The following is a 288358-nucleotide window of genomic DNA, read 5'->3' on the forward strand; positions in this document are numbered from 1 at the left end:
CTGTTGTAACGGTGCTTGTTGGTTAGCTTGCGCCATTCTAGAAATTCAAGCAAATAAAAAATCTAACTTACGCGAAGATGGTCCGCAATTAGTCCAATATTCCTCCCGAATCACTGACACTAATGAAACTGTTTGTTAATTACGTAATTTTGTGTCCATCACAGTTCTTGTAATGATTACGTAATCGTGGTCACGGCCACCAAAACGAGTCTTGTTACCCTACGGCTGGTGTTACGTGATCGTATAGAATATTGTTCCTTCGCGTTGTGTCTTTGGTGGGTAATCAAGAGCTCATATGTATGTGAAACGAGAAGAGATGGAAAATAAACAAACACACTGTCGGTTTTATATAATGTATTAATTGTTAACTAGAATATGCAGAAATAATCACACGCGAGCCTCTCTCTGTATCAACGTATATACAAGTCAAACTAGATGAAACAGTTAATAGTAATATAATCCCAAAATGTCTTTCAATACAGCACACCCTGACGCAGAATTGGTGGCTGGAAAATAATGTGTGTACTCTACAGGTATCTATCTAACAGTGCGCGCCACAGTACCGTGGTCTATGGGTTTTATAACAATTATGTGACCTTTGACTGTCTAGACATGAGGACATAGTTATTATTAACTTCTTTCTAAATATATGTTTGACCAATGCCCATTTGATCGGGTCAACTACATGTCACGCGTATACCTGTGTGACCGGTTAAGGTATTTCATGTATAAACTGAAATATACGAATATACATGAAAGATGGAATGCTAGATATCATAATGACCTGGGTAAACGTTAAAGTATAACAAGTTTACAAAATCTTACCCTTATTAAGGGGAAGATCGTTGAAGGCATAATTTACGTACAAAACCTATCGTTAAAGATGAAAAGAAAAACAGGCAAAAGGAAACAGTTTTTCTTCAACTTCTCATTAATAAATATCTGTCATTGTGTGAAGCTGTATAATATTCCCTTCCATGGAGATAAAGGTCTTGTCTTAAATGTTAAAACCCATGATATAAGTTACAGAAAAAAATATCACTTCTGAAATAATTTAGTAATTATTCGATCCTGTATTCTTAACATCTATAATAAATTGTTTTAATTCCCTTTCGGGACCTCCGTGGCATTGTAGTTCAGGCCGCTAGTCCTTCAAAACTCATCAACTGTAATAACTGATTGAAATATTGCAAGATACATTTCTTAATATACGATCATTGCAACTATAGGAATGAAAATGGGTTTGACTTTGGAAAAAACAAACTAATTTATTAAAGGTATACAAGTCCTGAATTTCATATTTGTAAATAATTACAATGTCTATATATGGTTTATGTAAACATAAAATTAACGTGTTTAATATGTGTTATTACGAGTACTATACATTCGGTTTAAAGAAACACTCTTAAAGGCTCATAATGCCTTGGCTTAAAATGTGGCTGCAACATTTTCTGTTATGAAAATAGAATATATTATTTTTTGTTAATTCTTATTGCTGATAATTGTTATCTCTAATATCTGTAAAAGGTTTGAATACTGATGAATATTGTAGAAAGTTATATTGGATATATTGTTTTTGATTACCTCCCTTTTTAGCTCAAACTTTTAAAGATCATGTGCAGTATTAAAATTAACACTTTATTATGCATAACATCTATTTGGACATCTGCTTTATCTCGTTTTAACATAGAATTTAAAGCAGTATGGACCTTTAATACATGTAAAGCGAAACGTTAATGTATGTCTCAAGAGTTCGAACAAAGAAATAACTGTTTAAAATATTATCTAGTCTAAGCCGTGAGAAGTGAAATTCTGATTTATATGGTAAAGTTACTCTGGTTTATACATGTAACCGTCCCACATTTTGAATATAGAGCTTATATCTCGGGAACAATTACAGCTAAACTATTTATGTGTCAAAGTAAAATGAATTGTGCAATTTGTCCAATTAACACACCTCTTAGCTAATATGCTTTGCAAATAAAACCAAGGGTGATGTTATTTTAAAGGCACGGCTGAAATGTACTTTTGTAATGAGTTATTTCGATATTAAAAATACCTTGTGCGTCTTATAATTATCATGAATCTTAATTAACGAAGACCATTCCTGTGGGACATTTCTACAATTGTGTATTTCCGTTCAAAGTTCTTGCGTCCTTTATTTTCTACATTAAGTTACATATTGACACTTTACATACTTAAAACAAATACTTCTAACTGACAGTCTGCATTTGCATGTTATGTTTCGTTTCGAGGTTTTAAATGGTGAAATCTGCAGTTTGTAATATGATTGAGACCATGTGCCCTAATTAGAATTTATTAAGAAAATCATGTACGTTGGCGTATCCCGTACAGGTATAAAATCTCCTACAATTTTCTTTATGGAAATTTATTATTTTATCATTAAATAAGTTTTATTCGCCTCCTTTTGGTGTAGATGTTGAACTACTCGTGTTCTTTTTATTACATTGAATTCAAGTATTTAAAGCTATTGATTTTACGGTAAAGATATAAAATATTGAATGCAAACGGGCGATTATTCTAACAAAATTAAAGTCATGCTTTGCGTTCTATTTTCCCCCTCATTGCCATTTGTCGCTCTATCAAGTAACATTATATTCTCTTCAACAAAATGGTTGTCTTAACAAATTAGCAACATTTAATCGCATTTTGTAGATTTCATACATTCTGTGCTAGATATATTTAACCACACTTAATATTTCGTCATTTCTTTTTTAAACTTTTCCTGTCAGAAAAAAATGTAATGCAAGTTACAATTCTCTAAACGATAAGAGTTTATTATTTCTTTCCTACATTTAGATATCCTGGTTCGAATATCCAAATTCTGTACGCTTCCAATGGTGCATTGCTCATATGCTCGAGAAGTTCGAACAAGTGTGCCTGTAACTTTAGACATTCTCAAAATGTATACGAGGCATGTCCGAAATTAGGTTTAAATGTCCAAAATTTGAATAAAAAATACAGGAAAAGGGAAAAAATCAAAATCATTTCAGACTGGAGTATGGTTCGTTCGTCTCCTTGTGGTGAACTGTCTTTGTGTCAAGTAAAATTATCTGAGTGTATTGGGACTCATTGACTGACAGCAGCAGAGACAGACCTGACAACATGTTGTTTATTCAGATCCAAAACTTATTTTGTGGAGGTTTATTATTATACATTTAACACTTATTTGATATTGTTTTGTTTTGTTGCGTTCATGATTGTACTATAGGCACTTTCAATGTCTTTTATGTTAAAACATTTTGACAACAATGAACGTTTATCAATGCGTTTGATAACATGGCGCTTTCTTAATTAAAATTTCAGTCGTGATTTTCAACAGGAAGTCATCATTGAAAACGAACCCTTTCACGTATTTTTTACTTCCTTGATAATACTAAATAGGGAAATTTTAATTCAACAAAACACTTGATTATCGATTATACATGCAAGGTGTTATCAATTTAAAGGTAGCTTTCTACTCTCTGTATGACAAACTTGTTGGTCAATCAGGTATTTCTGCACCTTTGATTAACTTTATTCAATATCCGGATAACATAGAATAAAGACTGAACTTGGTACACGGATACACATATCATTTTATGAATTAACCACAGCCTGTAAATAAAGATATAAAACGACAACGTTACTGTCTTTCTAAAGATTAAATATAATATTACAAATGTTGACTCGTTAAATTCTAAGTAATGTCTTAGAATCGACTCTTTAACCGTGGCAAATATTCCAAAAACAAGCACACGAACCTTACATTTTACTTCACCATATTATATCCCATAATTATGTTTCAGTAAAATTTAGATTGCAGAAAAAATCATATTTGCTGAAAGGCCTTTAAAATTGTGACTTTCCCATAGATTTCCATTATGAAAACTTGCTTGAGGTCAACTCTTTTTAAATCAGTCTAGCAAAACATCAAGCCCACGACTCTTAGGTTTTATTTGGAATATTTTCTAAGTATATTATGAAATTTTGAAAATTCAGAGTTAAGTCAAATTCTATATTGTAGAAAAACATTATTCAAACGTGCAGACTTGCCTGAAATGTTGAAAAGAAAACAAAATCACAGAGACATTGAATATATACTTAACAAGAGTTGAAACTAGACTTTATACTTTGCAATAACAGTTTATTTCGACACATGCAATATGTACCTTTCATTTTGTAATTATTGGAAACAAGTGTCTCATTACTGCCATGAGTTAAATGTGCTTTTTATAAATAATCAGCGTGCACGCTTTTTGCTGAATTAAATTTAAATTTTGAAATCGAAATTGTGTGGACAGTCGATATGGCTAATAGAAGAACACAATTAACTAAATATGGCAAGATCATATTGCGCCAGGCGCATGTCCAAAGTAGACAACCCTTGTAGCCTTCTCGGAAGTCCGATTAATTTACATAAATAAATCCAGAAAGTGATAAACGCAGGACACCAATGCTCTGTGTTGATACTAAACTTTGTTTTACTTTTATGTTTGTAAAGCAAATTTCTATACTGACCGTTTCCTCCATGAAGCAGTAATTTTATACTTTTGAAAATATTCTTAATTAATTATCTTCCATCTTCCTAGGGGATGGTCCAGGGTCTATTAAAGGCTTTATTCAGAATGATAACTTTCTGAAATCACTCACTGATAAAACGAATAGTTTAGAGAAATTAGTTGAGGGAAACGTACACAATAACACATTTTCAGAAGTCGCATTAGGTCTAAAATAAAAAAGAAACTATAATCAACTTTAATGTCAAAGTGTGTTTATGCTAGTTACATCGACCAATGTGGTAATTATGATATTACAAAATAAATGAACCAATAAAAGGAAAGTAAAAATAATGTTATCTTCAAGCTGTAAGGAAATTGGTACATCAGGCCAGTGCTATTTCAGTCTTCTAGGGAGTATCAAATGAGGATCTAACTATATGTTTTAAACGTTGCTTTATGGCTAATTTTACTTCTATAGCATAACTAAAAAAGTAATTAAAAGGTGGCACTTAGATTTTTTATCTTTTTTTAACATAATTCTTTTGTATTTGTAAAACGATTATAGAAAACATTGCAACTGTATCTCTAGTATGCGTTTTGATACCTAAATGGCTGAAATCAAGCTCATTGCTAAAACCTTTTTACCCATTGTTTAATCGGATGAAAATATTTGAATCAATTTCCTTTGATACCATTAATATTAGGGGTCGATATTTTACAGTGTTTATTTTTTCTGTGTTGTTTATATACAGATTTTTTTAAGACGGCGGACATCCCTTTCAGGTCATTAGATTTTTTATGCATATAATCATCATAAACAAAACGTAATATTATTATGACAGAAGCAATACATTATTTAATGTATCAAGTATTGTATGTAATATATGTATATGGGATTTCGTTCGGAAGTATACTGTATATTTATTTTTAGTAGTGAGAGTAACACTAAATCAGTTCCTTAGCTTAACAAAAGGCGAGAGTCGCGTTTAGTTTGACACACAAAGGCATATCCCGCAAATCCTGAATTATGAGACACTGTCTAAATTATAATATTTATCATTGTACTATATTGAACAGATACAGAACGTCAAACATATTTATCAAAACTATGCGAGAACATGTCAAACAAATATTTTTTTAATATCGGTACCATGCAGTTCAATATGCAGTTCAATATTGACCATACCACCAAAATATGTCACAAGTACTGTGTACACTAAATCACATGTATCATTTATCTATTCTAAGATAAATTTACCTTCCGGAATTCAAAACAAATCTTTAATCCTCCGCCATAGTCAAGAGATAAGAATCAAGAAATCACAAGAGAAATGCCACAAATACGCTACATTTTGTACAAGAAACTGAACAGTTGACTGAAGCCCTATTTAAAGTAACAGCATCCTACCCTGAGCTTCGCTCAAGTATAGATAGTTTGCATGCATTATAAACATCAAATGTATGCAAAAAGTTTAGATGACTGTTGCAATATTCAGAACGTTGCATCTTTATCATTTGATCATTTGAAAATGTTTACATTATCCGTAGTTTCTGTTTCGCGCAGTAATATGATTGTCAATCTCTAATTTATGTATCTGCTATCTATATTAGTCTGCAACATTCTTGAAAATGATTGTTAATACATGTATTTTACAAATATTAGGAACAAAAATCTGTTTACATCTTTTCATTGTATCTTTAAAATCCTTTGCTTTTAACATTCTTATGGGAATAAAGAAAGTAAATGGACGTTTCACAGTGTCTTTCAATAGAAGAAATCTCAGGATTCTTCCTCCTCGATGTGGTTATTAACAACGTTTTCCTTCAGTGGTATGGCCGTTGTATCGTCGATGTCTACAGACATTCGCGTATGATTCGTCATGGTTTCTTTATTGTGAAATTCTGGAGAAGAGTCGCCGTTACCGAACCTCACATGAAGTGCTTCGAAGCATGCTTTTCTGATTTGGCGATCCATAACACCATAAATAACTGGGTTAAAACAGTTCGCAACTGCAAAGAATACGGTGATGGCGACGTAAAAATCAGCATCTAGAGACAATTTTTTATCGATGGTCCGTACAATCCCATATGGAATATATCCGATCATTATAAGCAGAAACACCATTCCAAACATCTTTGTGATCTGAATCTCACGCTTAAGCCATTCTTTCTGTCTATAGGCCCGAAACGCCTGAGATGATTGATGAACTTTGATAAAAATCGCAATGTAACATACAATGAGAATAATGGAGGGGATCATCATAAGGAAAACACTAACTAGTAAGGTAAATGGGCCGTAATTCTTCTTTACAATACATCTGAGCAGTTTTGGTTCATAGTACGCCATGTTGCCGAGCGATGGTTGACATAGAAACAGTAATGGTACCACGCGACAGAATACCAGCAAAAATATGGTATATCCTTTTTTTGAAATTTTCTTGTAAAAGTTATTGAAAACGACAACCACTAACCTGTGGATTGCAATAAGTCCAGTGTGCCATAAAGACGATCCCATTAAAATTACGGTAAAATGTGTTGAAAGTTCACATCCAAGCAATCCTGTTGGCCAGCTTCCGATAAAGTAAGACGATGTTACTAACGTGTTATTTAGACTAAGGTTTAATATGTCGTTTATACATAAACTAACAACAAATATATGAATAATATTTGTTATATCCTTTCTCCGAAGAATAACTACCATCACTAATATATTTCCAAATAACCCTAAAAGTAGCGCAATCAGCATTATTCCGGCTCCTGTATACATTGCTGATAACGAAGGTCCATGTTTTCCAGTTGCTGTTAAATTGGTGGAATTGGCCGTAAAATTGCCAAGCATCTGCGCCATTTTTCTTGAATGTAAAGAATGTAGAAAAACGTTTATTCTTATATGTTTGATTATATCTCCTTTTACACTATTCGCAACTTATAATTTCCTCTTTTTTATAGCGCGGAAGAATAATATAAAATATATTTTATCTAATCTAGCATTAAAATTCAATCCATTTTCCATCCTTTCAATTTAAAATAATTTCCTAGCGCTCCCAAAATATACAAAATAGCAATTTATTTTATCAAGACTTCTACCAGGAGCCTAACACGTGTGATCACTGATGTTTAACTTAAATGAATCCGAAAATGTTTCCTGTAAGAAGTCGTTTCCCGCGGATCACTTCCTGTCGAGGATTTAATACCACTTCTTTAAAGAGAGTTGCTGTATAAAGCGACGACAGTATCTAGAATGGCGCTGTAGAGCTGAGAACTGCTACTGTAATTCCCTCGATCAATGACGTGAGAACGGTCCAGCCTGAAAATATGTGATCAACATTATCAATACATAAAAGTTAATTTATTGGAAAATAAGCGCTGAAACGCCGAAGAACTGATAATGATAGTCTGAATTTAACATAATTTTGAAAATTCTGAACGAATACCCGACGGAAAAGAATGTTTACCCTGGTAATATTGCAATTAACAAGTGATTCAGAAAAAAACAACTATTTTTTAATATATACTTTTGAAATGTGTACTAACAATTACAACAAGTCTTTTGTAAATTAGATTTTGTCTAAAATGCATTTGCAGTCACTCGATAATTGAGCTTAAGTTCAGTGTTTTTCGGTGTATAATTGGTAATGCGTTTCGAAAAGACAATGATCTGAATAAATAATTGATAGAACATTTCAATTCGTAGTCCTACGCCTATAATTGCAGATAATGAGTTAAACTATCGAAGAAGCGGGCAAGAATAATTGTTAAAACAGAGCAGATTTTGATTTTGAATCTTATTTGTGAAAGTGTTGGACAAGATATTTTCAGTAGATGTTTTTATGACAATTTAGACATTTAGAGCTGTTCAACTTTCACATTTTTTTTGGCATGTTAATTCAATGAATATAAGTAGTGGGGTTTAAATGTGACTACGAATTTATATGCTTTTTTTAAAAATTTTATCTAATGGACCGATTACACATAGGTGTCATAAAATATAAAAACAGAAAACACATTTAAAATAAGATGTGTGTCCATAGGACACTGGTGCTCCCACTTCCTGTTACTGTACATCGTTTGATGATTCTGGATGAAATATTTCTGTAACATATTTTTACTCGGTCAAGGATCGTAACTCTGGTCTTGCAAAGTGAAATCCAAAACAGAACACTGGATGCACAACTTCACAACTTCAGATGCTATATAACAATCCTCTCATGTTTTATGACTCTAAGGCAAATACATTTTGAGATGTATGTGATACAACTTGTACGACTTTGACTACGTCAAGGGCCATAACTCTGATCTGACTGTATGGAATCCCAAAATACCAGTTGCACAACATCACATGCCGAATGACAATTCTGTCAGGTTTAATGACGACTTTGGGTCAAATACTCTTTGATACATGCCCAACACAAATAAGGACAGTCAAAAAAGGGAAATGGCTACTCTAAGAGTCATCCGTATCCCCACCTACTACCCCCCCCCCCCCTCCCACCCCCGCAAAAAGAAAAGAAATGGAGGGAAGGTGACACAAAAATATTATTATAAGTTCAACTTGTTTATGAAATTAAACTTTTTAAAATTAGAATTACATGTTATATAGAATATGAATTAATCTGAAAATGTCTACCAGTACTGAACTAGGTTAGAACATAAGGCAATTATCTTTAGGCAATATCTGAGGGTAATTAGCTTGATTTGGAACACTGAGTGCGACGCAATTATTGGTTAATGTAATTGAAAAGAATTCTTTATTTTGCCTGGTTTCTTACAAAAACCATGAAAACGTTATGGGGAATATTGATCGAATAATTGTAGTACTCTAAACATATTTAATACACATTTAGTATCACATATTGTACTTAAAGCTGTACTTCACAGTCTCAGATATGTCCCCGTTACCTTACACGTTTTAAATTGTTTTATTAATAGTACGCATGATGTAACATTATAAACTCTAGAATACTAGTTACGTCATTTTGTAATTTCCTCTCAATGTTTTAATGACTTTGTGAAAAAAAAAAATAACTTCATAGATAGAAATTTTCCGGAATCTGTGCATTCAATAAGGTGTCGCAGTCGTCACAAAACGAAGCCCTGGCGCCTTCTGATAAAAACAAAACAAGTGTTTTTCCATTCACAGATATGGGTGGAACAGTTCACAAATATTGAGATCTTCTGAAAATTGCAAAGAATACAAACGTACATCCCGCAGAAATGTAACAGGAAACGATGTTCTCACTGTCTATGTATCAACTCTGGATCCTCATTTAGTAGTACAGTTACAGGAGAAATATTTTCTTTACGATATGATACAAACTGTCAATCTAAAGATGTTGTATATTTAATAAAAGATGCAATATGCAATATGTTGGACAGACTATGCAGCCGGTTTCACGGCGTATGAATAGCCATAAATTTGACATATCTAACTCTCAGATCCTGCATATTCCACGTTGGTTGCTGGTTATTTTAATCAAAATGACCATAGTATTAATGATTTCACAATTATGCCAATTGATGTTGTAAATAATCAAATTTATCGATCATGCAAAGAAACATTCTGGATTCATAAGTCAAAAACACTAAATTCAGAGGGATTCTTATATCCGTATCGTACTAAACTTGTTATCTGTTATTCACATGTGACATGTTTTAAAGTATACATGTACATACAATTAATTTAGGTACACTTAAAAATACTTAAGAAATAATATATCTCATCCAGTGATTTGTCGTTGAATAAATCATTGTTTGGAGTTCAGATGCGAAGGAATTATATCACGAGGGCGTAGCCCGAGTGATATAATAATACGCATCTGAACGACAAACAATGATTTATTCAAGAGCAAATCACTAAATGAGATATATTTTTTCGATTCTAACACGTTACCAAGGATTTGTAAGTACATCCTTGACGACATTCATAAGATATTTGCCCGTTTCAGATCGGTTTCTTTTCCAGCGCGCCGCTATGCCGTTTGACGCCATGACGTAATAATTGTGACGTCAGAACAGTGATTGGTTGTATAATAATTCACTGTTTTCTGCCTTCTTTGTTTAATAGGAAGTCGGATTATGTTAGAATATACGTTTTCTCCCATTCAACGTAACGTTAACTTCATGACGTCACGTCCGTTGTTTTATTACGTATTTATCCTGATGAAGGCATAAGCGCCGAAACGTTGATAAAAAATAAAGATTCACGTGTTGTTGTTGAGTTTTACCATCGTTGATGACGTTGTAAAATAAATTACATTTATTACAAGTCTTTTAAATGTTTGAACTATTTTGTTACAGTTATAGTCGTACATTAGATATGAGTGTTTTATCTGCAGACCTATGTCTTACGTTATTTAATGTATAAATTAAGATTAACTAATCATACATGGTTTTGAAAAGTACCATGTGATTCGCCTACTGAAGCGCAATACAAAATGCCCCCTTTATGTGCCCTTCACTTACATATTGAACTGAAAAAGATACACGTTTTTTCTTGCATTATTGATAACGTAAATGTGTTTTACTTCTTCTTTCACAATATTTTATAGAATTTGTTACAGGGCTAGCAGGAAATACTCAGATGTTCGCCAGTAGTTCTAAGTCACATAACTTTGGAAGGACTATATTTTACTGTTTCCTCTAACCTACATCAATTTTCTTAGATACCAAGCTAGGAAAAACATTATTGTACATATTTCACAACAAATACACGTATTAGTAAAATCTATATGTGCAATGTGCAAATTCATTATGTCAGGGGAATACAGTGAATATAATGAATTTGCACATAAACAATACAATATCTAGCTGAGCCGTATTATTCACGATACCTTCATACCGTTGGATTTGTCTCGAAGAAAGCTACCTACTTGGCATATTATCACCCGCTACTATATATGCGCCAATCACCTTACGTTATCTTTATGCGTAACAAACAATTCTGACTATAGGGTGACGCCGCCATATCCTGCAGATAATGTAAGCCAATAGTTATGCAAAGTCATGTCAGTGTTATACGGTTTTATTGTTTAACTGTTTTATATCCATACTCTTAGAATATGCTTCTCTTCTTTTGACATATTTCAATTTTCGTAAAACAAACAAATCAGCTTTGCCGAAACAAAAAGTCCTTATTATTCAAAGAAACGTATTAAACAAATTTCTGTAAGTCGTAATGAATAGAGCATCTGTCAAGTTATTGTACGTTTTTTACAATCTATAAGCTAAGTAACAGCTTCAGAATCTTCCAAGCGAAGACAGATTGTCACAGCTGTCCTATCGTATATGTATTGACAATTAAGTTTGTTACCAGCGGTCTTACTCAGAATAATTACTGGAGGTCGTTAAACAAATGTTACATATATGTTGCTGAAGAAAACCGTTGTGGAAAAACAATGTATGCACTTATGTTAGGACCTTAAGACTTCCTAACAAATTGCCGATAAAAGGCTAATAAAGCAATAAGATCATTCATATTAAAGGTATAATAGATCCAAATTTCATAGTTAAAAATGACCAATTACTTCATATATTTTAAGTAAAAATAAAATTAACAATATCATGTGTATAAACAGTACTATGCATTAGGTTTAGAATAGTACAGATTGTATACACAGTTTAAACGTGTACTACCACTAAAAAACCGGATGTTTTTAAACAATCAACTGTTGCTGAAGAAAACCGTTGTGTAAAAACAATGTATGTATTTATTTCTGGACCTTATGACTGCATAACATTTAATCATAAATGTAGCTCTATATATGCAAACTTATTTTATGTATATTTAGTAAAGTTAAACATATTTGATGAGGAATTTATACATTTGAAGTAAATATATAACGATAAAATATTTAAGTGAAAAATGGCAATTGGATATCTTTAATCATATACTCAACAAACGATTCTTGTTTAAATTCCTATGTCAAAAAGCAGTTTTGAAATTCATTCGTAATTCATTTTTTATCTTGTTGCCTATTGTCTTGCAAGTGTGTTCACCTAAGACATTATTATTGTCCATCTCAATCAAAAATGCTATTTTCTTTAAACCGCTGACAAATATTTGCGTGGTACCTGGTTGCGACTGGTTGCGGGAACATGTACTTATAATCTATTTGTCACTTTAATGGAACAATACATTGAAATGGTATGTTTAAGTCACAATATTGACTGTCACATAAATCGCGGATAACAGAAAAAAACTGAAATATGGCCATGCACGCGTGTTTTTGTGTTTATTCAGTAAATCAAACTGTGATAATTACTAAGCCCTTTGTAGAGAACGTAAAAATGTATTTGAGCACATGTTTCACTTCAAACATAGAAAAATTAGGTAATTTTTAAACAAACAATCAATACACTTTACTTTCTCATGTATCAGTTTCAAAGAGTGAGTAAAGGAATTTGTAAAAAAGCCATAAATATTTTTCTTTCGGTGTTCATGCAAAATGAACGACAGAATAGGATCGACAAATCCAGCGATTCATGTTTAATTTGCCGATCCTATTCTGTCGTTCATTTCACATGAACACGGAAAAAAAGTTTCATTTCTTATATTTACATATATTATAAATTTCACACATTTTGTTGCATTTAACATTATAATCAGATTCCCGGCCATTCTGTTCACCAGACGGAACAACTGCGACGTCATCTAAGAAATGTCCTCCCTGACTATACGCGGACGTCGTCAAAACTTCCGCGCCTTTTCTTTTGACGTTCATACGAAATGAATGTCATAATTTTCAATGGAAAACAATAGGGCGAATGTAAATATTCACTTTACATAAGCGCTGCAGTTTACTTTACACTCATTGACAAATGTTTGTATACTTGCACTTAGACTTGCAACGCATCAGAGACATATGCCTAGCTAAATCGAATTCCCAATAGAAAAAAATACATCATTAAGAACAAGGTTTAAGGCTTGTCTCGTTTTTGCCTGATTTGTTTATTCAACACAATATGCTTGTTGCTTTCGACTTGAAATTTTGACATATGCCTAGCTAAACCGAATTTGGCTGTTGCCTGTTTCAATATGCTTCTTGATTTGGATAAGACACTTACTCTAACAGTTAGCTTTAATCAAATTACTGACTTGTTAGATGCAGAGTAAATTATGTAATCTATTCACGGTCACCGAAACTGTAATTATAGATGATTCCATGCATTCATTTTATTTGAATCTGGTTAACCCTTCAAATACAAATAGCTCTTGTCTACACTGTCTGGTAAATTTGCGAATGTAACGCAATATCAACAACAGTTTTCGAAGATATCTACCGACAGATCAGTCTCCTATTTGATCGAATGTCGGCAAGTACAACTGACAGAGCGCATTAAGTACACAAACTAAGACGATCGTCAATCTATTTTTCTTATTTTCTTATTTAAAATACGGTATAAAATGTTTTCAGGATAAGCTTTCTGTTAATTCTCAGTGCGATTTTCCGAGAAGTTAAATACCAAGGGAATAAAGTGGTACTTGATGACTAGACACAATCAGGGAAGGTTTTATTCTGTCATTGTGCGGATAGAGACCGTCATTTGTACTGCTCTAAATAAGGCAATAAATAGTAAATCTTTTATTTATAAGATGTCGTTGAAGTTACAAGCATGTTACACAGTGCTGTCTCGTTTGTCAACTCTGTTTACTTTAGATTATTTAAATGTCATACACACGTCCCTTGTAACATTCAATTGCATGGCATATTGACCCCCTAAAAGGCCATTTTCCTTAGTTGTAAACCTTCTCTTCATTGTTTCTGCACGCCATTATAAAACAGGATATTGATATATGTTATGTAGATAGCACAGGCAAAATTTACCCCTGAAGTCATGAAAGTGAGGACAGTTTACAATTTGTCATTCTCTACGAGGAATAAAAACAACAACGTGATTTATTGACTTGTTAGAGAGAAAACGTACAATTGATAAATGACGAATGCAAACAAATGACCAGTGCTCATGTTAAATTAACTGAAAAAGAAACTATTCTCTGAAACACAGAAATCATGATATAATAGATGTTGTGCAAATACCAACAGGACACACAAACACACACACACACAAACACACACACACACGCGCACGCACGCACGCACACGTACACGCACACATACACACAAAGAAAGAATTCCGGATTAAGGAAATTATTCCGAAACGATTTCTATTAAAATGGTAAAACTGACCGTTACAGAATCTGACTAGGCAAAACCAATTAGATGGTCATCTCTGTACGTGTACTTTTAATGAATGAAATAAATCTTTTCTCTGTAAGTATTATTCACGCAAGAGATATTTAGTACAATAAATGGTTGATGTATTATTTAATCTGGGCTGTACAGCTCGGTTGCGTTAATTTCTTCAATGGTCACATACTTTGTGTAGTTCTCAACGTTGATATACCGGAAGTCATGTGGTAACGCTGTTTAACAGGACAGCATGGAACAAAACCTGGTTGGCATACGTCATATTTTGATTTTTACAGCTGTAAAACGTTTCAACCATATCTATTTTATAGAAAGTTCTTTGTAACCTTTAAAAAAGTCTACAAAACAGACTACCCACTATAAAATTTTGCGTGCGGTCAAAATATTTCAAATCGGTCTAGCAAAACAAAATCAACCATATAGTCATAATATGTATTTTATTTGTTGGATTTTCTCAGTACATTAATAAAATTAGGGTCAGACATTTGGTGGCCTACTTGAAAACGTAAAAGATTACATTTATGTTTATTTTGTATTTTTCAGTAATCGATTACTTCTCAATAATACTGCAGATTTGATACGATTATTTTAAACGAAAGTAATCTTGGTTTTCTAAATGACAGGTTAAACACATATCTGTCCAATAGCGGATAGCATTACTAAACTTGAGGTCTGCATTGTGCTCATACAGTCTTAGCTAATGGCCATGGTGCATCATCACGGAATTCAAAATGACTTACAATTAAATTGTTTAGGTATTTTCATTGAAGGAATACATTTCTGTATTTAAAAACATAAAACATGTATGTTATTGGAAGTTTAACAAATATACACAAAAACAAAAGTCCAACGGGAAAACCAGCATTCACAGCCGCACATACAGTACTGCGCATGGATATAAGAGTATTTGTAAATTTATACACGTACACAACGACTGAGAAAGTAATAAACAGACACTATAACACGTGAAACAGTAACACAGCAGGGCGCTGTCTCGGGCCGGTCAGTGGCAAATACCAACACTATGGTGTTCAAACTAATTTAATAGCGCCGAACCCATGTATAATCATATTAAACTGAAAGAATTCATTAAGTATTGGAGTATGTGGATATTAATCTAAACATGCTCTTATCACATTGAAACAATTCCTTAAATATTAGAATATTTGGATATTTATACAGAAATATTATCTATATGTTTTCGATATGTTTTTCATGCGCGTGGTAGACTTGCACACAAGTAGAATCGCCCTTTACGCTATTAAACAGTTTACACACTACTTTTAAATACAAACAATGTCTATGTATGGTTGATGTAAATATAAAAAAAGTCTGCTATTCTTGCCCTGGCCTAGTTTTCGTGGACATCTAAACACTGAACATTGAGAAAGTTTTCAAGTACAATGTTTTGTATACGACAAAACTCGACATAAGCTGATATAAATTTAAGTTAAGTAGAATAAAGTTTGAAATGTAGATTTTGGCATCTGATGTTATATAATGACCGCGTTACATGTCGTTATATGATTGAAATGCACACATTGAAAGACTTACGAGTAAGGTAAACATCTTGAATTGGAATGACATTATATGCATTCTAGCATAAAACTGCTGTTCTTGTCACTTTTCGGGGTTTTTTTAACAGGAGAGAAAACGTGTGTTAACGGAGAGATTCTCGCGCTCGCGTGCTGTTATAACACCTTTTTATATATGCGCGTTCCGTGGCAAAGCGTAAACGTCATTCGGTCCCAAAACGGATAATTCAAAACGAAATGACGTCAATGTAAAAAACAACTCAGACATTCCCGCGTATTCAGTGGAAATATAATGACATTGAGTGACATTGTATTCATTTATCAGTTTTTACGCGTTTTATGCTAGAATTGTGTTAGCATACGTCGGGATACGTTGGTACCCTCGCCCTAACGGGCTCGGGCACTAACCAATCCCTCGGGATTCTGCAGATGTTATAACACGAAAAAACATGCGTTATCCCTACATTCTAAGACTTGTGAAATCGGCAAAAGTGAGCAGACTGTTGTATTGGATGACGAGTACAAATAGTTATTTTTGCTTCATGTCATCAAGGCTCAGTGGCGAGATGGCTAGTTAACCTTCCTCCGGAGCAGTAGTATTTGGTGTCAGTGCCCACTAAATACGATTTTGTGTGCTTCGTTTTATTTTTTGTATTAAGATTTTTTTATAAATGATTTTATAATCTTTTGTGCTTTGCATGAAGTAATGTCCTTTCAAATATTCGGCAATTTCTATCTTTACAATGTCCCTAAAATGTTTGTCCATTTCTTAAATTAAATGTTATACTAATACAAACAAATAAAACGCAGAATATAATAATCTGTCACTAGTTGTAGATGCAGAGAACAGTATCCGGTTCGAGGGTAAATGTTTTAACGATAACGAGGCTCTGCCGAGTTACAGCTAAAACAGTTACCAGAGAGCTGCGTCTATTATTCTTGCATACCGTATTTTAGAAATTGCAAAGTAGATAAAGCAAAGCGAAATACTTTTTTTTTAGCACTCTTTCTTACAGAAGTTTGTTTTTAAACAAAACGCGGGAACTTAGTGTGAGTAAACAGGTGACGTCAAGACGTTTCAGTGACGCACAACAACGATGTTCAGCTTTGGTTGTATCATATGTAGCGTAACGTTATGTGTTTTTCCGTAAAATAAATTATTTTGAATCGAGAAATGTACTGTTAGGAACGAAAGTTAACATCAAGGTATTTGGTTTTTATCGAAATTTACGTAAATAATGTATAATCAGTGCATGAATCGTTAGTCGTCATTAACAACACAAAAGACATGGGGGTGCAAAATGGATTTGGCCGTCATCGGTAAAATCACGGGAAACGCCAGTCTGGTGTGCAAGAATATAGAGTAAATATTTATATTTTTCAATAAATATTGTAACTTAATTGCTTTTTTTGTTTGTTTTGGGTGTTTTTCAAAGTATTTCAGTCATGTAACGGCGGGTAAGTGAATTGCAGACGCATGATAGGTTACGTTTCTTCTTTTCATAATGATGATTGTATACATTGTGTATTCTCTATACTTCTATTATCCTTAAATTAGCATATTTAAATGGTAAATACGGATTATACACAAAAAGCCCAGAAATATATGCATGTTTGTTAAGGTTATATTTAGGGATGGCAACGAATAGCATTTTTGGTATTCGAATATTCGGTCAGCTTCCGAAGGAATATTCGAATATACGGTTATCACCTAGTAACTCGCATAAATTCTACTTTCGTAGGCAATATAAAGAAATATATAGCTTACGTACACTACTTGAATGAATATAACATGCTAAATTTAAAATTTAATCATAGCAAATGCTTTTTGTTCGTTACAAGTTTTGTGCAAATTGTTTTTTTACAGTCATATCGATTGGATAATACGATTTACGTAAAGAATAATAAAATGCATTACGTTTGGCTTGTTTTTTACACTATTCTGCATTGTTCTTTACTCAAGAACATCTTTAATCGACCTCGCTTGAAAACCGTGTCTTAAGATGAAGTGCTGTCGGACGTTATTTAATTACCAGCAGTCCACACCTTTTTGAAAACACCGATTTGCATCAATTGTTTGCTAAATCAATTAGCTATATTAACTACGGGGTGCACTGTCATCACCATAGCGACGTACAATCTCGGCATACTAATATACAAAATGGCACGTTCTCTCTGTAACACATTCATCTCTTTTGACACCTGCTCTATACAGCTGAAAATGGATTCCAGATTTGTTATTACTGTACAATAACAGAAGCAAATTATTCATCAGCTTTGTGTCAATCTGCTATTATCTGTGCCTCTTTTGTAAATATTTGTAGGGAGTTAATAGCTCTCTCAATGGCGTTGGAGTCACATGCGAAATAAAGTATACCCAATGAAGGAAATAATTGATGTTTTTGTCAGGCATTATGACAAAAATTTTCATGTCTAAAAATGCTCACTGAATTTAAAAAGATAGAAAACACAAGAAATGAGGCTCTGCATATATGGAAGTTTAAAGAAATATCTTTGTGTTTTTCGGTTATATTATTCTATTCAGTCTAGTATTGTATAATACTGATATATAAGGTCTTTGATATATGCAGATTAATTATTTGTCTCAAATGTCTAGTCACCTGCCCTTGTGCGGAGTCAAAACGTTTCGTTTCGTTGTTGAAACAAAGTCAAACATATTGTTAAAGCAAACGGACTTTGATTCAGATGTAATATTCCATTGGTAGTAATAATCATAAATGTTTAGAGTGATCCTGATCATTGTTGTTTGAACGCTTTGTGCAGTTTGAAGTAAATTTGAAAACAACAGTTTGACTAAAGAGTCCAAACAACCATTTCGAAGAATCATGACAAAAGCGGATGGTATAATGATACTTGGTCCACAGTTAAATGCACATGACCTGTAGATATGGTGTAGCGGAAGGAATATAAGCTTTTCTGTTGACCTCTTGGTTATCATCCATATAGTACATACATTTGTAATGCAATTATTAGTAAGCTGGAAAACATCACTTTATTTTTTCTTCCTGTGATTAGAACAACTATTATGCATGTATATGAGATCAATGCGATAACATCTAGCATGTTTTAGCATTTGAAACATATCGTACATACTCTTGTCAAATACTTAAATACCAAATACCTTTGTCCACTTGGATCATGCCATAACCTGCAATATATCAACTGGCTTTTAACTTGTTCTTAAACTACCAAGTCATTATGTAAAAATTACCCTTAGCCTACAGTAATGATTAAAACGTCATCTTCCTGTATAATGAGGGCTGCCATACTTTCGCAATAAAATATTGAAATAATACAAACGTCGATTTTCAAATCTCTTTTACGGGACGTTTTTTTCCAGAACAATCCATTAAAACCTGATAAAATCATTAAAATACGATAACCCTATAAATAATGAGATAATACACCCTGTGGAAAATCCTTAAGTCAATATCATACCATTGTTTGAATATTGACAAAGTGATGGAACAAAAATAAGATAAAATGTGGGATACATTATCAGTATTAATTAACACTTTCGGTCAATAACAATCGCAAAACCTTATTCCCTGTAAGCAGTCTGTTCGCCGATAACATGAATTATTCTGGGATACCAAATAAAGTAAACGAATTATAGATCTTCAGCGTTGTGTCAAGCGAAACTAAACTCAGAGAACAGTTGTACTAATCCAACATTATATATGATTTTTCTTTTACCTTTGATTCTAATAGTTTTTCTTTCTTTGTTTAAGTGTTGGAAATCTCAACCAAGCTATTAACAGAAAGAAGTACCCAATTATCGTAGAATTTATTAAAAATCCTACTTGACTCATTAACGACACAGAAAATGTTCGTGGAACTTTGATGTTGATGACGCCGCTGAACACTTTTGAATTGTTTTTTTTTTTTCTATTTCAAAAAGTACTTGTTAGAGTATGAACAGTACAACTTCATATCCAGTGTTTGTTAATGCCTACACATTGTACAAATTGTAAAGTCGCAAATGTACGTACGTTGGTTCGTGCATAAGAATGGTAGATGTTACTAGTTGTTTATGATGAGAATTGGTTTGTATACGAACAAAATGATTTCCATGTTGTTCATTGTGTAATATAAATTAAAAATAATCTTGAATACTAAACAAAGGCAAATGTATAACTTGACAAAACATTTAAAGCAATTCATACAGAAATATAAATCTTTATCAATATTCACGCTACACTGACTTTGTACGCATATACATAAATAAGATACTGGAACAATAAAGATATAAAACCGGAAACACACAAGCATGAAGAAGGAAGACAACAGGGCTCTGCAGTTGCACGGTCAGTAGAAAAACAGGATACCATCTAAATACTACAGCAATGCAATGCGTTTTATAGGCAAGACGAGAGTCCTAGGGATATTCAAATGTGTCCTAATTCAATTGTTCAAGAAGTTCACAACAACAATTGAAAATATGTTTGGCCATGTTTATCATTACCGTATTTTACTGTAAACAATCTTTCCTACCTACTTGACAGCTCAAATGTGGCTGAATGGTCTAATCTACCTTTATAAAAAACTAGTTTCAAAACTCAGCGGTACCCGATGGAGATACCTCATTTATAGACTAAAGAGTGGTGACAAGTGATATAATGGCAATAAAATGTCTGTTTACTTAAATTATTGACATCCTATAGACATCTATGTTTTATGTATACATGCTAGCCTCGTTTGCATTTCTGTTCTACTAGCAATCATTATAATTTGGAAAGGTCTTCACGGAGCAAGATATTCAGAACATTTAGACTGTGCATAGTGCATAGACTAGGTGTTTCCTACATGATTTTTTATGACGAACTATGGTCCCAAACTGAATTTCACGACAAACGTGCAAAAAATCTTCAAACGATTTTTCCTTTGTGATTATGATATGTATATGTACATGACATTATGTGTAAAAGAAAAGTATACTGATTCTGAAAACATAGTAAGGAATTCGCTTAATGTCCAATCGAAATCTTTACCAAAATCTTGAATGTATTTCATTTCAGTAGAAAACAACGGGCTCAGATAAATTAAAATTCAGCTAACTGTAGAATCTTAAAGACGTTGTTATGCCTATATTGCATTTTATAAATGACCCGCAAAATTGAAACTGAAAATATCAGAAAAAAATAGAACACTCTTAGAATGTCGTTAGCGTCTTCTGGTAGTCGTCGACAACAGTTTGTGATAGTGAAGACGAATGATGTATAATACCGCTCCTCTGTCTATCTATCACTTCCCTTATCTCACACGTAATTTATCATTATGCGGAAACATGCCAGCATTGGCTGATACTCTGCAAAATGGTTTGCGTAGAGAAACTACGCTATATAAATCATAATACAAGAAACGAACTGACATTTCTTACAGTAAGGTTTAATATAAAAATGCGCACATGACGCAACTAACTAAATGTTTCTTTCTAAAAACTACGATATACAAATCATTATACATGAAACGAACTGACCTTTCTTACTGTAAGGTTTAATAAAAAAAAAAAATGCGCACATGACCCAACTGACTAAATGTTTTTTCTACATAAAACATTCTATGATTCCAAATTTAGACTTAAGTCTACAAAAAGATGTAATGGCTCAGTAAATCTATTAGAAGGTCTTTTCGAAGCACAGACCGCAAAGAAGTTAAGTATAAAAATGCTAAAATTATCAAACACGATCTTCAGCCCCGGCTTAAGGGGAATATTTAATCAACAAAATGTGTGAAGAAGACTTGTGTTGTCAAAGGATTAGAAATAATAACAACTCTGAATCCATGTGGGACGACGCAACGGCCACCACACAGATTACAAGCTTAAAGAAATACTTCTGTTTTGATAGTCAATAAAATTTAAGATCCTTTGGTAGCATAGAATGCAACCAAGCAAGGTAACAACAGACTCGGTTTGATTAAGTCTGTTCATAAGCGGTAGTGAAAATTGTGACATTGGGTGGACTTTATGCACTCAAAAGATAAAAAATAATAAAAATAAAATCTCTAAGAAGATCCTTTAGATACATAGAACGCAACCAAGCAAATCAATGGCAGACTTGATGTGATAACCTAAATCCAACCATGCAGATTTATACTGGAGTCACCTTTAGATACCTAGCACAATCGGTAAAACCGTTCAATATCCAAACTCGACATGAATTTTACGTCACGATTTTCGTAACTTACGATTGTCAACGAAAACATAAATAATATATATAGATAAAGGTATTCGTTTTCTATAAAAATGACAGTAAAGGGTAGATTTCGCGGCAACATTGAGAACAGCAAGCGCATTTGTATTATATGCAATATATAATAATAGGGATGTCGTGGAGAAAGGGAAGGGGTTGCTGTAATGGAAAAGGCATATTCAATAGGGAAAGCCGCGTGCTATAATGATAATATTTTATTTCTGTGCTACAGAATTCGTTTCACGCGGACATTTTACGGGATATGTATTACTAAAATTACATATTTCCAAGAGCGTGTGGTCATATTAAGAATTTTACTTTAAAGTGAACGCAGTTAATACACTGCAAAAATGATATTTAATGGCTTTGAAAACGCACATTGTTTAGGTTTGTTCCAATCTAATTGCGAATATTTTGAATAAAAATGTTTGGTATCAGGACAGTTTTAGACCAGTTATTTTCCATATCTTACCTTTAATTTTGAAATTATTCATGTGTGAAAATAAGCTAGATGATTTGGCAATGTGCTGTGAATTCTATGGAATATGTGACGGAGATGATGGAAATCCCTTCTCTAGAGCCTGGAGGTGTGATATTACAGAACACTTAGATATGATGAAGTTTTGCATTTAAAGGGGTAGATTGTGTAATACATCTTATGTGTTAAATGTATAATAATTCCTGTCATTCTAGCCACATTGTCCAATATGGATAAAATAAAACAGGTTTAGTGACAGAGCTTTCGTTTCAAAACGTTTTTCTTGATAGTTTCAACAATGATTGGAGAAATTCCATATCAGTGTTCAATATTTAATGTGTACAAACGATGTTTACTACCAAAGCAGATACATCCTTTTCTTCCATTGATTATTTTCGTTTTGGTAAAATCCTATTCCCTTTCATGTTACGTGAAAGATCTCTTTACATTGTCTTTTTTTTTTCTTTTTTTCCTACTCTTCTTTTTATATTATCTATTTTGTCATCTTAATCCACATGAAAGGCCTCTTCTTAATTGCAGCTGAAAATTGTTTACAATAGTGAAACCATTTCATATATACATTTAGTATAAATGCCTTTATGAAATAAATGGGCCTTAAACGTGGTTCCATTAACTCCTCAGAAAGAAAGTTGATATGTACGGATTAGAAATAGTTTTCCAGTTTCTGGCCCCTGTGACCATGACGTTTGACGGAGTGACCCCAAAATAAATAGGGGTCATCTACTCTGGTCAAGTGTTGGTCAAGTTATTGATCGGAAACAGTTCTCCATTTTCAGGCCCCTGTGTCCTTGGCTTTTGATCACTCAAAAATCTATAGAGGTCATCTGCTCTGTACAATCATCCTATAAAGTTTTAACATTCTGGATCAAGTGGTTCTCCTGTTACTGATCGGAAACGGTTGTCTGTTTTAAGGCCCCTGTGACCTTGACCTTTGATGAAATGAGGACAAAAACAATAGGGGTCATATACTCCATAAGCTTTTTCATTATTTGAAGGGTCAAATGGTTCTCTAGTTATTGATCGGAAATGAAGTGTAACGGATTTTGATCATCTATAATCAACAGGGATCATCTACATTGCATGTCCAATCATCCTATGAAGTTTCAGCATTCTGGCTCAAGTGGTTCTTCCGGGCGGACGGAAGGACAGGGCAAAAACAATATAATATTCTCAAGACATTTCTTCGCTTGGCATTAATGTGTATTCTATTTTCAAATATTAGGTTTTGAGTAATGGAAATTTCCAATTACGTTTCCTAAGATTATAAAATGCTCTTTAATGAAAAGAGGTTATTAGCAGTCTATTTTGAGACACACAACCTGTTGAGTGTTAGCATTTTAACAGCTGGGCGCTATACTTTTCTCTTTGATAATCTTAATTAGCTCCCTTAAATAAATTGTTTTGAATATCTGCAGGTATTATCTAGAATAATCTAATATACTTATCCATGTCTTGGTGCAAAATGTTTGTTTTTGTTTACGATGACCTGTCCGGTATCAAATAATGTACTTATTGAATACAGGAGGCAATTGTCAAGTGTCTAAGAAGCTTGCAGAGAAGGTTTATTTATTAATAATTGTGTCCATCTAAAGGAGACGTCAAGCTCTTTGTACAACATGAACATAATGTAAACAATTTGATTTATTCTTCCCGGATTACATCTGATTTTAATCTTTTAATCTTCCTTGCACTTCCCGAGAGTAAAATATCAGGAGAATAAGTGGTTCTTGATGACTTGACACTTATAGAGAACTTTTTATGTTACTGTCGTAAAATTACAAATACAAGTGGATCTCGTCTTTTGTACTGAAACTTAAAACTGAAACTAAATAATTTGATTAAACGCCTATTTTTATACAATGATATATTCAATGGCGTTGGACATAATAATAATAATAATAGTTATTATTAACAATATTAATAATGACAATAATAATAATAACAGTCTGTTTATAATAAACAGTCATGACCGCACCCCTCCCCTTGAGGTCATTTTACTCCCATTGCCAATACCAGTGCTTAAAGCATCTGGTACGCCCACATGAGCTGCATATAGAGGTTCAAACCCCTAGGTTAATGATGCTATCGTACACTATTTAAGAAAGAAATACTACACACTACCCTACCCATAGAGCCTTACCAACAAGTGCGTTTGTTAAACAAACCTTGGAGATATAAATGTTGAAATGTAAAACCGTTTATAAATATTTAAGAACTATCACCTGCTGTTTTCGCATGATAAACAGCTATCAAAAATTTAAAACAATGCCGCGAAATCTCTGAAATGCAGTATCTTAAGTTTGAATGTGTCAAGTGATTTACTTTTGCGTAGTTCTAACGGCAGTTCATTCCAAAGTTTTGGACCAATAGTACAGAAACTTCTATCATTGAAAGTTTTGCACTTGTATTGAACAGCATAACGACATTCAGAATTTTCAGACGATCTCAAACCTTGTCTACTATGAATATACTCTGTAAGCAATTCTGTTAAATACAGAGGTGCTCTGCAAGTGTGACAGCTATACATGAAAGAAAGTATCTTGAACTCAATTCTTGTTTTCACCAGCAACCAATGTAAGTGGTACAATGCTTGTTTAGAACTGTCAAATTTCCTCCTGTTAAGGACAAGTTTTGCGCACATGTTTTGAATACGTTGCATCTTACGCACATCACAGTTAGCTACACCACACAGTATGACATTGCAATAATCCAGATATGAAATAACTAGAGACAAAACTAAAAATTCAGTGGCTGTATTTTTGGATGTTCTTAATTCGTAGGTAATTCAACATGGCTGTACGAAATTTGCGATTTACATGATCTTTAAAGCTCAAGGTTTCGTCAAGAAATGCACTGAGATATCTAATTGTGCTTTCACGTTTGACATCATCACCATCAATGTTAATGGAATTCGTAAAACATTTGTTCAATTGAGGTCTGCTACCAAACATAATAAATTCTGTTTTTGAAGTGTTCATTTTCAGTTTGTTTCTACTCATCCAGTCATTGATTATAACTGCGCACCTTCCAAGGTACCCGATCGCTTGTGATTCTACGGAAACAGATGTAGGACGAAAGTTTATTTTTTGCTATATGATCATCAGCAAAGCCGTAGACTGATATGGATTTTGGAATGACATCAAAAAGAGTTCCGGCATTGGTGAGATACAGCCAAGGACCAAGGCAACTGTCCTGGGGCACACTGCATTCAAGATGGCGGTCTGGTGAATATGCTTTGTTGATATTAATCTTACAAGTACGAGGCCTTAAATAGGAGTCTACCCATTGAAGAGCTGTATCACAGACGCCATATTGTGCTTTTAGGACATCTAGAAGAATGTCGTGGTCGACAGTGTCAAATGCCGCACTTAAGTCAATCGCAATAAGGGCTGTGACTTCCTTTTTCTCCATACCACTTAGAAGATCATTGACTAACCGAAGTAGCGCAGATTCACAGGAATGGTATTACCTGTATGCAGACTGGTTCTTAGGCAAAAAACTGTTTTGATTTACATGTTTGTTTAATCTGTAAAGAACAGCTTTCTCAATAAGTTTTGATAGAAATGATAAATTACTCACATGACGATAATTGGAAAGTTCTAGTTCAAGACCTGCTTTTTTAGCAGAGGTCTAACAACTGTTTGTTTGTATTTCACAGGGAAAACACCTTGTTGTAATGAGAGGTTCACCAATTTAGTGATACTAGAGAGAAGTTCATCTACATGTGATTTCAGAATACGTGTTGGCAAAATAACTAACTCTGAAGACGTAGTATTCAATTCATTGATGAGATTTTTCACTTCATCTTGAGTCAATTCAGTAAATTTGTTTACATTTTGTATATCCTTTACTTGAAGTTTTGGTATTCACTTAGGGATTGACGTATTTTTGAGATTTTTTTCCTTGAAAAAGTCAGCAATTTTTTCGGCCAATGAATTATTAAACTATCCTTGAGGCAGTGGGTTTTCAGATTTGGTACCAGTTAGCTCAGATACCAATCCATACAGAGTCTTGGAATCACCTTTTAGCAATCTCTATCTTTTCACTGAGTGTGCTTCTCTTTTGACGTTTGATTTCAAAGTTGTATTTATTTCTTACTTGTTTATACGACTCAAACTGATCTGTTTTACCATAACGCCTCCATGTACGCTCGGTCTTTCTAACTTGTTGCTTTAGATGTTGCAATTTTTTACTGAACCAAGGTTTGGGTGCTCTCTGAATTATACTGTTATTTCATGCAATGTAGGCAGATACACAGTTTTATAAATGAAAAGATTTTGATAAAACTTGCTAAGGAATCCAACTGTATTGTCTGTATATACATTTTGGTTGAAAGTTTGAATATCTTACATGTACGTGATTCAGACAGCTGTTAAATAATACTGTACGCCTAATGACCATCCAATGCATAAAACATTCAACAACCGTTCCGTTCGTTCGGACAAAATACTTGTCAATGACTGTTATTTAATGTATACCCCCAAAGCAATATTGTTTTTATTTAAATGAAAACTTATCTTTTGCTGATTGGTATTGGAAGCACTCAGTCTATTATACCTGCTGTCTGAAATACACCCTTTCACACTGTCAAATATCGTTGTTGATATTAACAAATACTCGACAAAATGCCAAAATTCCAAAACTGCAATGCATAACGTAGGATAACTCAATTAATTATAAGGTTATAATTCTAGAAGAAGACCTTTAAGTCAATATTATACCTTTGTTTAAATATTGGTATAATGATTAAACAAAAAAAAACAAACATTAATATCGAATATTATCAGTATTGATTAACACATAGGATTAATGTCAATCGTGTAACCTCATGCTCTGTACACAATCTGTTCGCCAATATTATGAATTATTCCGTGACACCAGATACAAAGAAAGTATTCATCAAAATAATAAGACGATCAACAATATTTCGGATCTACAAAGATACTTTATTGATAAAAATAGTGTACTATTATTCCGCTGATTATTAACAAAAAAAAAAAAAACAACAGTTACTAGGAAATATATTCCTCAGATTCCAAATATTACTTTATTAATTTCTTAATATATTGAAATGTCAATAAAACTACTATTGGAAAACATACTTTAATATTGAAGAATATGTTTATTTATCTGAAATCCTTAAACTTTTAATCAATTTTACAATAAAGAAAATACTTTGCGGAATTTTGACCTTGGGAGCGTCAGTTATAGACTATGACTTCGTTTCCTGTTTTCCAAAGGTAAGTTAGTACAGTATACTGAGTCTAACTTCATTTTGTGTTCACACATACCAGCTTTAATGAATATCATTGAAGTGGATTGTTATACAAGCGTTTGTAAAAGGCTGTGCAGTAGTAAATAAATTTGCTATATGTTCTATATAAAATTAACATTCTTCTGAGAGCTGTAACACATAGCCAGGCCCAATTTTAAAAAGAATTACTAGCTTTATGTTCTTAACTGACCTATAAACTACAAAAAAAGAAAGAAAAGTAGGGGTCATGTATCTTCTAAGCGAGGTCTTTTGTCTGACAGGTCAACACTGGAATATCTTCCAAACTGACAGCTAAAATGTGGGTATGAACACATGAGTAATAAGATTTGTTTACAATTCTATAAATGCAAAAGATCTCCTTGAATATGCTACAAAAATGTCAAGTATAGGTTCACAATGAAATAAAAACAGGAACTGGCATACATAAAACATGAAAATGCCACTTTAACTGGAAAAAAATTGTGGAATGTTTCTTTCCCGGAAGTGCTGCTTGATTACCTATTTGACCTTTAATTTTCACCCTGATAAATTTCTACAATGGACTAGTCCATCGGTCAATTTGGATAGCACCATTTATTATCCGAAGGGGTGTTCACTGAAGATTTACTGGCTGAATAGCGAACAGTGCAGACAATGATCAGACTAACGAATGTGCAGGTTGATCTTGGTCTGCACTGGTCGCAAAGGCAAAGATACTTGCCACCAGTAGGCTAAAGGTTAAGAAGTAAGTCGACACATAAAACGAGAGTTTGTAACAAATCTGTTTCTATTTTTTTTTAAATTAACTTAAATGAAGATCTGAATTCATAGAACGATCGTTCATATTCTATTTTTCTAAAACGTTTTATGATTTATTAGGCCCAAAATAGGCTGTTAAGAAGCGTCTTAAATCAAAAAGGAATTAGCGTCTCGGGATCTTAAGACAGCCTAAATGATGCACAGTCAGTTCGGAAATTCCGCTGCTCTAGCTATAGGTAGTGTATCATAAATTCGGTATTTTTATCTCAGATATGTTAGCAACGTCTGATACACTGTAACAAGATGCCCACGGGCAACATGTCGAGCCCGCCAGCTGTCATAAGGACTATTAATTGCACTCGACACTCTAAGTCCACACAAAAATCCTTACCAGTAGAGATGGGTCAGATGTAAAAACTGATGAACATTTAAGTTACATCAAAATCCCACCATGCATTAAGAAGAAATGCTCCGGACAAAACTCAATTTGACTTTTGACCTCCAAAATTGGATGTAACATGCATTTTGTACTACAGAAAAGTGGTCTTGATTTTTCCCTACGGCCAGTAATGAAAAAAGTTACAATATAAGCTATTTAAAATAAAAACAAAGGGAAGTAATTCTAGGTTCTTGCGCATGACACTCCGTCTCATCATTGTGAACAATTGTACCAAGTTACATCAAAATCCCTTTATGCACGAAAAAGAAATGCTCCGGACAAAGTCATTCTTGTATCTGACCTTTGACCTCTAAGTGTGACCTTGACTTTACACCAAGGGACCTGGTTCTTGCGCATGACATCCGTCTTATAATGGTGAACATTCATGCCAAGGTACATCAAAATCCCACCATGCATTAAGAAGAAGTGCTTCGGACAATCTTCAATTTGACCTTTGACCTCCAACTGTGACCTTGACCTTTGAGACAGGAACATGGGGTTTGCGCATGGTGTAAAACAGATGATTCCTGTCTAAGTTTTTTTTAATCTGCTCATGCACACTGTAGACTATTTGTTTTCTTACAAACAAATTGCAAAAGTTCTAAATTTAGTATTTAGTCTCTAAATGATGAAACTGTTTCATAAATTTATTGGAAGATCCTTTCAACCAAGTAAAATAGCAATTTCGGCTTGATTGAACATGGTAATTTAAGGTAATGAAAGGCCAAAAATAATCTGAGTCTCAGAACACTTAGCGATCTATTATCAGCAACCATTGAATAGATTTGTAATCATAAAGGCAAAATAGTAGTCATTTCCCCTGAACATTTCGATTGATTACTTTTTGCACACTTTTAATAATATAAGAGTCAAATATTAGATTTTGCGTTAAATCGTTACAAAAATAAATTCAATCTTTTTTTTTCTGACAAATATATGTGTAAATGTCAAACATGATACCCCCTGCAAATTATAACTTTACTGCATATTTGGTTACTTACACACAAACCAAAATCTTTGTCTCTTTTCAAAGATAATAAACGATTTTTCGTATTAGGAAAATCTGGACGCAGCCTGTCAATTTTACTATGTAACGGTATTACTTTATAAAAGCCTAACATATTTGAAATCTGGATGAAAGAGACCTGTGGTTTTCTGACAATTTTAACATTTAATAAAATCACATGGTCGTTCTTAATGAAATATTCTACTTTTGTTTTGTTACAATGTGTTATGGAAAAGAGTTGATATTGAATTTTTCTGCAGATACACATGCTTCACTGTATTAATTCATGTAACATCCTTAATATGAATCTACCATTGTTTGAGTAGCTAATCTCCGGGAACTCCTGTTAAAATAAAGCTAACAGGTTTCATATGTGGATTTGTATCTGAGATGTTTAGAGACATAGCGCATATTTAACGTTCTGCACACTACGCTATATTCTGTACGCTATGTTTTCTTATTTGATAATCTTATTAAGCTTACAGAAACAAATTGTTTAAAGCAGCCAGCATAGTTTGTGTCAGAATTTCAGATTTTTTATTTCTATTTCATAAATTTGTCTATCCTGATTGACTGCTTATTAGTTCATCAAGTAGAGCTTCCTAAGATATACACAAGCGTCAGTGAAATTAGTAAAGTTCTGAGATTACTACTTCTATACTGTTTTGTAACAGGCTCCGTATTTTTTTATAAAACGCGTTGCGAAACATGGTGTTTTGAAGTACACACCAATTCGAAGGCATAGGCAACATTTACCTCTGAAGTAAAGAAACTGGGAAAATCTTACAATTTGTCATTCTCTCAGGAAAATAAAAATAACAGTTACTTGATTTATTGTAGTAACTAGTTAGAGAGAAACACACAATTTGTACGCGGTCAGTGATAAATGACAAATGCAAACAAATAACTTGTGCTCACATTATATTTATTGGAAAAGAAACTGTTGTAGAGCAAAGATGGCCAAGTAGACCATTTGCAATTAACCAAAGCCCAAGGAAATGAAAAGGATTCTAAATTACGACAAACGTCTAACAAACTTAACAAAACCAAAAAGAGACATCAGTTTTTATGTAATTTGTATGATTGACATTTCTTCCAGACAAAGGTAAGTCTGTTTGTTGCGTACAAATATTCAGTAAAATAAATGAGTTGTGTATTATATAAATATGATTTAACGATTATAGTTGTTCCGTTATAAAATCAATGGCACGCTTTCGCTAAGTTATTTGCCCTATGCAGAAATGGTGTATTTGCGTACATATGTTTCAATATTTTTTGTACATCTTGAACAAGTGAGCTGAACGTTTTTTTCTTATATTCAAATACATGTATTACCAAATAGTGTACAAGAAATCATATTTACGGAATCAATTCTCGGAAAGGAATTAAGGCGTTGCTCCTCAAGGGTTTTGTTTCCCTTCCTTTTTGTGATGCCGGTCTTAAGACGTATTTGTTGATTTTTCGACTTGATAGCTTGCGTGTGAATGTCGCGTTTAGAGTGTGTTGCATTTCCCTGGTATCCGGTTTGTATTTCCAATATCATCTAATGGAGACAGAGAGGAAGTGCTTACTCAAACACTAGTCTGAAATTCCTTCTTAAATAATCTCTAACGAGCGTGTTGTTTGGCAAGAGGAGCATATCAGGAGGAAATCACTTAACTTATGAGCTAGGGTGATTTTCGAAGACTATTCTAAAACTACAGGTAAGTAATATGACATTGTTTTTACAATATATTGAAATACTTTGCCGAGTACTCATTTGCAAATTATACGATAATTACTTTGTAGGAGCATGCGAAATTACCTTTTATTCAATACATATTAATTCCCTTGAAATGAATATATCTCAGTTCATTACATCAAAGTCCCTACATATAAAGGCCTTACCAAAGCTTCGTGGGCAAATAAATCGGGTCGTGTTAAAATTAAACAATATTTGTTTTTGTTTATCGGTATTTGAAATTAAAGTATTTTTAACTAAAATATAGTTGTTGATACTTACGAATACTCTTGTAAGCACAATTTGCCATACGGATATATTTGATGAGCTCTAGGGTTTTTCGTATGGCAGAAAAACGTTCTAGACAAGGAAAATGTTAAACTTTATATCGTCAAGTAAAACTAATTAAGATACAAATCAACAGCAATTAAACATATAAAAATGTAAATTAGATATCGTTAGTCCACAGTAGCACAACGCTTTGGTTTCAGTGCTTGAACTAATGTTCGATCCATCTTACCTTCAACAAGATATTTCTTTGATCTCTCTTTGAATATCAGAAACTGTCATGTATATTCTGTAACAAATCCTTTAAGATCTGCAAGAATGATTATAATCTTGACATTGAATAACGGTGGTTATACCTAAGTAATCAAATACATATATTTGAATAATACAAAAGCGTTATTACGAGTGTAACATTTACAAATCAATAAAAGAAGAGACACCATTCGTAATGAGATAATAGTCGCAACAGTGAATTTAAAGGTCAATAATATGCCTATTTTAAGAACAAAAATTTTGTCAATATCAATTACCGCGATGTAGCAATAACAATTTTGTATCCTAAAATCATGTATGCACACTGTAAGCCAAAAAAATGAATTACTCAAAGCCTCTCCGTCCCAGTGCACTTTAGCAACTGCCTAAGGCACTACATCTGCAGATAAAAATAGAATTATATCTTAAACTAAAATTGAATATATTTCTATTTTATATTGTTTTCTTTCCAGCGCTTTGATGCCGACATATAAATCAATAATAGAATGAAACTAAAATATATCTGCGACAGAAACTGAACGGCCTTAATGATGTCGTTAGCGTATGAAGGAGACAACAGACAAAATGATACATGATAATATAGCAAATTCGCTGCGAAAACGCTCTCCCATTTCCACTATCTTGCACGTAGTCTATCATCGATTCCAAACAGTTCTCTCGGAAATACAACATTCATGTCTGAAATACTGCACAACGTTTTGTTACAAAAAGGTACATAAAGTGGAATACGAGCATCACAAGATATCAGGCCCTTCCCCAGAAATTTTTTAAGGCGCTGGGGTAAAGTTTGTGTGGCGGGATAAGGGGTGGGTGCGGGAGGGGTACCCCCTGCCGTGTTCGATTTTTTTTTAAAAAATCGAACCCAAATTGTGCTTTTTTAAGTATACCATATGCAAAAAAAACACAACAACATGTATTTCATTACTTCTACATTTTCACATAATGATATAACCATCAATATATCATAATAATTATAGTGTTATTTCTAGAGCTCAAAAAGGGCAGAGTGCTGCCAAAAAGGGACAGAGTGCTGTCCGAAAGGGGCAGGGTGCTCTTTTCGACCTGAAAGTTATCATAGCAGTAGTTGCCTTTCTAGATGTCTATAGTTAATATGTATTCCATTTATCTTTATTGCACACTTAATGGAAATGTCACAGGATAAATTAAAGTGGTAAATCTTCCAAAAACCAGTAACAAAGTTTACAAAGGTTTTTTACTTACTTTATAGTTTAGGTTAAACCATTCAAGCCTTTCTCTTAAAAAATGTCACCAAGAATGTCAACTTATTCATATGAATATGAAATAGTGGAGGGTCTTAATATATTAGCTTATATAATCTTGAAACCAAGATCATGTTGTAAACAACATAGTTAAAGGCCTGTTTCAGGTCACATTGTAAACTAATAATTATCAAAAGTCATGTTGTATTGATCAGGTCTTTCATCAATATTTCATTAACAGAAAAGTGCTATTACAGTCAGGTTAAAGTTTACTAAAACGCATATCCAAAATATACTATCCGGATACTGGTACGCCTTCGGAATGTTGTCCGAAAGTAGTTTTTACTTAGTTACATGACCTACTAGGGTAAACCAGATATAGTTCCTCAAATTTTGATGTTTCTCATCGTAAAGAAATACACCGACTGTCAGCTTTTTTTGAAGGAAATACGGAAAAATTGCATACGACATCGGGAGTAATAAGACTCGTGAACGGTCATTCTAAACTTACTTTTACTTTCGATATTCCTTAAAATTTGTGCATTTTCTAGTTTAAATTACAGTAGAATCAAACTGCATTGATATATACTTGTTATTATACTAAACAACGGTCTAATTTAAATTTTGCACATATCTGATATGTAAGAAGATACACAGATATGGGAACTGAAATTTGAAGTAACTTCTATGTAAAAGCTTTAGTTTTTATTAAGATATATGTGTTGTTCTCTAAATATTAAAGTATTTGACCATACGGTTCAGTATTTGGACTAAATTACATTTGTTTGATATCGAAATATCAGACATAACGCCATATCAAATGCGACATTAAAATCTAATAAGACACATTACATAAGAAATGTATCATTTGTGGAATGTTTAGACAATAACATCAATCAATCCTTTAAGTTAAAAGGTGATCTAGAATATCAGTTCTTTTACTTAATTTGTTTGAACTGTTTTCGTTTCATGTTGCTAATCTAAAAGCAACTGCGATTTGAGGTTATTACACATAAAGCATCTGATTGTCTTTGAAATCGTTCTGTACTGACAGGAGCAGAGATCAATATCATCTTTCATTTCATTTTGAAAGAGTTAAAGAAAATGAAAATCTAACAACCTGTCACAAACAGATTCTTCAGCGCACTGAAATGGATGAGACTTAATTACATAATTTTATCATAGTATTTTCATGACTCCATTAAAGGATCATCCTTGAAACTTGGCTTTTATTTAGTTTTGATTCAAATATTTCATTTGACAGAGTTGATTTGAATTACTTAACTTGTAAAATAAAAATATATAATAAAACAATATAATAATATATTAATATTAAAATACATTTTGTAACAGTTCAATAACCTCAGATTCCCCCTCTAAATATCAGTTTGTTTAGTTCTGCTCATTGTTTTTTCGTTTAGGGCAAATTCATTACTTTAACAAGGAACCATACGCTGCTTTTCATGGAACTGAACTCTGTGAATCACTGGAAGTTCCATGTGCACCGTCGTATGAATACATCTGCCGATGTCTCTAAATAATATTCTGGTACTTATAACATTTGTAAATGTTGCCTTCTGCTCAACACGGGGCAAGAGGGCGTAGACGGTAGTTGGCATAATGAACAGGCTAAACAAAACTGAGCCTGCAACATTTTCGTTTATTTCGTGTTGGGCAACCTGTGGTTTTCCACTTTTCCTACTTCAAAAGTTTTATTCAATCTATCTTGGTTACGCATAATTGACGAAAGGGAGGTAAAATGTTACAATGTCCCTCATTTTTATTTTCAAGTTCTCCAGATTAAGAAAGTGGTTATGTGTTTAAAATGTGTTGTCAAACATTCAAATTCGACCTGTGTAATATGACAGCATTAATCTACTTAATTTGTTTTCTCTATCTCCTTATAAAAACAGAAATATTTGTTTGTTTTACAAAATGACAATCTTAAGATATCAGAAGCAAAATGGACAACTCCTGCATTAACAGTTTCCATTCATATTTTATTTCATTGTGTATTTTTTGTTCGCTTTCATCACTTAGAAATAAGCTATATCAAAATATCGTTTCTGTTTTAGTACATTCAAAATCAATGGCTAGCCAATAACCTAAAACTCATGAAAAGATACTTAAGGAAAGATAATTACAAACTTTTTTTATTATGAGGTTACCAAAACCATACAAAAATAACCTGAAAGAAGTTATTACACACACCGTAATGCATTTTACTATCAACATTTTCCATTCATGAATGCACTCAAAACTGGTGATATTTGTTATAACTGATTGTCTTGATATAATTCTAAATGCAAGGCCCCATTGAAAATCATGTTTAAAGTCATGTTATCTGTTATAAATTTTATGTACGTTGTAAAATTGCTCCCAATTTCTAAAGTTACTATTGTATATTCATTTCAACAGTAACATGATATCAAGATTTGTTTAACATTATGATGTCGGCCCTATGTGTTACCCAATTTCCATCAAAGTACTCCTGAAGAGACAAAAATGCTTCAAAATAAGTAAATCATTTTAAACACATTTAAAACAATGAAATAACATGTTGAATATAATAAAATGTAAATTTTCTTGAATGAAATAGATGTATATTTTGATTTTAATGCAATTAAACATTGTTATAGGGAACGAAATATAAAATTACCATGAGAAAAGTGTGCATGATCTATTTTGATGGCAGAGCTTTAAACAAAAGTAGGTCATATTTTGGTTGCCTGAGCAGTGGTTCGAGAAAGGTCTGTTTAATTTTCCCTTCCCTTTTAATCACTGCTTTATGCTGGCTTCAGTTTACTGATCAATTCAGAGTTATTCCCCTTTAACCTTCGGAAATAGCAAAATAAAATATAGATATCGAATTTATCCATGGTAAAAGCTAACCAGTAGCATTGTTGGAAATGCATGTTCTCTGTACCATAATCCCTGTATACCATATGTATGTTGATACAATGCTTGTGCAGAATCTACCTTCATCATGATCACATACTTTAAAGAATCTCCCTCTAGAGAAGTTTTAAGGGGAATTGAACAGATAAGGTCATTGTAATAATCCAAATGGTTGAAAAACTAGTCATTTTGGAAATATCTGAGAAGCTTTTTTGATAATTTAAAAAAAAAAACAGAAAAAAGGGATTAATGCGTAACAGGGGAAACCACGTTCAAAAACAACGCAGCCTCTCCAAACCGCAACCCAGCAAACAGACGTGCACACGACTAACACACACTTACACAAATACACGAAGACAAAACAAAAAATTAAAGGAACACAGTGGGGAACCGCATTTGGGCGGTCAGTGGCAAAACACCACTGGGGAGCTTAAACCGGTTTATATTGCATCTAACCTCACTCTTAACCTCTCCATGTTCAAAAATCATAAGACAGTGTAATTAAAATAAACCCCGCCAATCCTGTTGGTTTATATTATTTTTATAACGGGAGAGGTATCGAGAATCTTTAAAACCTTTTAACAGATAAAAATAGATAATTCAACTAACCATCCCTGTGTAGGATTGTGAATAGATATCCATTTTTCACAGTATTACTTAACTATCTGACATGTTCTATACAGATATTTCGGAAATGTTACACAGACCATTTAAACTATCAAACACGTTATTTATTACAATCTGATACAATTATCTCGAAAATGTTGAAACACTTATAAAGCTTCACTTAAAATAATACTATAAAAAGTTTTAATAAATCAATTGTTACATGGATGAAAGTTATAATAAAATATTAACATACCTTTATTTACATAATCATCAACCGACAAAAGACATTCCATTAAGAGAATTTCGCCGAAAAACACAAAACGGTTGCATGTTTTATCATGATAATACATTTGGTTTAGAAAGTTTGGCAAGAATGTATAATTATGCTGAAGTTTTAGAAAATATGAAAGCAGTTCTAATAGAGAAAAATGAGATTGTTTGCAAATGATCCATACTATTGTTTTCTTTTGCGAATAGTATTTGTTATTTTAGAAAAAAGTCTTTAGACGCCATTCTGAAAACAAATAGTGTTGTGCCCCTTTCTGACTCAATCCTTTTATAGTTATCGAATTCATTTATAGCCAGGGAGCCAAAAATGCCAAAAGTGCCCGATTTTCTAATCCGCAAGACACTGTACTTTCATAATATGTATAAAAACTGACTATAGTATGACCGGACAGGTAAACCTGTTTTTTCATGCCTTGGCTCCCCGGCTATAGTGACGCTTCTGACATTTTGCATTTTTACTACTGGCTGACACCGCATTGTTTAGGTTTAGATCTCTGTGATTTTCGTTGATGTTGGGTCAGCTTCCATACATTTTTCGGAAATATTTTGGGATTAGTCATTCATTTTGAAAAGCTATCGCTGATAACATAATAACAGGTCATTCAAGACAAATGCATTTTGTATTTATTTTCTGAGTAAAATGGATAGCAATATTTGCATTTCTTTAACATTGAGTCTCCTTGATTATACATCTTAACCAAAGTGTAACAAGTTAAATAGTGCAGCTACATGGTTTAGTTTATTAATTTCATATTTTCACGTTGTAACTGAAGGTGAATATGAGTGTAAATAAAGCCGAAGTTTTCGTTAATATGAAACGAAAGGAACAAGTACGTCTTTCTCATAAGGAATAAATAGTTCATATCGATAATTAAATGCCTTTGTTACAACACTGTTATACAGCTATCGGACATTGTTTTGCCTTTAGGCCTTCACAGTCTTTGACATGATAACAATGTCATATTTATTAACGAGATCCATGAAATTCTTGCTAATGAGTCGCCATTATTCAGTACAGACACCAATGTTAGGACCTTCTCGAGTCAAAATTGGCTGGATAATTTTACTTGTAAATGGATAGATTCCACCGATGGCGACTGATATACAAATGTTAAGTTTTGATTTTAGTGACACAACCGCCATCATTCGGATATGTCTTGAAGAGTCGGAAACGGCTAATTTGCGTGGCTATTTGTACGGTCCCGTACGAAAAGCCTCTCAGAATATTCGTACGGCTCTCTCCCGTACGGATAGTGAAATAGCCCGCAGGTGGCTCTTCGGACGACAGTTTTGTATTACATTGTACTGGTCATTCAACTGCTGTATTTTCAACCGATTTCTTGTTTACAAAAATGTGCATTCTACAAAAACAAAATAAAGAAAAAATACAAACTAGAATGTGTCTGTAGGACACAGGGTGTGCCCCCACTGGTACATTTGTCACAAATAAGGGGCAATAATTAAAATGTTTCCAGTCTTAATGGGGTATAGCCTCAACAAACATTTTATGAAAAGGATTCATTATTCTAGGCCCTATACTTTTTGAGCTTTGAACATCAAAACAAAAAATCCACTATTTTGGCTATTTCAAGGGCCATAACTCTGTAATAAGAGCTAAGATTCTCAAGAAGAATGCCAAGTGTGCAAGGTCACATGACGATAAAGACTCCAGCAAGGTTTCCTGAATTTACATCTAATACTTTTTGAGCTAGGCACATAATTAGGTGAAAAGGTGCATTTTTTTAATATTTCAGGGGTCATAACTTTAAAAATAGGGGGTGGAGCCAGCCAAAAATTTAGAGGTGTGCAAGTTTGTATCATGAGAAAGAGTTATGCAAGTTTTCAACCATTTATATTAAATACTTATGGAGCTAGGTGCGTCACAAGGTGAAAATGTGCATTTTTTACTATTTCAGGGGCCTTAACTCTAAAAATTGGGGGCGGACCCAAATAAAATATAGGAGGCGTGCAAGTTCATATCATGATTAAGACTCTTGCAAGGTTTCATGAATCGATATCAAATACTTTTTAAGCTAGGCATGTCACAAGGTGAAAATGTGCATTTTTGACTGTTTCAAAGGCCATAACTCTGAAAATAGGGGGCGAACCCAAATAAAAAATAGGAGGTGTGCAAGTTCATATCATGATTAAGACTGTTGCAAGGTTTCATGAACTTCTATCAAATACTTTTTGAGCTAGGCGTGTCACAAGGTGAAAATGTGAATTTTTGACTATTTCAAGGGCCGTAACTCTGAAAATAGGGGGCGGAACCAGATGAAAAATAGGAGATGCGCAAGTTCATATCATGATTAAGACTCATGCAAGGTTTCACGAATCTATATCAAATACTTTTTGAGCTAGGTATGTCACAAGGTGAAAATGTGCATTTTTGACTATTTCAGGGGCCATAACTCTGAAAAAAGGGGGCGGAGCCAAATGAAAAATAGGAGGTGCGCAAGTTCATATCATGATTAAGACTCTTGCAAGGTTTCATGAATCTATACGAAATACTTTTTGAGCTAGGCGTGTCACAAGTTGAAAATGTGCATTTTTGACTATTTCTGGGGCCATAACTCTGAAAATATGGGGCGGAGCAAGATGAAAAATATGAGGTGCGCAAGTCCATATCATCATAAAGACTCCTGCAAGGTTTCATCAATTTATATCAAATACTTTTCTAGCTAGGCGCGTCACGAACTTCGGACGGACGGACGCACGGACGGACGCATGGACAAGACTAAATCTATATGCCCCTCATGGGGGGGGGGGGGGGCACAAAAATACAACAGAGCACGTTTATTACATGTTTGTGTTAACGTATAGATCTATCCGCAGCTAATGCATTATCTTACTTCATTATTTACACGGGAAAGCCGTATTCATCATTGATATTTCATTACCGTATATCTTTATCTTATGTATTACCTTATTTCATATTTCATATTTATATTTTATGAGCCACGATTGAAAGTGCCTCGCCGAGGTATGGCCTGGATTTAATTGAATACAGCTATTCAGCTATAATGGAACGTTTCCTGTAACTACTATACACCATACGATGACTACAATATTGCACATAAACATAAAATTTGCCTTTTCCTATATTCGAAATCATTTCCTGTTTTTGTCTTCCCTGGATGTGCGACTGAAAATGTGAAGACAAGTAAAGAAATCGGCTGAAAACATATCAGTTGAATGACTTCAGTACAATGTAATACAAAACTGCCGTACGAAAAGCCACCTGCGGGCTATTTCACTGTTCGTACGGGAGAGAAAAATTAATCATTCCTCCTCAATTATAAAACATTTCACCAGCCACAGCATCCTCCACCACCTACAAAATGGGTTTCGTGAAAAAAGATCATGTGTCACTCAATTAGTAATGTTAGTAAATAACCTGGTTAACGCAGTCTATGATAAGAAACAAGTAGAACCCATACTACTAGATTTCAGTAAGGATTTCAATTAGGTCAGCCATGAGAAAAAATAAAAAAAATATTAAAAATGCACAATTATGAAGTAAGTTGTCACTCTCAAATGGATTAAAAGTTTCCTTGATAACCGAATTCAATCAGTTGTCCTGAATGACACCAGTTCAGATGCCATCCCAGTCCCACCTGGTGTTCCCCTGGGGTCCGTCCTTGGCCCCTTGCTCGTTTTAGCTTATATAAATGACCTCCCACAAAATATCAACTCCAAAGTTGATATAGCAGTCTATCTCATACTGTCATCTGCAAATGAATCAGTTACCACCCAAAATGACCTCAAACATTAATGTTAGAAGAGTGAGAGTTGGAGTAGGATATGGAATTCCACCCCTCAAAATGTCAAACTATCCGCATCACAAGAAGGAAACTTCCTATTCCCACCCAGTTCTACCTCCACGGAGTGCTATTTGAATCAGTCACCTCGGCCAAATACCTTGGCGTGGATATATCAGATAACTTGCCATGGGATTCCTACATCAATAGGTCAACAATGAAAGCAATCAAACGTTAGGGTTTCTGCGAAGAAACATCAAGGTTCTTAAGTCAATGGCTTACCAGACACTTGTAAGACCCTAGCTGGAATATGGATCTTGAAGTGTGGTTACCCTATACCCAAACCCTCATAAACAAAATAGAGGGTTCCAGAGAGAGGGATTAAGGCTGACTACCGTCAAACCTCCAGTTTCACAGACATGCTACAATCCCTCACATTTCGTCGCTTTGATCTCCGACGTATTGATCATAGACTTTTTTCTGTACAAAATCCACCATTATTTAGTTGCCATCCCTAAAGAGGCTTCTTAGTCCCCCTCACTTGCCCAACACGTCACCTCCATTCCCTCAGTTACAAGATATTCACAACAACTACAGATTATTTTAAGTATTATTTCTTCCCCAGAACAGTGTATCGCTGGAATTATCTCCCTCCTGTTGTTATCAACCTCCCAACCCTTGAACATTTGCTGTATTGATCATGTCTCACCTTAAACTGACTGATAGCTGCTTTTACTTTTAACCAAGCTATTTTTCCTTGCTTTTAACTTTTTACACTTCAGACTATTAATAATCTTTGTGGTTTGACGCGCTAAGTGTCTACGTCCCCTGAGTACAAAGTTATTTTCTTTATTTTTACGGTGATTTTGAACAGGATTATAACTTAAGTATAGAGTCAAGTGTTGCATTTGTTTATAAATATTTAGAACAAAACATAATATAGACTTTACATATGTATTGAAGGATATAATAAGTGTTATTCATCTAAAATACAGATCCTTCACAATACGTCCGTAGACATTCAGAAAGTCTTCTTTATTTGAACTTTCCTAAATCCTTTGATGTGTTGTAAGAACTTGTGGGAAAATGTAAAGCGACCAAGAACAATAATAGCAGACGTAGTTGCCTTAATACGCTTTTTTAAATGTGTTACATCCCTCATGTCCTCGCCTACTTCCCTGTACCTCAGCGACAGTCTATGCGGAATTTTTATTTATGCCACGACCCATAGGACAATACACTATAATAACACAATTCAGCCTTAAAGCGTTAGTTTGTGTCATCGTTAACTTAAATCTAAAAACAATAAACCTAACAAGAAAACATTGTGATGTTTGAATGAAAATAACCTGCTTTATTATCTAGAAATTAAATCAATATCGCTTATAAAACCCTCTCTCCAACATTAAAACACCATCTCCATAATTCAAATTTCTTCTATATAACCGTTGTATAACAACGGACTCATATTACCGTTATTAAGAAGCTTTGTAAACAACTGAGTTTTTGTTGTTTGGGCCTCCTGATTTGGTAGATTGATACTTTTAAATAAGTTGTGGTACATTTTAATCCTATTCTATCAGTTCGTTTAAATTACCAATTTTGTACAAAGAGCTAGTTTCAAGCATCAGGTGTGATATCACCGAAGCGTCAAAGAAACACTTACAACAATAGAAAATAGCTACAATTTGCGTCAGAAGTGGAATTCTTTTTGTATCTTGTTTTTGTTGGGTTTCACATCGCACCGACACAAACAAAGGTAATACTTTGATTGTTGAGGAAGACTCCAGGAGCACCTACGAGCATTATTTCATCACGGGCAGGCACCTAGGTAGAACCTCCGATCTTCCATAAGCCATCTGGATTGCTTCCTAACATGAAGAAATCAACGCCCCGAATGAGGTTCGGACAAATATCGTGAGGGGCAAGTGATTCGAGGTTAGCGGCCGTAACCACTCGGGCATGGAGACCCTCTTCTCAGAAAATGATACGTTTTACTGCCAAAGCATTCTGCATTTATATAAATTGAGTATATTTACCTAACTGAGGCTTCACAGACATTGGGTCAGGATACAAGGCGATATGGAGTATGTTATGATTCAACTTTTAGATTAATGTCATATTCGTACTCAAATTGCTTCAAGGAGCAGGTAGATTGATTCAAGTCTTATTGTTTAGGACGTCCTTATGCGTAGTATTGTGTCCTAGGAGTAAGACTTAACAATCGAGATCAATCTATACCAATTTACTCTGCTTCAAATGTTAGCAAAACCATGAATGGTGGCAGATAACTCTTGTTTGATAATCAAACCTTTCAAAATTGGAAATTCAGCAGTTAAGACAAACTTGAATATAGACATGCATCTTGTTACATGCATTTACAACTTGGCACATACTGTAAATAGAGTACAGTTACATAAATATTCGTTACTTTTAAGATATTATCAAAACAAAATATTTTGAGTTGCTTCAATACTCTTTTAAAATTCAATATATCACTATAAAAACACGATGTATACTTTTACATATTATCATTTTTATAGAATTCACTATTTCTTGTTGTGAAGTTATCGCTCCCAGGCAATGGTTGTGGTGTACGAATACGAAAGTATATCATAATGTTAACATAGACAGGCTGAACCTCAAGTTTTGGAAAGAGTAACACCAGCTTGGCAAATTGCCAAGGTAATGATCTTATAATAAATGCAGATTTAAGTAACATGAATAGCACTTATATTCATCCAACTTTGAAGGTAAAACGAAGTAATAAACAAGGTTTCCTTAATAAGAACCCTGCTTTATGTAGATTTAATATCAGTTTACATGTGGTTGTCAAGTTTTCTATGGATTATTCCAAACATTAAACGAGACTGTAATTACTGTTTGTGAAGTAATTTGAGAAAAGGATGAACATTAAAGTCTTAATGAAGTGGATCAGAACTTTTAATGGTGCCATAAAATCAAAAAGGAAATTTTAATGTTCAATAAAACTTTTTAAATGAAATAACCTATAAACTATTTCCAATGAAAAGCATTTGAAAATTGCGGGGAAGTACAATGCTTTTTACGTTATGAATTATTCATACTGATGAAAGAAACATTTTTCTAACAGTATTTTGACCATTTGTGTCACTAAAAAGATAAATAGATACGTTATTGCAATGTTTGGCGATTTAACCTTTAGACCCTTACTAGTATTGCAAAATAACTAAGAAAGCACTTCTTTACATTTCATTTTCTTAAATTCCTTTTCTTCGAAACAAAAACAGAAATCTGCATGTCTTATCCGTGTAATAGTTTGAAAACAGTGTAGGCATGATGCATACTCAGTATATAATTGATCAAAATCATATTCGCGATATTGGCATTACTGAGGAGAATATGATGAAAGAAATTTACTAAATACTGTAACAACAAAGTGATCTCCACAACAATATGCGCTCGTCTATAGATCACCAAGTTAGTTGAGAACACTCATGTTAGAATAAGATTATAAGATACCCAGGTCAGTTCAATAACCATTGACTTTGTAATACTGTTCAATCTGTAAGTAAGAAATGACTAGCGTATGTACGGTATAAATGGGATAATTTAATTCAATCAACATATATTATTAACGGCTATTATAATGTAACAATTTGATGATTTCTGTATCCATGGTTTTTATTTCATTGAAGGGAAATGAAACAAGTGACAAGATATTTGCAATCAACCGAGAAAATGTTTCCAAGGGAAAGGATGCTGCCTCGCCTTGTTTGTTTAAATAATACCATAAAATCAAAACTTTTCGCTACCATGTAAGATGCTGACATTAAATCGACATAAACTGGGATATAATTAGCAATTAAATTGTGTTTATTTGAGAAGATGATATGAGACACACGCCCTTTCATAATAACATCGTAAATCTTTAGTTACGCTAATGCAATTAGAAAATTATCAATTCATGCTACGAATGAAATTTAGGCTGTCGTTATATAACCCTTTACAATCATAATCAAATTGTTATCCACCGGAAGTCTCACATAATTTGTCTGTCTCCTAAACACCCAGATAGCAGACATGCGTTGGCCCAACGTTGGGCCAACCGCAGACTCTTCGTTGGCCCAACGAAGATTTCCAACGTTGGCCCAACGCCATTTTGCTAATTGGCGCAACGTTGGCCCAACGGTTGGTACACCGTTGGCCCAACGTCTGGTATCCTACACTCATCGTTGGCCCTCCATTGGGCCAACAACTGATATCCTACACTCATCGGTGGCACTCCATTGGGCCAACAGCATTTTTTCGTCTATCATGGTTGGTCCAACGTTGGGCCAACTCTGTTTCTTTTTGGCCAAAGATGGATGCCAACGCTATCCCAACGATTATGAAATTGAAAAAAGACTAAAACTAGCATTATTTAATGCATGTTTTATTTTCAAATAGTTGCGAGTTTGTTAACATTTAACAAAAAGAAATCTAACAGTTATTCAAAATTTGTTTGCAATTTTCCTGAAGCAATATAACAGAATATTTCATCACTACAACATGTAAAATATTGATTCCAGTCTTTTATAAATCTAAATATTTTTCTTTTTTCAGTCACTGGTTAAATCCTACTAAAGTGAATTATTGTCTGTATATTAACTCATTATATATCCAAGTTCTGTTTGTTTGTTTTCTTTTCTCACTGAAGTTGCAGTTTTTCATATTTTTATTTTTTTCCTGTGCACCACAGTGCTAGGCACTCCATTATTACTCTCTTGAACAGCACCCTGTAAAAAAACAAAAATCATAAACCATCTACGTCAAATTGATAACATTAACTAAAAAATGCACATAAACCTCTGGACATAAACTTGCGTAAAATGTAAGAAATTAGTTTTTGTCTGTATTTAACCGAGAAAAATATGTTAGAATTAACGAGAATATGAGTTATTTTATTTACAGAATTTAATACTCAACACAAGTGCCATCCGCCAGCTTTAGATATAAGTATTTAACATGTGTTCAAGTCATATGGATATAACGTGCATACAGGATATAAAAGGAGATTCTCTATAAGATTCCACATCTTTATCAAAAAATATTTAAAAAAAACTTCTACTTACAGTTTATAGCTGGAAGACCGGGTTTTTGTTAAATCTAGACCTATCACATGTATAATAGTTTCCTTTACTTCACATGTCTATAAAGCTAGAAATCTGGCCTAGAGAGTAAAATTAACCACTTTTCTGGGATTTCTTACATAACTCGGGTTAACGAGAGTTCATGTTCTGGAATATTCAACAGATTTATTGTAAACATTTTACGATTGTATAAAATTAGATATTTTTTATAGAGTTATATAGTAGTTGTTTTTTTTTTCAATACTTTTTTCACAATTATTTCAAGGTAGTAGATTTGAAATAGTTCAAAATATCATTACGGCTGCAGATACGTTTTAAGTTTAATTAGCCCAAATTTAACTGATTACGAATTGGTGCAGAAAAATGTTTAAATATTAATTAAATATTGCATGTTACACCTACACAACCTGTGTGCACCTGTGGGGGCTTGTGATAAAACAGTGACTTGTAAAAATAAACATACAATTAATATGTTATTACTTCTAATGGGCCAACGTTGGGCCAACGATGTTTTCTCTGTATAAGTCTTTCCCTGAAAATCAATATCAGGCCAATGCAGAGATATCTGTGACTGAAATTTAAAGTTGGTTCAACGTTGGCCCAACAGCTGTATTTACAATACTTATTAATCATTGTTGGGCCAACAGTGGGCCAACAACGATTATCCTTTGACGGTTTTCCGTCGTTGGCCCAATGACTTCATGTTTACAGGGCATAAGCTTAAAAGAATTTTCCATGTAGTTTTATATCGTCAAAACCATAAAATACAGTGTAACTCATTGTTTTTAAATGACAAGTATACCATCCCGAGTGCATACTGTGGTTATTATGCCCTAAGACAGAAAGAACATGAATTTGTATGAAAGGATTGAGTAGTAAAGTCCCCTTTTGAATATATTTCTGACCGTTTTCTAAAGAAGATAAAACATAGAAGTTCAAGGATCTTAATTTACGTATGCTAGGAATGCGACACAGTCCAAAGGCATCGAAATATAAGAAAATAACTCTATTATATTAAATAGTGTGTTTCTTTTCAAAAATAAGTTATGTTTCAATCCCTTCGCACTTTGTCTCATTCCTAGACGAAAGTTCAAACTTCAGAATGAATGTGGTGTGTTGAAAACATGCATCAGACATGACGAATAAAGCCATTTTATACATTTATCTAACTAATCGCACTACGTTGAAATATTAGCAAAATTCAACACAAAACAAGGCTGCACTGATACGTGTACAGTAAATTACAATAACAAAATGGAAAATTTGGTATGCAATTTGGTATGCAATGTAATAATTCAAAAATATTTGTTAAAGATATGTATGGGCCAAGATCATTTTTTTGAAAATATAAACGCACATGTCTGAAATTAAAGAAGTAACAGATTTATTGAAGCGTCATATCACTGCCGTTTAGTTACCAAAACATCCGCCTGTTTAACACGTAACACTATCTCAGACTTTTAAATGATGTTTACAAAAGGGTAGGATTCATGTTAGGATTGGCTTTCAGCTTCATCATAAAATATGGAGTGTGTTTTAAATTAGGCTCTGACTCAGTGTAGTTATATTACTTACTTCATTTGGGATCATGGAGTTTCTTTCAATGTATAACAGTCTCAGTTTCAGTAAATTTATACAATGCCTCACAGTAAATAAATAGGGCCAAGAGGTTGAAAATAAATACATACAAATGCAACAAACAAATACAATACACATTATAAATATTACACATTTCTAAGAAGCAGCAATAACTGTAAGTTGTTCCTTCCTAATTTTATTGCACCATACACATATTTTGCCAGATTTCTAATGATTCTAACATTTGAACTAGACATAACATTTGTAAATTTGGTAACAGATGCCCAAAAACTACTTTTGAAAAATTTCTGGCGTAAATGTGCAAATGACGGACAACAAAGTTAGAAATGGTATTCACTTTTAACTTAATTTCTGGTACATATTTTACATATCCTGTTCTCTCTGTCAATTCCGTGTAATCTACCACTTTTAATTTCAAGGCTATGTGAACTAAGCCTAAACCTAGAATATTCTATTCTAACCTTTTCACTTTGTAAAACAGCGAGATATTTTTCAAATTTGAATTCTGTTTTAAACTTTACATAGTATTGCACTTTACGTTTACTTAACAAAGGAAAGTATTTAATATTTTCATCAAAGTTAACGATAGCAGAGTTCCGATAAAGCCAGCTAATGGGGGCGTGAGTGGTGATGCACATGTCATTACCTCTCATAAACAGACTAAATCATATCGTATCTGCTATCAGTTTTGCTTTGTTTTATTCTATGCTTCCGAATGGTCTTATAGGTTTTATTGACATATATACATATATTTGAATGGATTCTGTAAATAACCGAAGAACAAATTCTGAAAAATATGTTTTAAACTAAACTGTCGTGAAATTTGCTCATTGTGAGTAAATGATGTAGGGAAATACATAGCATACATTGGTACTCAATTTGGCCGGCAGGAAAACACTTTGCTACCGCACTTCCGATTTATCGACATTTCATTAGGAACCCAAGTTGTTACATTGAAGTGGACTTCAGCCATTTGCAAGGCAATAATTATAGGTTATGTATATATAGACGCACGTATAAAGTTAAACAAAGCATGCACGTTTATAATCTATTCTGCATTAAAATTAGAAAATTCACTGACATTTATCGTCTGGTCTGCGTTAAAAGTTAGACAAAGCATTACGTTGTTAATGTCTTTAATACATGTATAAGTTCCAAATTAATCGAATAAATATAAGCATATTTAAGTTTCTGATAGCTTGATCTGTTAGCTTTTCTTTTCTATTTGCACAAGTTCATTTCTATGTAACAAAAACGCAGTTGGGTCCACTGCTTTGCATGGAGGTTGAAAATATATACATACAAATGCAACAAACAAATACAATACACATTACAAATATTACACATTTCTAAGAAGCAGCAATTACTGTTAGTTTTTCCTTCCTTATTTTCATTGCACCATACACATATTTTGCCAGATTTCTAATGGTTCTAACATTTTAACTAGACATAACATTTATAAATTTGGTAACAGATGCCCGAGAACTACTTTTGATAATTTTTTTTTGCGTAAATGTGCAAATAACGGACAACAAAGTAAGAAATGGTATTCACTTTCAACTTAATTTCTGGTACATATTTTACATATCCTGTTCTCTCTGTCAATTCCGTGGAATCTACCACTTTCAATTTCAAGGCCATGTGAACTAAGCCTAAATCTAGAATAGGCTATTCTAACTTTTCACTTTGTAAAGAGATATTTTTCAAATTTGAATTCTGTTTTAAACTTTACATAGTATTGCACTTAAAATATCGTTCCAGTTCTGAACTTACTGATCCTGTAAACGGAAAGTATTTAATATTTTACAGAGTTCCGATAAAGCCAGCGTATGGGGGCGTGAGTGGTGATGCACATTTCATTACCTCTCATAAACAGACTAAATCAAATCGTATCTGCTATCAGTTTTGCTTTGTTTTATTCTATGCTTCCGAAGGATCTTATAGGTTTTATTATATATATATATATATATATATATATATATATTTGCATGGATTCTTTAGACTACCGAAGCACAAATTCTGAAAAAAAAATGTTTTAGACAGTTGTGAAATTTGCTCATGGTGGATAAATGATGTAGGGAAATTCATAGCATACATTGGTACTGAATTTGGCCGGCAGGAAAACACTTTGCTACCGCACTTCCGATTTATCGACATTTCATTAGAAACCTAAGTTGGCTTCAGCCATTTGCAAGGCAATAATTATAGGTTATGTATATACAAACGCGCATATAAAGTTAAACAAAGCATATACGTTAATAATCTATTACGCATTAAAAGTTAGAAAATGCACTGACGTTTATCTCTGGTCTGCGTTAAAAGCTGGACAAAGCATTACGTTGTTAATGTGTTAATACATGTATAAGTTCCAAATTAATCGAACATTTAACTTAAGGTTTACCAAAAAAAATCGGTTGCTATACATGTTTGCTACAAGGACCATTGTTGTATTTCTACTAACGCTAAAAATATAAGCATTTTTAAGTTTCTGATAGCTTGATCTGGTAGCGTTTCGTTTCTGTTTGTACAAGTTCATTTCTATATAACAAAATAGAGAAAAGTGAAAATAGAGAAAATTCACAAGACGCAGTTTGGTTGACTGCTTTGCATATCCGTAACACAGCAAATCTGGCTGCTATGCATCTCAGTAGCGCAGTAGGGCTGACTCCCTTGAAATTTCGCACCGCAGTATGTCTGAACGCTTTGCATATTTGTAACGCAGTAAGACTGACTGTTTTGCACATTCGCATTTAAGAGGGACTGACTGCTTTGCAATTCCCGTAACAAAGTTACCTTGAATGCTATAATACATACTCTTTTTTCAGAGGAATTGACTGCTTTGCATATCACGTAACAAAAAGGTCTGAATGCTTTGCACATTTCGGTATCGCAGCAGGGGTGACTGCTTTGAATATTTTTAGCACAGTAAGTCTGGATATTTTTTAATACTCATAACACAGTATGGTTGACTGGTTGCATATTCGTATTTCACAAGAACTGACTGCTTTGCAATTCACGTAACACAGTAAGTTTAAATGTTTTGCATGTACGTAACGCAACAAGGTTAAATACTTTGCATATTTCACTTTGATCACAATTCACCCGTTATTCAAATGACTGACTCAGTTATACATTATACGACAAACATTGATACGAAGAATCTATTATGCATTTCATTCCATTCAGTGGAGTATATAGAAAAACGAAGAACATATTGTGTCAGTTGCATCAGTTACGTCTTGCGCCTTTACTTAAAACCATTTAAGACTTTTGATAAAGCGATAATAGAAAGGGTCTAAATTTCTTTTGAGAAATGAAAGGTAATATTCATTTATTATTATGATACTTGTTTGAATACCCTGGTATAAATCTGACTCGAGTTGACTTAATTTCAAACATTTTAAAATGAGCTATTGGTTCTGAGAACTTATCTCTTCCTATTTTAAGGATTTAATGTGTATGATATTAACCTTGATATCCATCCCAAGTACAGTACATATTTAACTTAGAACAGAGAACGTTTTCAGAAAATGACGTGTTAGATTCAAGCTGAAAATTAAGTTTGACTATATACTCAACGACTCCTCTAACTCCATATATTATGGGGTTTTTTTTCTTGTTTTAATCTCATTTTGACAGATCTGAATGAAATTTGGTCAAAATGTTTAATGGCTATTTTATCATGATATTAAAACATAACAACGATAATTATCGAAAGCAACTTTTCATTTAGCCGCAAAAGGTACAAAAAGGTTGTCCTTAAAACAAATGGTACATAACCGGTAAATCCTACACGACATCATTACTCCTTGAACCTATCAAATTAATGAAATTCTGCTTTTTTCAGCTCCGTTTAGTCGAAATGGTACATCCGTCAATGTTTTCAATATCAACGTGTAAATTTCACATCAGGTTTGTGACGTCACAAATGACACCATATTAATGGATGACGTGACATAAAAAATACATTTTCGCCGATAATTTTCAAATTTATTCAGTCAAATGAAGAAAATGTGTTATTTTAGAAGTGAAAATTAGCATGCACAAAAAATGATGATAATCTTTGCATCCAGAAATTTTCACTCGTTTTTTTCTGATAAATATTGCGCCGCTTATGTTGCGCAAAATCTTTCCTGCAGAACTAGTGCACATTTCTGGATACAAATTTGATAATCAATAATTGCAAACTTACAAAAAAAGTATCTGATATATTTCGTATGCACAATCCAGAGCAGATTGATTTTCCTACGATATTGACCTAAGGCTTTTAGCCTCTGGATCTTAACCTTGGGATCGAAAGATAACAAACATTTCTGCTTAAAAATAAAGAAATAATGTAATAGATTACAATGAAAAATTACGAAACTAAATAATCCAATAACTAATTCCTACAGCTATTCTAACTGATGTTGTTGTTTCAGACATATTTTCGCACTTACATTTCCTTAATGTAATCTGAATATGATTGTTTTAGGTTCAGTGCTCTCTTAACCATTTTAAAGGGCGCCAATTATAAGATTCTGTCTCAGCATCTTAACATGTCGAAGAAGTTGTAGTAATGTAATCAGATTCATCGATTCTAAAAATGCGTAGTTGTCATTAAAATGTAATCCTCACAGGAAAGAGAACTCACAGAATGTCGCTGAATACGTTAGGGAAAGGATATAACATAGTGTATATCGCATTTCATTTGAAACTAAAATGCACCTTAAAATAATTTCTTAACTAGCGTTTTAATATGACACATACAAAAGACGTAAAAACCTTTGAAACCTTTGAATGTTAATAATTACACTACCTTTATTCACACTTCCTTTATCCAGGTTGTTGCTTGGTTAAGTCGATATTGGCATGGCATGTACGAAAAGGAAAGGTGATAACAAATGAGAAAAAAAATATGTAATTGGCCAGTTGACAATTTCTGATTTCATATTTTTCATCTACTCTTTAGTGTGAAATCGGAATGGTTGAATATCAACATTCTTGTTTTCATCTTCTCTTTAGTGAGAAATCGGAGTGGTTGAATATTAACCAGATAAATAGCATTATTGTTAGATAACCTACCGGAAATTTATTTGTAATAAAAGAAATTTTGAAATAAATAAGGAACCCGTACATTACGTTGTAAACGCTGTCGACCAAGGAAGTGATGATTTGTCACGACGGAGATGAGTATTTACTTGCATTAATTACACGTAAGTTTATCATAGAATTTGAATGCAAATATAAAACCTTTATTCTTGGAAAGTATAACAAAGTCTTGATCAACAGACTTTTGTATATTTTATCAAATAGCGAAGACTCTGTGTTCATTTATATAGAAAAAATATTTATCTTAACGAAAATAATAATGACAACTGCGTTTTCTTTAAGATAACACTGACTAATATCTCATACTTGAAACAGCAATGGCAGTGGAATATAAATTAACTTCAATATCTTTCAATAATTAGATTGACTGCCGTTGTACAAAGTGAATTTGCTGATACATGCCATAAAATGTAAGAGGACTAGAAACCATTTCATCAAAGCAAGTAAAGATTTCAATATTGTTATATAATTGCTGTATAAGAAATAGAATCTATATTTTTCGAAATTATATGGTATGTACAAACAATTTTAAATCTACATGTATCAAAATGGATGTAAAGTTAATATATTTCATAAAATCGATGTAGCATACGTATAAACTATTGGGGTACTGTATAAAGTAAGGACTATTGAACGTACAGAAAAGTTGGTTCACCTTGACTTTTCCTCTCCGAAACAAGCTGAATTTTTGTAAAGTGAGGGTCTTGCCACAAATGTATGCAAACCACTAGTCTGCTGTTCTGACAAGGCCGACTGGTCCCGATATATAAACAAAAGATTATATTTTTCCATTCAAATAATAGTTTTTTTTAAATGTGTCCAAATGTTCATTTTGCAATGAATGACTCTGGTTGCTTTTTGAGCCAATTTGCTCTAGGAATTCACGGAAATTGTAATGTGACTTGTTCAATGTCAGGAACATAAACTTAGTTTTCGTTTCTGAAGAATATTACAATATTACACAGAGTATAGCTGTTTGTAATCAGATATTGTTTATCTTTTTTCCTCTTGACAATCATTTCCAGTATCGCTTTGCTACTCCTATTAAAGAACAATGTCATGTAGAAGTATCAATTTTCTAAACAATTTTTTATCATTGTGTATATAAAAATATTCCCTCCCTAAAAAAAGTTCTGTCTTATTTAACGTTACACGTACTTGTTAGTTGAAATGTTTCATGTCAAAACTGTAGCACTGTACAGGTTTTCACGTTGTCAAGTGTGCTAGCATTTAAGCAGTAACTGGACAGTTCACGTAGTCTGCAGTAAATATTACTTGTCAAGTTAATCATGTTCGGACAATTCAATACATTGTGGTTCGCCTAAACGGATACATGCCATTTCCAATCATGACAGACTGGCTGCTAAATGTTAGAATGGCTAGACAAACATTTTGCAACCTACCATGCCACATTCAACTTTTAAGTTTAAAAAAAATCAGTAATGTCAAATGAAAAAAAAGTTATTCTGTATAATGACAGCTGCAAGCATATTTCGGGATATTAGGATGAGCCTCCTGTTGTTACTTCATAATTTGTTAATTTCATCTTATCAAATTATCGAACTCTTTCGTTTATGCCAGACATATCATGAACCATGTGTATATCGATATTGACAGCACATGCCGCACCCCTGACAATGACGCAGTAACATTTTAATTCTGTCAAAAGCAGTTTTGTTAAAAACACATAAAGTCATTGAATAAATATATTATATGCCAAGTTCCCAGTGTGTTTATCTATGACTTTTTAAATATTGTATTAAAATGGGCTACTTAGAAAAATTCTGTAACTGGAATTCTTCGTGCAAAAATGATTGATGAACCCATACTTAAAAACATATTTTTGTGCCCCCCCCCCCCCATCAATGGTGGGGGCATATAGATTTGGTCCTGTCCGTGCATCCGTGCGTCCGTGCCCGCGAAATGATGGTTAAGTGACTTCATAACGGTACTTTCTCTTTGATGTCATTCATTCCGTTCTGTTTATGTGACCTTTTTCTTTTTATGTGACTGATAGAACAATAGAGAGAACAATGGGGGTGTCACATAAATACCGGTTCGTGAGAACGTCCGTGCGTACGTCCGTCCGTGCATCCGTCCGTCCGAAGTTCGTGACACGCCTAGCTCGAAAAGTATTTGATATAGATTCATGAAACCATGCAAGAGTCTTTATTATGATATGAACTTGCGCACCTCCTATTTTTTGTCCGGCTCCGCCCACTGTTTTCAGAGTTATGGCCCCTGAAATAGTCAAAAATGCACATTTTATTATTATTATTATTATGCCAGATTTATATAGCGCCCTTTTCGTGATCAATTTCACGTTCAAAGGCGCTTTACATAGTTCAAATGCAGCCACACAGGGCGCATAATTCATCCTCTACTAGTACAGACACAGAGCGATCTGACCAGAGGGACAGAGTGAGACAAAGCCCCCACGACAGGGAGATCAGAAATCAGATACAGGCTTGTCCGGCTAACTTAGCCTAGCTCGTTGCGAATAGACAGTCTGGTTCTTTAACGTGCCCAGTGTATAGCACTGATACACGCAAGGATTGCCTGGGTTCCTGACCAGTACACCTCTAGTTGGGTGGGAAACACTGAAAAGCGTTTCTGAAAATTCCCGAGTAGCTGCCGGGGATCGAACCCCCGACCTCAGGATTGGAAGGCCAGTGTGCAAACCACTGAGCTATCCGTACACCTCATTTTCACATTATGACATGCCTAGCTCAAAACGTATTTGATATAGATTCACGAAACCTTGCATGAGTCTTAATCATGATATGAACTTGCGCATCTCCTACTTTTCATCTGGCTCCGCCCCCCCCCCCCCCCCCATTTTTAGAGTAATGGCCCCAGAAATAGTTAAAAATGCACATTTTCACCTTGTGACATGCCTAGCTTAAAAAGTATTTGATATAGATTCATAAAACCTTGCATGAGTCTTAATCATGATATAAACTTCCGCACCTCCTATTTTTCATCTGGCTCTGCCCCCTATTTTTAGAGTTATGGCCCCTGAAATAGTCAAAACTGCACATTTTCACCTTGTGACACGCCTAGCTCAAAAAGTATTTGATATAGATTCATGAAACCTTGCATGATTCTTAATCATGATATGAACTTGCGCACCTCCTATTTTTCATTGGGCCCGCCCCCTATTTTCAGGGTTAAGGTCCCTGAAATAGTCAAAAATGCACATTTTCACCTTGTGACATGCCTAGCTCAAAAAGTATTTGATATAGATTCATAAAACCTTGCATGAGTCTTAATCATGATATGAACTTCCGCACCTCGTATTTTTCATCTGGCTTCGCCCCCTATTTTTAGAGTTATGGCCCCTGAAATAGTCAATAATGCACATTTTCACCTTGTGACACGCCTAGCTCAAAAAGTCTTTGATATAGATTCATGAAACCTTGCATGATTCTTAACAATGATTTGAACTTGCGCACCTCTTATTTTTCATTTGGGTCCGCCCCCTATTTTTAGAGCTATGGCCCCTGAAATAGTCAAAAATGTACATTTTCACCTTGTGACGCACCTAGCTCAAATAATATTTAATATAAATGGTTGAAAACTTGCATAAGTCTTTATCATGATATAAACTTGCACACCTCTAATATTTTGGCTGGTTCCACCCCCTATTTTTAAAGTTATAGCCCTTCAAATAGTAAAAAATGCACTTTTTCACCTAATTATGTGCCTAGCTCAAAAAGTATTAGATGTAAATTCAGAAAACCTTCAAAAAGTATAGGGACTAGAATAATGAACCCTTTTCATAAAATGTTTGCTGAGGCTATACCCCATTAAGACTGCAAACATTTGAATTATTGCCCCTTATTTGTGACAAATGTACCAGTGGCGGGCACACCCTGTGTCCTACAGACACATTCTAGTTTTTCCACAATATTACATTTATGGTAAAATAAATGAATGACCCTTATATGACTTGCATTATTTTTACGTTAAATTCTGTTTCTGTTTCGTTATCCCCTTTTGATGCTTTTTAATGCTGTTTTTTTTTTTCAATTCAACGTCTGATTTTGATATTTTATTAAAATGTAAAATATACTGATCAGAACAGCAAACCCGCCATTCCTTACTATTCCAATTATATTACAACTGACAAAAAATACATTCTTGAAATTTAGCATACATTTAAAATATGTTGCTGATATGAATATTCAAAATTACGCCAAAACAGAAAATGTGGAAACTCCAAAGGTCGCTAATCAATCAACCAGGTAAGGACAAATTTATATATTTTACGAAACAAACCCAATTTTGAAAAGTCACAGTACGTTTGTTCAGTATATGTGTTGTCATAAAGACGACACATTATTAAAAAGGTAAAGTTCTTAATTTTAAATGGTGTTTGTACTTTACGCTGTCCATAAACTTTTATGTTTGTCAACGTTTAGATCCTCAAGATATTACAGTCAACAAAAGAAAAAAAATACCTTCATTAGGTCCGTCTCTATGTAACTATGTTTTACAATTTAGTGTTCTGTATTTTGAATGTATGATATTCTCTGTCTGGTTGCATATTATACACTAATGTGCGGTGTTGTATAACGTTTTATGAAAATAAAATGGTGAAAACAGTTCCTCTTTAGTTTACAAGAGCAAACAGTTTAACAAGAAAATATTACATAATAGAGAAAAGTGGAAACTTCACAGGTCGCTCAACACGACAAAAACAAAAATGTTGCAGGCTCGGTTTGATTGAGAATGTTCATGGACGGTAGTGGAAATGCATGCTACCGTCCATGCCCTCTAGCCCCGGGTTGAGCAGAACTCAACATTTACACATGCCAAAAGTACAAAAAGCAATTTAGAGACATCCGCAGATGTATTCAAACGGCGGTGAACATGGAACCTTCAATGATACACGTGTTCAGGCGTGTATTTCCACCAAGAGCGGCGTTAAGTCCTTGCACAATAAATAAATTAGAGTGTTCATTGCTTAAAGTACACAACCATTTAAATGTAAAATAAATCATGTATGCTTATGGTTTTTAAACTTAATAATCATATAAATAGCAAGAAAATCTTTAACCCCTGTGCTAGTTTAGGTCTGACTAGGTTAAGTGTTATGATATTTTTAGAAAGTTTTACCGGGGTAATCTAGGAAACAAATGTGCCCTACACTGTTGTCTCTAGAATGGCATCATTCGTTAGAGTCATTAAATGTAAAGAACTTGGCCATAAAATCAATCCTCTCTAATAGCACTTTCTGAAAAAAATTACAAAATCTCTTACCTCTGTTTAAACTTAATAATCATATAAATAGCAAGAAAAAACTTAAACCCCTGTGCTAGTTTATGTCGAGATGAGCCTAGAGAGAAAATGGTTTTCGGAGAAAATATCAGTGTCAGTATGAAGAAAGAAATTAATATTATTACAGATTATTTGATCTCAACAGACTTTGTAAGTCTATGGTGTCTCCAATGGCTTATGACGAAACATCAGCAGACAAAACTACGACAAACGAATTCATTGACACGACAAAATCAGACAACATACCGAAATGCGATTGATCGAAATGTGTCGATAATCTGTTGCGGTCTGACTGACAAATTTAAGTAATAACCCAATCTCATTAATGTCAGGTAAAGAAACACGTCTGCTATATCTTTGCCCAACAGGTCTTCTATTTGTGGCCCAACGAAATGTAAAATCTACCCTTACCTTTTCTTTGACTGAGGTGATAGAAAGACATATTTGTCCCAAACTCCCGATCAGATTATAAGTTAGCTGTGGACAGCGATATGTTTTATGTGGTATTGTTAGAGTATAAATTAATATTGATAAATACTGTCCTATAATTAAATAAGAAAAAGAAACAAGGAAGTAAGAAGTAAATATTTTCCTGATCTTCTATTTACTACTGAGCTGAAGTCTACGAAGTAAATACGTAGCCGATGTTTTCCGTTATTATGCCGATGGTTACAACCTGCTAAGCTGTATCGTGCGCTTCCTCAACAAACGTAATTGTTCATTCAGACTTCAACTCTCTACAGAATGCCTTATGATAATTCAGATGTGAATAATGCAAATAAAGAGTCAAACATGTATAATCATAACTTTCAGGGATTAAGCGATTTAAATTTTGCGTAACAGCTTTGTATTATTTAGAGAAAACTGAAAAAACTAGTGAATTAATTACGCAAACCTCTGGGAACAAAATGTTATACCCACAATTACAAATAACCACAAATTGTGACATATTTACAATAGAATGCTTTTGTTTGCCTTCTCTATGCTAAATGAACAGAATCATTTTTTATTTTAGGGGTTGACATCATTTAAAGAATGTGTGGGATATTCTTTGTTTTCAAAATCAGAACGTTTTCAGCTATACCACATCTTTGCTAAATAAAAATCTGTTACGATTGTGAGAAGTGCAGTAACTGAATATGCAATTCGTTAGCATTTGTCTGATTGAAGACATAACAATTTGCACCACGCAGAGGAACTTTATTAGTGCACACTCATAGTGGAGGACATGCACTGATCTTGGCAGCTGCTTGGAGCAAATACAAATGTACTTGTATATCCGTTTTTCTCTTCATATTAGTAATTTGTACCAATAGATCGCACTATATATGTTTTTCGTATGCTTTTGTTGGAATTATTTAACATAATTATATGGTTCAGTTTTTCTTCAGAATTTGTAATCAAAACACTTTAATTCAATATTTTTAAATGTTTATTGTAGGACGATTTTACCACAGAAACAGTTCTGACGCAAAAACAAATGTTTTGAGTGCCTGTGACCTTGATCTTTGCACATGACACATCGTCTTACAACAGTGAATATCTATGCAAAGTTATATGAATATACATCCATTCATAAAAAGTAACAGTTGTCTTACATGTAGCATGTTAAGATACGCAAGAACTCGTTATAAGCATGCGTATTTTAAACAAGAGGGCCAAGATGGCCCTAGGTCGCTCACCTGAGAAACACACCATAACAGTATAAGCTTGTTTGACCTAGAGATTTCATGGAAACAAATATTCTGGCCAATTTTCATTAAGATTGGACCAAAGATGTGGTCTCTTGAAGTATTTTCTTAAATATATCCTGGTGACCTAGTTTTTGATCCAAAATGACCCATATTCAAACTTTACCTAGATTTTGTCAAGGCAATCATTCTAACAAAATTTTATGAAGATCAGTTGAAAAATACAGCCTCTATCACATACACAAGGTTTTTCTACAATTTGACCTAGTTTTTTTTATCCCAGATGACCCATTTTCGAACTTGATCTAGACTTCATCAAGGCAATCATTCTGACAAAATTTCATGAAATCCGATTGAAAAATACAGTCTCTATCGCATACAAAAGATTTTTCTATAATTTGACCTAGTGACCTAGGTTTTGACCTCAGATAACCCATATTTAAATTTTACCTAGATTTTATCAAGGCAATCATTCTGACCAAATTTCATGAAAATCAATTGAAAAATACAGTCTCTACCGCATACACAAGATTTTTCTATAATTTGACCTAGTGACATAGTTTTTGATCCTAGATGACCCATATTCTCAAACTCGGCCTAGATTTTATCAAAGCAGTCATTCTGACAAAATTTCATGAAGATCAGTTGAAAAATACAGCCTCTATCGCATACACAAGGTTTTTCTACAATTTGACCTAGTGACCTAGTTTTTTACCCCAGATGACCCATTTTCGAAATTGGTCTAGATTTCATCAAGGTTATCATTCTGACTAAAATTCATGAAGATCAATTGAAAAATACAGCCTCTATTGCATACATAAGCTAAATGTTGACAGACAGACAGACAGACGACAGACAGACAAACGCCGGACATCGAGCGATCGCAAAAACTCACAAGAGCATTGCTCAGGTGAGCTAAAAAGTATAAATAATCCCTACGAAATTCAGAAGAACAGCCCTAAACTGCAACTACGCAACAGATGTATATCCTGATATCATATTCCTTTTACGAGTATCTCCAGAACAATGCAAATATCTAAACATGGTTACAATTATTTTCAAGACAGGTTTGTGACGCTGTATTTGTCTGACTAGTCAATAACAGAGTACGTTTAATAACCTAAACAGACCACGCAGTGTCTTTATGGCCAACCTTGTTTCTTACCGGTAAGAAATTATATATATTTCTGTTTAAGAAAGATATATGTTTAGTAATTGAAAAGTGGCTATCTCCCGATGTAAGACAGGACACGTCATTGTTAAATAAATATTGGTAATTGATCGTGAAGATTTTTTCTGCTTGTCTTTTTTGCTGACAATAGATCTGTGAAAAACATACACACTTCGTATCCATTTACAGAAACAAAAAATATCTTTGTGTATTTACTGTCACTCGTATTTCCCCGGAGTAGTGAAATGAGAACCAAGCTAACGCTTTTAAAGTTCGCCTAAAGATTAGGTTAGTTAGAAATATGTGCAGCAAAATGGATTTCAGTCAAATTAAGCGGAAGCAAGATACCAGCAATATCCGGAAGCACATATATCATTTAAATAACGGTCAAGCTGGTAATCTTATAATCCTATCAGCCGAAACCTACGACACTGAGAGGCTCATTACAAGTTATAACATGTTACTATCAATTCTGCTATTATGATGAGTCATCATGGACATAACTGTCATCCCCAGAGCGAATTTACAGTTTAAATGTTATTACCCCGATTACAAACTGAGACACAACAATTTTGTTTAATGTTTTACTTTTTCAAAACTACCTTTCTTTTAAGTAATCGGAGATGTATTCATTAAAACATTCTTCTCAAAAATAGGTATTTCTCAAAGCATTTTACTGAAACGCTTGAAGGCGACAATATCAAATACAATTCAAATATGTTACCAACAGACTGTGGCTCTATGGCTTCACAACTAACACAGTAACTATGTTTTAACGTTTTAACATATGATCACAGTTGTTTACATATTATTACAGTTGTTCACATATCATTACAGTAGTTAGTATATGATTGGAACTTTAATGTTATATGAGTTGAGAAAAGAACAAGGACAAATATCAAACAGAGAATGCTTTGTTCCAAAATCGCATCCGCCCCAAAACGAAATCCACAGCACGCAGACGTGCACACTACCAACACACGCACGCACAAAGTAATTTTATACAACTGTTTTAATTCATCAATATATATTTGTAACAGTTTGAAGTAATCTGCATGCCAATGCAAAAATAATAATTAATCAAGTTTTTTTCTAAACAACTGCCACTGAAAAACAGTTTATATTTAAGTTTTTCAAAAATATTTGTTATGGCATTTGTTTGGTTTTGATTACGTTTGAATCGTTCAAAAAACAATGTTGAACTTTACACCATTGAAAAATGATCAAAGTTGTAAAAATGTGACAAACGATGCATAGTCTGTCTACCTTTATTATTAAATTTGAAATTATAGTGTTTCATACATTCGGAACAGTGTGGATTTATACTCTCTAATTATGATGCGTTTGAAAGTCCCACTTTGTTTTTAAACAGTAAGAAGTTTTATATATTTCTGTTTAAGAAAGATATATGTTTAGTAATGGGAAAGTGCCCATCTCCTGATGTAACACAGGAAACGTCATTGTCAAATAAAACTTGGGAATTTATCGTTTTCTGCTTGTGTTTCTTGCTGACAAGAGATCTGTAAAATATACTCATTTCATATCCGTTTACAGGAACACACAAATATCTTTGTTTCTGTATTTATTGTAGCTCATATTTTCTAGGGGTGGTAAAATGAGAACTTAGCCAAAATAATGCTTTTAAGTTCCCCTATAGGTCAGAGACCACCAATTCAAAAAAGTACAGGGAACTTACTGGGAATGAGGTAAGTGTATACCTCGGAATAAGGTAACGTCTGTGCGTTCTGATTGGACAGTCATGTAAACAAACCCAGGAAGTGATTATTTTTTCAAAATTGATATTTTTTCATTGCATTTTCAGTATTTTATTATACATATTGACAAAATTTGCTACATTTTATGAGTATTGAAAAAAAGTTTTATCAAATGAATTTCTCCCACCATGTCAATGATGTAAACAGGGGGTCATCTCATTCACACGAAAATTACTTAAATAAAGTATCACTATTCATATGTTTTTCGTGCGATATTTTGGTAGAACTAAGATAGTTCTTGAAAGACTTGTAATTAGATATACATGTTTCGATGTATGGAAGGCCGTACACGCCATAATGTTACAATGTAAGTCTATGGGAAAACAATTGGTGGTCTCTAACCTATAATAGAGCTAAAACATGACTTTCGTCGGAAGCCATCACAGGTAATGTAAATGGCCACAAATCTGTTGTAAATGATGTAGAAAGACGTCTTCGTGCAGAAATAAGCGTGAAATTTGATTTTTTTTTTAAATATTGGTCTCCTTTTTTAACAGGGGTGCCCATTTTTATATGAGCTTTTGGGCCAAAAAGGATCATTTTAATCTCTGTAATGTTAGAGAATGATCAAAATTATTAGACTTTATTTCTATTTTTTACGGAATGAGTCGTATTTCAGCTTCCAAGTCAAATCAAATGCAGATAACTGAAACTTTCACGACAAATTGCAATCTGACGACGACAGGGACTGAGTCTGGGCATATAATCGACAGGGGGTGACCTCAGTAAACTGTCCATATCTTTCTTAAAACTGAACATTTCTTGATGAAACTTTATAAGACATGTGGTATTGGATCATGTTTCACTATATCACTGTAAAATTGGAAAATGTGATACGAAACATTCATCTATAGGTCAGAGACCACCAATTCAAAAAAGTACAGGGAACTTACTGGGATTGAGGTAAGTGTATACCTGGAATTAAGGTAACGTCTGTGCGTTCTGATTGGTCAGTCATGTAAACAAACCCAGGAAGTGATTATTTTTTCAAAATTGATATTTTTTCACTGCATTAACAGTATTTTATTATACATTTTGACAAAATTTGCTACATTTTATGTGTATTGAAAAAAAGTTTTATCAAAAGAATTTCTCCCGCCATGTCAATGATGTAAACAGGGGGTCATCTCATTCACACGAAAATTACTTAAATAAACTATCACTATTCATATGTTTTTCGTGCGTTATTTTGGAAGAATTAAGATAGTTCTTGAAAGACTTGTAATTAGATATACATGTTTCGATGTATGGAAGGTCGTACACGCCATAATGTTACAATGTAAGTCTATGGGAAAACAATTGGTGGTCTCTAACCTAAAGGTTAGGTTGATTAGAAATATGTGCAACAAAATGGATTCTGACAAATGAAGCGGAAGCAAGATACCAGTAATATCCGGAAGCACATATACCATTTCAAATAAAGTTGGTAATCTAATAATCCTATCAGCCGAAACATATGACACTGAGAGGCTCATTATAAGTTATATCATGTTACTATCAATTCCGCTATTGTGATGAGTCATCATGGACATGACTGTCATCCGCCTGAGCAAGTTTGTGAGAAAAAATGGAATATTTTGTAATCAAGAATCATACACATGTAAATCAAAAGAGCAGTTGAATGAAATATCAAAGTATTTACATTGAAAGTCTGAAAGAATAGTCCAATAAAATGAAAATAGCAACGGGGACTAACAAAACAGACGGAAGTGTTACGGTGCATGCACACTGCATTTCCTTATAATCTGTTCTATTTCATTGTACACTCAAGGATTTTATAAATATCTTAGTCATTATATGGCAATTATTTTACGCTTGCAACATTAAGTCAACAACTTTGATGTGCACTTCTTATAATTCATAAAATCTGATCAGATACCATGGTATCTTTTCTGATACTTGAAAGGTGATCGATTTGCACATGTAACTCGTACTGTAATTATTGTCATACGAAATTCACAGAGCGCATTTACAGAGTTCAAATTTTATTACCCCGATTACAAACTCATGAGCAACAATTTTGTCTATTGTTTTACTTTTTCAAAAAAAAAAAACTGTACATTAAAATCTTCTTCTTAAAAGCAGGCTTTCATCAAAGCAGTTAACTGAAACGCTTAAGGCGACACTATCAATTACAATATAAATATGTCGCCAACACATTTTTGACCCAATGGCTTTACAATTGACACCATGTTTTAACGTTTCAAACGCTTTAACATACGTCAAGTTAATGTAATCTATTTTGGCGTCATATATTATTACAGTTGTTCACATATCATATAACAGTTGTTAGTATATGATTGAAACTTTAATGTTATACGTATTGAGAAGTAATGTTATACAACTGGGTTAATTTATTAATATATATTTGTTAACATTTCGAAGAAAACTGCTCGCTAGTGCAATATTCTAAGAGCAATAACTTCACAAAGAGAAAGATGATATAGTTTTTTACAGGTAAAATAAATTTAGTCTAAAGAATAGACACTGTATAACAGTTTGTATTAGTACTTCAAACAATTTTGATATGTTATTGATACTAGAAAATATTTGGTTTTAAATACGTTTGAAAACGGTGTTGAACTTTAAACCATTGAGGAATGATTAAAATTGTAAATATGCGACAAAAGATGCAAAGTTTGTCTGCCTTTATGATTAAATTTGAAATTATAGTGTTTCATACATTCGGAACAGTGTAGATTTAATGTGTTGAGTATTACACCCTCATGATGTGTTGGAACGTCTTACATTTAAATCGAATGTGATTTGAAATGCATAAGCCTGAAGCACTCATTCTTAGAAACTGTATGAAGGTAGACCTCTCATGCCGCTTGATTAACGCCACTTTGTCTCATGATGCTACCATGTATATATTAAGCTTATATATGGCACAAATATGACCTCAATGCATGCAAATGAAGAACGAACAAATCTTACAGTGAAAAATAAGTTAGAAATACTAATAAACCGATGATGAACTCCTTTATATTGTATCACTGCACTTCTTTAAACTATTTACTTTGTCTTGTCGTGATACTGACCCACTTACAAAAAGGTGTGCTACTGTTTTTCCGAAATATTACGGAGGTATGCAAATTAAGTTCACGCACCAGTATGTGTCGTGCAGTTACAGTGTTTGGGCAGAAACGTTTTTGTTGTGTGAAACACGTATTTATTATAGGAAGAGCTGTCATATCATGTTTTGAGCTGTTATTTGAGTGGTGGATTTATGTTATATGAGCGAAGCAGAATATGCTGTTATAATGAAGGAACAGAGCAGCGACATAATATGTTTAAAGGGTAAATACCTAACGTAAAATCCAAATAAAAACCTAGACTCAATTATCAATTATGTAGGACTGCTCATCTTAATGAGGTTACTTAATAAAGTTGTGTCCGGGAGATTTGGTAGTCCAATTAGATAGAAAAGAAAAATTAATGCATGCTAAACCTTAACCATAAATGTTTAAACCGGTACTTATAATTCCAATTCTTGATCTATTTAAAGTTGAAAAGCTCATTTTTTTTAATTATTTTTCTTTTGAAAGCTTTTTTCCAACATAAAATTTATTGCATAAAGATATTGTTTTACATGCCGATATGTGATCAAATTTCTCATGGGACAAAATATATTTAGTTTAGAAAAACCCAACTTTGTTAAAGTCTTGATAAATTTTACTTTTGATTGTGAATGATAATCTGCAAAACAATTAGGTACCGAGGAAAGAGTGAGAAAATCTTTGTAATTATTTCAAAGGAAAATTACTTTTCGTAAAACAAGAACAAGTTGTACGTCATTCACAGACAGAAATGTCGATTAAATCAAGATTTATATTCAAATCCATTCGCCTCATTGCAGGAAATGTCTTGTTTCATTCAATCAAATGTGTGGTAAAGTCTTTCATGTAATTTGCATTATGCATATATTCAGTAATGTTTCGAACACAGTATTACTTGATATATTACACTGGATTTATAACGCACCCTTTTCATGCTAAATACCTTCAACAGTACTTTGTATATGAAGGCAGCCCACAGAGCAATACACGCACGCACACATACAGAGAGAGAGAGAGAGAGAGAGAGAGAGAGAGAGAGAGAGAGAGAGGCATAGTAAAAATAAGAAAAAGTGTTTTCCATATGAGTCATTTCGCGGAAAATAGACATATTAGCCATCTTTACATAGCGATATAATAGACCCTTCTTAATATAATCTCATGAATATTGAATGCGATTCCCAGAACGAGACTGAGATAGGTCACTTGTAAACATTGCTGATAAGCAGAATGACAGCCACATATAGCGGTCGTTATATATACCAGTTTAATCCCTATTATAACATTTTCTTTTGCTGAAGATTTTATTTGAGCCAACAAATTTTCTTCATAAGAATACTTATAAATATTACAGTGAAAGTTATATCCACTGTTTTAAAAGTAAGACCAAATATCTACTTTCATCTTTTTTCTGCTAGTTTACCTGTAAGAAACTAAATCACCAATACACATCTTATCTCCATACAAACTGTGACTATAATTGGTCAATTCATGCAGCTGTAGAAGTGGCCAGCTTGTATTTTCTGATTATAAACACTGATTGCTTGTACTGATAATAAGTGCTAGAAAGTTGCACTGTTTATCTTATTACTAGTTAGGTAATTCTATCTATTTCTTATTGAGGACCTTTATTCAGACTAGTCAGATCCCTTCCTTACCGTATTATATCAAATATCACTTAAGTGACATCAACACAGCTAGCTTATGTAACAGTAGCAGCCAAAAGGTATGCTAAAGTCTGTGAAAAACCGGGTTAACCATTGCCCTTCTTGGTTGGTTGTCAGTTTTTAGGCACCCTGGCCAGACACAAGTCCAGACAGACAGGTCTGTGATCCCACTAGTGATCCCTCTACTTGGGCTATTAAAATTCAAATGCCTTTAAGTTACAGGTGTTATAGAGGCTGATGGTTTAATAAAATGAAACAGAACAGTTATTTTAACAGAAATCATGATTATTACTATCAACTGTTGGTGCATTTAGCTTGTACTGGTCTAAAATGGTGTGCCTTTTTTTGTTTGGAAAAGAATTGATCATCATATAGAAACCAGGATGGCCTGGACATAAATGAAAAACAAACTCAACAATATTTACATAACATGTTTCTTGATGATGGTTCAATTCACTTTAAAAAATGTTACAAATATTATATGTATGTAAAAAACCGGTATAAAACTGAATTATATTGTGGAAGAACAAGAAGGCATTCAAGTTCTAAGTTTAAGCGTTAATTTTTCTGATGCAGCCCCTTCTTTAATTTTTATATTTCCCGTGCTTGTTCAGCATAAAGTGGGACTGCCTCCATCTACAATATCCTTTTATACTCTCCATTGCTCCACATTTTTGTCAGAAAATAAATAAATAGGAATTTGAAAACAGTCGTCTTCATTTCTGAAAGCTAAAATTACTTAAGTACAATACAAAACAAGAGTGGTAAACAAGAATAAAATGAGCAGCTATATATTAATCAACTATAAGTAAGAGGTATTGTTCTTTAAGAGACTCATCTTGGTATTGCGTCATCAGTCCATCCGAAAATTGTCTTGGTATTGCGTCATCAGTCCATCCGAAAATGCAAGGTACTGCATCTTTCCTTAGCCTTCTTCAAAGTTGTAGTACAATCCTCATTTTTGAAGTGTTTGGAACAAACAACTGATGACTTTGAGATATGGTGAGAGAAAAAAAATGGTAATCAAGAATAAATACGGTAAAATTGGAAATGCACTCTTACTAACAAATACTATTTACTCTAATAAACTTCTTTAATGAAATTTAGGTATTTTTGATTGAATTTTATTTGACTGCGAAACTTCGTTTCCGAAAATACAAGAAATGTGATAATAATGAATATTGTACATACCTGGAAATCAGACACACATCTCGTCTGATTTTAACCACCCAATTCATCTTTGGAAAATTTATGAAAACTCAGATAGAAATAATATCAGCCATTCGAATTAATATACAGCAAAAGTAATTATTGCTTTGTGTGCTTTTCTATGTGGTTATAAACAGCGCACGTTCTCACTGGAAGTAGTAACACTGCTTAGCTGAGATAATGTTTACAACTGACCCATCTCAGTCTCGTTCTGGCAGTGGAATGTAAAGTATACATGAGCCGTGCCATGGGAAAACCAACATAGTGGGTGTGCGACCAGCATGGATCCAGACCAGCCTGCGCATCCGCGCAGTCTGGTCAGGATCCATGCTGTTCGCTAACAGTTTCTCCAACTCCAGTAGGCTTTAAAAGCGAACAGCATGGAGCCTGACCAGACTGCGCGGATGCGCAGGCTGGTCTGGATCCATGCTGGTCGCAAACCCACTATGTTGGTTTTCCCATGGCACGGCTCACATATATTTTGAGAAGGGACGAATACAGCTTTCAACCGACTCTATTTGATTTAATGTAATGAAATTCTAACGCTTGTTCGAACGGTCTACATTAGCAAGTTTTTACATTCCAATAAACGTTAGGGATCTTATTGTTTTTGATATACGAAATGCTGCTCTTAGTTTATTACCAGGTACATATCTATTAATAAATAAATACTTTGTTTTTATGTTAATTTGTCGAAAGATTGCAAGCTACATGGCTTGAATAAACTGGAACTGAATTCTCTCCAACATCACATTTTAAGCACATTTGCATGAACATTCATTCGCATTTAACTAACGCACAAATGTTAAAACAGCAGTTGTTTTGTAGGACTCAGATGAGTACAAAAACTCAAAACACATGAAGAGACTTGCAGCAAAAGGCAAGTTTATTTTATAGTTCGAATCAACTAGATGTATGTGCTGTGAGAAAACCAACATAGTTGCTTTGCGACCAGCATTGATCCAGACCAGCCTGCGCATCCGCACAGTCTGGTCAGGATCCATGCTGTTCGCTTTCAAAGTCTATTGCAAATAGAAAAACTGTTAGCGAGCAGCATGGATCCTGGCCAGACTGCGCGGATGCGCAGGCTGGTCTGGATCCATGCTGGTCGCAAAGCCACTATGTTGGTTTTCTCATGGCGCGGCTCATATGTATGTCATACATTACATACGCGGTCGAAGTATTATAATTTTGTTATAATTATAAACTGAATAATGATTACTGAATAGATGAGAAAGATACTTTAGAAACTGACATAGAAAAGAAATTCATTTTAGATAGTCCAAATCACTCTTGAAGCAGGACATACATACGAGTAGTCAATGATTGTCTCTTAGTGATGACATAGCTGTTAACTTTGAATAAATGTACAGCAACTGAAATTCTCATTGGGTAGTAAAATGAATTTATATGCAATAAACTAAGCATAAAGAAGTGTAAATCTCGATCAGAAAAAAACAACAGGAACCAATAATTGTCTTTTGAATATTGAATGTACGATGCAGTTCTTTCAAAATTTGCTCCGTTTAAATACAATGTAATTTTGAAGTGTAATAAATTTAAATTTTCTTAAATACATGTACTATATTTATGTTCAGTAGACCCAATCGTAATTAAAACATTTTGTCATATTTGTCAGTTGTTTCGGATATACTTAATTAATTCTGTTTCACAAGTCTATTTCCAACATTTCCTAGAAAACAGCTATCCAGATGATATTCATTTCCGTGCTTTGGACGTAACTTTATTGTGACAGCTAAAAAGCAGATTTTATAAAAGTGCCGCCTGTACATCAGAGATAAGCATTTATCTATTAAATACCGCTTTAGAAGTAAATACAATGTACTATTATTTGTACTTTTGTGAGAGGGCGTTACAATATAGTCGACTTTTTTATATTAATGAAGGCTAAGTTAAATAGCGTGATTTTGATTTGCGTGGAAATAAAGAAATGAAAGTAAAAATGATAGCAGAACAAAATATCACACTATTTATATTATTCAAATTATCCCATATTACAATACTCTATTATCATTTAGATTGTTCATGCCATTTGTATACTGATCGTCCGTCTGATACTGTGAAATCTGCTGCTTCAGGTTCAACAAACAACTTTGACTATTTATTTTATGCTAACTGATGAAATACTGTGTTTCATCAGTGTGATATAATCCATATCACTCACTGCATATCACTCACTGTAAATGATGAAGCTTTGCCGATCTACTTGTACATTGTTTATAAATTTTAAATTATTTGCTTAGAACAGGATGAAAATTGTAGTCGCACTTTGTTCTTTATAGTATATTTCTCGATCAAACTATTTTACTTAATGAGAATTTCATTACGTTATTTAGGGGTTAATACACGACAGAGCCGGGCCGGGAGGTGATAGTCGGCCCGGAAAATGAATAATGGCCCAAGGGCTTTAGCCCGAAGTCTGTTATGAATTCCGGGCCGATTATCACCTCCCGGTCCGGCTCTTGCGTGTATTAATGTTTTTAAAACATATGTATGGTTGCATTACTTAAGGGGAGTAATTACAACTCTTGACGCTAGTTTTCAGTGGCTAAATAGTTTGGGGGTACTTTTGTTTCAAAATCTGTGCTTGGTCGTACCCGGAAGCAACATAGGGTCAATATGGAGAAAATATAAGTGAGTGCACTAAACGTATTCTTGCACATTTAGACAAATTACAGACTTTCTTGAGGGTAAGGAGCGCAGTAAATTCGTAGTTTTGTACCTATCAGACTATTAAATGGTTCGCGATTCTAAAAATGTGGATCAACACATAATTTGAGCCTAATTTGAGCCATTCCATGAAATAGAAACTGCAGTTTCTTAGCAGTAGATCTATGTTTATATAAAGCAATCATAACATTTTCACTGAGAAGAAACCCGCAACTTCATCGAATTTTGAATCATGCTGTTTTACACCATATACCCGAACACTCTTGAAACTCGGAATTCTAGCTCCAATGTAAATATGTGCATGCCCTGTTTTATTACTAAAGTCCAAGCAATATAATTCTGCGATAAATAACAGTTTAACGTGTAAACCAGTGACAGACCATTATGACGTCCAGTAATGACTACAACGTCCGCCCGACCGCCATGTTGAAAGCACACTGACCATGATGACGTTTTATGTAGCCATTGGTTTCACGCGCACGTGTTCACCGGGCGGATTATGATGAGTTTTCGGCCTGGGCCGGTATGTGATAATCAGTGCGTGAAAGCATTAACCTGCTGAAAACACATTCATTTTTGTTACTATATATAGTAACATATGTATTAAGCAGCAAGAAATAAAATAAAATGGACCTTTATGCCGTGTGCGTCTTTCTAACGTCATAACGCGTCTGACGTCATGTCCGTTTACGCGCGTCTGTTTCCCGCGCTGAGATTAAAATTTGTTGCAAAATGCATATCTCAACGTAATTAAGAATAAAATAAAAAGAAAATTTGTTTGTTTTTCGTGAATATAGAATATCTCACCTCAAAGTGAGAAAATTTCAAATAGTTTCATGAGCGCGTAGCATATTAACTCAAAACAAACGAATATCCTCTATGTATCATGCTTATAGCAGTGCTGCTTCAGTAACATATATACGTGGTATTCTTAACCTTTGTCCTGCTAAATTTCTATAATGAACTTGTCCCTCTTCCAATCTAGACAGTACCATTTACTGTTAAAAGTGGTGCAACCAAGATGATTCTGACTGAATGGCGAACAGTGCAGGTCATGATCAGACTGCACGGATGTGCTCTGGTCGCAAAGGCAGAATTAATCGTGTCCAGCATAATAAGGGTTAAGTGCTTATATTCCTGATGTCTACCACTTGTTTTACATATAACCAGAAATCATCATTGATTGAGAAGAAAGTCCAATAGTAATATTACAATATGTTTTTTTTCCTATATTATATCAAATACAATTATATCAAACATTCCCAGCTTCTTCGTTAAGTGTTTTAAATGCGATCAAAGACAGAAAGTGGAGATCAATGTCGGCGCTATCTATGACTATAATGTTAACTGGCGGTGAGGCAAGGAAACATTTATTAATGTAGTGTAATAGGCCGTCAAACTTATCCTTCTCGTTAGCACAATTTGGCCACGGTAATTTGGAAGGTTGATGCGTCTTTGATTTTATCTTTTTTTTTCTCAAGAAACTATTTTGTCAAGTCCAACTGTATTTCTGGCTTTATACTTTTATGTTTTAGATATTTTTTTGTTTATGTAGTTCTTTTATTCATTTTGATAAAATATGAATTTCTATGGACAGCTTTATATATAATATTAACCTTGATACTTTCCTAGGTATCCCGGACGATTCTCTGACCTTGTGAAGTGGAACTTTTATATGTGAATCAACCCGTATCATGAAATATGGTATGAATGTTTAAGAACAAGAGTACAATAGTACACATGAACTATCTTATCTTTTATCTATATTTCTTTTTGTTGTTGTTGTTGTTGAATTGTCATTTTTTGTCCTCCGTTATATGGTCAAGAAAAGGGCAGTCTAAATGGCGTATATTACCCCCAAACCGGAATTTTTTGTCAAATCACTTTTTATAATATCATCAGTTATATGCTGTATGTACATTGCTATATTCTCTTACAGTGATAAAATATTATATATCTGTAAAAGTTGTCATGCAGTAAGTGAACAGTGAAATGGTTTGTACTTTATTTTTTACAATCAACAAGATCAAATTGTCACTTACCTTAAAAGACTTTTTAAGAACTGATACTTTAAGGTTATAGTATTTACATTATATGCAGTGCTAGTCTTTTATAAGAGATAAGGTCGTTTTTAGTTTGTTTTGTTAGTGTTAAATTTGACGCCATACCGATATAATATTAGGTCACATGTAGACTTTCAAGCTTTTCCTTTCTTCATTCAATACAAGCAAGTATCTGTGCGTGTCTATCGATGTATTTGACGAAAACTCAAAGTACTGTTCCATTTGCCATTTATTACTAAAGAAACATTACTGACCTTTTATTGCAATTCAATAAACACATTTTAAACGTTTCTTAAACCAAAGATTACCACAATAAAAATTAAGTGGTGTATATTGTCTTCGTCCTACCATCAATTCTGATAACCGCAATATTAAACTAATATTATATCTTCCATACACAATTTTACAGCGAAGTTGTATAACTTGAATGATTATTAGAAACATCATAACCATGAATTTCTGTTTGAGTGTGTAGACTTGAAAGGAACTGAAACCATTTTAAGAGACTCCAATTATAAATTTCTGTTTCTGCATCTGACAATTTCTGAACAGTAAATGATATATCAGATTCCTAGAGTCTACGTGCGCGACAGCCTTGTCCTCAAAGGATTAAGACCTGACAATTTGTACGGTAAATGTGTTAGAGAAAGAATGCGCAACATGTCTTGCTTAAAGTTCATCAAGTTTGTTGTTTGAAATAAAAGAATCTTTTCTGTATATGTATGTCTGCTTTTAACATGACATGTATGGAAGACGGAAACAACGGAAAATATGAACAAGTAAAAATGCTGTTAGTCCGTTGTTATGAAAATTCTGATTATATATTTTTCAGCTTCTCTTCATTTAGAAATTGGAGAAACATAATAAGCCATTACAACATTTATTCTTTTTGTTGTGGGCCTACTTTGTAAATGCGTGGCTCTGTGGCTGTGTTTGTGGTGATCTGTGCTTCCAAGAAATCTACCCTTACCTACAATATTTTGTATTAACTTCAAAATACAAAAAAAAAAACACCTTTTATCGGATTTTATATTTGCACGTTTCTTGTAAAAATGTTTAAGCAAGTAACCTATATTCAGATTTGAAAGATAATTTGGTGTCAAAAAAAAAACGCCGCGTTCAATACACTGAAGTATTAAATGTGTCATATATTTGACAGATAGACAAGCATATGATGCAGAGGTTGCACAAACAGATAGCGGGATTACACTTAATAAGTTTCATAGACTAGTGAAAAAGTATCCCTGAATCAAAGACAGGTGATGTTTTATTTACCACCTTACTACAATACGCCCTTGTCAACTATTAAAGAAAAATCGTTTTGTAGAAAATGAGGCAAAGTCTCTGGGGGTCTTTTTTCACAGAAAAAGCGTTTCACAAGAACTAAATGGCTCAGAAAATGACGGAAACCTTTATATTTCAAGTTCGTATGTTAACACAACGCTTTTGTGGCACAATGTCTAGTCAGGTGTACGACTCCATAGAACTGTAACCCTTACACCTATACAGAATAGGCACAGTAATTTTATTACCCTCTAACGATTTATTCAGTTGTGTCCTCAACAGTAAAACTCTCAGATAATATATTGAGACCATTGGTGTATTGATCCTATCATTACCTCAACAGTGTAGATAACCGGAGAACTATTTTGTACATTGTGCCTTCCATTGCTAAGTTAGAGACTAGCATGCCACTAATACATGTTCCGTGTAAACCTCTGTTGTTTTGTGTGCCGCTAATGCTAACCAGTTCCTATGTCCACAACCCCCCAAGACGACCCCGACCCCTCCCCTACAAACACGCATGCAATCACTTTAATACTCATACTTCTATCCTTAAAAGGGTCCATATAATTTAAATGTATATGTTTGTGCGAATAAATAAAATATTCTGTCTGCCAGATCTTTCCATATTCTATCAATTTAAACATATCTAATTTTGCTTCAGGTGGCTGTCTGCGTTTGATGTGCATGGTCTTCGAGTGATTCTAGTACATTTGTAGTAAATCTTGTGTTTTGTTTCAATTTCAAATAGGTAAATTGTTAGATTTTGAAAAATATTAATATATAATAAGTTATATTAACCCTTACCCTGCTAAATTTCTAAAACGGACTGGTCCAACATTCAGTTTGGGCAGTACCAATTATTATTCGAAGGGGTGTTCTCTGAAAATTTACTGACTGAACAGAGAACAGTGCACATCATGATCAGGCAGAATCACTTGCCACCAGAAGATATTTTGATCGTTTTTTTTCCTGTGGACAACTAATCAATGTATCATCTTGCTACTTCTTGCAAAACTTTTACATTGAAGAAATGGAAGTTTGAGGGCATGTGTCCAAACACTATACGTGTATTAAATGTTCTCTGTAGAAATAATTAGATATTTGTCGCTTTAATTGAGCGTTTTCTTACTTTCTGATCAGAAATATAGCACTTGATATGTTTTCCATACTGATAAGTACGCTACCATGTAGTTAGCTTGCCAAAATAGATTAGCATTGGCTGTTATTTGACCGAACGAATTCGTGACATTTCCGATTTTCACACAGTCTAAATAAAACTTTAAAGGTTTGTTACAAATTATTGTTCACACTGTAATCTTCAAAAGTCACACATGCAAGCCAGATCCAAACTGCGTAAATTCAGATTCAAACGAAGAAAGTATAAGTACCAAACCCGTCACATCCCCTACACCGGCTAAAACAGAACCCGATTAATTAACATCAACATTGAACAGAACAGAACAGTAATTTATTGATATAACTTGAACATGTACAGTTCATCGTTATAAGAACAAAATATACTAAACATGCATAGCAATGCGAGAGTGAACAAAACAAAAGAACACTCAGTTAAAATTCATTCAATATTATTATTTGCAGTGTGACCTACCGTGAGAACCAAAGACATATATGTAATATTTTCTAGATAGTATTCCCTCAGGGATAATCTTTCTTCAGCGATTGTACAATATGAGATAATATACGAAGGATACAATGTACACATTCATTGAATGTAAAAAGCGCGCGAGACAATACTGTTTGTCACTTCGTGCCGCTGTACGTCTAGTATAATTATAAAGTAAAAGTATGCAGAACTTTGGTAAACCTTACCTAGTGCAAGGATTACTTTAGACGCGCAATACTGGTTAACACGAACAATACTGGTTGACACGAACAATCTTAAATCACTATAAACCTTGCCGAAAAGAAACACAAGGTTTATCTTAAGACTTGAACATGCCGAAAAGCATTCACTAAAAACAGAGCATTTTTGTATGTACATTTTGCAATTGTATTTAAGAATATTCAAAAGTATACAATAACTAACACAACGTTTCTTTTAAAGAGGTAAAAATATATAAAATTATTATGCGCAAATCCTCACGGCTGGTCACACATTAATTAGCAATAACATAAAGTATGCATCAGAGTATTTCCATTACAATACAAAGTTAAGTTGTATTATTCAACAATTCCAATCTGTGTCTAAAAGCATATTTACAATAAATGGCTAACTTATATAATTCTTTTTCATTTGTGGAATTTAATTGTTGTATAAATTTATACATGCTTGGTTGTTCGTAGTAAAATCTAGATATATATTTACGCCTTAAAGAATTATAGGTTTCACATATCAATACAAAGTGATATTCATCTTCAATGTCATTTTTTGTGTATAAAATACATTTTCTATCTATTCTTGTGATGTTTTCCTGTTTCAATGTTTAAGTTGTGTGACGATAATCTAACTTTGTCTATCATGTTTCTAAGTTTATAACATTTTATCTTTTCCAGATATACTGATATATCAAAGCTGTCAGTAGTTTTTAATTCTTTAAACAATATCTTTGAACTTCTTAATGCAATATCATTTCTCCAGTTACCAATATATATATCAACAAGTCTGTTTCTAAATAAAGAAATAAACATATTAACATTTACAGATTCTGGGAATAACCATACATCAGGAAAGCCGGCGTTTTGTAACATCTGTTTTACTTGTGTGGCCCAGTTATTACAGTTAACGTTTCTGTCTATATCTTGTCTCATTGTCATAATCATTGTTTTTAAAATACCATTGTTGTTTTTCCCTGAGTGCAATTTCAAGAAATATTTCAATATCCTAACATTTCTAACTATATATAAAGGAAATCTTCCTAATTCACCGTAACATTGAATCAGAACCGCGAACAAATGTTATTAAAATGAATATCAAATAACAATTCAAGTACATGTTTAATTTAACTGCAATGTAAAATACATTTCATCTCAAATATAATTTTTCATATTTGACTCTAACATCTAATGACAAATGCAAGAGACAGCCAGTACGTTTGTAAAAATATTCAAATCTGACGGCACGGAAGGTGTCGTCTTTCAAGAAATAACATTTATTTGTCAATATTTACAGGTTTTAGTGGTTTTCTCGGTAACATCATAAAATATCATGTTATTAACATTTATCCCATTAGGGTAAGGGAGCTGTAAACGTGTGAGAGGGGAAGAAACGCAACACTGACAAGTACAACCAGGAAAACTGGTTAAGACAAAATTAATTTTAGTAACTAGAGCTTGTTTTTTCACGAAAACGAAAAACGTATGTCTCTCACCACTTGATTAGTGGACATTGTAAAGTACCACATGTGACAAGTTAAGGGTCATTAGTACAGTGAAAATCACTGAACTATAACATTCCAATGACATACACAACTGACTTTGGCACTGAACACTCCTGTAAATTTTTTGTGGAATTCAAACAAGTGTTGTAAGAGAAGCAGCACAGACATGTCTTGACTTCGCTGAAAAGTATGTAACCGGAACATGATGATAATATACACATTTGCGCTTTACACAGATCGGCCTTGAGGTTTGGTGAACTTCGGGCAAATGGTATACGTAAAGTGGTGTAAACACTGTAACCTATTTTAACTTTGAAAGATAGTTCGATGTCAGAAAAATGCCACTGCAAGACTTGTTTGTTCGACCTGTGTTTTTCCACGTTTTCTATTCTGTCGTATATTTGACAGATATACAAGCATGCGTTGCAGAAATTGCACAGGCTGATGGTGACATTACATTTCTTGACTTTGATTATTCCGATTAAAGTTTCGTTGGTAAACAAGTGTCCCTGAAACACTGAAGACAGGTGGTGTTTTATCTTTCATACTGCTACATGATGCCCTTGTCATCTATTAAAATAGATAAAAATGAGGCAAATCTAACAGGGTCTATATTTCACAGTATGATCGTTTTTCATGGGCTAACTGGCACAAAATAATAGATCCTTTAATGCATGATATTTCTAATTCGCGTGTTAGTGGCATATGACTACGCCAGTATACGACTTTTTCCACTTTTTCTATTTTACAAAGCTGTACTTTTCAATGGGCAGAGGGAATCCATTACTCTCTTACGATCTCAAAGATAATATATTGAGATCATTGCTGTATCATAACCTTCACAGCATTTGATCAACCGTGTTAAAGTACAGATAACCGGGAAACTATTTTTGTACACTGTTTCTTCCAAAATTGTATTTTTGTGACTGCCACAATTGCATTGAACCTCAACTGCTGTTCTAAAATACTGACCTGACTAAGGCAGTGTCCCTTTGTAAGTAGTGTTGTCTTGCGTGAAATCTTACTTTGTATGGTTGTATGGTATGATCTTAACCAATTACCCGGTCAACCCGTCAACCACTCCTACGCCGACTCCCGCTCCCTCCCTATAAACACATATACAAACACGTTTATATTCATGTTCTTATCATCAAAATGATGCATACGTTTTTTTTTTTTTTTTTTTTTTTTTTTTTGTTAAATATAACTGTAAGTGGTAATCAACACAAAACATTTAGTTTGCTAGATATTTCCCAAATTGTATCAATTTGCATGTAATTTATTTTGCTGCGGTTGGCTGTTACGTTTGATGTGCGCTGTTATCAGAGTGATTTGAGGACTTAATCATTTGTTTTAATTTCAAAACAAATTTACTGTGCATTTTTGAATAATAATATTATTATTTTTCTCTGCGGACAATTCATCCATGTATCACTTTGCTTCTTCTTATAAAATTTTCACAATGAAGAAAAAGAGGTGTGACAGCAGGTTTCTAAACTGATACATTTATTAAAATTTTCTCTTTCTGTAGAATTAAGTAAAAAGTTTTCGTAGCTTCCTATAAGAATTATAGCACTAAATATGTTTTCCACATTGATAAGTATGCTATCAGTAGGCAGTAATTGGACAGTTCCCGTAGTATGCGGTAATAACTACTTGCAAAGTTAAGCTACCTTTGGACGATTCAACACCATGTCAGTTTGCCGAACGAGTACGTGACATTTCATACTTTGACACAGTCTGCATGCATTAGTTTAGAAAAAGTGGTTGTTTGTTATATTGTTTTACACTTTGTAATTTCCAGAAATCACATATGCAATTCAGCTCCACATTGAAAATTACAACTCAAAGGAGGAAATAAAATGTACAAAATTCCTCTGGTCCCCTACAACGGCTTAAACAGAAATTTACAACATTTAGTCAGTTTACATCTACGTTTAATAAGAACCATGAAAATATGTTATTAAAACATTACATGCTCATAAATTTCAAATTACAAGCAATTTAATTACCGGTATTTCAACTATAAGTACAAGGAATCAGTAAAACCGAATGATGCTCCCCGCGTATGTGTTTGTCCCAATATGGAGAATAACGTATTAGAAACCAAAACAAAATGGAGATAATAAAAAGAAGAAAATTGAATAAAGGTAGATAATTCAAAAACTAGGTAATGTGGAGTTATGGTTCTTTGACACTGTACTTTCCGTCCATGGCCTCATTTTGTGATGTTTCAATGAAATGCCATTGATACTTTTCAAGTAATGCTCCGGACAAACATTATTTTGTATAATAAAGGAAGATAATTCAAAACCTAGGTAAAATAGGGTTATGATTCTTTAACACTGCTCTTTGTCTTAATGGTCTCTATGATTACGTGAAGTTTCAATCAAATGCCAATAATACTTTTCAAGTTATACTCCGGACAAAAGTGTGACGGACGGAGGAGCTTAAAAGTACAAATCTCTTCAAATAACATTTAAACAAGGTTTCATGACAAGTTAATCTAACATCTAAAAGAAAAATCCAACTGATAGCGAGTGTTTATTTCGAAATATTTCAAATTCACGACAAGGCACTATCCTGCAAGAGATAACATTTCTATGTTTATATAGACCTAAGCGGCTTTCGTGGTAACAGCATTAAATGCCAAGGACTTCGGACACTTTCTATATGAATTTGCCTACTCCAAGAGTGAAAAATAAAGTAATAAGAAATAAGTATTTAATTACATATACCATCAAAACACATATTTGAGATTATTTCTTAAAGTCAAATTTTCAGTATTTGTTTCATAGAACAGTGATTTTTGTTCTAAATAGAATTACGTACCCTGTTATATAGATATAAAAAGTGTTTTGCTTTATACAACATTGTTCACACCCGTGCATCAAAACCATATTTGGCCAGCATATGTAGATATTAATTATACACATTTTCTGTGACTACTGTGTTGATGCAAGGGGTGGAACAGTACTTTTAAACAGAAAATATAATTACAGGGTGTTCCCAAATGTAAAGTAACCAATACTTTTATGTTCATTTTTAATAAATTGATAGTCACATATTTTTACATCTGTTTGTAACTCAAATACTATACAAATGTTTGAAAAGGTACACATAGGCATGTTATACATGTAAAGTAGTGAAAGAAGCAAATACAGTGAATTCATTATTATTCGTTGGGTTAAATTTTCATTGGCTTATCCTGGTTGTTTGTTGCAGTAGGTTTTGACAAATATGTGCTTTAACATACTTGCAACACACCAGGTAATCTTTTGCATGCCCCCGCCCCACCCCCATCCCCCCCCCCCACCCCCACCCTCCTCCACCTCGCGACGCGCACGCAAGTAGCGATGAGGATGTAATTTGTTTTCCATTTTGTTTTTATTATTTTTTGTATTTCTTATAAATTTTTCATTTCTTTATGTTTTCATCTTCTTCTGTGCGTTAATATTTTATTTTTTAGACACATACTAAATGTCACACGCATTCATCACTTCATGTTCTTCCTTTTGTGAAAACTGAATTGAAGACTGTTCTTTGCGGCGGACTAGGCCTAAACACCACAAAAAAGAGAGAAATAACGCTTGGCATTGATAGGCCTGTGATGCATAGGTCAAGAACAGTAGCTTCATGGCAGGTCATATCAGTGACGGTTTCACATTCAGTGTGATGCCACGAAAGTGATGTGTCAAGTCGCTTTCCATGCAGATGGCATATATAAATACGGCTAGACGCGAAAACGAACTGAAAGGTCCAGCCGAGTTTCAGGTGGACTTTTTATGCAGCGACCTGGATACATTTTTATGACATGTTTAAGGCAAATGAGCCGTGCCATGAGAAAACCAACATAGTGCCTTTGCGACCAGCATGGTTCCAGACTAGCCTGCGCATCTGCGCAGTCTGGTCAGGATCCATGCTGTTCGCTTTCAAAGCCTATCGGAATTAGACCAACCGTTAGCGAACAGCATGGATCCTGACTAGTCTGATGCACAGGCTGGTCTGAATCCATGCTGGTCGTAATTGCATTATGTTGGTTTTCTCATGGCACGGCTCATTTGCCTTAAACATGTAATAAAAATGTATCCAGGTCGCTGCATAAAAAATCCACCTGAAACTCGGCTGGACCTTTTAGTTCGTTTTCGCGTCTAGCCGTATTTATATATGCCCTCTGTTGGTTTTCCCATGGCGCGGCTCAAATGTTATCTGTGCCAAGGTACTTATCCCAAACAAGAACCAACCCTACGGCCTTGATAAGATGACTGCCTTTTCTTACTATTAATGTTATGCAGCACACAGCTATCTGCCATCACTTATAACAGAACTATACAGACATGTACATGTACGTAACTACCTGAACCACTGTAATAAATCTGACCGGTCACTTATACATGTGTACCTATTCACACATGTAATGCATCAATAGCTTTACATTACGAACAGTGTATAGATAAATCAAGTACAGATTGTTTGCAAAAATATCGTTCTATTTTTTTTATTTATTTATAGGATTTTAATCTTAAAATGTTATTTTTTCCTTAAATAAAATGATTTTGTGACTTTATTCGACTGGAATTCATATATTTAAAACTTCCGTAAAGTGATGACGTTATATTTTTACGGAAATTAAACATTTTATTTTTTTCAAGAAAATATACCCTTGCCTAGATAAAATAAGAAAAACATCTTGATAGGAACAGATACAAACCAGTTTCTGCTGTAATAAGTTAACTAACACATTGGTTTATCATTGACTCGAAACGATTTGGGTATTGTTTAAATACTTAATTAGAATTTTGCCTTCAAAATGTAGGCTAGAAGAATATAATAGTGTCCGAAGTCCTTTATTTACATTTGTCTTTTTAGGATGGGCTTTAAACGCGTAAGAGGGGAATAAAGCACTGACAAGTACAACCAGTAGAATTGGATATGACAAAAAATAGTTTTAGTTACTAGAACTTGTTTAGTATGTCTCCCACCACTTGACACTCAGACTTGTAAAATACCACAAGTTAAGGGCCATTACACCAGCGAAAATCACTGAACTATAGCATTCAAACGATATTTAGAACTAGGCTTGGTACTGAAAACTCTTGTAAAGTTTGGTTGAATCCCATCCATTGCTGCAGGTGAAGTAGCACATACATCACAGAATTTGACAAATAAAGGGTCATAACTCCGCTGAAAATCATATACACAACTATGCTATGAAGTTTGGTTTAATTCCTCCTGGTGGCATGGAGCAATTGCGCGGACAGGGTAAGATACGTCAAACCACGGGCAAAAACTTTTTAAATACACTGAACTGGAACATACCGACAATATGCATAATGAGGATTTACGTTGATAATTCGGGTTACGTTTGGTAGAATTCCACCCAGTAGTATATGAGAAATTGAACATCATACAATTTGACGTATACAGAAATAAACCATATATCAGATAACTAAGCAAAAGACGAATAACTTAGCAATTGTTTTGTGCAAAGTTGCTATCGTCGACTACCTAATGATGTTTATTGACACCAGCAGTCAAGTAAATACTTGTGCGTTTCAATATCGTATCTTGTTTAAATCATCGTAATATGGCACTTTGTTAAATAACAATTGAGCCGTGCCATGAGAAAACCAACATAGTGGGTTTGCGACCAGCATGGATCCAGACCAGCCTGCGCATCCGCGCAGTCTGGTCAGGCTCCATGCTGTTCGCTAACAGTTTCTCCATTTCCAATAGGCTTTAAAAGCGAACAGCATGGAGCCTGACCAGGATGCGCGGATGCGCAGGCTGGTCTGGATCCATGCTGGTCGCAAACCCACTATGTTGGTTTTCCCATGGCACGGCTCAATTTAAAAAGAAACAAAGGCAGAAAACAGTTTGCATCTGCAACTTCAACGACAGCATTAGCATCTAATTTGATTCATAGTGTTCGCAGTATCGTCTATTGAGCAGATAAAAATAAAAGAAAACAAATGTAATTGAAAGAGTTGGATAATGTACCAGAACGCGCAAAACATAACTTGTGACATCATCATGTTATTCTATAAATTTGAGAAACACTTGAATTATACATTTATAAAGTAAGTGAAACGTTTCATGTTTCACATGTATGTACAATATAGAAATATTTAATTTGTCTGTGCATTTCTCTATATATATCATACATACAATGTCACAGGGAACATTGTTCTTGGAATGTTAAATTGTCTGTTGGATCATTCAACTTTTTTTAAATAGCAAAGCACTTCAGAGAATCATTTAAATGAGAAGAGAAATCTTACACAAAATAGTCGGTCTTATACCACCCTTGTTACCCGGATAATACAAAATGATGTGATAACTCCAACATGCTATAAAATGGCCGATCAACGATTTTGAAAATTTCACGTTTTTTGGTAAGTTGCTGTGGCTTGATAAGTGATTTTAATCCCCAGATGTCGTAAAAAGAACGAATGACGATTTGTTTCCATGGAACTCAAACTATTTTACTGTATTTTTGTGAAAACAATACACAATATGTGAAATAGTTTACAAAAACCATGTAAGTTTAATTTGAAAAATCATAAAAAATATTTAAAATTGTTTTTCATGCTTGTAATTCACTGTATATACGACTCTACCATTTCACTGTCTGTCATAGTTTACAGTAAGTTGTTTACTTTTGCCGTTTTAATGTTAAAACCATTTATATTGATCTGTGTATGGATAATAGCCAGAAATACCATGGATAATGCCCTACATGCATTGTCTTTGAAAGTGGATAATAGCCAAAATTGATTTTTTTCATTGACATCCCATTACAGATTGACCAGTTTTGTGTGCGTGGACATGTTTTGATAAATTACTTTGTAAAAACATGATGATATGAGCCTGTTAACATTTTTATGCTGGTAACAGGCACAGTGTACAACTTGCACCTTCCTGGTATCAAGTACACATGTGCATATGTATTATTTCCCTCCGCTGTCCCTTTTTACCCCATGGTCTCCAAATTCCATATAAAATACATACATGTATTTGATTGTCAACTACCTTTTATAATCACTAATAGCACAAACCCTGTTCACATTCTGAATACCTAGGTGTAGGCATTGTAACTGAAAATACAAACTTCAAGTAGGAGCTATCTATATTATATGTATGTGAAGTTAACTGCATCAGAATACAAGGACTGGAAAAATTATTAAAATATCATTTCCTGAAAAAGAGTTATTTGAGCTGAAAAAAATGATCCCGGATGAAATATTTGGAAAAACTGGAGACAACTCCGCAAAGACTTTATGATAGGCTTAGGTGACAATTGACCTAGTACCTCATCCAAACTACCCACCGTTTACCTCTAACCATGAAAAAAGCATGCACATTTGCCACATGGATTAGCAACCTCAATACAAAACTATGTAAAGATTAAATAATTGATTGCCCTGGGGAAAAGTAGGGCATTTTTGTGGTGAAATTTGTCAACAAACAGACGATTTTTTTAAAAGAGTCAAAACCCACAGAATTTCACAAGGTGATTTTGTTTGTTTTGGGTTTAACGCCGTTTTTCAACAGTATTTCAGTCATGTAACGGCGGGCAGTTAACCTAACCAGTGTTCCTGGATTCTGTACCAGTACAAACCTGTTCTCCGCAAGTAACTGCCAACTTCCCCACATGAACCAGAGGTGGAGGACTAATGATATCAGACACAATGTCGTTTATCAAATAGTCACGGAGAACATACGCCCCACCCGAGGATCGAACTCGCGACCCCGAGATCCGTAGACCAACGCTCTTACCTATTGAGCTAAGCGGGCGGGCTTTTCACAAGGTGAAATATGTTGAAAAGGCTACTGCTGGAAAGAGAACAATCTCAACTACCCATACATATGCGTCAAAGTATGGGAAAAATATCTAGAAATATGAGAAAATCGAAGAAATCAATTTCAAGACTGTTAGATGCATAACTGTGTAATTATACATGGCATTTATCATAGATAGGTTACTTTTCCTTTACACTGATATAACATGGGCAGGATTAGGATTAAGAAACGGTGTTCACTCAAAAATTTCACTATATATTTAGATTGTTTCCCTTGCGTAAAAAAGGCTTAGGGTAGATCTCTACTAGGTGTACATATTGGTACACCAAGACCTCTCTTACTGACCACGTGTATAATACATTGCATTGAGCATGCTACAGCAATAGGTTACCACATTTCATGCCTATACTTATCTAATATACAAAATTCTACCTTAAGAACAGCATATGCAAATATCAAACTAAACTTACACGAAAAATAAACGCAACAATTATATTTCCTCACCATTTCGTTTTAAGGGCATACATCAATACTTATATTCCATATTTCGCTTCCGGTCATCTAAATGGCGCTGCACAAAATGCTCGTGAACCTCGTGCTATTTTACCACGAGGCGAATCAATACAAACTTTGCTGTGTATAATTCAACGCCAATTAGGCGTGACTTAACCGCTATTTTCGGTGTTTACCGCAGTATTGTTATGACCTAAAAGTGCAGACACGCCTCGATGCATAAAGTTGATCTATACATTGCCTCATTTACAAGGAGTATACTCAACACCGATTAAATTCCTTATTCAAATACCAAAGCTAAATATGGCAGAGAGAAATCGAATTTTGGGACTTTTAACCGGTGGAATTTCACAGATACAATGTTTCAAAATTAACAATTTTGACGTTAGTTAAACGTGTTAACATTACAGTAACAGCTGGTGACCGTCCACGTTCAGTTGCACCGCGTCTGACAAGCATACGTCAAGATAATATGAAACGTCAACGTCATTTACGTGACAGCTTTGTGACGTCGCAATCCACGTCACATGTTGTAATTGGAAATCCCGGACGACCAATTCACCGTGACACAGTCATAAATTCTTTGCGTAAACGCGGGATTCATTTCCGTCGTCCAACTCGATGTCAGGCTCTTGTCGTCGTCAAGAAAAGCAACGCTGGGCTCAAAATAACCGACGACGTCAGTGGGGAACTGTTATATTTAGCGACGAATCAAGATTTAATCTCCATCACGCTGACGGATAGGTCAGAATATACAGACGCCGCAACGAACGTTTCGCAAATAACTGTGTGCGTGAGGTTTATCCGTACAATGGTTGCAGAGTCATAGTATGGGCAACAATAAATTCCACCTTCAAGTCCACCCTTGTATAGGCTGTCATACAGAGAAATGGTGGCTATACGCATTATTGACTGCACTGACGTTGAAGCATGGAAAGAAATATGATCTCATACGATATTCATTTTTTGATGATAAATTTTTTATCTGTTATGTTTACTTTGACTACACATATAAATTTGTATGGCTAAATATCAGTAGGTTATAAATATTGACTATTACAATACTTGTTGCATTTCTTTTTCGTGTCAGTTTACAATGTTGACTATTATCCATATAACATTTTGGGCTTTATCTTCGAAATTTCTGTGTCAGTATCCATCGACTAATACATATGCTTATATATTTGTAAATTTGGGTTATTTGATCTAAGATAAAAACTTTCTAACATGTTCATATCATTGTTTATATATTAACTGAAAATTACAAAATAACATTCATTAGGCCTAAAAAAAAAATATTCTTTGTTTCCGGTAACATGCTGAAAAAAATTAGGGTAGGTATGTCGGAATTTGTTTTGTTTTTTTTTGGAATTTTTTTTTATTAAGGGGGACTTTTCGGAAATTATTTTTGTGTCAAAAAATGATTACAAATAAGGGGGTTATGCCTTTAGAGCATCAGTAAGTTGATTTCTAACATCACTGGCTATGTTTACAGCATAAAAAGTGCAGTTTTGCATCCTTTTGTTAAAAAGTTGAAAAAAATATTCTCCAACGCCATAAAAACATTCAGGGTCGGGCCAAAAATTTAGGGTAGGTCGGGATACCGGAAACAAACAATTTTTTTTTTACGCCTTACCGAAAGTCCATTAAATGAGGTTGACAACGGTTTGAATCGCCAATCTCAAAAGCAAAATGTAAACATTGTTAAAGGGTTTCCAAAGTGAATAATATGTCCCATATGCAAATTGTTTAGTGCAAATGGTACAGCTTGTAAACTATTTTGAATCAGTTAAAACACTTTAAACGATCAGAATGAGTATTTAGAAAATATTAAAATAAACAATGTCCTTACCAAGTTTGACAATTCATCCAGTTTGTAGTATTTTGGAATTATCATATCATTTCGTATTATCCGGGTAACAAGGGTGTATACAGCCTCGTCAATTCAGCTTCAGTTAGTTTCTAAGGATATATAACATTATTCATAACATAGGTCTAGAAAATAAGAATTTCTACAAACTTCACTACTACGTCCAATTATAATCATTCTAGTTTGGATGGTATCTAAGGCGTGCAATATATGAAACAATCTGGTATCTTATTTGAAAATATTTCTGTAAAAAATTTCGATTAAAACGGCCTTACTGGATTTTGTCCATCCAGTCACGCCACGGAACATGTGTTAAAAGATTTGTTAAACATTCTGTGGAAGTACAGGACGCAATCTAGTCAAACAACAGCCATCAGAGTGTAAACCTGGACTCAGTGTTATTTGTTATTTTCCCTGGTCATTTGGGATCATACGATCTTTTCAACGTTATTTCTATAACCCAAGGCGATACCGTGCCGCGTAATGGTTTTGGCAAATTTCATTACCATTATAGGGTATATTAACCGTCACATGGTAGTGTTGTTGCCTTAATTTTACTCCGTACGCCGCTAAACCGACTTTAATAACAAAAAGTGCAAAACAGTCTGAACCATTTTTATTCACACTTTTAGACGCGTGCTTCAGATTTCTGTATATTCAAGGGAGACTACTTTTGCCGAAACTACTGGTCGGTGTATTGGAATGTTGACCATGTTAGCAACAACCAAATATCGAACTCTTCGTTTATTATACTTTAAGAACAGAACAGAACATAACTTTATTTCAGTAACTTATACATACATAGTATCTCGTTACATACATACAATTTTATATAATTATTTCATGGTCACTTGATAAACACATACAATGTTTACGTAAAGAAAAAAAAGTAAAGAAAAGAAACATATAGCAAATTGTAATCACAGTTTGTAAATGGAGAATAGACTTTCACATTTAACAGATGTTGTTCTATTATAACTGCACGACATGATATCATACGTTGTAAATATTTTACAAGTTGTACAGTACAATATAACACACTGACCAACTTATTACAAATATCTTATACATGCATTTATAAGACTGATTGTAAAGTCAATTGCACTAGCTAGCTTTCCTTAGCTACTTGTTATAAAGATATTTGCCGGCATTTTTTTACTCTTTATATCAGAATCTTTAGTCAAACGAACCTCCTCATAAGACTTATGTTTCAGTGGTCAATCGCTACCTTATCATTTATATCAGATAGCTTCAAATTAACCTACACTTGAGTTCATATTTCAACTTATTATATACTTGCTCATTCAGAACAGACAAATCACGAATACATTTAACACGTGTTGCTTTGTTTTATGTCAACGTTGAAATATTTTCTCGGCAAATCAAGTGCTTTCTTGAAACTTACCGCCTTTCCAATTAATACAGACAGTTAACATAGAATAGTCCTTTTAAACAATATTCTCCAAATAGTCGGACCATTGACTCTTTAAATAAAACATTTTATAAATTTACAGAATTTACAACTAACAAGACTAAATCCTAGGTTCACTCCTACTAACTTCCTTTCAAGTGAGCAATTTAACTTTTTTGCTTCCGCAAATTATCTTCGTCTGCTATGGTTTCCGGATTCATTGGCGGAGACAATTGATGTATTTCACATATAGCGATAAAATCCGAATATAAACAAAAAGCTATGGCAGGCGAAGATATTTACGAAAGGAAAACAAACCTGTAAGTAACTATATAAGTAAAGTCGAACCTAATTTTAAGTCTTGTTAGCTTGTATTCAGCCTGTTCTGTTCTGACCACTTGTAGCGTTATTTTTAACTGTCACGGTGTACTTGATGTGTTTTAGGGTGAGAATTTGGTGCGAAATGTGCGCGAGATTTATTCAGGTAGAGAAAAAACTATCGGTTCGTACGCCGTTGCTTGCTTGTTGTGCGTAAACGGTTTGGAACTGGGCTTTGAAGTAAAGTTTTTCTGAAAGGTCATTCACTTGCCCAAAAGACTGGCAATCATTGATAACAAAATATTTTTTTTTCTTAAATGCGGAACTGGAAGCAATGCACTTGACAAAACGCTGATTTTCACTTTTTCTAATGGCTCATTGTCACAGGGGCAATAAATTTCATGACGTTTTAGCACTGTTTTCACAGACAACATTATCATTGTAATAAATTTAAGTGTATATGGTTCATGGACCCATACTGTATCCTAGGTACGTTACTCACACCCGTCGTGTATTGACACGGAGTATGTTTTACTATAATGTGCTGATGTGACGGGTAATGTCCCTTTTGTTTTTCTTTTGGTTTGACCTAAAAAGTTGTGTAACATAAAATCGATCAACCAACTGTAAGAACACTAGAATGTGTGCGGTTTAAATAGGAACGTAAATTTCCGTAAATAATTAACGGCTATTATTTTCAAACAATAATTTATGATTTCTTCATCGATGGTTCTATATTACATCAGAGGACATTAGAGAAATAAAATCAAGACGACATTCGTTAACTATCAGGGATAGGCTTCCTAGAAATCTTTAGCGTCTTGAATGTACCTGTTCAATAATAGCGTAAAGTCAGAATATATCGCTAGACTAAGTATGTCTGATAATTTAAACATAAATTCGTCATAAAATATGGACTTAAATGGGATAAAAGTACATTGTACCATGTTTACGTCAAATGACAATAAAAGACATTCAGCCGTACATAATTCTGCATTTGTAATATAAACTCCGGATCGTCTACATCAACTAAACAAAAATTTTCGCAATTAATGTGTGTAAAATCGGTTATATATTGTCATTTAGATGTTTGGGAACAAGATACCCTCTTTAAAAGGCTTTATTCCTTACTAGACAACTACGTAATGATAATGACATTTTTTTTTTCAGAAAAGAATTCGGAATGTGTGCTAAAGTTATCGACTAAATAAGGAGGGATTCCACAGATGTTTACATATGAAATGAACATGTTCTAACACTATTCTAGCATAAACCCTGTAAAAAGATTCTACAGAATATATGTTGTCCATCGGTCTCTAAATTTATTATAACTTGTTTATTTATTTCTTTATTCAATACCTATTAAAGATCAGTTATCTATAAACTGCATGAATAATAAAACAAATCTGCCAGCATATTTTATCAATATTTTTATGTTTAATATATCAAATATATGCTTTACATTTACACCGTCAAACCATAAAATATATTCATGTACGTGTTTTATATTTCTGAGATACATTGACTAGTAGCTTGAAAATGTCTAAATTCTTAGAGAAGAAACAAAGCATTACATGCCAAGATAAATTTGGTATATGATCACGAGGACTTTAATGGTACAGACCGTGATAAAAATTGTTTTCCAATCTGTCTTAAGAGCTTTTATGATATCTGTAAGAAAACCACTTCATATCCATTTACAGCACACTAACAAGTCTTTCTCTTTCTCTTTATTTACTGGCATTAATATTTTCTCAACAAAGTGCAGTGAACTCAACAAGGAGAGTGCCTTCAAAGGTTCACTTACGTTAAAGTCAATTAGCGTTACGCCTAAGCTCCAGATGTTGTTACAAAGCTAGATTCTCATGGAAGTAAAATGTCAGAAATATATGGAAACACATACACTTTCTCAAATAACGATAACAGTAACAAATATTTTAGTAATCTAATTATTCTATCAGTTAGAGCCTAATGTATTATGATACTGAGACGTCCACCATGCGCAAGTTTGATAATTATATCTTTTCATCACCAAAGCTGTTTTTGATTTATAAACACAAATCAAGATAGATACGATCGTCGCCCCACCGGAGAAAATGTTCAAACATAGAAATAGAGATTTACTGATTAGTAACAGTCAATGAACTCAAAGAAGTTAAAACTGATCGATTCTGTATGATTTGTTTGTTTGTTTTGGGTTTAACGCCATTTTCCAGCAGTATTTCAGTCATGTAACGGCGGGCAGTTAACCTAACCAGTGTTCCTGGAATCTGTACAAGTACAAACCTGTTCTCCGCAAGTAACTGCCAACTTCCTCACATGAACTATCAGAGGTGGAGGACGTATGATTTCAGACACAATGTCTTTTATCAAATCGTCACGGAGAACATATGCCCCGCCCGGGGATCGAACTCACGACCCCGCGATCCGTAGATCAACGCTCTCCCTACTGAGCTAAGCGAGCGGGCCTGATTCTGTATGAAGATTCAAACAAAATTCTCTTCAAACAAAATTCTAAGCATTGCTCCAAAACAAATGTAAACAATGATTATCACTTAAGACAGTATTACCACAAGACGCCGCCACATTGATACAGAGAAAGTAAGTTGTTGTAACCATGACCATTGCCTTTCAAATGTGATATTGACCTTTGAACTATTGTCTTTGGCTTTACATCACGCAAACTGTCTTGATGCGGTTAAAATTAATGCTAATTTAATGAAAATTCTTTCAGCTCTCAAGACGATATGGCGCGATCGTGAATTTAAGTTTTTGATGTTTGATCTCTGCGTGTGACCTTGGCATTAAAACTAATGCTCTGAGTTGTTTACTCTGCATGACGTCTTGAAAAGGCTAACAATTAATGATTATTTTATGTACGTCATTCTGATCGCTGAGAAGATATTGAGTGGGTATGAATTTTTACATAGGGCATAGTAGCCTACGATGTCGTCTTGGTGAGGTGTATAACTGATGTTAGTTGTATGAAAATCTGTTAAGCGGTTAAGACAATTTAGAGCAGACACGAAGTTTAGCTAAATTATTTTTGACCTCCAATTGTGACATTGGCCTTATACGAAATAACCTGGTTTATGTGCTGTGCACGTCGTTTCGACGAGGTTTAAAATTGATGAAAATCTTCTCACCGGATAACGTATAAAGCAGATACGATCAACAGACGGACGCACTTACGGATTAATGGATAGGATGATGCCGTTGTAATAACATTTGTCTTCAGCAGGAGACTAACAAACACATATGTCAATGAGAAATATCTTTTTATCAAATATCAGCCTAAACAGAATAAGACAGTAACTGTTATCTGATGATGCTTGTATATTCAGTTCACATTGAAAAAGCTATACATGTACGGACTCAATCAAATCGAGTATGTTATTATTTTTGCTTGGTCCTGTTCTTTGCAGGGCGGATAATGACTGAAAAAGACAATATGTAAACTCTATATAAGGCGATGAAGCAATTTCTACTCTGTGACGGTGTTATTTATCATATAAATTACCCTTGGTAAGTGTCAGTATTACCTTCTTTTAAATGTTATCTGATATTGGTGTTACTTATCACCAATTGAAACTATATTACCATAAAAACTAGTACATTAAGTATACCCTTATTAAATATCAAGTCCAAAACAATAAATGCACTGCTTTCAGACGCGGATGATCATACAGTGTTACATTTGATAGATTGGCAGATGGTAACCACGCCATGAGGGAAGACAATAGAAGATTAAATATATAATCATTGATTGCCTCCACTATGGATGGTATGATTGTGATCAAATGAAAAGAAACGGGCGCGTTAAGGATTACTAATCTCCGGAGCTTTATTTACATTACAAAAAGATTCTTCTCCGCTTGAAACACCTGCTTTCTAAGAATTTTCTCTGAATTCCAATCGCTGTAGTTGACTTATGTTTAAAACCCAATTGAAAATTATCTGATCGAAATATAAAAATAATATGGGCAAGTCTCCTCTTAAGAATGAAGCTTCCTTAGAATTTTCGCTGGTTGTTGAGGAATACTCTGGACAAGAAATGGTACTATCGTATACTAATGATGAATAATTAATGGCAGTAACTTTTTGAAAAATATTCCGCTTATATACGTATCTCCTCTTGAAGTTTCTCTGATTTCCAGCGAGTAGCTGCTAAGAAATACTCCGGACAAAAATGTTACCATAATATAGTAATGTTGAATAATCCTAGGACAACTCCTCATTAAAACTCACCCCATCGTAACACGAATATGACATGCGCATCTCCTCTTAGGAATGCTTTCTGTAACGTGCCGTTGTATTTAAGCCTGCGGTTGCTGAAGAATACTTTTGGCAAGAATTGGTGCAGTAGCATACTAAATTTTCTCTTTAAAGAGAAGCTTCCTTTGAAGTTATGCTCAATTAAAGCAGTAGTTGGTGAGAAATATGCCGGACAAGAACTGAGGTATGGACAGACGAAGCGCCGACTATATGCTTTTCGGGGAGTACAACAGTTCAATATTTTGATTATTAAAACGATTTGACATTAAGTTAGCTTTTCCTAAACATTTAATAAGCACTCTTAAAGTATAATATAGTATTTAAACCCTACAGACAATGTAGGCCCTATTTACTGAATAACAGAGGGCCTCCATGGCCAAGTGGTTATGGTCGCACTTATGCACATAAATAATATAGTATAAATCAAACTCATGGCATCTTCAGCATGACTTTTTCATTTTAGATACAGAGATTAAGTCAACGTGCAAAAAATAGAAAATAGTTAAAACATGGTGAGTAGTATATTTATTTCGTGTCTATCCTAATTCAGTTTATGTGAAAATGCAGAAAGGCTAACAAATGACTACCTTTCAGAAAGTCTTATTCATCTTGCCTATATGGCTTATGATTTAAATTTATGAACAAGTGAAAGTTTAACTAATTGTATTGAACGAAGAGAAATTCTTTGAAAGGCAAAATCAATCGGTCTTATTGGTCACTCAATGGATAAATAAATGCGCATGCCTAAAATGACTTTTTACTCTAAACGTACGACGCTACGGTACCAGCAGTCGTTTGTCAACTGTATATCAATCACGTAACAGCAGCAAAATTTGCCTGGCTCCAGTAAATGACCTATCCGCCGCAAGTAACTGATAATTTCTCAAAACAAAACAGGCCGACGTCGGAGAACGAAATAGTAGTAAACTGTAAAATCGGCACGGAAGATATTTCGCATTAAGCGTAGTCTTCGTACAAAACTAACTAATGCATGTAAGTAGAATATTTTAATGTGCTTAGCCAAAAAGACGTCAATTTAAAGATGTACTAATAAATGAACTTGATATACATTCTTCGAAACAGAACTATAAGACTCCACTGTATTTGTTATTTTTAACTTACTGTCTGTTTTGAAACTTCTCTTTATTGATATAAATAACAATAACGATTAATATTATGCATCTAAGCATCTAAAAGAACAAGAACAATGTTAGAAATAATTCAAGTATTAATCTAATCACACGCCATATTCTGCATGGATTTTAGGTTAAATCTTTTATTTTTTATGGAAATCCAATTTTCCACTGAAACAAATTGGTCTGTTCATTCAAATTCTGGCATGCAAAACTTAAAGGGATTGACGAAGCCTTGATTAGAAATAAGCCATTTAGTCCGACAAGCCAAATAAAGACGCCATTTCATATAACCATGTATGTTATAGCTATAATAAGTAAAGAAGTACGAATTCGGGAATAGGTTTGTCTGTAATTGGCGGCATGATTGTGTGTGACTATTTGGTTTTGTTGAATGAAAGTTCAGTTAGAGGAGTATGAATTACGTTTTGTGTACATAGAAAGAAGCTGACTGATCAAATAGATTCCGAGAATAAAATGACATTTAAGATTAAATTAGATCGATAGCTTTACTAAAATAATTTCACACAGTTTCGATAGCAGTTGAAATGGACATGCCAAAGCGTGCACGCATACAACGTTTTGAAAAGATATCTGCTTTTGCAGTTGCAGAACTCGGCGCTAGATTTATGACCGAGTATTTGTTCTCACAGTTATACCATGAACATTATCTAGTATATGTGTAGTCCCAATCCGTGACTCCAGTTACCTCCCCGGACGGTCCGTCCACAGAGTCACAAGCAGCCACTATTAAAAATCGGCGTAATTTAGGTACTTCAGTCTTTCAGACATGATTGCAAGCATAATGATGATTTAATGGCGAAAAGAAAAAAATTCTAAACCGCAAATTTATTCTTGCGTTTGTCTTGTGAAATACACGATATGTCAGGTCATGAGCACTTCGTAGTTCCTGAAGAAAGTCACCCACTGACCTACTTTATTGATTTGTTTTTTCGCCATTGGCGACGTCGCAGCTTTATTACGTCACTATTGACGAATTTCATTCATAGTCAGGTACCGGTACCGGATGAGCACATCGCCTCATGCTAATTCTAAATGTATTAGCGCAATATTATTTGTACATTTATAAATACGATCTAAAGTTGGATTATAAAATTTGAAGACAAAGCAAATATTGGGAGAACACTACTCACATCTATTCTCATGTACTGTGCGTTTTCACGAACACCTGGAATAAACTTTGGTGAACAAATCGAGTACGACTTCACACTGTGCTAAATGCTGTACGTTCATGCATATATTTGATAGCTGTTTTTCTATAGTTTTTTATGCAGAACATGTCAAATAACATTTCTGTTCACGAGATTACCTACAGCAAATTAAAATATTTCTTTCGTTTTTCATACTGTGCAGCTTATAATTTATGTTCATATTTTAATCACTAATGTACGCCTGAGTTGGACGTAATATCAGACTGAAATGAAATGAAAGTGATAATTACGTCACGATGTGGACTGGTATATGTGTTGCTGTTCACTGGAATCAAACTACAAATACTACTCGAAAACCACTATTTCTGCCATATACCTTATTAAGTTAATAAATATTATGAACAGTGCATATCACATCACAACCTTAATATTAAACAATATTGTCAGTGATTGCAATATTATGTCGGAATGGTATCAGATAAAAAGAAAAACAGTTACTATAAAGTCATGTTTGATGATTTTGAATGTTACATGAATTTTGTTCCAATACAAACATGTTATTTTAAACGGGACCACTAGTGAATAGATATGTTTAATACGAGTGTGCTAACATTTTTCTTGACTACGCTTGTTGCTTCCAAATGATCTTACCTTTATATTTTTGTCTTCTAACGGAACTGCCGATAGAGTGAAAGACGATGACAAGGTTACAATCTTGTAGAAAATAAAATCTGTTAGAAGATCTCTTGGAAGCACAGAATGCAACCAAGCAAAATAGCAGACTCGGTTTCACTGAGTCTGTTCTTGAGAGATAATGAAATAAACACCACCCTCACGCCCCTAACACCGGCTTACGCGGAATTCTATTACAGTATAATTGAGTGAACTCCATGATCCCAAAGGACCAGAAATACAATAAAACTGAACAGGCTTGATACAGGTTGTCTTATTACGCAAGGAAAACAATTCGTCTAAATGTATGGAAAGTGTATGTGTCAGATTTATAATGGATTTTACAGATATCTTTATAATAGATAACGGTAGACGTTTTCAGAAAATTACTTTAAGGCTGTCTTAAATTTCGATCATTACGAATAAATGATGTAGATTATAGCCTTACCCAATTTGTCTGGTAGGAAAGCACTTCGCCTGCGCCTTTCCCATTTATTATCATTTCGTTAGGAACTTAGATTCTTACAATATAGTAGGCTACACACATTTGAAAGGATACAATCATCGGTTATGTCAAAAGTGATGTTTATCATCTGTTCTTCGAACAGAATTAGACCAAATGTGTCGTGAATGCGTTTAATACACGCTCTTAAAGACCCACCACGACTTAGTGACCTACTTTTTTCACCCACTAAATCTTCTTGAAAATCATTACTATACAGCTATACTGCAAGTTTTAAGACGAACAATTTAGGCCCTTCCTGAATAAATGTATTTTGACAACCTCATCTGCAAACTAATTCAGTCATAGTTTCAAAAATATATATGAATAACTATCTTACACTTTAGAAAGAAAATGTGATTGGAATTTACATATTGCTATAGTAATTCAATAAAATGTTAAGACATTAAACACATTGTCTTGGCTTAATATATGTCAGTGTCAATTTATAACTAAATACTTGTATATCTCCTTTTTTTCATGCAAATCATGTATAATTACCATCATGGAAATACAAAAAAAATACAGTTATTTTGTGGTGTGTCTGTAAATAGGTTATCACTTTAAGTTCAGCTTATCTAAATATTACCATTTTATGATGCATGTATGCTATATAAAGTAAGGTCGAATGACCATTTAGCCATTTAATCCACATTCCTATGCAAATTAATATGTAGCCGTTTTAAAATTCGATAGTGTCGATTTGAATAAGTTTACTTGTTACTTTGAATGACTTATGTACAACCAAAACAAGATGTTGAAAAATCTACGATAATAATTGCTCCTCTTATATTAATTAGAACTTGAATTTAGAGGATAAGCGAGACAAACGAGTGAATGAAGTATTGCCATGAACAAAATCCCCTCCTGAATGGTTGCTTGTTATTTCAACTTGAAAACATATAGATCTGATATTTGTCAATGTTTATAGAATATTAATATGCTATATATACTAAATACTATAACGAAAACGTTTGAATTTAAAATTGCATATATAAAAGTCTATAGTTGTTTACTGCTTTTAATATCTCAATTTGCTGGACAATAATAGTAACCAATGTAATGACACACTTTATCATATCAAAGGGAAGTAATTCTGAAGACAGTAAGCCAATAATGTTTAACTAGATCCGTATGACACATGAGCTTGTTATTAGTATTATTATTGTACCAGATTTGTTGAGCGCCCTTTTCATATGGAATATACGTTCAAAGGTGCTTTACAATTAAACATGTGAATATCGCAGATATATACGAAAATAACAAATCATGACATATGCAATCACAAAACTGAAACTCAACAATTTAAGTAAACGCCTTTTTATATAAATGATATATTCAATGGCGTTGTACATAATAATAAAAGGTCGATTTACCTCTATTGCCAATACCAATATAGAGGTTCAAGCCCCCGGTTAATGGCGCCATCATATACTGTATTAGGTAGAAATACCACACACTTCAAGTGAAACTCAGGTCTTGCAAAAACACACACATAGAACGTCATAACCCTTAAAATGTGACATGATGAAATAAAAGATGAATTGTCAATTTAGTTATATAATTACATGATGAACTGTACAGTTAAGAGATCTTCGTCAGCGACGAATGACTTGCCGTAGTTCTGTATCACAAAAATAACAATGGCATATTTATTATGGGTAAAACAGTCACAGCTGGTATCTATGTGTTGTAGAAAATTTTGAAAAGGTGTGTTTTGAGAACCCTTTTGAATGAATTAAGTGATGAATCTTTTCTGAGATTGTTCCATAGTTTTGCGGCGGCAACTCTGAAACTTCTATCCCCGTAGGTAACCAGTCGACTTTTTTTTGGCACAAGGGTTGTTGCTGCACTTGCTGACCTCAGATTTCTAGTTTGCACGTACAACTCCAGTAAGTCTCTCATATAAACAGGCGACTGTCCATGCAAGGCCTTGAATGTTTGGATTAGAACTTTGTATTGGATTCTATCTTGTATTTGAAGCCAATGAAGATCTTTAAGGATTGGTGTTATATGTTCAAAACAGGTTGCTCTAAGATAAGACGTGCAGCTGTGTTTTGGACATTTTGCATTTTGCTCGTTGTTGATTTTGGCACGACGTACAAAAGAGCATTGCAGTAATCTAATCGTGAGGTCACAAGCGAGTTTTGTGGGTTTTGGTGGCTTCAGTTGTCAAATATGGTCGAATATGACAAATGTGTCGTATTTGGCCGTAGTATGTTCGAGTCACAGAACTAACATGATGGTCCATGTGCATGTTCGAATCAAGCGTAGCACCAAGGTTTCGAACAGTTTTGATAGTCTTACGCTCGATTCGCCAGCTTTCAGTTCTAGATTTTCAACATGTTTGGAGACTTTTTGACTCGAAAAAAAGAATTACAAAGTTAATATGAATATTTATATAAGTTAATAAAATATCCACGCACGAATGAAAATGTTACAGACGACATAAAATATTTTACAGACCAGACAGAATAAAACACATGTTTACTTGGAAGTGTCACCTTGACCTTTGAGACAGTAATGTAGATGTTGTGCATTGCCTCATCATGAGGTACATTTGTGCAATGAAATATTACAATGCCTTGATGGATGACAGAGTTATGGACAAGACATCAAAGAAACCTATTGACATTTCACCTCCAGCTGTGAGTTTAACCTGAGAGCTAGGGGTCAGTGTGATGCACACGACACATCGTCTCATTTTGGAAACTATTTGCCAAGAAATGAAAAAATCCCTTGATAGTTGATAGACTCATAAACTAGACAGAAACAAGACCTATTGACCTTTAACGTCCAAGTGTACCCTTGATCTTTAAACTAAAAGTAAGGGTACTGCACATGAACACCGCCTCATTATGGGAAACATTTATGCCACGTAATGTTATAATCCATTGATTTCTAGTACATTTATTTACCGGACATGAAGCAACTGCTGTTAATACCGTGCACTTGACCTCAGAGTGCACCCTTTATCTTCAAGCTAGTGGTCTTATGAAAACATGTACATGTGATGAATAAAAGAAAACAGCAGTCATGAATGAAAATTAAAGAAGCACTGACATTTTTTAGTGAGGTGAACATTTTGTAAAAAATTATATATACATAAGAATATATATATACAAGTTCCTTAATTTCTACTTATTTGGAATGCAGTAGAGTTGAATTCTTTACATAACTGTAACACAATAAGGCTGATTGCTTTGCATATTAGTAATTTATTAGGACTGACAGCTTGCATGTCTGTAATGCAGTGGTCCTCTCCGCTCTACGTATTCTGTAACACTGGGTAAATGCATGTGACTGTAAAAAAGATCACTTGATGATTGTTGTCAACAATGTAAACAATATTGCAAGAATCAAGACATTGCTGCGTCATTTTATTTTCTTTTTTACATGCATTTTAAGGTATGTTATGTTTCTATAAAATTGAAATTTTAGTCGTACCATGTATAAATAACATTGGCTTCTCATTTCAAACATTGCTTTCACTATTATGCTTCTTCAAAAAGACGAAGATGAGGAAATTTCGATTGAAATTTATGACTCGATGATGGTCCGTCTTGAAGGTGAAAGTCATATTGCACAGATTCATTTTAGTAATTCGGTTTTTCTTAGACCCTGAGCCGAATGAAATTAAGATAGCCTTGTCATCAAGTGTGAAATGAAGCCCTGATTGGTTTCTAAAATAACGCTCGTATGTTAACCGTATAAATATATACGTGCGATAACTGTACTTTTCTCTTTTTTATAGATTTATATTTTGTCAGCCTCTGCTTTGTTCTAATTATAGCTATTGTAGAACAGACAGTTACGTGTCAGACATCAGCGGTAATTTACTTAAATAGGGTTTAAACTAAGCTAAAGACATTATTGTGTTACTGTCAGGCAATAGTGTGTTGTTCAATTTTAACACCAAATATATTTAAAGCGGTTTTCCATATAGGCTTTAGAAATCTCAAGTGTATTTCTTTACATTTTGTCGTTGGAATATTTGTCTAGCAAAGTGATTAAAAGCACAAAGCATACCCAGAAGCTTACTAAAAGAGACAAATCAGTTAACGGGAAACCAGATATTGCTTGATACCGACATAAATCAGTGGAAGATTACTATTTTGTCATGCATACAACTGATCAGGAAGTATACTATTATACATACTTTAGAAAACAACGCTAACGTATTTGGAACAAGCCTAAACTTAAATCATACAAAAATAAAAATTACTTTTTTACTTGCAGCTCACGTAGCCGATGTACACCGAAGAGTTCGTTTATTTTTTTTTAAAAAAGGCGAGATTTTGCATGCCACTCACATACTATCATAAATAAAAAGATTAGTGGAATTATTACTCAAAAGTGTCAATTTCAACATTATTAAACACTGATATTTGTTTACGCAATTTATGAAAAAAAGTATTACTATGATGAAGTAATGTTTTGCTGTGTGCATGAAAACTATCAACATTAATTATACACGCTAGCTAGCTAATTTGTTTCCGGTGCTTTGGTACAAGCATGCATTCAATATTTGCTGGTCTAAATGGTACTGCATTATTTTAAGTGTTACGATATTTTCAATACAAAGGAAACGCTTACTCGTGAATGTTTTATTCCCTGCGTGCCATGAAAATATGAAAATGCTTGAATTCATTATTGGCGGTCAAAATGGTGCTATGGGACGACATTATGTTTAAGCTGTATGTAATAAAATAACTTTTAATTTAGCCAGGATTTCTGGAACAATGATGCAGTTAAACTTTGCTGGATAACACTTTACAAGCTTATATCGCGAAGAGAAGTTTAATTCTTTTCAATGTGGAACGTTATGTATTAGTCCTGTATTTTAAGGCCATATTAATACAAAGCTTTGGTATTAAATCTTACTACTATTTAATCCATTTTTTCCGTAACAACATATTTCCTTGATTTCCCTTTGAACATGTATCTCTTAAACAGCTATACCTATTATAAATCATCGTGGGGAGTCAGTGCTGCAGTGATTAGCAGGTCGGACTACAACGCAAGCGGTCCGGGTTTGATTCCCGGTTGCGGCTGACATCCCGACTAGTGTTCATTGCTGGGTGATTTGCTTAAATTGGTACTGTATCCAGCAGTATCGGCCTAGACTGGATGCGGGGAGGTAAATATGACGCCTGTCGTAGGCTCGGCTGGACATTAGCTGATCCATCCATTCCAGAGTTGGACTTTCGACTACCCGCGTAAGAAACTTTACTTTTTCTAATATAGAATTCCAAGGTAATTAAAGATACATGTATATTTCAATTTAAAGAAGTTTCTACTGCCTCCATGACAATTGCTAGCCCGACGCAAACTATGGTCAAAATAATCACAGAAACCATAGTACAGATTTTTGTGAATGAAACAGTAGGTGTTTCAGAACGGGCAAAGAAGTAGGCTGTATGATACTGATTCATTTCCCTATTTATATCTTTTAAACGGTCATATCTGTAGACATTATTGTCGGTACTTTAGAGCATTTCAAGTGTAGTCAGTACTTTAGAGCATTTCAAGTGTAGTCAGTACTTTAGAGCATTTCAAGTGTAGTCAGCACTTTAGAGCATTTCAAGTATAGACAAAACGTGTATAACAAGTTAGTATAACATCTCACCTCACGAAATATCTAAAACTATAAAGATAATATGCTTGTTTCGTAAGGTTATTTGTCACGAATGAGAATGCGTTTGCTTATTTAAAAAAAAAAAATTGGACTGGATTTCGACTCACTTAACTGAATATTAGAATATGGAAAAAATTCAAAAATTTAGCTGAATTATTTGATGTGTTTACAAATACAATAAACGTATAAAATAATTTGTAATCTGTATTGATTTTCGAAGTAGGCACAATGTAGTGCATTAATTACGCATCACGTTAAGATAACTCCATTAAATTCATTGGGTAAAAAACAAACTACTTAGTTTCTTTATGATTGTAATTTTGGTCGCTTGAACATGTAACTGAATTCATCCTTGCGACTGACAAGTTTTGTTTCTGTATATTTTGTAACGGAAGAATACAGCTGTGACTTCTATGAGCACTGACAATGATGATCTTGGTTACGGCTGATTTATGTTCGGACTGTATTACCCTTTTGCTATGTAAAAGGCTGTAAAATTCAACTTTGTATGTGCGAAAATAGTATTTTTGTGATATCAGACTGTCAAAGTCCAAATAAGGGTACTTTCAACTTTTTAGCTCACCTGAGCACAAAGTGCTCATGGTGAGGTATTGTAATCACGCTGTGTCCATCGTCCGTGCGTGCGTCCATGCGTCAAGTCGTCCGTCGTCAACAATAATGTTTAACCGACATCTCCTCCAAAACCACTGAATGAAGTTTGAAGAAACTTGGCCTGGATATTACTTGGGTGGCCTTTTACCAAAGGTAGAGCTAAAAATATAAAATCTTCAAACGATATCTCCTAAACCGATGGTCCGAATTAGGAATAATTTCACACTAATAGGCTTATGCCACCCTCTACCAAGAATATTCAAATTATACCGATTTGTCAAAAAACGTGGCCGCCAGGGAGCGTGGTCACTTTTTCCTATATGTAGTAGAAATTAAAAAAAAATTCTCGTGTGAAACTGCTGGCCTGATTTTAAAATAATTTTACACAAATGATCCTTGTGTGACTCTCTACCAAGATTGTTCAAATTATTTTGATTCGTCAAAAAACATGGCCGTCAGGGGGCGTGGTCACTTTTCCCTATATGTATATAGTGGAAACTTTAAAAATCTTCTTGTGTGAAACTGCTAGCCCGATTTTAAAATAATTTTACACAAATGGTCCTTGTGTGACCCTCTACCAAGATTGTTCAAATTATTCCGATTCGTCAAAAAACATGGCTGCCAGGGGGCGTGGTCACTTTTCCCTGTATCAATATTGTAGAAACTTAGAAAATCTTCTTGTATTAAACTGTTAGCCCGATGTTAAAATAATTTCACACACATTGTCCTTGTGTGACCTTCTACAAATAGTGTTCAATTTTTTCTGACTAGTCAAAAAGCATGGCCGCCAGCGGGCGTGGTCTTTTTTATCAACAATTTCTTTAAACAACATCTCCTCCAAAACATCAGAATGAACTTTGATGAAACTTTACACAAATGATCTCTGGGAAGCCCTTTTTCAATGTTGTTCAAATGGTTCCGGTTCATTGAACATATGGGTCATTTTGGTTAAAAATAGGTTTTCAGCTATCAGACTTTAAAAATATCTTTTTCTCTAGAGCTTTGATATTTGGCATGCGATATAAGGGTTTGACTTTCAACCATAATTGTCCAAATTATTGCCCAGAGGTCAAAAATGGCTACATTGTGATCTAGTTTACTTTGAATTCTAAAACGCTTGGAAATTATCCTAATCAAACTGAGTAAAATATTTGCACAACTTATGACCGGAACCTTATTGGTAATTTATCAATAACGTACGGCCACTAACGTTTTCTTCATGACAACATGCCTCGTTGAATCTTATTCAGGAAGAATGTTCCATAAGATGTTGCGCGCGGTACACTTAAAATTTTAAAGGGAATCATAACATTAAAATCAAAAACTTTTACTTTTCGTAGTTCTTCAAATAAAAAGTCATTAAATACAGAAGAGGGAAAATTCCAAATATATGTCATAAACAAAGGCATGTTTTAAAAATAACGAAAATGTTTGAAGCTTTGCAAGAACTTTTCTCCACATTGTACCAGTAAATGATGTAGACGAATTTTTATGGCCTGCAATTTAGTTCAATGTGTCTGGCAGGAAAGCACTTCACTTCGTCCCTTCCGATTGATCGTGACTTTGTTAAGATTTACATTTACGTAAATGAAGTCAGCCAAATCACATTCGTGAGAAACTCTCGCTCGTTATAAAAGCAATAAATGTTACTAAGTTCTGATGTACGGTACTCCTTTTAAAAGTGAGCATTTGACAATAGCAAAACAAAACAAAAAAACATTTTAGTGACATATTCAATATATTGTTTCACTTAAGGATGCAAACTGTCACGTTTGTTTGTCTGTTTCTCTTTTTATATTTTAATTCAATTCGATTAAAGTAATATCACGTTATACCATAGGTATGTTTTAATTTTGAAAGGCGTATACGGAATCCTGTTCGTGCCACGTTAATTATCGCTTCACCAACACGCGACAACGCGATAATTATCGCATTTTTGCCTTGTCCGAAAACATATATACATGCGAGATTTAACAATCCACGCGAGGTTTTTGGAGCGAAAATTACCGTCTTAATTTTCGCATGTCTTTCTTAATTCTCGCATCGGGAAATTAAAATTCCGCTTGAATAATGATACATAGCTGCAAGAATTAGTAAAACCTCGCATTGTCGCCCTGTGTCAGGTGTTATTTCTTACTATAGCACCGTGGATGAAAATTTCTGTTACACCGTTAAAAAGGGCAGGGACTGTCATTAGAAATTCGTCTCGGTATATTGATACATAAATAACCGGGAAGAATTATATGGATCAATTGTTCAGAATTTTTAATCCAAAGCGACACTGCGACAATGTGAGGTTTTACTAATTATCGCAACTATGTATCACTATTTAAGCGGAATTTCAATTTCCGATACGAGAGTGAAGAAAGACATGCGAAAATTAGGACGATAATTATCGACTCAAAAACCTCGCGAGGATCGTTAAAGGTCCATTACAAAAACCCGAACGAGCATTATATGAAAACCAGAGTTTGTAGCTGAGACTTCCTATTTACTGAAAATATGGCCCACTGCATCCGTTCTGACCAAATAGTCATGAATATGTTCAAGAATAACTAAAAAATAAACAAAAACTGTTGCCTGTACGCTTTCCGACTGCTTACGAACCCGTCGAGCATCTTCGGACTTTTGCGGAAGAATCCTCCGAAACGAGGCTATAATTTATAAATAGATGCAAAATATATCATATACCCAAACGATAACGTGATTTTTACAAACTTAGCACATGGAATTCAACAATTTTGTAACTCACAAAAACTTCATGAAAATCATTCTTATAATACAGGTAATATACAGCTATACTACAAGTTTTTATAAGGACAATTCAGGCCCTTCCCGAATAAAAGGGTTTTTACAACTTCGTCTGTAAACTTTTTCAGTTAATCTCTTTTCAGTATAATTTTAAGAATATAAATGAGTAACTGTCTTACACTGCAGAAACAAAGTATGATTGAAATTTACCTATATACACTTATTTATGTACACATGGCTACATTAATTTAATAAGATTTTAAACATTAAACACATTGCCTAATATATGACACTGTCAATTTTAAATTTAAATTTTGTACATCTCATTTTTTTCGTGCAAGTCGTGCATAATTACCATCATGGAAATACAGTTATTTTGTTGCGCGTCTTAAATGGATATTCGTTTGAAACAATTTTAAATCACGTGATCCCGAAGAATTTCCGACCGATTACGGAAAAGCGATAAACACGAAAGTAGGACAAAATGTCCCCCCCATGTCAGTCTAAGAAAATACAGAAACAATCATTTGTTTCTCTGTACATGTGTTGATTTCAAGGGAATATTGCACGGCTATCGTAATGTTTAGTACTATATTTCAAAATGTGTAGTCTTTTTTTAAGATTTATGTCTATTCATTTGTCTTTATTTTGCACCTTTAAATCTCGCATGTATATACGTTTTTGGACAAGCTCCATGGAAACACAACGAAATGGACAATAAAAGCGGCGCGCGCCAACGGGACATAAGTAAATGTGCTAAATCAGTCATTATAGGCAAAGCGACAATGCGATAATTATCGCGTTGTCGAGTGTTGGTGAGACGAGAATTAAAGTGGTACGAACAGGATTCCGTACATATATCTTTTCACAGATTGAAGAGAACCAAGATCATGAAGATAGCAACAGCCATGTGATATTTTTAATATGAAAGTCTTGTATTGGTGAAACAGAGTTTAACTATACAAATACAATTCTTCATCGGGTGTGTTTTAATTAAATCTTCCCCTTTTTCTAGATTTGTAACGCGGAATCAATGACAAAATGAACATTTGATAAGTTTCAGCTTCGTCATACAGTCCTTAAAGGGAATTCCTATAGTTTTTTATGCGCATCTTTCTGCGCAGCCGACACTTTCTATGGAAAATTGAAGTGAAGTCAACATTTGTTGAAACACGTTGACAGACAATCTTAAATATGAGGAATCTTGAAAAAAAATTGTGTGGCATTGGTCTGCTGATGCGTCAAATGTGGTGTGCTGTGTGTTGTGTGCTTGTCACCTTCGGCTTTCAGCCTCCACCACTGGCTAGCCTTCTGGTGAAAAGGAGCCGAGTGCGTAAGTCTTCCCTGCCAGTACATAGCCTCTCTGCAGACAAGCCCTTTCGCAGTGCCTCCCAGATGGCGCCACACGGTAACTGAGCACCTTGCGGCCTCTGGCAGAACTGCAGGGGACTCGGAGGAGGTCTGCCCCCAGACTTGTGGCATGCCAGGCCCACCGGTGTGTGGACACGCCCTGATGCCTATGAACAGACCCCGAGCTATGGGACAAATAGCTCCTGTGTTCCCAGGATAGGGTTTTAACTCGGAACTAAGGGTGAGGTTACCCCGAAAGAAATCTAGAGAGTTGAAGACAGAGGTGCTGGGCCATTGGCACTCTCTTAACGAACCACAGCACCATGCAATGTCGCTATGACTACATAGCCATCCACAGGGTCCCTCCTTCAATTCACAACATGCAAAGAGAAGAAGGAGGAACATACCAAGGAGAAGAACCAATCCGCATAAACCTTTCAGGCCGATGCATTGGAATGCGGAGGGTGTCTTCAACAAGAAAGCTGAACTTGAGCATATCCTCCATGAGAAAGACATCAATGTCTGTTGCATTCAGGAAACTCACCTTCAGCCAGAGAAATCCTTCGAAGTCAGAGGATACCAGTGTTTTCGCTGTGACAGAATTGGCAGACGAAAAGGAGGCATCATGACATTGGTCAGGAACAACATCAGCGCTGTCCAGACCAACACGCATATGGATGACTCCGAGTTCCAAGTTCTGAGCCTCAGAAAGAACGAGTTCAATTTGAAACTTGTGAACATATACTATCCAAGTGACAAAGCTCTGTCCCTTGACAAAGTTACAACTGATGAAACCAGGTTCATCATTGTAGGAGACTTTAACAGTCACTCACAAAGCTGGGGATATGACCACCTGGATAAACGTGGAGAAGAAGCGGAGACCTGGCAAGATGATAACAAGCTAAACCTCATCAACAAGCCAGATGATCCCCTAACCTTTTACTCCAGAAACTCGCGAACTACATCAACCCCTGATCTTGCTTTATGTACTGATGACATACCTGGACATGTCAAGCGGGAAGTCAATGAACAAGTAGGAGGTAGCGACCATGGCCCAGTCCAACTTACTATGGACCATATAGCCTCTACTTTACCTAACATCCCCAGATGGAACTACAAGAAAGCCAGGTGGACCTTTTACCAAAGTCTGAGTGATGAGCTCTGTAAAGATATTAGAGTGGAAGGTAGAGACATCAACCGGGTTGTCAAAGACTTCAACGCCAGTATACTTATGGCTGCTTACAGCGCCATTCCAAGGGGAGCAAGAAAGGACTATAAGCCCTACTGGAGTGATGAGTTGGAGAATCTACAGGCAAAGTTATCAGAAGTCAGGGAGGAAGCAGAAAACAATCCCTCACAAGACAGTAACCTTTTCCTACAGCAGGTCAAGGCCTAATTCCTCAGGCACAAACGGAAGCACAGAGGAGGAGCTGGAGAAACAAAACAGCCTCGCTCAACCTAGAGCGAGATGGCCAAAAGCTGTGGAGACTGACGAGACAGCTGAACGACGAAGAAACAGGAAGAGGCTCAGTAACTTTGGAAGAGAATGGTGAACTGTTGACGGGTAAACAAGCGGCAAACACTTTTGTCTCTAACTACAAAGATGTTTCCAACATCCCCATCAACAGGGAACGGCAAAGGGAAGCCCGAAGAGAAAAAAGGGAAAGGCAGACAAGCCAAGTGACACCAGGATGCATGAAGCAGAGTCTTAAACTGCGTAAGCTACAGACAGCTCTTAGGTAGTTGAAGACAAAGAAGTCTCCTGGACCAGATGGAGTCACAAATGAAATGCTGACCCTTCTAGGCACTGCAGCAATTTGCAAACTCCTGGACATTTACAACTACAGCTGGACACAAGGACTGCTTCCACAGATATGGAAAGAGGCAGTCATGATCCCCATCCACAAGAAAGGGAAGGATCCAAAGAAGGCTGCAAGCTATCGCCCAATCAGCCGAACCAGCTGTGTTGGAAAGACCATGGAAAGGATTGTGAATGCATGCCTGAAGTGGTACATGGAAACTAACAACCTATTCGCAACGCAACAAGCTGGCTTCAGACAATTCCGCTCCACTGAGGACCAGACCACTAATCTATCGAAAGAGATAGAGAATGCCTTCCAAGAGCAGAAAGTCATGCTTACAGCATGGATTGATCTGCAGAGGGCGTTTGGCAAAGTCTGGACTGATGGACTCCTCGTCAAGCTGATGAGGACTTGAGTAGGAGGTCACATGCTGAGGTGGATTAAGTCATACCTTCACAACAGGAGAGCAAGAGTCGGTTTAGAACATGCCAACAATAGGAAGTTCCTGTTGCGTCATGGTGTCCCACAAGGCGGAGTCTTATCCCTTCACTCTTCTTGCTTTTCATCAATGATCTGGTGTCTGAACTACCAAAAGGAGTTAAGGCTACTTTCTATGCTGACGATCTGGTGTTATGGTGTAAAGAAGAACATGCCACTACAGCCACATACAGGATGCAAGAAGCCATCAACAAGCTTTCAGCTTGGGCTGAAGATTGGTGTGTATCGATCAATACAGAGAAATCGTCCACGACACTATTCTCCTGTCGTCAAAGCAGAGGGCTGGTAAAATCAAGATGGGAAATACTTCGCTGATTGAAGCAGACGAGGCACATTACCTCGGAGTGACCTTTGACAAACGGCTAACCTGGAAGCCCCACATTAGTCAAGCAGAAGAGAAGGCCCGTAAGAAGCTTGCCATGATGCGCAAACTTGCTGGAACAACGTGGGAAGCAAATGAGCAAATACTCAAGACAGTATATCAGGGAACAGTGAGACCCCATTTAGAGTATAGCTCAACTGCCTGGTCCACTACTGCCAAAACTAACCAACAGGCTTTAGACAAGGTTCAGAACCAAGCATTGCGGATCATGACAGGTGCTACAAAAGTCTACACCAATCTCCTTCGTGGAGAAGCTAACAGGCACACAGCCGTTACAAGACAGGAGACATGCAAAGGTTCTGCTTCAAGCAGAGAAGTTCAGGTCTTTTCAAGACCATCCCATAAAAGCCAAGCTAGATGGCTACACAAAGAATCGGCTCAAACGTAGCAGCTTCGTACAAGAGACAAAGAAACTCAACCGAGAGTTCAAAACTGAGCTAAGCATACCAACGACTCCCCTCGGTAGTGAAGACATTATAAATCCACTAGCGAATGATCTGTCCTCAGTGATTGTAAGATTTACTGTTCCTCGTCTTGACCGCGGGAAGCAAGAGGATGAAGGTATTCGGAAGAGCCTCACACTTGCTATGATCAATGAAGACTATCCTCCGGAATCATGGACTCATGTCTATACAGACGGATCAGCCACATGCGCCGTCAAAGATGGAGGAGCAGGAGTTTTCATTCAAAACCCATCTGGCAAGAGAGAAACACTACATGCAGCCACAGGAAAACACTGTAGCAATTACAAGACAGAGACTGAAGCACTCATGAAGGCCGTCTCAATGGTTGAAGACTAGGCACTGTCTGTCATGGAAGCTCTGATCAACAATAAAGCTCCGCAGCTAGCCAGGAGAATGCAGAGCCTGAGTATAACCTGCAAAGTAGCACTTCAGTGGATTCCATCCCATTGTGGACTTGCAGGCAATTAAGAGGCAAACAAACTGGCTAAGCTAGGAGCTCAGTCAGAACAACCAGCAGAACCTGTGAGTTACAAGGAGAAAGTTACCATCATCAAGGCACTAACGAGACCAAGGATGGCGGAATATGTTTTTCATCTCCTTGATCGGTCTGAACAAGTGATGGTGGTCAGGCTCCGCTCAGGACACAACAAGCTCAGTGCTCACATGTACAAGAAATACAGACTGGCATCATCGCCTTTTCATGTGGTGAAGAAGATCAGACTGCGAAGCATATACTTCAGAGATGTAAAAGGCATGACCAGGAGCGAGCTGCGACTTGGCCGATAGATACCTCAATCCACCAGAAACTGTATGGATGCATTGAAGATCTGCGGCAAACCACAAGTTTCATCGAGGCTACTGGTCTGACAGTGTAGTCGCGAACGACAAGAAGATGATGAAGAAGAAGAAAATAACATTTTAAATAAGTTTTATCAGTAATCATATGTTGATACTGGTTTATGTTCTATTGACATGTATCATGCTTGACATGTATCTTGCCATTTCTGTGACTGTGTTTTCACATCACATTTTAGTGCAAAGACAGTGTTGTTCATATAATGTTAGACAATTGACTTTGTACTGATAAGACAATATCTCCTTTCAGATTATTTAGCATTCAATTATAGAAAGAATTAAGAACTTTTAAAACATTTTTTTAACTTCTAGCAGATATAAATGTAATCAATTTGGTCAGGATCGCGCCATTTTTCGTCCGAACAGGTGCTGTATTTAAGCGGTCTTAACATAAAATTTAACCTGAAGACCCATACATTTTAGCCATTTTCACAATACAATTATTCATACACAAGAAAAACAGGAAAACAATCTATGAAACAGTTTTTTCAAAATTAAAAACAAAAAAATTCTTCACTATGGGTATTCGTTGAAAAAAGTTCACAAAAGTGAATATGAAACAAGATTTTTTTTCATTTGTACCCATTATTGTAAGGATACTAGTATAGTATTACAAATATGACTATGATATCAAATTACTATATAATAAAATCTGTAAAAAGAATAAACTTTATTGTGCTGTCTTGATGCATATTTTGGTTGGAATTTATAAACAAGAGGGCAAAGATGGCCCTAGGTCGCTCACCTGAGAAACACACCATAACACAACATAACAGTGTAAACATGTTTGACCTAGTGATTTCATGGAAAAAAAATATTCTGACCAATTATCATTAAAATTGAAGCAAAAATCTTGAATATAAGTAAGTATTTTCTGTGATTTGACCTAGTGACCTAGGTTTAGACCCCAGATGACCCATATTCGAACTTGACCTAGATTTCATCAAGGCAATCATTCTGACTTAATTTCAGGAAGATCAGTTGAAAAATATAGCCTCTATTGCATACACAAAGTTTTTCTTTGATTTGACCAAGTGACCTAATTTTTGATCCCAGATGACCCATATTCGAACTTGACCTAGATTTAAACAATGCAATTATTCTGACCAAATTTCATGAAGATCAATTGAAAAAAAAACCTCTATCGCATATACAAGCTTTTTCTTTGATTTGACCTAGTGACCTACTTTTTGACCCCAGATGACCCATATTCGAACTTGAACTAGATTTTATCAAGGCAATCATTCTAATCAAAATTCATGAAGATTAATTGAAAAATACAGCCACTATCGCATACACAAGGTTTTTCTTTGATTTGACCTTGTGTCCTAGTTTTTGACCCCAGATGACCCATTTTCAAAATCGGCCTAGAATTCACCAAGGCAATCATTCTGACCAAAATTCATGAATATTAATTGAAAAATACAGCCTCTATCGCATATAAACGCTTTTTCTTTGATTTGACCTAGTGACCTACTTTTTGACCCCAGATGACCAATATTCAAACTTGACCTAGATTTCATCAAGGCAATCATTCTGGCCATAATTCATGAAGATTAATTGAAAAATACAGCCTTTAATCGCATACACAAGGTTTTTCTTTGGTTTGACCTAGTGACCTAGTTTTTGACCCCTGATGACCTATATTTAAACTCGACCTAGATTTCATCAAGGCAATCATTCTGACCAAAATGTTTCAAGATTAATTGAAAAAGACAGCCTCTATCGCATACACAAGGTTTTTCTTTGATTTGACCTAGTAACCTAGTTTTTTGATCCCAGATGACCCATTTTCAAACTCGACCTTGATTTCATCAAGTTTATCATTCTGACCAAAATTCATGAAGATTAATTGAAAAATACAGCCTCTACTGCATACACAAGGTTTTTCTTTGATTTGACCTAGTGACCTAGTTTTTGATCCCAGATGACCCATTTTCGATCTCGGCCTAGATTTTATCAAGGTAATCATTCTGGCCAAAATTCATTAAGATCAACTGAAAAATACAGCCTCTATCGCATACACAAGGTTTTTCTTTGATTTGACCTAGTGACTTAGTTTTTGACCCCAGATGACTCATTTTCAAACTCGGCCTAGATTTCATCAAGAAAATCATTCTGACCAAATTTCATGAAGATCAGTTGAAAAATTCAGCCTCTATCGCATACACAAGCTAAATGTTGACAGAAAGACGACAGACAGACGACAGACGCCGGACATCGAGCGATCAGAAAAACTCACCTGAGCATTGCTCAGTTGAGCTAAAAAGCAGAAAATTATGAAAATGTTTGAAAAATCGCTGGCAGTTTCAGCAACAGTGGGTGTGTTCAAAACAATTTTTCACAAAAACAAGCCTGGTGACCCATTTTTGTATTTGTTCATTGTTTTCACCACAAACATTCCTCTCATATAAGTGAATTTGAAAAAAATCTATGAAAGGAAAAAAAATATAGGAATTCTCTTTAATTCGAATTAATTAAACGGTTATATTAGCACTTAGGTTGTGTATTGTCTTGATTAATAATATCTGTCATGTGTTTACAAATCGGATAGAAATATCCGTCCCGAGGGCACCTGCGCATTGGGCGGTAAAGAGGCTTGCCGAATTACCGCCCATGCGCAGTTGGCCGAGGGACGGATATTTCCATCCACTTCGTAAACACATGACTGATATTTTTCCTTGCATATCGTATACATGTTAGCATGTTATTCTGGCAGATTATTTTTCTTGTATATCGTATTTTACAAAAGGTAGAAATACTTTAGCACTCTTTCTTTTAGTAGAGAATGAACACAAAGCGCGGGAAATTAACGTCCGTAAGCAAAGTGACGTCATGATGTTTTGCGTTACGCACAATAACAAAGTTCCAATTTAGTTTTATCGTTTGTAGCGTAACGTTATGTTTCTACGTAAACTAACGTATTTTGAATCGAGAAATATAATAAAAGGAACGGAGAGAAACTATCAAGATACCTGCTTTTCTTGTATTTTACATTAAATATATATTATCAGTGCATGACCCACTAGTTGTCATTAACAGCATGGGGGGTGCCAGATGGGTTTTGCCGGCATGGGTAAAATCACCGGAAACGCCAGTCCGATGTGCAAGAAAATTTTGTCTAACGAAGCTACTTCAAGCAAACGAATTATCGATGAGAGTATGAAACAGATACAGATCTGTTAACTTAAAGATGAAATCTTAGATGTTATTTTAGTAAAAAAAAAAAAAAAAAAAGGCGTAAGCGCCGAAACGTTGATAAAAGATAAATATTCACGTGTTGTTGTTGAATTTTACCATCGTATATGTTATTCTAGTATGATATATAGAAACTTTGTTGACAGATTTTGCAACATAATTGATACATACTTTCGTGCTGTCCCTAAATATCTGTGTAACTCTATCTATCACACATCCCTTAAAAACGGCACCTTCCAATTACAGGCATCATGTTATCAGTTATTGAGTTGGTCTGCGGTTCAGTTGCGCTGAATATGCCCAATATTTCCATAGAAATTTCCTTTACATTTTTTGTTTTACGTATTTTTTTCAACTAAGAACGGAATAGTTTATACGCACTGTCCTGTGATATAGAAACTAAAATTAAACGTAATTTCATATATCGCGCCGCATTTCAATGAGTACAGTAAACGACATATTGGGCAGTCCCCTTCCCTCAGTTATAATACGTGAAGGACTAATAACTGTATACACTTGACTAACTCACTTTTGAAATAAAGAAAAAGGTAACTTACATGCAAGGCAATAACATTCACTCAACATTAGAAGTAAAAGGCAAAGATTCAATGTGTTGCAAGCAAATTCTGCAATTCAATCAATATGCATTTAATGCTCATTAAATAGCACAAAGCAGATAGAACAGACAGATACCCCAAGCTAGAACTTGCAGACTTTGAAGACATATGCATATCAAGTACTTTAGACAGATGAGTACTAATTAGGTATGATGATATATTTATCAAAACAATTTATCTTAACCAGCTTTGCCATGTGAATATCATTGGAATTAAACTATTCGGTTTTATAAAAGATTAAAAGAAAACACTTTACAATGTCTTTCATACAAACTGTAACAGGAATATCAGGTTTCCTTAAAAGAATCACAAATAAAACATATCGAATATAAGCTAATATACGTTTCAATTAAACAAAAGAAAATGAAAAATTATCTACATTGATGTATTAAATAATTTGGATATTCTAGCTATAAAATTAAACAAATAACTTATATAGCCCCGATAATTCTCAATATTTATAAGTATTGTACCTTAATATGTGTTTGTATAAAATCCTTATATGAGGGGTGTTCAATAAATAGCCGACAACAAACAACTTTTAAAGTGTAATTAGACTTCAATCAAAGATTTCAGAACATGATAGTAGTTATTTACCGTTTTTAAGGCTTTTTCCACTGAAGTGGCCCGCTGTCTTTTGAACGATGACTAGTGGTTCAACGTTTCTCGCCATTTAAAGTATGTAATAAAAATATAGTGCTGATGAATTCTGACACTGAGTAGTGAAGCACAGATTCATATATTATCAACACAACGTAGCTGAACTTTATTTCAGCTAACGTTTAAACTACCAGTCGTCTGCAATGTTCTCCAAGCTTAGACCTTCACTACAGCTGATAACGTATTGTTTTCTTCAAGGCACTGTCACTCAAACCTTATGCAGCATACCATTTATCTATTTCTTAGATTTGTGTTTAAAAACTCAGTATGTTACAGCATATCTCTGTTACATATCGATTTTGATGATGCCAAACATTTTTAAATTAATGATTTGACAGTATACAGGCAAAACCCTTCACATTTCACGGAAATAATCATCTGATTTAATATATCTTGCCTTGAAAATATATCTTGCCTTGAAAATATATCTTGCCTTGAAAATAAGTAAATGGCAAGTAAAACTGTAGCTAATGCAAAAATGGAAACGCTACAACTTGGACCGGATGACGTCACATTACATCGTAAATGGGACCAGCATTCATTTATTATCTGTCAAAAGAATATATGCTACTGATATATTACCTGATAAATTCATCCTCTAAATTCTTTATCAGTTCCATGTGAAGATACTGGAGTTCTTTCCCATGTATTTATTAAACTCCCATTGTAGATTATCATCTAGCAAAGAAATGGGTCCTACTTTATTCCTGGCAAAAAAGCGCAACTTAGACACAAGCGATTTTTATTTGAGAAGTATTAAAACAGGATCCACATTAGCAGGATCATGTGTGTCTAGTACGATATATTAGAGTTACTGTCACAGAATATCATCAATGATTTGTAGATGTACCTCAGGAAACGAGATTTTTATGGATATTTGTTCCGCTGATTAATTGCGCTATTGCACTGGAAAGACTTAGTTTGTCTGCTCCTCATTAATTTCTATAAGGCATTGGATTTGGATTCACAGAGTACCATTCAGGATTTATAAATGAACACACAAAAAGTGGTATTTTATGCACAAGCGGACCAACCTTTGTTGGGGGTAAATTGACACAATGCCTTTACCAAGCGTGTATTTAAGTTAGGCTCGGTCGGGGTATCAATCTGTATGATCATTATATCAAGCAAGGGTCTTGGTCAGAGCACCAATTGCATTTGTTATTCTAAGATGCAAACTAGTACAAAAATGAACAAATATAACACAAACTGACATCCCCCACCTTGTTGTGATCTACATTCACATAGTTTCCTTCATAATTCACTACTGACTTTACACCTCATAATTTAAACAGGAGTGGCGCTCTTGAGTAAAATATTCATCGAACGGTTTCGGTCGATTCTCAAATGCTGAAGTCCTCTATATGTACTATATCATTTATTAAAGCTGTGCAACTTACCAATAAAACAATATGTCTTTGTTCACATTCGTAAAATCATTTTATGATTTTGATGTCAGTGTACTTGAAGCTGAAACATCGAATAGTTTCAAAATAAACACTGAAAGTGGGCGGTAAGAATATTCATTGCAGCTATACGTTAATTTCTGACTACTTCTGACATCTCAATTCAACTGATTCATAGAAATATGTTAGAACATTTATCCTCTGCTTCCAACATTGCTCCAAACGTAAAAACAATGAAATGTGAAACGTACAACAAGGGAACAAAATCGAATAACGACCTGGAACTGGAACTGTCAATGGTAAAAACACCATCCTGAGTGCATCTGGGTTTCAGCAGCCATATGACTACAATCACACTTTCAGGAAGATAAACGCAAGAACGCAAAACCAAACGTATAACATTGATTTATAGCTTAATTAATGCAAACGAGGAAAATGCTAATCTATAATAGGCAGTTTTTACAACCCACTGTGTCTGCGCTGCTTCGTTATTTGCCGTCGGGCCTAAAATAGCGTTTCTCTAGTTGTTGTGCCCATCTGCAATAATTGACTGATTTGATTTACGACTTATCAACATAGTACAGAACATGTGGCATAAACTATGCTGAAACACGTTTCACACCTCTTTTACATAAAACTATCATATTACTTATGGAATCAAAATAGTATACCTGAAATTACAGAGATACAGCAAAACCATGCGTTCAAACCCGACTTTTGTCACTTTCGACCATGCAAAGATCAGGAAGTAGTTCCAACTGGTCTCCTAAAGACGTTGACCGAGAAACACACACGGAACGCTAGGTATTGAGTAGATCTATTTGCTTATATGGTCTGTGTTCAGTTCTTTCTAAAATTACGTCTTATGTTGTCCCTCGCTTTTTTGCTGCAGTTGCATTTTTAAGGTGGTGACTTTTATTTACACAGCCTTAAATCAGCTATGTTCTCCTTGTTTGGATCTTGTTTTAATGCATCGAATTATATAAGCATTTTGTTATGTATGTGTAGCAAATTTATTTTGAAGCCAACAAAATAATTACCCAAAAGGCACCGCGAAGGCTAAAATAAGAAAGCCAGATGTTGTGCGAGTTTGATATATAGAAAATGTGCATTGCATGTAGCAATTTAATTAGTAGTTTACCATTAGTAATAATATATCGCATAGAATAAGTATTATCTAATTATAAGTACCATTTGCTCAATTCTGATAAAATAAAATCTATTTGTTTTGTTTCTCAAGTTGCGTGTAACATTACGTCCTGCCAAAGATTTATATAACGAGCAGTTTATTTTGTTTATACAAATCTATATGTTTCTTTACAAGCCAGTGCTGTCATTTCGCTACAGTATCTGAATAGCACAAAAAAAAAACAAAGAAAAATATCAAACAGGGAATGCCACGCACCAAAAACGCAGCCTCCCAAAAACGAAACCCCCAACACAAGTCAATTTCTGCCATAAATACCAATAGCTACAGCTATTTTCAATGAACTTCATTACGTTCGTTCCAGTAGCTGCATGACTTCGTATTCACTTTCAAGAGGTCTAATCTGGGTTGAATCTAAATCAATCACATGATACAAGAACGCCAAACATAAGATAGCAATTTTACTTACTTTCAAGCAAAGACGCTAGAAATACTTGAAGTATTCTTATAAAAGGACAAGCAAATTCTTCTGTTACGGTTATCAAGGTAAACTTAATAGAAAGATACTTTGCAAGCAAATTGTGGAACACACCAAACTAAGACAAAACGGTTTGATTGAGTATTTTCATGATAGGTAATGAAATGTTCAAAAAACCTATGGTCTACAGCAGCGGCTTAACTAAGATACACTGAATCGGCTCAATGATCCCAGAGGACAATTAAATACAAGTAATGCGAGTATTTAACGGCTATCATACAACACCTGAAGACTGCTGTTGTGGTAGTTAACACAAACAGTTAGGAGAACTTTTGAAAACATAAAATGCAACCAATCAAAATAATGGCAGACAGTCTGTTCGTATCAGTCTTATCTAAGTCATTTTAATAACAATTAATATGTCTTACACTGAGAAAAATATTTGCGGACAGCAAGAATAACTGGAGCCATTATAATTGTAACATATGTCTTTGGACTTTTTATAGGGCATAGGTAAATTGTTTTAAAAAAAAACATATCTGGAGAAAAGAGAAGCTACAAATACATAATGTTGTACATTCTCAGAAAATGAAATTATAACCGTACGAGATGGAGGGAACTAAAATGATAAGTCGACCATTTTCTCTTACTGGAAATTTTCATAAGGAATTTAGTATTCTAAATTTCAAACCCCAAAAATTAGACCTTTCCAGGTAGAAAATAAACAAATGAACCTTAACACTAAGCAAACATCCCTTACATTCATATGCATATGATAAATAACTTTGCAGAAAATTCCTTTAAAGTTTCATAAATATGAACAAACAGCATTTAGCTTTTCCAAGCTGGAATTGTAAGGCTTACAAGACATACCAATAATCTTGTTTACTTATTAAATAAATTATACAAGCGATTTGTAAAGTACATCGCTATATTTTATTCATTTTATCAAAGATAATTGTCTTTTTTAAAACCATCCTCTGTTTGAAAGATGAAGGTTAAGTGTTTTAGTTCTCAGACTGAAAAAGTACAAAGAAAGATTTACATGAAGTTAAAATAACAGAAAACATTAATTTAAAAGCTGTCGCTAAAATAACTTAATTAGTAATTAGTATCTGTGAAAAGGTCCTTTTGAAGCATAGAATGCAACCAAGCCATTTTTTATTCGAACATACTACAAAGATACATTCCTTTCACAGAAGGAATCTTATGGCAAACAAGACACCGCTGTACCAAGCGATAAACATAAACATTGAGAGGTAAGTTTGAATTAAAGCTATATAACGTTTTATTAGGGTTTGTTTAAACAGCAAGTCATAAATTGATTCCGAAGTACGCATTAAACAAAAGAAACAGATAGTATTATGTTCCTGTAATTAACGTGATGTTTGGTCACGGATTGCGTTTTATTGTGAAGGTAATAAAATTGGTTTTTCGTTCAGACTTAAGTGACTTCTACAGTTCAGTGAAAGGAAACACTTAAAATCTATTTAAATCAGGTTATCAAATGTGGCATTTGCTTCCCAGAATGACGCAGTTCACTCAACAACTTAAAGCAGACTTAATGGATTTCTAAAAGGAAATATACCTAATGCCAACAGAAACAGAAACTCTAAATAACCTTTACTTTTGATTATGACGTTTTAAAGACTCAGGAATGTGGTAAATAAAATCTACCAGAAGATCCTTTGGAGGCACAGAATGCAATCAAGCAAAAGAAAAGCTCCGTTTGACTGAGGAAATAGAAAGTGTCTTACCGCTCATGCCCAAAACATCTGCATAGCTATTCAGTGTAAAATATGGTAACAAAGGACCATAAAATACAACACAGAATTCAAATACGGGGGACTTTTTTACGGCCTCCACGGGGTACTTAAAATTTGCTGTTATGATATTTAATAAAATCTTCAAGAAGATCCTTTGAAAGCATATAGTACAACCAAGCAAAGACATACCAGGGCCGTAATCTGTTTATGAGACATCCATGTGCCCCCTAACGCCGGCGCCACCAGAAAATACAACATAAAATCCAAGCATGCTGTGCAATTATTTAACAGATAGAATAAACATATTCTCAAACGGTTTGTAAGGAACGAAAATTAAAATCTTGGGCAACATCTCGATTGTACTTTATATGGACTGATTAACGTAGTAACAGTATCTAGTACAAAACCTGCCTGAGGTAATAGACTCTGTGTAACAAGTGAGTATTATCTATGTGTACATATATGAAACTACAAAACACGTGTTTTTTTTTAGTTTTTTGTTGGGTTTAACGTCGCACCGACGCAATTATAGGTCATACTTTTGGTGGTGGAGGAAGACCCCCAGCTGCCCCTCCGTACATTATTGCATCACTGGCGGGCATCTGGGAAGGACCAACGACCTTCCGTAAGCTAGCTGGATGTCTTCCTCACATGAAGAAATGAACGACCATAGTGAGGCTCGAACCCATATCGGTGAGGAGTAAGTGATTCGAATGCAGCAATTATGATGAAAAGAACGGTATCATAAGCATTTGTATTGAAAACAGAATATCATTTAATTTTAAACGAAACCATAAAAGCAAATTAAAGGGATATACACACTTTTCTGATACATCGAACAACCCAGTCTTCGACGCGAATTTTTGTTTTGGCGGTGTGAAAACTGTTCAATATTCGTGTCAAAACGAACATCCGTAAAAATAATGGCACACTAAGTTTACAATAAATGTCAACGGCCTGACCCTATCATTTTGATAGACAGATTAGTTGAAAATATCCGACGCATGTAATATAATTTCTGTTGAAACAAATTTTCCTTTACTAGAAGAAGGAATAAACGTCACAACTATTTCAAATAGAATATAATATCGCGTTGTAATATGTTATACCATTATGATGAACTCATCACTACAATATCTGACGAAAAAGAGGTAGGAAATAACGGCTTGATTGCCAGACTATTTCAGTATTTTGTCAGTCGTTCTTATAAGGTAGGAATATAATTTTAATATCAGTCTATATGTTACCAAAGAACAAAAACTCAATACCATTGCCTTTGTTAGTAAATGTACGATAGGTATCAAGGGCGTGTTACTGAGCTCAACAATTTGGACATATTGTTTCTGTGCGGTAGCATAGCTTTACTATTCTGGTTTTCCATTCCAGTTAAAAGTCTATTAATAAGGACTTTGCATTGATATACATCAGTAGCTTTTAACATTATCAGGTATTTTTATCACCATCTCATTATCATTAATAAGAAAACTCTTCCTCTTGGTCCTCTGCTGTGAACTAACACCTATTTCATACATGTGTTAGATACGGTAGACTTGTATTGATACATAGCAGTTAATTTAGGCCTTTTAGCTGGTACGAAAAGTAGTAGTGCATTTCATAAACATTAACGAACAGACACAATTAACCGAGTTTTCTTTTTTGGTTGGATATGCTTATATATTTTATTGTCCTGGTGTATTAGCAATGTTAAGCAGAAATGAATAAATAAAAATGATTACAAGCAAATTCGATGAATTGGGTATCCCCCGCCGAAAGGGTTTGTGGTGAGGAACGGCAAAAAAATATATCTGGCAAAAAGTTAAGGATGTTACTAAGAAGCAAATAATTTCATTTTTTTTAAGTGTGTGTGTGTGTGGGGGGGGGGGGGGGGGGGGTGAACAGGTGAGGAAACAAAACTTCACATATTGATTTTAAATATTGATGGAAAATTAAAAATGAAAAAAAATGGGTGAAGTGGGGGGGGGGGGGGGGGGGGGGGGAGGAGGATGCATGATCGGTGGTGGGCATGACTGGGTGGAGGAGCGAGGTGGGGGAATGGTAAAACTTGCATGTTGATAAATATTCATGGAAGGTTTGAAAAAATCTAAAATAAGGAAAGAAATTTTTTTCTGGGGAGGGGGGTTGGGAGGGGGAGGGGTTGGGACCAAGGCAAGTGGGTGACCAGGTTTGGGTGGACAACTTCACATGTTTATAATAAATGTTCATGGAAAAGAATGAAAGAAATTTAATGAAATTCTACCAAATGGTAAGTTTGTTATGTACAAATATGTGGATTTTTATATAATTAAGGGGCAATAACTCTGAAGTTACACAAGAAATCCGAACGAAATTGTGTGTGCACAACCACATTATGGTGCTCTAAATTCTGTTGAAGTTTTATAGTTCAAGGTCAAATATATCAAAAGTTATGATGCAGAAATTGCCATATTTATAGTACCCTATAAAGTTCACACTAGAAACTTCTAAGTGGTGGGGTCGGGAGGGGGAGGGGGGGGGGGTGACCAAAGTAAGGGGGGTGATCAGGTGTGGGTACACAACTTCACATGTTTACAATAAATGTTCATGGAAAAGAATGAAAGAAATTTAATGAAATTCTACCAAATTGTAAGTTTGTTATGTACAAATATGTGGATTTTTACACAATTAAATGGCAATAACACTGAACTTACAAAATAAATCTGAACGAAATTGTGTTTACACAACCACATTATGGTGATCTAAATTCTTTTTAAGTTTCATAGTTCTAGGTCAAATATATCAAAAGTTATGATGCAGAAATTGCCATATTTATAGTACCATAAATAGTTAACACTATAGAAACTTCTAAGGGCTCTGGTGTTACCAACTTAAAGGCAATCTGACTGAAACTTAACGGGCCACATAAACTCATTGTGGTGAACACGTATATGAAGTTTTATTTAAATATTCCCATCCACTTCCTACATATGGCTCCGGACGGACGGACGGAAAGACGGACGGAAGGACGGACAAGGCCAAAACTATATCCCTCCGACTTTCGTCGGGGGATAAAAAAAATGTAGTTTTCTTCATTTTTTCATAAGAGAAAATGGGACATATGTTGCATAGAGCACACCTAGGCACATGAACAGAGGACGGTTTGATTTAGTGGGTTCATCAGAGGTTAGTGAAAGGTGTTAAACCCCTCATGCCCGATAGCCCCGACATGACCGGGATTCTTCTTTACATTACCATAGCATGAATTCCAACGATATGGTCCTAAACTTGTAGATTTTTAAACAGGTTGACAGTTGTCAAAATAAGATAGTTTCCGAAAGTAAGTGTAAATGTGTTGCAAAAGAAACTGACTAAAGAGGTTTGTTTAAGCCGTTCCTATGGTGTTTGATGGTACTGGACATTCCATTATATTTCATGAAGGAACTTAGTCAAACTAAGTCTTCGATTATTTTGCTTGGTTATATTTTAAGTTTCCAACGTGTCTTTGTATTCATTATATTAACATTCACATCTACAGTGGTGCAGCGGTCGTAAAACATCTTCTCGTACTGATATATGGGATCATTGGGTGTAACAGATTTCCATGTTAGGTGGCATGGGGGATGTTGTAAATTTCATTACATTCGTAAACAGTTAAACCAAACGTTTATTCATGATAGTCTTTAAACGTAAAAAATAAAACTTATTTCACCACTATTTTTAATGGGTATAAGAAGATTGTTTGGTAAACAAATATTTTGAAAAACGTGAAGCTGAAGTAGAAATACATAATAAGTAGTCATTCTAAGTAAAATTACTTAAATCTGTTCAAGGCAAAGGGAACTAGTATGAGGATACGAACCTGAATATTCTAAATTTCAACAAACTCCAGCACTAATCATCGACCTATACATCCGAAATCTACGTGCAATAACTTATACTGTCACATCTGATGAAAGTTTTAGGAAAAGACGTCGGAAAACAAGCTACAGAAATCTCGTATGTGAAATAGCCCTGATAATTATCGGTTGACTGATGTATCCCGACATCAAACCCGATCGAAACAATCATTTGTAAAACTAGACCTATAACTAAAGGGAATAAATACCCGCATTCGGCGCTTTGATACAAGGATAGGTAAATGTTGTGATCATTACATTTGGAATTAATGTATGGGCTTGACCTCACTCTGCTTGTCATCTTGATGAGGTACACAAATGAACCTAGTTTTATTTTCATTTTTCTGTTAGGTTTAACATCACACCGACACAATTATAGGTCATATCGCGACTTTCCAGATTTGATGATGGAGGGACACCCCAGGTGCCCCTACGTGCGTAATTTTATCACGGGCGGGCACCTGGATAGACCCACCGACCTCCCGTATGCAAACTGGATTGCTTCCTCCCATAACTGATTCAACCCCCAAGACAGGCTCTAACCCACATCGGTGAGGGGCAAGTGATTTGAAGTCAGCGACTTTAGCCACTCGTCCAGATAGGCCCTTTAAATCTAGTTTTATGAAAATCATTCAACTAGTTTAGAAGATAAGGCGTGGACACTATTTTTAGCTAGCTGATCTTTGACCATTAAGCCCAGTCTTTATTACCTGCGGCAGGTATATTGGAATGCAACAAGTAGTGTAGCACATGGGGAATGGGTGATATCACGTGATTTGTACTGATAAGCGATTGGCTAATCACATTAATGGAACGCCGTTTTTGCAATATAGCTGGCAATCTATATGATATATAGAGAAATGCCTGTGACCTGAATTCCTAGTTCATTATTTCATATAATTTATTCAAACTTTCAGCAATGATCAATATTTAAACCTAGTTGTGCATAAGGGATTTTTTATAAGCTCTTTAATTTCCTGATTATGGTCCTGTGTTGTTTTGCTCTATATGTCAACGAAGTCCAGGTGAAGGCATGAATCACATTTGTGATAACTTTTGTAAAATATTTCAATAGTCAAGGAAGGTGCCCAGTTGAGCTAAAAGTTATGTTATACATGAAAGGGAAATACAGTTATTTTTGCTCAAAATAATTACTTTCAGAATTAAGAAATACATATTTCATAGATCTACTAAAAATGCAGAATAGAGTAATACTTCCTACATTAAAGCGTAATTGTATGATAAAAAACAAGCACGCTATTCACCCATAAGTTACTTTTTAGACTAAGTGGTCACACATACATCCATTACAATTTCCGGTCTGTATAACTTCTGGCCGCAGGAAATATTTCGACTTGTTTGTGATGGCTTTTTGTGAGTGCAGTGTGCAGTGTATGTCGTAAATGACGATTTGTTTCCTTTCGATTTGCAAAATTTCAATTTTTTTATTTTTAATGTCTGATCTGGCCCATAATAATGGCATCAGATTAAACAACACAGACGAGAAAAATAAGTTTCACTAGAACAAAGAAGCAGTTAAGGAATCCAAGAGCAGAAAAGAAAGCAATTTGTGTCGGACATCACTTTGAAAATTCCTTTCGTTTTCAGTTCGTTGAATGCGCCAGAAAAAATGTTACCATTTTCGTTTGTAATAATTTTATTTTTCATTTTATTATAAATATTGATTTATTATATTGTAAGCATTGTTATTGGCCACATTTATTTCATATGATAAAGGGTATGAACCTTTTATTCCAACCGAAATTCCGGATACTGCTTTGTAAAGTTAATTATGCTAATTTTTAAACCTTTGTATTGTGTTGCTTTTATTGGTACAGTATATAAGTAAGTTTATACAACTACTTCTGTATAAGCAATTATTAAGGATTATTGTATGTATGTAGTATATCAAGTTGTTTCTAAGTCGTTGTTTTTATATATTAAATATATAACTAAATCTCCAACTCTTTAAAGGTAAAAGGCTCTGTCATCTAAATGTAGGCATGACTGCCCATTCCTCTTTAGGTAATCAACACTAAACGTGTGTTTGTCCAACTCCTTAAAGGTAAGAGGCTCTATCATCTAAATGTAAGCATGACTGCCCATTTCTCTTTAGGTAATCAACACTAAACGTGCGTCTGCAACAAACATCCATAAACAGTATCTTATATTTTTAGTTTTATACTTTGATTATTTATTTTTAAGTTAACTACTTATGTGTTTAATGTTTGATATGCATAATTATAGTCAAAACTTTTACAAATGTCACCTAACAATAAGGCGAAAAACTGGTCTTTGAACCAATGTGACTTGCATTTTAAGTGTCCTTGCTCTATTATCTCAAAGTAGGTTTCTTACAGGCTGGCCTTTAGCAATATTAGAACAATGGTCTTTCTTGAGAGGTTACTGATTGCACAACATTGACCGTTTCCGAAGTACCAGTTGATCAGTATGTTTTGTTTGTTTGTTTTGGGTTTAACGCCGTTTTTCAACAGTTTGATCAGTATGTGACTGTATATAGTGGTAAAGGTTTTTATAGAAGTGAACTGTTTAGTCACTATTCATTGCTGCGTATTCAAAACCTGTCCTCCGAAGGAGGAGGTGAAAAAACAACAAGAACAATAATACCCTCTAAGTAAATACACAAACGCAATCGTCAAAATATAATACTTGGGTTATAATTTTCTTATATCTATTTAGTGACGTGGTCGAGTAGACATCAAGTTAACCTATCTGACATTTGACTTCCAGCTACAACCTTAACCTTGGAATTAGTGACCTGAGTTGTGTGCTATGCACATTATCTAGATGCGACTCTTTAAAATTTATGAAAATTTTCCCTGCAGTTTGGAAGATATGGAACAGGCAGAAATTATTGATGGACGGATGGACGAACGGACGGATTGAGGTGCGTGGCTCCAATAAAGCTCTCATATGCTTTTTACCTAGAGGTTAAATAATAATATGCCACAAGCTTATCAATTACAATATATGAGACGCCATTTTGAAAATAAAATCAAGCATTTTGGGATCTTGTATGACTCAATGTACCGGAACTCTTGATATTTTCCAGTAAGAAGGAATTTACCAGCTTCTGACTCTTATGAATCGGCTGTATAGTCGCAGACTGCATTGTGTTTGGAAGGACTTAGGAAGCCTGTATTGATTTTGTCACTCAACGTGGAAGCTATGTCCGTATTTATTAGGTTTTGTGTTTCTTGATTAAACACTAGTCTAATTGCTTTGCATAGCTACTAACGTAAGACAGTTAGGTAATTCAGGTTAGCATTATTTTTTTCCTTTTGTCGTTCAAATTAGATTTGCCTGTTAACAAAGGTAAAGCTGTCATTTATACAAAAACAAGGGGCATGTGGCATATTCATGTTCAGTGAGACATATAAAGTAATAAAGTAATAACTGTCAATAATTTTAAAACTGTCAATAATTTTGTCATTACAAATTACTTTATTATTCATGTGATGTTACTGTTTTTTCCAAACAAATACAGATAAAACTGTAAACAAACAAGAAAACCTTACTTGCATATCTGTATATTCCGCCGATAAATAAATATGCAAATAATTCTTTTATACATCACATAAAATTGAATTGAAATACTGAAAATAAACTTTGTGCCAACCATTACTCATAAGAAAATGAAGACATGACCCTAATGCTATTTGCTTATTAACTGCATTAAACTGACGATTACTTACGCCTGAAGTTTTCTACATTTTATCAAAGCAATCTATCTTAATTATTTAAACCGTTTTATTGATATTAGTATGGGGATTTAACCTTTCTAGTTTGACAAGATGCGAAAAATTAATTGAGTGCGGTTTATACAACAGGAAACATTCAGTTGCCTGTAAAGGCATCATTAATTTCGAAATGCTTAAAACACAATCTCCCTTTGAAGAAATCGAATGACAAAAGAGACCACAATGTACCATTATGCACCGTTATTCTAGCTATAGCATGTATTTGCATATTGTATACTGTATTTGGAATCTCACGAAACTATATTCTGTTTCATATATTTCAAAGCACAGATAGCCATAAACTAATTCAGAAGAAAGTACTAAATAAAAGAGATTCTCGATAATTATAGTAATGCTAAAAATCAATTTATTGTAAATAACAGTACACATTTGATGACTGACACCTCTAGAGTTAATCGCGGAGTGTTCCGTTTTAGAGATTGAATACTCAAATGTGAATTTCTCCTAAATTCTGCCGAAAGGGGGTGCATTTTTATCTTGCAACTTGCTTGGTCTTGTCCTAAAAAGTTATTCTGTCTGACTTCGGTGTACCTATACCTCAGACTGATTACTTTATACAGCCTGGTATTTTGGCGTATCCTACTAAATAGAATTTTAAATATTTTCTCTACACTGTCTTGTCTATTTAACTGGAAATAGGATAACTGTGCGATTGGCTTGCCATAAACGGGTTGATGTAAATTTTGATTTTACAATGTATTAATAAAGTATCAAGTTCAACTTTGTAAAATATTTACTACGAAAGGAAGCTAATTATACAAGTGTTTGAAATAGATATATGATCTATTTCATTTTGAAAGTATTCGATATAATGAATTAAGAGTCTATATCAATGGCCCGGAAATGACTGTTGAGGCTTTCAAACAGTTTCAGGAAAACGGTTTGGATTTCTAACATACAAACATTAAAATGTGACTCAAATGTACACATAAGAAGACAAATGACACTAAGTTCGTCTTAACATCTATATGCAAAATTATAGCATCATTGGAAGGAGGATTTAACATAAACATGTAAAAATGGAGAAATAAATACCAGCTATATACTTTTTTCTTAGCGTTTATTCAAGACCGAACATTCTCATGTAACGCTGGGCAATTGCTTCATCAAATTCTCTCGTAAATTATACACGTAAATAGGTTAGAAAATCTTAAATACGAAAACCGCTTTTTCCTAGTGTCAGTCTCATGGCTCGGAAGTAATGTCAAATCTGTTAAATTAGTCTTGATAGTACCTGTAACATTAGTCCCAAACCGTGACTCTATTACCTCCCCTGACAGCCCGTCCAGAGTCACAAGCAACGGCTATTTGAAATCGGCGTAATTAAGGTGTTTTAGACTTTCAGGCATGATTGCTTACATAACGATGATTAAATGGCGAAAAGAAAAGTATTTCCGAATAGCAAATTTATTCTTGTGCTTGTTTTTCTGTAATACGCGATATGTAATGTTATTTGCACTTTGCAGTACCTGAATAAATTCACCCACTGACCTATATTATCCATTTGTTTTTCGTCATTGGTGACGTCACAGCTTTATTAAGGTTGTTCTGCACGTTTGATAAACCGGAAGTGATGGCGTGACGCCATTTTTCCGGAAAACGTTGAATAAAGACTGGATTCGGCGTACGGAACAGAAAATCATTTTATGAATTAATTGTAACCTGTGAGTAAACTTATAACAATGGCACTGTTGCTATATTGTAAAGTCAAATTATGAGATTAAAACATATCACATGTTAAATAATTCAAAATAACGTCTTAAATTTAGCGTGAAATGTCCGGTTTACTTTAATCATGGTCAAATATCTCCAAAATAAGCACACGGACCTATATATTTTATTTCATCAAATTATAGGCCATGTCTTTATTTACAACTGTGAGAGTTTCATCAAAACCTACATTGTAGAAAAATTTCTATTCGCGAAAATGTTAAGAAAGTTATGATTTTCCCATAGGCTCTCATTATGAAATATTGCGTGAGGTCCCTATTTTTCAAATCAGTCTAGCAAAAAATCAAGCACACGACCCTATCTTTTTTATTTGCTTAATTTTCTAGGTAAATTCTGAAGTTTTGAAAAATCAGTGTTTAATCAAATTCTACATTGTAGAAATAATTCCGATCCAAACGTGCAGAACTACCTTAAGTCACTTGCATTATTTCATTCACCGTCATGTACCGGTACCGGACAGAAGATAATTGGGAGCACAACGTCTCAGGTCGATTCTGTGTATTAGCGCAACATTATTTTGTATATTTACATGGATCTAAAGTTAAATTACAACTGTTACATTTGAAATAAAAAAAAGCCCTGGGGCCAGTTGTTCAAAACTTTAACAAGCTGTTAAACTAACCGCTGGTTAAATTTTGATTTAAAACACTATTCTTGGTGGGAAACACTAGTATGAAATTTTTAATTTTATTGTAAAGAATTTTCAAATTTCATAATTCTTAACTCATACATTTGTTTTTCTATGTCTCCTAAAATGTCGAAAACTAATCCTAAAAGTTAATCAACCGTTAGCTTAATCCCCTGTTAAAGTTTGGAACAACTGGGCCCTGGAGACAGATCTATTCTCATGTGCTTGTTCTGGAATAATGTTTGGTGAACAAATCAAGCACGACTTCACGCTGTGCTAAATGCTGTATGTTCATGCAAATATTGATGGCTGTTTTTCTATAGGTTTTATGCAGAACATGTCAATCACGAGATAAATGTATAACCTACAGCAAATTAAAATATTTCTTTCGTTTTTCAAACTGTGAAGCTTATAATTTATGTTCGGATGTTAATCACTAATGATTACGACTGTTTCCAGACGTGTACGAAAGCTTTTCGGGTAGTGATGGGCCGACAATCGGCGACAATCGAATAATCGTCGGCGTTGCATTCATGAGCGCGATCGCCGATTTCACTTTTCCCTGATCGATTAATTACTTGGCATCCTAAACGGATAATTTAGTTGTTTCTGACCTTTTTCGTTCTGGTATTTACGGTTCTTTGGGGCAATATACGCCAAGGGAAACTACTCTACGTAAAAATGGCTTCCTCCAAAGTCTCGACAGAAATTGAGGTCTTCTGTGGTCACCCAGATTTTGGAAGATATATGGCTTATACAAACTTAAGCAGGGAAAACCATCAACCTAAACTCTTGACATTAGTATGGCAGTATGCATAGCATATTAGCAAAGGTAACTTGATGATTTCATTTTTTTTTATTTTGTGGGACTGAAATCCTTCCAGTTGTTAGCTAAGAATTAATAAACCGTTGATACTTTTTTTTTGCTCCAAATAATTTAACAACACAATATCACTGGATAAGTCCCTGGTGAAATTAAGACGAGTACCTGATTTGAAGTTTACTATATTCACAAATATTTCACTTTTATGCTGTTAACTTACTTGTGTTTATGAAGGGATACAATAGAAATGGGATATTTGATGTCTGTGAAGTTCATTTCCTAAGAAATGACATAAAAACACTGTAAGGTGAACTTATAGATATGCAACTAGAGTAACCAATTATCCGATTATATCCGATTAATCGAATCGGTTGGCTTGTCCGATTATGCCGATTAATCGGTTGGCAAATCTAAGCGATTTGCCCATCACTACTTTCGGGAGTATTGTTAACTTGCCACAAATTTCCTGAGCACTAAAGTCGGGTAGATATCATTGTTTCAGAAATTATTCGTAATTTCTGAAACCCTTAACTGCTTGCCCTATAACGGGCATGTAGGTGTACTGTAAGCAAATCCCAGCTTATGTGTTTAATGTATACTGAAAAGGCTGTATTATAATAAAAACTATTATTTTTCAATTATATATACAGGAGTATTTCATTAAATATGTACCTATGCATTTAATTCAAAAGTCTTTGCTGCCCTCCTGATTTATTTAGATTAAAATATGTAAATGCGTGGATTAAAAAGAAGAAATAGTCTCTAGTGGAGCATCTATTGTAATAAAGAATGCATATCTACATAGAGAAATGTTTTGAATAAAACTATTCGGTTGACTGTATTTAATGCCACTATGCATCGCCCAGTAATATTCTGTAAAGAAAATCTTAACTTAATTTTGACATCTTTAATGAATTTCTTGTAGGTCATTTCATTTGTCATCAACAACTATTGGGTTGTCCATGCAGATATATTAGAGGTCAGATTAATATATAAATATGTATTAAAGAAAATTCCCTCTATTTGTTAATAAGCAAATTTAAACACATCTTCATCCGGCAACGGTGCAGGCATTAGTCTTTTCTCCATTTCTGAATTGTTCTAGGTTTTTTATTTTGCTGTCTCTACGTATAAAAATACGTAGAGACAGCAAAATATCAAGTGCAGCATTAAAAATTCATTTGCTTCTTTGTGCTTTCCAATAAAAGTTATAATGAAGACATCTGATTAAGAAAAATACTTTTATGACATTTCAGTTCTTGCAAGTAGGTTGTAAAACTTTTGATACTACCTCAACCATGTACGCTGAGGTCGACTTCTACTCCATCTGCCAATAACTAACACGTTTTCATCTCTATCAACTGAATTTCGAAACAATAACTTCAATTTAGGAAAAGGGAATGGGCAAAAAGACCATTTGCTATAATACACCACAATATTTATACTAGCATTATTGCAGTAAGGAAAATGGCATTATATTATATTTGAATATCCTCAATTTTCGAATTCTATATACATATTTGCTTATTACTACATGCCAATGTCGACTATTGAAAGGAAACAGGTGAAAACGATTGCGTCTTCTCAAAATAACACTTATATTTTATATTACGTTTTGTAATTATCACTTCCTATGATCAAGAGTTTAGTTTCCTGAAAACATCATTCAGCTTTAAAAAAGATGTTGGTGAATTTCTGAAAGCACATTCAAGAGTCATGCACAATAAAGAGACACAGGTGTGACTGAAAGCCAGTGTAGACACCAATCTTGAAACAATACATTTTCCAGACTTTCTCTGGGGACATCTGCTTAGATGCGTAAGTTAAATATTTAATTAATAAAACTGCGGAACAGCACACACATTTATAAAAATGTACTGATAAACTTGTATAATAAATTATCTTAAGCTGCCTTGATTTTGATTTTTTTACCAATGATTTATATATGATTGTTTGCAACATAACTTAAGTAAAAAAGGAAGCAGATCAATTCAATATACAGTCCTTACTGTACAAAACTCTAGCTGGTATCAAACAACCTATATCTTTTATCTTATATCAGCTATGTTTCAAACCAAACACCTTTCAACAACTTATCACGAACCACTCGGGCCTAAAATGAGCATATAGACTGGAGACACCTGCAAATATGAGCATATGCTGCAAGCATGAGATACTTCCTTTTTTACAACCCACTTGGTCCAAGCCTTGAAATTTTACTTGGAACTGAGAATTTTTTTTTCCTTCTATCAAAGTCAGATTTTTTTCCAAACTTGAAAGCTAGACTATTTTTTTCAGAGTGAACCAAAGATCATTTCTTTCTTTCCTCAAAATATTTTTTGTTATGGTATATGTTATTCAAAACTAAAGGAATTTATGTTCTCTTGAGAAATAAATCTATGTTATTTTTCAGTAGGTACACAACAGCTATAATTTCTGCTTCTATTACTCTAATCCAGTCCATACAATATAACATGCCTCGATTAATCAATTTCACGCACGAGCAGGTCACGGGTGTGGTCAATTTTATCATTTTATATTTCAAACCGGTTTATTCCTTCACAAATAATTAAGCAGACAAGTCGATAGTTCGTGTACAAAAATACTCACCCTCCTCACCCTAACAATTTTGAAGAAAAATTCTGCTGCTGTTTTATGTATTTTCAGCGCCAATACACCAGGTCATGCCACATACTGCCACGCCAGTGTATAGTGCCTTTTATGGATAGAGACAATCATTCTTCCAAGAAGTAAATAGTTCGCCACCAAGTATATGAAGGCTTCATTACGGATTGTTTTAGAATTTGCTTATAGATATGAAAGTGTTTCATTTACGTAATTCATCGTTTTTTATGCCCCCAGCATCTACTGATGCGGTAGGCATATAGTGATTGTCCTGTCCGTCCGTATGAGGTTAACCAGGTGGGACCGTTTCGTCTAGCATCAATACCTCTAACTAGAATGACTTGATACTAATGCAGATGTGGCCTCGTCTTCAGACGTCGCCTGACCTCGGTTTGACCTTGACCTTGAGCTTGACCTCGTTTTGGGCTTGGGTTGCTTTGTATCGGCAGGGATGTCACCGGGGACATCAAGCGTTTATTGAACGCAGCTCAATGTGTATTTGTTTTTCATTTTAATTTAGTATTTATTTGAATATTTGATTTGTCTAAATGTTACGACCTGTATAATGTTCAATTTTTTCATTTAATACCAGAAAGACTAATGTAATTGGTAAAGGAAGTCGTGGGGTGGAGACACCTTTCTGTTTGCAGCATTGGATATCACTACCTCCCCCCTCCCCCTCCAAAAAAAAAAACAACAAAAAACTAAAAGATAAGGGTGAAAAAAAAAATAAAAAGATATATAAATAGGAGTTAAGGGTTAGGCAGCCGGCTCGCAGTTTCCCGACTTCCCGTTTAAAAAGCCCTGTCATTTAAATGAAATAGACTCTAAGGTTGTGGAGCAAAAGAAACTGTTCAATTTTATTCAGTTAAGAAAATATTATTTTTTGTAAAGTATGATAATTTTATAGTATCAAGTAAACACGCGGGCAGCAGCGGTCTTGTTTATTTTGCTGCAAAGTATCATCTTCTTAAGAGCCATGAAATATCATTTTAAAGACTTAAGTTTTAATTGTTAGTCGTGACTTTTGTTCTTATCATGGCCGATACACTGCTGCATAAACATAGCAAAAATATGGTCCGACAAACAGGTGCAGGAGTAGTAACATCTTTTTGGCAATTTTATTCTTTATACAGTAACTGATGTCCGCCCGTTACATGTAAGCTTATAAATAAAAATTATGATCCACAAAATTGGCTTGCCTTTGAATGGCTTTTGATACAACGGCTGTATCGCAAAAATCCAAGCTCACGTCCTAGGTTGGCCACTAGATCAGCATCTTAAGTTTGGCGTTCGACTGGCCTTCTCTTATTATTGGTGTTAAGGGCGTGCGCTTCTTAACCGTTAGAGGGGGCCTTGACCTACATGGTCGGCCGTTCAACCAAATTCCTCGAATTGACTGTATTTTAAATCAAACAGGGATTACAACTCTTCGGCCAATTGATCTTAGATCCGTCGAAAGTTGTTTATAAATGTGTACTTGTAAGTCAGTACATATTGTATATTTATATATTTGTGGATCACTTTGCTACAAACCTCTAACGCTTGGGTATGTTGAAACAGACATCACCCCCCTGTTTATGTTCTTGAGTGCCGCTTAGTGCAGTTGATTGCTTGGAGGGTTAACTATTGCGCGGCACAAGTTGCCCGATCCTCACCTTTGCATCCGTGTCTGTTGCGTACAATGTATAATAGTGTTATAATAATGTATTCTCATGCACTTGCGATGGATTCATATTTTTATTGTTTTAATACATTATCATGATGTTGAGAATTCGTTGAACATCTTGGCCTCGGATTTTCGGTAGCTGCATTTGCTAGCACAGTTCGCATTCTTTCCCCTCCATTGTCTAGTATATGTGTGCTTATCATAAATAGAGCTTCAGCATCATAGCGTTGTCTATTTTGTTTCTATGCATTTTGGCTAGAAATCTATCATTTCATGCTTTTTCAATTTTTATGATACTTCCATCTAATACAATATGCCATGATATTTCATTAATTTCTGTAATAATATTATAATAATAAAAGTCACGGCCTTATCCCATTCAATCAGTATTTGTTATTTATTGTCAATAGTCAGAAGCAACAGGCTGCTCTTACTAATATATCGTTTAAATCTAGGCCAATTCTCGTCATGGTTAAAACAACATGTCTCTCAGAGTGTGGGCGAGTCTGTCGCTTCTTATATTCATGTCCTGCTGATAAAATAACTAGCGCGATAAAGACATACATTCTGTAGTCAGTAATTTGCCTATGTACATATGAAGTAGCTAAATGCAAGTCTCTTTGATTTAAGTTTTTAAATAAGAAGCAATCTGACCCAAATTACAGTTCCTTATTTTGAGCACTAATATATTTCTCAAAGCAAAAATGGTAATCAAAATGCCTTAAATTATATATTAATTGATGCATAAATGATAAATGAGGGTCAAAGCCAGCCAAAACTGGATGGTAATATGACAGATTCGAGAGGGAAGTGGGGACATGCTCCTTCCGAAAAAAAAATGAATTGCAAAAAATGAACAGCTCTTGTGAATTTCGATGTGTATAGTTGGAGACATACTCTCCCAGCTTTTGGATTTGTTTGATTTGGTAATTATACATTGTGAACATCATGAGCATGCCCTGGCCTCTGGAACTGTGTGGCTTATCTGATGTAAATGCAAGTAAAATTTGTCTAATAAAGTTCACCCATAAATTTGAATAATAATTGCTTCTAGGTAAAACAAAGGTGATAAATGTCTAGACCTTACAAGCAGTTTGATGGGTAGAGAAAGGGAGAAAAAGCAATATTTCTTGTTTAACTAGAAGATAGTTGGTCTGTTTTAAGCTCTTTCCTGGACTTCAGCTTAATAGCGCAGCGAGTAGAAAATTCGTTTAAAAAGTTCTGAGATCTGAATTCCAGGCTTTTAAAAATGTATGCGTGCAGTTTTTAGGAACCCCTGGGATAGTATATACACAGTATTTTATGCGTGGTATGTATAGCAGGGTGTAGGAGGATCGGAAAGACCCTTCGAGGGGGAACGTCATTCTGCAATATGTTGGTATCCTGCAGTCTGCTGAGTTTTAAGAGAATGTCTTTTCTGTGATAAACTGAAGTTCCGCTAGTGTTTTACTTTTTTACCTGAAGAAAAGTTTGTATTTTAAATGAAATGTTTGTTATAAAGGGTTAAAACTAAATTATAAATATTGTTATTCACATTCTATGGTCTATGTGTTTGAGAGCTGTTCTCAATGTTCTCTTATTTTGAGAAAGTGTTTTATCATTTCTATATGAGTGGGGTACGGGGGTCTTTCCTCATAAAACTATCCAATTTGTGCATGCCAAATCTTGAATTCTAAGGGGATGTCAACACTGAATATTATGGTTGATGATAACTTAGGGTATAAATTATATAATGTCAACATGCCTTGGACAAAAAGATATTTTGAGTAGAACTCTTTATTAGGGTGCATGTTTCTTGTAGGAATTGGTACTGTAGATAATTTGCAATATTTCAAAAGGTAAAATACTGAATTCTATTCAGGTTTTAGGGGAAAATTATCAGTATGGTCTTCTAATTTAGAAGGAAATATATAATTCTCTAAAGATGATGCTCCCCCCCCCCCCCACCCCACTCCCTGCTCTCATGCTATGTTTACAGTATAGGTTACTGTTTAAATACTGAAATTATTAGTATAACTTACTGCAGTCAAAATTGCACCACAGCTTTAATACTTTCAAGTCAATCTCGCACTCTTCTTCAGCAGTTTTCCATATTTAAACATTGATTTAAATGTTGCTCTTCTGTAATAATAAGAGCGTTTGTATAAATATATCTATTATGTATTTTTGTTTGTGGGGGGGGGGAGGTGGGGTTAACGTCGCACCAACACAATTATAGGTCATATGGAGACTTTCCAGCTTTGATGGTGGAGGAAGACCCCAGGTGCCCCTGCATTATTTCATCAATAGCGGGCACCGGGATAGAACCATCGACCTTCCGCAAGCCAGCTGGATGGCTTCCTCACATGAAGAAGAATCTGGTCAGGATCCATTCTGTTCGCTTTCAAACCCTATTGCAATTAGAGAAACCGTTAGCGAACAGTGGAATCCTGACCAGACTGCGTGGAAGCGCAAGCTGTCTGGATCTCATCATGGTCCTAGCATGCGCCAAGGATAGTTAAATCGAGATTCTATTATAGAAGTCAACAATGTCGACATGTTAAGTTATCCATGTGCGTATTATAAATGATTTTAATGTTTGCTAATTTACATTGATATAAAACATTAATGGTATCATCTCCATAGCAATTCGGATATCTTCATAGTTGCATACAGCATTGGGGTTCACCGAAAAAAGCTTGAACAATTAGGATTAATGCGATAAACCGATATAAGGTGCATATCAAGATTAAGGCTAAAACAAGGCCTTAATACTGGTAAAATCGTTGTGGTTGTAGTATTGTTCGGAAAGTATATTTTTCATATAAGCAAAATAATCCCATGTCTTACGTGATAAAAATCAAGGTAACCAAATGGAGTTACGCCATAACTTAATAAACGCGACCATCATAAAATACAAATAGCCTCGGTTACGTTATGGTAGCCAGAACTCAATCAACATAATCTAGCAAATTAAGTCATGAAATTATTTCAAGCTTTAATCAATTCATCTGATTTTTTAAAACTTTTGTTTTCATGTAAGTATTATTTTGATCGTGAATATATCAAATGGTCAGCTTCACAACATTTGACCACAAGCATGAGGTTCAACATTATCTAAAGGTAATTTATTTCCCATAGGTCCTAATCATCGCTCTCAGAGCACTTCGGATTGTACTTCACAGGTAATATCCAGAATAAACTAGCTTTTGACTCCTGTGACATTACATTACAATATTAAAAAATATGTTGTTTTTTTTCAAAATGGTTTTTATTATTAGTGTGTGTCTATCAGTTACCCAAAGTTTGTTTCCGATAGGTATTTTCTTCTTCAAGTTGACATTAATTTTCCATAAACAAACACAACGATCCAAAATAATAGACTCGCCAAAGAAATCTATATTATTTTATGTCAGTGTGTTTATATATATAAATAACGGAAAGGCCAGACAGTAGCTCTGATGTGTTTGAAAATGGTAAAATATGCAGAAAACTGCCGACATTACAGTACAGTGTATATAACAGTTATCCCCACAAGATAAATTTCAAACATGTAATCAAAAATGCCTACATTTGACTGCCTGTTTCTTTTAAATGGTAACACTCCATTCCTCTGATGAAACACAACATTGAAATAATCAAAATATTCGTTTAAATCTTTAACTGAAATCAGGGCTACACTTTGAAGAATTTAATAAAAGAACAAATCATTAGATGTGTGGAAGACATAAAACAAACACATCCGACATAAAAAAGTCTTGCTGCAAATTATGGAGTAGAACTGAAACCTTAATGTGCATTGTATGTCGAGATTTTTCCCTTTACCATTACGCTATTTTAAATATTTTTTTGTTGTCAAACGATCCGGAGGCTATAGTCCCTTTAAGTACGATATTGACTGACTCTTTTCACTAGAACTGAAATATTAAAGAAAATATAACTGAAAAGTACATCATCGTCAAGGAAGTAGTCTATGTTACTGTAATTAGTCTATTACAAATCAGGTTTTCTATTTATCTAAAGGGCAACTACCTACAATCAGCTTGTAGTCCTGAGCGTATAGGAACATACAAGATGTTATAAACTGGAGAGCATCCGCATTATCACCGTGTCCAACGTATACGTTGCATTTACGGCGAGTACGCTACATACATGGTATATTGTACGTTCCATTACCGGCATTTCCTGTTGATTTTTTCAACATCCTATATGGTGCGGTAAGACAAACTACTCATTTTCATCTAAGTTCAACGTGTTCAAAGAAGCGATATATTCAGTACGAGCTGCAGATCATTCAAGCTCCCCATGGTAAAACGTGAACGAAATTGTCGATTTTTCTTTTATTCTAAGAAGAAAGAAAGACATATTTCCTGCTGTAAGTGATTCCAGAAAAATGAGCCACGCTATGAGAAAACCAACAGCTTTCAGCATGGATCCAAACCAGCTTGCATGCTGTTCGCTTTCAAAGTCTATCATCAGTGCAATTAGAGAAACCATTAGCGAATAGCATGGATCCTGACCAGAATGCGCGCATGCGCAGGCTGTCTGTATCCATGCTTGTCGCAAAGCCACTGCATGTTTGTTTTCTGATGTTGCGGCTCAAATCTACAAAGGAAAACAATTAAAATTAGTAAAATATGTTACATGCACGTGAAATAATATAAGAATAAAATCAATGCCAATAACATTGCGTAATACTGAGACTCCACTACGCCATCGTGTAATGTGTTTTCTACATATGTAATTATTTTCAGGATACGATTCTTTCGTATGCTAACGTAAACGCCCGAAATATTGGCGAAGATTAATGAGTGCCAGGTAAATGCTTATGGACAACTGACTGAAAATTGTTATACATGATATCTAATTGTGAATGTAACTCTACAAACACAGTTATTCCATATATTTAGTCAAGTTTATTTGATAACATTCGACATTAAAATTAATATTTTAGAGAGACTTTTTGCTAGGAATTTATCATAGTGGTGGGGTTTAGGTATCCTCCCCGGAAATTCCTTACAATAATGACAGTAACTGTAGAAAACGGCCTTTTTATGACGCGCCGTTTTATAGGGCGTACATCGCTAATTTTGTCATAAAACTCCCTTTAAACATGAATTTACGCCATGGTATATATTTCAAATTGTAGCTTGTGGTACTGTTCTCGCGTTAAACCGATAAAAAGTAAACAGAATGATTTTAAGAGACAGAAAATGAACCTGAAAGTGAACATCCGAGTTCAAAACCGACTTCACACGTCGGTTTACTCGAATGTTTGAAGGAACTAGAGAATTACTGACCAAAATCGCATTACCATGGGGAGCTTGAATGATCTGCAGCTCGTACTTAATATATCGCTTCTTTGAACACGTTGAACTTTAATGAAAATAAGTAGTTTTTCTTACCTCACTATACGGGATGTTGACAAAATCAACAGGAAATGCCGGTAATGGAGTGTACAATATACCATGTATGCAGCGTACCCACCGTAAATGCGACGTATACGTTGGACACGGTGATTATGCAAGGATGCCAGCGCGACACAAGAAAGACATTCAGATTTTAAAAATAAACGGATTGAAGCATAATTAGATATTACATTTGTCTAGACAAAAAAAAATTGCGAAACGAATCATTGACGTGCAGTTCCTTAGACACCACATAACATTAATGAAAGACATGCTTCATAGAATATTTTATGTTTTATACAACCGCAATTTTGGACTACTTTATGTTAACTTGGTCTTAAGCCCAAATAGTTAAGGTCGTTGACCTGTTATCACGTAGCATATGAATCCTAAAGTCAAGAAAACACTTTTATGTTAGGAAGCCACCACAATGCAATTTACGATTGACAAATATGTCCATCCGCACCAAGGGTGTTCATCACCAAAAAAAGCTAAAATGTCATGACCGAACCTATTTATATGTGACTAAAACAAGTCACACGAGCCATAAAACGTGTTGAACACATTTAACCTAGCATGTGATTGCTTGAGAATATGATAGTTACGTAATTAAAACAAAAACAGTGCAATATGTAGACCAATATTGCATATGTATAAAAATTATAATTTTATTTCAAATAATTTGTTTTCATTGATGGCGAAACTAGACAATTAAACTACTTGTATGTTTCTCATGTCATAACAATTCTAACAGTGGCTGTAATCACTTAAAATCCAACATCCAACATCTGGTGAAACATTTGTAAATACTTCAGTGCAATGTTTTTAAATAATTAGGAAGGCTTGTCTAGATTAACTTCGTTCCTGAAGAAATCACACAGGTATACAATCAATTAGTTCATAGCAGTCTACTCGTTGAGCATTGTTACATTTTATTTCACAGAACCGCATGTTAAACTATAATGTACCCTGTGCTAAGAATTGTTTTTGTTGGATATTGTTTTTGTAATGAAAATAATTTCATCCAGATGTCAATTAATTTAAATATATTATGTTACTGGGATATTACATTTCTAAGCTAAACATTCTGTAGCAGATGTTTCATACTCGCAATGTATGTCTGAATACAATTCGTGAAAGAAAAGAGCAGGCATACATTTAAAATATTAGTTTGTCAAATCATTTGAAAAGAAAATCATTTGTGAATATGGAAAAAGAAACATTTGTTTGTATTTAGTACACGCGAGGAAAAAGCCTGTCTATGTTTTGTTTTTATACATTCTTTTGGTCATTGCTATAATTAAAAGTACCGAATGCTTTATAAAAAGTCACTTTTGATAAAGACAAAAATGTTGCTGACAAGGAAGCGTGCAGCCGGAACATTTTAGCTGTTAAACTGTAACAAACAAAAGGAACTTCTTTTCAGTTCATATGAAAGAAAAATATTAAAACTTAATCATCTCAACCTATCATTTCAACCTACGGATCTAGTTATGGGATGATACTTAATTATGTTACTAAAATAATGTACATAATAAAAGAGGTCTAATGAAAAAGAGTCTTTTAACTTTTGGTTACCTGTGAAAATGTGTACATCCGAGGTATCAGACTCTGTATTGTTCCTGTAACGAATCCATTTTCGTAGCTGGCTATATTGTTATACAACAATACATAATGCTGTTTGACATTCATAATTGTTTTGAACTAGCGTGTCGCCTTCTTGGCAGATATAGACATAATCTATGGTATCCAAACATATTCCAATTTTGATCAGAAGGTATAATGGAACAAAGAACGAGAAACCAGATACGCGATAATGAATAAAATTACATTTTGCTTGCTCTCTTGATTTTGTGATATATTTGTTCAATTAAACACTGTTTTATGTAAGAGAACGACTTTAAAGTGTGTCGGAGTAAAAATCGTGAAAACAAAATTTCCTTTGCCGAGAAAAACAAGAGGGTCATGATGACCCTGAATCGCTCACCTGAGTATATTGAACCACATGTGGCAAACTGATGCTACAATATTAGAAAGTAGATCAGTAGGTCACATTTATGGTCACTGAAAGACAGTTTAAAGATTGGTGTGCAAAACTGTACATGTCATCCAAATTTCAAGGCTGGATCTTAAACAAGAGTGGTCACAAGCAAAAGTTTACGCACGGACACACGGACGACGTAGACCTACTGACCTAGTTTTTGACCGCAGGTGACCCAGTTTCGAACATGACCTAGATATTAGATGAATAATCAGACCAACTTTCATACAGATCCCTTGAAAAATATCGCCTCTAGAGAGGTCACAAGGTTTTTCGCTTATTTGACCTAATGACCTAGTTTTTGATGGCACGTGACCCAGTTTCGAACTTGACCTAGATATCATCAAAGTGAACATTCTGACCAATTTTCATGAAGATCCATTGAAAAGTTTGGACTCTAGAGAGGTCACAATGTTTTTCTATTTTTAGACCTACTGACATAGTTTTTAATCGTACATGACCTAGTTTCGAAATTGAACTAGATCAAGGTAAACATTCTGACTAATTTTCTTGAAGACCCACTGAAAAATATGGCCTCTAGGGAGGTCACAAGGTTTTTCTATTTTTAGACCTACTGAGCTAGTTTTTGACCGCAGTTGACGCAGTTGACCCAGTTTCGAACTTGACCTAGGTATCATTAGGATGAATATTCAGACCAACTTTCATACAGATCCCATGATAAATATCGCCTCTAGAGAGGTCACGATCTATTATATTGAACACTGCAATGACTCATTTTGATGTGCAGTAGGTCCATTTTCGGAACTGGACATTAAGATTGTGGTGAAAACGTACATCACCAAATTTCATGGATCTTAAACAAGAGTGGTCAGAGGCACAAGTTTTACGCGACCGGATTTAGACCTACTGACCTAGTTTTGACCGCAGTTGACCCAGTTTCGAACTGACCTAGATATTCACGATAAATATCAGACCAACTTTCATACAGATCCCTTTAAATATCGCCTCTAGAGAGGTCACAAGGTTTTTCTATTATTTGACCTAATGACCTAGTTTTTGATTGCACGTGACCCAGTTTCGAACTTGACCTAGGTATCATCAAGGTAAACATTCTGACCACTTTTCATGAAGATCCATTGAAAACTATGGCCTCTTGAGAGGTCACAAAGTTTCTCTATTTTTATACCTACTGACCTAGTTTTTGACCGCACATGACCCAGTTTCAAACTTAACCTAGATATCATCAAGGGAAACATTCCAACTAATTTTCAGAAAGATCCATTGAAAAATATGGCCTCTAGGGAGGTCACAATGATTTTCTATTTTTAGACCTACTGAGCTAGTTTTGGACCGCACATAACCCAGTTTCAAAATTGACCTAGATAGCATCAAGATAAACATTCTGGCCAACTTTCATGATAAAGATCCCATGAAAAATGTGACCTCTAGAGTGGTCATAAGCAAAAGTTTACGGACGCACGGGCGACGAACGCCGCGCGATCACAAAAGCTCACCTTGTCACTTTGTGACAGGTGAGCTAACATTCATAACAGTCATACTTCGAGGCAACACAAACCTATTCTCTTTTTCTCAATCTATCTACTTGATGTAATATCGACCAATATACTTGGAATTAGACTATATCAGTCACAAGCGGAAAGAGTAATATTTTGCTTCCTGCTATTGAATGTTTATATAATATTTTTAATATAGAAGTGAAGGACCAATAAATTATGTCAAATACTGGACATGTAAAATTAGTTTTACGCTTGAAATCATCTAATGGAATCCCTAAATTAGAAACATATTTCCTTACAAAAATAACATAGGCTCATTTATGTGATCATAAGGATATGCGGAAAAGTATGAGAAATTTATCTATTTTATGTATTTAATGTTAATAGCCATATGTTGTTATAGTTCGCACAAGACATAAGGCAAATTGGGCCGCCTATAATTTGTGTTTTATGTTACAGATGCCTAAAGTTTCTTTTTCAGCCGCCATTTCACAGAAACTGCTTAAAGCTACAATAAAGGACAAAAGCCGATACGTGTTGTCACTTCCCGATGGCATTGTCAATAAAATAAGGCTTTGTGTTTAAAGCAATTCACATCAGTGCCAGAAATGTCTTGTTTCATTCCATCAATTCTGATGCAATATTAGTTTTAATATGAAATATTATTTTTAAAAAAGCTGACTAAAGTAAGACATAAATAAAGTTTCCATAGCCATTTTATTTATGCCTGTTGCTTATCGGTCTATTCAGGTAAGATTAAGCATTTCAATCAGCTTCATAAAAACCAATCTACATGACAACAACGATAGTACAAACACTATTTAAAATCTTTTCACTAGATTTGAGAAAAACGTCTTGTAGATAGCAGAACTCCTGTGAGAACCCATTAAGACAAGAGTAAATTTGCTTGAAACATAATAAATTACTAATGTAGACCAATATGCCGCTGTTTGCATAAAAGCAAAGACTTTCACCGCGCCAGTTTAATGGAATCTGTATAGCAGAAAATATTTTATTTCCTACTTCAGACTAATCGTGCTTAAATAAACGCAAAAGAAGAAATTTAAATCATTCATTTTACTTAGGAAGTAATTTCAGCTCGCGCTATTATACGTTTTCTTTAATGTTCTCATATTTCTAGATACAAATATACTGGCAGACGAGACTTTTCTTTTCCGTCAGTATTGTATCAACATATTTCACCCTGTGAAATTCTGTGGGATTTATTTCTTAAATCTCTGTCTGTAGAAAAATTTTACTGCAGAAAATGTCAAAATTTCCCTTGGGCATTTCTTTATTCTATCTTTTTTTCAAAGCAGTGATCACTGATAAATTTAATCTCTGTCAGCAGTAATTTTGCAGGCTTTTTCCACGCCTAGAAGTGACAAACTGTTTAGTCTTAAACACAGAAAGTACCTAGTCATCTAAACCTGCAATAAAGTATTAGTTTATCACTGAATCCCCAACAAGGAGGCTTTCGTGAGAAGTTAGGAGTTCTAATGACATCTTTTGTTCTTCGAGAGTGTATTCATTATTCACGAGAAAATGGCTCGAAACTGTTTGTATGCTACCTTGACGGTAAAAAGGCCTTCGACAATGTATGGCATTCTGGACTGTTATTGAAGCTGTATGAACTTGGCATCGATGATACTTCCTTGATAGCTTTCAAAGAATTGTATAGAGGCGCTTCAAGTTGTGTAAAGAGCAGAGGTGGATTTACGTCTGAACCCTTCCCTGTTCGTCAAGGTACGCCCCAGGGACGTAAAAGTTCGCCGATATGTTATCTTGTTTATATCAATGAACTGATTACAAGTTGCAAACGAGTGGTTGTGGAATCTGTATTTGTAATACAAATGTTTCATCGCCAACAGTAGCAGACGACATGGTACTTGTTTCTTTTTCAAGGTCAGGATTGGAACACATGTTGAAGATATGTCACGAGTAATCTCTACGTTGGCGATATCAGTATAATGCAAACAAGTGCGGAGTAATAATATTCAATGACAAAAGAAGAACCGCTAACGCCACGAACCTACCATTTCCTATAGGTAAAGATCTTATCAAAATAGTCCCGTCATACACACACCTGTATCACATGGATAGACTATCATCACACATGGTAATGGAGTCATGGACAAATCGAGGTACTTCTATCCATTGTAATAGTGGTTTCACCCAAGTACAATGCTCCACTGACACTTAAGCACTACATCCGTAATTGCCAAAGCCTGTACGGCTGACTTTGGGAAAATTCTCCAAACGGATATACTTGCCTTGGAAGGTCAACACCGTTTTGTTAAAGTAAATCCCAACTTTTAAATGTACTCTAGCACAGACTTTGCAAATCTCGATAAATTTGAATTCTTGGAAGCAATCATTGTTAAAGAAACTGACATTCTTTGACAGTATGTAGACACCATGTAACTACCTGCTAAAGAGTTGTTTGTAAACAGACTATTTAGGTATTTGAGTTTAGACAAACAAATGAAAGGTTTTTTTCCTGATGCTTACCAGCCAATACATAAATACAGACTGTCCTAGAAAAGTTTATGTCCACGGGCACATTTCCATCTCGGTACGCTTGGAAAAATATGTTAAATACACAGGTGTTTGCGCAAGAAAGAGCTGTCATAATAAACAACATTAGACAACGTTCTTTGTTTTGGGATCTAAATGATCTGTTAAAGGTGAATAAATACTGTAGCCTGTGGGAAGTATCAAAAAATGTGCCAAAGTTAGCCCCCTTGTGTAGAACTCTAGTAGCAGCTATTAGCCAGTGGTTTTCTAGGAAATATTTGATAGTATGTAAAGTCTGCAAATACCAAGTTGAAGATGAACTAGAACACTTAATATGTCACTGTCATTTGAATCGTCAAGAGAAGTTATGGAAGGCAGTGCTTCTTGATTGTGGTTTTGCTGGAATGATTGAACTTATGAGATCAAGACCAAATGATCAGTGTGCGCTCCTTTTGAAAATAGCCTCTGTATGTAATGGTTATAACCTAGGAAACTATAATGTTGCAAAAAAACCTCTGTAAAATATTGAAAATGTAATTAATACATATCAAAAATAACGACCTCTATCTATTTAAAGATCGTTTACAGGTGTATCATACTACAAGTAGGTATTTTAAAATGATGTCACTAAAATAAAAATGTAATAAGATAAACATGCTCTAATTATAGTCCCATATGTCATTCTTGGTAAGTCACAGCTCAAGATTGACTATATATGGTATTTTTGTTGCTATTGCTGCTATTTCCACATTCTGCGTTAACTGCACGTCTCTCTAATCATTTCGTTTCGGATAAGGTGGACTTGGTTCGATATTTACAACGTATGGATAAGAGATGTGTGATTAATTCAGGCATTGTACTAATGTATGGTTGGAATAATTTAGAAAATAATATCTGTTCCATTTCTCTTATAATAATGAGTGACATATTGAGTTTGTATATGATTATATAAACGAATTTGATGAATGTATATATGTACATATAATTCTTGTAATGTATATATTTGTATATATATTGTGCTCTCCAGAATTGGGGGAAATAAAGATATCTATACTAGTAAGGCACAGTCATCCAAACATAACTGAAGCCTGTTGATATCTTATTGCATAAGTGAATCCGTACTCAAGATATTTGTAACTTTTTTTTATTAGTTAGAGGCATATATTTCTATTGAAATGCTACGTTTTTTATCAGAGAAAATATTTAAAAAAAAACATACTTGAGTAACCCATACTCTATTTCAGTTAAGGAAATTGAAAATAAATCAGTTGATTTTGGTTAAAACTTATTTCAAAATACTTAATTGAAAAACAATTTAACCTCCGTACACGATTATGAATTAAACGGTTTTAAACTAAGATGACCAGTATCATTTAAACAAAAACGGTATGTTCACAGAGGCTTTGTAAATATTCACTGGAAATTGTATACGTTTTTGTTGTGAATAAAAAGCTCTTAAATAATATGAATTCTGTAACAAACGAATATTCAGCCTTAATAAGGTCACGAAAACCAAAATATAGCTTACCGAAATGTATCATTTCTTAAAAGTACTGACATCTTCCAGTTTAAAAGCATGAATGCTTGTATTGTGCATTTTCTATTTATTAATAAATGCGTCCAAGCCAATAGCATACACGTGACAGTATGGAAACAACAGCACCGCAGTGCGGAGCAATACTGACCCCCCCCCCCCACCACCACCCAAGTGTGACCTTGACCTTGAAGCGAGCCATCCAAATCATGCGCTCTGCACGTCGTCTCGATGTCAAGTTTCTTTGAAATCCTTCAAGGGGTTCAAGAGTTACAGAGCGGACACGAAACTGCTAACGGACGGACGGACAGACAGACGGACACCGGCGTCATAACATAATACGTCCCTTCGGGCGTATAAAGACAAAAACAGATATATTTGATATTAATGATTATGGGCGACCTGCTGGTCTAGTGGTAACACGCTTGACTGTCAATCCGAGGTCCGGGGTTCGAATCTCGGTCCAGGCACTGGAAATTTCTGAGATGCTCTTGAGTTTCTTCCTTATATTATAGAATATATTGAATCCCAGACAGTTGCCAAACAGCGAGCTGATATTTACATATTTACAAAAAAAAAAAATCATTCACGTCTTTATCTTTTTTTTTTTTTCATATTATAACACATTTGTTTCACTTTTTAAAATATGTCACTTCTGGCAAAATGTTTTAAAACAATCATGTAATGCTATTATAATGCATTATGATTATTTGCTCTAACAATTTACAACCCAATAAATCATACCGTGCATTATTGTATAATAAATTATTCTAATACTCGTGTTTGACTTATTATAACGGGAATTTATCTGACAGCTGTGTGTAAATCTAGATTAAAACAGTCATTTTTGAAATACAGGTGAGATATAATTTTAAGCATTAAAACAAAGGATTTTGTGAAACTGGATGGTTACTTTCAGAAAAAATGCACGTTCTTTAATTACAGCACAAATTACAAACTGCCATAAAGCAAACATCGAAATTTTGTTCGCAATATGTTTTGAACTGGAAAAAATATCATATAACGAGGATCTGAAATTTTAGTGCTGTCTACCATTAACCATTTAATAAACCATTAATAAATGATTTAAATTACGGCAATATGGAGACATTTTATTTTATGGTTTAAAAGCTCGTGCACGTTGTACTCTTGTAAAAAACGTGATATAATAACACAGAGACAGGTTAATATATTTGGAGGCCAATCGCAAAGAATTTGTAAGTTCAACATTTGAATTAATTACATTCAATGTATTATGTACAATCTGACTTGCAGTTATACTGACTACTTTATTATATTGACTGGTGAATAAAAAATGTTTTTCTTTCAAACACGTGAATAAGTTCTTCTATTCTGTTCTATAATTTGAAGTTTTTGTGAATATACAGCTTTGTTTAAATATTATCTGAACTAGAGCTCAATTTTACATTCTGACTTCTTTAATCGAAAGCGTTTCCTTTTTTAACATTTCTTATTATCTGTTCATGCAAGCATACTAGCATCAGCAAAATTATGTCAGTCATTACTTGCCAAACTATTCTGGAACACTGGTGTAAGGATTTCTAGAATTTGAAATGTTATTATTATCAAATACAACACAAATGTTATCAGACATTATATTACCTTAACGCATGAATACAATTCCATATAGACATTCACTTAAAAACGGGTGTAGGTAAGCTCAATATGTTTGCACACACAGCATTTGACATCTGGAACAAACAGCACCTGTAACGAGAAAACATACCGCGTATATCGATGCTATACACCAGGCACGTTAAAGAACCAGACTGTCTATTAGCAAAGAGCTAGGCTAAGTTAGCCGGACAAGTCTGTATCTAAAATGTTCTCTCTGTCTGTTCTTGGGGCTTTATCTCACTCTGTCCCTCTGGTCAGATCGCTCTGTGTCTGTACTAGTAGAGGATGAATTTCGCGCTCTGTGTTGCTGCGTTTTCTGTATGTAAAGCGCCTTTGAACGTGTTTATCATGAAAAGGGCGCTATATAAATCTGGTATTATAATAATAATAATAATAATTATAATAATATATTAATAAATCACGAGTAAAGCACGCCGCAGAATTTGTTTTAATACTCTATTATGACTTCTGTTTCTGCTTCGGTTTAGTCTATTTTAATTCACTCAGAGGTTGTTTAAAAGATGTTCCACAAATGTTGCATTAATCTTAAGAAACACTAAACCTACAGAAAAGTCACTGGGGATTTCGAATGATCGAGAGTGAGAGACTGAAAGTTTGGTGAGGCATTTCGTTAAAAAAAACTACGTTTTGAATTTAACTAATGTATAATCGTTAAATGATAATTTACAAAATAATGAACGCAGTGGCTTACACTACCCTTAAAAAAAAGAACATATATCCAACCAATTTTTGGGTTCTTAATTAACCTGTTCCAAAGTAACGTGCTAAAGCTATCCCCGTCAGGTGATTTGTTATATATGTTATAGCAAGAGAAGGTATGGCAAAAAAAAAAAAAAAGAGAATGAAAGATAAACTAGGTTTTTGCACTAGATGCACTTAAAGGAAAATGCAGAATCAATACAGAATCAATGACAGAAAATGCTATTTTATCAGTACATCAGGAGTATAATTAAAGAATAATGGGTTTGAAATGGTATAGCCGTTAACCATGCGTTTCCGGGATGAGCTTTATAAAGTTAGTTACAGTACTAAAATGAATTTCTAAATAGACATGTTGTCGTTATATATTCACACGCATTTAAAGTAAGTCTTTGTTTACCATTAAGTTTAAGCGTTATTAAATTAATATTGTTTCGTCTGGCATTCAATGAAAGAGCCGGGATATAGTTCAACGTAAACACTTACGAGATATTGTCTTAAAAACATTAAGAGCTTGGTAACGCTTCTGCAATTCATAGACAATTCTCAGAGAGAATCATTAAAGCCTAAGGCTATATAACCAAATTTAATATAGTATAATAAATAATTTTCATTTTTATTTGCACTAAACTTTAAAGAAAGAAAATATTTCTGTGAATGACATGCACTTCTGAAGTTAGGTTTTTAAGATGAGAATTTTCTAACGAGATATAAATCGTTTGTGAATGTCTGCAGCGCAGTGCTACAATACCGGCAAATGAAAACCAAATTATCTCTTTCGCGTGCCAATGTGGATACCTTACCCAGCCAAATTAGTTCATTAAGCTATGATATAAATTATGTTGACATTATGAACAATATATTTAATGCATTGACAAGACACATGGAATTAAAGTTATATTCTTTAAATAAAATATATTGTACAAATCATTTGGATCTAGCTGTAATAACATACGTAATGTACACAATATTGCTCGCTTTCATGTGTGAATACATTCAACCGTAGTTAAAGAAGTGTTTGTCAGCAATATCATTACTACAACACAGAACTTTTTCTGAAGGCTTTAAACAAGATATAAGTAGGTGCACTTTTGTTTCAGTGCACAGTTGTGTCTCTTTGGTATAGGAAAAAACATTTAAGGAGAATAATGATTCGTGTACTTTAACTGTAAAAGCCTGTTTGTGCTTGCATTTAATTAATTTTAACACTAACACTGTTCGTAGTATCCAAATGAGCCGTGCCATGGGAAAACCAACATAGTGTATGTGCGACCAGCATGGATCCAGACCAGCCTGCGCATCCGCGCAATCTGGTCAGGCTCTGTGCTGTTCGCTTTTAAAGCCTATTGGAATTGGAGAAACTGTTAGCGAACAGCATGGATCCTGACAAGACTGCGCGGATGCGCAGGCTGGTCTGGATCCATGCTGGTCGCACACCCACTATGTTGGTTTTCCCATGGCACGGCTCAAATGATGAAAAACATCTATTTTATCAATAGTTCAGATTTCGCCGAGGTAGAGGCTACATAAAATTATTATTATTATTATTATACCAGATTTATGTAGCGCCCTTGTCATGATAAACATGTTCAAAGGCGCTTTACATACAGCAAACGCAGGCACACAGGGCGCAAAATTCATCATCTACTAATGAATTGAAAGAAACAAATACACATAAGTACTTAAGTGTTTAGCAATTTGAAAATATCCATGACTACACAGAATAATAGACCTATTTCCTATATTACGTTTTGATATTATCAGTTACTAGAATCAGCAGTGCAGTTCCCTGAAAGCATCATTAAGCTTAGAAAGAAACAGTTAAATTTGAATTCCTCAAAGCATTAAAGAGCTTGACACACCCGGGAGAAAGTACACTATTTGACGGTGTACTGATAAAAAGCTGTACCTCGAGTCAAAGCTCACCCTATTATAGCAATAAACATGCTATTCTCTTCCGTCATTATGCATATAAAATTGTATAGCGGAAAAAAGAGTACATTCACCTATACTCTAAAAGCAACATGGCTTTGAGAATGTATAGATTTCAACAGTTAAAATCTCCTGTGGGCATGTCAACTATATAGACAAGCTGGCACTTATGTAATCTAGGTACACAGGTATGTACATTTTCAATGATATAATGATTGGGAGAATTTGAGGCTATGTTGTGTGCTTAATAGAAGAAACTTAATGTAATGGCTCTGTTATTTACCGTAAGACTTCTTGATATTGCACGTATGCGTGCATGCATATGTTGAAATGTGCGCTCACGCAAAGCAGACATTCGACTAAAAGGGTACACCACAGTGCCATGCGGTAATGGAAAATTTACGAGACCATGCATATGTTCCATTAAGGTACAGACGTTCATTCACCATTAACTAAAATCAAGGATCCAGTTGGTGATGCCACGGTCCGATAACGCAGGCCCCTAACTCCGCATCCACGCACTCTAAAACCCACAACAAAATCCTTCAACAATGTATACTATAAGATAATGTAAGAAAACGGCGGGAAAAGCAAACAAACCTATTTTAACTTATAGACCTTAGCCACATCTAGAGCATATAAATCTAAGCAATATAATCATTCTGTAAAATAAGTATGACATCTACTCCCTTGACACTGTGGAAATATAATCCAACATTTCATTAAGCTAATGAAGTCAAATAATAAAATACGACATATTTTCCATTTTATACTTTGACACCAGTAAAAGGACGTAAAGATGTTACTACTCACACAATGTATTATTAACAGACTGACACACAATCACTGCGTAAGAAATAAAAAAAACGTGAAAATTGCAGACTTAACACTGTTATACCTACGGATATACCTGAAATAGTTGTTGAAAACCTTCAGATACACTGCAGGGCCTTATCAACATTAATCTGTCTTACAGGTCATTTATACTACCCTGTAATATTGCTTTATTCGTTTTGAAACACCAGTGTCACTTGTCATAGTTATGTCCCCTAACGTAGGGACGTTCCTATTCATTTTGGGTAGTTTTTTTTATGAATACAATAGTTGTCAACGCAAAAGCGATGGGAGAGGATGTGACTTTGCACAAATGTTTCCCATAATAAGACGATGTGTCAGATGTAAGACTTTGACCCCTAACCCAAAGGTAGGTGTCAAACATTGTATTGTTTTCATGCTGGCATGGATATTCTAAGAAAATAACATATACATATAACATAACAAGCTGATATGTCATATAGACCCAAACATTTGTTGAACACTTATTTGGTCAAATATTGTAGAATGATGTTACATCTTTCATGGTCATACTAAACAGAACTTTAATGAAAGGCAAACATTTTTCATTGCAAAAGATCTAGATGGGTATTCATTAATTTAACTGTACATTTTGCGTAACTTGACAATTTTAACTGTAACTGTAGTCCGTAGCTCTGATCGCCCGAACTGAACATCAAACAAACAATTTGTAAGTACGTCAATGCAGCGCTTTTTAGATAAAGCATCAGTGCTGCAGAACTCACATAGTTACTTAATTAATCCATCCAGTCTACTCCTTGTTCATAATTTCTTTCAAAGAGTGCCTTTGCATTTACCCAAACATGTTTATTTTACTAGGAATGATGTTTTTGGAAAGTTTTCTTAGTGTTCATTCCAGTAATGAAAACACGATACTTCCACACATCAAATGATTAAAATATGGCATGTCGTTGGGATATTAGAGACACTTGTTGCAGTTTCTTGTATGAGAAATGGGGGAACATTTCCCAATAATAGAATTTGTTCAAACTTTGTATATGAACATAGTTTCATGTTAGAAACAGAAAAATGCAAAAACAATTATAGGTGACCGTGCTTGTTTAAGAATTATCTGCACTAAAAATGGATTGTACTTCAAATTTGCATATTCAAGGGCAGATAACTCATGAAAAAGCATGGTTACATGACACTGTGTTCATGAACAAAGTTTGAAAAAATTCTATTATTGGGATTTTTTTCTCCAAAACTGCCGCATGCGTCCTTAAATGTCTCAGCTAACCATTGTAATGCAGCTATGTTTTTAATACATTACCTGAAAGAAAGGGACATTTCTTCATTAATCAAACACAGTTTTATTTCACAACAGAATAACATATACCAAACTGAAACAGGAAATATTTTAAAAGTGCCATTACTATAATTGAATATTTGGTACTTGAAAATTTCACGCTAACAAAAACGTCGACTAGGAGATTTTGCTGTTTTGTGTCTGCTAAACAAGCGAATCTCTCTTTTAAATTATCTTATAAAAATAATCGCTTTTTCTGTTTGCCGGATATCCAATATTTAATTTGTATATATCCTTAACTTTTTTTGATGTACACATTGAATAGCATTTCTGTAACAAAAGAAATCTACATAAACAGGCTAACAAACAAACCCTAAATCTTTGCTAGCGGGGATATTATGTTGTGCAGTCTTCCTTTGATAAATGCGTCTCACAAAATAAATAAAAGCGAATGAATACATATGATGGCAGGGAAACGGCTTATAATTAATTAGGAGGACAACAGATGTTTAAGAATATTAAGGCGGTAGTATACCTTAACATTTGTATATGCGCATGCCCAACCGGAAGCTTAAGCGAGGTTTTACGACAGCGATTACGACAAACTAAATGTGTTTGTATATTCATTCTTCCTTCTGAAACAAATTTAATACAAAATAATTCTTCATCGATTAAAAAAATTTCCTATGCTTGATTCTATGCTATATGTATTTTTTCAAACCAGCTTTACTTCGGCGATAAATATCAAAGCTTTGTCACATCAAATTCTGAGTTTGGGTAAGTTCTGTTCTGAGTTCCTATCACCTGTTTGAAGTCGGTGCTAAATGTTAACAGACATTGACCCCAAAACCAACTTAAGTTCCCGCTTGTAAAAATGCAATGAAGATCCATAACTTGCTACATAATGCTAGAGCATAGCGTTTTGCACTTCGATAAATGCATCTTTAAAAGATAACACATCTTGATCAATCACAGTGAAATGTGCTGCAAAACATGCTACCCATACCCCATTATATTTTTTGCAAAAGTGTTTAATGTATAGTTCGTTTGATAAATATCTTCTTAATATTGTAAGACGGTGCTTAAAGTGTATTTTCAAATGTGGCATTAAGCACTAAACCTTCTTGAAGACTGATGTTTTAATAAACTGAAAAATGTATCATTTCTTGGACAAAATGCAATACAAAGCTCCTGTATTTATCAACGTCAAATTCTGAAATTTAGATATAAGAGCGACAAATATGCAATCCTTCTTTTAAACAAAGTTACACTTCTGAAATTAATCTTTGTTGTTTGTAACTACAGAATGCGTGTTCATACAAAATTGCATGAATGCTCCAATTTAAAATGACAGAAATAAAAGAAATTAGCGTGTAGAAGTCTTAGTCTAAACGGAAAAAACGCTGATCAAAACCGGCCACACTTCAGCCTCTGGAATCATTTGAAAAAGATGATGGTTAATGCTTACGTATCTACATCAAAGACATTTAAAAACGTCTCATACGGACATATGAGAAATAGAATATTGGAAACTTGTTGAAACGGGTAACGCCATCAAAAGATAGAGCACATTGACTGGTATTTCCAATGATAAAAGGTTGAATTGATTTTTATTTTTGTAAACGCTGTCGTACGAGACGTTGACGTCAAAAGAAGCGTTGACGTGGCATTGTCAAATCTGAAATCCTAGACCGCAACCTTTGGAAAATTAGAACTATCTGCGAATCTCATATACCAGTACAACTGAATAGTGTTTTTCCTTGTTTTAACAAACGACTGTGAGGAATGCATACCTCCTCAACAATAAAAGTCAAGATCGATTTTAACGGATACAAGATTTAAGTCGGGGAATTATGAAAAATGGTTCTACATTGGTTTATATCTGACTTCAACATTTACTGATGTAATTGTTTTATAAATGTACCAGTGAAATTTATATCATGAATTACAACACGGACCTTAGGGGCACAAGATAATACAGATTATTGTTTTCCTACGTAAACTATAACGCACACATTGAATTAAGCGAGAAAATGATGTAACTAAAAATCTAAGTTCTCACACATATGTTATTTTCAGAAAGAAAGTTGTCGCTGTTTTATTGATGTTACTGTTTTCTGATGCGCAATCTTGCAACGCTATAACACGCGCACGTACATCAAGACTGATATATAGTCGTTAACGTCTCGGTTAAAACAAACAAACTACTCAAAATGATAGAATTCGGAACGATTAATACATGAATATGAAATTTTATGCATGTAAATTGCATAAATGATGGACGATGCGTTTTTAAGGTTCTTGAGGTTATAAATACAGAGTCAAATAATTTTCTTTCGCGAAGTAAATCATAAAAGCCAGTCACTGAATAATATTATTCAAAGACTTTTACTGGATGGTTATTGAATTACAAATGTCCTTTATTAAACCATTATGGCGTCATAATATCTTAAGAAAGAGTAGAAGAATAATTCAAAGAAATTCAAGAACAAAAATTGATGGAATCACTTGACTACTGATGAAAGCTCTTAAAGCTCTTAAAGCAATATAACGATTCTGCAGTCAAATAGGTACATTTACTGATAATCCCTAGCACGATATATTGATAGCCCATTTCATCTCGTAAGTAACCAACCATATATACTATGCAAGACAGACACGAAGGGTTTTGAAAAATATTTTCCTGATGTAATGCAAATCGCTTGTAAATGCCAGAAACCCAATCTATTCGCAACGAAAATGAAATGCAAATGATCTCTTAGGTTATTAATGTAAACATTTGACCAAGCAAACTTACTTAATTTAAGGCAGTCTTGCAAAATACTTGCTAGAAAATATCTTTGTATATCGGTGTTAAACATTAGATTACAGCTTTTCCAATGAATATAGATGTAATAAGAGAGAATTTCTTGTATATATTCTACTACTTTAATACTGAAACAAGATGGCCATGCCGACCACACTCACCAAAGGTTATGTACTTAGCTTGGATTTTAGTATTTATTGTCCCTTGCATTTCCAAGATATTCATTTTTCTCTTTTTACATTTTGCATCATAATGGAAACCTTAAAACGCTTTTTTCGGATGAATGAAACCCTACTTACACATTGCTACAAAACTATTCTTGATATCACGTATTTGTTATAATTGTTGCCAGTAACACAATTTCAGTTTCATGAAAATATCAATAAGCTTCAGGAATATAAAAAATCCCTAACAACTTTAAAAGGCCGAACACAATAAAAAAGCTAGGCCAGAAACTAATCCTTAAACAGAACAATCTGGTTACATTCTCTCAGGTTTTCAACTTTTGATATTTATCTGACAAAAAAGCTGTGGAACAACAAGCACAATTTCACGATTTATTGACAAACCAGCTGTACCTACATTTAAGCATACTGACATTTAATATATCACATGTAGCAAAGCAGTCTTTTGTAAAATATGGGAATCATAGCGCGAAATACTAAAGACAACGATTTTCATCTCGAATTCCATAAAATTATATAAGAACGTTTTATAACGTTTTAACTTAGTTAGCTTTCTTATTCAACATTCAAATATGTTTTTATTAATTCTAGAATTCGCGTGGGCACGAATAACACGTATCTGTAATACCTATTGATTATATAGTTTGCCTTTTCTCCTTTTGAAAAGGCATGCTATAATAGATTTGAACAAACGCGCTTAGCTCAACAGACTAAAAGTGACAATGGAGAAATGCAAAACTTCTATTAAAACTGTATGAAAACAAATATGCCTTTTTCTTGTCACCCGAACCAAACAAGAGCGCTAAGCGGCCTGAACTGTTCTGAACTGGAGTGTTCTTAATCGCCATATCATACTATAGTACTGTCGCAGAGGTCATGTAGCTAATGAAATAGAAAACAGTGGAAACACGACAAAAATGAAGATGTTGCAGGAAGGTAGTGGAAATGTATTCTGAGGAACCATGTCTGGCATTGATTTCAAAGCCTGTATACAAGTTTATAAAAGGTTCCTACGTTCGCTTCATAACTTTACACCCAACATTTTGTATTTTGAACAAACTTCAACGACACAAAAGAATCAGTCACAAGTGAAACATGCTGCTTAATTAGGTTTCAAGACACCATTTGGACCTATTTGCAATGCCCTTTAATTCATTGATAGTCGGATGAATGTCTCAGCACTCTTCTCAGCGAATGCATAAAAGAAATATTTCAAGCAAGGCATTAATTTAAAGAAATACTAAACCTTCAGTAAAATCATTTGGGATATCAAATTAAGAGTGAAAGATCAAAAGTATTGTATTGCATTTTATCCATGAAAGCAAAATGTTTTGCCGTTAATCAAAACATAGTCTGTTTACGGGCTGTGAAACGATTAAAATGAACAAAATATTAATGTTTTAATATGTGCATAGTCAAACTATTTCCGTTTGCAAAATGCATATAATAGGTGATCTGGTGGTCTAGAGATAACATGATTGACTGTAAATCCAGAGGTTTGAGGTTCGAAACCCGATCTAGGCACTGGAAATTTCTGAGATACTCTTACGTGTCTTCAACCTAACTAAGAAGCAAGTATTGGTTCTTCACAGGAGAGACGGCTTCGCATGTAGCGGTGCTATACACCGCGCACATTACAGAACAAGACTGTCTCGGGGTCTTCTGTGCATGTCCGGAATTGATTATCAATTAAAAGCATGGCAAATTTTTGCATGTCTGCACGCATTAAGTGTATAATATGTATAATATACTGACTAAAGGTCAGGGTTAGTATTACCATGGTTATTTAAATATACATTTAAGATACTGTTCGTTCAAATTGCTTGAATCCGGTATATACCGGAGTCTGTAGTTCATAAAGGCACTCAAGGTCTGCAGTGAATCACTGTCATTCACCAAGAGCTAAGCTAAGTTAGCCTGACATGACTGTCTGTTCAAGCGGTCTCTCTGGTCAGATCGCTCTGTGTCTGTACTGGTAAAGTATGCATTTGGCGCCATAATTGGCTGCCTTTGTAAAGCGCCTTAGAACGCGTTTGTCTTTAAAATCGCGCTATGTAGATCTGGTGGTTTAAATATATAATATATTACAAATGCCGGTTAATGAATATATCCCAGCCGTTTTCATTTACAGAGTTGGTTTGCTAAACAGATATAAAATTGCGAAGCTCCTCTTACACAGTCATAATTAAAACATTATTGGTTCTTTAAATATTTAAAAGACGCGTTGAAGAAGAATTCATATAAAGTCGACGCAAAATAATTATCAAAAATCTTAAAATACACCGTGACATTTAAGGATAATATCTAGCAAGGTTTATTCATGGCCCGTTGGAACATGCTTATATAGTTACAATAATGTAAGATATTTTATTTGTTTTGAAACATAGAATCTATTGTGAAAGTCATAAAGAGTTTTAATGCTTGAAACTAAATACTACATACAAAACCAATTTCCTGATTTAGACAATATTGTAAACAAGAGCTCGTAGAACACGAAATGCCCCCTTGATGCATTCAGTAATTGCACAAGAAACAAACATTATTTGCTTACTGTAAACAAAAGTTCTACTGTTGTGGTTCAATGTGACCTTGACTTTTGACCTCAAAATCAACAGGGGTCATCTGCCGGTCATAGTCAACCTCCTTATGATGTTTCGGGATCCTAGGCCCAAGCGTTCTCAAATTATTGTCCGGAAAGGGTTTAACTGTTCCCGGTCAATATAACCTTGCCGTTTGGCTTACTGACCTCAAAATCGAAAGGGGTCATCTACTGGTCATTACCAATCTCTCTATTAAGTTTTGTGATCCTAGACCCAAGCGTTCTTGAGTAATCGTCTGGAAACAGTTTAACTGTTCCGGGTCACTGTACCCTTGACCTTTGACCTACTGACCTCAAAATCAATAGATGTCATCTGCTGGTCATGATTAACCTCTCTATCAACTTTCATGATCCTTCGCCCAACCGTTCTTGAGTTATTGTCCGGAAACCGTTCAACTGTTCCTGGCCAATGTGACCTTGAACTTAGACCTAATGACCTCAAAATGAAAAGGGGACATCTGCTCACCAACCTCCCTATCAATTTGCCTGATCCTAGGCCCAAGCGATCTTGAAATATGGTCCGGAAACTGTTTTACTGTTTCTGGTCACTGTGATCTTGATCTTTCTGATCCTACTGATCTCAAAATCAATAGGGGTCATCTGCTGGTGATGGTCAATCTCCCTATCAACTTTCATGATCCTAGGCCCAAGCGTTCTTGAGTTATCATCCGGAAACCGTTTAAATGTTTCGGGTCACTGTGAGCTTGATCTTTGACATACTGATCTCAAAAACAATAGGGGTCATCTGTTGGTGATGACCAATCTCCCTATCAACTTTCATGATCCTAGGCCCAAGCATTTTTGAGTTATCATTCGGAAACGGATTGGTCTACATACCGACCGACAGACCGACCGACATCTGCAAAACAATATACCCCTCCTTCTTCGAAGGGGGGGGGGGGGGGGGGGGGGGGGGCATAATAACATGGCATGCATATAAGATATCTTTTAAACTATGTACATAATGTACCTTCATCTTTCTTCTCTTTGATAAACAAAACGTTTAAAAATATGTTAATCCTAGAATGCTATTGCTAATCAGTTCCTTTATGCTCTGATCATAGGGGATATTTGATTTTTTACACCATTTTTTTTACAGTGCGCGTTTACGCCCGTTTTCTATTCTCAGTGTCTTATTCTAAACATTTTAATGCAGTATTTAAACCTTGGAGCCCGCCCGCTTAGCTCAGTAGGTAGAGCGTCGGTCTACGGATCGCGGGGTCGTGAGTTCGATCCTCGGGCGGGGCGTATGTTCTCCGTGACTATTTGATAAACGACATTGTGTCTGAAATCATTAGTCCTCCACCTCTGATTCATGTGGGGAAGTTGGCAGTTACTTGCGGAGAACAGGTTTGTACTGGTACAGAATCCAGGAACACTGGTTAGGTTAACTGCCCGCCGTTACATGACTGAAATACTGTTGAAAAACGGCGTTAAAACCCAAAACAAACAAACAAAACCTTGGATTAGCAGTAACAGTCTAGTTTTTAGGATATGTATGATAACAATTGTGACTGTTAATTATACAGTAATGCAAATGTCTATAATTAGTTTATTAAAGAAGTTTCTTGTAATTCATTTATGAAAGGCAATGTACTTTAGTTATATGTAAATTCTTAGTATTACATGTTTTAACGTGATAACATGTTTTAATTCGATGTATATTGTACATTAATTAGACTGCAATAAATAAAATATATATGCATTGCAAGTAGTTTGTTATAAAACAGATTCGGGGTATGAAAATAGATGTCGTCTTCTATTCCAGTAGGCAACCATAATTAACAGTAGCAAAAATCAGTCCTTATCTAAAGAAGAAGTTAAAAAAAAATTAATTTACGTAATTCTCAATGGTTTCATCAAAGTGCTGCTAATCGTTCACGTATAAGCCAAGACAGAGGCCACCCCACTCAATCACTCAAGCGGCGAACCTTGTCTAGGTAACTATATATTGTTTGACTTTGATAAATAGGTATGCATTTGGTTAATACTCAGATGATCATTACCGTAATTATACGAGATTGTTCAATGTGAATGGTCTGCATACTTTTGCATATTTGGGACATGCAAAGTAAGTATTTGCAATGAAGATTTAAAGCCTATACGAAGACACGTGCGTAAGAATTGTTATTGACTAGTTGTTGGGGTGGGAGGGGGGTGTTAAAGGGATTTTGGACTGTCGAATTTTGAAAATTACTTAAGAAGAACGTGTACTTGTATTTTCTGAGGAATCTGTACATTTACGTATAGCTGACGGAATATAAGAGTCGCGCTGCAATTGCGTGCGTACCTATATGCAATTATGCACGGTTAAAGATTGGGAGTATGTGTGAATGCCATTTGCCATTGCTTGACATTATTATTCCGAGATGTTTGTGATCTGCAAATTCTTTAATAACATGGTTCTTAATAAGGTTTGCTCAGTAATAAATAATAGAAATGCATACACCAATATAAACGCTTCAATATTTGATAGTGTTTATTACATTGTCCAAACAAGCATTTGATCTTGTGCAAATAGAGATGTTGTGTTTTACTTGGACGACATTAAAGTGCAGTTTAATGATATATCTAACTATGAACAAACTATGGTTTTATATCTAATGTTAGAGATTTCCTTTTATGAGTTTCCTTTATAACTTACTATCAAAAATATAAATAGGATGTGGTTTTCGGTTCTTTTTAGGAACCAATATGTGTTGTTCGTCGGCATTTTTATGGAATGTTTGTTAAAAGATATATATTTACCTTTACATATCTACGATAAACCATATCGTGGATCGATTTTAAGTGGTCGGAACTAGTCAAACAGTCATTATTCATGTTATTTATCTTTATTTTCCAGCTGGGAAAAGTCGAAACTAATGTAACTGACGTTTCCGAGAATCTGTTTTTCTTTCTATTATTATCTAGTCTGCCTGAAAGGACAATAAAGCTGAACTAAAATGTTTCTGCCAGATAAAAGTAATTATGCCCAGGCTACACATGCCAGTATCAGCATTTTAGCTTCCTAAAATAGCATTCAGTTTAAAAATAAAATTTCGATGTTGAATCCCAAAACAGAAATCAAAAGTCACGCACAATGAATAGGTACAGATGTGTCTAAAAGCCAATATAGAATCTAATCTTGAAACAACACGTATGTCCGAAGGCATCTGCTCAGGTATTTCATGAACAAAAACTGCCGGACAGCACACACAACTACATGATGTATTGATAAGCCAGCGCACATCCAAATGTTGAACAATGAGATTTTACATATTTGTATTATACACACTCTCAGATCTACTTTAGTTTGTTTTATTTCCATATCAAATTAAAAACCCAACGCAAATATTATCCTGAATCTGACGAACGTCTTGAAGAGCTTAAAAAATTGATAGCAACAGTTTAGAAAATATGGGAATAAAGCTATTTAACCTTTGATCTCCAAGTGTGACATTGCATTTGAACCTACTAACCTAGGTCATGCATTTATCTCGTAGTAATGTGATGGTTAACATTTCTTATAGTTATTTGAAAATACATTGAATGGTTTCGGTGCGATGAACGGTTGATCTGACGGACCTGCGTAACCATAACTTCGTATCTTTAGGACTGGTATGACTAGGCCAGATTAAGACGAAAATCAACCATCTGTCTATTATTATTATGTCCGTCAAATTACAGTTACATTGCAAGACATACGGAAATAGCATCACCGCAAATGTCGTGAAGTGTTCAATAAAATCAGGGCTGACAAGCCTAATCTACGTTGTAATGTTATAAACGCAATGGTATTATAAGAGCAAATGATCCAATTCATTTACAATACAATATCCGTAAAATATGCAAAACACAAAGAGCAAGTAATCTATTACAAGAAGATATTTTTTAAAACTGACATAGACAGATAATGTACACCTATGCAATTTGCACTGTATATCTTGCAATGATGGCCTTTATGTATGGTTTACCATATTTGTGACATTAGCTGCATTTTAACTTGTTAACCGATCCTATCATTATCACATGCAATGATATAATAACTATGTAAGCTAATCTGGATAAACAATTATGCTGAAATCTCATAATCCTATTAAATTAAAGCAGTATTCTCAGTAACATCATTACAATTCAATTTACAGGATACCATTTTCTGTCGCCAAAGTATGATATACTGGATTTACGTTTTGACAGAAATGAAATGCTGCAAAAATTATTTCATAAGGTACACTAAAGTAAAGAAAACAATATTCTAGTGAATCACCGCTTACTCGAAGTCGCACGGGCAAGAGAAAATGCTCGTGTTATGTAGGGTTTCGACTGTTAATAAAACAGAAAAGATATGGAAAAGGGCCAGGGACAAAACATTAAAAAACCCGAAAAGTGGACAATTACGTAAAACTGCCGTTTCAAGCATATTCTTTCATATTTAAGAGTAGAAGGTATAATACGTTTGCTTTAATTTAAGGCTATGGTCATTATCTACTTTAAAAAAAAGTGTTTGGCCACTGAAAATGTACAAATGTACTTTTATAAAATTATGGTACGTATTAGGGTCCGAAATTGGCAAAAATACCCTGTTACAACTCTGGGTAGCTTACTTTGGTCTACAAACTCTGCCAGAAAGATTCTTTTTGTATGTAGTTATTGTATGTCAGTGTGTATAGGTGACACGTACAAAGACAACTTAGCAAAAATATTTGAGCAGTTCAGAAACAATTTTTTTAGCGATACTGTCTTTTCACAGAAATCTCTGTGAACTACGTTACCATTTTGAGCTAAACATTTAAAAATTAATGCGTGTATAGATAGGTACTATGAACAGTCACGAAGACAGTGAAAACATAGAAAAAGGTACAGTATGAAATTATTTCATATGTCTTGATAAATTAAAAAAAACCCTTAAAATTGATACCCCGTTAATTTTACATTATTTTGTGAACTACGTTACCATACATTACAGCTATATGCAATAAAAACAAAGGTATGCCTATTTCTCACTACATACATATTAGTAAACAGTATTATATTAAAGCAAACGAGTTTTACTGTGCATCATGTTTATTAAGTCAGACAGACTTAACCTATTTTTGTGAACTACGTTACCGTGAACTACGTTACTATCAACTGGCAAAATGTCTAATATTTAATCAAAGAACTAATTTCTTTGGGAGCAATACACATAGGCACTGACTACACTTCACGGTGTTCTGTGTAAACAAAGATGATGCATCCCATGTGTGATTTCATCAAATAAAAGTAACACAAACAATCAGATTTTAACCAGCCGTCGTTGGTTTAGTAACAGATCAAGTAAGTGAACCAACTCATATATATTAATTTTATACATTTTCTTGTGGTAATATGATGACTCTGTGGTGTGTTACTGCTACATTAAATTCAAACATAGGTATAATTCATTGAGAGCATGCCGGAGATGGTAACGTAGTTCACATAAATTTATTTGTGATAAGAATTGTTTTTATCATTTCAGAAAATGTCGTTGCATTGTTGTTTCATAGACTTAAACATTATGTCGCATGTTTAACTTGTATTTCTTTCATAGGTAAGAATATATGTTCTTACAAATAAGCATTTTTGTGAACTACCTTACCAAATACATGTACCAGTCGGCATAAGCTTCATGCTTTTTTCATTCCTTGTTCTTTTAATTAAGTTATATCTAATCACATTTCTTTACGTTAACTGTGACTACTTTTATTTGTAATATTAAGCGAAAACCAACACTTAGCGCATAGTTGATCAAAACATTCTCAACTGAAATCCTTATATATAAATGTTGGTTACACTTCTTACTAGTTATATAATGATTTAGTACTAGTCAGCATTAGCTATGTCCTCATACATTCCTATTTTAATTGAGATCCCTAGTTAATATTTGTTAACTGTGTTGACTATATGTCTATTTTGAATAAATATGGCAGGATTCTTTACATCACAGCTAGTCCAATTAAATGAATTCATAAATTTCATAATCCACTTTTCTTAAAATACTGTAAAATAAGAATTTTGTGAAAATATAAGGTGTATAAAATTACTGTATTGCAATATAAAATTGTCAAGAAAGTATCTGCCCTTGGTTAATGAAACATTTTGTAACATAAATTAACGGCAATGTCACATTTTAGTCTGCAAACTATAGAATGGCGGACTACGTTACCAAACACCATTTGTTTTTATCCCAACGTGTATTGCAGATTATGCTTCTTCTAAATTCCAGTCTTGGACTATTTATAAAGTGAAGTCATAATACCTGTAATTAAATGTATTGTCCTGTATTGAAACATTATTTTGCCATCCACAGTTAAACTTCAAAATAAGATATTTAGAAAATGGTATAAAACAGATTGTTTTAAACATACACATTTTAAAATGCAAAAATCTGACAAAAAAGTTAGGTCTGTGGTAAATATGTTCTGTTAAACAGTTTTTTTATTGTTTCAGTAAAATGTTAGAAAAAATAATCGTATATTTAATGTTATTGTAGTTGTCATACAGGTTTAATGAATGTATCCACTCACTATATAAAGTAGTTCACATAACGACATTGGTATGTATAATGTTGTTTCCAAAACAATATTTTGCCAGTATTTGCATTTTTTTTAAATGTTAAAATAGGTAGCTACAAGGATTAATCTGAGGAAATTAAAACGCAAAAATAACTGATATCAGAAAAAAAAACTTCAACAGATTTTCTCAAAAACTGTCCGCATTTCTGTTTTTTTTTTTTTTTTTTTTTTTGAAAAATGAATTTATGAATTGCTCGTGCTGGCCCGGGTGCTCCAGTTGTCAGTGCTCAAGCGATTTGTGTTTCTGTGTTATTCAAATATTGCAGTTCATATGGATGTTTTATTGAAATACATGTGAACGCAATTTGTGAGAGAAAGAACATACTTGGTACTGAGCTCTTAATGGGATACTTGTTTGTATAGAATATGTCACAATGGAAACAGAAACATGTGATGTATCTCTATGGCGAATATGCGTAGCACTCATATAATTCTAATGAATATCACTTCTGTCTTATATATCCAAGGTGCCTTTGCTATGTAAAAACTTTTTGTTTTCTCATATGTAACTTTGCAAAAGACACAGATGTTCCTGACAAGAGAGCGTTTTGCTAGGTTTTTTTTTCAATATTCGTGATAATTAGATAATTACCAAGACAAAACATGCGCAGACGTCTGTCAAGGTTTCAAAACCATTGATACTAGTTTTACAAAACTACTTCACCGCTTATCAAATTTACATATAAGTTAGTTCTATATAAATAATTATATCCATATATTTATATATGTAGGTAGAGAGAATTTATACGAACCAATCATCACCACAATACACAAGACCAATTACGGCAAAGCGCCTAGAAGTACAAACGAGCAGCAATCCACTAACAAAAAATGATTAGTTTCAACGCTCCCATATCATATATACATGTATACATGCATCCAAAATGTATTATGGTTTAATGTAGCGGGAAAATGCGGAAAACGCATTTTTGATATAACATAGTTTAATAGTGTAAAATTACTATTTAAAAACCCCCACCGCTTTCAGCATTAATATGCATAATCAGGAAAAATTATAATAATAATACTGTAGTCAAGCAACAAGTGTTTGAATAATGACGTAGCTAATGTAAATAATAAAACGACGTCATGATTATTATCATTTTACTACTGTTTCATTTAATTCTCTTTGTAGCTACAAATATCTGCAAAATGAGTATTGTACCTAGAAGAAGAAATTTCAATCTTATATAGAACAATAAATAACTGAATCCAAATTATAAAGAATCTAAAACAAGAGCTAACTAGACTAGATATAAGACAAAACTAACTCCATTCTATCATTATTTGTTCAAGTTCGGGCTAAAGCATCAGGAACTTTTACACCTGGGTAGACATCGCTCCATCAAATATAAAATATTAAGAATGAAATTTTAACACAAGACCAAAACAGTAAAACTTGACAAGGGTATCATTTCACTATATCAAAAATAAATTTATATATAATATCAGGCCTAGCAACAGGAATGAATAAGGAAAATTAAATTGTACATGTAAAAAGACTGCAAATCATTGCATACATATATTCCAAAATGATCAGATCCTAATATCATGTATAAATAATACCCATTTACATACTTATTACGGCGTATAAATACATTTCGCTTTAAGGACTTACTTATGAGAAAATAAATAAAACATACATTTCAGAAGGCACGACTTTCATGTCTGTCGGAAAAATGTCACGCGTGTATTTCATCTTATGTTCGAAGGACATTTTTATAGTCAAATATAATGCTTTAACCGTAAAAGCCGAAAGCGTAATAAAACTCGTACTTTGATTCCTATAGACGCCTGCTTTGTGTGTGTGTATAGAGAGAGAGAGAGAGAGAGAGAGAGAGAGAGAGTCAACTAGTGCTATGCTTTATTTCAATCCGACGACGCTAAACATGACGTGTTTATACACAAAATCACCACAGTAAATGTTTTATCATCTCCAGAGTAATAAATCTGTATCATATTTGATAAACTGTATTTCAACTTTAATTGAAACAGAGCTTGTATTACACTAAAAACCACATTACGCAATTAAATACAAGTAATCAAACCTCTTAATTATCTAGCATGTGTATGAATATCGTTTCGACAAAATCAACAGAAAAACCAGGTTCCTTAAAAGCAAAGCTTATGACATTGTATGTTTGCATTGCAGATATGCCCACAAAATTCATGTATGATAAAAAAAAATATATGGAAAAAGTAAAGTATATTTGTAACACTACGCGTAAAAAAGCATATGCATCTTACAGCAAGGCTTTTACATTCAATTTCACTAAAAAGGATTTCGCTTAAGCTGGTGCCAGGGGGGGCGTAAAGGGCATTGTACATTCATTACGTCTTACGAACAGACTCAGACAAATCGTGTCTGCTATTGTTTTGTTGTTCTTGTTCTTTTCTTGATAAAATATTCTAACTGAAACCTAAGAAATAATATTAAAGTAAGTTTTGTTTGAAACATCAAAACAAGATAAAACATCGTTTAAACAGGAACTGTCGTAATTCTTACCCGATTTGAATGATTCGACTTTTTTTTTTTGTTTCAAGTTTTAGACCTTAGCAGATTCTTGTTATAAACACTTGACGTCGTTTGTACTGTATGTTGTTTAATTATAATGATATATAAAAGTTTAAACTAGCAAAGAATATGCTTTTTTATTATTTAGAGAAAAACTTGTTTTATCATGATAAAAACGAGGCTGTTAATCATCTAAAGCGCTTACAGCCCCAGTTCCCTTTATAAAGTGTACTGACCAATCCAAGACAGTGTCACTACATTTTGTATTTTCATCTTCCTTTTCGTCCGTGTCGTTTTATGTTACGATTGTTCGTTAACTGGTTCGTGGTGTTATACACCTGTATCTTAGTTCATTATCATTTTGAACGGATCTTACTGATTTGTACTATTACATCTTTCAATTAATAGTGTGGATCTGAACGAGTTAATGTCTGACATGCCTTCGTTCATTGCGCTCGATGCTTCTGAAGCGTTTTCATTTTATTATGCTAAAATGAACAAAACTCACTTTTTCAATAAAAATGACTGTTTTTCTTTTCCAAGTGTTTCAGTATTTTTTTATTTAGGTCTATCTAGCTCATTGAATACCTGACTACTGTACTGTATGATAAGGATTTAGTTATACGCCTGAAATATATTCAACTTTCTGATAGACATTTTAATGTGTTTAAATTGGTACATTATAGAAGCAGCCCTATGTTAGTTTATCTGCTGTTAAAACATTGTCATTTAAATATCTACAAACGTTATCAATATTTGAAAACACCATTACAATACCATTATAAAAGAGTTTATTTTTTTAAATAAACAGAGAAGTTTTACCTACGAAATATTAATCTGATCCGCCTCAGTATGTTTAACATACGTAAACAATGATTGTATTTCTGAAATTAAGAAACAGATCGTAAATCAAAATGTTTTAAGTACCCAGGAAATTTTGAACTTTGTAAGTCAACGATGACATTTTGTGGCAGCTTAACAACAAGATTTTGAAAGTAATTGTTCAGACCCATTATGTAAGAGTCCATGCAGCTTAATCAGCCATAACAAAGATTAATTATTTCATTAATACTTGTAACACATACAATAATTGAATATAGATTAAAGTAATAGTAGGGTGTAAATTATAATATGACTATGAAGGTTATAATAAATTAATAACAATTCTTGCATAAAGTTTTTAGGAATGTACACAAATGTACCTATATGAATGTATTACCTTTGATATAAATGTCTATGTAGATGAAAAGGATATTTGTTTTTATCAGTGTAAGTTCCAAATATTAAATCTGCTGTGTACTAGTGAAAGTCATTTTGATATTATAATTATGTCGACGTCAAACAGAAGTTCGTTCGTAAATGAAAAACAGTACTTTTGACAAAATTGTTAAATACTATAATTGAGCCGTGCCCTGGGAAAACCAACATAGTGGCTTTGTGACCAGCATGGATCCAGACCAGCCTGCGCATCCGCGCAGTCTGGTCAGGATCCATGTTGTTCACTAACGGTTTCTCTAATTGCAATAGACTTTGAAAGCGAACAGCATGGATCCTGACCAGACTGCGCGGATGCGCAGGCTGGTCTGGATCCATGCTGGTCGCAAACCCACTATGTTGGTTTTCCCATGGCACGGCTCATATATATTGTTTAACCCTTACCCTGCTAACTTCTATAATGAGTTTTTTTCAATCTTTCGATTTGGACAGTACCATTAACTTTTAAAAGGGGTGCATACCAAAAAGATACTGACTGAATGGCGAACAGTGCAGGTCATGATCAGACTGCACGGATGTGCAGGCTAATCAAGATCTGTACTGGTCGCAAAAGCAGAGTAAATCGTGTCTAGCATGATAGTAAAGAGTTAACGGATTTCTCACCGAAACTTTTCATATATCAGTATTATAGCCCCGCAGTGAAAGCTTTTAAAAGCTGACAGTACCGATTGTCCTATATTTATCGAGCTGATGATATTTGAGAAATTGTATATACGCCTCAATAATGGAAGGTCGAATTTGATACTCATGACCTATTGCCTATAAAATTGTTTTATCTAATATTACTTAATGTGCAATCGTAAAAGGCTGTAAGTGGCAAATACGAACTTTTTATTCAGTAGATATTTTTCAAAAATAAATCGTATTTCAGATACGACATTGTATTATTTACAAAATGTCATTTCTGGCTCACTTTTAAAAAAAACTTCCAAATATGTATATGTCATAAAGATCGTAAGAAACAATTAGGACCCTATATTTCTGCGACGTCGATGATAAATTGGATCGATTTCCTATATTCCAGAAACTTTTGTCTGAAAGAGTTAGTTCTAAATTTGTAAAAGCTATTCAAAGTATGTATAATACTGTTAAAGCCGCTGTTAAAGTCAAAAATGAAGTGTCACCTTATTTTGATTCAAATATAGGTGCAAAACAAGGGGACCCTAGTTCCACATTACTTTTTTGAAGAATACCTTAATCGTGTAAATATTAGCAAATATAGAATATCGCTGGCAAAATCTTCTCATAACCTAGCGGTAGAATCAGGGAAATATGAACATGTCAGACGAGAACACAGACTGTGTTTAAACTGCAAAATGAATGTAGTAGAAAACGAATATCATTTTCTATTAGTCTGTCCAAAATATTATATGTTACGTAAGGAATTTTTGAAACCATAGTTTTGCTACTGGCCAACTGTTCATAAGTTTGAAACATTAATGTCTTCAAAAAATTTTGTGACACTTAATAATCTATCCAAGTACCTTTTTTTTGCTAATAAGGAACGAAATAATGTGTAATAGATTCTATTTTGTGTTTTACTTTAAATAGTTTGCATTGTTATTGAAATGTTTTTTTATCTACAAGTATTCTTATTATATTTGTCTTACTTTGTAAACATACTTCATGTTAGGACTTTCTCTGAAAATGTCACATATTCTATCCATGCATTGTTAAAATAGTTTGGCTATAAATGTATATGTGTTTAATGCCAAATAAATGATATGTTATGTTATGTTATGTATTTTTTTTTCTGTTTTGCGATAAACTTTACGCATATTCATGTACTTCAACTCTGTAGAGACCGTACCTCAATCTGTGATATACAAACCACATATTGTATACCGTGCGCTATACTGAAGAAACATAGTTAAACTGGCAAAATTAAAATACGCTTATTACAACCTAAATTATAGAAATCTATACTGCAGTAATGGTAATTCTCCACTGACTGTCTTGTGTAATCTAGTTTTCAATTACACATGATAATAATTTCAAAAACCTATGAACAAAACCATGTTTTCTTGATATAAAGTAAAGAACTCGTAAATACATAAACATAATTAGGAATTGTAATTCAGATAAGCATTAATCCTGCTGAAACGTTAATGTATGCAAAAAAAAATCAGTTAAATGTATACCAATCACTGCAATTATAATTTCTTTTTGAACGCTTTTGCATTTAGCAAAACATTCTTATTCTTTATTTACGTTTTGTAATGAATAAGGTCTTGCAAAATCTCTTCCGTTACGTAATAAAATAAAATATAGCGAATCAATAGGAGTTAAAATAAAATACTATGAATTTGCATCGCGTGCTAAAGACAACATATTCTGAAATGCCGTAAAATATGTGAAAAAAATTAGTACAACATATGACTGACAGATCGACATTGAGATCATTAAGAAATTCAACCAGTTTATCTTTGCAGTTGCAATACTGCAGAAGATTTTAATTCAGATTATTCTGTTTTGTTATTCATTCATAGCATATTTACTATTTTCATACTTTGGTTCTTGAAAACTTTGATAAAGATGCATGTTCCTGACAATGTATCCCATGCTGCCTTACAGAACTTGTGCAGAATCATACGAGGTGTGTTCTGAAATTTATTATACGAGCCTCTTAAAGTTATTTTACAAAAAATAGAGACGCTTAGACAAGGTCCATTGTACGAACTAGAATTGACGAAGTAGTTGCCCATCATAGCTTCCCGACAATATTAATACAGTGCATATAAACGTACAAATATGTATCATATATTTGAAATCCCATTATATTTGTGATATCCTTTTATTTCTTTAAGTAATTATATCATGAGCCAATACTTACATATTTCTGACAGTGCATTGATTTGATAGTTTACTAAAGTCTAATCCGCATATTATAAAATATATACAATTTATACAAGTACACACAACCATTCCAATCGCCTTTGATATTTTTCACAGAGGTTTAATTTGTGTTTACTTTTAAACAAATAAAACAATTTATCCTGTATATAATGCCGGTTAGATTTCTAGGTTTATCCGTAGGCATATAACAAATGCGTAAGAATTTACTGCAATACAGAGAACTGTAATCAAAAGCAGATTTCTATACAGGACCCGTACTACTTGCTGTCAAAATAACATTTTTAACCGTGTTTTGTACAGTCTGTATAGACAGTGTACCATACTGGTATTCAGAACAAATAACAATAAGTCAAATAAACAAAGCTATCTGTTGTGAGATAATATAATGTTTGATAGCTTGGACGTTACATTTCCCAGAAATATACAATTAATAACATAGCATATATCTGCTTAAAAAAAGAAAAATCACACAAACGTAAATCAAATCGCAAATGAAGAATAATTACAAATCACCTCGAAAGCATATACATATAAGTATGCGTCAGTCATTCCGTAAACTACCACAATATGTAATATGCAGTTTTTGGCTGGCTCATGGTATTTTTGCAACACGTACATGTAAAAGCTGCACGAAAATCAGTCAGTCCTTACTGTAACAGCTATAAAATGCCTCGAGCCCTTTCAAGCCTCTTTCTGTAATTTCGTGAAGATTAAGGTCTTGTGTAATGCAGAGAACATTTGGTTGCTGTCTTGTACAGCGAACTGGAAAAATACATAGGTCGAGAAACTTTAATTGTGGTAATGTTTGTGCCAAGTTATCAACATGATAACATTATAGCCCCTTCTTTTCCAAGTCGCACCCTTTTTTAATAGCAAGGGTCGTGAAAGTGATAAATTTATATTTGCCACCATAAATGCATACGGGCGGTGTCAGATACAGAAGACGCTTCATTTCCAGACGCTTCCACGGTTCGTTTGTATGCTAGTTGTATAACACCCAAATACAGTACATGTATCCCAATTATCTACAACTTTAGTTGGAGAGGTTCAAATTGCACTGCAAAATGTGGTGTTGAAATGCTGGCGTTGGTGCTAACTGTTAACGCTTTTCGAAACTGATGCGATGAGCAAATATTTTATACCGAACATTCTGAAATGACTCTCATTTGTAGTTGTTTTGTATCCTATAGTAGTATATGGAATATATATAATGGAATAGTATGTATTCCAATTAAAGGCGGGCAAAGAAAAATATTTACTAAAATTGTTGAATCAGTTTAACAATGTTTACTTTGATATAACATGTTACACGTGCTCTACAGATATATTGGCCACCCACGCAAACGCGATGATATAACGATAAATCTCGCTCAGTTTTCATTTGATTTGCAGGATTAAAAGAACTCCCTTAGCAAAGCATGCAAAAATGTTTGTTATGAGAGTATATTTTCTGCTGAAATGCAATTTACTGGTAAATGTCTGACATCCCTTGATATTATGAAAAGCAAATGAATTCCAATGCTGTCTAAGCATGTCAATATGGGCATCTGACCCGGACAAATTTCCTAAATTAGGCAGTCGTGCAAAACAGATCTTCTTATCAAACAGATCGAATGTTATTCATGGTTATATTATATTCAGACGGTTCTAGCCTGAAAGATACTCCATTTTGAAGTCATACCCGCTAGTTTCTATTCGCGTGTGAATATTAAACGAAATATAAGAAATGAATAAAAGATGTTTTATGCAAAGCATCACAGAGGCCGCATTTTGTATTTTTTTTTTTTTTTTGCAAATTAATAATACCTTTGAGATACTTCTGTCGTATTTGTAAAAAGATATTGTTTCCCTAAAATATTTGTATTAGCTCATTAATTCATTACACAGTTCATAACTGAAATTCAATATTTCAGCATTCAAGCATAATTCTTAAGCCAACAATCATATTCACAGCAATCTTTCGCAGTGTCTAGATGAATGTTTGATAAATGTTTGATATTGCTGCCAACACCAAACAAAATGATATCAGGCAAGTCAAGTACGAAAGATAACTGACGAACCATTCTGCGAGAACAAAAAAAAAATGGTTCCTTTATATTATATATATATATCAAATCAATATTACGGGAAATACCTTCGGTGTATTTATACTCATTAAAAAGTGACAAAAGCTCAAACTTGCATTCATTGGCACATTCTGTGTTCTAAATAATAGACAGCAAGTCATAACATGTGGCATCTGAGAGAATGTGAACTTAAGCCAATCACTTTACATAAGAAAATACAATTTAATTCCATAAAAGTGAATAGAAAATATCTGTTTATTTACTTAATTCGTTCCTGTAGTTACTGAGCTATTTTATGATGTTTTTGGGAGCACACAAATGATTTCTTTCCTATGTAAACAGGGTATATTCAAGAAAATATCTAGTCTCTATATGCAGATTTTTTTTTCATTTTGTTTAACATGTTTCTGGTATTTTCCAACATCAAACTACGTCAAGACATGTGGGACACCTTAACCATATTCCAGACAAACAAATATAATAAGTCTTGCTCTTATGGTCCTTCTTATAGATTTGATTATTACATACCCGCTTTCTTGATATTATAATCGACCTGTGATTTTGAGGAAGAAGGCGTTATAAATTAGCAACAAACTGGCATGTATCAGCTTGTCATATGTTCGGTTCATTCAAATACTGACAGCTTAATGTTTCTTTCGTAAATGGAGAATTAATTAACTTGTATGCCAATATGTAGAGAACTATAATGTAGCTGAACATTGTTCTGTTTTTTGTGGTAAAACTACGTATTAATCGGTAAGTGTGTCACGTAAGATATATAAAATAGTTCTTATAAGCAGCTAGCGCGCGTTTTCTTATTCCTACTCAAACATGTTAGATCACTATTCTTGCTTACCGTTTACATCATTACAAGATTATTAAGATATTGAAAATCGCTGATACAAAATAACATCATAATATGACGTCAAATTTTGACGTTAAAATACACATCTACAATTGTATAACATGTCTTTTTTTTCTTCGGAAAAGATTAAGGCGAACTCCTACCCGATCATCATGTCTTTCCCTTCTAGCTAGGCAAGAAAAATCATAAGTGAATGTCGCAATATCATTACAGGTTAGGGCAAATATTTTAACATTAACGTCATTTAATTTACATACAGTTAATCCTAACTTGTAGCAAAAAGATATAGTGTCAAGATACTTAGACCACTATTTTTGAAAGGAGAAAGAATCCTAGTAAGTTGTAAAAGAATCGTATTTAATTTATTTTATACACTCCACACAAAATAATTCAAAAATAATACGAGAATGTATTAAAACTTGACAGATCATTTTGATTAATGTAACATGCATAGTTGAGACAGAAATACAGACAGACCGAAATAAAGACAGACAGACAGATTAAATGCAGTTTACCTATCATAACGATTACAGTTTAAAATCATGGATGCTTTGGCCGTAAAACAATTCTTTTTCCAGAGTTTCTATAATTTTAACAGAGCTTTGGCTAACATGAATGCTTCGAAAGATTACAAAAAGCGTGCATAAATGATGTTTGTTTTGAAATGACTGATGTACTGCTTCAAAATTGAAAAGATTGTTTAAGAACAGATGCTCTTTTCAACGCCAGAAAGATATTTTCAAGTACATGTAGCTATTTTATTTTGTGTACACTACTTTTGGTGTAATATTTATGGGCTTTTTATATATTGCTGCATACACAAAATTAAAATTCTACGTAAAAACTGCTAGGCAGTTCTCTTTTAGACACTGTGCGTAGCAGTTGCCTTTTTCATTATGCTTTTTTTTTAAATCAAACTCAAAATTCCTTAAGATAAAGACGTACTGAGTTCGGCACTTGTGATTTGAGCGCTTTATAGAATGTAAAGAATTTGAATTACGTTACTGTTGATAGGCAAAGAGAAGTAGCGGAACGACCTCGATACAAAACTAAACGGAAACTAAACCCATCTTCAATTTGTTTTTCAATTTATACCTTATATCGTAATTTTGAGACTTTGTAAGGACTGAAATATATTATCAGATGACAGTAAGAATAAAAGAGCGTATAAGACAAACAACTATGTCTTGAATATTGATAAATATTTCAACAACTTTGTCCTTTGTTTGTATATAAAATTTGAACACTGCACCCAATACATTAATCATATCTATCTTCAATAATTACCAAATAACTTTCACTCATTTTCTGTGTCCAGTTTATATTCAAGAGACTGCAAAAAAATTCCTGATAGCTCTTGTTTAATGGTGGTATTATAAAATTTTGTTCATACCTGTCCTCAGCGGTAATATTTAGGGAACATAGTTTATTCAACTTGTACACACATACAGGTACCTCGTTGAACAAAACATTCATACAATATTCATAATATACATGGCCATTTCAAAATAGATGTCTTATCGACAAGTCTTTACAAACAATATTTTCTGTATTACATGTATGATCTTTCATCGCTTCAGTACTTGTTTAAATAGTTAAATGTATCTTGTTGCAACAAGCACAGTGAAAAGAAAAATAATTAATTTGCAAATTTAAAGTAAAATTGTTAGGATTGGGAGAATGAACTGTAAGGTCAAAAATTATATTTAGGATACATTTAGCTTCACATAAATGTTTGAATTATAACTTGACACCTATCAATAATATCATTACAAGAAACAGAAATGTCTGATGCAAAGTAACAGAAAGTATTAAAAGCTATTATATATAATATACCTTTATATGATGATCATCTATGGCGACAAAACATTCTGTATTCTAAGTCATTATTAGGCGAAGATGGCGACAAATAATTCCGAACATCCCCGTAAAATGAAGTAATACCGATAGCATAAACACTTCTTTGTCATTTCCAATTGAATTGTAATGCAATATGCTCTTTAAATATTGCAATAACAATAACTTGCACATCACTGTGCAGGATAACATCAATATGTTTTCAATGTCCGCTATTTTATGCTCTTGGTCCCATGAATTCCAGCTTTTTTGTGCAGTATTTTCCTATTTATTTGTCATTGCAGTAACATAAAGGAAAATCTAAACTAAAGCGTATAATGAGATAATACCTCAGGGAGTTGGTTTCATTTAAGATTTAAAGTCTGAGAAACTTCGAGCTGAAATCCTGTTTAACCGTTCTTGTCAGGGTTATTTTTTAACTTCCTGGAAAAACGTGTAATGTAACAATTAATTCCGAGGAAATATGCTTGATAACCATTAGAGGAAAATGCTCGATTCAAACTTGCTATCAGTGTGAACTGAAGGTATATATGAATGTTACTTGTACAAAAGTTAAGCACTGGCTGTGGTGAATTAATAAAAATAACCAATTTCATATATAATTTAAATGATTATTTGTTTCTATCTAATTCTGTTTTATATTGCAAAAAAGCAAATCAAATCTAACTTATTAACTCCAATAAACGAATATACATGCTCATTTAAATAATTGCATTTAATCAATTTGAATTATATCGCGAGTGTATGCCTATAAAGGAATATAAATGTTCATTTAAATGAATTTACGTAATGAATTTGAATTATATGGTGATTATGCATATTACTGAATATATATGCCCAATTAAATAGAGAACAGTATATACATTGACGTTCAGTCTTTGAAAGTATTGTATGAAATAATTTCAATCTACAATATTTTTATTTTTTTAACTATAAAATCTGGACATGGAATATTTTATTCACCTCTACTGCGACATTATTATGTTTACAGCTGATATTTTGATACTAAATATATGTTTTACATAAATGTTTTTGATATGCTTTTCATTTTACGTTTCCAATATAACTTCTTCTCGTAGACATATGATATTGCTGTGTCGGTTTGCTGTATAATCGAACTCACTCTTTTTTTAATCACTTCCTGTATGGAAAATATCACACCACAAACAACAAAGAGTAATGTTATTTCGAAATACACGACCGTTTCATCCGATAAATACTTACAAGTTATTATTTGGAATAGGTACTCGTACTGACTAAGAAAACGTTAGACTATTTGCGTAAGTTCAAAATTTTATAAAGAACACAAAACGTTTCCACTAATGTTTAACTACTCTCGTCCCGTATTATGTTATAATCAATGTAGATGATTAGCCCATGTGGTGTTTGCGTTGGTGCGGGTGCTGGCTGTCGAACAATTCAGAGGAATCCTCTCTTTTTACTATTTTCCTCTTTTTAGATTTCCGATTACCTTACAATAATTAAAATAACTTTTTTTTTTTTTTTTGGGGGGGGGGGGGGGTGGCTGGAGTGGGGAATCAACTTGTTTACGGTTATTTTTTCTCAGATTATCTCACTTTTCCGATCATAAATTAACTGGTTTTAAAGCATATTCGTGTATTTTTATTCATAGTCCATAGTTAAAAGTTATTCATAGACATTTAAGCTGTCACTTTGTTTACAGATCTGTTAATTTGACATCATGTGGAACGGGCCGTTTGCTGATGTTGATAAAACTCGTGGCCCAATCCATTTGTATATGTTACTTTTGTGCTCATATTATTGTTTATATGCCTAATAACAAATACAATATAATACTATTAAACTAAACATACCATTAACAAGGTTGGCAGATGGACACACAAAGAACAGTTGTGTGTAATTCTTTTAAAATCAGCAACTTACGTTGAGTGCACGACGTTATGTGTCGAGTGCTCAAGATAATTTAAGTTGGAAAAATGCAAGTGTGTATCTTAAATGATAAACCATCGTAAAATGCCACTAAAATTGTGTTCTTTGTATTCTTTGAATATGATTATCATATTGCTAACGGGAGAAACATATTTACATTACAAATTGATCCAGGGGGTAATGATAAATACTTCTGTAATATTTCCATGTGTGGAAAAATATGGAATTCCGTCTGCATGTCTTAATCATTACACATAAATAAGTGAAAAGGTTGTTTCACGAGCCTTTCATCAACGTAAGAGTACATTTAAATGGAAAGGAGTCCAGACTATTTCACAAATTGTCAAAGGGAGACTTATAAACTTATCCCATTTGGCAATTTATTTTGGTTGTTTTTACCATTACTATTTAGTTCTACAAACTCGTAAAATACAGAACAAGCAGCCTGGTCAATATCTGGTATGCGTAGGCTGTTATATTATGCTCTCGAGCTTCTCACGATCGGAACTTAAGGATGATAAAACGTGTGCAACTGCTTTGTTATTGCAATAACATAGTGGAAATAGAAAATTAGTAAAAACGATGTTTCAGAAAAATAAATTGAATAAAACGCGTCAGTTTCCTTCCAGGCAATAGTATATATGAATGCAAAATGGAATGCAGGGAGCAACACTTCAGTTAAATTAATATTAAATATTTGTATATTGGCAAATATCTGATATGTTGGCTAAGATAGTCAAATAAAAAGGACAAACAATAAAACCTTAATGGAACCAACTCTTTCAAAATCTGTTTCCGTAAAATTTTAATAATCAATTTAATAATCAATCTAATACTTTTACCAACTATTATGGATTTACTTACGGATAGAAACTTTTCGTGAATCCTTTCTATCGTAATAAGAGCAGAACAGACGGTGGATTGATATATATAGCTAAAACCTACCCTTTTACGATAACAGTCGTTTACCTTAAGGGTAATCTTTGCCTGAGTGCAGGTAAACCAAAGACTTTGAAATTCTAATAACAAAATCGATATTCTAAATGCAAATATCTTTGTCCTATTGAATCACCAGAATCCACGTAGAATTGTTACATTTTGCCAATCATATGTATCTCCTGAAAAGGAATTCTGCATATGATTTAAATATTTTCCATTTGTGTTTCTAAACGTACGATTGATTTGTCATATTTTAACAATAAATGGGGAAATAAACAAAGTAGGGTATGTTGACGTTAGCATTTTGACACTGTTCTTTGTTGCTATACTTACCTCTCCAAATAGTTCATTGTAGGGGTGTAAGCGGTGTTAACTTTTCATTACCCCGAGGCTATTTCTATTTAGCTTGGTTGCGTCTAACGTTTTCAAATCATTTTCTTACAGACTTTGGGAGCGTGAGATGAGTTTCACTTTTCATTGACGTCATAGCAGACTTGGTCAGACTGAATCTGCTCTAGCTTTGCTTGATTTTCAATGTTTCTGAAGAATACTTTTACGTTTTGTTGATTAGTCATCTTAGAAAATATAATCTGATTAAAATTGGCGTTTTTCCATATTCAGTCCACGACTGGTCTTTAAGGGAGGTAAGCATATAAGTTTTTGTTTTCTATAATATGACTGTCAGTGTCATGGATATTCCCGCGTGTGAATAGTATCGCAGAACGACGTTAGTTCTGCCAAACTTTTGTGAATCGGGACTAGCTTCTAAACACAGAAATATTCTACGGAGACAAAGCAGATATAGCTACATCCCATACAATTGCAGTTGTTTTTAGTGAATTTCGTTCAACTCTAATTCAATTTCAAAGATGAAACAAATTTTATGCAAAGTAGATAAGAAGTGTCTTGTTAAGGGAATAAATTCCATGCATAAATGTAAATCACTGACAAATTCCTAAATTATCTCAATCTGTTAGACGCATCTGAAATTCAAATGACATTAGGCTAGTTAATATGGACATCTGACCCAGACAGATTAATTGAATTGGACAATCATGCAAATGACATGATATATCTTGTTTGTGCTGGCTGTAATTTATTGCATGTGTTCAATTGAAATAGAGCATAATTTACGAAGTAGAAAAAGTAAAGACAACTACCGTTTTAGAAATAGATAAATAATTTCAAAGAAGGTCGTATGCTTCTGTACGTTATTTACGACAGAAACGTGTTTTTCTTGCATGCCGTACAGGATTTGTAAGTGTTATCGCTTGTCTGAAACTCGTGTTTAACCCCAGGGTGCAAGGTAACTCGCGCACTGTTACATTTCTTCAAATAATATTGAATTTTATTTGACATTGTCTTTGAAAATATCATTAAATCAACTATTAATCAGATTTAAATGTTGGGCTATATACTTTTTAAAACTTCTTTGAATTTATGGATAATGCAGTGTATACAATTTTCTACAGATAAAACTTACTTTCCAATATTGTTCAAACAAAAATGTTTGTGCATTTACTGTCAAGTGTGCTTGTTTTCTAAATGTTTGGAAACTGATAGACTATTTCAAGTACACTTCATGAAGTTATGATAAAAAGATATTGTAGAGATGATTTTAAAGGCAAAAATTATCAAACTATGACATTGTAGGAAATGCAAACTTTAATTCTCACTTAACTTTTTTACTGAATGTCCTAATTTCTATTTTTAAAACACTGCATTTGGACTGTTTAACCAAGCTCTGTTGCACTAACAACTAGACACCATTCTCTATTAGGAGTTAGATAAAACCGATTATTTTCTGAGTCTTAGTATCGTTTCACAAAATTGTTCTTACCTTATGTCACGCTATCTGCAAACTGTTACATATATTTTATAATTCTATTATATCCTAAAGGTGACATATTAAATAAAATTGATGCTACATGCTTTAATTATGTTGAGTTCCATTTAAATACACATTTTAACCAGCAGGTGAAAGTATATTAAAAACTGAAATGCTGACCGACACCAATTCTATTTTAACTCTCTGAAACGATTTATGTGCTCTATTACACTTATCCAAATGAGAAAAAAATACTCCTACGGTAAAAGAGCTTGTAACATAAACCTTTTTTCCAAAAATATTTTGTTATCAGCAGTATCACTTTTTTCATACTCCTGGGCGTATTATGTGATGGCACATGCGTCCGTCCGTCCGTCATATTACGTGTCCAGAATATTCATTATATTGACTTCAAACTTTGTATTTAGGTAGGTGGCGATGAGCCGATGTGCAGAGCACAAGGACCGGATCTGTAGGTCAAAGGTCAAGGCCACAATTGAGTTAAAAGTTCAAAACTGACCATCATATTTTGTGTCCGGAGCATAACTAAATAACCATGAAAGGTATTGACTATTTATTGTAATTATAAATTGCATTATTCATATATATCTAAGGTTGCCGGTTTGTTTTAAGGCGAATTTAAAATAAACAAGAATGTCTATTATTTAGAGAAAAAACATCACGAAAATTCAACAGATATACAGCCGATGTACTATATCAATCTCTAATATCTGAGCATCGAAGAAAAATGTTATAATTCCACTATATCCACTACAACAAACACACGTTGACTGTCAGATTAAAAAAAAAAACATGAAAAACGTAAACAACGTAAACAACTGTGGAATATCCAAAAGTCCTAAGTAAATCAAGCTGCAGAATTAAATATCATTATGGATTTAATAGATTTAATAGAAATAGCTAGGAAATATTGATCTAGGAGCTGTATAACATAACATATAGGGATGAAAGTTGGAAATAAGCTGGCTGGGAAAGTATTTCGACGAAAATGCTGGCATATTACGTAAGGTTGAGTTGATGGCTTGTGATAATTAACTAATACAACAACCAACTAAATGTGCTGTCGCCAGTAAAATCTACCATACGATAGTGAACCGCTGAAAAATTTAGGAACCAAACACATAGCTATAGCTACATGAATGGCAAGGCCAAGCAAACAAGGGAACATTTCTAGAGAATTACTATTATTTCTTTTGCAAACTTTATTATAGCTAGCTTGTTCTATATAGACTTGTGTAGCTGTACATGACTCACGAGTGTATGGCTTGAATATTAGGATAATCAAAGGGTACTAGAACAAAGGCAACAAAGGGAGTTAAAGAATATATTTCAAGGGAGATAATTTTATCTGAAAAAAAAGAATGTCGGCACTGTGAGTGATATAGAGAAATATCTCACTGATAGTTTTCAGTATTTTACCACTTAGCATAAAATAAATATATTCATGTATAAGCATGTATACGTTTGTGTGCTGAAAGTGGACCATACTGTACTGTAGCCGTTATTTACCTATATAATTACTTCCTAAATAACTATCGCAGTATACATCTTAAGGTTTAACGTTCCTACTAAGATGTTTGTACAAAACACTGCCGTTATTCTTCTATATACTAGTATGTTATTTTTATACCGTTAAGAACGAGATTCCATGCTTTGTTTTTCTACAGAGACCTAGTTCGATATTGTTTACATAAACCATCCAGGTAACTTGGTGAAATTTTAGATATGGACAGCCTATACTTTTTAGAAGTGGTGAAACAATTTTATCCAAGGAAATTACAGCTTAACAATGCTAATATCTCAGTTTTAGAAGCGTCATTTTTGGATTAACATTTCACTATTTTAATAGTTGTAACTCAGTAACAAAGGTATATGATAAAAGCGATGAGATGTCTCTCGAGCAACATCATATGGAATCTATATATAACAGTTTATTTACTTTGCAATTAGTGGAATTTAATTTAAGAAATGTATATATAACAAAACAGGTTGTTAAAATGTGGTTAACGCTACCAAAACACTATAGAAGGCTTTCACTAAATATTACCACAAATCGTCGGAACGTTTACAGAAATATAACAGAAACATTTAAACGCTTATAAAACTTAATCTTATAAATTTGCATATTTTTTACATTTGTAAGGTACTAAACTGGTATATTTCATCCTGCTTAGGAAAACTATTTTGTTGGAAAACGCCAGTAGGATAGCAGTATGATAACAAAAAAAATCATTAAAATATTAAGGATCATAAGAATCACAGATGTAAATTTAGTTCCATATAAAACACAATTCCAAAACCAAAAGGAAGTTAATTAAGTCGTTTGTCATTTTTGTGTGCAACGGACTATTTTTTATGTTTTTGTCCCACAGTATTGACCGCAGTGGCCATAGATTAATGTCGAACCTCAAAACTGTGACATTTCCTCAGTTAATTGCGTCATATTTCTGGTTAGTGTATTTACTGTGACATCTATTTCGCACATGGGGGGGGGGGGGGAGGGTATTAAAAGAGCACTTAATAATGACAGGCAGTATATATGAAAATGTAGGAAATCGCTTATAATTTTACTTTGGAAAACTCTTCAAGAAATCTATAGATTATTCCATTCAAATATTCTCCTTGATTGACAGGTGCTAGAAAGTTAAGCGTAAATATGTCAATATCTCCTTGATTGACAGGTGCTAGAAAGGTAAGCGTAAATATGTCAATATCTAACGTAGACACAATGGTATAATTATTAATTATATTCAGCTTTTGTTTGATTTGAAATATGAAAACATTTTTTTCTAGACAAGGCAGAAAACAAGTGTCTCCCTTAAGAGAATAGAATTGCCTGGAAAAGGTGCAATTATACAATAAATGCCTGAAATCTCTTGATATATGAGAAACAAATCGAACCGAGATGTTGTCTTATACTGACTTAGCATGTAAACATAGACATCTGAACTAGAGAAAGACAAATACATATCAAACAACGTATCTTGCTATACAATGTACGATTGGATGTTTGTTAACCTTTAGCCTGCTGGCGGCAAGTGGTTCTGCCTTTGCGACCAGTGCAGACCAAGATCAGCCTGCATATCCGGGCAGTCTGCTCATGGTCTGCACTCTTCGCTATTCAGTTTTAATGAATTCAAAAGGAGGTAAAACATAGAAAAAAATCATACACACCAAAATGTATATCTGGCGGTAAATGTTTTACGTCAAGTCACGGGTCCACCTATGGTGTTATGACGTCACTGATGAATTATTTAGCACGTTCGTTCGTGGAGATTTTTGCACAGATCAAACTGAGTTTTCTAGTCGGCCCAAGAAACAATTCGATATTTGTTCATTATCATCATTATCATTAGAATATACGGATAAATTTAATAATTTAAATGTCACTCAATCTATGTAATTCACTAGCTTCTCGTGTATCGTAGAAACATATACTTTTACATGTATAATTTCCAACACAAAAAGTCACGACCAAAATCCACTCATTTCACCGCAACAGCAGAGATTACGATACTGACGCGTACGCGCAAACACTTTATGTGTTATATATATTTCAATAGTCTTCGCTTTACCTACATTTGCTTCTTTCATATGGCATACTAGATACGTAGACAATTTGTAATCTTCGTAATGTTGACACCAGAACCTCTAGAACAACTGCCAAGTATTTTTCACTTAAACAAATAATAACTAACATTTATCGGTGTAATATGGATAAATGTTCTGAACATATTTAGTTTTATTTAAGTCTGTTCAGTTATAACAATTTATAAACATTCAAAATTAAATATAAAATGAAAATCAATCAATACTTAATAAGTCATATCTATTATATAAGTTATTGGCAATGTTTTCAATGTTCTGATTCAAAATATGCATTGAATATTAATTCTAATATAAGAATCAATCCTGTCGAAACTTATATCGGTACAATCAATCAGCCGGTAAATTTCTGTTAATGTTTATCATTTTAACTGTTTCTATGGCTATTTTATACGGCAGGAGATAGTGCCAGCAAAAAAAGCTATTAATTGTGATCAAATGGCGATGTTCTAGCTAATTAGACAGAAGGCACCTGCGTAAACATAATGAACTTCCTCGACTCATTAGGTATCAACATTTGTTTGTTCATCGATGTAGAAAACTGATACTTTGTAAGAAATGCCGCTTCTATTTTCAAAGCTTGTTTATACTGACCCGGTGTGCTAACATGATATTAAGAATCTGTTTCGGTATGCTTATTGATGCTTTAAAACGTTAATTATGTAAATTTACGTTCTCTTAAGAAATAAATTATTTTAATTTTGGTGGGTATCGTCTTGCCGAACATAACGCCTCACTGCTAATCCGCACCTGTATTTGTATTTATAGTGGTATCAGTTCAAATACTAGACTGACAAGTTTTAATCCCACGGGTTTTTCATGGGCAAATTTAGTGCAGTGACAAGTACATTCTTTATCGGAAATCCGTAGAGGACAGATCGTTTACAAACATTCATAGGAGAAGAATACGGCAGAAAACTTCAGTGCTACTGTTTTTGAGAATTCACAATTCAGATGAGTATACATTACATATTTTCTGTCTGCGCTTATTATTTTGATTGATGTACTTTCTGTTTATACGGCATTTGCATATATCCTCTGGAAAGGAATGGAGACACGTGTTTTGCCGTACAGTCAGCAAGATATTAGTTATTTTGGTATTATTCAATCACTGACCGGATCAGTCTGATGTGAATTTTATTTTAAAAAAATAAACAGGTATAGTGAGCTGACAAACACTGTTATTCTAAGTCATAATTATTTATGGACTTAAATCATATGTACAATATGCAAGTACTGGTTCCGCACGAGGTGTATTGAGGTTTATGCATTTCTAACGTACATTGTTACTCGTGTTGCGGAAATATTTTGTGACATGATTGTGTAACGTTTGGGTGAATCAAAGAATTTTTCTTTGTAGCCTAATATATTTCAAAAAATATACAAACTATTACGTCATTAAATAAAAGAAATACACAAATGGTTGTTTCTTTACTAACTGTCAAAATTAAATTTAAATACCTTGCTTCAAATGATAAAAAGCATGCTGCATATTCTAGTTACAGCCAAACAGATCCGATGAGAAAGTGACGACATACAATTAATTGGTTCTATGCCGTTTTCAACAGTACTTCAGGTATGCAATGGCGGTCAGATGGTTGAAGTGATTGTAGAGACTGCATAGAGGAAAATTGGTATGTAATAAGACGCAGTTCTAACCTGTACGCTTTGATGCGGATAATCCATTACGTCAACAACTGTAACACCAGCATTAACACAACAACAGCGGTCAATCGCTGGTATAAGGGGCTGCAGAAAACTAATGTCGTCAACCGGCTATTCTCCTAATGACTTTAAACAGTTTAGCTATAAGAGCGGCGTGACATGGTTGGGATCGGCAGCTATTGGGGCACCTAGTGTTGAAAGGTAACTGCTGTACCTGGTTAATTTTATTAGATCCGATTTATCTAGGTCCATTGCATGCATTACTTAACTGCCTGCATGTAAAAGAATAAATAGAGATAGACCCTAACATTTTCATTGATAGAAATACATTAAATGAAGTCTAGAAATTGATTTCCAAGTCCTTGAAATTAACAAAAATGATTTCACAAATGTACATTGTATGATAGTTTTGCTAATATCAATAACAGAAATTTTAATATTTAATTCAAAGTTGTGATCCGCAAAGAATGTCAACTCTTGCCTTGGGCTAGTACTTTAAAGCAGAGATATTTATTAGTTTACTTCCCTTGCAATTACACAATAGTGTAGAAAACGAAAACGGTTTAAAACACAATAATATACATTTTTGCACAACAAAATAGTTTAGGATTTATTAATATGTGTTTGATTTAACTCTGAACCACTGGTTCCTATGATTTTGTCAACTTACTTATGGTAAAAAATAACTTTAAACAAGCCGATAATAAAATGAAATACCAGTAGGTATTTTATAGTGGAGATAATACAGTTTTGCTTGTATCGAAATGTCACAATAAAAGCACTTTTGTAATACAGAACACCAGGTAGGATTAGTAAAGGTGCAATTATATTGATATCCTTTTCCTATGCCTAGAATAAGTTATAAAAATGCATTGATATGGAAAACTAAATAAACAAGATATATCGAAAATAGGTGTAAAACAGATTTGAATCAATTATGAGAATAATGATAATAATAATAATAATAATAATAATTATAATAACAATAATGATATGAATAATAATTTCGATAATATGAATGCAAAGAAGACGTCACAGGAAACTGTTCAAGCATATTCTGTTTATGACGTAACAAGTCAGTGGCAGTAAGACTCTTCTGGTTGAAAGTCTTAAGGCTATTGGTTTCCTATCCGTCCGTTCGTCCGTCCGTTTGTCTGATGTTCGTTCAAAATAAATATATAATACATTTTAACTGAAACCTCCGCAAAAGGTTTCATGATGACCCTGGCTTATAGTAATCGAACTATTGGATAATATGTACATATGTACATGTACCTGAATGACATTGTAACGTTAAAATATACACAATATGTAAAATATGCAGCGAGTTTCATAGATATTGATACATCTTAAAAATTAAGGTACATAGCAAAAGATATTTTCTAGCTCTAGACTTTAACTGTTTGTCAATGAGCTGCTGTACATATTAAGTAAACGTGTATTCACTGCATATCTCGTTTTAGCGAATTTTATTTTCATAAAATGTTGAGTGGCCCTTAATACACGTAATGTGCATTTCGGTATGTCATATTGTAAATCTTATTAGTATAAAAATTAAAAATTCATTACATTCGTTGAAATCTATAGTTATCATCTTATGTCATAGAGATCTCTGAGAGCATCTTTGCCTCGTTTCTCATTAGTGCGATTTACTAGAACCTACAATTACCTATTAGGTCTGGTATGTTCTGCGCTTATTTTCATAGTTTTCTGCACCTTCGCGCTGCTATGTTGCTTCCAGGCATTTTAGCTGGAGCTTTGTCTTTCATATTTTCTCATCATTGTCCTATATACCATGCTATATATTTACAATTTGCCATAATTTTCATTTAAAAATTTATAATAAAGTCACGGCCTTATCCCATTTAATCTTGTTTTGTTTTTGCTTTATTATTTGGTACATTCACACTTGTCTTAAGAACCGATGAACTCCCTTATGCAGACAGACCCGTACTGTAGACAACCTCCAAATACATATAACCTGCTTACTATGGTTACACGTCACTTGTCTTGAAAAAAATATGTTTTCACAAATACCAGCATTTTCAGTCCCCAAGGGAGGTTCTGCAGCCGGGTTTTGACTGTATATATTATATAAAATACCCTAGCACCCAACAATAAATTAAAACATAACATAACATACTAGTATCATTTATTTGGCATGAAACACATATACATTTACAGCCAAAATATTTTAACATGTATGAAGCAGAACATGTGACCTTTTCAGAGAAAATCGTAACATGAAGTATGTATACAAAGTAAGATAATATTTATAGGTGAAAAAAATATTGCAATAACAATACGAACTATTCAAAGTAAAGCACTAGTACCAGAGACATAATTTTCGTTCCTTAGTAGCAAAATATAGGTACTTAGATAAATGATTAAACTTATGAAAACGCAAAAATATGGTTTCAAAAATTTCCTCCGTAAACTGCATTATTCTGGGACGACTAACAAAAAAAAATGAAATTCGTTTTCTACTACATTCATGTTCCAGTTTTAGACACCGGCTGTCTTTTCTTCTGGCATTTCATATCTCCCTGATTCAACCGCTAAATCATGAGAAGATAGCCTAAATTTTGCCAGTGATATTCTGTATTTACTAATATTTACACGATTAATGTATTCTTCAAGTTGAAATGAGTGTTTGTAAAGACTATTCGACGCCAATCTGCTTGAATTATTAATATTTGAGTACCACCTTTGTTTATATATATCAATTATTCTATTTTTAATATTTTGAAAGTTGATCTGGATATTTTCTTGGTTAATCCATAAGTATGCCATTCCGCACCATTGTTCAAAACAGACCCGTCAAGTATATCAAAAGGTTTACATTTATCAGTTATAATGGATAATTCTGATTAAATACTATAAATAGATTATGCAATGCAAATAGTGAATGTCTAATTTATTTTGGGTACGATGCCAGTGTCCATTTTTAATTAAATTTATTCCAAGATTTTGAAAAGATTTCACGTTTTATAGGATATTATTACCGTATGTAAAGTTGCATTGTGCACGTCTTCCTATGTCGAATATTATGACTTTCGTTTTATTTGTGTTTACTTTAAGGCCCTGATTTTCGCAATAAATCTCTAGGTCTTTCAGCATAGACTGAAGAGCTGCAGGTGTATGCGCAAATAGCACTGCGTCATCTGCAAATATGAATATTTCATGTCACCAATAGTAAAAGGACCGTTATATGTGCTAATATTACCCAATACGTCCTTTACGAAGAAATAGGTAAAAGTATTTCAGTTCTATTGATGTTTTGTTTGAATATTTTTAGATAATTAGTTTTAATTATAATTCTGTGAAATTAAAATTCTTCATCACGGTTTGACGTCAAAACAATGCGACGTCGTACACAATTTACCAGGAAAAATGACCAAAGGCTGCAGATACTTGTATTTATTCTATATCTATTTTATCTATCCAATCGCGAACGTTCATTTGCAACACGTGACCGTACAATATATCACGGTATTTGGATGCACGTGCGTACAGAAATCCTGTATTTTCTGTATTTGGACGCACGCGCGTACAAAAAATCCTGTATTTTCTGTATTTGGACGGTTCAACAGTCCGATAGTAAACATACGATAAAGCCCGAAACGCGTGAAAATGTTCCGAATGTAAATCGGATGAAGTAGGCGCTCTATGTATAGAGCTTGAATATGCGTCTTGAAATCTGGATTTAATTTGAGTACACACAAAAACAATGTTATCTGATTTAGATATTAAAACGTTCGTTAATATTCAAAAACTTAAAAATACAGTAAAAAAGATCATCAGATGTTGGAATATTTGAAAAGTCGCTAAAAGAAGCCGTTTCTGATGAAACCTAGAAATTGGAAGATATCAGCCCTGACTGTCTGAATAGCTACCTCAGCTACCTCAGCAGTTTTTATTTAACGGTTAAGAAACAAAATGGAGAAGATTATGAATGGCAGCGGACGGGCGGTCAGCATCCAAAACATGTCTGCCCTCTAATTCAGTTTTCATCGGATCTTCACCAAACTTGCTGACAATGTTTGTGGGCATAACATCTCGGCAAATTTCGATAACCAGCCAAACTGTACCAGCCACTCTTTGATTATAGTCCTTGAATTACTCGAAAAACGGGGAATGTAGCCTTGTCCGCTCTCTTAAGTTGAACAGTTTTCATCCGATCTTCACCAAACTTGCTGACAATGTTTGTGGGCATAATAACTCAGCCAAGTATTAGTGCCACCCAAATCGCTAAATGGCTGTTGTAGGGAGGTCGCACCATATACTTTTTTAACAATGATACGCAGAGAAAACAACATTCAATGAATTACGTATATTGCATATGCAGTGAAATAAATATAGAATAAAAAGGTTATTTAAGGCCTAACATTGTTCTGTATAATATATATTTGCACTCATACCAAGCTGGGAAAAACTAGAAAAGGCAGGAATACAATATTGTGTGAAACATTTTTAATTTAAACTATTATTATAGTAAGATAAAATAGATATAGAATAAAACGGTTATTTAACATTGTACTGTACAATACGAGATATATTTGGACTCGTACCCAGCTGAGAAAACCATATTGAACTCGCCTAGCGGCTCGTCCAATATGGTTTTCTCAGCTGGGTACTCGTCCAAATATATCTCCGTATTGTACAGAACAATGTTAAATAACCTAATATTAATGTTAATACTTATGAGAAAGCTGGATTTAATAATAAAACAACTGTTGCCTTTTTTTCGGTCCACATATCGACCTCACCAAAAGGCAATAATTGTATAATATTGACTACGTAGTAATTTGTTAAGTGATAATGCGCTGTCCCGTTTACAAAAAAAAAAAAATATGCATTATTCGATAGATTTATGAAATGCGTCTATATGTAACCGTATTTTAATGTTCCAATAACGCGTTGTAGACTTAAAAGTTCTGGTCAACGTTCACTCAAGATAAATTTACTCTCTACCAAACCATTGAGGGGACATGCGCTTTTGACGTGTAACTGTGGAAAGTATGTTAGAGGTGTACATTGATAACTTGAAAACTAGCAATAGTATATTCTGTCCTATCTTTTTTCTAAATCAACGTCAAGTTCCCAGAAATTATGGCTTGCACGTAATTTAAGTTGCGTTTTGCAGGTTTGAGTGATAACGAGCAATTTCCCAAAGATTTTCGGATGTGTTCAGTTATTGCTTTTATTTTATACATACACAGCCCATGTGCACTTAATAATTTGTGCTCCCTGATCATGTCAGTAATTTGTTGATGGTATTTACAAACCTGCAGAACATAGTTATCCAAAACAAAACATTTGTAACACCTAGGTAAATATTGGCATTTAAAGGAAACAAAACCTAGTTATTTGCATACAAACTGACATTAATCAGATGCAAAACTTAGTACCAAGGACGTAGATAATAGTATGCGATAATTTATTTTGACGCTGTATATTTTTGTACTAGGATTATGCATCAGATTACGGAATTCCGTTAGGGCCATCGCCTTTGAATGTGTTGATCTGAAACGCGATACTCAATAGTACGATGATGAAAACGCAAAATCACGAAACTACGATAACGAAAACACGATTCCATGGTGATGATAACCCCCATATGAATACATCTGCGGATGTCTCTAAATTATATCCTAGTACTTATAACATGTGTAAATGTTGAATTCTGCTCAACCCGGGGCTAGAGGGTGTGGACGGTAGCTTGCATCCCCACTACCGTCCATGAACAGGCTCAATCAAACCGAGCCTGCAACATTTTCGTTTATGTCGTGTTGGACGACCTGTGGTTTTCCAATTTTTATTTTACGCCGATTTCAGTGTATTGCGGGGAATAAAATGGTTAATATTGTTCAATAATCATAAGATATACATCATACCAAACTCAAGATAATTTATTTTCTTGTAACTGTAATATTTTCATACCGTCGCGTAACTTTTATCTCAGTTAATGCGTTTGCAACAGAAAAGGGGGTGGATAGGCGACTATATTTGTGAAAACGGCTTCGAATCGTTTACAAAACATGTATGACGTTGACACGTACACAAATGGAAATGAAATAAAAAGGACAGTCATTTTCTCCATTATAAAAACAACTGAATTGGCACACTTAAACAGCTATACGATATAGTGCTTAGTGTGTGCAATACATTCGCTCTACTCTCCCCCGACATTTCTCAAAGTTGTATATTTATTTTTTGCACTGTGTTAGCGTAGTTTTGTGGAATGTTCTAGATTTGCAGTTACCTTTCCCCCTCCTTCCTCTCCAACGCCACTCGCCCTCACCCGCTTTAATACGAACTAAAATATAGCAAAAGCCTTCTCATGAAACAAATGCTTGCACAAAGTTACAAATGCTATAAAATTATCTTGTTATATTCTCGTAAAATATAGTGCTATAATACTTACCGATACATCTCTGAGATATACATTTTCAAATATTACGCTTATTAGATTTACCGGGAAACATATTTTCTTTGATATTTACGGGAAAGTAATATCTATCTCAATCTTGCGAGTAAAGTTTTACGACAAACCTTTATTAAATACTTGGGAATTACCCTGTTTAAAAACGATTACTGGTCTAGAACCTAAAATAGTATTGCTCAGCATGCATCATTTGCGATGTACAATTTATTGAAAGTATTCAGAAACACAGAATTCCCTGTGTCACAGAAATTTAAGCTATTTGACACCCTAGTTGCATCAGTTTTAAATTTTGGAGCTGAAATATGGGGTTTTCATACTGCAAAAGAGGTAGAATTAATACACACAAAATTTATAAGAAGTATACTTTGCAACAAACTTGTCGGCACTGTATGGTGAAACAGGGCGGTTTCCGTTTTAAGTACTAAGAAAGACGATAATGCTGCGATATTGGATGAAAATATTAAGTCAAAAGAACACTTCACTCGTAAAACAGGCGTATTTCTTACTTAGGCAAGATGTGGATTTAAACAGAAATTATAATAACAATAATTTGGGCTTATCAACTCAAACATTTCTTAGATTCTCATGTGGATTGATCAAGATTTTATAGATATCCCATATGAAATTATTAAGCAAAGAGTTGTTGATACTTATAAGCAAAACTGGTATTCTGATATGAATAACTCACATGACTTTGAATTAGAGAAATATTTAAGGGTTTTTCCTGAAGGTAAATATAGAAACGCACTGTATAAATTTCGAACTTCATCACATAAACTCCGTATTGAAATAGGAAGGTAGGGAAACGTATTAAGAGAAGATAGAATATGCACTTTTTGCAATATGAGTAAGTGAATATCATTTCCTACTTGTCTGTCCATTTCATAGTGAACTAAGAAGAAAATGTTTAAAACCATATTTTTGTCATTGGCCAAACACTAATAAAGTCCAAAGTCTTATCTCTTCAACTTCTAGTAAAATCTCAAATGATTTAGCAAAATTCATTTATCTGGCAATGGAAAGGAGAAATTCATAATATATTTGATTTACTGTAGATATACCCTGAACACAGGTTTAATTGTTTGATATTAATATAGATACATAGAACACATGTTAAAGGTTCGCCTTAGAGTGAAAATATTATATAAGTTTGTGACAACATTGTGAAAAATTGTCGTTTATTGACTTATTAGTTTATTGTCCCTTCTGAAAATAATTATGCACTCTCTGTGCTCCATATTATATTATGTTTGTATTTGCTATAGGCATTGTATTTACATGTTTTATGCAATAAATCGAAAATTGAAATTGATTGTGATTGAAATTTGATAAAAAGATGTCTTCAAGTTTTTTTTGATGCGGATAGCAAAATCATGAAAAACTGACAAATCGGTACGAAGCTATATTTACTTTGAATGATATGAAATCTTATGTTTCTGGTGTTCATTGATGTGAAAATTATTTAATACTAGCTGCGCTTGATACCCTGTTTTACAGTTTCGGGTTGTTTCAACTACTTGATTTTAAATATTTTAGTGTTTAAATAGTCCTAATTCTTGATGTGTTTCTCTTGTCTGTTATTTCTGAAAAAGTGCACAATACAAAATACGAATACTTACATGTTCACGAAGAAAATATTTTTAAATATAAAACACTCAATGGTATATACTTCTGTAGTCCTTTTGTCTCTGAACACTCTGTCTAACATGAAGTTATTCAAATACTGAATACCTACAGTTCCTATCAATATTGATATATCATGGTCACTGCACGAAAAATATACTCGAGACAATCAGACCAAGAGTATATAAACAGAAATGCAGAGAAGCGTAACCCAATCAAAAGTCTGATGAGCAGAACGTCTGAATAGCATTTGATATTTCATAAACATATTATTTGTTCTTTATATGTAAAATATAGATATGCAGACTGAATGTTAAACATAGAACAGCAAACATCATATTTAAGACTGTCTGGTAATTAGTAAATGTCGTGAGGTTTTATTGCACTCTGAAAGTGTAGAAAAACACGATGAATAAGAATATTACGATGTTTTAAACAATAATAAAATTTGACAAAACAAAACCGAAACTACTGGTCGTCTTTGAGTAAAAGAATCTTAAATCCATGTCAAAACAGGCGATATATATACATATTTTAAGAACCGTAATATGTGTAAATACAGCGACAGTTTACAAAATATTAACGTTGATACACACCTGTTGGACAAAGAAAGAAAATGCAGAAATAAGAATGTCAAATAAGACTGAAGAATCTGAAAATGCTACCAAAGTCATGTGGTCAAGTACATTCTGATTTCACGATAATGCTCTGACGCACGAGTCAAGCATTTAACGCAGGTCCTGGAAGATAAGGTCGTTACTGTACTTTCCAACCCACATTTTTGCAGAATTTTGCTCCATCCCAAAATTAAAGAAACATCTTGAGGGCCACCAAATTCGCTCCCAGAATGCCTCTCTAGTATCCTGGAGCTACACCCTAAGAGGAATATGCCGGAGCATTCGAGAAATAGATCAGAAGACATGTAAAGGAGGAATATTTCGAAGGAATGTAATGAAAAATATGTGAATACAGTCAAACTTGTGCGAAGAAGCCAGTCAAGGAAGCGACACGGTCTGACTGCTTAATGCAGGTGGCTGCTTAAGAAAAGTTAAAATTGGAACAAAAACTCAATTTGGATGTAAATTACAAATGGCTGCTTAATACATGTGACCAGTAAAGCCGGTTCAGCTTTATATTCGTTATTTTGTGTTTTGTAGTGATAGCTGCATTTTAGAATTACATGCTATTTTGTGCGTTTATAAGGGTTTAAACCATATTTGGACTTCTTGCAAATTCAGGAGTCGCGCTATCGATTCTTGGATGATTTGCAAAAAAAAACCAATGTGATGTATACCCGTATTAACGCAAAAAAACAGCACAAAATTAAATGCTCTTTTTTTCTCTCCCCTAAAAATATACAGAGAATGTAAAATGTCATATAATTGACGCCACTCGTGTATGCTGTCCATATAGTTGATTGTATGAATATGGTTACAATCTTTATGAAATTGAAAAGTTCTGTAACATTGTATCAGCGCAATCAGATATATTTATTTCCCACGAGGTGAAAGCCTGTCCACTCTCTTATTTTCATTAACTCTGATTGATCTACGTGGTTTTTTTTTGTGTTTTTTGTTGTTGTTTTTTTTTTTTGTTTGTTTTTGTTTGTTTTTTTTACAATGGTTTAGTGGAAGACGTCAACTGCCTTCGTGAAAATCGTATGACTTTTTAAAACCTTTTGGTTGTAATGGGAAGCTCATGTGAGTGATATTTCAGCTGAATTTGACACATATTTAAAGAATCTTTACATCTGTATGCAACAAATTGTGATAAAATAAAATAAGTACTTAATTTCTCAAAAACAAAGATTATGGTACTAGCAAGAGATCAAGTCCAGTACTATTGTACTGATAAGAATAGAAATCGAGGTTATAAACAGATACAAAAACCCAAGAAAATATCTAGTAGAAGTGGTTCAAGTTTTCATGTAAAGCAAGGGAAGGAACTACGGCAATATTTACCTTAATAAAAATAACAGGTTATGATATTTACCTATATGTACAAATACATCTGTTTGATAAAACGTTAAAACATATTTTATATCTGGAACAAAACCACTGTCATTAGATATTGTGACGAGATCAATTTCATTTTAGACAGGTTACGTTTTAAATTAACATATGTTATATATAATCCACAATTTTGCAGAGACACAGTCAAAGGATAAAATGTATTAAGGTTACACTTTTCAAATGTGCGAAGAATAATATTGAATGAAATCAAAACTAGATTATTGCAACAGTTAAACAAAAGCTAACAGATTTGTTATTGAAGTTAAGAAACTGCTGGTAAATATAGAAATGATATGTTTAAAAATAAATTCCTATTTTAGAAGTATATCATTAATACACAGCCCAAATTATTTAGATATATCAGAACATTTAGAACAAAAAACCGTAAATTACTTTCAAAAACTGAATCTTGACATGATGCAGACCATATCTACTTTATTTCACAGTACCGACATGCTTATAAATATAACATTAGTATGCCAAAGTATAATGAAATGTATTTGTTTATTAGGGAAATTTTTAATCACTTATGTAATGGCAAAATGCATTTACAAAACTACCCATGCATCAATTCTAGGATTATGATTTTAAGTACTAAGTACTTTATATTTTCTCTAAATTTATTTACAATTATTGTTGTATACTATGAACCTTTTTATTTGTTAATTTGTTGTAAATATATTGCCCTGAGAGAAATGAATGTCTGTATTTGAAGCAGTTACTTTGTTTCAGCTACAGAACAGTCGCATTGCATTGGATCGCAAAATTTGATAAAAAAATCAATATGGTAGAGATTAAACAAAACGTCAAGAAAACATAAGAAAATATAAGCGTACCTCTCGGTGATCCAAAATACATTATTTCTATGGAAACGGAGTACTCCTTGAACTATCCAATTGCAATTTATAACAAAGTGTGAAAGTTGCTGTGAAAATACACTTATCACCGAGTAAAACACTAAAATGATAGTGAATACAACCACTTATCAATATCTGTTCAGTAGCAGCTGTTTCATATTCCAAAACGTTTCACTGATTGCAATGTTTTGCAACAGCTTTGTCATTTCAGTAATAACACAAATAAAATGAAACAATGATACTAATTATATGTCGGCTAATATATAACTTATTAGGTTATTTCCATTTAATATCAACTGACTTTGAAAGTTTTCACAGGTACGTGTATGTTACAGTCTTTATATTGATGGAAGTGTTAAGACGGAAGGCAAATATTAGGAAATACAGAAACTGGAAAACCAAATACCAAAAAAAAAAGAACAAATACCAAAAAAACCTAACAAATAAGGAATATGTATTATTTTTCAGCTAAGTTGTCTAAGCCACTTTTTGACCAACTTAAAGAACGAATAAAAATTGTAAATTTATAATTCTACGAACAATAAAAACAGTGGGATTGGACAGAAATTAATACATGCATACTTTTACTTGGCTGAAATTAATCTGCTGTTTCACAAAAAGTTTCGCTGCATTTCAACGGTGTATTACTGGTAAATAGATACAGTAGATACCGTCTCTAACGGTCTTTATCGGAGAAGCTTGGACAGGAGGTATTTAGACACATAATATTGTAGTTTTAATGATTGATGATTGGTTTTGGCGGGGCGGAGTTAATCTCTGACTTATGCAAATAATGATAAACTCAAACAAGAGGACAAAATGGTCCTAGGTCGCTCACCTGAGAACAGCTAGAACAAGGTACATTTTTGATTTGACCGGTTGACCTATTTTTGACCCAAAATGACCCATATTTGAACCTGACATAGATTTCATCAAAACAATCAGCAGAATCAAATTTAATGAATATCCAGTCTAAAATGCAGACCCTAATGCATACACTATGTATTTCTTTGATTTGAACGGATGACCTAGTTTTTACCCAAGATGACCCATATTTGAACCTGCCCTAGATTGCACCAAAAGAAACATTTTGATCAAATTTAATGAATATCCTGCTTAAAATGCGACCCCTTTTGCATAGGCAAAATATTTGTTTGATTTGACCAGGTGACCTAGTTTTTGCCCCAAAATTATCCATATTTGAACTCGACCTAGCTTTCATCAAGAAAAATATTCTGATCAAATTTCATGAAGATCCACTGAAAAATGCAGCCCTATTGCAAACACAAGATTATTCTTTAATTTGACCAGGTGACCTAGTTTTTGACCCAACATGACCCATATTTAAACTTGACCTAAATTTCATCAAAGCAAACCTTTTCATCAAATTTCATGAACATCGTGCCTAAAATGTAGCCCCTATTGCAATCACAAAGTTTTTCTTTGATTTTCCTGGGTGACCTAGTTCTTGACGCCAAATGACCCTATTTGAACTCGACCTAGATTTCATCAAGACAAATATTCTAATCAAATTTTATGAAGATCCACTGAAAAATGCAGCCCCTATTGCATACACAAGGTTATTCTTTGATTTGATCTAGCGACCTAGTTTTTGATCCTAGATTACCCATATTCAAACTTGACCTAGATTTCATCAAGGCAACTAGACTGACTAAATTTTATGAATATCCAGTGTAAAATGCAGCCCCTATTGCATACACAAGAGTTTTCTTTGATTTGACCGGGTGACCTTGTTTTTGACTCTAGATGACCCATATTCAAATTTAACCTAGATTTTATTAAGGCAATTATTCTGACCAAATTTCATGAAGATCGATTGAAGAATACAGCCTCTATCGCATACACAAGCTTAATGTTGACAGACGACAGACAGTCAACGGATGACGGACATCGAGCGATCACAATAACTCACCTTAGCATTGCTCATGCTCAGGTGACCTAAAAACGAGCAAAATAAGTAGAGCAATATAATTGTTTAATTCCGTAATCGTTCGGTAGTTCAACGCTACACTGGTTACAATGCAAGGTAGTTGACCGCTGAATAAGAAATCAGGTTGCCGAATATACTACATATCCTGCACAATAATGCAATGGAGCGTCGCGAAACCCCGCCCCGTCAGGTCGATTAAAACGCACAATACACGAATCTTGTAACTCCAATTTGTGTAACGATTTGAGTATTTATGTATAGTGTAGCTGGCGGACGTGATGAACTCGGCTATCTCCGTAATCTCTGTAATGTACCTGCGGCTTGATTGAAATGATAGAAATAATTGCCAGTGTTTGATAAAACTTTGAATAACAAAATGCTGTTTATTTGCCGGTATATCTACCAAAAAACTCTCACAAATGCAGTATTAATTTGAAATTGCACAAGAATATTCGAACTCTGTTGTAAAGCGTCATGATTAAGTGAAGAAGTAACAATGGATTTCTTATGTAGACTGTACAATCCAACATGCTCAATACATTTAATCCCCACTAACGCCGAACGCCGAACATCTTTTTAAAAGAGATTGCTTGTTTATGTGTGCTTTTGTTCAGCTCTTACCTTCCCAGGTTATATTGTCATTTTAGTAAACATTTTGTAAAATAATGAGATTTATTTTATGACGTACATGTATAGATAAACAGCATTGCATTGGTCCAGAGCACAGTCGTCGTTATTTTATTGGTTTTCAGTCAGCAATTGTATAAATGTTAACGTTTCGGCGCTATCCTTCTCTATGGTAAAACAAATAGTTATTTTGGACTTTAGTTATTTTCAATCTGCAGATAACACGAGTTGAAAATTGTGATCGATTTATAAGAAAAGGGCGACGTTACGTACTTTAGGAGGAGCCAGTGGTTACAAACGCTTATAATTTCTAATATCTTTTGAAAAATGGATCTGTTAGATTTTAACGAAATTTCTGATCATTGTGCTATTAAATTCTTTCTAGCATGTAATAATTAAGGGAGAAACGTTTAAGGAACAGGGAATCTACTGATTAAATTTTCAGTTCTTTAGATTTTGACAATATAACATGGTATATAAGCCTTCTCTGAGAATATATTTACAACTGTTCGTCTAAGAAAATTTCGGGAAAACGTTTATGTTTTGCAGTAAAGATAAAAAATAAAGCTCGTAGAAGTAGGTGATGCAATATCGATTTTCAAAGGACTAGAACACTTCTTCTCGAAGCTTAACGAGTATTAAAATGTGACAATACAGAAAATGATAGGATAAGTCGTACATAATCAATCTAAACGTGAAACATCAAATCATTGAAAAAGAAGTTTTTTTCTGAATTAACTAAACGCTTCATTTTGTCTGATTATACTTAACTTGTGTATTTTATATAAATAATTGGTGGTCTTTATCTTATCTGAATGGTGATCAGTTTTATTTAAAGCAATAAACGATGACTACTGCTAAAATTGTGGACGATATCAAATATTTTTAACTAGATGTTGAAGGGTATTACGTAAGTCCTGCCTTAATGCACATCATATGTATATTTGATACACTGACTTTTATTGTGCACAGTATACATTGAGAGTATACCCTGTTTCACACCAATTCTACAGATATCAATGCTCTTACGTATTTGTATATCTAATGCAGCTTCAGTTATATTTTCCATATGTGAGTGATTACGAGCGATGTTGTACATATTTACCATGCGCAATAACTTATTCTTGATAATGTTAATGATGTCTCTCTGCAAGAAAGGTAGCTGGTACTGTCAGATACAAGGAAAATTCATTGATGCAAGCATCAAACACGCCGCCAAGTGTTGTATCTGAAGTACATTTATTGCGATATGAGAAATCACCTAATTATTAGTTTGGTTAGTCTGACTGGTTACAAATTATCAACATTAGCACATAATACAATATATGTTATAAACTGTTAAAAGCATGAAAAATAAACATGATAGAAAAGTATTACCATGCAATACAAATCCTGCAATGACATTGACATTGCGAGTAGGTGGTCCCTTTACATACAAAATTAAAGAATTTATTTCACCAACTAAGGTCAGCACCTGTGAAAAGTTCTTATATACAGGAGTATGTGTATGGAGTTTCACAGAAATGCAGTTAGTTGGGAAATGAGGAAATGTTGAAAGATAATTATTTCAAAGTTATTGTTCACAGAAACCATTATTTTTATTATCATATAATGTAATGAGTGTTTTCTATTCACTGATGAAGTTTCATGGTCCTTAGTCACCTACATTATATATTTCAGAATGCAGATTATACAGTTTTCGTTGCCAAAACAACCAAAAATTTTGTCCAAGAAAAGAATGATATAACATGAATAATCTCTATATTGCCCCTATTCACAAAGTAAATGTCATGAATCTTTCTTATATACTTTTGGAATATCATAGAATTCTTTTCTTTCTTTTTTTTGGACCAACGGTAAACTAATATTACAAGAAATTTAGCAAGCATAATAACCCACTGCCAAAGTGTAGAAAATGTTTTAATGAAAATCTTTTTTTAAGTAAGGCAGGAATGGACAGATACAAAAACAAACTATCTATACAAGTTTAAAAAAAAGAAACAAGAAACAAGTAACAAGATATAATACAAAGGGAGCAACTGACTAGTCATATAAAATTAATGAAAATATAAATTCAATAAGGAAATGTATTTGAAAATCACCGATGCTTTGATAAGTTATGATCCCATGGCTTTTGATATTTCGATCTAAACACATTTTAAAGAAGTATTAACTTTTCACTGACAAATTCAGCCAAATGATGGCCCTTTTTTGCACACCTAAGTTGACAGTGAATATCTGTAAACAATAAGTATATGACACATAAGCAAAAAAATGTCAAAGGTTAGAATCAAGATGAGTTTATAAAATATTTAGAAATATTCTGACCAGTTGTACATGTGGTCACAAATGGGAAACTCTATGCTTCGAAGTTAAGGTAACCATACCAATTATATAAATATACAACAGTAAAAGGTATCTGCAAAAATGAGCGCATTCTGAAATTACATCACTGTACCTATCAACAAAGAAAATAAGACAAAAGATTAACAATAAGTTAACATCGGCACTTCCTACGTTCATTTAAACTTATATATGCTTATTGATTCCTTTATTTAATTTGTTAATACGTTTTTTCAAGGAATTTTATGCAGGCAAAGTGCAATTTTCCGTATTTTTATTTTTTAATATTCTCTTCGAAGTTTACTGAAACGTTATTGTAAAATGCATGAACGCTCCCTTGTCCGCAAATCACGCGTTGCAGTATGGTATATCTGCGGTGTGTTCTATTTATAGAAAATTAGATAGGTATGTAGGTCATGCTAAGGTCAGAAATAGAAAACTTAACTTACAGAGTAACCTCCCTTATCAATAAATCGGATCAACATTTTGACGACATTGTAAATTAAAAAATATTTTCTGCTCTACAAATAAGGAGAGGAAAGACAGATAACATTGTTTTATATCACATAATAAATTGCATTACATACATTTCTTATGTTTTCTTTTTGCTATTTTTTTGTTTATTCACTAAAATCTATCGTGCAATATCGAGGGTCCTTTTACAAACTATCCACTGTGTTCAGTTTATCATTCCGAAACTATTCATTACCATCTTTACAGGGTCCAAAATAAAAGTGTATCCCATATACTCGACACCGTCTCCTGGCGGCGTCGAACAAAAATGACAACCGCACAATTACACTGAATAGCAAACAAATCCTGTGTAAACACTTTATGAGGATTGACATTCAATGGTTAGAAAACCAATTACCGTCAAAGTTTATTAATAAGCAAGCTTCCAATATTTCGTACCAAGGTTGTAAATAATGTGATGTGATAATAGCATGTGTCTGTCTTTCAGTGTTATATTCTAGTATTATTCATCGGCTATATAAAACTGCTTAAATGCTTTGCATGGTAAACTAATTGACTCACGTAACAGCAGTGACAATTCTAATGAAACAATTCTTATGATAAAGATAATAACAATGATTTATCCTAGTGTAAATAACTATGCACTGCTTTGTAAGAAGCAATTTAACCGGCCAGATTTCAATTTGTACATTTAAACCATTTATTTTATTAGTTTTATTGATTTCATAATAAATGCATAGATTTTCATGGCGATTATGTATGAATAAATTGAAACAAGGCTATTAAGCGATTGGCTTATTGTGACTAATTTCGTTCTGTTGTTCTCATAACTGAATTCTTCCTAAGGTTCATTTGAATATGTTTCCTAATAAAAAGTAACTGTCTAGTTCAAGATATATGTTGATATCTATTGACTTACACACACTATGTACCCGGATAATCTTGACTCTGTTCAGCGACCCTGACTCAGTGCCAACATGGCGGGTGTAAAGCCGATACAACTTTGTTTTCTATATAATTTCGATGTATAAAGGTATGTTTCGGTTGTTATATCTGTCTCCATTGATTAAGTGTATATTTATTTTAAAATGTATCATGTTAATATGTTAACCCTTAGACGCGACGTCATAAGTTGGAGCTAAAAGGCGTAACGCCAGAAAATCGCCATTTTCTAACATTTGACGCTTGATAATAACTCGAGCATTTACTTGTTCTAAAAATCATATTAAGTTTATATTATTCTGTTTTCCATGAATGTTTTTATATAAACGACAAGCAAACATAAATCTTCCTTATTTCATTTCTAATTTTTCATATTTTGACACTAAAATATTTTCCGAGCTTATAAGTTTATAAATTGTTCCTAAATACACATCATAATGCACATCATATATGTATATTAACGAGTACAAATATTCTAAAACAACATATAAAAGTACAGTATTTTTGTAGATCGAATTACAGGATCATCATAATTCTGAACATGTCTTTACAATTTAAGTTTACAATTCAAGGGGAACGGTGGTCTAGTGGATAAGGTGTCGGCCGCTCAATCCAGAGATCGTCGGTTCGAGCCCCACTGGGGTCACGACAATGACTTCTCATGACACCAGTACTGGTTTTTCCAGGAAGTGGACTCGGGAGTGGTTACAATAAGCTTGAAGCTTTCATCACAATTGAACTGAAACAAATTAGTATAAACTAATTCAAGTTTTATTAAGAATTTTCAAAACTTTATGATGATCATCTTCGGAAATATTTAACAGAACGTGCGTTCTTGAAGAAATTTTAATTATGAAGACTACGGACGAAGAAAGCATAAGCGCAAAATGTTCTTTGATTAGTTTGTATTTTAGCGATAGTGCTGGAGTTCTCATAGTATTTGCCCTTGATAACATTTATTCCGGACTTCCAGTTAGCTCCCCGAGCGTCTGTTTTGTCATTTTCTAACACATATATATGATCCGGTCTTCTTGGAATTCTGGCATTTGATGAACTTAGTATATTCATTAACATGTATCTGGAATATATTTTATAACTTGTATTTATCTGATTTCGTATTAAAGTAAAGGGACTTCGACAGAATTCTGCCCTTTCGCAAAATAAAAGAGTCGGTGTGTCAACAGCGCCTTTAAAGAAACTATCGTTACGTCAGCGTAAACAAACGTACGCTATGGGACATTTTACTTGGACACGGAAAAAACTTAATAACTTTCTGATACATTGTATGATTTTTTAAAAACATATGTGTAGCTTTCAATAGCTGGAAAAAATAATATTTTAATTCTGTTTACAAAAAAAACGCAACTGTGTTACCTGTAAATTAAACCAAGTTGGAACTTTAAGTTAGTTTCAGTTATAAAACAATATTTTCTGTGTGAAATATTATAGATTTTTTTGTTTAAAAAACACGAGTTAAGTACGTATTAAAAACTCTTCTTAAATCCTCAAGTCCTATTTCTACTGAATCTCTACACTATAAGATTCTTTCACTGGTTATAGGTGCAGATGGGAATTTCCGGCCTCGCGGGTAACTGTTTAGAAGGTAACGAGGTTTCTACCGAGTTACCGCCTAAACAATTACCCGAGAGCCGGATATTCCCATCTGCACCTATAACCAGTGACAGAATCTTTTTCTTGCATACCGATATCAAGATATAATAATAAAAATAAAATCAGTCGAACGACTTTCTTTTTAGAACTATTTCTTATAGCAGCGTATTTAAACAAAGCGCGGGAAATCGACGTCCGAAAACAGGAAAGACGTCATGACGTTTCAAAGACAAATAACAATGTTTAATTCCGGTTTTGTTTTATCAGTTCCAGCGTAACGATATGAATTTTTGATAAAATAACGTGTTTTGAATCGAGAAATATACTATCAGGAACAAAGAGGAACTGTCACGGTATTGGATTTTTATTCCGTTTCTCGAAATAAAATATTATAATTACATAAATCTTCTACATATATGTAGTTCGTTATACGTCATTTAAACCACGAGAGTCATCTTACACCCCGGGGTGTAAGATGGATTTTTCCAGCACCGGTAAAAATACCGGAAATCCCGTCTGGTATGCAAGAAATCCATGTTCGAACTTTTTAAGTGTATCTGACCCGTTTCTGATTACGTTGTTTTGTTTTACGTGTATGACGTCAGTACCTTACGGCAGACGATAATTTCACAGAAATTTCATGAGCGTCAGACATGTTTTTGTTTTTCATATCTGTTTTATCATAGAAGCCTGAAATTATCCGTTACATCTCTACAGCAGAATTTCTTTATGTTAGGTCGTTCTAGGCCCGCAAAAATCGCTAATAGCTTATTTATATTAAGTAAAAGCTTTAAAATGAAATAGAGCTTGGTTTCTACTTTCAGAAGATATATTACATAATATATATATTGTATCACAAATACCGATAGTGAAACTTCTTTAATAGAAAATATAGCCAAAAATTACTTAGCTCCAACTTAATGACGTCGCGTCTTATCCTTTCAGCTAGAATACTGACGAACAAGGCAAAATATTCAATGAACTTTTTATAAAAAATCTTAAAAAATACGAATATGCTTTTGTTGCCCCTACTATTTTGTTGTTTGGAAGCAAAAATGTACTGCTTTATATGCCTGTTTGCACCATGTTGTTAGCCCACTGCATATTGACACATTACACGTTCAAATGTGCTGACAGCGAGAAAATGGATAAAAGCCTAACTTCGAGATGATAATAAGCGAACTCAGTTTACACGAGGAAGGGATAAAAACATGTACATGATGTATGTTAAACGACCACCTCGTGTTTTTTTCCGGGTCATGAGGGTAGAAACTATAGACCGCTTCAAGTGTTATCGATGTGAGGAGGCACGGCAATGACTGAGATAGTTACTCACTGCGCACTTTACCATGAAGATCGGTGTTTAAAATATCGTGAGTTTGTGCTGGATGAAAACAGTGGAAAATAAGGGTATCGCTCAAAATTGTATATAGATATAATGCCTAACGATTTACAAAGATAAAACAAATCAATTGTTGTCAAAGACAATGTAGTCATAGTTCATAATATTGAATGTGGAACGGGAAATGTAAAGACCCCTATTTTAAAAGAATAGAAAGCATTCAAAGTGACCCTATTTTGAATATTTCTGATTGGCCAAAGTTTAAGTGTGTATATTATGATTAATCTTTTGACAGTTTAGAGAAAATAATTGAACACTGCTGTTCGAAACATAGTGACAATGTTTTCAAATACCGTGAATTTTGTTTGGACACTACAAGGACTAACACATATGGCAATTAATCTCAATTACACGTAGCCATTATCCCTTCCGGTATTAAACGAAATGGCAAGTAAAAGACAATAACTTCGAGCATCTATGGTTCATACACGAAGCACGGACTAACAGCTATGTTTTCGTTTTGTTAGGTATTTATCCATTTTAAGTTCGTTTTTCTCCAGAACTGGTTCCTATATCAGTCAGGACTGATTCTCTCTTAAGACTGTCCGTGATATAAACCCACCGAAGATCATTATAAAGTTGTACTCGCCTGTCTCATTGCCCAGGTATCATTTGTTATGCAGTGCGAAATCAACATAGTATACGTTATCAGTCCCAATAAATTCTGGATATATAAGCAATGTATTGCTTTACTGTGATGTACTCAACAGTTAATAATTTTCAACACTAAATATTTAACGTTCAAAATCGCAATTATAAAGCCGACACATACGGAGGTACAGATTTTTTTTCTCAACTAAATGTTTTATTGAAACTTATGTCATTATCTTAATGCAAAGTCAGTCACCGGCCAATAATTTAAAAGTAAACACGAAAACCGTCAAAGATATGGTATTTGCATACCTTGATAGGTATTGCCTTCAGGATATGGGATTCCTCTCCATGACGTTCATTTTGTAGAAATATGTTTAAATGCGTTTTTATGAAGGCTAGATATTGTAACGGTCATCTACATTTTCCTATCACCTTCAGGATATGGGATTCGCCTCCATGACATTAAGTTTTAGACATATGTTTATCAGGCACGATATTGTAACGGTCATCTACATGTTCTGTATGAAGTGATCCTGTTAGGTTATTTGATATTATTCTTTATCATACAGCGATTATATTAGGGTACTTATTCGAAAAATATTATTTGATGAGCTGATAAGATATGTTTTTCGAAAAGTTTAAATATAGATCGCGTCTTTTTATTATATGCTTACTTCTCTCAGTAATAAATGAAAAGCAATACAGACGGAGATGATTTCACCCATGAAACGTGTGTAGAGGTAAGACGGTAATCTGCTTCTATTTTCTATTCCAGATTAACAATGTATAATAATTTTTATCAGCATTGTCAAATTTTCACTTTTTGCGAGACTGCCTTAGTCTTAAAGGATAGTCTATGGAAAATCAAACCATACCAAATAATATGGCGTTTACCATAATGCAAGGAATACATGGTCACGTGCCTGAGATACGCATTAACAACGCCAGTACTGCATGGTTGACATCAGGAAACGCAAGCTTTCATTTTTAATGTTTCAATACAAATTTAGAAGCGTATAAAGTTGCTTAAAGTCATCCGCACACAATTTTTTACAATCAAGATCTGTGTTTTTGGTCTGATCATATGAATCTATTTTGCATGAAAATTGCCTGTACTAGGCGGGAAATTGGCACTATATACAGGTATTTTAGTGTACCACGAAAGCACATCCAGCGATTTACTTTAATCGTACCAATAAAAATGTCATAGTTTTCAATTGTCAACAGTTTGGCCGCCAACTTTCAGTTTGATAGAATGTCTGTTGTCGGAATTATTACCCTTAAAAATATGTGTTACATGCAGAAAATATGTTACTTGCATGAAATCTGCCAACTTTTCATTAGATTAAGCATCCAACGGACTTATTTTTCTTATTTCTATTTGTTTTCAAGAAATAAATACATTTCTCGAAAAGTCATTAACTCATGTCCGTTATGCGAAACCAGGGTAAGGGTAACTATTTACAAATCAAGATTCAGGTTAAAGGGCAGTGATACCATTTTCGTTTCATATCATAAAACATAACTACAGCTCGCATTTACGTATCTTTATAAAACATCACATTTTCCTATACATATTTTTCATAAAATTTCAATCATGAATTAATGAAAAAATGAAAAGACTAGAAATGTGTCACAGACACGGATGCCCCCGCAACATGAGAAAGGTCACAGGCATGGTACTGCTCACAAACAAAAAGAAGGACTTTTGGCCAAGGGAAGTTGATCTTAAAAAGAAAATTCTAAGTCCACACAAAAATCCTTACTAGGTAAATATAGGTCAAAATACATCTCAAAATTGGATGTAACATGCATGTTGTACTACAGAAAAGTGGTCTTGATTTTTCCCTACGACCAGTAATATAAAAGTTACAATATAAGCTATTTATAGTAATAACAAAGGGAAGTAATTCTAAACAAGGGACCTGGTTCTTGCGCATGACATTCTATCTCATGATGGTATACAATTGAGCCAACTTACATCAAAATCCCTCCATGCATGAAGAAGAAATGCTCAGGACAAAGTTGTCATTCTTGTATCGTTTGACCTCTAAGGGTGACCTTGACATTAGACCTAGGGACTGGTTTTTACATATGACACTCCGTCTCACGATGGTGAAAAATTGTGCCAAGATACATCAAAATCCCTTCATGCATGAAGAAGAAATGCTCCGGACAAAGTTTGTGAACGAAACCCGCCCTTCCGCCAGGGGCGTTCCCATAATACGCCCCGTTTTTCAAACGTATAAAAATTAAAACGTATAGCTTCTTTTTATCAGTCTTTTCAGCCCTTCACATTTTTGCGAGTCCAGAATTAACTTAGGCGAGTATTAAATGTCTTTCTACAAAACTAGGGTTAATCATAATGCAGGAAGTCCTCGGTATGTGACTGAGGCACGTGATAAAAATGCTAATATTGCTTATGTAGACACCAGGAAATATCTACTTTCACTTTAATTTTACCTGTCTCAACAGAAGCTGTATAAAGCTGTTTTGAATAATCCAAAGACATTCTCTTTTTTTAATCAAGCATCTCTGAAGCTTAGATATGGCACGAAAGTGACGAAAATGGAAGTGGACTACATTCGAGTGAATGAGGGAGGCTAACGGGGCTCCCTGGCTGCACGGTTATTTTTTAAATACTGCAAGCCTTTCATAAGTAAAATTTAAGCCTCTAAAAAGCATATTTTATCTGATGGCTAAACCTCTGAGCCAGGGGCAATAAAAATGGTAATACAGAAACAACCTGCTGGAGATACTTCCATTGTTAATGAAAAAAAAAATATATATATATATGAGAAGTATGACAGAACAAATATAGGGACGGGAGCCAGTCTAGAGGCAAGCATATCTGGCGAATCACTACCGCCGTACCTACAAAGCAAGTTTACTTCACAGACTAGAGTACTCTGGTTACTTCAGTGAACGCTTCTTTCTATGCTCTAGGGCATGATTGAATTATTTTATCCCGTGCATTTATTGTTTAAACGCTCAGCGCCACCGTCTTTCTTAAAAATAAAGTGTGACAATAAATGTGTTTTGATATAAGATAACTCAAAATAATAACAAACTAGGACGTAATATAAGGACTCCAACTGATATTTATCGGATTTTGAAAGATTAAGCACTCGGACCTATATATTTCGTTTAGTCAGATGAGTCTTATAATTATGTAAATCTACAAATGTATTAATATGAAAAGTTTCATTAATTCTAAGCATGTGGAACATTTTCTATATGCGATTTTCCCACTGGAGCCAGTTGTGGAAATGAACCGTAGGGCCAGTATTTTCAAATCGGTCCAACACAAACTCACGCACATGATCCTACCTTCTTCTTCGGCAGAATTTCCTTCATGAGGTACACGCCAAGAAAGCTTTAAGTTTCAACCATGGAGAGATCTGTATAAAGTCACCATATGTTAAACGCCTATCATTGAACAGGCTATCTAAATACCTGTTAATCTTGTCTTACGGATCTTGAGAGATGATAATAAGGAAATGACGGAAGTTAATTCTTTAAGTCTCAGAAATGATTATATAGAAAAACGTTTTAATCTGACAATTATTTTCAGTGCGGCATTTAATGTTAGAAATATTGATAATTTACTTACATCGCACGTAATATGTCTTTCTCGTGCATTTTTTTGATTCACTCAGATACTGTTTATCTAAAGTTCCGACTAATATTATCAATATACCATGTTCAATAAGCAAAGAATAGGACAGATACGATAAGACAGGGACAATATAAATTGAAATACAGATAAACAAAACCCAATCAAAATCAGTCTTTTATGGAGAACTTTCTATTTGCTGTCTGAATAACATGTCATAAACATATTATTTGTTCTGTACATGTCACATATTGATTTAATAATTCAAAAATGTCTCATGCGAAATAGTAAGATGAGCGGTGATTAGCATTGGGCTTAATCATCATTGAAACTTTGTAAATTTATGTTGCTTTTATTAACAGTTTTTGCTTAACACTGATACAAAACAAATGCATTTCCACGCAAAATAAACAGTCCAAAATGGTAGACAGACGACTACATAGAAAGGTAAAGAAACGATATATCATACCTCAGAAGTCATTTTATTACATGACAACGAAGTATTCCTCAAAATTCCCCATTGCAATTTTCTGCGGTGATAAAGTTGCTGTAAAATACACTTTTAGCACTGCGTAAAACACTACGGTAATGAACATTCAGACTCGACAACGTCTCATCAATATCTGCTCAGTAATATTCCAGAGCGTTTCTCTTGTGGCGAGATTTTTTTTGCAATAGCTTTGTCAATGCAATTATATTTAAAATCTAATACTGAATGAAACAAGCGTAATGATTTTATATCTTTTAATATACAACTTCAAAGATTATTTCCTTCTAGTATTTATTGACTTAGAAGACTCAAGTCAGAACAAATCTATTACAGTCTTCATTTCGAGGAAATGTAAAAACAAGAATGAGAATATGTTAGAAAATAAACTGCAAAATCATCTGTTTACAGATTGTTTTTATTTGTTTGTTTTGGAATTAACGCCGTTTTTCAACAGTATTTCAGCCATGTAACGGCGGGCAGTTAACTTAACCAGTTTTCCTGGATTCTGTACCAGTACAAACCTTTTCTCTACAAGTAACTGCCAACTTCCCCACATGAATTATCAGAGGTGGAGGACGAATGATTTCAGACACAATCTCTTTTATTAAATCGTCACGAAGAACATACGCCCCGCCCGGGGATCGAACTCGCGACCCCGCGATCTGTAGACCAACGCTCTCCCTACTGAGATAAGCGGGCGGGCTGTTTACAGATTGCATTTATTAAATTAAGGACATGTATTATATACATGTTAGTTAAAAAAAACAACTTAACAGACACATTCCAAAATAAACTTATAATGCCCCAACGTGAGGAAATTGTGCAATTTCAGGCAACAGAGACCAACCCGAGTACAAACATGTCTTAAGTTAGTTGCCAAATGTCACAGAATGAATAAAATGAAGTAAATAATCCTCATGGAACAGTGTGTACTCAATGACTTAGTTCTGTCTACCATAACTTGACTGACTGTGATGGTCGCGTCCACTTAGTTATGGCGTAACCTCGTTAGGTCACCTAACCAGTGTTCAACACCTGCGCACTGACTCACGTGAGAAACTGATGACGGCATGCTAAGTTCATACTATGGTTATTTTTGAATATCAAGATAAACATTTTGTAAAATTTTAAATTTGAATTATCAATATTATCAGTTTCGTCAAGGTTCAAAAAACATACTTTAGAAGGTTTAAATCCACGAAAGAAGTCAATAAATAACAATTCTATACCGCCCTTTGGTTAAAATGGAGAGTTATGCGGGTTGTTACAGTTTGTACAGCGTCTCTTCGCCATTTACCTAAATTCCAAGTTTTGGATCAATACCTTGAATAGTTTTTAAGTTCTGATCAAGAGATGAAATATGACACATAATTTTGATATTTGGGCTCAATCTGTGACCTTTACCGTTGACGGGTTGACCTGGTTTATACACTAAGCATATCGTCTTCTTGCCACCTATCTATATACCAAATCTGAACTCTATACTTTGAACGGATTTTAAGTTATTTCCCGGACAAGAAATATCAGATTTATGCTCTGTCCTCAGTTTGTGACCTAAACCTTTCACTACCTTCTGACTCAGGATACGCGCTATATGACCCAGGGAAGTGCCTACGCCTTTAGTATCTTGAACAATGAAATGGGTCCAATCGCTAAGGTGACTATGTCTTAGACTAGCTGACACACTATGTGGAATGTCCTTTGTTAAAACGTATAGCTGGTGAGACCAAATATCTCATATATAGAATTTTCCTCTGGCTACCTTACCTAAATGATTCGTGTACCAATGATTCTTAAATGATTACTATTAGGAGCTAAATAATTTCAGGGATCAGACAAATCTTTAAATGTTTCAAACTAACAACCTTCAATTAATAATAATCAGCTCAAACTCCTATAGGCTGGAGGTACTATACTTGACTGGTCTTTTTGTCGAAGTTCCCGTCAGACAAATGTCTTTGAACAACGTACGAGTCCTAGAGTCCTATTGTGTAGATGCTCAGCCTATGACTTCTTGATTAAAGCTGCAACTCAAAATATTTGCCCTGACTTCTGGATGCTCAGCGCCTATATGCTAGCTATCACATTTAGCATTCAACTATCATATAGGTATAACCCCGATGACTTGGTTGTACTTCGCTAATAACGCTGAACTTCGTCTATAAGCTGGAACTCTCCTACTATCTCAGTAAATTACCAAACTCTGGGTCTCTGTCTCAGCTTTCCGATGCTCAGCCTATATTTGCTATCGTCTATAGCATTCAACTACCGTTAAGGTAAAAACTCGTATGCGGTGGCTCTATAGCTCGAAACCTGGTTGAAATTCTGCAACTCTTCTTCTATGAACTTCAAACGTCTTCTTTTTAATAATTTATCCGCCCTGACAGTATAGTTGCAATAACTTCACATAAACATAACATAACATAAACGTGGTCTTCTGTTCATATACTTTATAGATGACCTCTCATGATTTTGGTTCCATCCTTTATCATTACAATTATGTGTCTCTGGTCTGACATCAGATTGTCTCCAGTTTCCTTCTGTTCTATCTGGATGTCTATGTTCTTTCATACCATTTCTACCGTCAGAGCTTTTTGATGCCAAGTGAGTCTTAACTTTCTGGCATACATCACATGTCCGGCAAAACCTTATTACTTCATTTGATATACCAGGCCAGTGTAAACTCGTTCGAATTTCATCAACTGTCTCTTTAGCTAATAAGTGTCCCCTGACTTTTGACTTATGAGCTAATGTCGTAACACTTCCTTCTCCTGAACTGTGTTTGGACTACTATCTGTTTAACAAGTCCGCCATTCTTCTCCTCGAAGATTCTATATAAAACGTTTTACGCACTTCATACTGAAACTTGAAACCTCTTTTAGTTTTCAATTTCGTTCTATCTGAAGCACAAGTCCAAAGTTTTTTTATCGTCTCATCATCATCTGCTCAACATTAAACGTTTGCTCTTTGACTTTGCAAATCTCAGACGGTTCCTTAGTTTCTACATTTATTGCATGGTGGGATTTCATCATCCCAGTTGCATCTTCGCCGGATAAAGACTGTCTTTCATCTCGGGTTTTCCAGTTTATGTTTGGCCTATTTGATAATCCTTTTATATTACCGATTATCAAATCGCATATCATGTTCGGCACAACCATTGCCTCAATTTCATCTGTAAAATATGGTGTATCAACCTGTTTCTTTGCTGCAGGAACGGTCCTTGAACGTCCATCAATCGCAACCATAAGATACCTCTTATCTAACATTTGATTCTCTGATACGAGATCTTTCTTGACAGCTACCGACTCACACCCTGTATCTCTCAAAACCTGAACTTCTTAATCACCTATATACCCTTTCTTCAATACCAAGTTCCTTTCATTGTTTGTTGAATCAATGGTACTGGTGCTTGCTATAACCGAAATTGATTTTCCATCTGTTAGCATAAGCCGTCCATCTTTTATGTTGTCTTTTAAACGTTGATCATCTAATGATAATGCTATAAATGAGACTGAAACTTTCCTGTCTTTCTGCGCTTGGCTTTCCTTTCTCCAAGCTTTAGGTGTAGAATCTTGCGTTCCATGTCTTTCCCTATCTCTGTCGTTATATACTCCTCTTCTAGCCAAAGCAGCACCGCTTATTTTTCTCTTGGATAGATCTCTGCATTCTCGTGCTATATGATCTTCCTTACTACATATGAAGCATGTGTAATCTCAGCTCTCGACTTTGCAACTCTTTCCTTTAAGAATAAAGCAAGGTCCTTTGAACAAGTTTGGATGAACTGTTCTCTGATCATAAGGTCTTTCAGCGTCCCAAACGTATTGTCAACTTCTGCCATCTCCGTCCATCGACTGAAATATCTGTCCAGTCTTGCCATTAACTGAAAAACAGTTTCACCTCGTTCTGGCTTGCATTCCCTGACCTTCAATCTGAAACCTCCCTCTGTCAGCTGATAACACTTCAGAACCGCTTTCTTCAATACAGGATAGTCCTTGGCTTGGTCTGGAGGCATGCTTGTATATACGTCCAGACCTTTTCCTGTGAGTAATGATCTGAGGCTCACAGCCCATGTCTCTTCTTTCCATTCCTGTTTTTTTGCAAACCGCTCAAATCGTTTGAGGTATGAATCCATATCATCTTTACTCTCTTCGAACTTCGGGAGTCTTTGCTGTAATGTTTTACTGCTCTGGTGATCAGTACCTTTTTCAGCTCCCAAAGCTCCGGCTCCAGCCTTTATTTTTAACATTTCCAACTCTTGCTTTTTCAAAGCTCGTTCTTCCTCTTTTAAAGCTCTTTCCTTTTCCAAACGTTCCAGCTCATGCAATCTTATTTTTACTGCCTGTTGTTCCTCATAATGCCGTAACTTCTCGGCCTGTTTGAGCTCAAAAAGTCGTTTCTTCTCAGTTTCTTGAGCCTCAAACTTCCGTTGTTCTTCATCAAATCTCCGTCTTTCTTCATCCCGTCTCAGCATATGCTCCTTACGTTCCGTATATTCCTTCTCTTTCCTATCCACATAATCGCTCAGTTCGGTACCCGTAAAGTCCATTCGTTCACCCATTGCTACCCATTTATCGTACTTCATCCTGAACCCTTAAGCTGGAACTATCTCTGATCTGTAAGCTATATGTAGCTTAGGCTACCTTCAGTCACAGCCCTTCTGGTACACCGACAGAACGTTAAAACCACTAGTCTCTGTACCTCCTTGGATATGAATCCCGGACGAGCCCCAAAATTGTCAGGATACGCGTTATATGACCCAGGGAAGTGCCTACGCCTTTAGTATCTTGAACAATTAAATGGGTCCAATCGCTAAGGTGACTATGTCTTAGACTAGCTGACAAACTATGTAGAATGTCCTTTGTTAAAACGTATGGCTGGTGAGACCAAATATCTCATATATAGAATTTTCCTCTGGCTACCTTGCCTAAATGATTCGTGTACCAATGATTCGTAAATGATTTGAATTAGAAGCTAAATAATTTCAGGGATCAGGCAAATCTCTTAATGTTTCAAACTAACAATCTTCAATAAATAATAATCAGCTCAAACTCTTATTGGCTAGAGGTACTATACTTGACTGGTCTTTTTGTCGAAGTTCCCGTCAGACAATGACTTTGAACAACAACGTACGAGTACTATTGCATAGATGCTCAGCCTATGTCCTCTTAATTAAAGCTGTAACTAAATATATTTGCATTGACTCCTGGATGCTCAGCGCCTATATGCTATCACATTTAGCATTCAACTACCATATACATGTAGGTATAACCCCGATGACTTGGTTGTACTTCGCTAATAACGCTGAACTTCTCTATAGGCTGGAACTCCCCTACTATCTCAGTAGATTACCAAACTCTGGGTCTCTGTCGCAGCTTTCCGATGCTCAGCCTATATTTTCTATCGTCTATAGCATTCAACTACCGTTAAGGTAAAACGCGCTGGCCCTATAGCTAAAAACTTTGTTGAAATTCTGCAGCTCTTCCTTCTTTAGTCCATGAACTTCAAACGTCTTCTTTGTTATAATTTATCCGCCCTGGCAGTGTAGTTGCAATAACTTCCTTATCAAGGTATTGGGATAAATTATTAATTGAATCCTCGATGTGTCTTCTTCTATCGCTGGATACAGAATGATCTCTCTGTCACCTATCTACCTATTTATATCTTAGCAGACGTAAGTTTTGATTGGTGCTATTTATAGAACTTGTATCTGATTGGTCCAAATTCGTACAAATAGTACTTGCTCTAACTAATAGTTGGTTCCCTTTAACTGTTGTATATAACATAACGAGCGATTCTGGGATACAGCTATCAACATAATTAAACCAAATCGTCCATAAATAACCCAAATTCTATTATTAACAGCCATTCAACAATAATTATAGTAATTATACAATGAAAAAGGAGTCAAGAACTATCTGTGCTTACTTATTACGTTAGCAATATATTATCTATACATATTATTTTGACACTGACCAGTGTTAGTTAATCGTTTCGCCGCTATTTACCTATACCAGGTTTCAAGGCAAGGCCTCGAGCAGTTTCTAAGGCATGCTTCGGGCAAATAAATATGACGGACAGATTTTACTTTTAAGCTCAATTTGTAACTCTAACCTTTGACCTGCCGACCCGTTGCATGTGTTTTGCTCATCATCTCACCCCCAACTAAAGTCAGTACTTGGAAGTTATGTACGGAAACGAATTATGACGGATACTACCCGTCACATCGTACGTCCATTTTTGGAAAACGGGCCTGCATAAACAGAGATGAGATTTCTCTAAAACATATTTTGAACAAATGCAAGCCAGCTTTGCACATTCTTAATTAAATACTGTCGATATCAACGAAACATGAATATTAAAACAATGTTTTACAGTGTTCTAATTTAAGATTATACAACCGATTAACATAAATGCAAAGTATATGGCTACACTAGCAAAATCATAGTACAAACTCGACTTTTAGCAACTTCTGTCGGAGAATATAAGAACGTTTCGCAGATTTAGCTACTAAAGTGAATCGAGTTTCCCTTTAACGATTTTAAATTTATGATGGGAATTTAAGAGGATTGTTTGTGTTTGGCACACAGCTAGAAGTCGGACAAGATAAAATGTTTGCATACTTCAATGTAGATTTGTCATCACATGCGTAGTTAAAAGTTTTTCTTCTTTTGAAAATGTGTGATGTTTTAAGTGTTTATTAAACTATATGCTGCATAATTTTAGATTTGAGTACGACATTTATGTTGTGTTAGTGTACTGTTTATTTGTTCAGCTTGAACATTTCGGCCTGGGTGATTCCAATACTCTCGCTTTAAAAGCTTTGGGTATTGTTTAATCACCCTTTGGATATAGTAGCTGCTTTTTAATTTTATCTTTTGGCAGCGTCTGTGATATGCAAGCCTCATAACTACAGATCCCCACTCTAAATTCCAGTTTGTTTTGTTCTGCCCATTGTTTTTTCGTTTAGGGTACAGCCATTATTTTATCTGGGGACCATACGACGCTTTTCATAGAATTGCACTCTGTGCATCATTGAAAGTTCCATGTGCACCGCCGTATGAATACATCTGTGGATGTCTCTAAATTACATACTGGTACTTATAACATGTGTAAATGTTTAGTTCTGCTCGACCCGGAGCTAGAGGGCTTAGACGGTAGCTTGCACTTTTTCTACCGTCCATGAACAGGCTCAATCAAACCGAGCCTGCAACATTTTCGTTTATGTTGTGTCGGGCGACCTGTGTTTATCTTTAGGAGATCAAACAAGACAGGCGTAGGTGTTGCAACTGTAGATATATTTTTGAGTGTTTCTTAATTTCCTCCAATCCTATATTTATTTACTTTATCCAGACTTCATGACGGATATTTGTTAAAAAGGTTAAAGAAATATATTATATCCAAGCCCATTTACTACCTCACATAGTTTTATATTATGTCTCTAATTTGTCACGTGGTTATGCGTATACATGTGTTTTTTCTTTTCAAATCAAAGTACATGCATCTATAAGATGATGTTATGAAGAAGTTCTCGTGTACGCCTTTCAGAGATTTAAATTACAGTCAGTCATAATTTTAACACATCTCTCATTATAGGTGGTTAATCAGATTCTGGTCAACTGATGGATTTGCTCCAAACTTTAACTAATCATGTGTTCCCTGAGTTCTTAATGCATTTAAGATGTTCACTGGAAGTATTTTTGAAATTTGATTTCCCAATCCTGGTTGCCCAATCATGATAGAATTATTTTAGCATAAGTATAAATTTAAGAAACATATTTTGCCAGAGGAATAATATGTATATGCAAGATTATATTAAATTTGCCTTCGATTTGCATTGACAAGTATATAGTTTGCCCAAATTCATTAGAAATGTCTATAAAATTATTATACCTCTCTTTGCCTATTTTGGTTGCGCAATCAAAGATAGGTTGAAAATAGATGAATTTCGAAGCTATGCGCTGTTTTTACTTGCACTTTGTTTCAGGTAAATGAAATATCCCAATTTTTGTCAAATGAAATGTGAAATTAGAAATTTGATTGAAATCTAAACAAATAATCAACTTTTTAAATACTTTTGTATACAAGGGAGGTAATTGCAAAATTTTACAAAAAGTAAATAGGAGGGAATTAATTCTATGCAATGGGTTTCTTTGTTACTTAGATAAATCTCTGAAAGAATATATCAAAATTGAAAAATGTCATAGGTAAAGCAGCATGGAAGCCTGTGTTGCTTTGTAGAACTGCCATACAATGTTTCGACCGGAATTCAAAATTTAATCAGGCATTTTTTATGGACTTTTCAAAAATGACTTGAACCCCGTGGCACCTTGTTGATCAAATTACTCCATACCATTGTCCAATCCAGAGCTCAATAAATGTATTAAATGCAATTAAACCCCTTATCTATGCTTGTACCTCTAGTCTGAAAACAGTTATAGTGTTCATTTATTCTACATTCCATCTATGAATACAAACGTATCAATTACAAAGAAAAGCCAGACATTTTGTCAGATACACAGGCAAGAAAAGTAATAAAAATCATATCTGATGTTGATCAAAAATGCATTTCCTGAATAGAAACCAGTAATTTACTAACCATCTCGCCAGACGCATTAATAAATGATTTGTGAACGACTGATGCAACAAGGAAAGGCAATTTTCTCTCTTAAAGATCCATCAACATATGCTATTTTGTTCCGCTTCGCAACTTTCCCACTTATTATTTTCATTTATCATTTCCGGACGAAAAATATTTTGTTTCATCTAATATAAAAGTCCATTAAAAGCAGAATAAAGAGTCGTTGTCTGTAATCAATGATACCGATGATTTCTACGCTCTCATATTTATTTAGGCAGGAATTGTTCCGTTTTCCTTCCGTGTCGTATACGGCATATAACCACGGCTGATGTTATATCTTCAGGTCAACTCTGGTGAGTATTCATTGACAGTCTACGTCATAAATGCTTGGTTGGGGTAGATGAACCAACAGCAGTAAACAAATTCTTCGCAGATAAATGTTTTGGATACATCAGTTTAACATCATATGATACATTAATGCAGTGGATTACATGCGATACAGGATCTTAATTCGCTTCCTTTTTTATTACATATAGACATTGAGTTAATGAATTACTTTCGTTTTGGAATATTCAACGCATATCATGTAAAAATGTTAATTAAATAAGTTATAGGAAAAACATGGATAGATTACGTTTTTTTCGGTGACACTGACTTTTGTAAGCTGTCAGTATAGTATACATACGGTCAACATATAATGCATGCGCTGGATTTTTCTCTCTCATTTTTGTTGATTTGTTTACATACTGAAACTGTTTCTCGTTTACGAAATCAAGTACTTTAGAATTGATAGTTCTATCACTTTAATAATTTATTACGTTGTATATAACTGGATTTTCTACCATGGTGGTGCTAATGTTAATATAGATTTATCTATGGAAATCCGGTGCGCCATACTTATTGCAAAATGCTGAATACCACATATTAATGCCAAATACTAATATGCTTAACGTTTTGAAAACAAAACGATATATATAACTATGGAAGGCCAGTGCGCCAAGCTAATGGTAAATAATTAATGCTAATTGCTCATTATTTAATGTTAACTGTGTCAACGGTTAATGCTAATTGTTAAAACAATAAATGCCAAATGCTTATTGCTAAGTGTTTTTTTTTTCAAGCAAAGAGCGGAATACATATATTGATAAATGCATCCTTTATATAATCATTGACCTTCATTACATAACTTTGTTATTTGGTCGTATGTCCCCCTAACAGGTAGAACATGTAATCAGACTTGTAGAAAATGATTTGTTTTCAAATAATTAAAATTTACATTCATTAGCTGAAGAGATAACGATTATTAATTCCTGAATTGTATTAATTTTAAAATAACCATTTATCATTTGGCAATAAGCATGAGTTCTTTTTACATTTAGCATTTGACATTTAGCATTAAATGTATAGCATATTGTATTTTGTATGCAGCATTTAGCATTCAGTTTTAAGTATTTGACATTTCGCATTATGTTATTGGCATTTAGCATTAGGCAATTAGCATGGTCCTTCGGTCTTCCATTAAATGCGGAGGAACAACGCCTTGGTCACCTTAAACCCTTGTCTATGGAAGACCAGTGCGCCATGCTAAATACCAAATGCCAAGTATCTAATGCTAAATGCTAATCACGTAAATTAAATGACAAATGTCAATTATTTAATGCTTAATGCTACATTTCAAATGATTTATGCCATATACTTAATGATAAATGCCAAATGATAAATATCAAAAAGTTAATGCAATTTGCTAAATGATAAATGCTTATCGTCAAATTCTTTAACTTTATAAAATTAATGATTTCTATCTGTTAACCAAATGAATGCAAAGAGGCCTCCGCGGCCGAGTGGTTAACGTCGCTGACTTCAAATCACTTGCCCCTCACCGATGTGGGTTTGACCCTCACTCGGGGCGTTAATTCTTCATGTGAGGAAGCCATCAAGCTGGCTTACGGAAGGTCGCTTGTTCTACCCAGGTGCCCGCTGGTGATGAAATAATGCACGAAGGGGCAGTTGGGGGTCTTCCTCCACCATCAAAGCTGGGAAGTCGCCATATGACCTATAATTGTGTCGGTGCGACAAAACCAACAAAAACAAAAACATACCATTGATGACAGTATCTCCTGAAAATTGATTGTATTCTTAATACGAGTTATCAAAATAACAAAAAAACGACCCATCCCCAAAATAAACATTAACGCCAAGCATTATTATTACTTAGCAAATTTTATTGTGCATTCCTGGCATTTTTTTTTATAACATGTACATGTGCATGAATCCCACAAAATTGAATGAAAGTAGAAATTTTACAAACAAACTGATATTAATTAAACGTCTGAACATCCATGTTGGTGCCGTTATGGCAGTTGCTTAAAGTCCCTTTTAATACAGAAAATGCATTACAAACCCATTTATATTCTCAAAAGCTTTAAAAATTTAAACTATTTTTACAAGCCGTTCTCGAAGTACAAAAACTGGAATTTCAAACTTATTATATGCAGTTTCGGCTGTATTCATCTCTGTTTTAAATAAAAGAGAGGTAATTTGAAAATTGTATATTTCAAAATGCTCCAGCAAAATGTCTCGGTAATGTAATACAATGGCTATATTTTCCAACTAAAATAAATGTCTGCGGAAACGGTATTATCATATAATAGGCATGCTATTTTCGGACTATTTTAAGGTTTAATAGAATAAGCGTCATCTATTACATGTAAAATGATCTAAGCCTGCAAGTGATCATGTTGAAGCATCCATCAAAATGGAAAAAAAAAGAAGACAAAAAAGCAATGCAAATGAAGCGTGCATCCTCTGACACAGATGTTTTCGATTTTAAAGTGGCCAGTTGAATTTTTTCAGTGTGCTGTGCTCAAATGTGAACAAATGACAAATGAACTAAGAAAAAATGAATAAGACATGCTTTTCTGTCAGTTTGAAAAGAGATTTCGGCATATAAAATAGCAGTAACATCGAGTAAAGCCAAACAATTATGTTATATGAAGAAATCATTAAAAACCAAAATAATAGATATGCACATGCCAATTATGTAAATTGGACCGCGCGCCCTAAAGTTCTGTCATTTAGGTAGTAATCGCCATTATGTTAAACCTATGTAATAGATACTGATGTAATTATATCTTTTGACATTTTTATTGAAAAATATTCAAGCGTTTGTTTTTTTTAATCTGAATGTCCAAACTTGACCTGTTTTATTAGCCATTGCCATGGTAACGCACACCGCTTTATTACTACTACCGATCTTTAATCCATTTCTTACTTTACTTAATTGTTTTAACATAGTAAAAAAAATTTGTATGATGGATAAATTAAGTGTTGCGGATATTTTGATAGATTTCCCGTATATATAAGGAACACAAGGTCTGTATAATTACCTCTAATTCATTCGTTTTTTAACTAAGTATATATTGGTGTCATACAAATAATACACTACCAACTAGGATTGTTCGAACATTTTTCAAATTTCAAGGAAGCAACACATTTGGTTGTTTTGTTGTTTTCATTCTTGGTGACACGCTAATTTGAAAGTTGTAAATACTTTTAAGGTACAAGATGTAGCAATCATATAAATGATATTGAAAAAGACGGCAAATATATATTTATGATATAGAAAATTGTATTTGAACTTTTAAATGAATTGCCAACAACTAATAATTTATAGGGATGTAACTAAGTAATCCTAGAAATGTGATCACACTGGTTATTTTGACGGCATATATCAACAATACTTTATCAATTATTAATCTGCTAGATAGTTCTCAACGTATTTCAGCAGACAGATTCTTTTCAAATGTTCTCTTTGCATAGTTTCTGACCTTTCGCTCAGGGATCCAAAGTGTGTTTTTTTAATCAATTCAAACGGATAGCTCTAAGCATCAAACATAAATAATCGTTATTCACATTTTTGCCTGCTTAACCATAGCGCGATGCCCTTTCTCACAGAAAATCGAAATCATTTTGTTTCCTCAAGTATTTAACAAACACACACTGTATCAATGTCCTGAAGGAAAATTCAATATTTTCCCTCTGTATTAAAGTTTTTAGCGAAAGTGATTATTTCTTGGAAGAATAAACAGTTGCAATTAAATATATTTTTAGTCACATTTGAATTATATTGTTTCTCCTTTTTTGTTTTGTTTTTCAAATTTTTTGCATAATTCGACCGAAGCTGACCTTTCAAGTTGCTTTTTCAGTATGGAAGAAAATTCATATTGATGTATATAGACTATTAGTTATTATTTACAAAACCTTTACGTGGCATTTATAATATTTCATTAACATTCATTTTTTTACTATTGAATTAATACTATTCTTGATATAGTCAATTTTCAAATTGCGTTTGCTAACATATTATTAAATGTTATATACACTATATTACCTCGCTTTGTTAAAAAGGTTTTTGTACGGATACAAATTCACACAAAATGTAAGTTGTTTGTTTTTTAAACGTGCAAATATTTTTGATTGTTGATGTTTCGCTGCAAAAATGTCGCGTTTTTACTTGACGTTTCTTACCATTTATTAATCAAAAAAGCAAGACCGTCGAGTGGTATGTCGCCTGCGTTATAATTTTTTTAGGGTTCAAATGCACAGGATTTGAATCACGAGGGCATTATCTCGAGTGCTTCAATATCTAAACGTTAATAATTAGACGATTAATCACAAGAAGACACTGATTGTTTGCAATGTTACATGCTCAATGAATTATTTTCCTAAAATCTTTCTGGACTTCATTAATCCAAGAAGTCATTAACCGGGCGTCATGAGGCAACTCTGCGACATGATCGATATCATAATGTTCCGTTTCGCGCATCAACCATTGTTAATCGCAGAATATACATAGCTTGATCTTTTTCTTTGTTTAAAAATAGCAATCAAATCGAGCCATGTGAGAATATTACGTTACATGATCATTGGTTTTATGGGTTTAAGACACGTGTATCAACACTGAAAGTGCTATGTAGGACCACATTCGTAACAGATCGCATTCGTAACAGGTGTTACAGATGCGATCGCATATGTAACAGGTGTTACAAATGAGATCGCATATGTAACAGAAATCAAGCACATTTGTAACAATTTTTGATACAAATGTGATCGATACCGATTTTTGATGTGACGTCTGCTCACATTTGTCACATGTCATTTTCAATCGGAAAAATGAACAAAAAAGTGCATTTTTACATCTGAAACACATTTGTAACATGTTTTAGCTCACTTGTACGAAGTAACAAAGTAAGCTATTGTGATCATCCTTTGTACGTCGTCCGACCGTCCGTCCGTTCACATTTTTCTTGTGAATACGATAGAAACAACAATTATTATTTGATTTTGACAAAACTTGCACATATCTTGTATATATCTATGGTATCTCGGTTCCTTTCAAAAACCAACCATATCACCTTATTCGTCTTGGACTTATGGCCCCAGAGATGGCAATAATTACTGATTTTAGCCTTGTGAACTTTGAGAAGTTTGCAGTAATATGTGTAATATGATCACTACAGATTGTCAATAAATGGTGGTTATTTGTACCAAAGTATTTGGAAATCTGACTAAAGCGAGTTATGATCCGGACACAAACGTATATATTACAACAACAACAACAACAAAAAAAGAAAAAAAAAGACAATTATAAATTCAAAGCTGTGACCTTGATCTTAGATATAACAAAAAGGATCATGATCGCAACAAACCTTTCTATCCATGCTGATCATTTGTACCAAATAATTTGAAAATCTAACTATGCATGGGCAAGTTATACCAAGGACAAGAACTTATATATATAACTGCACGAACGCACAAACTCCGCTATTTCACGGCGGGATTATAATTAAAGAAGGCCTATTACCTTACAAGCGGGCTCATTGAGGTGACGGTAATTAAAAACTAAGGTGTATTTTTTTATAATCTCATAGACATTAGTTCGCAGCATGCACAAGGTCGGGCCCTCCTAGACTTAAGGCTAACGACTCTGTCCATGGCAAGTTGTATATAATTTGTCCCAGGACATAGCAAATTCCTGTTTGTCACCCAACTTGAAACAGCTTTGGATAACGAAAGATAGCTGCAAATGTATGTCGCCACCGGGTTTGAACCAGTGACCTGAGCATGTGGGTCTACATTTCAGCTAGTCAAGGAAACAATAGAAGAAGATGAAGTTGTAATCATATTATAGTGGTAGTGGCAGTGGATGCAGAAATAAAAATAAAAATCGAGCCACCTCACGGGAAAATTGGCATCCGGACATTTTCGTGAATTTCCGAAAAGTCTATATTTAGGCTGACCTGTGCATTTATGCATCTGAATAAGGGTCAGAAAATTTCATATTCAGGTAGAATAAGCCTCCTTTGAAATAACAGCGAACGGTGTGGGTCATGATCAGACTGCGCGGATGCGCAGGCTGATCTGGGCCCACACTGGTTGCAAAACCTCGAAGATTCCCGATGGCCAATTTTCTCATGATGCGGCTCAAATAATTTTATGACGTTATCGACGTCGACGACGACGACGCTAACTTGTGATGGTGCTTATGGCATTCATTTAATGATGTGTCGATGACAACCAACTGATTGAACATTTGCAGTATAAAACTCATCATGATACATATGTGCTTCTCATGTCAACCCCCATGTTGGCCAAACACATTCGTAACACATTTTACCTGTTACGAATGCGATCGCATACGTACGAAATCTGTTACAAATGCGATCTGTTACGAATGTGGTCCTACAGTGCTATCGAATAAAATAATACAACAACTCATTTCCTATAAAGTACCTTATGCATATCCGAATCTATAATCGCTGTATTTATCTAAGTCTTGATATTTTCATATTATTCCGATCAGTAACAGAGAAATCATTCTTGGTTATTTAGCGGATAGATATACCGTCATTGATAAGGGAAACAATTCAATATTTTCACAAATGCTTACTCTGGATAACTTGAAAATTGGCTTAAACAGGTAGTATACCTTGTCACCTTAATTGAACCGCAGCGATTCATTGTATTTCGTGTAATGTAAAAATTTTAGCTGCTACAATCTAAAGTTCGTTATATCTGTCCCTTCAAGTACAATTTGTATCCAGGTTGGAAGCACATGACCCTCCAAAATTATTTTATATTGAAAAAAAAGAGGGAAAAGACGGATATTTTAAAAAAATCAGTGGATTTTGATTTCAATGTTATCCAGTTGATAATTTTATTATTATGCGCAATGGCTTTCTGATTTAAGCTTAAAATGTATATGTCGCGGGGCTCGTGTTTCCATGGTAACGCATTTTCTCTCATTTTTAAACGACTATGTATGATAACGGGCTTTTTCGGCGGGTTCAGTACCTTTCTCTTTTTAATCAAAATGAAAAATCAGGATAACGTTATTCGCAGAATTTCAAACACTTCACATGGTTCCTCTTTTATCTTAATGATTAAAGTAACCATGGCAACAGAAATGTTTAAAATATTTTATATGTTGTTTTTTATCGTATTTTCGTAAAAAAGTATTAAATAAATTTATCTTTCTTGTTTAGTTTTGTTTCAGAACAATTCATTTCTTGAGTAAGTAATATGTTCATTCATTTAAACAAATATTTAAGAAATAATTTATAGCAATACCCTGTTTAAACACTATTTATACAGGATGGGTGGTTATACGTCAAGCGGAAACATGGTGTTTTTTGTTTTTTTGTTGTTTTTTTTTTTTTACATATATCACACGTTTCTCTGGTGTACATAACTTAACTCACATGTCCAGAATAATTATCAATTCAGTGAAAATGTTCTGCTGTGAATTTTTGGTATAAAATCAAACTTATTAAAGTATTTCATAGAAATATACCAAAAATTCACAGCAGAACAAAAACCCAGAAGTTTTCGTTGTTTCTTATCCCTAAGACGTGGTCTGAAAAACAATTATATTTCACCATTGACAATTTGAAACCATATACTTTTTAACAGCAGGCAATGTTATATAATTTGCCAGACAGATTTAATTTTAATGAAAACTACGTTTTCATTTGACATCTACATTTAAGAATCTTAATAGTTTTGTCTAAAAGAGAAATAAGATGTGACTGTTCCTTTTAAATGCTTTTAGTAAAATTGAAATATTTTATTTTATTTTGAATGTGTGACATTTTTACCGGTAATTCAAGATGTCACCAACACTATGGTGTGACATAGAGATATCCAATCTGCATCCTCTAAAATAAGTTACTTTTAGATACTAATTTTAAAGTAGAAATACCCTGTCAAATGAATTTAACTTAACTAAATAAATAAACTCACCATATATGCAGAGGTATATTCAGAACTAAATGGCATTAATACTGTATTTAGATAGTATGGTGGCTGATTTCTGCCATTTCGTGTTGGCGCGGTGGCGAGGCGAAAACACGACAGCACGAAAACACGACAAATTTTACACGAAAACACGACGTTAAGAGGGCGCCGACACAACATATTTTTTTTGTCGAGTTTTCGTGTTGGCGGGTGTGAATATGTCGTGTTGGCGCCCTTTATTTGTCGTGCTGTCGTGTTTTCGCCCCGCCGACAGGAAAACACAACGAATACCTTATTTTTCGAGTTTTCATGATTTCGTGTTTTCGCCCCACCAACACGAAAACAGGACACATATCTTACCAACACGACATATTTAAATCCGCCAACATGAAAACTGGACAGATAAATTTGTCGTGTCGGCGCCCTCTAAACGTCGAGTTTTCGCGTAAATTGTGTCGTTTTTCCGTGTTTTCGCCCCGCCGGTACGACAACACGAAAACTCGACAAATTAGGTTTTTGTCGAATTTTCGTGTTGTCATGTTTTCGCCCCGCCAACACGCCAACACAAAATGACAGAAATCAGCCACCATAAGATAGACATGTAGCAGGTGTTACTGTTTTATACCTAACACACATTAATGAATTTACATACAAAAAGGTTTATCTTATGTTTACATAGATGATATGAAGTTTTCATATTTTCGAATATACCGTAGATTTGGGTCTAATATATCTTTAACGACGAAACAGTAGACAAAATATCACATTTAAACATAGCCAGAAAGAAAACATAATTATCACCATTAAAAAATATTGCAAAACCAAACATTAATGTACTTCGAAGGACAAAACAAACAAACAAAGGAACACATTTTGGCAGTGCCAAAACAACTATCACCGCAATGTGTTACAACGTTACTGGACACTGCTGAAGTAAATACAATTATACCCACATATCATGAACCAAAAATACGATACACAAACTGCAGAATGCTCATGTATATACACATACGAGTATGAAAGTAGCTTTATCCAAGTGTTTTTTAGACCTGCATCCCATTGGAAACGGAGTAGAGAACTGTACAAGGCCTGATAAAAATCATGAAGTTTACTGTTTATAAGATTCCATATTATAATTTTAAGGAATGTCACACCGATATAACACTTTGAGTGTAAGATGCTTATACACTTTATCACAGAAGTGTCTGTCCGATACTATTTAATTTCAAAACAAATCTGAATTTCAAAAACTACAGCAGTAAATTGTAGTTATATATAAACTCATATGTCACCGGTGATATATTTACAACGTTTATTGCAGTTCTCAAAATGACTACACCATCTTCTAAATATATTAAGTGGATCCCTTTATAAATGAGGGAAACGAAATATCTAAATAACCGTCGAATCTTTTGCATAGATGTTCGTATTATTAATGCCATTAACAACAGAAAGACGTTGACTAATACATAACTAAACCATATATTAGACGGTTTGTTGTGGTCATAATGTAACTTATATAATAGAAAAAAATAAACACGACAAAAAATGAAAATAAACTGAAACTGATTAATTTGATTAAACGCCTATTTTTATATAATGACATATTCGATTAACAAACCTTAAGATATTAATGACGAAATGTAAAAACTCACATAAAATTAAAAACTTACACCTGCTGTTGCAAGCTCGGTTTGTTTGAGCTCGAGCATGGACGGTAAATGAATTGCATGTTACATTTTATTACATTCAGCAAAACAATACACTTGGATGCCAGAATTGCTGAAGAAAATGTGTAATAAATCTTGTTTTACTTGCATCTCTGCCATCTGGGCCAATTTCAAGTAAGATTCTTAGCTTCTATTCTGCAAACATATTTTCAAGCAAAAAAGTGCTTCTTTCTTCTACTGTAACCTTTTATTTTTTTGTATCCTTTTACCCAATAACTGACAAATTGGCTTGCTTGTAAGTTATTTCTAGACAGGTAAAGAAGAAGAATTTACACATGTGTTGAAATATAAAGGCAATTGCTGGATTTCCAATTCAAAATAAGTCACAGGTGTTGCAACTCTGTAATCTGGGTCAGTTTCAAGCGTTCAGTTTGATGTAAACATGTTATCAAGCCAAAATCTGTTTCCTTGGTAGTACTCTGGCATTTTAAACGAACTGAGGAGAACGCGGCAAGACGTCCGCAAACTTGTTCGAAGCAGATGATGGAGCAGTTCGTAAGAACTATTGCTTAAAAATGTTTATAAATACTCTTAAGGAAGTAGTATACCAAAACGTTTTAATGCGAGCATGTCTAACTGGAAGCAGATTTTAGATTTAACGACAACATTTACGACAGACTAATTTGTGTTTGTATATTCAACATTGTAGAAAGTAACATTTACCTGCTTTTGATTTGATGCTGAAGGAATAATGCCGAAATGATAAATATATTTCAGCAACACCACTACTGGAGATTAGGCATTAAAATGATGTAATTAACGTCATGGCGTCTGTGTCAGTATCCGCGCAAAATTATCTTTAAGTTCGTGATTTGAGCAATCTTTTTATTGTACCAGCTTTAAAAGTAATTATTTGCCGAAATATTTCCCAAAGTCTTCAGTTTTAAATAATCATCAATATTTTAATTAGAATTATCTATATTTTGCAATTTTGGGGTTCTTGTATTGAATTATGCGGAATGTAATAAATATTTCTTGATGACTGATTTTATCGGGAAGAACTCAGAATCTAATCTCTTTTACATTTTCATTTGTGATACTTATATTTCCGACTTCATTGATAATTTGGTATCTATATACTAATAACTGTACTAAAATCGTCAACTGACTTAATGTTACCATAGAATAAAACCATGCGGCCTATACATCTAACTTTAGAATTCAAAGATTCGATGCCTGCATTCAAAAAGAAAACAGTTTCAGATTTTTAACAGTATTTTAAAATGTTCTTTAAGAATAATGATACAAGAAGTCTAGTGAGCAGTACTGATGTAAGTATATTAAGTTTTAGTATGTGTTTAAATAAATGAAAATATAACAAATACATTACTTACCTTCAAAATGAAATTTTCAAAGTTACATGATAAATAACCTGATTTAAATGTTCTTCGAGAAATTACAAAAACGGCAAGATATAAAATATTCTAAACATTCCTGTTGCCATTGTTACTTATAACGGGAACTATCTTGTTTTTGATATTCTTTTCTTAATTTAACCCTGGTATTCAATTTAGACAATGCAGACATTATAAGACAATGACACTGAAGCCGTCGTAAATCTCGCTGTCATTTAAGTTGCATACAAATGAAGATAAAGACATTAAGGTGTACGAGCGTGTTTTTTTTTGTCAGGACATTCGCCATCTTAAAACATGTTTCTCAGAATATATCTTTCTATCACACGGGTATGAAACGTTGCCTGCGGCACAAAATGTGCCTCGCTGAAGACAATGAAGGCATAGCGCTTCCGACGACCCAGGCACTGAGCAGGATGCTGACAGAAAAAACTGGCATGATGAGTAAAATTGAATGTTTTTTGTTTTTCTTTTTACAGTATTTTTTTAAGAAATCGGGGAATGCAGCGGGATATAGTTTATCTTGCCCAGTTTGTGAAAAATATGTAATTTTATTATTTTGCGAGTGTTTTTCATCGGGTGACCCCAACATTTTTCTTTCCATTTTAAAGCATTTTTGTATGTCCTTAAAGCCTCAAAATATTTTTAAAATCTTAACAGCAGAATGTTTTGTAGATTTTAATCCTTTTTTCTATGAATAAAGTGGGTAGAGTAATTATGCCAACATGTAACAATGAAAGAGATTTGTAGGCACATATATGCTTATATAATACTGATATCACCTTGTATTCAAAGTAACCTGTAAGACCTGAAATCCCTATATCATTAAGTAGGATATTATATGTTTTATTAAAACTAACAATTCGGATACTGATGCTTCGTTTTTAGATTTACATCTCTCTATTTATGACAATATTATACGTACCAAAATTTATGACAAGAGGGATGATTTTAACTTTAATTTAGTATTGTAAATTTTCCCCATTTGGATGGGGATGTACCTCAGGCTACATCTTATGGGGTATATATTTCTCAATTAATTCGGTTTGCCAGAGCGTGTAGTCATGTCAAGCATTTCAATGAACGTAATCTATATATTACAAGTAAACTTCGTCAGCAAGGCTACCGTTATTACAAATTGCGTAAATATTTTGCTAAATTTTACTATCGTAATTCTGATTTAGTTTTAAAATTAAATAGTAATTTAAAGACACTTCTGCGAGAAGGTATTTCTAAACCCGTTTTTTATGGGGATGTGGTTTACAAACTTCGTAAGATCTTGGGTCATGGTAATTTTCCAAATGTATTTGGTAAAATTATAAAACGTTTTATTAAAAGAGGTTACGACCCAACTGTTTTGAGACATACCGCATGTTTAGTGTTCAACCCGTTTACAGTTGGACACTACGCTTCCCTCTTTGATTGTGTCTGACGGAAGAGGGTGAGGACTCTATGATAAGCAGTTTTTAAATCCTACCAGGACTGAACTGTTTTGATATCTGTCTTCTGGCCTGTTTCGTCGGGCCCTTAAGGGTGTTTCTCTTGTTACTCTGTCTTCTGAAAAGGCATTGAGTACATACGTTTTCGGTTCTAAAGGTTTGCTTTTTATATTTTTATACACGAGCATTTTTGTGTTTTACATGCCATGCCTTTTTGTTTCCATTACGTGTGTTAGAGATTCACCTGGAGGGGATTACTTTTATTTACACTGTCCCGTGTCTTTGGAACATGCTGGGGGTAAGAGTGAGGTTGGGTGCGCACCATAAACCGGTTTAAGCTCCCCAGTGGTGTTTTTGCCACTGACCGTTCCAAGGCGGTGCCCCACTGTGTTTCTTTGTTTGTTCGTTTTGTCCTCTTGTGTAGGCTTTGTGTGTATGCGCGTGTATGTGTGTGTGTTCCTTTGTTCGTTTTGTCCTCGTGTGTTGGTTTTGTGTGTGTGCACGTGTATGTGTATGTGTGTGTGTTTGTGGTGTGCACGTCTGCGTGCTGTAGCTTTCGTTTTGGGGAGGCTGCGATTTTGGTACGTGGCATTCCCTGTTTGATATTTGTCTTTGTTTTTATAAAGTAACCCAATAATTTTCAATTTTACTTAATTTCAGAAATGCTGGTAAAGACAATGTCATGAAAATAAAAACGAGTACGGTGACCTGTGCTTTTTCTGCCCTTATTTCTCTTAGAAACTAATGTTCTTCAAGCTGACACAGTATGAAAACTTCTTAACTGCAAAACAATGATCCTACATCCTTACGGTGGAAACACGAGCTCCACTTGCATTTTAATTGTAAGTTTATACTAGAAAGCTGATGCATAATTATACTAATACCATTATCAACTGTGTAGACTTCCACTGTTCAGAGTAAAGCCTAAATGTGCTGAACATATGAAATATTAAATATTCGTATTTTTCGTCTTTCAATATAAAATACCTTTAGAGGGTCATTTACTTCAAACTCTATTATAAAGGGCCAGAGACAAACAAACATGAAATTTCACCAGCTACAACGCTTGGTTACACGAATTGCAACAAACCGTCACGTGATCTACCTCAATCTTATCCATCAGAGAGGTTCGTCAGAATTCCGAGACGAACTAAGGAACCGTGGTACACCTCTGGTCACAAGATATACTGCGTCACACTTTGTTGCGTCTGATTGTCGCAAATGTTTCTAAAATAGGATATCTTTATACAAAGTATTATTTCATAACTCCCCAGTGGTAGTACCTAAGGCGGGGTCCTGTGGTATTCCCTCTTAAAACCACTATAAAGGTCCGGAATAAGATTTATATTTCCTCAAAAACACTGGAATGTTCCATAAAGATTTAAAAGTTTCCATAATATAAAATAGCATCACAAACAGGACTATGTTAGGAGCAAATATATGTTCCTGGCACGTAAGGTAGTTCTGCGTGTTTAAAAAATGGAAGTAATGACGTAAATCCTTAATTCGGAAACTTAAATCAACCCACGAATAAATGACAACCTTTGTGTTAATTCATAAACTGACAACGTTGATTACATATATGAGCAAAAGTTTTGACGCGTGAAAATTAGGTTTAGCGTTGAAGTTGGCAGATATTTTTAGTCATGGGCAGATATCTCAAAACAAAGCAAATAAAGAACCTCTATATTTAATTTAACCGTATGAAAGAAGATACTGTGAGATATTGCATTAAATTCTAGTCAGCTGAATTTATTCCTTACGCGAAAATGTCATCAAAATTGTGTTGTTTTTTTTTCCGTATACACCCTTGGTTGAAATACACATATTTCAAATCAGTCCAGTAACATACTGAAATTCAACCACAATACCATGTCGCTTTACTGGCCTTAGTATTCTTTGTTGGAAAAACTGGTTATTTCCTGCACTACTGGTTGACTGTATTGATTTCCGCCCACGCATTTAAAAAAATTATTTCTTATAACATCAACGGAAACATAAAGATTTATTTTAGTATTCTCCCAAAGGTGACGGACATCCAGTCATCAATTTTCAAGAAATGAGCTAGACAATATTGTGTCTAAAAAGCAGAGAAAAGGTAATTAGTATGACATTATTGTATTGCTAAGGAAAATTTATAATCAAGATAAACAATCTTCAACGGTCGACCTATAGCAGTCAATACCTTTTCCTTGTTTATTTTTTTTCTAATTTAAACCGTCTGATATTTGAAGAGATCCTGGAAGACAGTTTTATTCTTTTTAATGAAAACTGTGAAAAATTGTTCTTCAGTTGATTTGAGATGAAGCTCATTTAACGTTAACATTAATTTTCCAGCTAGTTTTAACTAATACATTATTCACCCCGACAGTATAGTCAATTACGGTTTTGCAATAAGACAAGCAAAAGTGTTATTTTATTTTCTAAAGTCTGACTTTTAACGACAGATGATAAGTCTCTATTTTTGTCCTGCAATATATGTATTACCCGAAATATTACAAAACAAATATATAAGACACGACATAATCATTACCAAGAGCGACCATTCAGCAATAAAGAAGTATCCTAGACAATTTATTTTCATCAGAATTGATTTGAAACTTACCCATCGTATAAAGCTTCATCAGTATCTAACACACAGACAGAAATTACAAAATCAAGGAGTCATTTCTTAACAATGAAGATACATGCTTTCACATCGCTTCAAATGTATATGTAATACTGTATATAGGACAAAACAGTTACATAGGTTGGGAACTAAATGTTTAATATATGTTTTCCGAAATTAAAGATTTGTTAATATTTATTTTATTCTAACGTTAACTCTGAAGGCATTTCTAACTTCGGTACTTCTGAATTTTAACTTCCAGCTACAATGTACTTTATTCATAATTTAACGGCACATAACTTCCAACTTTATTACTTCTAACTCCCAATTTTATTATTTCTTACTTCCTAATTCCAAACTCGTTACTTCTAACTTCATTACTTAAAACGTTTAATTTTTACTTCTTTGCTTCCATCGTCCTGTCTTTTAACTTCCAACTCCATAACTTCTAACTTCATTATTTCTTATTTCTAACCTCATTATTTCTAACCGCTGACTGCATTATTTTAACTTCTACGATCCAAGTTCGTTACTTCTAACTGTATTACTTTGAACTTCCAAACTCATTACTTTAACTTTAAACTTTTTTACTTTTAATATCCGACGTCAAGACTTATGTTAGTGGGCAGAAAGGAAGCTGGAAGTTTGATGTTAGAAGTCTAGTCAGTAAGTAGAAGAAGTCCCATCTGGGCTTCCATAACTTATTCGTTTAGCCAGAACTAGCTCAGAGGATTTTAAGTAGACAATCTTTATATTATATAAACAGTTGTTACTACAGAGTTACCCCTATCACAACGTACGGGAGGATTCACTAAATTTTACCACAGGTAATTCAAGAAATACAACCCGTTTTAAGCTTGAGCTTACACCGACATACTATGGGGCTGACTACTAAACTTCATAAAGTTAGAAATCATTCTTGTTTTAGGCAGATATTTGTAAAGTAGCAGTAGGCATATTTACAAAATTTTAAAGAGGATAAAATGCAAAACTTGTAAATCACAGTGCTTGTTTGATGACTGATCTACTTTGCAGGTAGTCGCTACGCTTTCCTATTTTATGCAATGTGAGCTTTTGTGACGTTTTATCCTAAACTCTACAAAAACGGAAGGAGAGTCATGCAAACTTGCCTAGTCGTGTCGGGTCACATCCTACCCCTGCGTATAACATGCGACCCATGTCTTGAGCTAAAGAATATACTAGCTAATTTTTTTCAGCTTAAATGCGCAGTTTAACAAAAATTATTCATTATTGTTTTTGTAAGCTTGATATTCTTATTGTATGTGCGATTTCCCGCAATATAAATAGCACAGCGACGCTATACAAATACAGTCACATAACATAGAATAAGAATAACACGTTTTGTAAATAGAATCGTCAGATATTGAACTACAATGATGACTTTTACCATAAGAATATCGAATATACAAAACGAATAACGACATATACAATAACAACGGTAATACTAAGAATATGAATAACACGACATTGAATAACAATATCAAAGATACAATAAGAATAACGAAATATAGAATAACAATAATGACGTTTACCATAAGAATATCGAACATACAATAAGAATAACGACATATAGAATAACAATGGTAAGACTTAGAATATGAATGACACGACATTGAATAACAATATCAAAGATACAATAAGAATAACGAAATATAGAATAACAATAATGACTTTTAAAATATGAATGACAAGACATTGAATAACAATAACAAACATACAATAATAATAACATACATAATAAAAATGTTATATAATTTAGCAACCTTTGACATGCCATAAATGGCGAAGACTTTCACACATTTATATTCACTTAGAGCTAATACTTATTACTCTCTTACCCCTTTTAATATTAGTTGAATGGACTCATTTAGCAATACCCAATACAAATAATACAGTAATGCACATTGTCAATACCTTTTCAATGTAATCTACAACCGTTCATCATATGTATATTTTTAACAGGCCATTTACAGAAAAGGAAAAGGTGCACATGACTCCTCTTCACCAAACACCTGATAAATATTATGAGAATTGTAGTATAATTACTCTAAACCAATAATTAATGAACACGTTTACAAAATCTTTATAATATAAATCCACATAATCTCTTTACGAGGTAGAGATAGGTCAAAATACACATAAAAATTGGATGTAACATGCATGTTGTACCACAGAAAAGTGGTCTCGATATTTTCCTACGGACAGAAATAAAAAAAAGTTACAATATACGCTATTTATAGTAACAACAAAGGGAAGTAATTCTAAAAACAAGAATGCCGCCAAGTTACATCAAAATTTCTCCATGTATGAAGAAGAAATCCTACGGACAAAGTCATTCCTGTTTGTGATCTTTGACCTTTAAGTGTGACCTTGACCTTAGACCTAGGGACTTGGTTCTTGCGCAGACAATCTTGCGCAGACAATCCGACTCATGTTGGTGAACAGTTTTGCCAAGTTACATCAAAATCTCTCCATGCATGAAGAAGAAATGCTCCTCACAAAGTCATTCTTGTAGCTGACCATTGGTCTCTAAGTGTGACCTTGACTTTAGACCTAGGGACCTGGTTCTTGTGCTTGACACTCCATCTTATGATGGTGAACATTTGTGCAAAGTAATATTAAAATCCCTTGAAAGATTGTTGAGTTACAGACTGGACAGGAAAAAAGCCCCGTTGGCCTTTGACTTCCATGTGTGTCCTCGACCTTTCAGCTTAGGGCCCGGGTTTTGCGCATGACAAGTGGTTTCATGCAGGGCAATATTTGTGCCAACTGATATTTAAAACCCGTTTTGCATGACAAAGTTATGGACCAAACAGGAAAATAATCCTATTGGCCTTTGATCTCCAAATGTGACCTTGACCTTCAAGCTAGGGTTTTTAGTGTTGCGCATGACATGTCGTCTTATTATGGGGAACATTTAAGCCAAGTAATATTGTAATCCCGTGATAGATGACAGAGTTCTGGACCGGAGAGGAAACAAATCCTATTTACCTTTGACCTCCAATTGTGACACTGGCCTTTGAGCTAGGATCCGAGTTTTGCGCTTGACACCTCATCTCTTCATAGGGAACATTTGTGCCAAGTAGTATTAAAATCCCTTCATGGATGGCAGAGTAATGGATCGGATAGGAAAAATGCCCTGTTGACCCTTGTCCTCCAATTTTGACATTGACCTTTGAGCCAGGGTCCGGCTTTTGAGCGTGACACATCGTCTGATAATGGGGAACTTTTGTGCCAAGTAATATTAAAATCCCTTAATGAATGTCGGAGTTATGGACCAGACACGAAACAGACCCTGTTCATGCCATGTTAACATTTTACTGCTAAGGGTGACCTTGACGTTTGAGTTAGGGGTCTGAAAGTTGTGCAAGACACATCGTCCTATTATGAGGTAAATTTGTGCCAAGTAATATTCAATTTTCTTCATGGATGGCAGAGTAATGAACCTGACTGGAAAAAAACCCTGTTGACCTTTGACCTCCAATTGAGACCTTGACCTTTGAGGTCCGGGTTTTGCGCATGACACGTTGTCTCATCATGGGGAACATTTGTGCCAAGTAATATTAAAATCCCTTAATGAATGACAGAGTTATGGACCGAACACAAAATTGCGGACGGAATGACGGAAAAGCGCATTCCTATAGTCCCCGAAACTGGTTTTCAACCAGTATAATAATAAATGTCAAGGAATCTATCTATATAAAAGACATACTGACAAAGAAGTCTATCAGTACACTATGTCAAAAATAATGTGCCAATCTTTTTAACAGGACAAATGAAACATGATGAGCAGACTTAATCACTGGTTTGAAAGATATCTGTGAAAACACTTCGTGAACTTTGAATGTTAATCTATTTCATTATTGAAAATGAGTTTTATAGAACAAGCCTTTCTGCCACTTTTGATTTAAGTACAGACTTCCCTTTAAAATCTGCTGGTATTCTAAATGTATGTCCTAGACAAGAACTGTCTCAACATTTAGCATCAACGGCTAAAAGCTTCTGAAAATAAACATTTTACAGACATATATCGTTAGTCTGTTCTTTAACAATCTCAGATTTATTAATTTCTCCCACTATAACTTTTAAACTTAAGTGATATTTATGGTCTAGATTTACAGTAAACAGTAAAGTTATAAAAAGTATTTGCCTTTGATAAATGGAAGTATTGAAAAAAAAATAATTTCAAAATCACATTGGCATGTCATCAAAGAAAATTGGAAGGTACTTAACGTAATATGTGCAGAGTGCAGGAGTACATTGAAATACATGCATTTTATATTTAATGTTGTATTTCATTTTTCTTCATCCAATGAAAAGTTTTTCACGGTACTTGCCAGTACACTAAGTCTTTTACAGGTGTTGTAAACGTTACAACGTTCATGTTATTGTTTATTGGTGGTTCAATAGTTGTTTCGTCTATTTTATGAATGTTAGTCTTTCTACTTATGTATCAAATGTATGTGGTATTTGGTGATTATTGAAGTATTTGATCCGTTGAGATATATTCTATTTCATGGCTAGGTCACAGGCATTCGCAATGTAGCTTCGGTTTATTTTCACTTAGGCCAAAAAAAATATGTATGTTTCCCGTGACCCGACCGACCCTAATTTTAGCCCCCGACCCTAAACTTTTTTTTCGGACGAAAATTTGCGGGTACGAAAAAAAAATTATATGCTCTCATTTAGGTACATCGGATCGATGGACATTCACCGAGCTCTTTGACAGACAGACAGACAGATTTCTTTATTACTACCCAAGTATACATTTACATATACAATAGGGGGATTTTCTAATAAAGTTATTCATAACAGTATATATCCAGAAGCAAACATTAAGATAGATGCACAAGTTTAAACAATACCAAATTCAAGCGTTAATGATGTCATACATGATCAAAATTTGATACAAGTCCACCCGCCGACAGGCAGTTTCTTGCGAAGGATCTGACAGTTCTATTTTCACATTCATCATACATTTGCGAGTTAAATTCTGGATAGGACGAGTGTCGACCGATCGGGCGAGAGGTTTTTACGTCGTAACTTTACCAAATTCAGAAATTATATCACGAACAAATACCTGGATTGACTCGAATTAACCCGCGAATCGTAAAGATATCAAAACGTCATGCCGGTAATTTTCCATTCCACGAGCACGTGCGACCTATCGTAATGTCTAATTTACATCGCCGTTACTTTTGTTTATCGACACCTACACTAAAAGACGCGCGTAGTGCATTCATTTTTTAATATAATCGCTTCAAATTTTCAACACCGCTTGAGAAGTAATACAGTTTGAATTCTGTAATAATTTTAATAAGAGAACTACAAAAATGTAGGCAAAATTCTATAAAAACGGCCGAATTTTCATATAATCACTTGTAAAATTTCAAACAGCGCAATCTTAATTACTTATTTCTTTCTTAAAGTAAATAAATGATACATAATATGGTCATCAAAATTCAGACTTTTGACCAGAAAATATAAATAAACAGAATTAAAAAATCTTAGATAACGGAAAAGCGGCAGCAATTTAAATACATGGAGTAAAACGATTTTACGCAAACAGATTTCTGTTAGCGTGGCAGAATAGGTTACGTGACCTCGTGAATGTAAATAGAAATGTTACTTTAGAATAAAGCAGTATGATGTTGTTGCGGTTTTTAATTAAGTATTAAATGAATCTTCGTACAAGTATTATTTTTGACACGACACTTTGTAAGATATTCTTCTCTAACAATAATGTAACAATAATGTAAATTCTTTGAGGGCAAACAGGCCACAGAGGTAGGATATCCAGTATAATCGTTTGACATATTTACCTGTCAGTTCATTCGTGATATTGTACATTCGCTTTTAAAAAATTAAAGAAGAAACTTTTTTATTGATTTCTTCTCAACAATTTAAAGAAGCGAGGCGGTACGATCGAACAGTGATGTTTCACATGGCGCGAAAACATGACGTAATGCCATGACAATCTCGGGCAACTATACCGCTTTGATCTCCCCTTCAGATGCCATGATACCGACACACTTCTTTTAGCTCTTTGGAGGATGTTAATTAATGATGAAAACAAGGCCAATTACTTGGCTTATAAACAGAATAATTTCCGATATTTGTTTTTTCTCTCGCTTTCACAACGGGTATTATGTCCATATTTTTGGGACACTTTTCAAAATAATTTTTTTCGGGAAATAAGTCTTGAGAAAATGAAAATAACTAAATATTTTATGCTGTCCTAACGCTTTAGGAAACTACGGTAGGGGATAGACTTTAATTATTATTACTATCGCTGCAGTTTTTTTTTTTTGAGAGCAACTGGCTGGTGCTGCTGACAAAAATAGAGGAAAGAAAAATAAAAATGTCTGCTGTGAAAAGGAAATTTAAGAAGAACAAATATGCTTCCTTGAAAAGGAGATGTAATGTACAGGAGAATAGTATTTGTCTACTGTGCGTTACATTTAAAATTTACTTATTGTACATGTATACTACTCCTTTCATAAAAATGACAATATAAAACATGTCAATTGTAAGGGCAAGTGACTGTTCACTAAGGGCGAGTAGATTTTAGTGGTTACTAGTCCTGCAGGGCGAGTGGTGTGAAAAAAAATTACTCCCCTGCCTTAAACTTGACATAAAACAAGCTAGGCTTGAACCAACGGAAAACCAAAGGTACATCTGTTGAAATATTCTGACGGCATGTATTTAATAATTTGACTAAAAGCCAAAGGGTATATAAAAAGCTGCGTATTTAAAGTATATAGCATCTACCATCTAGTACAGACATATATGTATTGATAAGACAATAGGCAAAAGCAAAGACAAGGGAATTCTACTACTGTGAAGATGCATATTCTGCTCCATCCTAAAAAAAATCGACCTACCTACCCTATTTTTTTCTGGCATGTCACAGGAAACATACATATTTTAATGGTTAAAATTGAGGACGACTTAGTTTCAATGAACATCTTCCTACAACGACCCAAAATATTCAGTGCAGTTGTGACAAAATAACTGCAGCAATAATAATCCGATTTTAATCGACTACGTCCATTTTGAACTAAAATACAAGTACGAAAATTACTAAAACCGATATGGAATCTGTCGGCTCTGCCTGTGATATCTCCTGACGAATAGTCATACTGGAAATTCGTAGAATACGATATAATATTTATTGCGCGAGCACGTAGTTCTTACTACGTGCCTACGTATTAGCTATTACGTGCACACGTGTTAGTTACTATTACATTCGCATCTATTCACGTAATATTTTTTTCTGGCATGTCACAGGAAACATACATATTTTCTTTTGGCCTTAGAATTGGGGAATTTGAATTTCACTAAGCTGAAGTTTCTTTTATTTTTCTTTGTTATTTTGGTATAAAAGTATTGCCGTCGTCTTGTAGTTGTGATTCGATATATGGGTTTTTTAATTACAAGACAAAATATGACCTATTAAAAATCTTGAATAAAAACATCTTGAACCCTACCGGCTTCTTTGTACTTTCTGGCTAGGGTAAAAAGACATTACAGCAAGAATCTGGGATACAGAAAATTTGAATCCTGTAAGACAATGAAGAATTTTTAAAAAGCTGTATATTAAACGTACCAATTTTGTTTCTTGAACAATATGCAAAGAAAACTTTGACTAAGTTATAATGACTTCATACACTGACTGTCAGTCCTGGACAAGTTATATTATTGGCTTCTTGGTAAACCCGGTCGAGAGATTTCAAATATCCTTGAAGCATATTATTGCAGACATAATACGTCTACACTTACATCGCTTCTTTCTAGCGCGTTTTAATGGAAGTTGACACAAACTTATTATGCACGCAGTTGCCAAAATTGTAAATCATCCCTTGACAGCCAGTTATGCATTACCTACAAGTGTATCAGTTCAAGATATTGCTACAAAAAATGCCAGACGTTCTTGTAGAGAAGATATATATATTACTTCCTTTTAACAAAAAATATCAGATTTCAAGTGGATCTTCATGGGTTTTTTTTTGCGCCCCGGCTTCTTTTGACGAAAGCAATTTAACTTCATGAATAATGGTGCAGTTAAGCAGAAATTTTCTTCGGGTATATTTTCGTAATCATAAACCGTAATGAGTTAAAGCCCGTTTCGCATTTTTTCTTACTTACGAACTGACATGAATTAAAATGTCCCATTCTTACAAAAATCATAGAATTCACGAAACCAGAAATGTCTGTCAAAATCCTTCAACATTATTTTCATTTATCATCCATACATGACATACATGAGAGTTACCGTTCTTCTACTTCACTTCTGGGCTATTTTCACGTTTGCACAAGATGTATAGAAGAACAAGAATTGTTGGACAGGAATTGTTGATTTTACAACAAAATTACAGCAATGGCAATTTAGTATTTTCAAAGTGTAACACTTTCCAAATGAATCGAGTCTAGACAAACATTCAGAAACCATGAACACTTTTGCTATGCATGTACATCAATGTTTTCACTTACTATCCATATTTCTATACTTTCTGTCATGGCTGATCTGTGTTGAGTATTTTTAACCTTCCGTACAGAAATATAGTCCTATAGAAAATTGATAAAGACATCTGAAACGATACAAGATTTACAGTGTCAGTAAATACAATTTTAATGGTTCAAATTGAGGACGACTTAGTTTCAATGAACATCTTCCTACAACGACCCAAAATATTCAGTGCAGTTGTAACAAAATAACTTCAGCAATAATAATCCGATTTTAATCGACTACGTCCATTTTGAACTAAAATACAAGTACGAAAATTACTAAAACCGATATGGAATCTGTCGGCTCTGCCTGTGATATCTCCTGACGAATAGTCATACTGGAAACTCGTAGAATACGATATAATATTTATTGCGCGAGCACGTAGTTCTTACTACGTGCCTACGTATTAGCTATTACGTGCACACGTGTTAGTTACTATTACATTCGCATCTATTCACGTAATAACTAATACGTGCGCAAATGAATAGTATCAAAACCCATGTATGTCAACTCTGTGCAAAAATCTATGGTCGTTCTGTGTCTCCGTAATCTACACATTCTTGTGTTCATGTTTTACAATTTTAAGCGAGCTCGTAAACTACATGTAGTTCAACGTAAATCGAATGTTTCTAAAAACAGAACTCACGCGGATCTGCACACGATGGAGAAAGGAGTGAATTACTTTAAGTTATTGAAAATGTCAGTGCGAAGCTACATTGTCTTTTTTGTCACCAGATTAATGAATATTCTTTTAACTTAAACGTATATAAAGGAATATCAAACAAGCTTTTACAAGTAGTTACTGTCATATGCGAACGTAGATGGGACAGCTGTACAACATTCTGAAAAGACCTACATTTTAAAACTGCAGTTTTATAAGATCTAGGGCCTGTTTCAAGAAGCCTACCTAGGACAAAGTTAGTACTAACACGAAAAATGTTTCACATACATCATTTCCGTAAATTAGTGAAATATAATTAGAAAATGTAAAACCCGAACGCTTTCGACATTATCAAGGGAAGCATTAAATTTACACAAAAAAATACTGTTGTGTTTTCCGCCTATATATAGATATATGAAACTTGAATCTGTTAAAAGATGTCGATGTCGTAACTGTGTTAAGGTAACAATTATTTTGAATTAAATTTTGTCGGTCGTCAATTACACCTTTATGTTGAAGTTGCAGATATCAAAATTGTCGACATTTCGGCAAATGTCTTTTATTAATATTGGTTTCTTTGAAGCAGGCACGAAAATGTTAAAGCTGTAAAGGCCTGTTACAGATTTTTGTGTCTGACTTATGATTTAAAAACATAATCATATAAAATGTAGGACTGAAAACAGCACTTACGACATACTATTTTACTCTCAACACCGTCTTTATTAGGACAAACACGGTTGTGCTTAATATGGACATATGAGGACATATCAGAGTGTGCATGAAACTATAACTTTATCTAGTTATCTATACTTTTGTCACATTTAACATTATTTGCAGAGATATGGGAAACCTAAATACTGAACATTACCTTGCGCTACATTGTATTACATGAAACAAAAAAAAAAAACAACAACAGAAGTTCATTGAAAGTCTTAACATACTTACGTCTTTCTACTACTTTTCCTGTGAAATCTAATGATTTCATTTTGAGTGAGCTGCGAGGCTCAAATGCCCTGCGCTACGATGTAATGGTCATTCATTTTAAATTGCGCCTCAAGGAATCCTTTACATACACTATGATTACATACGCCTGTGAAGTCACAAGTACTGGCGTTTTAACAATATCATTTTAAGTCAGTATGAATTTCATCGTCGGCAGCTGTTATACAAGTTCGCAATTCATCTACCGTTTACTTCAACTTTTCTCTGTCTGTTCAAATTTTCTTTTTACTATTTGACAATTCTTATATTCTTTTCATGAACAATGCTCTTTCCTTTTTAGTGTTTGATACAATATAGATCCTGAAATCCATGTCAAATACAAAAGTAACTGACATATTCAGTTTTCTTATTTAATTAAGATAATGAGCTGTTGCTTTCTTCAGTGAAAATAATGTATTTTCCTTTCGGGTCCTGAGATCTTGGCGCGCAACAAACACTGTCACTTTGTTTTTAATTTGTTAATTGCGTTTCCTTTACTGATAGGAAATGACGCGAAACATGGTAGTCGCATTATGGAGGATTCAAACAGTTCTCAAATTTCTTTTTACAAAAATATTTCCCTTCCTTCAAAATGCCATCCACTTTTCATCTTTATTCAACACTGACAATATTCTTCAAGAAAATATAAGTTACAGACATTTCAGTGGGTTCATTAAAACACTGCAGCAATCGGAAATTTCATACTTTTATACAGCATAAAGAGGACGAGCTATTATTTTAAGACTCATGCTTTTATAGCACCACACGGACGTACGACCTTTTACTGTGTTCGAGCCCCGATACCCTCTGCTTGTGAATTAGACTACACATTAACTAGCGAATTAGTTACTTTGTCATAAAAGGGACAAAAAAGAGGGGTCGCAAGCTATTGGCGGCGGATCAACGCATAACAATATACTAGAAAATCAACAACCACTTTTTCAGAACATCATATATTATTATAATTATTTCATGGTTCGCACAGGCCATGAAAAGTCCTTGAATTTGATGCCTACTCCTTGAAAACTACTTGAATTTTGTAACAGTCAGAAACTACTTGAAAACTACTTGAATTTAGGAAAAAACGTACAAAAGATGGCAAATAGCGGACAAACATTATAAACAGACCAAAATAAACTAAAAAACGACGAAAAAAACAACAACTGTCACCGCCATTAGGGCCTGCCACGGAGTCGGCGATAGTACGGTACGGTACTGTACTTTACGGGTTTTATGCTCTTTCAAGTAATTTTCACACTGTGTTATTTATCCGCGATGCATAGGTAGCAAGGTACACTTAGATGCGAAAATTTTGGGCACGGACGGTCTTACATGTAGCGAGTCGCAATATTGCACTTCCCCTATGAGCAAAATTTGGGTGGCTATTTTATAAATTGCGTGCATGTTTTGTGCTTTTAATTAATGGCAAGATCAGGATTCTCATACAAGAATAAAGAAAGTTATCAAAGCGAAAGGTTTACATCATCCATGAAAAATAGCGTGCCAAAATCATCAATTTTGCACCTTTTGAACAGTCTACAATGATCCCGCTGCAAGAACACTGTCCAATTTTACTGCATTTCTTAATTTAATAGTCCTTACTGAACGTCAGGACATAAACGGAATGGGGGCCTATCCAGCTCGTTTTTTCGGAAAATAACGAAACTGTTCCTGAGTATCAATCAACAAGCACAGAACCCTTCCGTGAATTGAATTTTTCCGCGAAATGGTGTCTCATTGATCATACAAAGCTACCAGCAGTTAGTTTTCCAACTGACATCAAAATTTTACATGTATCGGCTGTATAGATTTTCTAAAGAATTAATAATCATTATCTCTCACCTTAATTTACATGCATCCAAAATCACGATGTTCTCTTTATAACAAATATTGACGGGGGCCAAAATTCGAAAGTGTACCCTGCTACCTTAAGATTTTTCAGTTCATGAACAAAAGAGGGTTTTACTTGTTCTGAACTTTTATATGTCTTTCGCCAATTCAACCAAATAAAAATGTTTTCAATAGCATGAAAAGAAGTCTGTATGAGAGACTCTAAACTTGCCCACCCCTAATGCACAAATTTAGCCAAAATTTACAAATCGTCGCTACGAGACAAAGAACGTACAATACATCCGTTTTTACCATTTTCTGACATGATTTAACGTATTTTGTCATTAGGAATGATATAAGGGCAATTCTGCACCATTTTGCGAAAATAAAATGTCTCCACCCCTTCTTTTCTTATTTCATGGGGTCCCCACCGTCCGACCATCCCCCTAATTGACGAACTGCATAGCTGGTGGGCCAGATATGCGCTGTGTGGGTTAATAACGATAAAAATGATGTTTTTACTGTACCAGAACCTTGTTACTGGAGCTAGAATAAAAAAAAATCGTATGCGTATATATTGAGTTTTATGCTTTCATGTGTCCTCACCGTAACATTTTTGAGCTGCTGTGCCGTCAGGTAGCGTTTTAAGTGCCCAGGAAGTTTAGAATATCGAAGAAGAGGTTCTAAACTATTTGAAACCGCACAAATTTAAGAGTTCTTTCAAAATTTAATTTTGGCAGATTTTCCTTAAGGTAGCAAGGTACACTTAGATGCGAAAATTTTGGGCACGGACGGTCTTACATGTAGCGAGTCGCAATATTGCACTTCCCCTATGAGCAAAATTTGGGTGGCTATTTTATAAATTGCGTGCATGTTTTGTGCTTTTAATTAATGGCAAGATCAGGATTCTCATACAAGAATAAAGAAAGTTATCAAAGCGAAAGGTTTACATCATCCATGAAAAATAGCGTGCCAAAATCATCAATTTTGCACCTTTTGAACAGTCTACAATGATCCCGCTGCAAGAACACTGTCCAATTTTACTGCATTTCTTAATTTAATAGTCCTTACTGAACGTCAGGACATAAACGGAATGGGGGCCTATCCAGCTCGTTTTTTCGGAAAATAACGAAACTGTTCCTGAGTATCAATCAACAAGCACAGAACCCTTCCGTGAATTGAATTTTTCCGCGAAATGGTGTCTCATTGATCATACAAAGCTACCAGCAGTTAGTTTTCCAACTGACATCAGAATTTTACATGTATCGGGTGTATAGATTTTCTAAAGAATTAATAATCATTATCTCTCACCTTAATTTACATGCATCCAAAATCACGATGTTGTCTTTATAACAAATATTGACGGGGGCCAAAATTCGAAAGTGTACCCTGCTACCATAAGGTCATTTTTCCAGGAGGAAAAACATGAGTTCTAAAATGTACAATTGTGTCTTTTCGCAAAAGTGGCTTACTGATGACAATTATAGACATTGGCTACGGGAATTCAAAGGCGAAAAACGAAAATGCCTTTGTGTTTTTTTGTGACAAGATAATCGACATCGCTGCTATGGGAGGAAGTGCATTAAAATCACATTCCAAAGGCGAAAAACTTAAAAACAGCTCTGCCATGAGAAGTTCGACTGAAACAATTGATGCTTTTTTCGCTCCTAAGCATGTAAGAGAGTCAACACAGGATATAAATAATAACGACTTGACAATACCGCCCCCGGGCCCCGCCCCCACCTACTGTGAAAATACATAAATCTTGTGTTACATTGTTTAATTTTGTCCTAAATTGGATTTAAATTGGTTATTTCATGTCTCAGCAACAGTGACATTGCGCACATTTTAGTCCTTGAAAATGGAGGAAAACTACTTGAAAACTCCTTGAAAACTACTTGAATTTTTTTTGGGAAGGTCTGTATGAACCATGTATTTATTTATACATACATACGCACGAATATAGTAATGTCATGAAGAATAATATGATCTACTGTGGTTCCATTTAGGCAGCAGTTAGATCAGATCCTTAAATGTCTTAATAAGTCTTTTTTCCGTGAAATAGAATATTCATGCAATGTGATATAAATGTGGAGATATAAGGCCGCTAAATCAAAGTCGCGATGGTACCGTTAAGGCATATCTGACTGACACGAAAAATCGGAAAATCCAGCTTCGGATGTTAAATATAGGAAATTTGAAAATATCAAAATATTAAAAGCTCTCCCCAATGTTACTTAAAATACCGGTCCATATCACGCACTAACGTGCTATCTTAGGCAATAACAAGCACTAACGTGCTACACCACGCACTAACGTCAACACCATGCACCCGTGCTACACCATGCACTAACGTGCGACACCATACACCATGCACTAACGTGCGACACCATACACCATGCACAAACGTGCGACACCATACATCATGCACTAACGTGCTACACCATGCACTAACGTGCGACACCTTACACCCTGCACTAACGTGCTACACCCTGCACTAATGTGCTACACAATGCCCAACCTACAGCACTAACCAACATGTTAGCCAAACATCAAGGCTCACTTGAGAGACACCAAATATGCACGGGTAAAACTCAAGGCCTTGTATTTTGCCGAATTAATAAACAAGATCAGAATTTTGAATTTTGTTTTACGTAACAACAGGGGAAGCTTAAAATATTTTTACTTAAATACGATAAATGATAATACTTGAAACACTTAATTATAAGTGTAAATGAATTTTGATTAACTGAAGATCAATTATACACCTCTGAAGCTAGAATTTCCGCTTAGCGACTGTATAAATTGAAAAAACAGATTTTTTCACTTCACATGTAGAATGCTTGATACCCATACGAACTAAATTACATTTTGCCTTGGCTACTGAAATAAAATGTCCCACATAAACTTCATGAGTTCATGAACAATTTATATAGTTTCTTAAGCTTCCCGGATAGAATGATAGAGGTCCAAAAGCACTAAAGTTATATTTCAGATTATTCCTCCGTTACACAGAATGCATTGCTTCACGTAAATCGCAATTCATGAAAATTAACAGTTTCTTTAGATTCCCGATAGAATGATGAGTACCAAACACTACTGATATTTCAGATTATTCCTCGCTTACTCGAATGCATTGTTCAACTAAACTTCGCAGAGTTCATGAATAATTTATATAGTTTCTTAAGTTCCCGGATAGAATGATAGAGGTCCAAAAGCACTAAAGTTATATTTCAGATTATTCCTCCGTTACACGAATGCATTGTTCAACGTAAACTTCGCAGAGTTCATGAATAATTTATATAGTTTCTTTAGATTCCCGGATAGAATGATAGAGGTCCAAAAGCACTAAAGTTATATTTCAGATTATTCCTCCGTTACACGAATGCATTGTTCAACGTAAACTTCGCAGAATTCATGAATAATTTATATAGTTTCTTTAGATTCCCGGATAGAATGATAGAGGTCCAAAAGCACTAATGGTATATTTCAGATTATTCCTCCGTTACACGAATGCATTGTTCAACGTAAACTTCGCAGCGTTCATGAATAATTTATATAGTTTCTTAAGCTTCCCGGATAGAATGATAGAGGTCCGAAAGCACTAAAGTTACAGATATATTTCAGATTATTCCTCCCTTTACACGAATGCATTGTTCAACGTAAACTTCGCAGAGTCCCTGAATAATTTATATAGTTGCTTTAACTTCCCAGATAGAATGGTAGAGGTCCGTAAGCAGTGGCACTAAGCGCTAATGGTATATTTCAGATTATTTATCTGGGTAGCATCCATCAACTTCGCAGGGACCCGTATCCAAAGTGGTACCGCTTCAGCTTAAATGCCTTCAGAACTGCAAGCAAAGAAACAAAACTACGCAGTATCTCAGAAAATATAATACAAAGGCAACAAAGTTATAAGCTTACACAAGGCAACAAGATTATATGCTTACACAAGGCAACAAGATTATATGCTTACACAAGGCAACCAAGTTCTATGTTTACACAAGGCAACAAAGTTATATGCTTACGGAAGGCAACAAAGTTATATGCTTACACAGAACAGAAGTTTATTTACAGAAAGACTTGAACATTAAGCAAAGCAACAAAGTTATATGATTGTACAAAGGAACAAAGTTATGCAACAAAGTTAAATGCTTACACAAGACAACAAAGTTAAGTGCTCATACAAAGGCAACCAAGTTATATGCAAGATTGTTATGAACAAATTTCATAGACATCCAATTAAAAGTAAGCTAGGGTCTGGTGGGTGGGAAATTCCCGTGTTGGGCATTGGCTTCCTCGTGGAAAAGGAATTGTTTTGACGTCAGGACTGATGACGACACATTAGTCCGGAAAACTCTGACAGTTTACGGAAAAGTTAAAGGGACATTAACAATAATTGAAAGTCAGGCATTCGCTAAAATAAACCTGGTTATTCGAGAAAAATAACCATAATTATATGTGTTATTGTCTAGTAGACATCAATAATTGACTCAGACCAAACTTTTGTACGAACTATTATCACTGTAGGGAATCACACGATCGAAATTGTCTCTAAACCAAAATATGGAACAAGTTTTGCTCTATGTCTAAAATATATCTTATGACAACATAGATACGTCTAAAACTACATAGATTTCAATCACATTTACCTTCTTACTATTTGGAACACTTCGAGGACTTGCGACTTCTTATTTTCGTAGTGTTCGTAATTACCAAATATCTATTATTGTAAACTACATAATTGTTTAAACACTTTCTTTAGCTATATGTCAGACTATGTTCACATTACACAGTTTATCATGGTAGAAAATTTATTGATGTTCTTCAAAATATCACTTTTGTTAAGAGATAGTTTTGATTATATGCAACCTTAACAAGACATGAATTTACATAGATACGAAAACATAACATTGGGACGTCTACTGCTACTGTCAAGAGTTCAACAAATGTTGGAACTATACTGGAAACTTTAGATGCTCCTCCTAAATTATGCTTATTAAATCAGACAGCAAATATCTTAAAAAATCATAAATCACACATAAACTTTCCCCTTATGGCAGTTGAGATGTGATTTAAAAGGGTAAGATTTTATCATTTCCAGAAGACGTGTCACAGACGAAAAAACCAGTTCGTTTTACTGTCTATAGGGAGAGGATTTGGAAAATTGTATGTTATTTAGTGTGGTTAGCCATTTCTAAACGTGATTTGTTTTTCAATTGAAGTTTTCATATAAAATATTGAAAACAATTGCCTATTAAAACAGTTATGTCTGAGTTTATCACATAGGAAATATCATTGAACCATATAACAAAAATGATATAACGTATTAATGTTTACTACCTTCTCCATGCAAACGATAGTGCCTCCTTCGACAAACTAGTCAAAACAAAACGGGTGGAAGAATATGGCCCTTAGAGAACACAGACTGTATAAAAGAAGCGTTTCAAGGAATAGAAAGCAAAACATAATGGCTTTGAATGAGTTTTGACAAAGGTTTTAGGGGTAGCAAATAGAAATAAAGCTACTATAAGTCTATTTGCAGTGTTGTGTAAAATTACAGAAAATGGCGGCCAGTATGGTCCAAACAAATGACGAGACATATTGCCGATATAAAACGTCTTTTAATACACTTTGATACACATTTTTACTTTGATGTTTCAAAAATATGTTTGTACATTTAATAAAGTAACCTATAGTATCTAGAAAATACGGAAAACATAACGTTATTAGAAGTAAAACACAGACATGACGTAAAGACATGAAAACCAGTACTAATTTACAACAGTGCAACCATTAAAATAATCAAAACAGGATACATTACAAAATATCGTAACTTGTGTTCTGAATGTTACCATCATTATTCTCCTTTCTTGTGCAAAGCAATCTTTAAAACCATCCATTAATTGCTATGAATTAGAGAGTCTTTCCATTGGGATCCGCGGTTTATTGTTAATAATATTCTGAGGCGTTTAGCTGGTATTCAAACTCAATGTGAATAATGCTGGTATTTGTTTGTTTTTTACACATTGTTAAACATTTTAAGTTATTGCATTATTTTGAGATACCCGGTTGTCTGGAAAGCGTTACAGTCCGGATCTATAATGATGATGTGGCCATTGTGCAAAACATCAGCAGTGAACAACACTCTGTGATAGACGTTTCTTTATTTTTATGTGGTCATTGTTGACGTCCTTCATTATTATTTCACATCTTCACACTTACTTGAAAGAGACTTGTTTACGAAGACGTTAGCCGTCGAGATATACACTTGTTTGAGAAACATGTCATGCGATCATAAGGCTCCTAAGTATATTCTGGAAAATTTAATCTGTTAATGATTACTTTATTATATACAATAACATATACGTCCATTAGAGGACAAGTGCTTTAAATTCCTCAGAGATGTTTTCTAAAATATTACCTTATTAAGATAATTGTACACGCTAGATTTATCATTGTGAGCATAAATGGACATTTTACAAACGAATACATCTACAAATTGCCTAGGGTAAAATGTTTGATATTCCATTAAGCAGATGAATGATAGAGCTGTGTGCAGACGTAAAGCATATACTGACCTGCCGAATCCTAAAATTAAATACCTATTTTAATGTATTAGATATTAGTCACCCATTTTCGCACAAAAAATATATATGAAAAGGCGGATTGTGATTATACACTCTCGCAGAAGTGTCTTAAATTGTTACCAAATGTTTAAACCAGAGCTAAATTAGTCAAACACGATTTATGACAGCGGAAAGGGTATATATAAAAAGTATCAATTACGTTCACTTACGTCCCCAGTGTGGCTACTTGCTCTTAAATATCTAGTCATTTGGATGTTACAAGATTTGCAGTACAGATTTACATAATTGCACATTATCTGTTAGACGGAAAACCCGGCATTATTCCTTAGCGGTCGTTTACCTGTGAAAATGATTAATTATTATATTTATGTCTGAGTTAATAACATAGAAAATAACACTGAACCATATAACTGTTTTAACAGTGCGCATAGATAAACACGAGAATAGTAAGAGTGTTATCAACTTGAGGTAAGTTTGTAATATAACAAGGTCTCTAGTGACAACGGTAGTGATTCGTTAAATACGTTGACAAAAACGATTTTCTTTTAGGTTTAGAGTCCCGCCGACACAATTTAGGGTCATATAGCGGCTTCTCCCAGCTTTTGATGGTGGAGAAAGGTCCCAATTGAACTACTTTGAATTGTTTCTGGGACGGACGGGCACTTGCGCAGAAGCATTTGCCTCCGTAAAATAGAGAAAAGTGGAAACTTCACGGGTCGCTTAACAGGACAGAAACGAAAATGTTGCAGGCTCGGTTTGATTGAGCCTTTTCATGGACGGTAGTGGAAATGCATGCTACCGTCCACGCCCTCTAGCCCCGGGTTGAGCAGAACTCAACATTTACACATGCTAAAAGTATAAAAAGCAATTTAGAGACATCCGCAGATGTATTCAAACGGCGGTAAACATGGAACCTTCAATGATACACGTGTTGAGGCGTGTAATTCCATGAAGAGCGGCGTTTGGTCCCCAGATAAAGTAAAGGGTTTGCCCCAAACGAGAAAACAATGGGCAGAACTAAACAAACTGGAATTTAGGAAGGGGATCTGAGGTTATAAGCCATATGAATAACTTCCTGACATCAAGAATTTTACACCAAATCGAGGTTTAGATCAAAGTTGATGTGGAACAAGCTTCAAGCACTAAGTCACGGAGGCTCTCAAACAGAAGTTTGAAACTGGTATTTGTTCTGAATTACAAGTATTTTGTATCAGGAACATTTTACAAATTATCCTACAGCGGAAATATATTTTTTGGTAATTCAAATATTATGAAAGTGATTAATAAGTCGATATGCCTTATATTTTTCTGGGATTAAACATCTTTCTATGTCAGCAACACGTCATTTATTTGCCGAACTTATTATGTTTTTGTTTATCTGTTTAACTTTTAAATTCAAAGTAAGTAAATACATTAAGTAAAAGTAAATGCTGCCTCCATTATGTTATTTGATTTTTATGATGATTTAATTGCTAACCCCTTTTTCGTTTTATAACTGCATAAAGTATATTTTAATTAATGACTGAAATTGATAAATTCGTCTTCGAATTGTTTAACTAGATAAATAAAATCAGTTGTACAAAGGTAACTGATTTCTTCAAATGTACGTAGAATATATACTGTAACATGATACTCATGACAAAAACATTTTCAAAGTAAAACGCTGGAAAGAGGTATGATATTAAAGTCATTATCTCGCCCAGAAAGCCGCTGTCACATATAAAAGATATTTTTACTGATGATAATATTCAACGTGGACTCGATTTTATTATATTTTTCTGGTCATTTAGGATCGAGCAGTCCGTTCAATTTTATTAAGATAGAGTACCTTTAAGCCGTTGCCAGGGGTCGAAAGGTGTATTGCTTATTCCATTACTTTTTGTGATCTGATATTATTCTTGGTTAAGTTCTATGCTCTCAAAGAATCTTCGCTACAGGTTTTGATTTAAATTTGAATTAATATATTGCCATAACACATTTCTGAGACATTCTATAGAGGTCGCATATGGACACAAAGTTAAAATATGGTTCCATCTAGGACTAATGGTACATTTGCCAGATATATACTCTCATAGGGATGTATTACAAGTGGTTCAGTGCTTCTCGCTGATAAATGCATTTTTTAAACTACGAATAAATATAAACTATTCATATAATATTCCTGTATTACCGATGAAACGGAACAGAGAACTGTGATGCACCGATCTATGCCAAGGAGCGCGTTCCTGAACACATTATTGTCTTCTGACGGCTGAACAGCGAGTCTTCAGCGATACTCTCATGGCCGCTTTTAAACATCCCATACCACTGATGAAAAACTGGTTTCTTCAGGGCATTGTCCTTTACAGATATGATGCGTAATATTTGTCTGTAGTCAAAATACAAAATGTTACCTCATGTCTCCGCCCAACACTGCTTCTCAGACGAAGACAAACACAATACGCCTGTCAAACATTTTAGTCTTGCCTAGTTTATAATTTGATATTATTACCGTAACAAATACATCTCACGTAAATAATCACCTGATTTTAGAAAGCGTAACATTAAAGTAAGCAAATGGTAAGTAATAGCTTAGCGGATGCTGAACAGACAAAACTGTACAGGATGACGACACATCTATATTATTAACAGTTTCTTCTTTTTTGATGATATGTGAAAAAATATTAGAACTTTTCCGGCCATGTAGTGAACATCCCTCTTAGGTCTGTCACCTACGGTGCATAACACATATAGACCTTCAGCTAACAATTCCCCCCTCCCCACTTCCCCCTCTCTCCTCTAGGGATTTTTCAACACAGCTATTTTCTGAAAGTATACAGCTAGAGGTGTCATTCCGGGAATTCTGCCATGTGACGGTTGAATCCTTGTCCGTAACAGTCTATTTTTACGTTACCATTAAAAAGTCTACGGCAAATACTGACTGGCACTATTGGTCGTTATAAATGGTTTAGAATTACAAAATATGTCACGAATAAATAGAAAATCCACAGATGCGTATTTCATCAAAAAATCATTTATGAGTTTGTTATTTACATTGCCAAGGCTTAGTGTAAGTTACCAAAATGCTGTTATTAAATTATCATAAGATTTGAATGTATATTTCATTTGGAACTTCTCTGTACTAGAGTTTTTGGAAAGTATATAGTTGGAAGCATCATTCAAGGAAGTCTGCTATCTGACTGTCAGATTTTTTTTGTCCGTTTCAGTCTGTTTTATATGTTACCATTAGAATGTTTATGAAAACTACTGACTGACATTATTGCTTGTCATAATTGGTTTATAAACCATAAAATATGTTTATAGAATAGAAGACGCAGTGGTCTAGTTGTACCTATTTCCAACGCTTAAGTTCTAGTCCCCGCTCCTCCAACAAAAAGTACCATTTATATAGTGTTCCGTGTATTGGAGCTTTACACCTGGCACTCTAAAGAACCAGGGGAGCTTCTGGAATAGGAGCGTCTTCCATAGCTGGCTTTATCCTCCCGCAGACATATTTAGCAGTCTTCTGGAGCAGTCGCCATGTTGTTTACCGTTGTCGACTAGAAATAAGCTTACAAATAAACAAACAATCTATTTAGACAAAATGTACAGATGTATATCTAATTACCAACAATACCTTAGCGTTACCAAATAAAATGCATTTAAATTACTATTAAACTATAACTTAAGTCGTTATCAAAATTGCTAAGAGGCAGAAGTTGTTGTTATACAACATGAGAATTTAACAAATTTCATTGTTAAATATATCTAATGCTTAAATAATAAGAATAAATTGACTTTTAATTGATGAAGATAACTTATAGTCTGTTGATCATCAGTTAATCACAGCATGTTATATTTAAACAAGAGCTGTCTGATGACAGCGCGCTCGACTATTCGAAGAATTGATTGAAGAATGGGGTCAAAATATTTCCACAGATATTCAGACAAAAGAAATAAATAGATTAGACAAACAATGTTCCTGTATTTCTTTAATTTCGACAAGTCTTGCACTAAATGGCAATGTATGAACCAATTTAAAAGTCCAAAAAGGGCCATAATTCAGTCAAAATAGTTATGTACTCTTGCCTACAGAAGGAAATCATAATGATAAACAAGTGTTCAAAGTTTAAAAGCCATATGTCAAATAGTTTTGCCAAAACGTGGACTTGTATGAAAACAGAACCAATTTCAAAGTCCAAAAAGGGCCATAATTCAGCCAAAATAGATGACAGAGTTATGTACTCTTTCCTACAGATAGAGATTACTATACTAAACAAGTGATAAAAGTTTCAAAGCCATATGTCAAACACTTTACAAAAAATTTGAACTGGTACGGAAAACTTAATCAAGATTTCTAAGTCAAAAGGGGCCATAATTCAGCCAAAATCCTTGATGTAGTTATGTACTCTTGCCTATAACTGGATATGGTGATGGTAAACAGGTGTTGAAAGTTTCAAAGCTTTATCTCAAAAGACTTTGTCAAAATATGAACTGGTACGAAATATTAACCCAGATTTCTAAGTCAAAAAGGGTCATAATTCAGCCAAATTCCTTGATGGAGTTATGTGCTCTTGCCTATAACTGGACATGGTGATGGTAAACAAGTGTTGAAAGTTTCTAAGCTTTATCCCAAAAGACTTTGTCAAAATACGAACTGGTACGAAAAACTTAACCAAGATTTCTAAGTCGAAAGGGGCCATAATTCAGCCAAAATCCTTGATGGAGTTATGTACTCTTGCCTATAACTGGCCACGGTGATGGTAAACAAGTGTTGAAAGTTTCAAAGCTTTATCTTAAAAGACTTTGTCAAAATATGAACTGGTACGAAAAACTTAACCATGATTTCTAAGTCAAAAGGGGCCATAATTCAGCCAAAATCCTTGATGGAGTTATGTGCTCTTGCCTATAACTGGCCATGGTGATGATAAACAAGTGTTGAAAGTTTCAAAGCTTTATCTCAAAAGACTTTGTCAAAATGTGGACTGGTACGAAAAACTTACCAAGGTGTGACGCCGACGCCGACGCCGTGGTGAGTAGGATAGCTCTACTTATTCTTCGAATAGGCGAGCTAAAAAAGTAAAATATTACAGAAACATCGCGAAATGCTTTGCTCCATAAATACGAAAGTGCATGGCTCTAGACGTTGCAGAAACTCTTAAACCCACTATCAAAGTCAGATGGTACTGCCTTCCTTACACTTGCAGTCAAACCAGATTTATTATAACTGGTTGTACATATCCCGGTGTTACTATTAAGCACTTTATGACAGATGCAAAACTTTAATGGAAAAGAGGTATTTAAAGAAAGTTACATATTATGGAACATATTGAATTTATTTGCAGACTTCTTCCACGGGAAACTCTAGAAATCAAAATGAACACCTTTCAAAGTATTCATGATTGGAGTGTTAACGGACCATACCGTCGCACTGTTCGCACAAAATTTCTTGCAAAACTCTAGAAAATTCAGAAATGAACTCTTTCGCTTTATATAAAATATAGAAATGAACTCTCACTTTAAATAAATCTGAAAATAAGTAGACGTATACTAGAAACAGATTTAATAAAAACACCGAAGTGATCACATTCTGCCATTCAGATTAACTGATCTTACAGGAAGCAATTTAAAACGTATACTTGAAACTCTGAGATGAGCAAATCATGTAGATTATGGAATTTTATTAAACCTTACATGAGGGACAATATATTTCAAATTAATATGGTGGATTCTTAAAATTCGTTATAAAGTTGCAAAACTTACTCTTTAGAGACATTCTATCACACAACAGTAACAAACAAGTAATAGGGTATTGCAAAATACGGTCAACCACCTCGTGTCGTACTTTTTCTCAAGTTAAAGTGATTTGATTAACTTTGCCGCCTCCTAAAGAGTGTACATTTTTGATTTATCAATCACAGTAGGTTAATAAATCAGTTGTCTGCAGGGGATGACGATTATTCTTTAATCTTCTACCCTTTATACAAAATATATACACAATAATGAATAACAATAATTGAATTATATATTTTCTCTCATGGGAAATAACATTACAGTATCCACGTTTTATCTGGATTTCACACCAAAATGACATAACGTAATAAATCTGACATGCAACATTTAGTGGAGAAAGGAAATGATTAATGCAGTATGAATGAAAAAGGTATTTTTCCATTTTCAGTTAGTTGTTTTCGTCAGATCTGTTCATTTTTTTTTGTTCACTTCCTTTATTCTAAATTGTGTTTATACTTTTAAACTATATGCAGCTTACGTCACACTCACTTATATGGAATCAAGTTTAGTAAAAGTTCACTGTGACTGGCTAAGATTTTAACGTTAATAAAATATGTTAAGTAATCCGTTAAAAGATGGAACGCAAATGTGCCAAAAAATAGCAGCTTTGCCTTAGTCTGTTCATTAGAGGTTATAAAGTGTGCAACACCCCTGGAGACTCTTCTGTTACATGAATCCATGGCAAGACGCGCAACACCCGCACGTAAAGGTTGCTATAACTTATCAGGTTAGACGGTATTTTTCTGTTTATTCAGCTGTGACAAGAACCGCTGTCAAAAATAAATTTAGGTTATTTTTCTTCAATTGATATGCATTCTACATCATTTTCAAACATGTTTCATATGACATTAATCTTTTAAATAGAGCGTCATGCAGCACTTGTTCTTTTCATAAACTGAATGGTTGAATGCGGTTCTACTAGCATAGAAATGAACTGAATTACTTACCTTGAAAGTGTGGAAGTGTGTTTCCTGTTTTCTTATTTAGAAAACCATCTTGAAAAGGACTTTTAAATCTCTAAAGAAAGAACAGAGCACATGACTACATAACGATAATGGTCGCTAAAGGGAGCAAATCTCACAGAATGTTTCATCCATCATCAGTTAGTGAAAATCGAGCTGGTTGTGAAATATTTTTAATACTTGCTTCAATATATCTCCATTCATTTAGAAGTTGGTGTAATTTTGACGTGTCGGTAATTCTGATTTATCAACAGTTCTGTGACAGTAATTTCCTTCCCGAGCATAGGCAGTAATTTCATTTCAAGCATCACATTCATTATACCGTAAATGAACTTCAACCTTAGTTATATAACTTGTAATCCCCGGCATAAACATCATTGGTCTCATATTTTCTGTATTTGTTTCGTTGTGAATTGCAATTTGCTACAAAATAGCATCTAAAATATTTCCTAATGCAAACTTAGACAAAGACTTCTATTGTAAAAGTCGCTATAAGTTAAAGTAATATTTTTCTTAATGGGACAGACAGACAGTATGCATATCTCACACACAATTTTTTGTGCTATAACTGAAAAATTATTGAAATACAAGCGGAAAACAATTTATCATAAATATAGTTTTATCATTTATTTATATCTTTCGTAATGACATCATATATTTTAGTGAAAATGTCTGGCCTATAAATCTTCCTTTGGACATGGGCGTAAAAATTGTTAGACATAGAATAAGATGCATGTGTTTTCTTTCTGCTTGTTATTCCAGTCTATTGCAGGTAGGGCTTTATGCTTGTAGCAAAGTCAAGTTTCACTTGTTTATCTTTAATTTATAAAATACTTCTGTATCATAATTTTATACACGTATCCTTACAGTCATCGTATCAATACTCCGTAGTCCGTTGTATCATGTCTATACCCTTTGGTTCGTTGTATTGTGATGTACTCCGTGATTGTTTTACCGTGTCTTGGCAAGTGTCTAGCCGTGCATATAGATTTTCTTTGTAAGAGATAATACGTTTTACTTAGTCAGCTATGTTTTCTACACGCATAGCAACTTTTTGACTCAAACTCAAATTCGCACGGCCCTCTATACACCATTCTTTAGAATTGGTTCATAGTGAACACAAGTTTCTCTTTCTTACTATTTTATAGCATTTGTATTCTTTTTGTTAACAGTCCTTACCTTTGGACAACTTACTTCTTTTATTCAAGTGTACAATTCTAAGACTTGTCTGGGTTTTCTTTGTACGTACTATACTGGTACTGTGCCGTAAGTATTGACCTGGCTCTTATAAATATTCCGTACGTTTCCGTGAATTAATTATCAATGTCCGCATCTAAATAGCGCTACATCTATTGACACACCTATACAGAATGTACATTTCTTAATGTACATAATTATGTTGCATATGCAGAAATAGATGTGCGGACAAACAATTCAGCTACAAATCTCGGATTGTGGGTTCGAATCCTCTGTCTGACCTAATCATTTTTTGCTACATCTGTAATACTGGAATAAAATCTATAAGAAGATCCTTTGGGAACATAGAATGCAACCAAGCAAAATAGTTGCAGGCTCGGTTTATGTAATTGAATGTTCACGAGAAGTAATGGAAAGTGCAACACCCTCACGGCCCCTAACACCGGCTTAAGCGGAATTCTAGTAATGTAGATATTCTCAGGGTACCAATATTCCTTAAAATAACGCCAAAAACTATCGGCGAAGATTAATGAGTACCAGGACAATACTAAAAATATTTAGATTTATTTTTTGTAAGTTGTATTACTATGCAAGCTATTTCTAAATAGATTTCTAGTTGATTGTATTTTCTGAAGCGTTAGGGGTGTTGCGGATTTCATTAATGCTCACGGACGAATTCAAATTAAACTAAAACTATTTTCCCGGCTAAATCTTAAATCATCCAACCTCAACCTGTTTTTGCTTGAAAAAATATAAAGTCATACAGAACATGTGATAACCCACAATAGAAATACTTATAATGTTGTTAACAACCTTGATTGTTTTGCTTTGGGTCTAGCGCTGTTTTAGCATAACTTTTTATTCGCATGAAACTGCCAAATTTTCCACATGAGCTACACGGCCCTGCACTCCGTTGTTTTTGCGTTATGCATATAGAGCTAAACGAACGGGCTGCTCACCATCGAATGTTCATCCGAACTTGACGTTTATGCAATCCAATTGTCCATAATTAAGTGAACCCTAGTTCACGGTCGAAAAACTAGGATTAACGTTCGATAAACTAGGTTTTTCGAATACTAACCTATATTTTCAAGCGAAAACATAGGATAACGCCGTGAACCATAGTTCACGCTCGTTTATGTAGGTTCACGATTGTAAACCCCAGTTCACGGTCGTAAACATAGGTTCACGTTCGTAAACTATGGTTTACGAGCGTGAACCGGGGTTTACGAGCGTAAACATATGATAACGATCGTAAACATAGGATAACGACCGAAACTCATAGTTCAATCGAGAAACCTAGTTTATCAAACGTAAACCATGGTTTACGGTTGATATATTAGGATTGTAGAATCAACAATGAATTTCGGACGTGAACATGGGTTTATGGTCATGAACCTATGTTTACGACCGTGAACCATAGTTTACGGACCTGAACCTATATTTTTGAGCGTGAACCTATGTTTACGAACGTGAACTTGGGTTTACGAGCGTGAACGTTGGTTTACGTTCAATAAACCAGATTTTTCAACCCTAAAACCAGGTTTTTCAAATACTAACCTATTTTTTCCGAGCGAAAACATAGGATAACGTCGTAAACCATAGTTCACGCTCGTAAACATAGGTTCACATTCGTAAACCCAAGTTTACGGTCGTAAACATAGGATAACGACCGAAATTCATAGTTCAATCGAGAAGCCTAGTTTATCGAACGTAAACCATGGTTTACGACTGCTATACTGGGATTATGAAATCAACTATCAATTTCGGCCGTAAACCTATGTTTACGGTCGTGAACCTATATTTACGAGCGTGAACCTAGGTTTACGGCCGTGAATTACAGTTTACCTTCGTAAAACCGTGTTGATCGATTTGTAACTATATGGCAAGCCAATTGTCCAATAATTACGTGAACCCTAGTTCACTGTCGAAAAACTAGGATTAACGATCGATAAACTAGGTTTTTCGAACGTAAAACTGGGTTTTTCGAACGTAAAACTAGGTTTTTCGAATATTAACCTATATTTTCGAGCGAAAACATAGGATAACGCCGTGAACCATAGTTCACGCTCGTTAATGTAGGTTCACGATTGTAAACCCCAGTTCACGGTCGTAAACATAGGTTCACGTTCGCAAACTATGGTTAACGAGCGTGAACCGGGGTTTACGAGCGTAAACATAGGATAACGATCGTTAACATAGGATAACGACCGAAACTCATAGTTCAATCGAGAAACCTAGTTTATCAAACGTAAACCTACGATCGATATATTAGGATTATAGAATCAACAATGAATTTCGGGCGTGAACATAGGTTTACAGCCATGAACCTATGTTTACGGACGTGAACCTATGTTTACGACCGTGAACCATATTTTACGGACCTGAACCTATATTTTCGAGCGTGAACCTATGTTTACGAACGTGAACTTAGGTTTACGAGCGTGAACTTAGGTTTACGTTCGATAAACCAGGTTTTTCAAACGTAAAACCAGGTTTTTCAAATACTAACATATTTTATCGAGCGAAAACATAGGATAACGTCGTAAACCATAGTTCACGCTCGTTAAAAGTTTACGGTCGTAATCATAGGATAACGACCGAAATTCATACTTTAATCGAGAAACCTAGTTTATCGAACGTAAACCTGGGTTCACGAGCGTAAACTATGGTTTACGCCCGGTATCTGATGTTTTCATTCGAAAATATAGGTTAGTATTTGAAAAACCTAGTTTTACGTTCGAAAAACCTAGTTTATCGATCGTTAATCCTAGTTTTTCGACCGTGAACTGGGGTTCACATAATTATTGGACAATTGGCTTGCGATAGACGTTAGGTAGTAAATATTTTCCTATCGGAGCTCAATCTGTTGTTACTTTACTCGATTTTTGTACGTTTCAATGAAACTTCTAGACCTGAATCATTGCAACATTCTTAATAATGTTTAAAGGAAATTCATATTATCTTTCGGAGTATTTTGTATCATGGTACTGCAGCAATTTGTCTCAGATTGTATTGAAACGCGTAAGCAAATTAATACGCGGCGTAGACACCACTAAGCTCGTTATTACACTATTCGAAACTTCTAACGAACCTTTAAGTTAATAGTTTTGGCATTATCATTCATAGTAGATTGTATTTTCTGAAGCGTTAGGGGTGTTGCAGATTTCATTAATATTCACGGATGAATTCAAATTAAACTAAAACTATTTCCCGGCTAAATCTTATATTTCTGTTAAAAAGCTCATCCACGCTCAACCTGTTATTGCTTGAAAAATATAAAGTCATACAGAACATGTGATAACCCACAATAGTCTAAAAAGAATTTGCATTGTTGTTTTTCTAGTACCTAATATATATAAGGAACATCAGTTTTATCATTACTACTACTTCTATCATTGTTTTTTTTTTCTATCTATACATTGCTTGTCTGATGGATAACGTTGCCTGCAAAAGCTGGACGCGAAATACACGACACATCGCTGGTCCAACAACTGTGAGCGGGTAATTTTGTACTTTAAGACATTAAGGAGAGCTCAAGTAACATAATAACACGATCCAAACAAATAGGGAAAAAGAAAAGAGATGTAAATATTGAAGGTAATCCATGACTAATTTCTAGTATTACAGTATCGTTTTCCAAAGTTATGCAGATCTAAGTCTTTGTGTAAAAAGGAACTTGGTTGAAAAATAACCAAGTGTCAGACAACTAAAGGTTAGACGGTATTAATATTTCCGGGTTATTGTTAATGTAAAATTAGCAATGTGTAATTGTTTTCAGTATTTTCAACCTTTCATTTCTTGCAAGACTACCCTTGTCATGAAGGTCTGTCGATATAAGAAATCAAATTACCAAAATTATGGAGTTAATCAAGGAAACAACAATCACCTGACAGAGACGCATGATAATATCGTTAAGACATCACGAAATACCAACTTTCATTTTTATTTTACCCAGCATTTTCTGCACAAAATTGCTTCAGTTCATACGTAGTCAATCCCATTCATAATCAAGCAGTATTTTATCTATATCTAGCATGAAAATGTAGCTCTTAACCGAACACAAAAAATAGATTTGGGATTTTACTTAATAACAGTCTTGCACGAGTTTCTAGATTTTTGCATTGTATTGTTTTCTTTTTCTAGCCGTAGCGCGGAAATGGACGACAAATTAGAAATAAGTAATCTTTAGACTTTCAAAGAATAATCATTTAGATAAGAGTATGAAAAAGTGGTACATGAGCTCGGATATACCATGTAAGATTCATCAGTTCAACACTGCTCATATCAACAAAACATAGATTTATAAAAATGCACAATCAGATATTGGAAACTTTGTTATTCTGATGACGCTATGTGATTATTTAAGGTATATGGTAAATCATGAGAAGCGCGCTTTAATAATAAAATCTGTGAAAAGATCATTTGGAAGTATAGGCGCAACCAAGCTTCATAATATCAGACTCGGTTTGAATGGTTATGTTCACAAGTGGTAATGAAACATGTAACACCCCTAACGCCAAATAGCAAAGCTTAAGTGAAATGAAAATTGCCTGCAACGGTTCATGCTTAATTCTGGGGTTATATTAATGCAACTTAAGTGTGTCTAAATAAAATTCTGCTGTGTAACAGAAGCCAATAAAGCAGTTGCACTATACGTTCGCCCCACGTTTTCAATATCATCTTCATATCATCTGTATGCAAACAACCTTTGGTATAAAGGTTGTTTTGTATCTGCCTATACTTGGTGTAGTGTATAATTCAATTGTGTAGCGAAGCGCTCTAATCCGCTCACTAAGCAACTTAAGAACCGGTAACAACTTCTAACATACAGGGCAAACAAAGATTCAACAAGCATAATTTAGACTTTTAGCGTTTCACAATTGTCATACTTAACGTGCTTTAAGCAGCTCTTCTCCGATCAATCTCCAACAGTGCACAGTGCAAAGATTTTGCCATGGCCGACTTCTGTGCAATCATGTTTTTGCTATGCGTTCTCCCCTCTCTTTCTGATCTGCCTTTTGTCAATCTAGTCCTCCAATAAACAAATTGTCTAATTATTTTAAGCACCGGTCAAAATACATTACGCGTGCAAATATTTAATTAAAGGAATAGACAAAACCTAATTTTCACGTCGATTAACCGACTTCACTCAAAACAGTTTCAGGAACATTTTATTGCACTACGTTAGAAAAACAAAATGTTTTTTCTATAGTTTCGTGCTTTCTAATTAGCCTAGTTTCTGCTACCTTCTTTAAGTCTCGGCGGTCAAGAACATTGTTTTATTAACTGAAGTAATTTTGACGTCTTATTAAAAATAAACTTTACTCAATTCATTACAGTAATGTACAGTTTTAGACAATATCATTCCATGTAATAAAAAATGACACACAGAAATCTTTTGGAAAAGATGACTGTACTTACTAAACAAATTCGTTGACACTAAAGTATTCGATCATATAACAAGTTGTCACTAGAAATGGTACCGATGTATCGTAAAATTGTTCCTTGTGTTGCTTTTACAAACGTCACTCATCGCGTAATCTAAAATAATTTGTGATTTTTAGCTAAATTTTACTTCAATTATACGAATTTTACATCCATCAGAATCTCAGTTTGCTTGAAGAAAGCGCATCTGTGCATTTAAATTATTGTATTTTTCGTAATAATGCCTACGGAAAGTCGGCTCATCTTTTAGAGCAATTTATTTTTCGAAAGGTCATAAATTGTATTATTCAAAATCATTTTCAGCCGTTTGCTTCAGATCATATTCAATCTCTTGATCGTACTGATAACCCAAACCGCAGAGACAAACATTAGTTAACAGCTTTCGTCAAACAAAGAAGCTCCTTTCTATTTATCAGCTGAAATTTTCTTTTATCATAATAGGTTTGATAGTTTTCAGTGATCATTGTAAGTAATATTTCTAGTAGTTAGCACTAAAACGGTGTGTAATGCAATGTGCAGGTTTGTTACAAATATTGCATGTGTCTATAACTATTTTATAAGTATGCCGTTTTAAATTTCACTAAAACTAAAGGTTCATTTTCATTCCTTTATTTGAAATTGTTTGACAAATGACTTCTCAGTTAGCCCATCCGATTGGCTGAAAAGGGAGAGTGCTCCTGGTGAGACGTATTTTTGTTTGAGACAATTTGATATAATACATTGTCTTGAAAATAAATTCGTCCTCCACATCCGATCAATGTAGAGTAGCAGAGCGGAGAAGTTAGCAGTTACTTACATTTTGTTACACAACAATTATGTAATAAATGCAAGATTCATTGTAAACAAAGACAAAACATTAAGACGAGTAAATCAACAAAAATGTGTGATCCTGTCAGCATCTTCTGTGTTCAGCTGAAAGAACCTGTGTTAAGACTGTTTTCTGTCTGTCAAGGGCAATAAAAAAGACATTCCTTGATGGAAGACATTGACAGTTTGTAAGTAGTAAATATTTGAGGTGCCAGTACACTTTTTGCTACTTTCGAAGTGCAAGTTCTTGTAAGGACCAGTTACTGTTTTCTTAGCAAGACAATATCGAATACCTAACAACATGTACGGAGTGTTATGTCCTGATGAACACATTACTATAAAATATAAATAAATTTTACAAAAAAGTTAAAACTATCAATTTTCCACGTTTATTCTTGTATAAATAAATCTGATTTGCTGAAAAATATGACAGGGTTACTCACCTTAATACGACGTAAATGTTTTAATGGCCAATGCCATTAAACTGGTACATGTAATATCACCAGGTCATTGTAAACTTTACCAGAATTTTAGCAAAACGAGAAATGTTATAGCCAATTCTTCAATAAATGACAACATTTCGAGACATAACCTACTTTTGCTATCATTTTTCATTAGCTTCTTATTTAATGTTACATCTTTTACATTAATTTCAAATCAATTATCAAGTTTGTACTGTTTTACTGTTTTTCTGTTTAGTTTTTTGAATGAATGATTTTCCATAACAGAATTTATAAAATTCAAAAGCATTCAGTTTATCACAACCTCATTTTGATCAATGTTATTTATGTTCATTCTTTAATCTCTCGGTTTAGGAGATTTCTGCATTTTCACATGTATTAGATCAAATGTCCTATTAAACCATTCAGACAGGAAATGTGCATGTTATTTGTTTCACAAAAGGGACTTCTGCGTACAGAGTAAAAGCTTTTAAAAAAGCAAAATTAAAGCATACTTGTAATGTTTTTTAGTTATATTTTAATTTGAATTTCATTTCTGATGAAAGGAGAGTCTATATCCTATTTCAAATAATTAACATAATATCACAGTCATTTCTTTAAGAGTTTCCAGAATAGACTGGCTCTTCACTCCGATGAAATTGCATCAGATAAAAACAACTTTATGATCAGTGTACCGAATGGCCTATTTTGATTGAGAGGAATAAATGCTACAGCAGCCCTAATGCCCCGGCAACGGCGGCTAAAGCGGACTTTGTTACACATGAATATGGAATACAAAGACACAGGAAATAAAACAATACTGGCTTGAGTTCAAGTTCGTGGATACATTTTAGAAATCATGAATTTTCTATTATACCATTACATGTTTATTAAAGAAGATTAAACCATGTATTAATCATGAAAAATTATCATCTAATCTCCATTTATAATGTTTTCAGGAAAGATATGTACCATGCATGAGTTCACGAAGTACGTATGCAAAAGAGATTGTATCCTATTGCATTATCTGGAAGCATATGCTCTAACACTTGAGAAATTCGTTACAGAAGTATCAAAATGTCTGCTGAATTTTTATCCGTATGTCAGTTGTATTGACTTATAGACATAGACTTCTTCAGTGCAACCCGATTAAACTATATTTAGCCTTTGATATACTTAGATTTTTAATTCTTTTTATGGCATCACAAAGCTGGATACTATTTATGGGGAAATACATTTGTATATAGGAAAGATGGAAAGAAAATGTCCAAGAGTGGAGCATTTCTTCAGCGAACTTTGAAATAGTATCTGCTTTCTGCCATGTCACAAACGTGATCTAGTGAAAGTTCATCAATAACTGCATAAATCGGTTATAAGAAATGTGATTGATCATGCAACATCTATAAATTAAATCTCTTATTTCTACTGTTGTTGATGCTACTACTTTTTTCTTCGATTATCGTGTTACCGTTCACCGACTTAATGAGTAGATTCTCGTAAAGCACTGATTATGCAAAATGTTATGAATAAATATTACAATTTTCGGACAAAAGATCTGATGTTTAGTGAAATGTTCTATTCGATGTCTGACTGTGTAGCCGAAGAATTACATGTAACAGTCATTCAATTCTATTTCCTCTGAAAATTATATTACATTTAATCCTTACTCTTTTAATCCCGTCAAATATTCGAAAAGAAAGCAAATTTATCACTTTATCAAAATAATACACTTTGAAATTAGTATTTTTGGGTCCTCACTCGATGACTAGTTGTTAAACAATATAATTCATTTAATTTTCTACTGTATATTGTATAACTGATATTCTAACACGATCCCATTCATTTTCCTATTAAACCAGTGTGTACATACCACGTGGTTTGTGACGTCATTTTCGGGTATTACGGCAAGAAAATTTATAAACAAATCCGTTGATTCAGAACTTAAAAACACCATAAGTATTTCATTTTTTCACCGATTTGAATAATTCTTTTACGAGGCTCAAGCCAAGATAGTGGGCTATAAACATAAGGCAATGTTTTTTCTGAAATTCTAAGCAGTTTTTGCAAAGGTCCGTTCCAACCCTGAAATTCGGCAAATTCTTTGAGGGTTATACGGCAAGAAAAACCCGTGTTTTACAAAATAATGCAGGATTGCTTTCCTTTATATTGCTGTGTCTTTCACCGCTGTTTATTACGGTTCCAAGAAGGCCAGCGGATCACTTTACTGGAAATAAATTCCCTGTGAAAACATATGTCTTCGGAAAATGCTAATACGGCAAGAATGATATGACGGCAAGCAGATTCATGAATACACATATTGTCCCTAACAGCAGTTGAGACTTGGTTCTTTAAAACTACTTACTTCTGTCAGCAGGTAGGTAAATATGGCCTACCTACTTAGTGCATGGTATGCTAAACTAGACGGAAGCGTTTATTAACAGTAAAGCCCTGTTTCATTTTCGAAGTGTAACTGTGTTTTCGTATGCCTAAAATTTAATAGAAAGAATAATTCTGTGGTCTGTTTTCAAAATTATTGTTACCTTTTCATGCACTTTCAGTCCATAGGAAGGATTGGGGCTTTCCTGTACAAGCAGTTGTACTATGTGAGCGATAAAGGAATGTCATAGCCGTCTCGAGATTATTTTTTAAAGTCTGCTGCCTGTTTAACACAACTTGAAAATACTTTTTACGAATATTGTGATTGTATAGGCATAGTCTTACATTCCATTTTACGACCATGATTCTGAAACGATATTTTGTACGATTGTAATATTGTTCATAAAAGATATTTATCGTTTGTCAAAAATAATTTGATACTATGACAACATACGTATAGGGGTCTGAAGCATGCATGTAATACTGTACAATTTTGATATTAGATTATGCAAAATCTTAAGAAAATTCAAATTCATAATGTTACGTTTATCGAACAGGATAAACTTTCTTTTCTTTTCATACTTTTGCTTTATGCCCACTTTTTAGGGCATAAAGTTTTAGCACTTTCTGGTTTCATCATTTATATGATTGGATATATGATTTTTAAGTTTTATGATAAGCCCAAGTTATCTTCAGTAATGATTCTGCGATCCTTACCATAAGTAGGGGCATAATTTAGTAGTAGACAACTGTTTCATCACATGACCTGTATTTGGAAGATGTTACACCCTTGGTTCTGTCTGTGATAACTATGTTTTATTTACCAACAGACAGCACATCAATATCGCACTAATGTGTGCTCTTTGGCTAACCACTAACGCTTCCAAGAAGTTTTACTCAAACTCGAATCGAATTTATTATATTCTTCTAGTCGTTGGTGTAGTGTAAACGCGTTAAAAGTGTCCAGATATATTGAAATATTTTAACACGTTTGGTATATATATATATTTTTTTTAAAGGTGAATCTGCATTTTACACTCTAGTATGACATACATGAAGTACTGCATACACATGTATATTTTTATTATTTATATATGGTTTACATTGATTAAACTGTGATTAATGGACGATACGACAAATGCAAAGTCGAGATGGAAATGCTTTGCTCTTAGAATAACTTTATATCATATACATGTGCTAGTTTGCCCATCGTCAGTAAAAATTTTGTTTGAGTAAAAGATAATTTTGAAATACAAATTTATCACAAAAGGATGCTGCACAGTCTTCATTTATGAACGTTGATTACTAAGTTTCAATGTGCATAATATGTCGTTGCGTATATGGAAACTACAAAGCTAGCTTGGTGACCTTTTATTGATTTTGCATTTGTTGTATTGTCATTGCTTTGTTGGGTCTGATAAAATGAATATTTCCAATTTTACTTATATTTCACTGTTATGTTTTACATTTCAAAACGTTCAATAAATTTCTAAAATTTGTTACTATCTGCATATACATGTACTCTTATTTAATGTGTTAATTTTATGTTAATAAGTAACTGTATTGAAAATTTTATCTTCTGTACGTATCCACGATGTAAATTGTTGGTTTCTGTGTCAGAACCCTGACGATCTTTAAGAAGCGTTGAAAAAAACCGTTCTTTCATATCACATCCTATCGAAATTAATCTTAAAAGCTAAAAAATCTGCAAACAGGTATTATATATGAGGAAACAAGTCTCAAACTCAATAATCCGCGAAACTATTCGTAAAGGAACAATAGGTGTATTCATGAATCTGCTTGCCGTCGTATCATTCTTGCCTTATTAGCATTTTCGGAAGAGACATTCTTGGAACCGTAATAAACAACGGTGAAAGACACAGCAATGTAAAGGATAGCAATTCTGCATTTTTTTTTTAAAACACGGGTTTTTCTTGCCGTATTACCCTCCAAGATTTTGCCGAATTTCAGGGTTGGAACGGACCTTTGCGAAAACTGCTTAGAATTTCAGAAAAACATTGCCTTATGTTTATAGCCCACTATCTTGGCTTGAGCCTCGTAAAAGAATTATTCAAATCGGTGAAAAAATGAAATACTTACCGTGTTTTTTAGTTCTGATTCGACGGATTTGTTTATAAATTTTCTTGCCGTAATACCCGAAAATGACGTCACAAACCATGTGGTATGTACACTCTGTAAACAAAGAAGGCTGAAAACAGTGAATTATTTTACAACAATTCATTTTTCTGACGTCACAATTATTACGTCATAGCGTCAAACGGCATAGCTGCTCGCTGGAAAATAAACCACATGAAAACGGGCAAATATTTAATGAATGTCGTCAAGGATGTATTTTAAAATCCTTGGTAATGTGTTAGAATCGAAATAATATATCTCATTTAGTGATTTGCTCTTGAATAAAATCATTGTTTGTCGTTCAGATGCGTATTATTATATATGATTCCTTCGCATCTGAACTCCAAACAATGATTTATTCAGCGACAAATCACTAAATGAGATATATTATTTCTTAAATAATTAGATCAGTACGCGTTGATAAATGCGAATTTACCAAAACTGTTCATTTAATGTATTTTCTCTAACACGTTTACAGTAACGAAATAAGTCTAGACATTAACAACTTTTTTTTCTCAGCGCTTGCTTGTTCCTTAGACTAATCACCTTAAATTCAGATATATAGCAAATAATCCCTGGACAGATCGCATATGGTGCCTTAACGAAATACAAACGAACCCGCTTAGCTCAATAGGGAGAGCGCAGATCTACGGATCGCGGGGTCGTGTGTTCGATCCCCGAGTGGGGCATATGTTCTCCGTGACGATTTTATAAAAGACATTGTTTTTGTAATAGATGTATTTTGTTCTGAAACACGACACTCTGTTTTGCAAATTTTGTGGACTTTTCTACATAGCAGAATTCTTAAAAAAAGTTAAAGACACGAAACGCTGATCAGGCATTTTTAAATGTAGGAATCTTAATTTAAAACATTTGGTATCCCATGTACCGTATTATATATAGTCAGGCATGTTAAAGAGAATTCCTATAGTTTTTTTCCTTTCATAGAATTTTTTTAAATTCACATATATGATAGGAAAAATTGTGCTGAAAACAATGAACAAATAAAAACAATAGGTCACCAGGCTTGTTTTTGTGAAAAATTGTTTTGAACACACCCACTGTTGCTGAAACTGAAAGCGATTTTTCAACATTTTCAAAATTTTCTGCATTTTTATAAATACCAACCAATATATACATCCAGGCAGCACAATACGGTTTTTTCTTTTTACAGGTTTTATTATATACTTATTTGATATCATAGTCATATTTCTAATACTCAATCCTTACAATAATGGGTACAAATGAAAAACAATATTGTTTCATATTTACTTTTGTGAACTTTTTTCAATGAAAAACACCCATTGTGAAGAATATTTTTTTTCAAATTTTGAAAAAACTCTTTCATAGAATTTTTTCTTTTTCTCCTTGTGTATAGATAATTGTATTGTGAGCATAAAAATGGCTAAAAATGTATGGGTCACCAGGCTACATTTTATGTTAAGACCGCTAGAATACAACACCTGTTCGGACGGAAAAGGCGCGAACCTGGCCAAATTGATTACATGTATGTCTGCTGAAAGTTAAAAAAAGTTTTAAAAATTCTTAATTCTTTCTATAATTGAATACTAAATAATCTGACATGTGATATTGTCTTATCAGTACTAAGTCAATTATCTTACATTATATGAACAACACTTGTCTTTGTACTAAAATGCGATGTGAAAACACAACCACAAAAATAGCAAGATACCTGTCAGGCATGATACCTTTCAATACAACATAAACCAGTATCAACATTTGATTACTGATATAACTTATCAAAAATGTTATTTCATTCAAAATTCCTCATATTTAAGATTGTCTGTAACATGTTTCAACAAATGTTGACTTCAGTCAAGTTTTCCATAGAAAGTGTCGGCTGCGCAGAAAGATGCGCATAAAAAACTATAGGAATTCCCTTTAATACAAATAGCACAATGCAAATATTTTCCACAACCGATCATTATCTATACAAAACACATAAAACGTAAAAAATCTCTTTTGCAACATTTTGCACTTGGTTATTCGTTGAGTTAGAAGAAAATTAAATTATGACCACACATTTTGACGCTGAATGTTTTAGTATATCATAATTAAACACGGACTGGATATTGGAATGACAGTGGTGATTTTTATATAGTATATAGAGGGAAAGATGCCCAATAATTTTCCTATAATTTCTGGCCCAACAAAGTTTGTTTACGAGTTGCTTGTAGTGTATGTCCGCACATGTATTCTGCATCTAATTTCTCAAATAAAAACCGTAAAAAGTCTCCCCGTACCTTTAATCAGAGTTGTTATATTTTGATCTCTTCAGATTTTATGTTGTGTTAGTGTACTGTTTAATTTTTCAGCTTGACCATTTCGGCTTGGGTGGTTCCAATATTCTCGCTTTAATAGCTTTGGGTATTGTTTATTTTCCCCTTGGGTATGGTGCATCCTTTTTAATTTTGTCTTTTGGCAGTTTCTGTGATATGCAGGCTCCATAACCTCAGATTCCCTCTCTCAATTCCAGTTTGTTTTGTTCTACTCATTGTTTTCTCGTTTAGGGCATAGCCATTACTTTAACTGGCGACCATACGCCGCTTTTCATGGAACTGCACTTTGTGCATCATTGAAGGTTCCATGTGCAGAGTACCGTCGTATGAATAAATCTGCGGACGTCTCTAAATTATATTCTTGTACTTATAACATGTGTAAATATTGAGTTCTGCTCAACCCGGGGCTAAAGGACGGTATCTTGCATTTCCACTACCGTCCATGAACAGGCTCAATCAAACCGAGCCTGCAACATTTTCGTTTATGCCGTGTTGTGCGACCCGTAGTTTTCCACTTTTTCTAATTTGGAAATAACATCACAAAGCTTTCTAATTACTGAACCTTTCAAAGCAGATCTGCCATCAAATGATCTGATTAAATACACATATACTAATGAAACAAAGCATGTACGTGTCTGTAAATATTTGTGTTCTGAAACACAATACACTGTTTAACTATGTTTGTGGATAGAAATAGTACAACAAAGCAGAACTCTCCAAGAAAGTTAAAGAAGCAAACGCTGATCAGACGTTTACAAATATAGGAATCGTATTCTAAAACACTTGGTATTTCATGTAACTTATTCTGTTCATTCAAATAACACAAGGACAAATTTGCTTAACCGATCATGATATATACAAATCATAGCACACAAAGTTATTCGTTGTGTTACATGACAAAGTATAATTTTGTTTTACTGACGGATAATTTAATTCTGACTAGCTTTTGAGAATGTACCACAGACGAAAATATTTCAAGTAGTAGGATCATGTACCTTGGTAAGTCTCTTTTGTTTATCATGAAATGCGGAAATTGCAGAATAGGCGTTTTGTGTAAAATAACCAGATGTGAAACATAGATAATATTACTAAAATGAATTGGAAGTGTTACAATTACTTCGCTGAAAGTAATATATTGTCCCTTTTCAAAACAAAAATAATTTATCCGCTTCTTAGATTGCTTTCTAAATGACAAATGGAAACAGTTTCGATCGAGAGATAGTGTGGTGAAGATGTATTACTCTTCTAATTGAAACTTTGTGGGACAATAGGATGATGAAAAGTACATTTATAACTTGGACTGAAGTTCTGAAAATAATGCGTAAACTGAGAAACCATATCTCAGCTTTTCTACTTTGTATTTATAAACATGTCTTAATGATAATAATACCTTTTTTTTATTTCAATGATTTGCTTTAAGAATGTTCACCAAACTTGCTCAGTAGCAAAGTCGAAGGATCAAGGTCCTTTTCAGGTGAGGACTTAAACCCACTTGGACCTCTTTTTGTTTTTATCAACTGTATCAGTGCCAGTTGACTAATTATCACATAAATGTAAAACTTATAAGTTAATTTGTTTGTTTGTTTGTTTTGGGTTTAACGCCATTTTTGAAAACAATTTCAGTTATGTAACGGCGGGCAATTAACCTAACCAGTGTTCCTTGATTCTGAACGAATACAAATCTTTTCTCCGCAAGTAACTTCCAACTTCCCCATATGTATGAATCAGAGCTGGGTGACGAATGATTTCAGACACAATGGCTTTTATCAAATCGTCACGGAAAACATACGCGTTGACCGTGAATCGAACTCATGACCTCGCGATCCGTAGACCTGTGCTCTCTCTACTGAGCTAAGTGGTCGAGTGTCTTATAATTTAATGTCCAGGAAAAGACAATTTTGTCAATATATCAGGTTAACTATCCATGTAATGCTTTGCAACAGGAGGATTTTGTTCTGATTTAGTTTGAATGACGCATAATATTAATTATTAGTTGTCCAATCAGAAAAAAGTACCGTAATATAGTGTCGCAAGAACTTTGACTCCGTTCACTATTCATAACAAAAGTATGCTAACAGTATTCATCATTATTGCTACACATTTGTCTTAAATATATCTTATGGAGAGGGATATCCGCCGTTAGATGCGTGCTGTTTTATGGCATTTGTAATACTTTTTATTATATTGTGATACAAGACTAACTTTCATGGGCCTGTTTTTTTTTATGATATCCCCTTCAATAGCATCTTACCAAGGTTATACCAGATGAACCAACTCTTTAGTGTTAAGTTGATCATTTGTTTTGAATGTGTAATTTCGTCGGAATCCATTGTTTCTTTCTGTTACTTAGCTTTTCTTTGGTTAATGAAGGCCAATGCCGCTGTCTGGTTCATATTTAATCCAAGCAGAAACAATACAAGTTAGATATTGGTAAAAATGCAAGAAGAATGTAAATTTTCTACATTATTTCAAAAGCGTCGCAACGGTTTGTTGCGAGCCGGGGAGTAGGCCTACACTAGTTGGCCACTTGGTAGCGTTAAAATGTCAGGTGATTACAGGAAACCAGGGATCACTGAGAAAGGACCAAAGGGGGAGGCTACTTGGCAGATCAACAAACGACAATACACGGTCTTTACAGGCGTATGATAATCTACCAGTGCTCAACTGTAAATTCCTTCCCGGACTACAGTATTCTCAGGATTGTGTTTTGGACTTCCAGAAATAATAAAATAAATACCTAAACCACATGTACTAGTGAGAAAAACAAATAAGACGCTCTAAAAATTACAGCTTTTATTTTAATATTGCCCTAACACGAATGACTTGAAAATTCGAAGAAATAATGAATAATCAATCAGAATAATAATAATATGCAATACTAGAATAATCAAACAGAAGGTTCCGTGATGATCCAAAATAGAAAATGCGCGAACGGGGCTACCTGTGACCGACCTGAAAAATAAACTAGGAAAGTTCCTAAGTCAAAATGTGCTTTCTGGTGAATGGAAAAACTTAGAGAACAGCAAAATATCCTTGCTAGAAATACGGATTTCTGCTAAAGAGGCACTTAGAAATTACTATAAAAGTCTAGAGCTAGATCCATTATAAATATTTATCACAAAATTTTCTAAGTGCGGAAAACTGATGAAAATGCTGCTAAACTTTACTTAAACAGCGACGAACGTACTTAATAAAATTTATCTACCTTTACTGGGTCCCTTTTTCCTATTGATAATAAGAGAATTAAATAGAATTCAAAAATCTAAGATTCTAAAATTATGCAACTGAATGCTTTCAAAATAAAGATGGAAGTCCCTGGACATAGGTCAGTCACTGGTGTATATATATGCCCACTACACACGAACGCTTGCGGGCATGCAAACAATGTGTGCAGGGCGCCCAAGGGTTGCATACAACTGCGTGCAGATGCACACATTGACGTATGCACAACGATACAATAATAAAATATAATATTACGGCACACGAATGTTACGTTAATTATTTTTAACAATACACTAGCGCCCAAGCATAAAAATAACGGCCCCAAACACATTTTAACAATTTACAACAATTTAAAATTTAGCGCCTAGAAAACTTCACGGTTAAAAGTGCCCCGTGTGCTCCTGCTCGATAAGTGACGTCATACAAGGTAGAACGTGCACCGGATATAAATGGCTGACACAAAACACACCTGAATTAACACTGAAACAATTATCAAAAATGTACGATGCAACGATGATTTGAAAAGGTTCTAGATCCATGAAGATGAAAATGGTAATTAATTACTGAAAATGCAATATGATTTAAACAGATAACTTTACATGAAACATGTACAGCAATAAAAATAGAACCGGCGCTATGCAAAAAAAAGTGGGTGGGTACCCGTTCACTACAGGTTAAATACCTTCTTCACAATAGATTTGGTTATTTATAAAAATATCTTGCAAAAATCTTATGTCAATAAGTTTGTACCGCTAGTCACTTTCAGAATAGATCTACTCAGTTTTTATGGATTTTTGAGAGAAATTAATTTTCGCCAAAAATGTATGGATTAGTCCATTTAATAACAAATATACAACTTACAATTACTTCTCTTTGTTTTGCTTGTTTTAGACCGCGTGTAAAATGTTTTCCACCCAGTTTAACAGACCAGTATTCAGGGATTTCTAGATTTCTTTCCAAATGTTAAAGGTATATATTTCCTGATTATATCAACTCAGTTTGCTTGTGCAGAATTACACTTTAGATCCATTCTGTCAGGCTACAGTAGCATTGACAAACAAGTAGTCAGATATTGTGAAACATGCTGAACTACTCTGTGTCGTACTTTTACACAAGATGTTTGATTAAATTTACCGCCTCTTAAAAAATTGCGTTTTTGATTTATCAATCACAGTAAGATAATCAATCAGTTATCTGTAGAGCTTAACGATTATGCTTTAATCTATTAACCTTTTATTCAAAATGTATACGCGATAATGAAAAACAACAATTGAATTATATGTTTTCTCTCACGGGAAATAACATTACAATATCTAGGTTTTATCTAGATTGCACACCAAAATGACATAATGTAATAAATCCGTCTTGCATCTTAAAATGAAGAAAAGAGGGTCATAATGACCATATATCGCTTAACTGTTAAACTTGGCCTTGGAATAATCAAGATAAACATTCTGACCTAGTTTCAAGAAGATAGGGTCATAAATGTGGCCTCTACAATGTTAACAAGCTTTTCCTTCGATTTGAGCGGGTGACCTAGTTTCTGACCCCACATAACCCAGTTTCGAACTTGGCCTATAAATCATCAAGATAAACATTCTGACCAATTTCATGAAGATAAGGTCACAAATGTGGCCTCTACAATGTTAACAAACATTTCTTTCTTTGATTTGACCTGCTGACCTAGTTTTTGACCCACATAACCCAGTTTCGAACTTGGCCTAAAGATAATCAAGATAAACATTCTGTGCAAGTTTGTATCAAATCAAAGCATAAATGAAACATCTACAAGGCTCAAAGTGCCAGAATAGAAAATTCTGCCCCTTTTGTAACTCCTGAACCCATTAGGGAATCTAGCCAGTTTTCAAAAGGAACCCAGATCTCATTGTTGTGTGTAAGTGTGGTTAAAATCGATTGTAAAATGTCACTTCTATCGTGTTCACAAGGTAAAAATTAACGCCTATTGGCTCTTTCAGGGGTCAGACAGGGGCCGTAACTCCGGAACCTATGATTTGTTCTGATGGATTCATCATTGAATCAAAGATCCATTGTTGTTATATTTTGCAAGTTTGTATCAAATCAATAAAATCTGTAAAAAAGATCCTTAACCATAAATGGAGTTTCTTTATGGCTGCAAAAGCCAAAATAGCAAATGTTGGCCCTTTAAGGGACCATAACTCTGGAATCCATAATGGGATCTAGCCAGTTTTGGAAAGGTACCGAGATATTATGCGAATACAAATTGCTTGCAAGTTTGGTTAAAATCAATTGCAAAATGTGGTGTCTATCGTGTTCAAAAGCCAAGCCAAAATAGCACGTTTTGGCCCTTTAAGGGGTCATAACTCTGAAATCCATGATGGCATCTGGCCAGTTTTCGAAAGGAACCGAGATATTATGCCAATACAAGCTGTATGTAAGTTTGATTAAAATCAATTGCAAAATGTGGTCTCTATCGTGTTCACAAGAAATTGTGAACAGACGACGGACGGATGAAGGGCGATCACAAAAGCTCATCTTGTCACTTCGTGGCAGGTGAGCTAAAAAGAAATGGTTTATGCAATATGACTGAAAATAATTTCTCCATTTTCAATGATTAAGATTCGCTTTTATGTTTTAATCAGATAATATCTGTTCATTCTATCTTTTTTTCATTTCCTTAATTCCAAAATATTTTAGTTGTTTGAACTTCATGCAGCTTTCGTATCACTCACTTACATGAAATCAAGCTTAGAAAAAAATCATATATGTTATGGGCAAAGATTTTAATGTTAATAAAATTTCTATATTGGTCCTTAGGAGGATGGAGCTAAACTAAACAATATAAAAGCAGATTTGGCATTAATTTACAAATAGAATGACATGCAACACTTGTTATATTCATTTGTATCATTTTCATAAATTGAATGGATGAATGGGGTAATACTAACATAGTTATGAATTGAATTACTATGTAGGTGTTAAAGATAGTTTTTTTTATATTCTATTTTGAGACACTATACAGGTATACAACTTTTGAAAGGACATACAAATCTCTAAATAAAGAATAGAGCATGTGACTACATAATGGTAATGCTTACTTCTGGGAGCACATAGCACCATCATCGGTTTGTGGAAAATGCATTGGGCTGGTTGGGAATATAATTCAATACTTGTTTCTATTTATCTCTTTTCATTTGAAATTTGGTGTAATTTTGACATGTCAGTAATTCTGTCGTTTTATTAACTTAACGTCAACAGTAATGTGGTAGTAATTGTCTTCTAGGACAAAGGCAGTTACTTTTTTCAAGCATCATATTCACTATACAATAAATTAACTTCAACATTAGATATACAAAATTTGTAATCACCGACATTAACATCATTGGTCTCTTTTTGTGTTGCAATTTGCTACAAAATGTCATCTGAAACATTCCTAATTCCATGTTATACAGACTGCTTATTGTAACAGTCGCCATTAGCCAAAATAATATTTTTCTTAATGGGAAAGAAAGACAGAATGCATATCTCATATACAATTTTATTGTGCTATGACTGGCAAATTAATGAAATACTAGCGGAACTCAATTTATCAGAAATATAGCTATGTCATTTCATTTTTTATTCCGTAATGACAACAATCTATTTTTAAAGATGCAAGAAATGGGTTTAAGGAACAAATAAGTTTAGTGGGAATGTCTGGCATATAAATATTTCTTTGGACATGGTTGTAAATAGTAAATTTGTTAGACATATGTGTTAAGTATAAATAAAATGCAAGTGTTTTCTTTCTGTTTGTTATTCCAGTCTATTGCAGATAGGTCTTTATGGTTGTAGCAATGTCAAGTTTTACTTCTTTAGTTTTAAGTTATGATCATATTTATATATTCATGTCCTTACAGTGATCGTATTACTCTGTAATCCGTTGTACAGTCACTCCACAACAAGATAGACTATGCAGACACTGTTACGGAACTATGTCAGGGCATAAGTCTGCTAAATTGCATTCATTGGGTCGGCAAGTCTAGACAGGTGACCAGACTCAATCAAACCGAGTCTGCTATTATTCTTCTTGGTTGCATTCTTTGCTTCCAAAGGATCTTTTTACAGATTTTATTGGAATGTAGTGAAGTCTGCTACAATTATGAAATGTTCTAATTTCTGTGGATTTTTAGTGGGAGGTCCTGATGATGAATTAAAATTTGAGGATGATGATGTACCGCTTGTTGAGCTGGTTCGTAAGTTCTCGATCAATGAGGAAATGCTAAAGACGATGGATGATGATCTTCCAATCGAGGAAGTAACTGGAGAATAGAGAAAGATCTAGTTTGTCGTTGATGGCCACACAAGTGTCAAAACCGATAGTGACAATGATGATGATGATGATGACATTCAGAAGGCAGAATCTGGAAGTGATATGTGTCTAAATGATGTAATGGAACTTATGCATAAGCTAAAAAATTGCTATAGCTAAGGATGGTTCGTACATGAACATTGCTCAAGGACTAGAAAGTCAATTCATTTTTTTTTTTTCAGAAAAATGTTGAATATTTATCTTTGTCGATATCTGATATATGTCATTGTTCTTTCTTTTTGTTTTGCTTTTTTTATTCTTTTAATTTATGCTTCTAGTGTCAAATGACGTGGGTCATTTAAAATATCTTGAATGTTTGCACATTTCTATGGATCATGTCTCAAGTAGGATATATGTCTCAGGTAGGACATTTAGTGATTGAACTGTCCGTTTGTGGTAGTCCATAAAGTCTGTAAAGACAAATGAAACAATTTAGAATTATACAAGGTACTTTATGAATTTTCCTTTTCACAAAAGCATTAAGTTACAAATAACTTGATAAAAAAATACCTCTGAGAAAAATAGTCTCAATACAATAAATGTACTTCTGACAAAATGCTAAACCCCTCTAAACCGGATACCTTATAAACCGGACAAAAAGCTCAGTTCTAAGGCCTTTCGGTTGAGAGAGTTTTTACCTGATTTTGCTGTACTTCGTGTTTGTTTTATCGTGTTCAGTCAAGTGTCTAGCCGTGCATATCATATAAATTTGTTTTGTTAGCGAGAATACGTTTCAATTAATCACTTATGCACGCATAACAACATTTTGGCGAGAACTATCATTTGCATGGCACTCTATATATCATTCTTTAAAAAGTTTCATAATGAGCACAAGTTCCATCTTTTAGCTATGGTGTATCATTTTGTATTTTATCTGTAAAATTTCCTTACCTTTGGACAACGTACTTCTTTTATTTAATTGTACAATTATATGACGTACCGGGATTTCTTTGTACGTATTATACCGGTATTGTGCCAATAAATGGAAAGAACTTCAACATGATTAAGTTTCACTTCGGTAACCCTAACTGCATGATTATCATTTCTTTTTCCTCCAATTAGTTCACAATGAACTATTTTTACCACATTTAGACATTAGACATGTCCGTATATATTGACATAAGTCTCAAAAATATTTAGTATATTTCCGTAAATTAATATTCGATAGTGCTCAAAATATCGAAAAACCAATGCATGATGTGCATTTCTATATTAACATCATCATGTCGCATGTGCATATGTAGCTGTGCGGACAAACCATTCAGCTACAAATCTCGGGTTTGTGGGTTCGAATCCTCTGTCTGACCACATAGTTTTATTATTTCATCTGTAAACTTCACAGGGACAATTGCCACTGCTACCATGATTTATCGTTATCATTTAATTTATTAATAGAAATACACTACTACTCGAGTATACATCATTCTTCTAAGTATATATCAGTAAACCGTTCTACGATATGACTACATTCTTCAAGACTTTACAAGTTTTCGTTCATTCAACCGACAATTCAATTCGCTTTTCCAACAACCGTTAACGAAAGAGTTTGAAAACAGCTCAATAAGATAATTAAATCATGTAATTAGAAAAGTAATAGAACTGTAAATAGATGAAACTTATCCCTGACTAATTTCTAGTTCTTCTGTTTCATTGGACGCTTGTCAATGCATACATATCTAATTCTTTGTCTTACAGGCTTACAGTAATATCAAAACCACTTGATGGATGTCCGAGTTATTCTACATGCAAAAGTCATTGAACTACTGTTAATTTTCATTCTGATATGACTAACAATGCTTAAATATTATGTTGTCATCACGTCGACGTGATATTTAGCGCCATGTACGCATTGAGATATAGCGCTTCCAAATTTGAACAAGTCAAAAGTTTTTCCGCCGCCAGAAATGTATATTCAGATCAGTCATAATGAAT

At 34.1% G+C, this 288358-nt stretch overlaps 1 protein-coding gene across 4 annotated transcripts; it reads right to left on the minus strand.

Moving 5' to 3' along the window:
- Positions 1 to 4754: 4754 nt before the first annotated feature.
- On the minus strand, positions 4755 to 214956 carry LOC123529638 (melatonin receptor type 1A-like). 4 transcript variants are annotated; one of them, XM_045310042.2, is made up of 3 exons: positions 214819 to 214956; positions 151510 to 151614; positions 4755 to 7809 (listed from the first exon to the last, which is right to left on the minus strand). In XM_045310042.2, the coding sequence occupies exon 3, from the start codon at positions 7348 to 7350 to the stop codon at positions 6283 to 6285; it is 1068 nt and encodes a 355-aa protein (XP_045165977.1). In that variant the 5' UTR covers positions 7351 to 7809; positions 151510 to 151614; positions 214819 to 214956; the 3' UTR covers positions 4755 to 6282. The 4 variants fall into 4 exon arrangements, with proteins under 4 accessions (XP_045165977.1, XP_045165995.1, XP_045165987.1 ...); XM_045310060.2 differs by lacking the exon at positions 214819 to 214956 and adding an exon at positions 200769 to 200943; XM_045310052.2 differs by lacking the exon at positions 214819 to 214956 and adding an exon at positions 175069 to 175283.
- Between the last annotated feature and the right edge of the window lie 73402 nt (positions 214957 to 288358).

Source organism: Mercenaria mercenaria, chromosome 1 (genome assembly GCF_021730395.1).
Source record: "Mercenaria mercenaria strain notata chromosome 1, MADL_Memer_1, whole genome shotgun sequence".
NCBI lineage: Eukaryota > Metazoa > Mollusca > Bivalvia > Venerida > Veneridae > Mercenaria > Mercenaria mercenaria.

Excerpts from the sequence above, each read along its gene's own strand:
- LOC123529638 (XM_045310042.2), bottom strand. The coding sequence starts at position 7,350 with ATGGCGCAGATGCTTGGCAATTTTACGGCCAATTCCACCAATTTAACA.